Here is a 288,358-nt window from a genome sequence, read left to right as displayed (position 1 = left end):
ATGTAACTACCACTGAGCTCTTAATGATTAAACAAGGGCTCCTACAAATACAGACTTGTGGAAATACAGAATATGTCTATTGGTAGTGCTGGAGTGAACGTTTTGTTTATTACTGTGTTTATTTGTGAACTGCAATTAAAGGGGTACTCCGCCCCTAGACATCTTATACCCTATCCAAAGGGACCCCCGCGATCTCCCTGCTGCACGCAGCATTCATATAGAGCATCAGGTGCAGCGTCAGAGGCTTGTGATGTCACGGCTATGACATCACAGCCACGCCCCCCCCCAAAGGATACACAGAGCGTTTGAAACACAGAGCGGTCTGCTGACATCATGAGCACAGTGCTCTCTGCTGACATCTCTGTCCATTTTAGGAACTGTCCAGGGTAAAAGGAAATCCCCATAGCAAACATATGCTGTTCTGGACAGTTCATAAAATGGACAGAGATGTCAGTAGAGAGCACTGTGCTCATGATGTCAGAAGAGAGCTCTGTGTTTTAAAAAATAAAAGAATTTCAGCTGTAGTATTCAGCAGCTAATAAGTACAGGAAGGATTAAGATTTTTTAATAGAAGTAATTTACAAATCTGTTTAACTTTCTGGCATCAGTTGATTTAAAAAAAAAAGTTTTTCACCGGAGTACCCCTTTAAAGTCCAAAAATAGAATTTGTTGTTTTTTATATACATATATTGTGATAGTAGCCCACCACATGCCTTTCCTCAACCCCTTTTACTTCTACAGCATACAGAATATGTCTATTGGTAGTGCTGGAGTGAACGTTTTGTTTATTACTGTGTTTATTTGTGAACTGCAATTAAAGGGGTACTCCGCCCCTAGACATCTTATACCCTATCCAAAGGGACCCCCGCGATCTCCCTGCTGCACACAGCGTTCATATAGAGCATCAGGTGCAGCGTCAGAGGCTTGTGATGTCACGGCTATGACATCACAGCCATGCCCCCCCCCCAAAGGATAGGGGATAAGATGCCTGATCACGGGGGTCCCACCGCTGGGGACCCCCGGGATCTTGCACGCAGCACCCCGTTACAATCAGTCCTCTGAGCATGTTCGCTCTGGGTCTGATTGCTGGCGATCACGGGGTCGGAGCATTGTGACGTCACACTCCGCCCCCTCAATGCAAGCAAATGGGAGGGGGCGTGGCAACTGTCACGCCCCCTCCCATAGGATTCCATTGAGGGGGCGGAGCATGACGTCACACGGGGTTGAGCTGTGATGTCACAATGCTCCGGCCCTGTGATCGACAGTAATCAGATTGGATAAGATAGGGGATAAGATGTCTTAGCGCCGGGGTACCCCTTTAAGGTCAAAATAGGCTATTGAGTAAAGGGGTTAAAGGGGTACTCCGGTGAAAAACTTTTTTTTTTTTTTAAATCAACTGATGCCAGAAAGTTAAACAGATTTGTAAATGACTTCTATTAAAAAATCTTAATCCTTCCTGTACTTATTAGCTGCTTAATACTACAGTGGAAATTCTTTTCCGTTTGAAACACAGAGCGGTCTGCTGACATCATGAGCACAGTGCTCTCTGCTGACATCTCTGTCCATTTTAGGAACTGTCCAGGGTAAAAGGAAATCCCCATAGCAAACATATGCTGTTCTGGACAGTTCATAAAATGGACAGAGATGTCAGCAGAGAGCACTGTGCTCATGATGTCAGAAGAGAGCTCTGTGTTTTAAAAAAGAAAAGAATTTCAGCTGTAGTATTCAGCAGCTAATAAGTACAGGAAGGATTAAGATTTTTTAATAGAAGTAATTTACAAATCTGTTTAACTTTCTGGCATCAGTTGATTTAAAAAAAAAAAAAAGTTTTTCACCGGAGTACCCCTTTAAAGTCCAAAAGTAGAATTTGTTGTTTTTTATGTACGGTATATTGTGATAGTAGCCCACCACATGCCTTTCCTCCACCCCTTTTACTTCTACAGCATCAGGTCTATCGGAGGAATCAGACAAGGTGATTTGGCCACTGAATTTAAATCCGTTTGCTTTACAATACACTGGTACGTAGGAAAGGGGATATATATGGGAACCTCATTGTTTACATATCTCAGCAGCCCAGAAAGGTGAGAGGTAGGAAAAGGAGAGAGGAAATACTTACGAAACTACAAAATCAGGTTGTTTATAGTTAAAAAATAAAAATCCAGCCCCAGACAACCCCTTGAGACAGAAATGTCTGCGTACGCATGAACGAGTACATAGATTTGCAGAGTTTGAATTGGTTTCTTGTATCAAACATCAGACCAGACACTAATACAAATTAGACAGCTGTGTTTACTCATGGTCCGCACCCATAGTTTTGATCAATACAGAAAAGTTTCTAGTTGGCTGGAACACTGGAACATAATCATGGAAGTAAACTCATTAAAGTCTTTTACATGTGTGGCTTGTCCTGCATTCAATACTGATAGGCCAATTACAATCCTGAATAAGAGTGGAAGACAGATACAGATGAATAGGGTAGGATAAGGAGCAGATCATTTCATACAACTATTTATCCATTAAAGGGGTACTCCAGTGGAAAACTTTTTTTTCTTAAATCAACTGGTGCCAGAAAGTTAAACAGATTTGTAAATTACTTCTATTAAAAAATCTTAATCCTTCCAGGACTTATTAGCTGCTGAATACTACAGAAGAAATTATTTTCTTTTTGGAACACAGAGCTCTCTGCTGACATCATGACCACAGTGCTCTCTGCTGACATCTCTGTCCATTTTAGGAACTGTCCAGAGCAGCATATGTTTGCTATGGGGATTTTCTCCTACTCTGGACAGGTCTTAAAATGGATAGAGATGTCAGCAGAGAGCACTGTGGTCATGATGTCAGCAGAGAGCTCTGTGTTCCAAAAAGAAAATAATTTCTTCTGTAGTATTCAGCAGCTAATAAGTCCTGGAAGGATTAAGATTTTTTAATAGAAGTAATTAGCAAATCTGTTTAACTTTCTGGCACCAGTTGATTTAATAATGACCAAGGACGTATATTTACGTCCTTGGCCAGCTCCCGCGATATAACGCGGGGTCACCCGGTGACCCCGTGTTATATCGGGTCGGTCCCAGCATGTAACTGAAGCGGGGACCTGGGGCTAATAGCGCGCGGCAGTGATCGCGGTGCCACGCGCTATTAACCCTTCCGTCTGGACTTTATAACTCAATATCTTCACCATCCCTGGGGGCACTAACGTCTCCTGGGGATGGTAAGGATAATGACCTTAGCATATAGAACGCATTGCCAAGCGTTATATATATGATAAAATATGCTGATTGCTTCCCTTTAAGGGCATGTTCACACTGAGGAATTGGAGCGGGATTGAAGAGGAATTATTTCAGATTTTACCATTTTCTTTCTTCTGTGGAATTTGCCCACAGAATTCCCACGGAAATGAAGAGGATATGATGTGGGAATGGAAATTCTCCTTTTTAAAATTCTGCATGTAAATTCTGCATGAACTCTGTGCAAAAAAATCATTTAGTCAGCAAAAAGAAATCTCATTTACTTTAAACCCATAAGGACAAATGGCGTACAGGCACACCCTTGCATCCAGGTACTTGAGAACTAAGGGCGTACCTGTATGCCCTTTGCATCTCCAGAACGGGATGACTGCTGAAATCATTCAGCAGGCATCCCATGTCAATGTCCAGACCCCCACGCACCCCCCCCCCCCATATCGGCAATAGCTGCGATTCACCAAAAATGGGTCACCGAGTTACTTACATTGGGGGTTTTCAAGTTGCCTCAAATGGGCACAGTGCTCTTACCCCCTGAGCACTGGCGTATTTGCAGGGTACAGGTTAGGGACAGCCACACATAAAACATTCCCAGAATGATGAAGAAGAGCATAGGATTTGGGGCAGGCACAAGTTTTACTTTTGGCTATGCTCTGGGTCATCGTTTTGGGAACATAATTGGTGTTACGTTATGCACCGTCTATCTGATCCTTTCCTCTGTGACCTGACCTTGTTCCTCTGCTACCTGCCCACTGACCTCCTGCTATGTCCTGACTACACTACTGTGCCACCTGCCCTGACCTTCTGCTATCCTGACTAAGAGCTGCCTTATCCCTCCTGTGCCTTGCATCTCATCAGCCGCCTGTGTGACCGAGCCGTGCCAGGGGTAGCGACCTGGGTATCACGAACATAAAGTAGAATATGTCATGAAAAAAAACCTCAGAATCAGTAAGATAGGTAAAAGCATTCCAGAGTTATTAATGGATAAAGTGACACAAGTCAGATTTGTAAAAAATGTACCTTTCCTTAAAGGGGTACTCCACTGTATACATCTTATGCCCTATCCTTTGGATAAGATGTTAGATTGCGGGGGTCCCGCTGCTGGGGACTCTGCTCTGTGCCAGATGACTGGCGATGCCGACCGCCACGCCCCCTCCTTTCCCCTCTAGCCGTCACACCTCCTCCCATAGTCATGAATGGAGGGTCGTGGTGTGACGTCATGAACGCGGAAGCTGCAAGCTTCTATGTTACGAACGCCGCCACTTCCGGCCGGGAGATCGCGAGGGTCCTTTGGATAGGGGATAAGAAGTTTACAGTTTGGTACCCCATTAAGGTCAAATGGGCTTGGTCCTTAAGGGGTTAAAGGGCTTTTAGCCGCAGATTCTGCCTAAAGAATGAACATGTTCAGTACTCTGCTAGCGGAAATTCCTCAGTGTGACCAGGGCAGCGGAAAGTCCATTTAAGTCAATGGAACTTTCATTTAAGGATGAATTGAAGCAGAATAAACGAGTGGAATTACACAAGTAAATTTCTAATTCCTCAGTGTGAACATACCCTAAGACAACAATTTAGTCACAGGCAGATAGCACAGGCACATTTTTGTCCCAGATTTATAAATCCGGGCCGGCACTGATATGTGCAGTGGTCGACACAGCTTGGTGCATGGGGAGAGCTGGCGTGTCGGGCAGGAGATCATATGTCTGTTTCCCAAAGACAACTTCTGGATATGAGACTGAGCACGTGCACTCAACTTCTATGGTCGACCATGGAGAGGGCTGTTCTGAGTGGAACCTGCCCTGTGAAATCGCTGTATGACCACCTCTTGCCCACCATGCTGCAGTTCAGTTTAAAAGTCTTAGCAATCTTCTTATAGCCTAGACAATCTTTATGTAGAGTAACAATTCTTTTTAGCAGATCTTCAGAAGAGTTCTTTGCCAGCCCGCTATAACATGCGCTCACATTTGGAAACAAGGCTCAGCTTCCAGGTGACTGTCAATTAAGCAGGGATGGGAAGGTAGGGAAGGAAACATTCCAGCCCTTAGCATTTCAGGGACTTGATGACACCATTTTGACACTTGGCATCAGAGAGTAAATACATTTTTCTATATCATGGAAGCACAGACAGATACAAGAAAGGTGCCACGTGACTCCTTTACCCAACAGCTAACATTAGAATGTTAACTGCAGCTGACAGATTCTGTTTAATGATGAGATTCCTGGTGGTCTGGGACTGTTTTAGGATTATATCAGATGTACTTTTATGTTAGGCTAGTTTATTCATATACTATCCCTGATAGTAAAGGAAGTGCATTCAAATGGCTATATTTACGGGACATGTGTATACCCACACAGTGACACCACTGTCGACTCTAGACAAGGAGACTCGTGGTAGCAACCAATTATAGTTATGACTACTGCAACCATTTTTGCCACTTCTGAAGTGTCACCACAATTTCAAATCATGCTCTGAAAACCCCTTGTGTGACCAATGGGGCATCCAAGTAACCTATGCATCATTTTTTGGGACAGAACAGGAATACACACAATAAATACAAAAACACAATTCATGGCTAAGTTATCATCTAAAGACATCACTATTTAAGATAATACAAAAATGTTTATATTGTAAATTTTATCCAAATGCGTTGTAAATCTAGAAAGTTAAACCTATTATTTCTTCACTGAAATAATCTTAAATAGTTAAATAAAGATTCCTTGAGATACACATTAGCTTGAAGCAGCACAGTTTGGCCAAATACTGTGTAAGTTCTCCATGTGTTAGTAATTTTCTGTGTTTTTCCCACACACATCGCCACCCTCAGAGCTCTGAATCACAGCCACGCCGCCAATTTGTTTACTTCTTCTTATTCTGATCACTATCATTTATAAATCACCATTTTTAGTGAAGCCTTAAGAAGGACTTAGGGTCCTTCTACACGGGCAGATTTAATGTCCCTAATAAGTAGCAATCCAGGATTCCGCAAGTGAATTGATGCTCATTTAAAATGAGTCATTTTCATTCATTTTCATGGTCCAATGATAATGAATGGGTTTGTACGAATTACAGACACTTTACATTATTACCAGTAGCATAAATGTTTACTTGAGGGGTTATGCTGCTAATACGCGTTTTATTTTTTTGTTACGTCATGTTTACACTGGTAAGTGATCAGGACTTACTGTTCATACAATATCCTGTTTGACCATTGCCCCGTGTAAAAGGCATTTAAAATTGGCAGGCTTACATCATTTTTTTGTTTTCATTTTCACCAAATATCAGGGCTTGTTCTTTGTGGGTCAAGTTGCACTTTTTGTTGTCACCATATTATGTATTGAGAAACAAAAAAAAAGATTTTTATGGGAAAGGAATGATTGATGATTTTTTTGTATAAGTTACTTTTGTATAAGATTTTAGGATCAGTAGGGCATTTTATGTGTCCCTGACTAAGTAATTTTATGGTGTAGTTCTTAACTAGTAATGATACCCCCACAGCCATTTACTATAAGTTCTATTCACACCTATTAGTTTTTTCTGCAGTTGTTTCCTGGTGTGGTTCTGTATACATTTTATGAAACTCCATTCACACAGTGCAGGGATTTTAATAATAATAATAAAAAAAAAATTACAAATGCAAGGGATGTTTTTACTAGGGATACTATGACTAAGGTCTGTGGAACAATAAACCTGTGCAAACATTTCAGGTAGCTGTCAGTTCTTATCACTTTTATCTCCCCTGAGAACAAATGGTATATTGACACCCAACGTCTTTGATCTTTGCTGCCTCGTCGTCTGCCACACATAAGATGGGAAGCTGATATTCATGCAATCATTAGGTTTGGCCAATAATCCATTAGGTTTGGCCAGTTAACCAGTAGGACTACCCATTTGCCATTCCTAGAGGGAAAGCTCTGCCATCTTCTACTCAGAAAACACTATAGAAAATAGATAGAAAATGCATGAAAAATTATTCCTTCCTAAATTACTGTTGTTTCTAACATCTTTCCTCCATTTCGTAGCCTATGTGATTCCTAACATATTTGTAAAACACTCAATTTAACAAAAACCTTCCTTACCCCAGACAAAAGCTCTAAAGTCTTGTTCTAAGGGAAATCTGTCTTTAGTAATAGACAAGTGGAGGCGGGGCTTAGCAGCTGCTATGTGCAAGAGAACGGAAAAGCAACCTGGGGCAGTGTACCTGCAATGTATGAGCCAGTCTCCCTCCTCCTCTCGATCCTCACTGTCCCTATAAGATAAACCAAGGCTTCCTTCTCATCGCTCACTACCCATAAAGCTATGGGTAGTGAACGATTGTCCCTTGTGTTCCTACTACTGATAACAGGAACACAATAAATAAAATAAACATATTTGGTATTGCCACGTATGTAATTGTCTTAACTATTAAAATATAATGTTTGAAATCCCGAACAGTAAACTGCGTAAACGTAAAAAAGAACCAACCAAAAATACAGATTTTTAATCACATCATATATCAGTAATAAATATATAAAAATCGAAAGTCGAAACCAAAATGATACAATTATATAAAATGATATAAAAACAAAAAATCCAGCTGCAAAAAATGAGCCCTCATACATCCCTGTATATGAAAAAATAAAACAGGGATCAGAAAAGAACAATTTTAGACAAACTGATTTTGTTAAAAAAAAGTTTGCCTTTTTTAACGTAGTACAGTAATAGAAAAACTATATAAATTGTGTATTGTTTTAATAGCATTAACCTGTGGAATAAAGGGAACATTTTATGCTAAAATGAGAGGTGTCATTACGATAAGGCTATTTCTGCTATTTGTAACAGTGACTGACATAATAGCAGTGTTTAAAGGGGTACTCCGCCCCTACACATCTTATCCCCTATCCAAAGGATAGGGAATAACATGTCTGATCGCGGGGGTCCTGCCACTGGGCTGCGGCACCCCGCCGTCATCACTGCACAGAGCAAACTCGCTCTGTGTGTAATGACGGCCAATACAGGGGCCGGAGCATCGTTACGTCACAGCTCCGCCCCGTGATGTCACGGCTCCGCCCCTCATAACATCACGGTCTGCCCCTTAATGCAAGTCTATGGGAGGGGGCATGGCGGCCACCACGTCCCCTCTCATAGACTTGTATTGAGGGGCAGAACGTGATGTCACGAGGGGGCGGAGCAGTGACAACACGGGGGGCGGAGCCATGACTTAACAATGCTCCAGCCCCTGTATTGTCCGTCATTACCCAAAGAGCGAGTTCGCTCTGTGCAGTGATGACGGCGGGGTGCCGCAGCCGAAATCAAGGGGATCCCCAGCGGCAGGACCTCCACGATCAGACATCTTATCCACTATCCTTTGGATAGGGGATAAGATGTCTAGGGGCAGAGTACCCCTTTAATCTTCTCCCATAGCACAGTTAGCCTCAGTATGCCCATATCATAAAAACTCCTCTGCTGTCTGTTCTCTGTATTGCTTCCCGCAATGCACAGGAGTGTGTCGCCTTGTCATTTAATCATACTTTAAAGTGGAGCCTAGAATAGCAACTCCAATGGTGATTTTGGTAAGATGGTCCTGGCCATGTCTGCTTGAAGACCACCTGTTTTCCAATCTGGTTTTAAAACTGGCTAACCTTCATATGTCCCTGATTATGAATGTGGTTTTCATTTTCTTTTTCTTTGGAGTATGAGTCAGTGTAAGTCACTAAGAATATTGTACGCTGACACAGGTTTAGTAAATGACAACTCACGCCAAGCACAAAGAATGTCAAGTCATTATAGCCCTCAAGCATCCTTAAGAATATGGTAAACTGGGTCTAAATGGGCACACAATTTTTGTCTTGCCTTTACATGTCTTTTTTTTTTTTTATTGAGCAAGAATATTTTTTTATTACATTTAATATGCATGTAACAGGTAAACACAGATACAACATAAATATTACCAATGGAGTTTTCAGGAATAATTATTTAAACTATATATATTTTTAAATCAACTGGTGCCAGAAAGTTAAAGAGATTTGTAAATTACTTCTATTCAAAAATATTAATCCTTCCAGTACTTATCAGCTGCTGTTATGATCCACAGGAAGCTCTTTTCTTTTTGAATTTCCTTTCTGCCTGACCACAGTGCTCTCTGCTGACACCTCTGTCCATTTCAGGAATTGTCCGGAGCAGGAGAGGATTGCTATGGGGATTTGCTCCTTCTCTGGACAGTTCCTAAAATGGACAGAGGTGTGAAAAGAGAACACTGTGGTCAGGCAGAAAGGAAATTCAAAAAGAAAAGAACTTCCTCTGTAGCATACAGAAGCTGATAAGTACTGAAAGGATTAAGATTTTTTAATAGAAGTAATTTACAAATCTATCTAACTTTCTGGCACCAATTGATTTAAAAAAAAAAAAAAATGTTTTCCACCGGAGTACCCCTTTAACTTTGGAAGAGTCAATGAAAATTGGGTAGAGTAAGGCTAAGTTCACAGACCCTGAAACAGGTCAGAACGAAACGGACACTACCAGGTCCCAATGGACCTCATTCACTTGAATGGGGTCCGTAGGGGATCCAGTAGTTTACCGGATGTTAGCGGAGAAAAAAAAATGTGCATGCACAGTGTTTTCTCTGCTAAACTCCCGTCGTTTTGGCGGACTAGCCAACGAAGCTCTATATGACAGAACCCGACAGCAATGTGAACGAGGTCTAAGCAGCTGTACTAACTGCAAGAATAAGAATACAAATAATAATGTAAAATATGAAATAAACTAATAACTACAAACAACAATTAAAGAAAAAACAAGACAAACGACAGCAATAAAAACAAAACTCAAACCCTCCAAACACAAATGGTTGTGTCTAATCTTGTTTTATTCACATTTGTTACATTAATAATACCAAGATAATAATATATTAGCAGAATAACAAGCAACATAACCGTATGTCATTACAGCATTACAGGTGACTAAGCCTATAACCCTGATGGTTCTGCCATGCTTTTGGTTCTGCCATGCTTTTGCAGGGCACTGCTTTTCTCTTCTTGGGTCCTCACTGCGCCTAGTCTCCTTTCTGATATCAGTGATGTCACTCAAAACATGAGTCATGTTCCAAAAATGGGTATGCCAGTGCGCTCTGGCTTAGCACCAGCAGTGAGTGGGAATAAATTAAAATATGAAGATGAGAAGGAGAGATGGGTTTGGTTCCTATGGCAGCAGTGCATAATGATGCCATTGTAACACTCCGTTTTAAGGCAGCTTATTGCTGGCTAGAGCTTCTTAACGAAAAAGAAAAAAAAATCTGCCTGCAAATTTCATAGGCTGTATATTCAATGAGAGCAGAGACTTGGAAAGGCATCAGATACACCGCAGACCACTCAACTCCTAAAATATTTTCACACTGTAATACACAGGACATAGTTGGTGCACTTGTCAAGTGTGCAGTGATTCAAGGAGGAAATAATCGGCATCGGTTTCATGTAATATACCACTATTAATCCATCGGTTTCATGTAATATACCACTATTAATCCAACCCTGTCTCCTAGGATGTTATATCATACAGTCATTTATCAGAATCTATGATGAAGGGGGTTTTACCAGGTTGGCCGTAAGTAGAAACTGCCCAATAAAAATTTTAGGGCATCTGATATGGAATGCAGATGTTGATGATAAACACCAAACATTTACATGCTGAAATATAACCCTGTATCCTACTTAAAAGGGTACTTCAAAAGATAGGGGATAAGATGCCTGATTGCGGGTATCCCGCTGCTGGGGACCCCCGTGATCTTGCACCCCCCCCCCTGTTAAAATCAGTCCCCGGAGCATGTTTGCTCCGGGTCTGATTACTGTCGATCACGGGGCCGGAGCATTGTGACGTCACGGCTCAGCCCCCGTGTGATGTCACGGCTCTGCCCCCTCAATGCAAGCCTATGGGGGGGGGCGTGACAGCTGTCACGCCCTCTCCCATAGACTTGCATTGAGGGGTGGGGCGTGACGTCACACGGGGGCGGAGCCGTGACATCACGGTCTCACATCACCGTGGTCGGGAGCCGAAGCCTCCAGCGTTTTCAGAAGTCGCAACAGGTGGGTCCTGCAGCCGAGATCCCCCGAGATATCCTTTGGATAGGGGATAAGATGTCTAGGGGCGGAGTACCCCTTTAAAGGGGTACTCCGGATAGGGGATAAGATGTCTGATAACGGGGGTGGGACTCCACGATCTCTGTGCAGCACCCTTGTGACGTCACACCACATCCCCTCAATGCAAGTCTATGGGAGGGTCCACGCCCCCTCCCATAGACTTGCATTGAGGGGATGTGGTGTGACGTCACAAGGGGCGTGGCAGTGATGTCACGACCCCCCACCGCCGCTCCATGTTCTGAACATGTTATGAACACTGGGGCAGCGGAGTACCCCTTTAAACCCAAATAAGCAGGGGTGGGCAAGCTCTTTTTGTGTCCAAAACAGTGGTTTTAAAATGTACTCACCATCCTCAGTCCTTGAATTTACAGTATCTTTGGGTGGACAACCATATTTTCATCCACGTCGTCGCCCCCCCCCCCCCTCCCCGTAGCACCTTTCTTCACTTAATCCCTAGTATTTCTATTAATACAGGGGAACACTCATTTGTAAACATTTAAAGTCATAAAATATATGCATCTGTCACTTAACTTAAAGCGTACCTGTCAGATCCCACGAAAATTTTTTATAAAAATTAAGTAGTTACTCAGTACATAATCCTGACCATATACTATATTTATATATTTTTATGCTTCTATCATCTATACTTACGATAAAAAATACCTCTTTTCATCACAGTGTTAGAAATCCTCTCAGAGGTAGGGGACGTGTGGTGGTGGGAAGTGATTGGTGTGTCTGATCATGCAGCCTTGGCCATGAGTCATCTTTTGTCCATGACTCATGGACAAGCTTGATGCTGCTGCAGGCCTGGTTAGTACCCCAGTAGGTATGGGGATCCGACCCCTAGTGGTGGGAATTTTAGTAGACGTTTTCTTTATTAAATATGCAAAAAAATTTAATAAATCATATTTCAAAAGGTCTTTAATAAATGCCCCGCTCTGGAGATTGAGAGGGGAGCGGCCTCTGGGACACTTATCCCCTATGTTGTGTTCAAATCCCCCATCTATTGGGGGTAACTATTGGAGATAAGGATACCTCTATAAGCTACTAGTTGAACAAAGTAAAAGTGCAAAAGTGAGTCAAATTGAGCCAATCTTCTGTGAACTCTAGGCTGTTACATTTTTCCTGCACTAGGTAGGGGACGTGTGGTGGTGGGAAGTGATTGGTGTGTCTGATCATGCAGCCTTGGCCATGAGGCATCTCTTGTCCATGTCCATATTACAAAAGGTCTTTAATTTTCATAGGTAAAAAAAGTTTTTGGATCCATCAGTGTCCATTTAACCCCATAAAAGCACCCACACAGTATAGCAGGGGTTAATATACCATGCTAATCTAAAATTGTTAGATCATTTGATTTCTTTATTCCGTTCTGTTTTTTCCTGGCATCCCACAGTGCGGATTGTGGCATATGTGCTGTGTGCACCATTCTTGTGCACTGTAAACCCCATAGGCAGTGCATGCGCTGGCAATCCACACAAGGCTGCCATCAGCAGACAAGCCCGTCAATTAAACGGTGGAGCAGCCGTGACATAAGAAAAGAGAGGCATTGTGGCTCAGGGGAACAGTGGATCCCTGGCCACACTTTTCTGACACTGTAGGAGTTGGAAAAACTTAAACTTTTTTAACAGAATAAAGCAACCAAATTACATAACAAAGCTATGACTAACATGAGGGCACTAATCCCTGCTATACTGTGTTGTTTTTTTTATAGGGTTAAGAACTGTGACACTTTAGCTCAAATAACTGCCTCACTTCCTTAAAGGGGTACTCCGGAGGAATTTTTTTTTCTCTAAATTAACTGCTGCCAAAAAGTTAAACAGATTTGTAATTTACTTCCATTTAAAAATCTTAATCATTCCTGGACTTATCAGCTGCTGTATGGTCCACAGGTCCAAATTGAATAGTTGTATGGCAACACATCTTGACCCTTTGCTACAACAGTTTATTTTTAAGTGTGCTACGAAAATGATGTACGCATTTTGATTGGTTGCTATGAGAACAAATGTCCTTATGCTACCAGTGAGCTGTAAGAGTATTGGAACCGGAAGAGTTATCATGGGGGAACGGACAATGCTGCAGACCTATACGTTCTAAAACAAATAATTGGCGCAGGAATAAGATATCGGTTTTCAAAACATAATTCATAGGATTTGATAAATCTTTTGTGATGCTTCTTGGTGAGAATGATTGCGTGTATAGGGCTCCGTGTGCTTTGGTACAACAATCTGAATTGTTGTACCAAAACATAGGTCTAATACTAATTCAAATGAAAAAGTACCTTAAAGGGTTGTCCACTAAAAAAAAGCAAAAAAACGTATCCCCTATCCACAGAATAGGAGATAAGTGTCCCAGCAGTCAGACCCCCCCACAACCTACAGAACGGGGTCCCCACTCTCAGAGTGCGTGCTGCAGACGGTACAGGCTCCATTCATTTCTATGGGAGTGCCAAAGATACCCGAGTGCAGCATCTCAACCACTCCCATAGAAAGTCATCTCAACCACTCCCATAGAAAGTAATAGAGTGTAAATGCCCCGCTCTGGAGATTGAGAGGGGAACGACCTCTGGGACACTTATCCCCTATGTTGTGTTCAAACCCCCATCTATTGGGGGTAACTATTGGAGATAGAGATACCTCTGTAAGCTACTAGTTGAACAGAGTAAAAGTGCAAAAGTGAGTCAAATTGAGCCAATCTTCTGTGAACTCTAGGCTGTTACATTTTACCTGCACTAAGGCCACATTCACACTACTATTGTGCGATATGGCTGCCGGATCTGCCATGGGTCTGTTACGGTTTTTAGTCCGGCAATAAAACTGATATGGTTCAAAAATGAGCTGATTGGAGTCACTGTATGACACCATCTGGCTCATTCAAATGAATGGGATGCGGCGCGGACACGCGCCGCATCCCATTCATTTGAATGAGCCGGATGGAGTCAGATCAGCAGCCGTATTGTATAATCGTAGAGTGGATGCACCCTAATACATTGTATTAAACAGGGAAAAGCAAAAAAATATATAGCTGATCTGTTTAACGTACAGAGGATTGCTTTGACTGAAAGCAATTTTAGTAAGACGTTGTGTGAGGTGTTATCCAGAGGTAGAAAAACAAAGCTGCTTTCTTCCAGAAACAGCACCACACTTGTCCTCAGTTTTTGTGTGGTATTGCAGCTCAGTTACATTAGCCCTGATTTACTAACATGATTGCGACTCTTTTTATGGGGTTATCGGGTCCTCTGCGACACTTTGCGCGACACATTTTACTGGTAAAAACCTGCCGGTTTCCAAGTATTTTTTTAACCCGACTAAAGGGGCGTGGTTTGCATAATTAGGGGCGTGTTCCCGACACGATTTTCCTGAAAACCCGACAGTTGTATTTAAAAACCCACCAGAAAAATAGTGAATTACTGAATTTGAAAGGCCGACTGCCTTGAGGTGTGGGGAATCTGTTAAAAAGTGTGGGTTTTTTGAAAATCCTGTTACCTTGTCCCCTTAGTTGCTTTTTATATTACATTTTTTATTAGTTTTTTTGGGAATTTCTATCTTATTAAATCTTGGCTTTCATTTCCTTTTTTTTTTTTTTACTTTTTGTTTGTTAACCCATTAACGACCATGAATGTAAAGTTATATTCTGATGCAGAGTTACTTTGCTCTATTTATTTGCCCCCCGTGCAGCAGAGTTTTATATCGTGCGACAGAATTTTCCCCACATGTGCGAAACATTGATAAATACGTGTGAGAAAAAATTGTCTGGGAAAAAAATAACACTCTCAACATAACCCGACACTCTTAGTAAATCAGGGCTATTAAGTTTAATGGAGCTTAGTGGTAATACCATGCACAACCAGAGAACAAAAATCTCTATGGTTCTTCTTCCACCTAGGAGACTCTTTCCTAGGACTGTATCCACCTTTTCCAGTCCACCGGAGCACCTGAAGGCTGAACTAATTTACGCAGGATAAGTCATCAACTGCCGAGCCGAGAAGTTCGTGACGAATCGAATTTACTGTAAGTTCGCTCATCTCTAGTATTTAGGCCTGAGGCCCATTCTTGTTTCCTGGTGGCCCAAGTATCAATATAAAACATATTGGCAGATCTAGTTTTTCATGCCATAGGATCTATTTTTAATAATCATAACAAATGTTTTCCATAATCCCCATGATAATATCTGTATAGGTATATTACCGATATTAACTACAATTTTCATGGTTGAGTGAATAGTTTTTGGCTTTTATTACAAACTACATGTTGCTAAATGGTGCATGACTGGAAAAAGGCCAAATCCCATAAAGTCTTCCTTACAAAGCTCTGAAACAATTACGTTACAGCTCAATTGTTTAACCTTACGCTTTCATGTGTGTCCCAATAGCACCTGGTGAGCCACACTCATTTATAAAAATACATACATTTTCTAGAAGATTTAGATTTTTTAATCGTAAATGTTTTTCTCTTCACTTTTCATGCTTATGGTGGCAGCCATCTTACCTAAAAGCAAGAAAAATAAGTCCCAAAATAACCCATTGTCTTTAATGGAAGAGTATTGTGGGCATGCTCTGTGCCATGTGCAGAGATTACAGCGCATGGAAAGGGAGGATAGAAGATAAACTGAGCTGTGTCTATTTCCTGTAAATGTACTGTATCCTATGCTATGTGTCTCCAGCTTATAATATTGTAATTTGTTTAAAGAGTACCTGTCACCAAATAAAACTTTTAATATAGTGTTCCTGGTGTAATTAGCAGACACTTTTCCATTCACTTTCCATTCACTATGTTTAAAATGTAATATAAAAAACAGCCACTAGATGGCTCTGTTCTGTTCCCTGCCACAATTAATACAGTGAGTTTGGTCTCCTCCCAGTCTGGCAGGAGTCCAAACTCAGGAAATGTTTCTCTGCACTGAGCTTGATTGACAGCCGCACAGAGAGTGAAAGCTCCACAGATTCTCACAGTAAGCTGCACAGACTGAAACCTGCAGGAGAGCCTCACTGAAATCTGCACAGATTGAAACATGCACAGAGCCTGAGGTCTTCTATTCATCACAGCACTGCAATCATGTGAGGGCGGAAGTGGTCCCCCAGCAGGCTTCAGTGATGTCATGCCTGCTGGGAAACACCCACTTTCTCCTGCTGGGAAATTGCACTATGTGAGCAAGAAGAAAGGTAAGATACACAGCTTTTTAAAGGGAGGGGTGTTAGGAATAGTTAGGGAACATAGCCTGAGCTAGTTAAGAACAAATTATTTGGTGACAGGTACTTTTTAATCCTATAAAGAGTCATTTCTGGCTGTAAGGACCGGAACAATTTTCTAAATGTCAGGGCATAACTTTTTTATTTATTTGTATAGCAATATAAAGCCTTGTATTTTACAGGACAAGGCATAATTCTAAAGGCACTGTTTTTGGATACACATAAGATATTGTTTAATTTACACTTTTTTCTAATACGAAATGCATCCAAAGCAATTTTTCATATTTTTTAAATTTCCGTTTACCATTAAAATAAATATAGAGCATAACATTATTGTAAGTGCCCCACATAATTATACTTAGTCCACTTAGGGCACTTTTAATTGTTTTTAAGAACAATGGGGGAGATTTATGAAAAACTGTGCAGAGGAAGAGTGGTGCAGTTGTCCATAGAAACCAGTCAGATTGCTTCTTTCATTTTTAACAGGCCTCTTTAAAAATGAAAGAAGAAATCTGATTGGTTGCTATGGGTAACTGCACCACTCTTCCTCTGCACCGGTTTTGATAAATCTCCCCAAGTGTAAAGCTCCGCTGCTGAAATTTCACAGTGTGCACTGTGCAGCGGAATCCCATTGCCAGCCATAGGCCTCTGCTGCACTGGAATTTCCAAGTGGAATTCTGCTCGGAAATTCCGTAGTGTGAACCCAGTCTAAGATTCACTATGACTAGACAGCTTGGTCGCGATTTCCCAGTCAGCTCTGGCATTGCATATCTGACGCTAAATGGGAAAGAAAACAGGAGCCCCCCTCAATGCTGTCCTCCAGCACATGATTGTGCAGGTGCAGATTCTGTGCCATGCTCGGTCACTGACATGTACATGTATGTCAGAATATGAGAAAGAGACTCAGAGACTGTACATAAACATGATATTGCCCTTGTGCTCTGACTTGCTCTGGGTCTGTTCATCTCCTTGCTGAATGGACACAGAATGGGACCAGAGCCCAACTAACACCACAGGTCCCAACGGATCCTATTGACTTACATGGGAACTGTCGGGAATCCAGTATTTTATTGAATATAGCAGAGAAAGAAAATATAACGCACTATTTTATTCTACGCTAAACTCGTTTTTCCGACGTACTAGCTGACGGAGCTACATATACTGGAATACGACAGCAATGTGAATGAGCCTTTAGTGGCCAGGGTGAAGTTTAAAGCAAAATAAAAACAAATAAATAAGAAAAAAAACATTATAAATGTTTATTGTCAAGACAGAGACCAGAAAGTGATGAGCACTGGTTACCGGGCACCATTGGAATTAATAGGTGGATGGTCACTGCAGATGACTGTCTTTTTTTATTTATTTGGCCACTTTTAGAAGTAAATATATATATTTCATGCTGGACAACTTCCCTTAATCCCTTACCCTCAGGATAGGGATAAGTATCTGACAATGGAGGTCCAAATTAGTTATTTCGGGCAGCTCCCATAGAGAATGAACGGAGTGGCGACGCGCAAGGGTGTCCTGTTACGCCATTCTGTCGGGAGACTTGAGTTTAAAGGGGTTATCCACCATAAGGTGATTTTAGCACCTACCTACCAGACAGTAATGGACATGCTTAGGAAGGATCTGTGCTTTTCTTTGGGTTAAATGGCTGTATTGTGAGATTACCATAAAGCTGTGGCTTTCTTTTTATGAACCTCAGTATTTCCTGTTGAAGTTTTCATTTTTACTACAAATCCCAGAATTCCACTTTCCTACCTCCCACACATCAGCCACCACACCAATTGAACAACAAACAAGCTAGATTTAATGAAAAAAAGGTCAGTGCTTTCTAATCAGGGTGCCTCCAGCTGTTCCACAAATTGAAGTAGACAGGCTCCCTGTCATCACCTGACTAGTGATGTCAGGTCTCGACGCATTGCATCCTGGGAAATACCCGAGACAGGGCTCATTTTGTATGCTGTTAAAAATGAACATCCAGAGAAAACATCACATAAGAATACGAGACCAGACGTTAGAGACAGGTAAAGACACTGTATTATGACCTACACTAACTTTACAGCCCCTGTAGCATAATAAAATAAAAAAATTCCTGGAATACCCCTTTAACTGTGGGACAACCCCTTTAACTCCAAAAAGGGTCTCCACTATATGGACATGCACTATTATAAAATACAAACATAATACAGTGGTCCCTCAACATACGATGGTAATCCGTTCCAAACGGACCATCGTTTGTTGAAACCATCGTATGTTGAGGGATCCGTGCAATGTAAAGTATAGGACAGTGGTCTACAAACTGCGCTCCGCAGGTTGTATACCAATGGTAGAGGAAGTTATACTCACCTGTCCCCGCCGCTCCGGACCGTCACCGCTGCCCGGGATGTCGCCTTCCATCGCTGTCGCCGCGTCCCCGGGGTGTCCCCGACGCTTCGGCAAGGCCTCTGCTTCCCCGGCATCCTCGCTCTCCATCGCCGCCATCACGTCGCTACGCACGCCGCTCCTATTGGATGACGGGACGGCGTGTGCAGCGACGTGATGACGATGATGGAGAGCGCCGACGATGCAGGGGATCCCGAAGAGGACGTGCCGGAGCCCCGAGGACAGGTAAGTGATCGTCAGCGGACCACACGGGACACTGTAAACGGCTATCCGGCGGCAGCTGAAGAAGTCTGCGCTGCCGGATAGCCGTTTATGCGATGGCCCCGACATACAAAAGCATTGTATGTTGATGCTGCATGAACATGCGATGGCCTCTGAGAGGCCATCGTATGTTGAAATGATCGTATGTCGGGGCCATCGTAGGTCGGGGGGTCACTGTACAACACCACTTTATTATTATTTAGATTAAAGGGGTACTCCGCCCCTAGACACCTTATCCCCTATCCAAAGGATAGGGTATAAGATGTCAGATCGCCGCGGTCCCGCTGCTGGGGACCCCCGGGATTGCCGCTGCGGCACTGCACTATCATTACTGCACAGAGCGAGTTCGCTCTGTGCGTAATGACGGGCGATACAGGGGATGGAGCAGCGTGACGTCATGGCTCCGCCCCTCGTGACATCACAGCCCGTCCCCTTAATGCAAGTCTATGGCAGGGGGCGTGATGACCGCCACGCCCCCTCCCATAGACTTGTATTGAAAGGGGCGGTCCGTGACGTCACGATGGGGCGGAGCCGTGACGTAATGATGCTCTGGCCCCTGTATTGCCCATCATTACGTGCAGAGGGAACTCGCTCTGTGCTGTAATGATAGCGCAGTGCCGCAGCGGGGATCCCGGGGCTCCCCAGCAGCGGGAGCACGGCGATCTGACATCTTATCCCCTATCCTTTGGATAGGGGATAAGATGTCTTGGGGCGGAGTAACCCTTTAAACGCTTTAGGACTTTTTGGAGGCACACATAAAAAGGGTAAAACAGGAATAATTTTCCATATACTTTATAGATGTAGCCAATACATTGATTTCAGATAGTGTTTGCTGTCAGGTTTGCACAATGATTCGGCTGTAGGCCTTATAAATGTGCAGGAAGAAAGTCATATATCCCATTGGATTCCTCTAGCTGTCTTGATAATACTTTACAAGTAGAGGACTGGGAATTTCTTCTGGATGTCTGAGAACTGCCCGGTCTGTCCTGTACTTTAGGGATAGGTCTTTGGCTCTTCCCTGAATTCTGTTTTTTGAGAAATGAGCTTCAGCCGTAAAACATCTGCTGGGAACCATGCAGGCAGATATTGGGTGAGGTCATGCTGCTTTCCACTGAGTTTCCTCTTTCTGTTTGTAGCTATTGAGTGCATGTGACCCTGTGGCATTTAGGAACAGCCTGGTTCCCTGAGGAACGGCTGAACCACTCTCTGTTTTTATCTCTCTCCACACAAAGCCTCCATGACGCTGAAAAAGGAAACAAAGTTGACATTAGCCAGAGGAACAGAGGCAGAAAGAAAGTGCAGCTGTGAACTGAGCTGAAATTCGGGCCAAACCTCCATATGTTTATATGATTCTCCAGGACATCATTCTGGGGTCTAAGAACCGGTGGAGATGACATAATGACCTGTCAGTGAAGCCCTCCTACCCATATGACCATGACACATAGGAGCAACATCTAAGCCTACGAAATACAGAAGAGCCTTGGGGCCAGTTAATAACAGGACCTCCGAGACACTTCGCCGAAGCTCTTAGATACTATTCAAGTTCATGTTATTTTAGTTTTCTGTTTTTGTTGGCCCTCCGACGCTTGTAAAATGAAAATATTACTATTTTCTACATGAATGAAAGTCTACCCTGCTTGTTGTTACTCCTGTGTTTGCATTTGCTCTGTCACTGCCCACAACCCACATTCCACTGTTAGAAAAAGAAAATGAGGATTATACTTAAGGGTTACCTAAAGGGGTTATCCACCATAAGGTGATTTTAGTACTTACCTGCCAGACAGTTATGGACATGCTTAGAAAGGATATGTGCTTGTCTTGGGGCTAAATGGCTGTGTTGTGAGATTTCCATATCACTGAGGCTATCCTTTTGTAAAATGGCTATTTCCTGTTGTAGTTCCCTCCCTCCAACTACAAGTTCCATGATTCCTTGTTTGTAAGTGTGATGTAACTTTTCTCTCTCCCACACATCAGACACCACACCTGTGCTTCCTTCCATGCAATAGACCAGTGTTTTCTAACCAGGGTGCCTCCAGTTGTTGCAAAACTACAATTCCTTGCAGATTGATCTCCCTCCCACCCAGTCGCTCCACACATTGAAGAAAAGACAGGCTCCCTTTGAACACCTGACTAGTGATGTAATGTCTCGGGCCACACTGCAACCTGGAAAACATTTTGTATACTGTTAAAAATAAACATTGGGGCAAAAATCACAGAGGAATTGTGAGACCACCATCACACACAGGTTCTGACACCATCAAACACAGGTTCTGTAGCATAGTTAAAAAAAAAAATCCTGGAATACCCCTTTAATGGTAAAAGTAGTTCTACATCCGGTCTGTACACACTGTGCTGGCTAATATCATTACATAAGAAAAAGTAAACTAGGTGCATAATACATGTGTAAAGTAAAGCAAATGCCAGGCAAATGTTTTTTTTTTTGTGGTGTTATGTTTTAGAGAGTTCCCATCTCTTCAACTCTCACGACCCAACATCTAAAGTTGATCATACACATAAGAACAAAGTCGTCTGAACCCACAATTTTAGTGGAAAGAGACAACTATATTATATGTATGGTGAGAGTATGTGCTCTCCCCTGAGAGGTGATAGAGCAAAATGACTATAGCAAATGCACCAAAGTTCTGGTATAGCTTGCACCAAAAACTGTCTTATATGACTCAGGTCACAATTATTATGAATTTTAGAAACTTTTTATCTTTCCTGAAAAAAGGGTATGGTCTCAGAAAAAAGGGTAAGGGGTGTAAAAATCTGCCAGAATTCTGGCACAACATTCTGGCTCAGTTGAAGCCAACTTATAGCAGGCCTAAGGGTATGAACACACTACGCTCCTGTCACCGCTAATCGCATCCGTCAACACCCTGCTGAAAACGGGATGCCGAGGTATATACTGTTAACGGGAGCAACTGACCCCATTTACTTCTATGGTCATACGGGGTCACCCATATTGACTCCATTCGGGACGTATTCCCTATTTTAGCAGACTTATGATGAGGACGGTTGTCCTTTTGAAATAGCTAACTAGGTGACTCCTTTTGGCCATAAAAGTGAATGGGGTCCGCTGCTCCCGTTAACAGTATATGCCAACATCCCGTTTTTGGCGGGTTCCCGACAGATACGATTAACTACAATTCTCTGCATGGCTGGACAGCCTCCAGCTCTCTGGACATGCTGGAAGTTGTAGTTTACAACAGCTGGAGACGTACTGTTTGGAAAACACTGGTCTAAGCTTACACTAGCTAGTCTAAGAATATGAGAGATTTTCCAAACAGCCTGAACCACTTTGATAAGTCTATTGCATTCTTAGACTGTCTGGTCTAAGTTTACACTGGAAAAAGAAAGATCTAAAGACTGGCTGATCCTCATGATTTCAAGATAGATAAGCCACTTCCAGAGGTATCCGACACCATCCTATCCCTGTATTCCCATTAGGAACACATGCATGTTCAGCCAAACCTAGCATGCAAGTATATGGGGAGCGTAAGAGGAATAGCTATTGGCCCAACAGATATCTATCACAGAAGTAGGGTCATTGTAAATGTGTACCACTCGCTACACTCATTCTTGGTACCTTAACCAACTTCCTTAGGTAGCACCCATGGACTTCACAAGGACTATAGGAAGTATCATGCCACATCCCTCTACACTAGTTATAAAAAAAAAAAGACTCTACAGGGTACCGGACTTTTGTAGACATAGCTGGACCCTGTATTTTCTTAATAAAAATATTTACAAAGAAACCATGGCAGACTGAGGAAGACAGTGGTGGCGTCAAGAAAAGCCAGACAGCTAATCTATACAATGGGAATTCCCAGGCACCACTTTGGCAATTGTTACTTATCCAAAGGTATAGTCTATACATGTATACAGTCATGGCTGTAATTGTTGGCACCCCTCAAATTTTTCAAGAAAATTAAGCATTTCTCACAGAAAAGTATTGCAGTAACACATGTTTTGCTATTCCCATGTTTATTCCCTTTGTGTGTATTGGAACTAAACCAAAAAAGGGAGGAAAAAAAAGCTAATTGGACATAATGTCACACCAAACTCCAAAAATGGGTTGGACAAAATTATTGGCACCCTTTCAAAATTGTGGAAAAATAAGATTGTTTCAAGCATGTGATGCTGGGGCAAGTAACAGGTGTGGGCAATCTAAAAATCACAGCTGAAAGCAGATAAAAAGGAGAGAGGTTCACTTAGTCTTTGCATTGTGTCTGTGTGTGCCACACTAAGCATGGACAACAGAAAGGGGAGAAGAGAACTGTCTAAGGAATTGTGGAAAAATATCAACAATCACAAGGTTACAAGTACATCTCCAGAGATCTAGATTTGCCTTTGAAAGGTGTCAACACAGGATAGTCCAGATGGTGGATAAGCAGCCCCAAACAAGTTCCAAAGATATTCAAGCTGTTCTGCAGGCTCAGAGAGCATCAGTGTCAGCGCAAACTGTCAGTCGATATTTAAATGAAATGAAACGTTCTGGCAGGAGACACAAAGACATAAAAAAGCAAGACTACATTTTGCCAAAATGAGCTTGAGTAAGCCAAAATCCTTCTGGGAAAATGTCTTGTGGACAGATGAGACCAAAATAGAGCTTTTTGGTAAAACACATCATTCTGCTGTTTACCGAAAACGGAATGAGGCCTACAAAGAAAAGAACACAGTACCTACAGTGAAATATGGTGGAGGTTCAATGATGTTTTGGGGTTGTTCTGCTGCCTCTGGCACTGGGTGTCTTGAATGTGTGCAAGGCATCATGAAATCTGACGATCTGACGATTTTGGGTCGTACTGTACAGCCCAGTGTCAGAAAGATGGGGTTGCATCCGAGATCTTGGGTCTTCCAGCAGGACAATGGCCCCAAACATAAGTCAAAAAGCACCCAGAAATGGATGGCAACAAAGCGCTGGAGAGTTCTGAAGTGGCCAGCAATGAGTCCAGATCTAAATCCCATTGAACACCTGTGGAGAGATCTTAAAACTGCTGTTGGGAAAAGGCGCCTTCCAATAAGAGAGACCTGGAGCAGTTTGCAAAGGAAGAGTGGTCCAACATTCCGGCTGAGAGGTGTAAGAAGCTTATTGGTGGTTATAGGAAGGGACGGATTTCAGTTATTTTTTCCAAAGGGTGTACAACCAAATATTAAGTTAAGGGTGCCAATAATTTTGTCCAGCCCATTTTTGGAGTTTGGTGTGACATTATGTCCAATTTGCTTTTTTTCCTCCTTTTTTGGTTTAGTTCCAATACAAACAAAGGGAATAAACATGTGTATAGCAAAACATGTGTTACTGCAATCCTTTTCTGTGAGAAATACTTCATTTTCTTGAAAAATTTCAGGGTGCCAACATTTACGGCCATGACTGTATGTCCTAGTCTTTATTCCTCACCACTCCACTCAACAGTTCAATTTTTAGCGGGGATTTCCAACATTTCGGGCCGTAAAATAGGCAGTGTTTATTTAAATTAAATGGGTGTTTCTATGTTTAATTTAGGGGTATTTCTGGGTACAATGTGGGCGCTTAAATGTCTGCTTTCGCATTCATATGTATGAAAATATATAGAGTCAAATGCAAAGTAGGAACTGAAATTAGATACTTATTGCAGCAATTGCAGCTTTGTTTTATGTTGTATTGGCTCATGGCATAAATATCAGCTTGCTACCGTGTTTCTCCAAAAATAAGACCGGGTCTTATATTAATTTTAGTCACAAAAAACACACTAGGGCTTATTTTCAGGGTAGGGCTTATTTATTTACGGTATGTACATTGAACAACATTTAACAATATTTACCCTCCTCCCCATCATCATCATGTGATGGGTGCAGCTCTTCCCCCCCCCCCAACGTCCCCCGCCACCGGTTAATCAGCCCAGCGCTGCACCCCACATCGGGAGACTAATCGTATGTCACCCTCGAGCACAGCTTCTCTCCCCCTCTGCCAAATAATTAGCACTTCTTGTTCTTTGTATTCCTGTGCCCGGGCTGCAAATATTAAAAAACAAATTTTAACTCTACCTTCGTCCTCCGTTCCCCCCTTGCTAAGGAACCGGCCTCATGGTCCCTCCGCTGTTCTTGCAGCTTCCTGGGGATGGGAACGTCACAGAGCCTTCAGCCTATCACCGGCCGCAGCGATGTCCCGCCTCGGCCGATGATAGGCCGAGCCCACTGTCATGTAAGAAGTCGGCCGGCTCCTCACATGACAATGCGCTCAGCCTATCATTGGCCGAGGTGGGACATCGCTGCGGCCGGTGATAGGCTGAAGGCTCTGAGACGTCCCAACGGGGGAAAGGAGTACGAAGGTACGGTAAGTTAAAGTTTGTTTTTTAATATTTGCAGCCAGGGCATTGCCTAGGTCAGTGGTCTTCAACCTGCGGACCTCCAGATGTTGCAAAACTACAACTCCCAGCCAACGGCTGTCCGGGCATGCTGGGAGTTGTAGTTTTGCAACATCTGGAGGTCCGCAGGTTGAAGACCACCGACCTAGGTCTTATTTTCGGGGTAGGGCTTATATTGCAGCCAACCCCGATAATCCAGCTAGGGCTTATTTTCGGGGAAACAGGGTACTAAATGTAAATTCAGGGTCTGTTAGGCTCTTTTTTGCATGGAACGGCCCCCAAAACGGGTCGGAGTACAACTGATTCCACTTGGTCACCACTAAACTCTTGTTTTTTTGACATACATGTATGTAGCTCCATATAGCGGAGCTATATGTGAAAGAGGCCTAAGAGTTTATACTGACACAAAAACTTGGTTTGCCTTGTAAAGCAGTCAGGCCCATTGACATGAATTAATTTACTATTAACGTAGTTTTAAGCAAAGGCTTTTACTGGTAAAATCAACAAGAGACCAATGTATCCTGCTGTAAATCCTAAGTTTACACCTTACTCCCCCCCCGTGTATGAAGGGGCTTCTACTTCAGGTCCTGTAGACTTTACACAATTCACATACTATAAACCTTCCCATTAATAAAGAAAGGAAAGCACATTAGCAATTTACTATAATGGACCATGGGGCTTATAGGATGCTTGGGCAAATCTTGAAGAATTCTGTATTTTCTTACCTTCCCTCGAATTGGTTCATTGGGTGTTAATCTTGAATCGTATTGATGCAAAAAGGAAATCTCCTCCTGTAATAGTTTTGGCAGCCGATTTCTACCCCTGGGAGTTGCTAGAGGAACTATAAAACAGCGCATGTGTTAATGACATAGAAAATGAATGTTTTCAGAAACATTTAGGATTTATTGTATATACTTTACTAGCAAATGAAGACACAACAGTCATTTCAGGCTCTGTTCACACGGTTTTTAATGTGTTTTTTTTCTGTGATTCTGGAAAAAACGCAGCAAAAAATTGTACTATTTTACAGTGATTTGCCCACTCGCTGTAAAATTATCGAATTTTTGCAGTGATTTCACTACAAAATCACAGGAAATTTTTTAATCAAAAGCGTGGAAAAAGAGCACCTTGTGAACGCAGCTTCAGATTTAAAAATATTCTAATAAAAGACTTTGTACTAGTGTAGTAGGCTATGTTCAGACAAAGAACATTTCTGTGCGGACATTCCACCGACATCGGAGCGCTGGCAGAACATACCGGTGCAAGAACCCCTCGGAAATGTGCCGTCTAATAGACGCCAATGAATTTCCGTGCGGACTCCGCAGAAAGAATAGACATGTCTTTTCTTTCTGCGGACTCTGAAATCAGGATTTCCGCAGCAGAAACATCTACCTTGGAAATTCCGCTGTGTGCCCAGAGCTGCAGAATCCCATTGAAACCAATGGGACTCTGCTGCAGCGGAATGTCTGTGAAGAATTCTCCTGCTGAATTCCACACAGAAATTCCATCTTGTGAACATGGCCTTAGAGGTGATGTTAGGAAAACTGGTGCAACACAGTCTTAAAGAGGTACTCCGACAGGGTCCTTGTCATTACCAGACTAGTGATGTAATGTCTCTAACTGCACTGCAACCTGGGAAAACCTGAGACAACTTAATTTTGTTTGCTGTTATAAATAAATATTATGGCAAAGATCACATAACAATTGCGAGACCACCGTCACACACAGGTACAGATACTATATTATTAACTTCACTAACTTTACAGCCCCTGTAGCATAGTCAAAAGAAAAAAAATCCTGGAATACCATTTTAATGCTGTGTTCAATCATTTAGTTACATCTGCAGCAGACCCTGTATGTGTGAATGTAACCTAAAAGAAGATTGGCGCTTGTTTACAGAGCATTTATATGGCCCGAGCAGCAGGTGGGGAGGGGTGCAGAAGGGATTATTTGATTATTTTTGCAGGCCCTTTGCTGCAGTCATAGGCAGCACATCCCTTATTACATGTGAGATGTTTGGCTGAGGATTTTTTGACAGGTCAAAATGACTCAATCAACCGTTGGGTCAGCTGATCACTGGCCCTACAATACTGAGCAAAATCACCCAATCCCCCTATGTAACAGGGCCCTAGGGCACCATATCCTCTCTGAACTTGCAGTATAGGGTATGGTAATGTGGCAGATTTTTTGTGGGATGTCTGTCTAGAAAATTTACAGAGGACATTCCACAGACAGTGGGCGTCCGCACAACCTGCCATCGCTAGGACCGATCGGAAATGCACCATCTCCATAGACGACAATGCATATCCAAGCAGGTTCTGCAGAAAGAATTAACCAGGATGAGAATTTCTGCAGCAGATATTTCCGCCGCATAAATTTCACTGTGTGCACGATGTAGCGGAATCTCATTGAAATGGGACTCTGTTGCAACAGAATTTCCAAGTGGAATTTTTCTGCCAGATTCCACTTGGAAATTCCACAGTGTGAACGAGGCCTAGCATTATTCTAGTGTAGCTGTCAGCTTCAGAGAAATTACGGGCAGACAATTCATGTGAGCAGGCGCCGCCGTAATGAATGCAATGCAGTTCCAAATGGTATTCCGCCTAAAGAATAAACATGTTCATTCTTTTGGTGGACTCCAGAATTAGAATTTCCGCAGTCTGTACAATGCAGCTGTATCACAATGAAAAAAAAAAAAGAGAGGCTGCTGCACAGGAATCTCAACCATGAATTTCTCCAAGTGGATATTCCATAGTGTGCACGGGCCCTACACCTGTATCATCTCATATGTTACACAGCACAGGACCTAGAGTTATGGATAAGAGCTGCTGACATTGCACTGCAAGTGCGGAAGGGATATGGAGCCTTTTATTGAGTGATGAAGTTACCTTCCATGAGGACAATGATGTTGTGCAGGAACCATGCAGCCAATCTATTAGCAACAATAGCGCCCCCTGTAAAAGGGAGCGGGCCGGGCTATGAAAAGTACGGTATTTTTCGCCGTATAAGACGCACTTTTCCTTCCCCAAAACTGGGGGGGGGGGGAAAGTTGGTGCGTCTTATACGGCAAATACACCCCTATCGCAGCGGTCCGTGCAGCCATCAACGGCCGGGACCTGCGGCTAATACAGGACATCACCGATCGCGGTGATGCCCTGTATTAACCCTTCAGACGCGGCGATCAAAGCTGACCGCCACGTCTGAAGCGAAAGTGACACTAACCCGGCTGCACCGGGAGGGACCTTACCTGCCTCTTCGGTGTCTGCTCCGTGCCGGGATCCCCTGCATGGCCGGCGCTCTCCTTCGTTGTCGTCACATCGTCGCGCACGCCGCCCCGTCATCCAATAGGAGCGTGCGTAGCGACGTGATGGCGGCGACGGAGAGCGATGATATCGGGCAGCAGAAACATTCTGGAGCGAAGGGGACACCTCCGGGACGCGGCGACAGCGATGGAGGGCAACATTCAGGGCAGCGGTGATGGGTCCGGAGCGGCGGAGACACATGAGTTTTACCTCCTATACCAGTGGTCTTCAACCTGCGAACCTCCAGATGTTGCAAAACTACAACTCCTGGCATGCCCGGACAGCCAACGGCTGTCCGGGCATGCTGGGAGTTGTAGTTTTGCAACATCTGGAGGTTCGCAGGTTGAAGACCACTGCTCTAGTCCTTGGGCCGTTTGGCATTGTATCTCAGCCTCATTCACTTTTCTGCTTTAACACGTTTAAATGGATAAAAATTGCAATACAAGCAAGTAATACTTCACGTGGGTGTGATACGTTTTATCTCTTATGCGATGTGTATTTCTCACCGACATGTATTCTTATCATCTGACATATCGTTGCCATGGTAACCAAGTTTATGGAGTACTATAAAAACTGCTTTACTAATGAAAAAAGCTTTACCTGGTAGCAATAAAAAACATCACTAAAACCAAACAACTACAAGGAACACAAATTCACACTGCACAATAAAAATATGGCCATTTTACTGGTCGACAATTTTTAATGGTCTGTTTACACTGGTGTCATTGCTCCTATTTTTACATTATCCATGAAGGATACAATGAAGCCATTATCATCCATTTTGATCTTTTTTTGGCCATAGACAATTGTAGTTGGCTATCTGGGCATGCTGAAGTTGTAGTTTTGCAACAGCTGGAGGCACCCTGGTTGGGAAACACTGCCCTACAGCTGTCTGGGCATGCTGGGAGTTCTGGTCTGCACTGCTCTCTGCTTCCAGCCATCACTACTAGAGATGAGCGAACTTACAGTAAATTTGATTCGTCACGAACTTCTCGGCTTGGCAGTTGATGACTTATCCTGCATAAATTAGTTCAGCTTTCAGGTGCTCCCGTGGGCTGGAAAAGGTGGATACAGTCCTAGGAGACTCTTTCCAGCCCACCGGAGCACCTGAAAGCTCAACCAATTTATGCAGGATAAGTCATCAACTGCCGAGCCGAGAAGTTCATGACAAATCGAATTTACTGTAAGTTCGCTCATCTCTAATCACTACCATGCTGCATCTGTCTCTCACCCTGCAGTTTGAGTCCTAGCCCATAGGGTGTGTGCTCCTCCTGTAATTTAAAGGGACAGTGCATACACCCAAAACCTGCCCCCCTTTTAATACCAACTCTACCCACTCCCTGGTAATTAAGCATTATTGTGTTTTTTTCAGCATCCACATCCTTCAGTGTGATAATCTATTGATGAATTCCATGTATTGGCTTGTGCCTATATTTATGATTTCATCTCTGACTGATCCCTGTGAGTTTCCTGTGTACGATCCGGATTGTTTAACCCCTTAAGGACGCAGACCATTTTGACCTTAAGGACGCAGCCGTTTTTTGCACATCTGACCACTGTCACTTTAAGCATTAATAACTCTGGGATGCTTTAACTTATGAATTCGATTCTTAGAATTTTTTTGTGATATATTCTGCTTTATGTTAGTGGTAATTTTTTATTGATACTTGCATCATTTCTTGGTGAAAAAATCCAAAATTTCATGAAAAATTTGAAAATATTGCATCTTTCGAACTTTGAAGCTCTCTGCTTGTAAGGAAAGTGGACATACCAAATAAATTATATGTTGATTCACATATACAATATGTTTGTGTTTGCATCATAAAGTTGACATGTTTTTACTTTTTGAAGACATTAGGCTAAGGTTTTTTGTCCTGCGTTTTCTGGTTTGAAAAAAACGCCTGAAAAAAACAGGGCTGTGGAGTCGGTAGATAATTGTTCCGACTCAGCAGTTTTTTGTACTTCCGACTCCGAATCCTCTGTATTAATATGCGAATGTATTTATAAACACTTACAGTTGAATCCAAGAAGCTGTTCCACCAAGTTCTTCTAAGCTCTTCTAGCAGAGAGAGGTAGTTGGGCAGAAGCTGCTGCCTTCTCCTTTTTGTGTGCTGATCTGCTGCTGAAGATAGGGCAGTGGGAGGAACCAGGAAGGCGCATTTATTATAAAACATGATTTCCCTAGTAGAATCCCATAGTCATGTTTAAAGTTTAAGCTAACAATCGTAGTTTACAAGTTTTTATAGCCTTAGCTGAATGGCAGCAGTTTTTCCAATGGTTTACAGCTTCAGTCTTGAACTATTGACCCTCCATTCCCTTCACTTATACAAGTGTCTCTAGTCCCGCAAAAAACATATTTACTTAATCCCTTATAAGTGAGAGGCTAGGTTACCCATGGGTTCCCTGTAACAGCAGAACATAACACTATGGAAAGTATAAGTATTGCCGCTCCTAATTATGCGTTGCGTGCCATATAGTGAAGCACAGGAAAAGCATGCTTCTTCACGGTCACTTAACATATTCGTTTTGCTGTTACGTGGGGCACTGCATGCATTGGTCTTTATTCTTACAGTAGAGAAGTCATTAATTATAACTTTTTGTGAATTGGGACATATAAACTTGCTTTTTTTTTATTGCAATCTAATTTTTTTTTTTTTTTAAATCAGATATTTTTATTAATAGTTTAACCACTTTTAAACATACAACAACATTTCCCCAACAATAAACCCCCCACCCCCCGTACATACAGACAATCCGTCACTTCCCTCTGCAGGAGCAGGAATATACACAAGCAGTAAACTATAGGTTTCAAAATACTCATATTCCAATAGGGAGACTCCCCCAATCCCAGCGCACACGACTCCAGCATGCAGCACCCCCAGGCAATCCAACACAGCCACCAGAAGAGGAGAGAAAGAAAAGGGCAGACAAGGAAGAGAGTGAAGTCACATACAGAGAGTCCCCAGACCATAAGCCAATCCCAAGAGAAACACAGGCCGAGAGGTCACAAGCAATTACGAACCAGTCCTCGGGGGGTCAAAATGGTGTACCCAGGGTCCCCAAATATTATCAAATTTCCGTTCAACGTTACGTTTAATATATATATCCCTTTCTCCAAGCGTTAATCCCTTTATCCAATTCTGTTAATAAGATCAGCTACACCAGGAGGAGCCGGCCTAATCCAATACTGCACAATGAGTTTCCTGGCTTGGTACAGCACACGTAAGATCCCCACCTCTCTCATGGAAGGTTCCCTATCACATCCAATAAGACCAAGTAAGCATACCTTAGGTTCTCTAAGCAGAGTAACCCCATAAACATCCCTGACAAGGCGCAACACATCAGCCCAATAAGCATCTAAAACGGGGCACTCCCACATCAAGTGAAGCAAGTGAGCCTCCAGCTCCCCACACCTAGGGCAGGCAGAGTCGGACCGAACACCAACCTTATATAAGAACAGAGGGGTCTTATACACCCTATGTAGAAAGAACAGCTGTGACAGCCTGTTAGCCTCCGACAGAGACAGCGACGGGGTAAGCGACAAGACCATACACCATTCCTCATCACTCAGCCCACCAAGGTCTCTCTCCCACTTATGTCGGACCGTTAAAGGGAACCGTTCATGGTAAAAACTCAATAGCTCACCGTACAGCCAAGATATAACTCCAGCAGATTCCCGTTTCACAATAACCGAGTCTAGGACCCTGTTTGTTTGCACCTCCATCAGCCGCGGACGATTTTGAGTTTGCAATCTAAATTTAGTAGGAGTCGGAGTCGGTGCATTGTTTGCCGACTCCGACTCCAGGTACCCAAAATTTCGTCCGACTCCACAGCACTGGAAAAATTGCCACTGCAATTTCCCGCGTCTGGTGTTTTTTCACTTGTGTGGAAACTGCATTTTTGGCCCCTTTGGCTTTTTTTTTTTTTTTTTGTTGGGTATAAAAAAACAAAAAACAAAAAAAAAGGATGCAAAAGATGGAAAAAAATTAATTTAGCTAAATTAATATTTTTATAACGAAATTTTAATTAATTTTTAATAAAGTGTGTGTGTTTCACTTTTTTTCTCTCTCTTTTTTGACATTTTACAGGTAGTACTACTACTCCCAGCATGGAACACACTGTTCCATGATGGGAGTAGTAGTACCTGTACTAATAGACATATCACCCGATGCGATCATCCATAATATAGCAGAGATGGGGAGCGGCTCTATACAGAGCTCGCATCTCTGCACTATACTCCGGCCGGCCAGTGATGTGAATAGAACATCACTCATTCATATTTTCCGCCCAGAGTGGTGATTGGCCGGATGGTAGCAGCCAATCACAGCTCTCAGAGGGAAATATTCACATCACTGGCTGGAGTATAGTGTAGAGATGCGAGCGCTGTATAGAGCCGCTCCGCATCTCTGCAATAGATAGGACGATCACAGCGGATGTCAGGAGTGACATCCGCTGTGATCTTTCCTTAACTGCAGGTACTTCTACTCCCATCATGGAGCACACTCTGTTCCATGTTGAGAGCTGTAGTACCTACAGTGGATGTCACTCCTGACACCCGCTCTGATCCTCCTGTATAATGTATAGATGTGGGCAGCCGCTCTTCTATGGTCCCCTGCACTGACGTATATATACACCTATTCATATTTCCCACAGAGAGTTGTGATTGGCTGGAACCATCTGGCCAATCACAGCTCTCTGCGGGAAATATGAATAGGTGTATATATACGGCAGTGCAGGGGACCATAGATAAGCAGCCGGTCTATAAATTATACAGGAGGATCGCAACGGAACCCGGGGTAATCTGTCAATTAGTACAGGTACTACTACTCCCATCATGGAACAGTGTGTGTTCCATGCTGGGAGTAGTAGTACCACCTAAAAAAAGAAAGAATAAAAAGTGAAAAACTCACACACTACATTTTTATTATTGCCGGCTACATTTTTAGTGCCCTGCCCGCCACATAAATTGATCCCTGTTTAAAAATTTATAAAAATATTGTTATAAAAAAAGATTCATTTCGTTAAATACAATTTTTTCCATAACTACTGTATCTTTTTTATTATTTTTTTTAATGGTACTCTACGAAATTTTATTAAAAAGGTATCTCCATCACTTTTTTGGATCACTAAAGTCCAAAACAGAATAAAAACAGCCTGAAAAAATGCCAAAGTTAAAACCCACATGACGTTTTTCTTGGCGTTTTTTACTCCCAGACTTCTATGGGAGAAAAACACCACGATTTCAGGGGAAAAAACGCCAGTGGCTCAACATGCTGCGATTTAGCAAAACCGCCAAGGAGCGGTAAAACACCAAAAAAGAGCGAAAAAACGCCAAAAGGATAAAAAATAAAAAAAAACGCCAAACTGAAAAACGGCAAGTGGAAAAATTATTTTGCGATTTCTCATTGATTTACAGCTAACATCTGGCCACAGTGTTTTTTGGCCGCAAAAACGCCATGCGGCAGAATTGGCGTTTAAAAAAAAAAAAAAACAAGTAGAAACTTAGCCGAATAGGGCATTTTAGTTTAGCAGCAATTTAAAAAATTTTCATTAAAATTTCAAAATATGAATTTTTCAGGGACCAGTTCAGTTTCAAAGTGAATTTGAGGCTCTTTATGTTAGAGATACCCTATAATGGACCCCATAATGAAAATTGCACCCCTTAAAGTATTCAAAATGACATTCATAAAGTTTGTTAACCCTTGTTAACTGTGTATCACAGGAATAGCAGCAAATTGGAGGAGAAAATTCTAAATCTTTATTTTTTACACTAACATTTTCTTGTAGACCCATTTTTTTTCCCATTTTTACAAGGGATAATAGGTAAAAAAAATGTCCACCAAAGGTTGTAGCCCAATTTCACTTGAGTAAGGAAATACCTCATATGTGGATGTAAAGTGTTCCGCGGTGCAGTAGAGGGCTCAGAAGGGAAGGAGCAACAATGGGATTTTGGAGAGCGAATGATGAAATGGGTTTTTGGGGGCATGTCGCATTTAGGAAGCCCCTATGGTGCCAGAACAGCAAAAAAACAAAAAACAAACACATGGCAAACTATTTGGGAAACTACACCCCTCAAGGAACGTAACAAGCGGTACAGTGAGCCCTAACACCCCAGTGTTTGATGAATTTTCACTCACTAAAGTTGGACGTGAAAATGAATTTAAAAAATTTCACTAAAATGATGGTGCAACCCCAAATTTTTCATTTTCACAAGGGGTAATAGGTAAAAATGTCCCCCAAACTTTGTAACCCCATTTCCTTTGAGCAAGGAAATACCTCATATGTGGATGTAAAGTGCTTTGTGGGTGCACCAGAGGGCTCAGAAGGGAAGGAGCGACAATGGAATTTTGGAGAGTGAATTTTGCTGAAATGGTTGTTGGGGGGCACGTCTCATTTAGGAAGCCCCTATGGTGCCATAACAGCAAAAAGAATGGCACACTATTGACACATGGCACACTATTTGGGAAACTACACATCTCAAGGAATGTTACAAGGGGTATAGTGAGCCTTAAAGGGGTTATCCACCATAAGGTGATTTTAGTACATACCTGGCAGACAGTAATGGACATGCTTAGGAAGGATTTGTGCTTGTCTTGGGGCTAAATTTTTGAACGGTGGGCTGTGCAAATAAAAAATTAAATTTTTCATTTTCACGGACCACTGTTCAAAAAAATCTGTCAAACGCCAGTGGGGTGTAAATGCTTACTGTACATCTTATTAAATTCTTTGAGGGGTGTAGTTTACAAAATGGGGTCACATGTGGGGGGGGGGGGCACTGTTCTGGCACTATGGGGACTTTGTAAACACACATGGCCTTCTATTCCAGCCAAATTCTCTCTCAAAATGCCCAATGGCGCCCCTTCTCTTCTGAGCATTGTAGTTCACCCACAGAGCACTTTACATCCACATATGGGGTATTTACATACCCAGAAGAAATGGTGTTACAAATTTTAGGGGGCTTTTTCTCCTATTACCCCTTATGAAAATAAAAACTTTGGGGTAACACCAGCATTTTAGTGAAAAAAATCTGATTTTTCATTTTCATGTCCGAAAATTTGTCAAACACCTTCGGGGTATTAAGGCTCACTATACCCCTTGTTACGTTCCGTAAGGAGTGAAGTTTCCAAAATGGGGTTACATGTGGGTATTTTCTTTTTTGCATTTATGTCAGAACCGCTGTAACTATCAGCCACCCCTGTGCAAATCACCAATTTAGACCTCAAATGTATATGGTGCGATCTCACTTCTGAGCCATGTTGTGCGTCCGCAGATCACTTTACACCCACATATGGGGTATTTCCGTACTTGCGTTCCAAATTTTGGGTGTCTTTTTTTCCTTTTACCTCTTGTAAAAATGAAAAGTATGGGGCAACACCAGCATATTAGTGTAAATTTTTTTTTTACACTAACATGCTGGTGTACACCCCAACTTTACCTTAAAGCCCCCCCAAAATTTGTTAGGCAATTTCTCGTGAGTACGGAAATACCCCATATGTGACCCTAAACTGATGCCTTGAAATACGACAGGGCTCCGAAGTGAGAAAGCGTCATGCGCATTTGAGGCCTGAGTTAGGGATTTGCATAGGGACAGCAGTGTTCCCCAAACCACCTCCAGCAGTTGCAAAACTCCCAGCATGCCTGGACAGTCAATGGCTGTCTGACAATACTGGGAGTTATTTTGCAACAGCTGGAGGCTCTTTTTTGGAAACACTGCCGTATGAGGCGTTTAAAATTTTTATTAGGGGGGGGGGGGCAGTGTAAGGGGATGTATATGTAGTGTTTTACTGATCATTTTGTGTTGTTTTAGTGTTTTTAGGGTACATTCACACGGGCGGGTTCACAGCGAGTTTCCCGCTGGGAGTTTGAGCTGCGGCGGAAAATTTGCTGCAGCTCAAACCTAAAGTGGCAAACTCGCTGTAAACCCACCCGTGTGAATGTACCCTGTACATTCACATGGGCGGGGGCTAACCTTCAACTTTTGCAAAACTACAACTCCCAGCATGCACTGACAGACTGTGCATGCTGGGAGTTGTAGTTATGCAACAGCTGGAGGCACACTGGTTGGGAAACACTAACTTAGGTAACAGAATACCGCAGTGTTTCCGCACCAGTGTACCTCCAGCTGTTGCAAAACTACAACTTCTAGCATGCATGACCTGTTAATTCATGCTGGGAGTTGTAGTTTTGCAACAGCTGGAGGCACACGGGTTGGGAAACACTGAGTTAGGAAACAGAAAGTGTTTCCCAACCAGTGTGCCTCCAGTTGTTGCAAAACTACAACTCCTAGCATGCCCGGAGACCCGAAGGTTGGCCCTTCAGATTTTGCCGAACTACAATGCTCAGCATGCTGGACAGTCTTCGCATACTGGGAGTTGAAGTTTTGCCACATCTGGAAGTGCACAGTTTGGAGACCACTCTATAGAGTGCAAAACGACCACTCTTCCAAAACTACAACTACCAGCATGCCCAGACAGCCTTCGGCTATCTGGGCATGCTGGGAGTTGTAGTTGTGAAACTACAAGGCAGCAGTGAAAATCACTTACCAGATCTTCACTGCTGCCTCTATCTCTGCCACTGCCGCCTGCATTCTGCTGCCACAGTCCTCCCCGCCGCCGGTCGCCCACTGTGTGCCGCCGTCCCCCCACTGTCTGCCGCAGGTAACTGCCGCCGCAATCTTTACCCCGCTGCCCGGACTTCAAGGGGCGGACAGAGAACGGGGATCTCAATTTTCACCCCCCTGCCCTGCAATTCGCCGGTCAGTCCTGAGATAGTATGGCAAATGAGTCCAAAAAATTGTGGGGCAATATATGTACACTATTAAATACCAGTACCAAACACAAATAATCCAGGTATCCACTATATACCTTGCTAAGATCTATCTACATACATTTCATCTCATGGGATAAACAATATTTGCACTTATTTCTTTATCAGCATGGCTTACCCATAATCTAAATTTGCCTTCACCAGCCCCAACGTACATTCCGTCTATACTTTATTAAGGGTTGTAAATGTTTCCTATTTTTGTGCCTCTCGTTTGGTGTTTAAATAGGTGGGTCAGGCTTAGCAGGAGATTGTGGGCGCTCACAGTTTGCCCCCTTATGATAATTTATGGCAGGAATTGGCATACATGGAACAGTGTGTATGTGAGGGGAGGGGGTGCACAGATAGTCAAAGATGCCCCACATTTATTAAGAGGCCTGCATGTCTTAATAAATAGGACTGTTATTAGTAATAATGATGGAGAATGTTATCAGAGAAAAGTAATCCCATTTTGCAACATAGAAAGCTGAAATTTCTCAATATAGCCATGAATGTATGTTATTTTGCCCAATAAAAAGACGCCCACGTATCAGATGTTAAATGAGATTAAGTTTGGAAAGCAGATTTCTATCCCTTCTGCTTAGTTCCTGCTGTTTTAACCCTTAACGACTAGCAGAACATTGCTTGGATTGATAAATTAAGGCACCTACAAGGTTAATATAGGGAGAGGATTTTTACCCGACAGCTGCTTATATAAAGATACCAAACGCATGCCATGGAAGGAATAGTTGTAGAAGGGGTTTAAAGCAAGGTTTTATAAACCCCAGGTGTTGTATATATAGAACCCTGAAATCTCATTGATGATGACACCAGCATAAAGATATATATATATGTAGATCATCCATCTATTTGAATGTTGCGCCACACATGGCATAAGTGGGAGGGGCCTCTCTCTCTATTGTGTGTAATGTCTGACTGTTATGTTTGGTACATTTCCAGTAATATACAGAAAAAGTGATTATTGAGCAGATCTAATCCATTAGAATCTAATTTATCATTTATGAAATGGCTTGTTTATACATAAAGATATGAATGGCCTCTGATGTAGACATGCCAGTTTATTATTAAACCCAGTAGGTATCTGTTATTAACAATGGAAATGCATGAGTGATTCATCTGGGTGACTAGCCCTAATGGTAGTGTCACGGACCCTAGGTGCCGCACAGCATACTTATCTTTTCCCCGCTCCACCCAATGCCAGGCTTCTATAGGGCAGCTGCCCTGGGCAAACAAGTAGGAGTCGGCAAACAATGCACCGACTCCTACTAAATTTAGACTGGAATAAAAAAAAAAGCAAGTTTAAATGTCCAGCGGCAATACTTATACTTTCCATAGTGTTGTGTTCTGCTGTTACAGGGAACCCATGGGTAACCTAGTCTCTCACTGATAAGGGATTAAGTAAATATGTTTTTCGCAGGACTAGAGACAATTCACTTGTATAAGTGAAGGGAATGGAGGGTCAATAGTTCAAGACTGAAGCTGCAAACCATTGGAAAAACTGCTGCCATTCAGCTAAGGCTATAAAAACTTGTAAACTCCGATTGTTAGCTTAAACTTTAAACATGACTATGGGATTCTACTAGGGAAATCATGTTTTATAATAAATGCCCCTTTTTGGATCCTCCCGCTGCCCTATCTTCAGCAGCAGATCAGCACACAAAAAAGAGAAGGCAGCAGCTTCTGCCCAACTACCTCTCTCTAGAAGAGCTTAGAAGAACTTGGTGGAACAGCTTCTTGGATTCAACTGTAAGTGTTTATAAATACATTCACATATTAATACAGAGGAGTCCGAAGTACAAAAAACCACATTTATCTACCGACTCCACAGCCCTGCTCCAAAGTGCGGCTCTCCAGATGTTGCAAAACTACAACTCCCAGCAGCCAGCGGCTGTCCGGGCATGCTGGGAGTTGTAGTTTTGCAATAGCTGGAGGTGCACAGTTTGGGGATATAGGCTGCAGACACTGAAGCATGCTGGAAGTTGTAGTTTTGCAACAGCTGGAAGTCCACAGTTTGTAGACCACTGCTCTAGAAGGCTGTCTATGTATTGGCACTATAGGGTTGGATGTGAGGTGATCATTCGGAGGTGACACACACACTATACATGTAGCTCTATTCCCTACACAGGCTGTAAGGATGTTCAGATCCACTGTCGTGATGCGGTCATGTCAGTCAGCACAAGGTTGCAGACTGCTCAGCAGGAAAGTAGAGTTAGCACTGCAGTCCCCACCTATAGATATTCAAACTGCTCTGCAAGATATTGTTTCCCTGCACCATCACCACGCCTGATTTATTTACATAAAGTACCAAAGGGACACTTCTCATAGCACAATTGAAATGTGGCAATATACATCAAATTAGTATATATTAGTATTAGGTGGTCACAGTGTTTACTATAATGAATTTCAGGGGTCTTGTGTGCATTATAAATAATTTAAGGGGCTACAGTGTGTATTATAACTTACCGTATTTCAGGGATCACTATGTCTTGTAATGGATTTCAGGGGGCACGGTATATATTATAATATGAATTCGGGTAGAAAACAGACATGATGCACATCTACAATCTTGCATAATGATCTGATTGCTTCTCAGCACAATATCAAAAACTAACAGGTTGTTAGTATACATTTTTGATCAAAAAGTACAAACCCACTCGCCACGTCAAGGCCACGTATTCAGAGTGGGTCCCTAACGTCCCTAGCATAAAATGGCGTAGCACCAGGCGGCGACCACCACCGCCGCGACACCAATGCCCACAGGGGGGGGGGAGCGACCCACTGGCAGAGCGGCCCCAATGCCACTCAAACCAGTCTATAGGCCGCACCCGCCCGCAGACACAGCGCCACGGCAGCAACAGACGCCGCCCCGCACCTCACCAGTGTGAACAAGGCGTAATGGCTCACTTACCATGCTCTCCCAGTCAGACTGGGAGGCTGCTAGGAGTGAAATGGCCCTAGTGTGGCTAATTACCACCTATATAGGTTTGGGCTGAGGGGGTGGGGAAGAGTGCAGCACATGTTCAAAAAAAAAAAGGGGGAAGATAGAAATCACAATATGAATTCGAGTAGAATACAGACATAGCGCACATCTACAATCTTGTATAATGATCTGATTGCTTCTCAGCACAATATCAAAAACTAACAGGTTGTTAGTATACATTTTTGATCAAAAAGTACAAGCCCACTCGCCACGTCAAGGCCACCTAGTCAGAGTGGGTCCCTAACGTCCCTAGCATAAAATGGCGTAGCACCAGGCGGCGACCACCACCGCCGCGACACAGGAGCCCACGGGGAGGGGAGCGACCCACTGGCAGAGCGGCCCCAATGCCTCTCAAACCAGTCCATAGGCCGCACCCGCCCGCAGACACAGCGCCACGGCAGCAACAGACGCCGCCCCGCACCACACCAGTGTGAACAAGGTGTAATAGCTCACTTACCTTGCTCTCCCAGTCAGACTGGGAGGCTGCTAGGAGTGAAATGGCCCTAGTCTGGCTAATTACCACCTATATAGGTTTGTGTCACGGCGGTGGTGGTCGCCGCCCGGTGCTACGCCATTTTATGCTAGGGACGTTAGTGACCCACTCTGAATAGGTGGCCTTGACGTGGCGAGTGGGCTTGTACTTTTTGATCAAAAATGTATACTAACAACCTGTTAGTTTTTGATATTGTGCTGAGAAGCAATCAGATCATTATACAAGATTGTAGATGTGCGCTATGTCTGTATTCTACTCGAATTCATACTGTGATTTCTATCTTCCCCCTTTTATTTTTTTTTTTGAACATGTGCTGCACTCTTCCCCACCCCCTCAGCCCAAACCTATATAGGTGGTAATTAGCCACACTAGGGCCATTTCACTCCTAGCAGCCTCCCAGTCTGACTGGGAGAGCAAGGTAAGTGAGCCATTACACCTTGTTCACACTGGTGTGGTGCGGGGCGGCGTCTGTTGCTGCCGTGGCGCTGTGTCTGCGGGCGGGTGCGGCCTATAGACTGGTTTGAGAGGCATTGGGGCCGCTCTGCCAGTGGGTCGCTTTCCCCCCCCGTGAGCACCTGTGTCGCGGCGATGGTGGTCGCCGCCCGGTGCTACGCCATTTTATGCTAGGGGCGTTAGGGACCCACTCTGAATAGGTGGCCTTGACGTGGCGAGTGGGCTTGTACTTTTTGATCAAAAATGTATACTAACAACCTGTTAGTTTTTGAAATTGTGCTGAGAAGCAATCAGATCATTATACAAGATTGTAGATGTGTGCTATGTCTGTATTCTACTCAAATTCGTATATATTATAATGAATTTCAGGGATCTCAGTGTATTATAATTAATTTCAGGGGGCACAGTGTATATTACAATACATTTCAGGGATCTCAATGTATTATAATTAATTTCATAAATATTTCAGGGGTTTTGGTGTGTATTATAAGGAATGTCAGTGGGCGCAGTGTATATTAGGATTAAAGGCAACTCCAACACTGGAACCATAACCATACATTTACCAAAAGACAGGTCTTTAACCTGGTGAACTAATTTGCCAGTAAGGCTAAGTTTCCACTTTTTTCAAAATTTGTTGGGTACCAAAAAAACAAAAAGGATGCAGTAGTGATGGAAAAAAATGTATTTAATGAAAATTATATTTTTTATAATGAAATTTTAATTCATTTTTAAACAGGGATCAATTTATGTTGGCGGGCAGGGCACTAAAAAATGTAGCCGACAATAATAAAAATGTAGTGTGTGTGTGTTTTTCACTTTTTTTTCTTTATTTTTTATATTTTTCCAGTAGTACTACTACTCCCAGCATGGAACACACTGTTCCATGATGGGAGTAGTAGTTAGTGTACTAATAGACAGATCTCCCTGGGTGTCACTCCTGACACCCGATGCGATTGTCCATAATATAGCAGAGATGCGGAGCTGCTCTATACAGCGCTCTCATCTCTGCATTATACTCCGGCCAGTGATGTAAATAGAAATTCACATTCATATTTTCTGCCCAGAGTGGGGATTGTCTGGATGGTTGCAGCCAATCACCGCTCTCTGAGGGAAATATTCATATCACTGGCCGGAGTATAATGCAGAGATGCGGAGCACAGGAGAAAGCCACTCCGCATCTTAGGGATAAAGGATGATCGCAGTGACACCCGCTGTATTCTTTCCTTAACTGCAGGTACTACTACTCCCAACATGGAGCACACTCTGCTCTATGCTGGGAGCTGTAGTACCTGCATAAATAGACAGATCGCAGCGAGTGTCACTTCTGACACCCGCTGTGATCCTCCTGTATAATGTATAGATGCGGCTGGCCGCTCTTCTATGGTCCCCTGCACTGACGTATATATACACCTATTCATATTTCTCACAGAGAGTTGTGATTGATTGGAACCATCTGGCCAATCACAGCTCTCTGCTGGAAATATGAATAGGTGTATATATACGGCAGTGCAGGGGACCATAGAAGAGCGGCCAGCCGTATCTATAAATTATACAGGAGGATCGCAACGAGTGTCAGAAGTGACACGAGCAATCTGTCAATTGGTACAGGTACTAATACTCCCATCATGGAACAGTGTGTTCCATGCTGGAGTAGTAGTACTACCTAAAAAAAAAAAAAAAAAGAAGTGAAAAACACACACACACTACATTTTTATTATTGTTGGCTACATTTTTAGTGCCCTGCCCGCCCACAAAAATTGATCCCCGTTTAAAAATTAATTAAAATGTTGCTATAATACAGAGGAATTTCGTTAAATACAATTTTTTCCATCACTGCTGTATCTTATTTAATATTGTTTTTTAATGATACCTTACGAAATTTTATTAAAAAAGATATCTCCATCACTTTTTTGGATCGCTAAAGTCCAAAAAAGAATAAAAACCGCCTGCAAAAACGCCAAAGTCAAAATCGGCATGTTGATTTTCTTGGCGTTTTTTTACTCCCATAGACTTCTATGGGAGAAAAATGCCACGATTTCAGGGAAAAAAATGCCATAAGCTCAACATGCTGCGATTTTGCAAAACTGCCAAGGAGCTGAAAAACACCAAAAAAGAATGAAAAAACGCCAAAGGGATTAAAAAAAACGCTAAATTGAAAAACGCAAAGTGGAAAAAGAATTTTGCGATTTCTCATTGATTTACAGCTAACATCTGGACGCAGCGTTTTTTGGCAGAAAAAACGCCATGCGGCAGAATTGGTGTTTTTCCCCAAAAAAAGTGGAAGCTTAGCCTAAGGCTTGTTTACCTATTATAAAGTGCTGTCTGTCAGTTATTCTTGTGTTTTGTACCTTACCTATTCCATGCAAAGGGGATTTGTGTGGGTTGCAGCCATGTCGAGTTTGAGGACTAGAATAAGTGAAGGGCATGAAGTCACTTCTCTGCGTAGTCATTCGATCGTAAAGAGGGTTGTGAAGATTTCTGCTTTCTTCATGGCTTGGCCACCACTCTGCCTTCAATAAATAAATAAGTGAGCTATTAAGTAAAGTGAGCTAATATTGCTGATGTCATGATGCTTTTATTATCTGATATAGTTGACATGACCTGCACCTTCTTCTTCAGGGTAATATGTTGTGCAAAATCCTACAAAAGACCACTTGGCTGAAAAGAGTGGGTTCTAATGTAAGTAAACATTTACAATGAAATATAGCCCAGGTATCACAATGTACTAACCACAGTACTGTCCCGTGAGTAAAATGATATCACAAGGTAATGTGACCTGCTATATAGAGTGATGCATAAGGGTCTGTTCACACATGTGGATTTTGTTTCAAACTCGCAGTGGGTTTCCCGCCCGTGGGCTCTCCGCGGCCTGTCTGCAGCTGATTTTCGGCAGCGGAATCTACGCTGTGGAAAATTCGCTGCAGACCCCATTGAAGGTAATGAGGTCTGCGGCGGATTTTCAACAGTGGAGATTCTGCTGCCGAAAATCTTGTGAACGAGCCCTTAAAGAGCCCCCAAACTCCATAAAGGGGGATGTTCACTTTGGCCAAACCTTTTTGTTACATTGGTCTCCAAACTAAAAGCTGATCACAGGGTGTCCTGCTTTTGTAAGCGCCACCAAAGTATGTCAGGCTGATAAAAATGGGACACTCTGGCCCTGATTTACTAAGAGTGTTGTGTAGGTTTCTTTGTGGGTTTTAATTCTCTACAATTTATTTTCCACGGTATTTACTAAGGTTTCCCTACATTTTCCACTTTCCCTACATTTTGCTTTTCTTTACACATGTTCTGATCTGTCGGGTTTTCCTCAGATCAAATCCACCACATTTTATGTGGAAACCTTAGTAAATATGTTGGGTTTTTGTGAAAATGTCGGGAGCACGCCCCTTTCCGGAGACCACGCCCCTTTTCCCGGTGGCCACGTCCCTTTTCTAAGCAAAATGGAGAGTTAGTCTGGGTTTTTTCAATTCTGGCGCAAATTCTGTCATAAAATCTGGCGCCTTTGTGTAGCCTTTCACCACTCTGGTTAATATTTGAGGGACTTTAATCTCAGATTATTAGTAGGGGTAAAAATATAATAGGTAATCCCTTATAAGTAAATTATGTAACAACACCCCAAGTTCATTAAAGGGGTACTCCGGTGGAAAACATTTTTTTTAGGTCTTTATAAGTCAACTGGTGCCAGAAAGTTAAAGGAGTACCCCAGTGAAAACCTTTTTTCTTGTAAATCAACTGGTGGCAGAAAGCTAAACATATTTAAGTTAAACATAAATTCTGTTCTTTTTTTATTTCTTTTTTTGTCTTGTCCACAGTGCTCTCTGCTAGCACCTCTATCCATGTCAGGAACTGTCCAGAGCAGCATAGGTTTGCTATGGGGATTTTCTCTGGCTCTGGACAGTTCCTGACACGAACATCAGGTGTCAGCAGAGAGCACTGTGGACAAGACAAAAAAGAAATTCAAAAAGAACAGAATTTCCTCTGTAGCATACAGCTGCTTAAAAGTACTGGAAGGATAAAGATTTTTTAATAGAAGTAATTTACAAATCTGTTTGACTTTCTGGCACCAGTTCATAAAAAAAAAAAGTTTTCTACCGGAGTACCCCTTTAAGCTCTATGATCTCCTTGTAATGATATATACACAGAGTAATTCAAGAAATATTTGCAAAAAATACACATACTTTATTAGAATATAATATAAAATAGGAGGATATCCACCCAGGGGGGATACAAACAAACCACAGGTATCACTCAGATATCACATAAGGTGCCTCAGTGCATAGCATCATAATAGGTGAGTAGCAGCATCATAAGGATTCCGGAGCAACACCAGCCCAACGTGACGTTTCGGCAAACCTTTACCCCTTGACAAAGGTTTGCCGAAACGCTGCGGGGTGGTGTCGCTCCGGTATCCTGTGCCCTATTATTGTAACGTAAGGGTGAGTATCTACTTCATGCCCTGTTTGCACTTGTTTTTATTTAAATTATGCCTATTATGATGCTATGTACTGAGGCACGATACCTGTGGTTTGTTTGTATCCCCCCTGGGTGCATATCCTCCTATTTTATATTATATTCTAATAAAGTATGTGTATTTTTAGCAAATATTCCTTGAATGACTATTTTTTTCTGTGTATATATCATTACAAGGAAATCATAGAGCAGTGGTCTCCAACCTGTGGACCTCCAGATGTTGCAAAACTACAACTCCCAGCATGCCTGGACAGCCGTTGGCTGTCCAGGCATGCTGGGAGTTGTAGTTTTGCAACATCTGGAGGTCCGCAGGTTAAAGACCACTGTCATAGAGCTTAATGTATTTGGGGTGTTGTTACAAAATTTACTTATAAGGGTTTACCTATTATATCTTTACCCCTACAAATCTGAGATTAAACTCCCTCAAATATTAACCAGAGTGGTGAGGGGCTACACAAAATGTCTCTCATTTTTAACAGCCTGACATACTTTGGTGGTATATTTAATATTTGAGGGTCCTATTTGTGGAACTCCCCACTATTAACACAAAGGGGAGAATTTATCAACAGTGAACACCATGAACACCAGTTTTCTGTTCCCCGTTGTGTGCAAAATGTGCACCTTTTTATAATTTCTATAAATTCTGCCAGAAATCTCATAGCTGGTGTACATTTCAGTCTGTGGAACACAGGCAGCCACAATCAAGGACATAGTAAGAAATACTGATTTCGAAAAGTTCCTAAAAAAGTAGATTTTAAAATGAGACAACCCCTTTAAAGGGGCACTCCCGTGGAAAACTTTTTTTTTTAAATCAATTGGTGCCAGAAAGTTAAACAGATTTGTAAATCACTTCTAATCCTTCCAGTACTTTTTAGGGGCTGTATTCTAAAGAGAAATCCCAAAAATAAATGCATTTCCTCAGACAGTGCTCTCTGTGACCTCTGCTGTCCATTTTAGGGACTGTCCAGAGCATGAGAAAATCCCCATAGCAAACATATGCTGCTCTGGACAGTTCCTAAAATGGACAGCAGAGGTCAGCAGAGAGCACTGTGGTCATGACATCAGAGGAAATGCATTTCTTTTTTGGATATCTCTTTAGTATACAGCCCCTAAAAAGTACTGGAAGGATTAAGATTTTTTAATAGTGATTTACAAATCACTTTTTAAAAGTGATTTACAAATCTGTTTAACTTTCCACGGGAGTGCCCCTTTAACCTCTTAAGGACCCATGACGTACGCGTACGTCATGAGTCCGGTCCCGATCTATAACGTCATAGCGGGTCGGGCCCGGCCTCTAACAACGGCCAGGACCCGTGGCTAATTGATCGCGGTGCCGCCCGCTATTAACCCTTTAGACGCGGCTTTCAAAGTTGAACGCCGTGTCTAAAGCGAAAGTGAAAGCATGCTGGTTAGCTCAGGGAGCTGTTCGGCATAGCCGTGGCGAAATCGCGGCATCCCGAACAGCTTACAAGACAGCCGGAGGATCCCTACCTGCCTCCTCGCTGTCCGATTGCCGAATGACTGCTCAGTGCCTGAGATCCAGACATGAGCAGTCAAGCGGCAGAATCATCGATCAGTGGTTTCTTACGAGAAACCACTGATCAATGTAAAAGATCAGTGTGTGCAGTGTTATAGGTCCCTATGTGAGCTATAACACTGCAAAAAAAGTGAATAAAGATCATTTAACACCTTCCCTATTAAAAGTTTGAATCACCCCCCTTTTTCCATAAAAAAAAAAACCACAGTGTAAATAAAAATAAACATATGTGGTATTGCCGCGTGCGGGAAATGTCCGAATTATAAAAAATATATTGTTAATTAAACCGCACGGTCAATGGCGTACGCGCAAAAAAATTCCAAAGTCCAAAATACTGCATTTTTGGTCACTTTTTATTTCATGAAAAAATGAATAAAAAGATCAATAAGTCCTATCAATGCAAAAATGGTACCGCAAAAAACTTCAGATGACAGCGCAAAAAATGAGCCCTCATACCGCCCTATACGCGGAAAAATAAAAAAGTTATAGGGGTCAGAAAATGACAATTTTAAACGTATTAATTTTCCTGCATGTAGTTATGATTTTTTCCAGAAGTACAACAAAATCAAACCTATACAAGTAGGGTATCATTTTAATCGTATGGACCTACAGAATAAAGATAAGGTGTCATTTTTACCGAAAAATTTACTACGTAGAAACGGAAGCCCCCAAAATTTACAAAACAGCGTTTTTTTTTCCAATTTTGTCTCACATTGATTTTTTTTTCCGTTTCGCCGTAGATTTTTGGGCAAAATGACTGACGTCATTACAAAGTAGAATTGGTGGCGCAAAAAATAAGCCATCATATGGAGTTTTAGGTGCAAAATTGAAAGAGTTATGATTTTTTAAAGGTGAGGAGGAAAAAACGAAAATTCAAAAACGGAAAACCCCCGGGTCCTTAAGGGGTTAAACAGAGAGCATGCAGTTGAGCAAGCACAAAGCGAGGATAACTGCTATTCTTAGGTCTGAAAAAGAGCCTCATAATGTCAGCACAGACCCACATTCTGATACCTGAGAGATATCTATTTGTTGTTTGTGGAATTCAAGAGTAACCTTATAGGGAGCGATGTGTGGACGCTAGTGTAAAGTGACAGAATGTCCTTGGCTCACTCCATTGCTAGCCATTCCTTATGCTCCCTGTATCTCTTATATGGTGAATAGTAATCCTAATCCTACTGGTAACATAGTAAAGGAGGGACTATGGACCAATCCAAGGTTCTGTTAGATGTAACTGGAATATTCCCAATGTAAGCATTGATAAAAACACTAAAGGTCATCTGAAATGTGATTATCTGCCTCTACATCCTTTGTGTTTACAGGAGAAAAGCCAAAAATATTATTTATGTTTATTTTGTTAGAGGAACCAAACGTGAGAATGTAACAACCAGGCAACATAACACCGTGTAAAAACGAAGGCAAAATTCTCAACTGAACTCCTTCGTGACCACCCAGGCCTATCTTTATGGGGTAGCTAGTAGGAATAACGAAAAGCATTATATAAAAAATTAAGTTTAATAAAATCTAATAAAAAAAACTGTTACATATTTGGTAACACTAAATATAAAGTGACCAGAATAAAATAAAAATAAAAAATCATAAAAATAAAAAAAAAGTCAGAAGTGCCACGTTTTGGCAATCCACCTCCCAAAGATAGAAAAAAAAGCAATCAAAAAGTCATATATAGGTCAAAATGGTACCAATAAAAAGTAAAAGTCTTCTTTCATATCAACTGGCTCTAAAAAGTTAAACAGATTTGTAAATGACTTCTTTTTAAAAATATTAACCCTTTCAGTACTTATCAGCTGCTGTATGCTCCAGAGGAAGTTGAGTTGTTCTTTTCTGTCTGACCACAGTGCTCTCTGCTGACACCTTTGTCTGTGTCAGGAACTGTCCAGAGTAGGGACAAATCCCAATAGCAAATCTCTCCTGCTCCGGACAGTTCCTGACATGGACAGAGGTGTCAGCAGAGAGCACTGTGGTTAGACAGATAAGAGCTACACAACTTCCTCTGGAGCATACAGCAGCTGATAAGTACTGGAAGGATTAAGATTTTTTAATAGAAGTCATTTACAAATCTGTTTAACTTTCTGGCACCAGTTGATTTGAAAAAACATTGTTTTCCACTGGAGTACCCCTTTAAGGACATTGGACATAAATGTACGTCCTGGTCCTTTGGTACTTAATGCACCAGGACATACATTTTTATCCTAAGCAGCAATCTATGAAGCAAGGGTAGGAAGCACACCCGGGCTTGCCTGGAGTTGTAGTTTTGCAACATCCAATGATCCACAGTTTGAAGAGCACTGCTGTATGAGGTACTGTATATTGGGTTCTCATGGTGGAGTTACACTTTAAAGGGGTATTCCAGGAAAAAACTGGCTCCAAAAAGTGAAACAGATTTGTAAATTACTTCTATTAAATAATCTTAATCCTTTCAGTAATTATCAGCTGCTGAAGTTGTGTTTTTGTTTTCTGTCTGGCAACAGTGCTCTCTGCTGCTTGTCTCGGGAACTGCACAGAGCAGAAGAGGTTTGCTATGGGGATTTGCTTCTAAACTGCATGGTTCCCGAGACAGGTGTCATCAGAGAGCACTTAGACAGAAAAGAACAACTCAACTTCAGCAGCTCGTAAGTACTGGAAGGATTAAGATTTTTTAATAGAAGTAATTTACAAATCTGTTTAACTTTCTGGAGCCAGTTGAGATATGTATAAGTTTTTTCCTGGATAACCCCTTTAAAGTTTCCTTCCACCTCTGAATCACGCTCCACAACCTGAAGCACATGAAGGTAAAAATGAAACCCACACCTATTCATCCGGCTGAGCTCATATGGTAGGAATTGGCAACCTTCGGCACTGCAGATGTCTTGGACTACATCTCCTGTGATGCTTTAGCAGAATCATGGGAAATATAGTCAAAAACATGTGCAGTGCCGAAGGTTGCCTATGCTTATTATTTGGTGTAGTTATAACAAGCCAGATTGGAATATACCTAAATCTATAGCTGAGGCTCAGAGTATTAGGCGCCCCATACCTGCTTGTGTCTGCTGTTTGAGGTTAACATGTACGCTATAGGCTCATTCAGAAACCTAACATTGTCTCGAATGACCCTCGCATGGTACGGATGAGGCATGTTGTTTCGGTGCGGAGACCTGGGATGCGGTGGAGGATGTTCTGACTTCTTAAACAAAACAGGAGGGCTGAGCGCACTTTGATCCAAACTGACGTTGAATACATTTTCATCGAATATTCTGTAAGTATTTGGCCTGGTGACAAGAACAATGGGTTTATATCATTATTCCAAGAAGCAATAAAATTGGAGTTATAGATGCAGCATTGGTCACTAAAAATAAAATGGATTCATCTTAGAATTCACATTTTCCCTGTCATCTGCAAATGCATGGAATGCAGCACTGCTCATCCTGGACTTCCTTGTTCATGCAGTAAATGCAGAGCTGCCAGAACTACACTGACGCTAGATCACTTATATATGTGGAAACAGGGCTGGCTCTGCCTATAGGCAAAATAGGCAGCCGCGTAGAGTGCCCTCTTGCAACAAAGTTAGTCAGCATCCGAAGCACCCACCCATCCGAAGCAACGGCCCATCGGAAGCACCCACCCATCCGAAGCACCAACCCATCCAAATTAGCGGCTCATCCGAAGCACACACCCATCCGAAGCACCCGCCCATCCGAAGCAACGGCGCGATGTGACAGTATACAGCGCATGCTCACGGCGACTCGCGCATCGCAGTGTGTCTGCTCATAGCTGTGTGCGAGTAAACCACGCATGCACGCGGCGACTCGCACATCGCTTCAGTGTGTCTGCTCGTAGCGGGGCACTGCCGCTCCGAGCAGCCACATGTAAAGGCACCATACAGCGGTCCTTTAGTGGCGGATCCGCAGCGTAAAATAAGCTGTGGATCCGCTTGTGTGAACGTACCCTAAAGCAGTATAGCACTATGGCCCATTTACCATTGGCTCACCATGATATGGGTATTCTCAGGGAAATTTGGCTATGTCTGGGCTAACTTATACTCCAGTAAAAAGCTTTTAGCTCTAATTCACCTTTGGCGCAATGAGTTTATAAAACAACTCTGCATCTACACAGAGAGAACATCCAAATCTGGCCTTTCTCCAAGTTTATCCCATCATTTGGATTATGTTCACCTCACCCTCTTCATTTTCACAACTTTCAGAAGAGAAGGCCACTATGACCCTGAGACCAGTTAGCCCCCCTCCCCTCCCCCAAGGAATCCTGTACAGATTTGCTCCCCTCAAAAGAATGGGGAAAGTTGGCAACTTGTATTGTGCTTTTCTTTTCCTCTGGCCTCTAAGCACAAATTGTTACTTATACCATACTTGCCAACCTTTCATTGATTTTCTGGGGGGTCTTCTAAAAAGAAAAAAAAAAAACATTGGAAACCTATATGGACAGGAGTTACCATTCTACTAAACAGAAGAGACCCGCGGTGGTAAGGAAAGTGAGAGTGAAGTTCTTCTAGTGCAGTGTTTCCCAACCAGGGGCCCTCCAGCTGTGGTCAAACTACAACTCCCAGCATGCCTGGACAGCCAAAGGCTGTCCGGGCATGCTGGGAGTTGTAGTTTGGCCACAGCTGGAGGCACCCTGGTTGGGAAACACTGTTCTAGTGGATAGCAAAAACAAATGACATGTCAAGGTATGCGTTTTTTTCTATTAAAAGGCTCTGCTTACGGGGGGGGGGGGGGGTTTGGGGCTCTCTGGCTCTGCTTATGGGGAAACACTGGCAAATCAGTCCCTACATGATGCCTTCTCTGGCTTTGTTTATGGGGGCTCTCCGGCTCTGTTTGCACATGCATTTGTATATGTGATGCCTTTCTCTGGCCTTGTTCATAGTGAGCTCCATGGTTCTGTTTATGGGGTTTATACAGAGACTCTGGCTCTATATATTAGGGCACACAGCACTCAATCATGGGGGTCCTCTGGTCATCATTACAGGAGCACTGTATCTATTTATATCTGGGCACATATTCATCAATTATGGGGTCTAATGGCTGTCAATGTGATTGATGATGTCATCATTTATGGGGGCACTCCAGCTATAGTTATGAAGGCACTGTAACTTGGTATTTTGTGCACATAGTTATGGATTATGAGGTCCCTTTAGATATAGTTATTTTGGTACAGTATCTCTGTATATCGTACCACACAGTCATGGTATATGGAGTCCCTTTGGCTATAGTTTTGGGGGCAAGGCAGCTCTGTTTAGTGGGGCACTGGGCCATGAGTTATTGGGGCCCTCTAGCTATCATTATGGGGGGCATTGCGGGGATGTATATTGGGGCATATTGGGGCACACAGTCAGAGACTATAGGGAAACTGGGGACTTTGTAGTTCTGAATATCAGGGCACACAGTCATAGATTATGGGGTCCTATAGCTATCATTATGGGGCCCTGTGGTGATGTATATTGGGGCACACAGTCATAGATTATAGGGACACTGTAGCTCTGTATATCAGGGCACACAGTCATAGATTATGGGGTCCTATAGCTATCATTATGGGGCCCTGTGGTGATGTATATTGGGGCACACAGTCATAGATTATAGGGACACTGTAGCTCTGTATATCAGGGCACACAGTCATGGATTAAGGCCCGGTTCTCATGCTATGATTATGGGGGCACTCTGGTGATGTATATTGGGGCACACAGTCATAGATTATAGGGACACTGGAGCTCTGTATATCAGGGCACACAGTCATAGATTAAGGGATCCTCATGCTATCATTATGGGGGCACTGTGGTGATGTATATCGTAGCACACAGTCATGAATTATGGGGTCCTCATGCTATCCTTATGGGGCACTGTGGTGATGTATATTGGGGCACACAGTCATAGATTAAGGGGTTCTCATGCTATTATTATGGGGGCACTGTAGTGCTGTATATTGGGGCACACTGTCATAGATTATGGGGTCCTCATGCTATCATTATGGGGGCACTGTAGTGCTGTATATTGGGGCACACCGTCATAGATTATGGGGTCCTCATGCTATCATTATGGGGGCACTGTGGTGATGTATATCGGAGCACACAGTCATGAATTATGGGGTCCTCATGCTATTCTTATGGGGGCACTGTGGTGATGTATATTGGGGCACACAGTCATAGATTAAGGGGTTCTCATGCTATCATTATGGGGGCACTGTAGTGCTGTATATTGGGGCACACTGTCATAGATTATGGGGTCCTCATGCTATCATTATGGGGGCACTGTAGTGCTGTATATTGGGGCACACTGTCATAGATTATGGGGTCCTCATGCTATCATTATGGGGGCACTGTAGTGCTGTATATTGGGGCACACTGTCATAGATTATGGGGTCCTCCTGCTATCATTATGGGGGCACTGTAATGCTGTGTATTGGGGCACACCGTCATAGATTATGGGGTCCTCCTGCTATCATTATGGGGGCACTGTAGTGCTGTGTATAAGGGCACACCGTCATAGATTATGGGGGCTCTCATGTTATGGGGGCTGTCTGCTATTGGAGGACACAGCTGATGTTCTACCAACTATATCCAGTCTCCCTGAAAGCCTTTTCTGAAATCTATGCCCTAAACTCAGGCCCCTCATTTGCCCACTTGTGGCTCCCACCCATAGATTTCCCATTAGATGAGCTCTCCCTGACAATGGGAAGTCACTTTTATTTGTGAGGCTCCATAGTGCCCACCAGAGACTGCACACAGAGACATGGCCGGACTTACAGGGGCCGGTCTGACACTCTCTTCTTCCTTGCCATGAAGATCTCCATGGTCTGGTACATGGTGCCGCAGCTGCAGGCGGCCGGGGACTCCAGGGAAATCACAAGGCTCCACTGATACACAGTATCGCGTTCTCGTCGCCTGGCAACCACTCCGCGCGCATGCGCAAACTGGTTTCCTTGTGTCCGGGGACTTGCGGGGAATGAATAATGCTGCACACAGTGCCCTCATAAACTGTGCTGGAGCCAGTTCACTGCTCAGTACAGCTCAGTCAGGGCTCACAGGTAATGCTAGTAGTGATATAGATAGATATTATATAACAAAATGTATGTATGTACTATAGTGCCAATACATAGGCAGCCTTCAAGAGCAGTGGTCTACAAACTGTGCACCTCCAGCTATTGCAAAACTACAACTTCCAGCATGCTTCAGTGTCTACAGCCTATATCTCCAAACTGTGGACCTCCAGCTGTTGCAAAACTACAACTTCCAGCATGCTTCAGTGTCTACAGCCTATATCTCCAAACTGTGCACCTCCAGCTGTTGTAAAACTACAACTTCCAGCATGCTTCAGTGTCTACAGCCTATATCTCCAAACTGTGCACCTCCAGCTATTGAAAAACTACAGCTCCCAGCATGCCCAGACAGCTGCTGGGCGGAAAATCCACAAGCCCCATTGAAATCAGTAGGGACTGTGGCGGATTTTCTGCACCGTAAATTCCGCCGCGGAAAATCTGCTGCGGACAGCTGAGAAGAGCCCGCCCACTTTCAAATACACAGTGGAAAACCTGCTAAAGAATCAGCGCATGTGAACGTACCCTTAGGGTCTATTCACACGTGCAGATTTGATTCGCAGGATTTCTAGCTGTGTTCAGTTTACATTGAAATCTGCAGCAGAAAATCCTGCGCATCAAATCTGCGCAGAATACTGTACGTGTGAATAGACCATTAAAGGGTACTGCAGCCAAAATTAACTTATCCCCTATCCACAGGATAGAGGATAAGTAGCTGATTGCGGAGAGGTCTGACTGCTGGGGCCCCCTGCGATCTGAACAGGACCCCTCTCATTCAGGAGATCGCTGGGGGGCGCCCAGCGGTCGGATACGCGCCCCCCCCCCCCCCCACACACACACACACACACACAATCAGCCACTTATCCCCTATCCTGATCATGTGATTTCACCAAAACTGGAGACATTTTAAGATGGCTACATATATAAGGTAGCTTTCTGGGTAAGTATGGATGTGGCGGGTAATGTTTGTGATAAATGTGCATGTATTGCAAGTGGATGTGGCCTTGATTTTGGGGCAGATTTTGCCTAATGCATTGGAAAAGATGAACAGCACAGATTACAAAATCCACAGCATACTGTCCTTTCCATGTAGAATCCTCTGTAAGATGTTACAGACATGTAGTGCACCACAAATCCAAAGCAGATCTGTTACATCTGGACTAAGGCCCCTTGCACACTATGTAATATCCATTTGGAGAAATTCCAGGCAGACATTCCGAGCATAGCAGGTGCCGCCCTAATGAATTGGAAGTAGGACTCTTGCACATGCGTTGTCATCATTGACAACAATGTATTTGCAAGGGGGTTTTACTGACCGAATGAAATTTGCACTTTCATGGTGTACAGTATTTCAGCATTTTGCACAGTTCAGTAGAATCTCATTGAAGACAATGGGGGGCTGCTGCATCAGAATCTCCACCAGAATTCCTCTGAACAGAAATTTTACAGGGGTTATCTAGGAAAAAACTTAGATATCTATGTATATATATATATATAAATGGATGTAGGCAGCACACCAAAATAGGTGAAAAAATAAGTGCTTTTATTCCAAGGAAAATTGACAACGTTTCAGCGATCTCTCACCACCATTTTCAAGTGGTGAGAGATCGCTGAAACGTTGTCAATTTTGCTTGGAATAAAAGCACTTATTTTTTCACCTATTTTGGTGTGCTGCCTACATCCATTTATATTTAAAGAGGACCGGAGCACCGAGGTTCAAGGGCTTGCACCCAATCATCTGGATACAAGGAGGTGCTGCTTCATATGATAATTGTTATGTATATATATATATATATATATATATATATATATATAAATATATGTAAAGCAAAATGGACAGTGGCACACCAAGTGACAAAAAAGAAAGGTGATTTATAAAAAAAAAAACGTGTTAGGCAACGTTTCAGCTGGCTCACCCAGCCATTTTCAAGCCGGCTTGAAAATGGCTGGGTGAGCCAGCTGAAACTTTGCCTAACGCGTTTTTTTGAATAAGACACCTTTCTTTTATGTCACTTACGTCTATTAAAAAATCTTAATCCTTCCAGTACTTATGAGCTGCTGAAGCTGAGTTGTTCTTTTCTGTCTAAGTGCTCTCTGATGACACCTGTCTCGGGAACTGTCCAGAGTACAAGCAAATCCCCATAGCAAACCTCTTCTGCTCTGTGCAGTTCTCGAGACAGACAGAGATGTCAGCAGAAAGCACTGTTGTCAGACAGAAAAGAACAACTCAACTTCAGCAGCTGATAATTATTGGAAGGATTAAGATTTTTTAATAGAAGTATCCAGTTGATTTTTTAAGATCCAGTTGATATATAAAAATACATTTTTTCCTGGAATACCCTTTTAAAGTGTGCAAAGGGCCTTAGGGACCTTTTAAATGGCCCCAGAAAGTCCCAGTAACAAGCACCCATCTTGTTGATTGTCTCATAAGCCTTTACGTGGCTGTATTATTGTGCAGAATAGCCTAAATCAGTGGTCTCAAACTATGGCCCCACAGATGTTGCAAAACTTCAACTCCCAGCATGCATGCTGGAAGTTAAAGGGTAGCTACCACCATCCTATATATTTTTTTTTCTGTCCCTGCCTATTGCCCATCTATCCCTAACCCCCTCCCTGCTTTTTTTTTTTTTTTTTTTACTATATTAAAAAGGCCTTTTTGTCTGCCTGGTAGTGTGTTCACTACCAGGCAGACTTCCCCAGCAGGCAGATGTCACTGATGCCTGCTGGGGCCGGCACTTCCGCCCTTAGTTCATCTATAGAGGGTACCTCCAGCTGTTTCACCACTACAACTCCCAGCTTGCCCTGACATCTATTGGCTGTCAGGGCATGCTGGGAGTTGTAGTGGGGAAACAGCTAGAGGCACCCTGTGTTGAAAACAATAAGTTAGGGCCATGGGTGCAGCGCTGCACGGCGCTACCCTGTTCCCTCCGGCGCTAAACCCCGCTCTCCCCGCAACCCCCATGTTCAAACTCCGATCCCCGCAACCCCTGTGTTACAAACCCCGATCCCCGCAACCCCCGTATTACAAACCTCGATCCCCATACACGCAAACTGCAGAGTCCAGCAGCATCAGCGGCGTGCAGGGGCAGCATCAGCGGCATGGTGCAGGAGGAGTGGCCGGCGTCTGAGGCCAGGGAGCCAATGCGCTCGCTCCCTGCCTGCCTGATTGACAGGCTGGGAGAGAGCACAGGCTGAATGAATTGGGACTGATGCCCGGCCGCATCAGTCCGAATTCATGCGTGACATCACGCCAGCCTGCAGCCGGCCACTAGGAGGGAGACCCCTAGTGGCCGGTTTTCAAACGTTAATTTAAACATTTTAATAAAAATAAAAAAATAATGAAAATATATTAGAGATATGTTGTAGTACATATGTACTACAACATATCAAAAAAAAAAAGTTGATGACAGTGCTCATTTAAAGTTTTGCAGCATCTGGAGGGCCACAGTTTGAAGCCACTGGCCTAAATTAATTATTGCTGGATCGTTCATGTGGCCCATATGTGACCGCACATCCCATGTTTACACTTACGGCTGACAAGTGATAATTTTTGTGGTTGCATTAGGGTTATGATCAGACGACAAACATCGGATACACTTTCTCATTCGGAGGTGGATCGCCTTTTAAGGTGGATGCACACCACGTTTTTCCAATACAGGTCCCGTATCAGGTTTTTGATGAAAAACTGATTCCTCAAAACCTGACTAAACTGTATCAAAACGTGTGTATAAATTTTAACTTGTATACGGTTTGAAAAATGATGTCCGGTTGCATCCGTTTTGTAAGAAAAAAGTATACGTTTTTAACTTTTCACTCCATTTTGAATAAAGTTTCGCAAGTTTGATTGAAATTCCAAGAAAAAAACTGTGCAAAGTCAAAAACCGTATGGTGAAAACCGCATGGAACCGTATGCACATACAGTTCTGTATGGTTCCCACTGACTCCCATGTTTTAAAAAAAATGTATACGGTTTAATACAGTTTTTCACCTGGACCAAAAACTGTGGTAGACTACGGTTTTGGGTACGGGAAAAAAAACTGACAAAACCTTACAGGATGCAAAACGTACACAACCTGATTCATCTTTTGGCATACGGTTTTAAATGGAGAGTCAATGCATACAGTTTTCAATACGGTTCCATACGGTCTTCACATTGAAAATGTATACGGGAACTGTATTGCAAAAACGTGGTGTGAGTGCAGCCTTACACCGGCTATTTATGAATCAGTTTATGATTTTCTTCTGCACAGAACTTCAGTCCTGCTCCCAGACATACATACAAGGTTTCTGCAGATCCAAATAAACAGCCTACTCAATATATTACACTGCCCTTCTAAAAGATGGGTATGCTTTGCTGACACTTTGAAAACAAAGTGATGACTAGTGACTAATGTGCACTCATAACAATGACTGATAGAGTAGATGAATAGGGCTAAATGCGGCATTTGTCAGGGCTAATCCTCCGCCTGAATACTGGAGTGCTGATTGCCTAAATTCATTATGTGAGCTGTATCATCCAGCAGTTTGTAAGGTACATGTGAGACGGAATGTCTTTTTGCTGTAACTGTGTTAAATTTCTTGGATGTTTGACAGTTCTTTGATTAAATCACACTTCAGTTTGCTCCAGTCATCTACATTGTTGCTGCTTTGAATCACTGTGTGTTTTATTTTTTTAAGGGCTTGTCTGGTTTAAAAAAAACCCATTGAAAATACCATATTAGTGGGATCAGAGATAAAAGAGGTGGGTCCTCTGACCAGGACCCTCAGCCATTACTCCCTGTTCCAAATTATTATGCAAATGATATTTTTCTCATTTACCTAAATAATTGATGTAAACAACAGTCAGCATAATTCTCATGGTATCAACTTTCAAGAGTACAATTCAAATTTTATTGAACAAACCTCCTAATGATAAGGCGGCTTCCACACTATAAAAATACCTCCGTTATAAAAACCTGTTATAAAAACCCGTTTGAACCCGTTATTGTCCGTTATTAATAACGGTCGTTATTTTGTGAGGGGCGAATGAATGGAAGAAATAGTGCATGCACTATTTCTCCCTTTACTCCCTTTACAAAATAGCGGCCGTTATAAATAACGGGCGATAACGGGTTCAAACGGCTATTGGAAAAATCCCATAGACTATAATGGGATTTTTTAACGGCCAATTTCCAGGGTTTTTATAACGGAGGTATTTTTATAGTGTGAAAGCAGACTTACAGTATTGTTTTTAAACATTTAAAACATACAATGCACTGTTCCAAATTATTACGCACAGTATATTTCAGAACCCTTCATTGTGTTCTGAAATTTATCATTTGTCATTGAAATTTATCATTTGTTGTGTTTGCAGCATATTTCAATCAAACTTTTAACAACATTTTAACTTTTGAAACATTTTAACAGGTCACGTTACATTTTAACATAGGACCCCTTATTTGATAGTAGCTTCACAAGTCTTGCATCCGTTGAACTTGTGAGTTTTTGGACAGTTTTTGCTTGAATTTGTTTGCAAGATGTCAAAATATCCTCCCAGAGCTGCTGTTTGGATGTAAACTGCCTCCTACCCTCAGATATCTTTTGCTTGTGGATGCTCCAAAGGTTCTCAATAGGATTGAGGTCAGGGGAGGATGGAGGCCACGCCATGACTTTCTCTCCTTTTATCCCCATAGCAGCCATTGATGCAGAGGTATTTTTTGCAGCATGAGATGGTGCATTATCATGCATGAAGATGATTTTATTACGGAAAGCATAGTTCTTCCTTCTGTACCAGGAAAGAAAGTGGTCAGTCCGAAACTCCTCATACTTTGCAGAGGTCATCTTTACATCTTTGGGGACCCTAAAGGGGCCGACCAGCTCTCTTCTCAGGATTCCGGCCCAAAACATGAAACACAGAGCTGTCTGCTGACATCATGAGCACAGTGCTCTCTGCTGACATCTCTGTCCATTTTAGGAACTGCCAGAGTAAAAGGAAATCCCCATAGCAAACATATGCTGTTCTGGGCAGTTCCTAAAATGGACACAGATGTCAGCAGAGAAGTAATTTACAAATCTGTAGAGAGAAAAAGGTACCAAAAAGCCTCTAGACTAATACCATAAATGGTACATGATGATTGAATTACAGAAGAATAAAATAGGACTGTGCTTCACTTTATATGATGAAAAGATATTTAATATAAAATAATTACAAATGAGACATTAGTATAAAATAATATAAATCAAATCCAAAACATAAATTGATACCTTTTTGGATTTGATTTATATTATTTTATACTAATGTCTCATTTGTAATTATTTTATATTAAGTATCTTTTCATCATATAAAGTCCGATTTTATTCTTCTGTAATTCAATCATCATGTACCATTTATGGTATTAGTCTAGAGGCTTTTTGGTACCTTTTTCTCTCTACAAATTATTTACATTTCTACTTTTTTTGGTGTAAGTACATTCCATATAGCCTCGACTAATTTATTTTGTGAGCTGCACATACCCCAATTTCTTTATTTTTAATTTACAAATCTATTTAACTTTCTGGCACCAGTTGATAAAAAAAAAAAAAAAAAAAAAAGTTTCTCCAGAGTATCCCTTTAAATTGAAAAACAAAATATTTAATCTTTGTGACACTTAAATAGAATTTGCATAATAATTTGGAACAGGGTGTAGTAAGCACCAGAGCAGAGGCGTCATTAGGGGGGGCTATAGCCCCGGGTGTGGCACTAGTAGCCCCATGTCTTGGGCTGCCTCTGTCTTAAGGCAGCGGGGGCATTAGGGAAAAATTTATGCTACCACTGCTTTAAAGGGGAACTTCGGTGGAAACAAGTAGAAAACAAATGTTTTCCAACAGAGTTACCCTTTAACCCCTTAAGGACCCAGCCAATTTTCAGTGTAGGACCCGGCCATTTTTTGCACATCTGACCACTGTCACTTTAAGAATTAAAGGGTACCTCTCATCAAAAAAACTTTTGAAATATTATAGATTAATGTATGCAGAATAACTTTACAATTGCATGTTATTAAAAAATATGCTTCTTTCTATTTAATTTTCCACTTTGAAGAAATGACCACTAGGGGTCTCCCTAGCAGTCCTGTCAGCAAGCATTTCTGACTCATGCAGGAGTCCTAAATACTACGAGCTGCCAGTCTGCTTTGTTCACAAAGGAGAACACTCAGAGCTGCCAGCCTGCTTTGTTCACAGCCTGTTTGGCTGTGAACAAAGCAGGCTGGCAGCTCTGAGTGTTTAGGACTCCAGCATGAGTCAGAAATGCTTGCTGACAGGACTGATCGGGAAAAATACAATAGAAAGAAGCATATATTTCATTAACATGCTATTGGAAAGTTATTCAACATTCATTAATCTAAAATATATCAAAAGTTTATTTGATGAGAGGTACCCTTTAATAACTCTGGGATGCTTTTACCTTTCATTCTGATTCCGAGATAGTTTTTTAGTGACATATACTACTTTATGTTAGTGGTAACATTTTGTCGATACTTGCATCATTTCTTGGTGGAAAATTTTGAAATTTTATGAAAAAATTTAAAATTTTGAATTTTTTTTTTAACTTTGAAGCTCTCTGCTTATAAGGAAAATGAATATTCCAAATAAATTATATATTGATTCACGTATACAATATGTCTACTTTATGTTGGCATGTTTTTACTTTTGACATGTTTTTACTTTTGGAAGACATCAGAGGGCTTCAAAGTATAGCAGCAATTTTCAAATCTTTCACAAAATTTTCAAAATGGAAATTTTTCAGGGACCAGTTCAGTTTTGAAGTGGATTTGAAGGGCCTTCTTATTAGAAATACCCCATAAATTACCCCATTATAAAAACTGCACTCCTCAAAGTATTCAAAATGAAATTCAAAAGCTTTGTTAACCCTTTAGGTGTTTCACAGGAATAGCAGCAAATTGAAGGAGAAAATTCAAAATCTTCATTTTTTACACTGGCATGTTCTTGTAGACCCAGTTTTTGAAAACTTTGAAAAAAAGGGGTAAAAGGAGAGAAAACTTCCTAAAATGTGTAACCCAATATCTCTCTCGATTAAGGAAATATCTCATATGTGTATGTCAAGTGCTCTGTGGATGCACTAGAGCTCTCAGAAGGGAAGGAGCGACAGTGGGATTTTGGAGAGTGAGATATTCTGAAATGGTTTTTGTGGGGCATGTCACATTTATGGTGCCAGAACAACAAAAAAAAAATGGGCACATGGCATACTATATTAGAAACTACACCCCTCAAGGCACGTAACAAGGGGTCCAGGTAGCCTTAACACCCCACAGGTGTTTGACGACTTTTCTTTAAAGTTGGATGTGTAAATGATATTTTTTTCACAAAAAATGCTAGTTTTCCCACAAAATTTAAATTTTTACTAGTGGTAATTGGAGAAAATGCCCCGCACAATTTGTAACGCCATATCTTCTGAGTATGGAAATACCCCAAGTATGGAGGTCAAGTGCTCTGCTGGTGCACTACAATGCTCAGAAGAGAAGGAGTCACATTTGGCTTTTGGAAAGCAAATTTTGCTGAAATGGTTTTTGGGATACATGTCGCATTTAGGAAGCCCCTATGGTGCCAGAACAGCAAAAAAAAAAAAAAAAAAAAAAAACACATGGCATACTATTTTGGAAACTACACCCCTCAAGGAATGTAACAAGGGGTACAGTGAGCCTTAACACCTCACAGGTGTTTGACGACTTTTTGTCAAATTTGGATGTGTAAATGAAGAAAATTTTTTTTTTCACTAAAATGCATTTCCCCCCCCCCAAATTTTCCATTTTTACAGGGTTAATAGGAGAAAATGACCCCCAAAATTTGTAACCCCATTACTTCTGAGTATGACAATACCCCATGTGTGGACGTCAGGTGCTCTGCTGGTGCACTACAATGCTCAGAAGAGGGGGAGCGCCATTGAGCTTTTGGAGAGAGAATTTGTTTGGAATGGAAGTCAGGGCCCATGTGTATTTACAAAGCTCCCCGTGGTGCCCCCACATGTGACCCCATTTTGGAAACTACACCCCTCACAGAATTTAATAAGGGGTGCAGTAAGTATTTACACCCCACTGGTGTTTGACAGATCTTTGGAACAGAGGGCTGTGCAAATGAAAAATTACATTTTTCATTTTCACGGACCACTGTTCCAAAGATCTGTCAGACACCTGTGGGGTGCAAATGCTCACTGTACCCCTTATTACAGTACGTGAGGGGTACAGTTTCCAAAATGGGGTCACATGTCGGGGGGGGGGGCATTATTCTGGCACTATGGGGGCTTTGTAGACACACGTGGCCTTCAATTCCGGACAAATTTTCTCTTCAAAAGCCCAGTGGCGCTCCTTCTCTTCTGAGCATTGTAGTTCGCCAGTAGAGCACTTTACATCCACATATGGGTTATGTTCTTACTCAGAAGAAATGAGGTTACAAATTTTGGGGGGCTTTTTTCCTATTTTCCCTTGTGAAACTGAAATATTTAGGGTAACACCAGCATTTTTGTGAAAAAAAATAAAAATTATATATACCGTATTTATCAGGGTATACCACGCACCGGCCTATAACACACACCCTCATTTTACCAAGGATATTTGGGTAAAAAAAGTTTTTAACCCAAATATCCTTGGTAAAATGAGGGTGCATGTGTGTGCATGCGTATACCCCGATACACTGTTTCTGACCCCGCAGAAGTCCCCAGGAAAGGCAGGGGGTCGCTGCCCGCTTTTCTCCCCCTGTCTTTCCTGGGGTCTAGAGCCCTGCTGCCGCCGCTTCTCTCCCCCTGGCTATCTGAGCCGCTGCCCGTTCTCTCCCCCTGACTATCGGTGCCCATCGGGGGGCAAACCTCCAGCTGTTTCAAAACTACAACTCCCAGCATGTACTGACAGACCGTGCATGCTGGGAGTTGTACTTGTGCAACAGCTGGAGGCACCCTGGTTGGAAAACCTTCAGTTAGGTTCTGTTACCTAACTCAGTATTTTCAAATGTGCCTCCAGCTGTTGAAAAACTACAAATCCCAGCATGTACTGATCGCCGAAGGGCATGCTGGGAGATGTAGTTATGCAACAGCTGGAGGTACGCAACTACAACTCCCAGAATGCTGAGACAGCTGTCTGGGCATGCTTGGATTTGCAGTTTTGCAACATCTGGAGGGCTACAGTTTATAGACCACTGCACAGTGATCTCCAAACTGTTGCCCTCCAGATGTTGCAAAACTACAAATCCCAGCATGCCCAGACAGCAAACTGCTGTGTGGGCATGCTAAGAGTTGTAGTTTTGCAAGATCTAGAGGGCCACAGTTGAGAGACCACTGCACAGTGATCTCCAAACTGTAGCCCTCCAGCTGTTGCAAAACTGCAAATCCCAGCATGCCCACACAGCAAACAGCTGTCTGGGCATGCTGGGAGTTGTAGTTTTGCAACAGCTGGAGGGTTACAGTTTAGCGACCACTGTGGTCTCAAACTGTAGCCCTCCAGATGTTGCTAGGCAACTCACCATCTTCCGTAGGATCCAGGGAGCTGCATCGCCGTCCTCTTCTGCCGCCGATCGCCGCCCACTGCCACCGCCGATGGGTAAATGGACCTTCGATGCCGGTCCTCGTCGGTTTCCCCGTTCTGCCCAGCCTACTGTGGGTGGGCTGAATGGGGAAACCGAAAGTCAACACCCCCCCCCCCCCCCCGCCCCTGATCTGCTATTGGTCGTCGCTTCTAGATGACCAATAGCAGGGATAGGAGGGGTGGGACCCCTGCCACCTCACTCCTATCCCTTCAGGGGGATCGTGGGTGTCTTGGACAACCGTGATCCCCCTTATTTTCCGGGTCACCGGAGACCCGTATGAACCGGAATTGCCGCAAATCGCGTGAGTGAATTCACCAGTGATTTGTTTGATGACCCCCCTGGGCATTTGCGCGGGGTGCCTGCTGATCGATATCAGCAGTCACCCCCGTCCGGTCCCAGCCCGGCGTGTGGCGGGGACCGAAATTCCCACGGGCACACAGGTACGTCCTGGGTCCTTAAGTAGCAGGGTGTCAGGATGTATCCGTACACCCTGGGTCCTTAACTGGTTAAGAGACCAGACATCATGGGTATGCCAGAAGCCGCCGGCCCGCCCGCCGCTGCTGCTGCTAGGGTTCCAGAACACTTGTCACGGATCCCCAGGCAGACAGCGCTGTGGTGTCCCCTCTGTGTGAGCCGCATCTGCGGCCTACACAGAGAGGAGACATGACCTCTGCCCCCATGCAGTGCGCAGTGCACTGGGAGTGGGGAACTCTGCTGCCTACACCCACTTTGGGGGAACTCTGCTGCCTACACCCAATGTGAGGGAACTCTGCTGCCTACGCATAATGTGAGGGACTATCTACTATGTTTCTGCCTAGCTAATATGGGGACAAACTACCAAACTATATGATAGATATGGTAGATAGGGGATATGCTAGAGACTTTTAAATACATAAAGGGAATCAACACGGTAAAGGAGGATATTTAAAGGAGGGAAAACTACCACAAGAGGACATAGTTTTAAATTAGAGGGGCAAAGGTTTAACCCCTTAAGGACTCAGGGTTTTTCAGTTTTTGCACTTTCGTTTTTTCCTCCTTACCTTTTAAAAATCATTACCCTTTCAATTTTCCACCTAAAAATCCATATTATGGCTTATTTTTTGTGTCGCCAATTCTACTTTGCAGTGACAATAGTCATTTTATCCAAAAATGCACAGCGAAACGGAAAAAAAAATCATTTTGCGACAAAATCGAAGAAAAAACGCCATTTTGTAACTTTTGGGGGCTTCCGTTTCTACGCAGTGCATATTTCGGTAAAAATTACACCTTATCATTATTCTGTAGGTCCATACGATTAAAATGATACCCTACTTATATAGGTTTGATTTTGTCGCACTTCTGGAAAAAATCATAACTACATGCAGGAAAATTTATACGTTTAAAAATGTCATCTTATGACCCCTATAACTTTTTTATTTTTCCACTTACAGGGCGGTATGAGGACTCATTTTTTGCGCCATGGTCTGAAGTTTTTATCGGTATGATTTTTGTTTTGATCAGACTTTTTGATCACTTTTTATTCATTTTTTAATGGTATAAAAAGTGACCAAAATGCGCTTTTTTGGACTTTGGATTTTTTTTGCGCGTACGCCATTGACCGTGCGGTTTAATTAATGATATATTTTTATAGTTCGGACATTTACGCACGCTGCGATACCACATATGTTTATTATTTATTTTTTTATTTTTTTCTACACTGTTTTATTTTTTTTATGGGAAAAGGGGGGTGATTCAAACTTTTATTAGGGAAGGGGTTAAATGACCTTTATTAACACTTTTTTTAAACTTTTTTTTTGCATTGTTATAGGTCCCATAGGGACCTATAACACTGCACACACTGATCTTTTACACAGATCACAGGCGTGTATTAACACGCCTGTGATCAGTGTTATCGGCGCTTGACTGCTCCTGCCTGGATCTCAGGCACGGAGCAGTCATTCGCCGATCAGACACCGAGGAGGCAGGTAAGGGCCCTTCTGGTGTCCTGCAAGCCGGGTCACTTTCAGTTTCACTTTAGAAGCGGCGGTCTGGTATTAGCCGTGGGTCCCGGCCGTTGATGAGCGCCGGGACCGACGCGATATGATGCGGGATCGCGGTGCAATCCCGCTTCATATCGCGTAAGCCGGCGCAGGACGTAAATATACGTCCTGCGTCGTTAAGGGGTTAAAAGTAATATCAGGAAGTATTACTTTACTGAGAGAGTAGTGGATGCATTGAATAGCCTTCCTGCAGAAGTGGTCGCTGCAAATACAGTGAAGGAGTTTAAACATGCATGGGATAAGCATAAGGCTATCCTTGATATAAGATAGGGCCAGGGACTATTGATAGGATAGGATATTGGGCAGACTAGATGGGCCAAATGGTTCTTATCTGCCGACACATTCTAATAGGAGGGCTACCTACTACAGGGAGCATGACTACCTACCTGGGGGACATTTACTACCTGGAGGCATGATCTACTAGGGGCCACTACCTCCTGGGGACATTACCTACTTGTAACTTCCGTAAGCAGCACTTAATTTTCTGTCAGCTAACACAAAATGGGGGACTCTGCTGCCTACACCTACTGGGGGGGGGGGGACTTTGCTGCCTACACCTACTGGGGGGAACTCTGCCTCCTACACCTTCTGGTGGTGGGGGGAGGGGGGGAATCTGCTACCTACACCTACTGTGGGGGGATCCTGCTGTCTACACATACAGTGGGGGAATCCTGCTGCCTATACCTACTATGGGGGGATCCTGCTGCCTACATCTATTGTGGGAGGACCCTGCTGCCTACACCTACTGTGGGGAGACACTGCTGCCTACACCTACTGTGGGGAAACTCTGCTGCCTACACCCACTGTGGGGGAACTCTGCTGCCTACACTCACTGTGGGGGAACTCTGCTGCCTACACCCAATGTGAGGGAACTTCAGCCTACACCTAATGTGAGGGACTATCTACTATGTTTCTGCCTAGCTAATATGGGGACAAACTAATAGGAGGGCTACCTACTACAGGGAGTATGACTACCTACCTGGGGGACATTTATTACCTGGAGGCATGATCTACTAGGGGCCACTACCTCCTGGGGACATTACCTACCTGTAACTTCCGTAAGCAACACTTAATTTTCTGTCAAAATACTCTGATAGTGCCCCTCCCGAGACTAGACTCTGGATCCACCACTGGGTGGAGGGGGGTGGTGGCTACCTACTTGACTAACTACCTGGCTACCTATCTACTTACTTATATACCTGGCTATCTAACTTCCTACATACCTGTCTGCCTAACTACCTACCTACATACCTGGCTACCTAACTATGTATATACCTGGCCTTCATACATGGGTGCCTAACTACCTAGCTAACAAACTACCTAGCTAGTCACCTACCTACATATCTACAGTCGGGATCAAAAGTTTGGGCACCCCAGGTAAAAATTTTTATTAATGTGCATAAAGAAGCCAAGGAAAGATGGAAAAATCTCCAAAAGGCATCAAATTAAAGATTAGACATTCTTATAAGATGTCAACAAAAGTTAGATTTTATTTCCATCATTTACACTTTCAAAATAACAGAAAACAAAAAAATGGCATCTGCAAAAGTTTGGGCACCCTGCAGAGTTAATATCTTGTACTGCCCCCTTTGGCAAGTATCACAGCTTGTAAACGCTTTTTGTAGCCAGCCAAGAGTCTTTCAATTCTTGTTTGAGGTATCTTTGCCCATTCTTCCTTACAAAAGTCTTCCGGTTCTTTGAGATTTCTGGGCTGTCTGTCACGCACTGCTCTTTTAACCTCTTAAGGACGCAGGGCGTATGGATACGCCCTGCATTCCGAGTCCTTAAGGACGCAGGGCGTATCCATACGCCCGTGGGAATTCCGGAGCCGGGTGCCTGCTGAAATCATTCAGCAGGCACCCTGGCACATCGCCCAGGGGGGTCCTGAGACCCCCCCATGTCGGCGATCGGAGAAAATCGCATGTCAATTCATACATGCGATTTTCTCCAATTCCGGGCTGATCGGGTCTCTGGTGACCCGATCACCCGGAAAATAGGGCTGATCGGAGTTGTCAGCAAAACCACCCCGATCAGCCTAAAGGTTTGGAGTGAGATCGCAAAGCTGCGATCTACTTCTATCCCCTGCCATTACTCAGAACGGAGTTCTGACCAATGGCAGCGCAGGACCGGTTCTGCCCGCCCCTGGATGTCGAGGGGCTCTGGGAAGAAGATGGAGGCCGTACCTGCAGGAGAAGATGCCTGGGGACCTGGGATCTTCGCTGGAGCCTGCAGGATCCTGGTCAGGTAGGGAATCGATAGTGGGGGGGGGGGGGGGCGAGCGGGGAATTGGAAGTGAAAGTATATCGATCTTTACTGTGGCAACCACTAGGGGGGCCAAACTGCAACTCCCAGCATGCCCAGAGAGCCAAAGGCTTTCTGGGCATGCTGGGAGTTGTAGTTTTGCAACATCTGGAGGGTCACAGTTTGGAGACCACTGTTACTTTGAAGCCCTCTATTTTTTTCAAAAAGCAAAAGTATGTCCATTTTATGATGCCAACATAAAGTGGACATATTGTATTTGTGAAGAAAAATAAAATTTATTTGGAATATCCATTTTCCTTACAATTAGAGAGCTTCAAAGTTAGAAAAATGCAAAATTTTCAAAATTTTCATGAAATTTGGGGATTTTTCACCAAAAAAGGATGCAAGTAACGCCGAAAATTTACCACCAAAATAAAGTAGAATATGTCACGAAAAAACAATCTCAAAATCAGAATATTCGGTAAAAGCGTTTTCGCGTTATTAATTTGTAAAGTGACGGTGGTCAGAATTGCGAAAAAGGGCTCAGTCCTTAAGGTGAAAAAGGGCTGCGTCCTTAAAGGGTTAAGGTCTATCCATAGATTTTCAATTATGTTGAGGTCAGCAGATTGTGAAGGCCATGGCAAAACCTTCAGTTTACGCCTCTAGATGTAATCCCCTCTGGATTTCGAGGTGTGTTTAGGATCATTATTCATTTGTAGAAGCCAACCTCTCTTTAACTTCAGCTTTTTCACAGATGGCATCAAGATAGCATCCAAAATTTGCTTAAATTTTACTGAATTCATTTTTCCTTCTACTCGTGAGGTGTTCCCTGTGCCACTGGCTGCAATACAACCCCAAAGCATGAATGATCCACCCCCATGCTTAACAGTTGGACAGAGGTTCTTTTAATTAAAGGGGTACTCCGGTGAAAAACTTTTTTTTTTTTTTTATCAACTGGTGCCAGAAGGTTAAACAGATTTGTAAATTACTTCTATTAAAAAATCTTAATCCTTCCTGTACTTATTAGCTGCTGAATACTACAGTGGAAATTCTTTTCTTTTTGAAACACAGCTGTCTGCTGACATCATGAGCACAGTCCTCTCTGCTGACATCTCTGTCCATTTTAGGAATTGTCCAGAACAGCATATGTTTGCTATGGGGATTTCCTTTTACTCTGGACAGTTCCTAAAATGGACAGAAATGTCAGCAGAGAGCACTGTGCTCATGATGTCAGCAGACAGCTCTGTGTTTCAAACGGAAGAGAATTTCCACTGTAGTATTCAGCAGCTAAAAAGTACAGGAAGGATTAAGATTTTATAATAGAAGTAATTTACAAATCTGTTTAACTTTCTGGTACCAGTTGATTTAAAAGAAAAAAAGTTTTTCACCGGAGTACCCCTTAACGACCCTTAAATATACGTCCTGCTCCGGCTCCCGCTATATGAAGCGGGATCGCGCCGCGATCCCGCATCATATCGCGTCGGTCCCGGCGCTCATCAACGGCCGGGACCCGCGGCTAATACCACACATCGCCGATCGCGGCGATGTGCGGTATTAACCCTTTAGAAGCGGCGGTCAAAGCTGACCGCCGCTTCTAAAGTGAAACTGAAAGTGACCCGGCTGCTCAGTCGGGCTGTTCGTGACCGCCGCGGTGAAATCGCGGTGTCCCGAACAGCTGACCGGACACCGGGAGGGCCCTTACCTGCCTCCTCGGTGTCCGATCGGCGAATGACTGCTCCGTGCCTGAGATCCAGGCAGGAGCAGTCAAGCGCCGATAACACTGATCACAGGCGTGTTAATACACGCCAGTGATCAGCATAGGAGATCAGTGTGTGCAGTGTTATAGGTCCCTATGGGACCTATAACACTGCAAAAAAAATGTAAAAAAAAAGTGTTAATAAAGGTCATTTAACCCCTTCCCTAATAAAAGTTTGAATCACCCCCTTTTCCCATAAAAAAAATAAAACAGTGTAAAAAAATAAATAAATAAACATATGTGGTATCGCCGCGTGTGTAAATGTCCGAACTATAAAAATATATCATTAATTAAACCGCGCGGTCAATGGCGTACGCGCAAAAAAATTCCAAAGTCCAAAAAAGTGTATTTTGGTCACTTTTTATACCATTAAAAAATTTTTATAAAAAGTGATCAAAAAGTCAGATCAAAACAAAAATCACACCGATAAAAACTTCAGATCACGGCGCAAAAAATGAGTCCTCATACTGCCCTGTACGTGGAAAAATAAAAAAGTTATAGGGGTCAGAAGATGACATTTTTAAACGTATAAATTTTCCTGCATGTAGTTATGATTTTTTCCAGAAGTGCGACAAAATCAAACCTATATAAGTAGGGTATCATTTTAACCGTATGGACCTACAGAATAATAATAAGGTGTAATTTTTACCGAAATATGCACTGCGTAGAAACGGAAGCCCCCAAAAGTTACAAAATGGCGTTTTTTTTTCGAAAGTGCAAAAACGGAAAAACCCTGAGTCCTTAAGGGGTTAAGGACTCAGGGTTTTTCCGTTTTTGCACTTTCGTTTTTTCCTCTTTAACTTTTAAAAATCATAACCCTTTCAATTTTCCACCTAAAAATCCATATTATGGCTTATTTTTTGCGTCACCAATTCTACTTTGCAGTGACATCAGTCATTTTACACAAAATTCACGACGAAACGGAAAAAAAAAATCATTGTGCGACAAAATAGAAGAAAAAACGCCATTTTGTAACTTTTGGGGGCTTCGGTTTCTACGCAGTGCATATTTCGGTAAAAATGACACTTTATCATTATTCTGTAGCTCCATACGGTTAAAATGATATCCTACTTATATACGTTTGATTTTGTCGTACTTCTGGAAAAAATCATAACTACATGCAGGAAAATTTATATGTTTAAAAATGTCCTCTTCTGACCCCTATAACTTATTTATTTTTCCACGTACAGGGCGGTATGAGGGCTAATTTTTTGTGCCGTGATCTGAAGTTTTTATCGGTATGATTTTTGTTTTGATCAGACTTTTTGATCACTTTTTATTCATTTTTTAATGGTATAAAAAGTGACCAAAATACGCTTTTTGGGACTTTGGAATTTTTGCGCGTACGCCATTGACCAATGCGGTTTAATTAATAATATATTTTTATAGTTCGGACATTTACGCACGCGGCGATATCACATATGTTTATTTTTATTTTTATTTACACTGTTTTATTTTTTTTATGGGAAAAGGGGGGTGATTCAAACTTTTATTAGGGAAGGGGTTAAATGACCTTTATTAACACTTTATTTTTACATTTTTTTTGCAGTGTTATAGGTCCCATCCTATGCTGATCACTGGCGTGTATTAACACGCATGTGATCAGCATTATCGGCGCTTGACTGCTCCTGCCTGGATCTCAGGCACGGAGCAGTCATTCGTCGATCGGACACCGAGGAGGTAGGTAAGGGCCCTCCCGGTGTCCTGCAAGCTGTTCGGGACGCCGCGATTTCACCGCGGCGGCCCCGAACAGCCCGACTGACTAGCCGGGATGCTTTCACTTTCGCTTTAGAAGCGGCGGTCAGCTTTGACCGCCGCTTCTAAAGGGTTAATACCGCACATCGCCACGATCGGCGATGTGTGGTATTAGCCGCGGGTCCCGGCCGTTGATGAGCGCCGGGACCGACGCGATGTGATGTGAGGTCGCAGTGCGACCCCGCTTCATATCGCGGGAGCCGGCGCAGGACGTAAATATACGTCTTGCGTCGTTAAAGGGTTAAATTCTGTTCCCCTTCTTCTCCAAAAGTACCTTTGCTCATTCCGGCCAAAAAGTTAAATTTTAACCTCATCGGTCCACAGAACTTCAAAATGCATCAGGCTTGTCTATATGTTCATTTGCAAAGTTCAAACTCTGATTTTTGTGGTGAGGATGTAGAAGAGGTTTTCTTCTGATGACTCTTCCATGAAGACCATATTTGTACAAGTATATCTCTCTAGTGGAATAGTGTACCACAACTCCAGTGTCTGCCAGATCTTTCTGGAGGGATTGTGCAGTCAAACATGGGTTTTGAATTGTTTTTCTCACAATCCTGCGAGCTGTTCTGTCTGATATTTTTCTTGGTCTTCCAAATCTTGCTTTAACTTCCCCTGTTCCTGATGACTGTCATTTCTTAATGTCATTCTGAACAGAGGATATTGACATCTGAAAACATTTTGCTATCTTCTTATAGCTTTCTCCAGCTTTGTGTGCGTCAACTATTTTCATTTTCAGATTTCTAGACAACCGCTTAGAAGAACCCATGGTGCTGATTGTTGGGGCAAGGTCAGATGAGTCTGGGCATTTAAAACCTTTGAGATTGACATCACCTGGTCTTCCCAGATGATGATTGAGAACAATCCATGACACTGGCAGGTCTCAGCTTTGCAAAAGGGGAGTGCATGCTATAAATTCTGCAGGGTACCCAAACTTTTGCAGACCCCATTTTTTGGTTTTCTGTTATTTTGAAGTGTAAATGATGGAAATAAAATCTAACTTTTGTTGACATATTATAAGAACGTCTAATCTGTAATTTGATGCCTTTTGGAGATTTTTCCATCTTTCCTTGGCTTCTTTATGCACATTAAAGGAGTTCTCTGGAGCAGACTACTCCTGCTCCGTCCTGCCAGGGCTGCAAAAAAAAAATGAAAATAAACCATCACTCACATTCCTGGGTTCCCGCGGAGCGCCACTACAGCTGATCGGTCCTCCGGACCATCTTTTTCATACTTTCGGGTGTAACGAAGCGTCACATGGTGAGTGATGGTTTATTTTCAATTTATTTGCAGCCCGGGCAGGACGGAGCAGGAGTAGTCTGCACCAGAGTACTCCTTTAATACAAATTTTTACCTGCCGTGCCCAAACTTTTGATCCCCACTGTAGCTTCCTGAACTACCTACCCTGTTACCTATTTACTTGGCTACCCACCTACCTGCCCTTTCACTGTGCAGGACACCAAGAAGGGAATTATTACAGTTCGGGGGCCTATAGATGGGAAAATTGTGTAAATGAGGGTAGGGCACTGGAAAAATGCGGTGTCTAACATGTTTATCCTGGAGATGCTGAAGAAATTAGTTTTGGTTGGAAGAAGTTGTCATGGCAGTCTACTCTGGACAGAGAAGAAAAGGAAAGAGGATGCTGCTGATCAGAAAAAACATCACCTGGAGGTAATGGTAATCACGGAAGTCCCTGGAGGTAACAATAATCACTTACATGATATACAGATCCTGTGTACAGCCGGAATCTACCTCTGTATGGTCCTGTATATATTCACTTATATGGTATACAGATCTGTGTACAGCTTTAGCTGATATTTACCTCTATATGGTCCTGTTTATAATCACTATATTAAGTAAATGTATGTGGGAATATTGGTCTTTTATACAGTGGATTTTTGGTAACAATATAGAGGTATTAGTCAGTGATAATGGTGGTGGTGGTCATGGTATGGCGGTACTTTACAGGTAACACAGAACTAGCAATGTGCCCCTGTGCACAAATTTCATATTGTTTGAAGATGCTGACAATGTTTGTTTTCTTGTACTGGTATTATTGGTAATATTGGTAATATTATTGGTAATATTGCCTTGAGAGCTACTTGCTTCTAGTTTGCAAACAGCATGGGTCAATGGTTATATAAGGTAAAATTCGATCACAGGTTCTCTTTAAATGAAATCTGTCAGCTCTATATTATGCTCAGAGCTCAAGAGTCAAGGAGGCTGTGCTGAGTGACAGCATGCTTGCCTCCTCCCTCCCTCACCCCTCCCTGCCTTTACTGATTGTTGGCTTCCCTTCTAGCACTGCCTCATTGAAACTAAAGCTCTGAGCATTATATAAAGTTGATAGATTCCCTTTAATTTACTGATTCAGATCCCTTTCAAAGTTGGTGTTTTTTTTATTTATTTTTTTACATTATTATGACAGACACCTTATCTTTATTCTGTAGGTCCATACGATTAAAATGATATCCTACTTATATAGGTTTGATTTTGTCATACTTCTGGAAAAAATCATAACTACATGCAGGAAAATGTATACGTTTAAAATTGTCATCTTCTGACCCCTATAACTAATTAGGGCTCATTTTATGTGCTGTAATCTGAAGTTTTTAGCGGTACCATTTTTGTATTGATCGGACTTTTTGATCGCTTTTTATTCATTTTTTCATGATATAAAAAGTGACCAAAAATACGTTTTTTGGACTTTAGAATTTTTTTGCGTGTACACCATTCACTGTGTGGTTTAATTAATGATATATTTTTATAATTAGGACATTTCCGCACGTGGCGATACCACATATTTTTATTTTTATTTAGACTGTTTTTTTTCTTTTTTAAATGGGAAAAGGTAGGTAGGGGGACCCTCCTCATATCCCACAGCTGTTCGGGACACTGCGATTTTGCCACGACGATCCCGAACAGCCCCCTTAGCTAACCGGCAGCAGTTTAGTTTCATTTTAGATGCGCCGATCAACTTTGAACACCGCGTCTAAAGGGTTAATAGCGTGCGGCACCGCGACCAGTGACCTTCGCCTTACCCGCTATGACGAGTGGGCCAAGGGTGTACAGGTACGCCCTTCATCCCTAACAAGTTAAAAAGACCTCTGAAAAATTTAATAAGTAATCTTATTGGTTGCTATGGGCAACTTTTCCTCTGCACAGGTTTTGATTAATCTCCCCCAAGAATATGCATTTGGTTGACAGATATCTTATGCGTGGTGATTGCTTAAAATTATTTTCCACATTTTCTCATCATGTGATTTTTAGGTCTCAAATGATGTGCTCAATAATCTCCTAATCTGCCTTTATAGTTGTCAGAGCTTTGTTTTTCTGAAACAGCACACACTAGATCCTATGACAAACATGGTTTTTAAGGGAACCTATCATCACTTTCATGCCACCTGAATTACAAGTCATTGGAGCAGTTTTGGGAATATTCTCCCTGCACGGCTAGCATTGATCAATTTATTTCTCCCTATACCAAACGGGGGGGGGGGGGGTGTCAAGTGGTGTGGTGGGGATAAGTGTCACGATGCCGGCTGGCAGGAGGTGGATCCTCTGTGCCAGAGAGGGATTGCGAGGACCGTGCTAGTGGACCGGTTCTAAGACACTACTGGTTTTCACCAGAGCCCGCCGCAAAGCGGGATGGTCTTGCTGCGGCGGTAGTGACCAGGTCGTATCCACTAGCAACGGCACCTCTCTGGCTGCTGAAGATAGGCGAGGTACAAGGGAGTAGGCAGAAGCAAGTCGGACGTAGCAGAAGGTCGGGGGCAGGCGGCAAGGTTCGTAGTCAGGGGAGATAGCAATAGTTCTGGTACACAGGGTATAAACACACAAAGAACGCTTTCACTGGCACTAAGGCAACAAGATCCGGCAAGGGAGTGCAAGGGAGGAGACTAGATATAAGCAGGGAACAGGTGGGAACCAATTAAGCTAATTGGGCCAGGCACCAATCATTGGTGCACTGGCCCTTTAAGTCTCAGGGAACTGGCGCGCGCGCGCCCTAGAGAGCGGAGCCGCGCGCGCCAGCACATGACCGCAGGAGACGGGAACGGGTAAGTGACCTGGGATGCGACTCGCAAGCGGGCGCGTCCCGCTGTGCGAATCGCATCCCCAACGGCCATGGCAGAGCAGCGCTCCCGGTCAGCGCTGACCGGGGAGCTGCAGGGAGAAGGACGCCGTGAGCGCTCCGGGGAGGAGCGGGGACCCGGAGCGCTAGGCGTAACAGTACCCCCCCCTTAGGTCTCCCCTTCTCTTTATCGGGTAACTGCCTCCCCTGGGATGAGGACACCGGGAAAGGATGGAGGGATTCCTCAACGGCAGGCAGAACCGCAGGAGTAGGAATGGGGAGAGAGGGCAGAGGGCGGGACCTGGCACGGGGCAGTGTGACACCAGGACGAGGGCCATGAGGGGACACAGAAGCTTGCCTGATGGAACTGGGAGGGGGGGAAGGGCATTTCCTGTGGCAGGCAGAGTCCTTAATGACCTTAGGGGGACCAGATACAGGAGGAACCACAGAGTTACGGCAAGGGTTACTGGGAACCGGTTTTAGACAGTTCTTGGAACAAGAGGACCCCCAACTCTTGATCTCCCCAGTGGACCAATCCAGGGTTGGGGAATGAAGTTGAAGCCAGGGAAGTCCAAGGAGAATTTCCGAGGTGCAATTGGGGAGGACCAAAAGTTCAATCCTCTCGTGGTGAGATCCGATGCTCATAAGAAGGGGCTCCGTGCGGAAACGTATGGTACAGTCCACCCTGGCTCCGTTGACCGCGGAAATGTGGAGTGGCTTGACAAGACGGGTCACCGGAATCCGGAATTTATTCACAAAGGAGTCCCGAATAAAATTCCCAGAAGCTCCAGAGTCCAGACAGGCCACGGCTGAGAGGGGAGAGCTGGCTGAAGTGGAAATCCGAACAGGTACCGTGAGACGTGGAGAAGCCGACTTGGCATCAAGAGACGCCACACCCACGAGAGCTGAGTGCGAGCGTGCGTTTCCCAGACGTGGAGGACGGATTGGGCAATCCACCAGAAAATGTTCAGTACTGGCACAGTACAAACAAAGATTCTCTTCCTTACGGCGATTCCTCTCTTCCAGGGTCAGGCGAGACCGATCCACTTGCATGGCTTCCTCGGCGGGAGGCCTAGGCGCAGATTGCAGTGGAGACTGTGGGAGAGGTGTCCAGAGATCTAAGTCCTTTTCCTGGCGGAGCTCTTGATGCCTCTCAGAAAAACGCATGTCAATGCGAGTGGCTAGATGAATGAGTTCATGCAGGTTGGTAGGAGTCTCTCGTGCGGCCAGAACATCCTTAATGTTGCTGGATAGGCCTTTTTTAAAGGTCGCGCAGAGAGCCTCATTATTCCAGGATAGTTCAGAAGCAAGAGTACGGAATTGTATGGCGTACTCGCCAACGGAGGAATTACCCTGGACCAGGTTCAGCAGGGCAGTCTCAGCAGAAGAGGCTCGGGCAGGTTCCTCAAAGACACTTCGAATTTCCGAGAAGAAGGAGTGTACAGAGGCAGTGACAGGGTCATCGCGGTCCCAGAGCGGTGTGGCCCATGACAGGGCTTTTCCAGACAGAAGGCTGACTACGAAAGCCACCTTAGACCTTTCAGTAGGAAACTGATCCGACATCATCTCCAGATGCAGGGAACATTGGGAAAGGAAGCCACGGCAAAACTTAGAGTCCCCATTAAATTTGTCCGGCAAGGACAGGCGGAGGCTAGGAGTGGGCACTCGCTGCGGAAGAGGTGCAGGAGCTGGCGGAGGAGATGGTTGCTGCTGCTGTAGCTGAGACTGAATCTGCTGTAGCTGCGACTGGAGTTGCTGAGTCATGGTGGTCAAGTACGACAGCTGGTGATCTTGTTGGGCAATCTGTCGGGCTTGCTGGGCGACCAGTGTGGGGAGGTCGGCGACAACAGGCAGAGGAACTTCAGCGGGATCCATGGCCGGATCTACTGTCACGATGCCGGCTGGCAGGAGGTGGATCCTCTGTGCCAGAGAGGGATTGCGAGGACCGTGCTAGTGGACCGGTTCTAAGACACTACTGGTTTTCACCAGAGCCCGCCGCAAAGCGGGATGGTCTTGCTGCGGCGGTAGTGACCAGGTCGTATCCACTAGCAACGGCACCTCTCTGGCTGCTGAAGATAGGCGAGGTACAAGGGAGTAGGCAGAAGCAAGTCGGACGTAGCAGAAGGTCGGGGGCAGGCGGCAAGGTTCGTAGTCAGGGGAGATAGCAATAGTTCTGGTACACAGGGTATAAACACACAAAGAACGCTTTCACTGGCACTAAGGCAACAAGATCCGGCAAGGGAGTGCAAGGGAGGAGACTAGATATAAGCAGGGAACAGGTGGGAACCAATTAAGCTAATTGGGCCAGGCACCAATCATTGGTGCACTGGCCCTTTAAGTCTCAGGGAACTGGCGCGCGCGCGCCCTAGAGAGCGGAGCCGCGCGCGCCAGCACATGACCGCAGGAGACGGGAACGGGTAAGTGACCTGGGATGCGACTCGCAAGCGGGCGCGTCCCGCTGTGCGAATCGCATCCCCAACGGCCATGGCAGAGCAGCGCTCCCGGTCAGCGCTGACCGGGGAGCTGCAGGGAGAAGGACGCCGTGAGCGCTCCGGGGAGGAGCGGGGACCCGGAGCGCTAGGCGTAACAATAAGCTTGCTGAGAACCACCCTGATGACTCGGGCAGCATGACACTGCTTCTCACTGTTTCCTGGTCCCAATCTCAACATGCAGGAAATGCTGTGATAGATCAATGCTGCAATTTACTCCTAAACTCCTGTGGCAGGCGCAGTATATTGATATACTGTATATGTAGAGAGATAAAAAGAGAAAAATAATTCAGCGCAGAATTTGGAACTTATCTAAAATTTTGAATAAAACACATCCGCAGATAACCTGAAAAACATTTCCACAACAGTGTTAGCCAAAGGGCCCACTGATAAATAAAAAAAAATACAACAACCTCAGTAGTAGCCACATCTCTTTATTTAAGAGCATGTTTAAAAATTTATATTAAGCTTTTTGACAATTACATAAAGAAAATGATGACTTTACGAGCTATTTACTTAGAGATCTGTATGGTGGAAAAAAAGACCTATATACAGTAGATTTAGCAATGCAAAAGTTAATTGATAATATATTGCAACAAGACAAATGTTCATGTAATTAAATAATATTTAGTGTTATGTAATATAGAATCACATGGTTTGGGTCAAAATGCATACATAAAATCTAGGGATGTCCCGTACCATTTTCTTAAGACCGAGTACGAGTACAGATACTTTAATTCTAGTACTCGCCGATACCAATTACGAGTACTTTTATTTTAAATGGAATCTGACACCAAGGTGACCCGGTTTCTGGCGCTGCTTACCGTGCTGATATGTGGGTTCTTGTTGTGTACTATGGAGGCCGCTGCTGTAGTATGAGCCAAGATCTCTCTTCTCTATTGGGCTGAACAAAGAATTTGCATTGACCTCATGGTGAACAGCGGTAGAAACTGGGTCACCTGCACTATCTACCTATAAATTCAAGTTAGTGCAGGTGACTCTGCTGTAAGATTGCCTTTAATACTAGGTAGTATCCCTTTGCAGACATTAACTGCAGCCCCCTGTAGACATTAGTAGCAGCCCCCCCTGTAGAACACAGCCCTCCCTTGTAGACAGCGCCCCCCCTTGTAGAAAGTGCGACATTAGTAGCAGGCCCCCTGTAGACCGCAGCCCCGCTTGTAAACAGTAGCCCTCCCCCCTTGTAGACAGCAAGCCCCCCTTTACACAGCGCGGCCCCCTTTAGACAGCAGGGCCCCCCTTTAGACATTAGTAGCAGGCCCCCCTGCAGACTGCAGCCCCCCTTGTAAACAGCAGACCCCCCTTTGTAGACAGCAGACCCCCCTTTAGACAACAGCCCCCCCCCTTTTGACAGCAGGCCACCTTTAGACAGCAGCCCCCCCCCCATTAGACATTAGTAGCAAGCCCCCTATAGACCGCAGCCCCCACCCTTGTAGACAGCTCACCTGTGGCTGTCCTCTGAAGGGTACTGCCGCTCCGCTGCCCCATTCTCCCGTCCGCATCATGGCGTTCTATGGAGGAGCATGTGACATACACGTCATTCTGCTTCCTCCGTAGCATTACGCTGGGCGCAGTGGAGGAGGTGGAGTGACGTGTGTGTCACATGCTCCTCCATGGAACGCCATGATGCGGATGGGAGAACGGGGCAGCGGAGCGGCAGCAGGTATCGGATTTGGTATCGGGGACATTGAAAGAGTCCCCGATACGATGGAGAATACTAGTATCGGTATTGGGACATCCCTAATAAAATTTACTTGCCAATTTTTAACATATTAACGGATTACCCAAATTATCGAAATATCAAAATGATAGGAACTGTTGGGTTGATTCTTAGGAGGTGTATTCCTACACATATCAGATTCTGCTAGTGGTTCTCTACTTCAGTGTGCACAGACCTTTTAAATGAAGTTTTTTAAATTGCACGAAGAGCTGAGCGCTGCTCCTATAGATTTTTAGGGAAGTACATGGAAATCATGAACTGGTAAATGGGTGTCAATGAATCCCTGTTCTCCTGGAGCTAGGACCCACATCTGTCAGGCAAATTTACTAAAAGAACATCAGTGCTATCAGGCTGTCTGTAACCCACTATATCTGTTATGCTTGTGTGCTTGTTGTATGACTCTTTTAGTATCTAGTGCTGAATCCTTTAAACTGAAGACTTGGGATATCCTTCTCATTAGAAAATTCAGTATGATCGATCCTTGAGCTGGGACTTCCTACTTTACTCAGCCAAGCTTTCCTGTAAAAAATAGAAAAAAGTCAGTGATTTGCAAACAGGGAGATGCATGCTGGGAAACGATTACTATTAGTTAGATGAAACTTCCAATATAAAAAAAAAAAAAATAGGAATCACTTTCTTAACTATTGCAAAATTAGTTTTACCTAAGTGCAACAAAATCCTGAATCGAGACTATGAAAAGGGGATCTGTAAGCTTTAAAACTGATGGCCTGTTGTCTGGATAGGCCATCAATAATAGATCGTTGAAGGTCCAGTACCTGGAACCTCTGCTGATCAGCTGTTTGAAGTGGCTGTTGCGCTGGTGTGAGCACTGCTACCCCTTTAGTGTTTACCATCACTCGTCCTTCCATTGCCATACTTTTATTAGCAACATTGCAAAGTACTGCAGTGTTACCCTGTTTACTTGGAAAGGTTCACTAGTAAACATATTGTAATGAAAGGACGGTAATGAAAATGCTGGTACACATTGAAGAGGCAGCGACACTTGTACCAGAACCATAGCATTGTCAAACAGGTGATTAGTGGGGGGGTTCTGGGAGTTGGATTGCCATCGGTCTAATATCAATGGCCTATCCGGAGCATAGCCCATCAACTTTGAAAGCCACAATAGCTTCTTTAGTTGAGTATTTTTCATCCATAAATGTTTTCTGAGTAGAATGTTTCTTTAAGGAATACTAGAACTGTGAATGACTCTTTTATTTTCAAAAGGGACTCTTGAATTGCCCACCTGTAGTTTCTCTTGACATTGTGTTCAATGAGATTGTGTAGAACTGCCAGAAAAAGGTAATGCTGAAAAGGTAACAGATATGGTTGATACACTTTCAGGTCTTGTCTTGGGCCACTAGCTTAATGCTGGCTTTGTACTACAGCACATAATAAAGGGAACTAACCAATTGTGTCCTGATGGTCCATGGCACAAGTTTAGACCCAGTCTGTCTAATTTAAAAAGGTCATAACGTAATTACCCGTTATATGTCTCCTGTTTCCTAAGAAGTGGCCAACCAATTGTTCTCCGTGATTTTGAAGTCTTAGTTGTAACTAATAAATGGCTCGATCATGTTGCATAGCTTTAGAAAAAGATTTCACTTGCTTTCTTCTACACAGCAATGACTTACAGTTTGTGGGCAACTTTATAGGTTCCTGTTTATAGTGTATCTGTCATATCACAGAAAAAAAATTATGCATATGTATGTTACTTTCTAGGTCATTCTGATGCTTCCGATGTCTTTTTTATGTGTCTAGCTTCTGTATTTGGCTCACAAATCCTTCTGTTCTGCTGCTCACTCATTCTGACATCCACTGCTCAGGAAGGGGCTTGTCTGAGGCAAACACTGAGCCTACCATCACCATGCATTCACTTCCACCCTGAGTCTGCTGTGCAGTGAGTCTCTTAATCCACTCACTGCAGGCTGCTCTGTAACCCTCTCCCCTCTGTTTTCATGCTGCAGGACAGGAGTGAGCACAGAGGAGTGCTAGTTCCCCTGTCACTTCCTGGACTTTGTCCCAGCCTATGCTTTAGTTGGGACAAAGATGATGCTGCAGCTGGACAGGATTGTATTCTGGATGGTATGGGGACCCCTAGTGGTCTTTTTTTTTTTATAAGCCATGATTTCTATAAAAAGGAGATAAAACATTTTTATGAAGTATATTAGAAGGTTTCATGTTTTGCCAAGATGTACAATGTATAAAAAGTTTTTGATTTTCACAGTGCCCAATTAAAAGATAAACAGAAATCCCAAAGTGATTGTTCTGTCAGGAGCTTGCAAATGACATGTAAGGGTAGTAAAAAATGGTCAGATTACTGCTATATCATAAATATAAATCTAAAAATAAAAAAAATGTTTTAATGGTGTACACTGTGCGGTAAAAGTGAGGTTATATTTATTCTTTAGGTCAGCACGATTATAGTGATACCCATTTTATGTGGCTTTCTATGTTCTTTTTCCTTTTCTGAGCAAAATTCTTTTTCTGCCATTCATTTTCCAACAGCCGTAACTTTTTTATTTTTCGTTCGACGCCATTGAGTAAGGGCTTATTTTTTGCGGGATGAGCTGTATTTTTTATTGGTATCATTTTTGTGATATGTGCTACCTTTTGATCTTTTATATTCTGCTATTTGTACCAAAATTGTCGAATCTTGCGCTTTTTTTATGTTTTTTTTTTACGGCATTCACCATGCAGAATAATTTACATTATAATTTTATAGTACCCGTCATTAAGGATTATGTATATGATTTGTGTTTTTGATCTTATTTGGTGATAATACAGGGCTTTTATTGGGAAAGGAGCATTTTTCTTTTTTACACTTCATACTTTTATTGAAGTCTTTATTTTTTTACACTTTTTACAGGTTATACTATATACTATGCTGCAATACATTTGTACTGCAGCACAGTATGACCTGATGAGCTGCACACTGTACAGCCTATGCTATCCATCCTGTGGCTGGATCTCAAATGCTTCCGTAGCAGGCATACAGGAGGTCAGGATCTGACCTCCTGCTGCCATAGCAGCCAGCAGCGACCTGCGATCATATTGCGGCGCCGCCGTTGGGGAACAGGGGGAAAAGTTGAAAAAAACGGCAGAAAAAAATGCCAAGACAAAATCCACATTACGATTTTATAGGCAATTTTTCTCTCTTCTATTGTAGAGAAATACAATACCAATATTTCATAGAAAAAATTCCATAATCTCAACATGCCACAATTTTGAAAAACCACCACTAAGCCCCAAAACATAGAAGAACGCCAAAAAAGAAGTGAAAAACGCCAAAGGCAAAAATGCCATAAAATGCATATCACTATGGAAAAAGAGATTGAGCAGATAGATAAATATATTCATTTGCAGCAAACAGCATTAATACATTGGATCGTTCAATATCTGCTACAGTACAACTCTGCTAGCCACAAACAGTTGCTGCATCTTGGCACGTGCAGGGCAAGAGGAGGACATCCACTGCTTCATACACACAAGCTGGCAATAGATCTCTCCCTCACCAGGCTCGCTGGCATTGATGCCACAGAGGGTAAGTGTGAGAGTGCTGAGGGACTTTAACTGGACTGGTGAGAACCACAACAAACTGTACTCCATAGAAGTGCTATTGTGATACATAGTATCTTGTCCAGCGGAAAGTCTGTACATTGTGTTATTACTGCATAGAAGTGAAACTGCGATACATAGTATCTACCGAAGTGGTCTTCATAGAAGACAATAAGAAGTGTGTACAATATTTTGGACCTACTGTGGACTAATAAGAACTGTGCATAATACCTATATTACCACTAGAACTGACTTTTATGTATACCAGCATTATCCTTGACATCATCTATTTATTTATAAAATTCCTGACAAAACTACAATAAAATCATAATTACCCTGTCACTAAGACTAGTATATATTCTACAATATACCATACAGTGGGGATCAAAAGTTTGGGCACACCAGGTAAAAAAGTTGTATTAATGTGCATAAAGAAGCCAAGGAAAGATGGAAAAATCTCCAAAAGGCATCAAATTACAGATTAGACATTCTTATAATATGTCAACAAAAGTTTGATTTTATTTCCATCATTTACATTTTCAAAATAACAGAAAAAAAATGGCATCTGCAAAAGTTTTGGCACCCTGCAGAGTTAGTATCTTGTACTGCCCCCTTTGGCAAGTATCACAGCTTGTAAACGCTTTTTGTAACCAGCCAAGAGTCTTTCAATTCTTGTTTGAGGTATCTTTGCCCATTCTTCCTTACAAGTCTTCCAGTTCTTTGAGATTTCTGGGCTGTCTGTCATGCACTACTCTTTTAAGGTCTATCCATAGATTTTCAATTATGTTGAGGTCAGGAGATTGTGAAGGCCTTGATGTAATCCCCCGTGGATTTTGAGGTGTGTTTAGGATCATTATCAATTTGTAGAAGCCAACCTCTCTTTAACTTCAGCTTTTTCACAGATGGCATCAAGTTAGCATCCAAAATTTGCTGAAATATTATTGAATACATTTTTCCTTCTACTCGTGAGATCTTCCCTGTGCCACTGGCTGCAATACAACCCCAAAGCATGATTGATCCACCCCCATGCGTAACAGTTGGACAGAGGTTCTTTTAATTAAATTCTGTTCCCCTTCTTCTCCAAACGTACCTTTGCTCATTCCGGGGAAAAAGTTCAATTTTAAACTCATCAGTCCACAGAACTTGTTTCCAAAATGCATCAGGCTTGTCTATATGTTCATTTGCAAAGTTCAAATGTCAATTTATGTGGAGAGGCTGTAGAAGAGTTTTTTTTTCTCATGACTCTTCCATGAAGACCATATTTGTACAAGTATATCTCTCTAGTGGAATATTGTACCACAACTCCAGTGTTTGCCTGATCTTTCTGGAGGGATTGTGCAGTCAAATGTGGATTTTGAATTATTTTTCTCTTGGTCTTCCTGATCTCGCTTTAACTTCCACTGTTTCTGATGACTGCCATTTCTTAATTACATTCCGAACAGAGGATATTGACATCTGAAAATGTTTTGCTATCTTCTTATAGCCTTCTCCAGCTTTGTGAGCGTCAACTATTTTCCGTTTCAGATTTCTAGACAACTGCTTAGAAGAACCCATAGTGCTGATTGTTGGGGCAAGGTCAGATGAGTCTGGGCATTTAAAACCTTTGAGATTGACATCACCTGGTCTTCCCAGATGATGATTGAGAACAATCCATGACACTGGCAGGTCTCAGCTTTGCAAAGGGGGCAGTGCATGCTATAAATTCTGCAGGGTGCCCAAACTTTTGCAGATGCCATTTTTTTGTTTTCTGTTATTTTCAAAGTGTAAATGATGGAAATAAAATCTAACTTTTGTTGACATATTATAAGAATGTCTAATCTGTAATTTGATTCCTTTTGGAGATTTTTCCATCTTTCCTTGGCTTCTTTATGCACATTAATACAAATTTTTACCTGGATTGCCCAAACTTTTGATCCCCACTGTATAAGCGATCTACGTATTTAAAAGCTGTATGTGATTCCCTTTTATTAACATTTTTATTTTTAATAATATTATTATAATATCTTATATTCTAAAACCATCTGAGTGCATCTGCAAGGGCCTGCAGATAGTGCTTCCTGTTTACTGTACACTGTGAAACAAGACAATGAAACTCCAAGTCAATCACACTTCTGTGAAATCCCACTGTCCACTCAGGAAGCAACACTGATTGACAATCAGTTTCACATGCTGTTGTTCAAATGGAATAGACAACAGGTAGAAATTATAGGCATGGTAGCATGAGGCAGAGTCTACTACCCACACAAGTGGCTCAGGTAGTGCAGCTCATCCAGGATGGCACATCAATGTGAGCTGTGGCAAGAAGGTTTGCTGTGTCTGTAAGCATAGTGTCCAGAGCATGGAGGCTCTACCAGGAGACAGGCCAGTACATCAGGAGATGTGGAGGAAGCCGTAGGAGGGCAACAACCCAGCATCAGCAGGATCGCTACCTCCGCCTTTGTGCAAGAAGAAGCAGGAGGAGCACTGACAGAGCACTGCAAAATTACCTCCAGCAGGCCACAAATGTGCATGTGTCCACTCAAACTTTCAGAATCAGACTCCATGAGGGTGGTATAAGGGCCCGATGTCCCCAAGTGGGGGTTGTGCTTACAGCCCAACACCATGCAGGACGTTTGGCATTTGCCAGAGAACACCAAGATTGGCAAATTCGCTACTGGTGCCCTGTGCTCTTCACAGATGAAAGCAGATTCACACTGAGCATATGTGACAGTCTGGAGATGCTGTGGAGAACGTTCTGCTGCCTGCAACATCCTCCAACATGACCGGTTTAGCGGTGGGTCAGTAATGGTGTGGGGTGGCATTTCTATGGTGGGCCGCACAGCCCTTCATGTGCTTGCCAGAGGTAGCCTGACTGCCATTAGGTACCGAGATGAGATCTTCAGACCCCTTGTGAGACCATACGCTGGTGCGGTTGACCCTGGGTTCCTCCTAATGCAAGACAATGCTGGACCTCGTGGCTGGAGTGTGTCAGCAGTTCCTGCAAGAGGAAGGCATTGATGCTATGGACTGGCCCGCCCATTCCCTAGACCTGAATCCGATTGAGCACATCTGGGACATCATGTCTCGCTCCATCCACCAACACCACGTTGCACCACAGACTGTCCAGGAGTTGGAGGATGCTTTAGTCCAGGTCTGGGAGGACATCCCTCAGGAGACCATCCCCCACCTCATCAGGAGCATGCCCAGGCATTGTAGGGAGGTCATACGGGCACGTGGAGGCCACACACACTACTAAGCCTCATTTTGACTTGTTTTAAGGACATTACAACAAATTTGGATCAGCCTGTAGTGGGGTTTTCCACTTTGATTTTCAGTGTGACTCCATATCCAGACCTCCATGGGTTGATAAATTTGATTTCCATTGATAATTTGTGTAATTTTGTTGTCAGCACATTCAACTATGTAAAGACGAAAGTATTTCATACGATTAGGTCATTCATTCAGATCTAGGATGTGTTATCTTAGTGTTCCCTTTTTTTGAGCAGGGTATATCTGAATGCTACAATATGCTTTTAACTAATATTATTAGTCTAATCCAAGACCAGACTAGAGGAAAGTGCCATCCTTTTTAATTTGTTTATATATTTTTTAAGTTGTTTAGGATACACAACTTTGTGTGAACCAGTACTCTTCTGATACAACGCATATTCCTAATTCCTTTTCTTTTGGTTAAGCTACCTATTCCTTCTCTTTTTTCTTTGCAAAAATCCCAAGTGGGTTTGGCATTTCATAAGTCTCTTTAATTGCAGCAAACATCTGGCTGCAGCATTTGTTTTACCAAAAAAAAAACTCCGCACAGAATGCACAGCAATTCCGATGTGTGAACATAGCATAAGCCTTAGAATGATTGCTGTGTAAAAATACAAGTATAGCATAGCATAGTGCAGATCAGTGCCCCAGAGATAAATGATGATTATATACTTGCAATATATATATATATATATATATATATACATATATATATATATATATATATATATATATACATATATATATCTATATACTAAGGCAAATGAGGCTCAGTAAAGAGTAGCTCTGTAACATTATAGTATAACCCAAACTCTCATGTACAGTGCGCTTGAATTGGGGGGTGGAATAGCAAACTCTTCTCTTTAAACACATTCTGTGGCCTAGCTTTATGCATATATGACTTGTTTTTATTCCTTTTCTTTAGAGGGGTATTGAGGCTTGTTCGTCATAGAAAAAATGCATGACAGTATCTCGAACAGTCTATATGTACAAGACTGGTACTGTCTGTTTAACATCAGGACCACTGTCACAGGGTGGTGATGGAGATGCTGAACTCTGACAAGATGCAAGAGCTCTTCCATGATGAAAAACCACATTTTAGAATACATCACATAAAATAACATGTTGTGGCTACTAACAATTAGCGCCTGTGCAATCTTCATACACTGATATCTCCAGGGAGGGAAACCCTCTCACATTGTCTTTTCTCATTGAGCTCCTGAATCACAGGTGATCTCTCTCACCGTAACAGATTACAGACCTCAGCTGGCAGTGCCGGCGTTAAGGCGGGGCAAACTGGGCAATTGCCCGGGGGGCCCCCTACTGGCTGCTTAGTGGCGGATCCAGTGGAAGCGTGGGGCATCCGCCACTGAGCAGCCCACAGGGGGCCCCCTGGGGGATGGGGGCCCTGTTAAGGCCCCCCGTTAAGGATGTCCCAGTTACCTTTCTGCGGCCCCGCGTTAACTTTAAAAACACAGGGGCTGCTGGGAGGTAGCGCATACTGACGTCCCGTGCGTGTGCCCATAGGAACGGAGGAGCGGATCATCGAGGAGGAGGATATGCGCTGGCTGGCATGGTAAGTTACCATCTGCACGTCAGCTTCGGTGCTCCGACCACCGCTCCTCCGGTCCCAGGACCTACTTCTATGACCTATAGGCCATAGCAGTAGATTGTGACCCCTGACCGGAGGAGCGGTGGACGGAGCACTGAAGTGGGGCAGTACACAGACATACAGCCTCCAGCCATACACTGTATATGGCTGAAGGCTGTATGTCTGTGGGGGAACTATACTGCCAACCTAATGTGGAGGAACTATACTGCCAACCTAATGTAGGGGAACGATACTGCCAACCTAATGTGGGGGAACTATACTGCCAGTCTAATGTGGGGGGAACTATACTGTCAACCTAATGTGGGGGAACTATACTGCCAACCTAATGTTGGGGGACCTATTCTGCCAACCTAATGTGGGGGGACTATACTGCCAACCTAATGTGGGGGAACTACAACCTAATGTGGGGGAACATACTGCCAACCTAATGTGGGGGGAACTACAACCTAATGTGGGGGAACTACAACTTAATGTGGGGGAACTATACTGCCAACCTATTGTGGGGGAACTATACTGCCAACCTAATGTGGGGGAACTACAACCTAATGTGGGGGAACTATACTGCCTACCTAATGTGGGAGAACTACAACCTAATGTGAGGGAACTATACTGCCAACCTAATGTGGGGGAACTTACTGCCAACCTAATGTGGGGGAACTACAACCTAATGTGGGGAAACTATACTGCCAACCTAATGTGGGAGAACTACAACGCAATGTGGGGGAACTATACTGCCAACCTAATGTGGGGGAACTATACAAAAATATAAAATTGTACTATTCTGATCCCTATAACTCTTATTTTTCTGTATATGGGGATGTATGAGGGTCATTTTTTGCGCTGTGATTTGTAGTTTTTATCGGTACCATTGTTGTTTTGATGGGACTTTTCAATTGCTTTTTAGATTTTTTTTTATTTGAAGTGCCCAAAAATGTGTGCACTATTATGACTTTTGGGGCCCCACTTTTGATTTTGCCCAGGGCCACGCTAAGCCTAAAACCGGCCCTGTCAGCTGGTTATAGCATAACCCCCTGGGATTATTGTTGTGTATTATGCTGTAATACATGGTGTGTCAAGCAAATGAACTGAGCAGTGACAAAAGCTGGGGAAGGGGGAGTTTTGGGACATGTGCCCCTGGTCATCTAGGTTCAGAGTTCAGCAATAGAGAACAGAGAGGGAACACAGATGAACAGTCTGACTGGGTCTTGGTCCAAAGAGTGCTGCAGCACTTCCGGTTTCGGCACGGCTGATGTAGGCATCATCTCAGGAGAGCTCCCACTACCCCCGGCACGTACCAGCTCTACACCTGCCCCTGGACACTCACCGCCGGTCCAGCAGATCCTCTGTGCCCCTGTGGAGTGTCGGGCATGGAGCGGTTTCTGCAGCGTAGCGGTGCTGAAGCCGCCCGCGCTCCCGGCTTCAGCACCGCGCAGTGAGCTAACATGGCCGCCACCAGCACTGCAAGCTGCAGCAGAGACTTAGACACTGCCATCACTGATGTCCCTGGCGGAGGTGGCTGCTATGGAGGTCGGCCATCAGGCTGCCCAGCCACCCCAGGTATCCAGCTGTGATCTGGGCACTGATAAGCCCCCTACAGTACCTTCTCGGGGCCCTGTGCTCCAGGCCTCCCATGGTGCCTCAGTCCATATAGATTATCAACTTCTTGCAGCTGAAATGGCGCTCCACATCACCCCAAATGTGCAACACATTGTCGAGAAAGTTTTAAAGGCTACACTGCAGAATTTACAAATTGAGGTAAAGGAGCACTCCGGCCACTTAAATGAGGTGGCGCATGGGGTGTCGCACCTGGAAGATGGTGAAACCGTTACAGTGTGGCGACTTCGCATCACTGAATCTGAACTTGCCGGGGTGAGTGAAAAGCTGGAAGATCTAGAAAACAGGTCCCGGCGAAATAATATACGCAATGTGGGGGTTAAAGAAACAGCAGCACCCCCTGACCTGCAACGGTTCTGCGAGCGAGACCTCCCTAAAGCCCTGGGTCTCTCTCATCCAGGCCGAGTAGAAAGGGCACAAAGAATTGGCCCTGCCTCAGCCTCCTTGTGAGATATTCCGGCAGCATTGGCGAATCGCTCACGCCAAGTTATCCCCCGCCTTCTGGACTTTAATAATAAAGTGTAAATACTGCAAGCCTATCGGCGCCTACAGCAACCATTAGTGATTCATGCCATGCGTCTCTTACTCTTCGAGGACTTTTGTGTTGACGTGGCAAAATGTAGAGGAGCCTTTAGCGCCATCTGTACATCTCTCTTTAACCCATTAAGGACTCAGCCCATTTTGGCCTTAGGGACTCAGACAATTTAATTTTTACGTTTTCATTTTTTCCTCCTCGCCTTCTAAAAATCATAACTCTTTTATATTTTCATCCACAGACTAGTATGAGGGCTTGTTTTTTGCACGACCAGTTCACCTTTGTAATGACATAACTCTTTATATCATAAAATGTATGGTGCAACCAAAAAACACTATTTTTGTGGGGAAATTAAAAAGAAAAACGCAATTTTGCTAATTTTGGAAGGTTTCGTTTTCACGCCGTACAATTTATGGTAAAAATGACCTGTGTTCTTTATTCTGAGGGTCAATACGATTAAAATGATACCCATTATTACGTACTTTTCTATTATTGTTGTGCTTAAAAAAATCACAAACTTTTTAACCAAATTAGTACGTTTATAATCCCTTTATTTTGATGACCTCTAACTTTTTTATTTTTTCGTATAACTGGCGGTATGGAGGCTCATTTTTTGCGCCATGATCTGTACTTTTTTTGATACCACATTTGCATATAAAAAACTTTTAATACATTTTTTATAATTTTTTAAATAAAATGTATTAAAAAAATATGAATTTTGGACTTTTTTTTTTTCATTCACGTCCTTCACCGTACGGGATCATTAACATTTTATTTTAATAGTTCGGACATTTACGCACGCGGCGATACCAAATATGTCTATAAAATTTATTTTTTACGCTTTTTGGGGGTAAAATAGGAAAAACGGACGTTTTACTTTTTTATTGGGGGAGGGGATTTTTCACTTTTTTTTTACTTTTACATTTTTTAACATTTTTTTTTACACTTGAATAGTCCCCATAGGGGACTATTCATAGCAATACCATGATTGCTAATACTGATCTGTTCCATGTATAGGACATAGAACAGATCAGTGTTATCGGCTATCTTCTGTTCTGGTCTGCTCGATCTCAGACCAGAGCAGTAGACGCCGGGAGCTGGACGGAGGAAGGTGAGGGGACCTCCGTGCGGCGCTCTGAATGATCGGATCCCCGCGGCAGCGCTGCGGGCGATCCGATCATTCATTCAAATCGCGCACTGCCGCAGATGCCGGGATCTGTATTGATCCCGGCACCTGAGGGGTTAATGGCGGACACCCGCGAGATCGCGAGCGTCGGCCATTGCTGACGGGTCCCTGGCTGCGATCAGCAGCCGGGATCAGCCGCGCATGACACGGGCATCGCTCCGATGCCCGCGGTTATGCACAGGACGTAAATGTACGTCCTGGTGCGTTAAGTACCACTGCACCAGGACGTACATTTACGTCCTGCATCCTTAAGGGGTTAAAGTCAACTGCCGGTTCCAGTACCCGGCAACCCTACGGGTGTTTCATGCTGATGGGACTATATCTGTCTACAAAACGCCAGAGGAGGCAGCTTCTTCCCTTGAACCAGTCCTGTCCTCCTCCTCACAACGCTCCACTCGGACAAGGTCGCCTCGCAGTCACAGATCTCGTTCACCCAGAGGGAATCACCGTTCCAGATCGGCCACAAGAGAAGACATGGGTTCTCCCGCTCTGAGGGATCAACGCAGACGTCACCGCTCCCCAAGATGCGGCCTTGGTGGCGGTTGGCAATCTTCCCCTGACTGAGGAATCCCTCGCCTGCTGTACTACATTTCCGAGGGGCGTATGGACAACTTCTTGGACATGATCGGGGCTGGAGGCTAATATCAGGTTTTATGTCCTCTTCAGTGACTTTTAGTAGTATTTTTCTTTGGGTTTTTCAAAATAAGTTTACATGATGCTATTGTTTACTGTCTGTAGAATTCTTCTGAGGGGGGGCTTATTTCTCTCCTTTGGAGGTCTGTAGCCACTTTATCTTAATGGGTGGGGGGGGGGGAGGGGGGGCTCACCAAACCACTGTTATACATTCGTCTTTTGCCAACCCCCTATCCCTATGGAAGTCCTTCACCCACAGGAAGGGAGTCTGTGTTACTCGACTACCCTACAGGTTTTTTGTAATTCTTATTTTGCTTTCTGTGTCTGTTGTATGTTTCATCTGTTTTTTTAAGCCAGGTTTGCCATGTCGCTCATTCTTTGGAGGCCCTAGTTTAGAAGGCGTCACTATCTGGGTTCTTAGAAATAGGCGGGGAGAGTCCCATGTTTCACTCCATTCTGCTGTATCCTTCTTTCCAAAGCTAGTTTCTGATGCACAGTATATTCCTCCTTTAGGGAGTACCTTCCCCTAAATTTATCCTATGGCTAAGATTATGTCCTGGAACATCAAGGGCCATTGCTCCCCCCATAAGAGGAGGCTCTTTCTTCGTTACCTTAAACGCTTCCATCCGGATATTGTGCTACTTCAGGAAACCCATGTGTCTGAGGTTGATTTTTTTTAGGATGCAGCAGGAGTGGGTGGGGCATGTGTATGGCTCCCCAGCTAAGGATGGGAAGGCGGGGGTTCTCACCCTTATACATAAATCATTTATGTTTAACTTTGTTTCCCACACAGCAGACACAGAGGGCAGGATATCCCATTTACTCTTGGAACATAATGGGGAACATTTATCAAAACCTGTCCAGAGGAAAAGTTGCTGAGTTGCCCATAGCAACCAATCAGATCTCTTCTTTCATTTTGCAGAGGCCTTGTTAAAAATGAAAGAAGCAAGCGTATTTGTTGCTATGGGCAACTGGGCAACTTTTCCTCTGGACAGGTTTTGATAAATCTCCCCCAAGGTGTATGTGCCTAATGGGGAGAATAGGTCATTCTTCAGTGATCTTATTACTAGTATACAAAATGATGGGGTCTCGGGAAAAATACTGGGGAGGTGACCTAAATACGGTATTAGACCCACTAGTTGACCGCAAGAGTTCACGCCCCCTACCCATGACTACCTCTGTTCATGCACGAGGAGCAATTAGGTACGCAGGAAGTCTGGCGCCTAACTCACCTGGACGATAGAGAATTTCCCCATTTCTACAATGCACACAGTTCGTGGTCTCGAATTGACTACTTTATAGTCAGTTCGGATCTCTGTCAACGAGTACAATCTGTGGACATTGGAGACCTGGCACTCTCGGATCGTTCCCCGGTGACCTTACAATTTTACCCAAGGAACTGACATTCTGTGGTGATTCCCTTCTCTTCTGGTGAAGGATGAAGCACTTGTGGAGCAGCTGAGGGCTTGGTGGCTAGAATTCACGGTACACAATGCTTCTCATCGCTCAAATCTGGTTCTATTCTGGGAGACCGGTAAGGCTGTGCTCAGAGGCTGTTTAATTACACACATGGCAACCTTAAAACGCACCCAATTTAATGAGGCTAGTACCCGCCTACGAGCTGATTATGCCTTATTCCTTACCTCCCTTACAGAGACACATAGAGATGAATGGAAGGCTGCTAGGGCCCAATTTGACCTATGGTTTGATAGAAGAGAGTGACTTAAACAGTCACATTTTGAGGTCGATCTCTTCCGTCACGGGAATAAAACTGGTCGCCTGATGGCTTGTCTGGCGAAATGTAAACGCCCCCCATCCCATCCCTGAGCAGAATTGCTGAGATGGGGAAGCCTTCCACTCACCTTTATGGGCAGATGCCACCTCCTTAAAATGGTTAGCTTTTCTAGGCCTCTAGGCCTTTACCCCTTTCAGACCCTCCCCTTGCTGTTAAAGCATGTGGATGTATGTAATCTAAACTCTGCCTTTACAAAATTTATATGCACGGGCAAACGACCGCGGATCGCTTTAACAAAACTTATGCTGAGCAAGCAGGAAGGGGGTCTCAATTTTCCAAATGTGAGGGGGTATAACCTGTCCTGCTTGTTCCGTTTTGTCATCTATTGGATACACGGATTCTCCTTCCATGCCATCACGTACTTGGAGAGGGCATTGGTGGCTCCTTGGAATCTGACGGCCCTTCTTCATACTTCCTATTCCAAATTGCCTTCCTTGGTGAAGCGCTCTACTTAACTGCATGACACGGTGGTGACGTGGAAGGAGGTGAGGAAACTATTTTCAGCTCCCCTTTTTAATCTCCAAACATCTTCCCCTAGCGGGCCATCCGGAATGCCCCAGGATTATCCTTTCCCAGGCCTTTTGGGCCTCTAAAGGTTTGACCACAGTCCGTCATCTCATAGATAGACCTAATAAGAGGTAGCTATCCAAATTCGATTTACCACCCACACACATTTTTCCTTTACTTCAATTGCACTCTTTTATGACTTCTCGCTTGAGAAATCTGGCCAAGGAATCGCTAGACCATGAATTAGACTTCCTAATAGGTACTAGTCCTCGGAAAATTACTATATCTACCATTTACCCTGCTTTCAAATGTGTACTTCTCAAAATTGACCCAGCTACAGTCTTCTTCTCTTGGTGAACCTAGGTCCTGGGAGACAATATTTCTGGATGTGTATTGAGTGGCTGGCAAGTGGTTCGTCTTTGCATTATTAACAAGCGATGGTGTGAAACGTACTTTAAATTTGAACACAAGGCTCTTTATGGTTTCAATATCCTCCTGTCCTTAGATTTTCCAGACAGGATGACAGCTTGTCCTAAATGCTCCACCCCACTAACGAACCTATGGCATATGAGGGCGCACTAGATGCCCCCTATTGCTGTACCCTGGAGCTGCAGGTAGAGGAGTTCCTTAAAAAAGAAAAAATTATGTTTCAACACAAATTCCAATCATTTCACAATGAACTCACATAGTTCGGGGTCCATGTCGGTCATGGATAATAAGATCTTGGCAGCCTCCAGGCCGTCTTGGTGCTGGATGTATACAAAGCTTCTACATCACATGTGACTAAGATAGCGTCATTATCAAGTTGGATCCTGGCCAATCTCCTTAAAATGTTAGCCAATTCGTGCTTTAATTTGGACACTGGATGGTAAAGAAGGGGGGAAGAATTTGCGGGGAGGAGGGAAGAAGAAAAGTGATAGGGCACAGGGTAATAAAGGGGGAATGAAATGGCACAGGGAGGGATAAAATGGAAATGATGTGGCACAGAGGGATAGGGGGATGATTTGGCATAGGGAACGGGGAATAAAGTGGCACAGGGGGTTCAAGGGGGGAGGAATGAAGTGGCAATGGAGGGATCAAGAGGGAGAATAAAATGGCACGGGGGGATGAAATGGTACAGGTGGGTGATAAGGGGTGAATAAACGGCACTGGGAGATCGCATTTTAACATGTTTTATAGGTAATTACACTCTGGAGTGAGACCAGTAAAGTATTCCACCATTTCGAAATATTTTTGAGCCTTTTTTCCCAATAGAGAACATCTCTCAATAGCAAACAGTTTTTATTTCCCCGTGAGTACCCGCTATTGGGAGATTCTACTGCAGGACTTTGTATTGGCCCCATCAATTCATATGTGATCTCCCAGTACAGGATATGCATCTCACAGTCCTATCAGCTTGAGTCCCTGCACGTCCCCAGGGCTCACCTGCACTGTACCCATTTAATCTGTATAGTTGTATATTATGTGGAAAGGAATTTTGATATGGTCACATGGTTATTGATCACATGAAAATAGTTGTCACATGTTAAAGTCACATGTCTTGTTACCCAGAGAGCACGCACCAGGTGATCAGATGACCCGCAGCTAGCCTATGGGCTCCTTGCCCAGCCCCCCTTTATAAGGAAGGGTGGAGCTGAAATCTCTCTCGTTTGCTCTTTCACCACACTTTCTGCGGAGGTCAAGTCCAGTCCAGATGTCTCAGAGCCAGTGTCCAGCACATCTGGAGGCCTCAAGCCTAAATTACAGCCACAAGTCAGTAAGTCAAGTCATCTCTGTCTGTTGTCACTATCTTCAGTCAAGTCAAGTCTATTATAGTGAGCGTGGCTGTGCTAAAGTCTGTCAAAGTCACTGCAAGTCCCAGCAAGCTACCAGGTCCCCTGTGGTAATGGTCATCTCTGGGATCCTGGCCTAGCTGTAAAGACTGTACCATCTGTCTACCTCAGTAAAGCTACCGTTAACCCTGACCTGGCCTTGTACTCTTATTTGCCCTGCCTAACTAGGACTAGCGGTGCTACCGTTCGGGTGGTTCTCTGTAAAACCATGCCCTGGCGTCACAAACATTTAGGGGTTAACACCATCTGCCCCTGAGCTACAACATCTGCCCCATACACCTCACATCGCACCCCTGTGGTGCACCACACGATGTATACCAACTAAATGTGTCAAACAGTGGCTAGATTCATATAAATGTACGGTATCATGGCTTTTACCAAAATTTGAGAAGCACATGACTGTTCCACTTGACTGTCAAAGATTCTTATTATATTGTATTAAATGATATGTAAATTTTAGGTGAAAATATAAAAATAAATGAAATAGAAAAAGACAAACGGTAACATTATTTTACCATAACAGTTATCTGCATATAATACATTTCACTATATTGTAAATTGAATGGATAGAGGCATGTTATCGCTCTCTTTACTGTATAATACACAAGTATCCCTGGTTGTGGAGTGTCAGTGAAGAAAGTGTAGACTGCTAACAGGTGCACAGAACAATGATGAATAGAATTGCTGCCATACAAATATGAGAGATCCGAAGAGACAAAGACTCTATTTATACTTGATAAGAAATTAACATAAATTTTGTGAATAGTAGTACAAAGACATACTAAATTTATTACAAGTTATCATCACATCCCAGTTATAATGCTGACATTCTTTTTTGAAAACAACCAGAGCACTTTATAGAGTCATTGCTTCTGAGTCTCTGTGCAGAAATACATAGATTAAAATTAATTTGAATGTTTAAACAAAATTATCATTATATGATTGCAAAACATTGTAAATGGTCAGTAGCCTTATACAAAATATGAAAAATTAAAGGGAACCCATCAGATGGTGGGGACGAGGATAGGATATGATGAGTAATTATAGGAGTCCTCATAACAAAGCAAAACTAGATTTATTTATTTCGAGTTTTCTGAGTATTTAGACCATGATGTAGTATATGGTAAGACATGGTGTGCTATGTATTTTCAAACAAAACATCATCTGAAACAGGGAGCAGAGAGGACTGTGAGATCATGACAGGTGAGTATGCCCTTTTTTTTCTATTTTTAAAGTGCCCAGACTGCATTAAACCTCTTTGAAGATCACCTGTGGCCAACCATAGACAATCACTAAATAGGATGCCCTGATCATATGTGGTGGCCCAGTATGGGAGGTGTTATCCCTGTACTCCTGCTGCCCTGTCAGACAGCCTCCCTACAGTGTCCCCTGGGCCCCTTGCATCTGTCCCCCATGTTAATATGTTTCTAATGTATTATACCATGTAATGTGTTCAGAAAGCGTCACTTTAAGACTGTTCACCATGTGACTTGTCATGTAATTGTTACCCAGGAGGTACCAGTTGACCAGGTGATCTCAGGGGTGACCTATGGGCTCCCTGCTAGTCTCCCCCATATAAGCCCTAGGTGGAGCTAGCTCTCTCTCTTCCCTTACAAGTCTTTGCTGAGGTCAAGTCGAGTCCTAGAGAGTGTCCAGAGTCATAGGAGGCCTCAAGTCCAGTCTGCAGCCACAAGCAGCTACAAGTAAGCCACAGTCTCAGTATTGTGAGTCATCAGTCAAGTCAGTCACAGTCACCATTTGTCAAGTCAAAGTGGCCTGCATTAAATTGACACCATCTACTACAAGTCCCAGTAAGCCCTTAAGGTCTCTGAGTCACTGGTCACCTCCGTGGGCCCTGCCTAAACTCTAAAGACTTTACCATCTGTCTACCCTCAATAAAGCTACCATTATCCCTAACTTGGCGTCCGAGTCATTAATGCTCCCATGCCTAGCACAGGATCTAGCAGTATACCTTCAGGTGGTATTGTGGATAAACCACACCCTGGCGTCACGAATATAAGGGGTTAATGCCATCCACCCCTAGGGTAATTCCATCTGCCCTTTGCATCGCATCCTCTACCACAGTGGCGGCGGGTCCGGAGGAGAAAGCGGCGGCAGGATCCAGCAACAGGAAGTGAGGCCTGTGTGCCCAGCCAAAGGGCATACTGGGAGTTGTAGTTATGCAACAGCTGGAGGCACAACTACAACTCCCATCATGCCCTTTGGCTGTCTGTGCATGCAGGGAGTTATAGTTATTCAACAGCTGGAAGCACATTTTTTCTATGAAAAAGTGTTCCTCCAGCTCTTGCATAACTATAACTTCCAGGATGCACAGACAGCCAAAGGGCATGTGTGAAGTTGTAGTTGTCCCTCCAGCTGTTACATAACTATAACTCCCAGCATGTCCTTTGGTTGTGCATGCTGGGAGTTGTATTATACAACAGCAGGAGGTCAGTGCTGTGTACCTCCAGCTGTTGAAAAAGCAGCAGCAGGATCTGACAGCAGCAAGAAGTGAGACCTGTGTGCTTCCTGCTGTTGCTTAGCTACAACTCTCAGCATGAAAAGCCAAAGGGCATGCTGTGAGTTCTTGATATGCAACAGCTGGAGGCACAACTACAACTCCCAGCATGCCCTTTGGCATTCTGTGCATGCTGGGAGTAGTTATACAACAGCTGGAGGCACATTTTTAATATGAAAAAGTGTGCCTCCAGCTGTTGCATAACTACATCTCCCAGCATGCATAGACACACAAAGGTAATGCACTGGTTGCGAAAAATTGGGTTAGGGTTTGTTACCTAAATCAGGGTGGGTTCACACTACGTTTTCTCCCATACGGGAGCGCATACGGCAGGGGGGAGCTAAAACCTCGCGCTCCCGTATGTCACCGTATGCACTCCCGTATGTCATTCATTTCAATTAGCCGGCCGGAGTGAAATGTTCGGTCCGGTCGGCTCATTTTTGCGCCGTATGCGCTTTTACAACCGGACCTCAAACTGTGGTTGACCACAGTTTTAGGTCCGGTTGTAAAAGCGCATACGGCGCAAAAATGAGCCGACCGGACCGAACGTTTCACTCCGGCCGGCTCATTGAAATGAATGACATACGGGAGCGCATACGGTGACATACGGGAGCGCGAGGTTTTAGCTCCCCCCTGCCGTATGCGCTCCCGTATGGGAAAAAACGTAGTGTGAACTCAGTCTCAGTGTTTCCCAACCAGTTTGCCTCCAGCTGTTGCAATACTACTTCCAGCATCCACGGTCTGTCAGTGCATGCTGGTAGTTGTAGTTTTGCAACAGCTGGAGGTTTCCCCCTCCTCCCCTCATGTGAATGTACAGAGTACGTTTACACGGGCAGGGGCTCACAGCGAGTTTCCCGCTCCAAGTTTGAGCTGTGGCAAATTTTCCGTTGCAGCTCAAACTCCTAGCGGGAAAATAGCTGTGAACCCCCACCTGTGTAAATGTACCCTAAAACTACTACACTACACGGTTCAAAGAAAAATGTAAGCCGGCCACTCACCATCTCGTCTTCTTTATTCAGTATACTCACAAATCATGCTGGGGAGAGGGACATAGACCAGGAGGGGGTACAGATAGGCAACAAGCTCCGTTTCGCAACAGCCATACCATTGGTTCTCTCTCCAAAAGCCCAATGGCGCTCCTTCACTTCTGAGCCCTATAGTGCACCTGCAGAGCACTTTACGTCCACAAATGGGATATTTCCATACTCAGAACAAATGGTGTTACAAATTTTGGGGAGCTTTTTCTGCTATTGCCCCTTGTAAAAATGAAAAATTTGGGGTGACACCAGCATTTTTGTGAAAAAAAATACATTTTATTTTCATGTCCAACTTTAGTGAAAAAACTAATTATTATTATTATTATTATTTTTTTTTTTTTTTTTGCTGTTCTGGCACTACGGGGGCTTTCTAAATGAGACATGCCCCCCATAAACCATTTTAGCAAAATTTGCTCTCCAAAAGCCCAATGTCACTTCCCTTCTGAGCACCCACAAAGCACTTTACATCCACATATGAGGTATTTCCTTACTCGAGATAAATAGGGTTACAAATTTTGGGGGACATTTTTACCTATTACCCCTTGTGAAAGTGAAAAAATTGGGGTAACACCAATACATTTTTTGATTTTCACATCCCAGTTTAAGGAAAGTTCGTCAATCACCTGTAGGGTGTTTAGGCTCACTATGCCCCTTGTTACATTCCTTGAGGATTGTACTTTCCAAAATTGTGTTCCATGTGGGTTGTTTTTTGCTGTTCTGGTACCATGGGGGCTTCCTAAATGCAACATACTTCCCTTCTGAGCCCTGTAGTGCGCCAGCAGAGCACTATACATCCATATATGGGGTATAATCCTTACTGAAGAGAAATTCGATTACAAATTTTGGTGGGCTTTTACCCCTTGTAAAAATGGAGAAAAAAAATGGGTCTACAAGAACATGTTAGTGTAAAAAAGGAAGATTTAGAATTTTCTCCTCTACTTTGTTGCTATTCCTGTGAAACACTTAAAGGGTTAACAAACTTTCTGAATGTCATTTTGAATACTTTGAGGGCGGCAGTTTTCATAATGGGGTCCATTATTGGGTATTTCTAACATAAAAACCCTCAAATTCACTTCGAAAATGAACTGGTCCCTGAAAAATTCAGATTTTGAAATTTTATTGAAAAATTGCTGCTAAACTTTGGAGCCCTCTAATGTCTTGAAAAAGAAAAAAAATGTCAACTTTATGATGCAAACACAAACTAGACATACTGTATACGTGAATCAACATATAATTTATTTGGAATGTCCACTTTCTTCAGGTGGGAATATATAGTCAGGGGGTGTATATTAGGCATACACGCCCCTCAATGTAAAACCTTTCACACCCGACTGTAAAATTTTGTCCATCACTCCTATTAAAAAAAAATATATATATATAAAGTAAATCTAGTTGGTACGTAACTCAAGTGCATTAATTCTATCTTTAACCCCCAGGACAAATAGCTTTTTCCAAATCTGACCTGTCTCTTTTTATGTGTAAATAACTTTGGGATGCTTTAAAGGGTTACCGTCACTTGTCTTTTGACATGTTGCCCAGACAGTAGGGATCGACCGATTATCGGTTTGGCCGATATTATCAGCCGATAATCGCGATTTTGGACATTATCGGTATCGGCAATTACCTTGCCGATATGCCAATAATGCCCTGCCCCCCGGCCAGAGACGACCATCTCGCCGCCGCTGCCCCATTGCCTCCCCCCATCCCCGGTGTTATAATTACCTGTTCCCGGGGGTCCGCGATCCTTCTGGCTCCTGCGCTATTGCTGTGCACTGCGCTGCGTAATGACGAGTGATGTCCCCAACACGAGGTCACCGTCAGTGCGCAAAGTGACAGCGCAGGACGCCGACGGAGCCAGAAGGATCGCGTACCCCGGGAACAGGTAATTATAACACCGGGGATGGGGGGAGGTGATATGGCAGCGGTGGTATGTGGGCAGAGGATGGGGGGAGGCAATGGGGAGGCAGTGGCGGCAGTATGTGGGCAGAGGATGGGGGGAGGCGATGGGGCAACTGTGGTGGTTAAACTCAGGACAGGCAGGGGGAGAGAAGCGGGCGGCGGTCTCTGGCACCGCAAAAGCTGCTGCAGTTCATTGATTTAAAGCGCCCGCTTTAAATCGTTGATCTGCAACGGCTTCTTCCCCGCCGGGGGGGGGGTTGAAATAGCCGATAACTTATACCGGAATATAGCTATAAGTTATCGGCTATCTGCCTGAAAGGTGACAGATTATCGGTATCGGTAACGGCCCTAAAAAATCGATATTGGTCAATCCCTACCAGACAGTTGTGATTTTGCCAGGTCCCACTCTTGAGACCCTCTGAGATCACTAGTTATAAGCCGGCGAAGCTAGCTGGCAGATATGACTTTTTCTCTCCTTAGACTCATGCAGAGAAAAGGTTGGATATGACTGACAGCCGGGGAGTGAGCTACGCACTGACACAACCTTCCCTCATTCCCTTTATGTAAGTGGTAAATTTTGGTCAATAAATTCAGCTGTCATTTGTGATAAACTCACATAATTTAGCTAATTCACATTTACAATATGTATAGTTTATGTTGGCATCATTTTACTTAAGCATCATTTTACTTATTAGGATGTTAGAAGGCTTAGAAGTTTAGCAGTCAAGCAGTTAGGCCCATATTTATCATTGTCTTTAGACTGTTTTTTGTGACTAAAAAAAGGGTCAAAAAAGGCGCAAGCAGGGTTTTTTGCACCTTTTTTTGCCCCTTTTTGTTTACACATTTCCGCTGATTTTGAGTTGCAATCCACTGATTTTGGCAATACACATGATATGGAAGGGATTTATCATTGCGCCTTTTTGTAAAAAGGAGCAAAAAAAGGCGCAAAGCCACTGAAAGTCTCTAAAACTACACCAGCTCAGACATGGTGTAGCTTTTTGGTGTATGTGTAGACAGAAATTTCAGAAAATGTGGACCTGCACAAAATTTATCAAAGCTCTTTTACCTTTTAATAAATTTGGTGTTCCTACACATTATCAGCACACAAAAAAAAGGTGTAAAAAATGCTTCACTTGCACTGCAATGAGAAATGTGGGCCAATATTCATGAAAATTTCCAAAATCAAATTTTTTCAAAGTAAAAAAATTTGAACCCCTCAAAGAATTTACAACAGGATTTAGAAATTGTGTTAACCCTTTAGGTACAATTAAAGGGGTTATCCGGCATGACATGTCGACCCCCAGAAGCAGGAAGTCCTGCTCCAGGGAACCAAAACAGGACATCAGGGGCACCGCAGGAACGCTGGAGGTGAGTGGAGGTTTATTTTTTTATATTTGTGCTCAGGGCTTACATTCAAGCTTGTGGTAGCGAGCGCTGAATACACAAATATGCAAACCATACATTTACTTACCAAGCGGTTAGAGTTGTTCCTTACTTGAGATTGCACCTACATACAAACCTATGTACCTATAAATAAGTGACTAATGAGGCGGTTGAGTTGTGCCCATAACCGCGTATAAGGGCACGCCTATAGAGGGCATACCCTATGGTGAATTGATGAAATAAGGGAGGGTTGGGAGGGTGCCTGGAACCACGTACGCCCCGCCCGTCTGTAGCGGGGGCGTTTTATAGTGGTGCCTCCTGCATGTCCCCGCCTGTAGGTGCGGGGGGGGGGGGGCGTGGGAATTCACGCCCCCTCGCACAAACACAGCCAAAAAGGCTTCCTACTTGTGCTCAGGGCTTACATTCAAGCTTGTGGTAGCGAGCGCTGAATGCACAAATATGCAAACCATACATTTACTTACCAAGCAGTTAGAGTTGTTCCTTACTTGAGATTGCACCTACATACAAACCTATGTACCTATAAATAAGTGACTAATGAGGCGGTTGAGTTGTGCCCATAACCGCGTATAAGGGCCCGCCTATAGAGGGCAAAAATCAAGAAGTAGAATTAATAACAACATTCCTGACCATGATAACCAACACCACAACTAGTCCTATCTATCTCCTCTACTGTTCTTACTGGATTCAAGAAACCAGGGAGCTGTGCCTGCCGGCTAGCGACCACATGAGGCAGTACCTGACACTGGGAAGATAGGTGGTGAAGCCTACTGCATCCGGCCTGGCACTGGAATAGGACCTGACTATGTGCTAGCTGATACGTTCATGTTGACATACTTACTGTGGTGATTTGCAGAAAGGGGAACCGATAAAGCTTGTCGGGCATGACCTGTCCTTCTGTCCCTGCTGATAAGTGGCAAAATCTACATTGTTAGTTAAGTGATGTGAAGAGATGAATGGACAGTACCGTGAGTCATATCCTAACCTGCCAGCATACCGTCATGAACGTGGTCTCAGGAATAATGACCTGCAGCGGACGACGGGCCTCCTCATCCTGATCATGCCTGCAGGCTCGGCAGAACTCAGTAAATTAAGCCTAAGGACTATCATGCCTGCAGACAGGCATCAACCGAGTCACTGTGTCCGCAGACGTGAATGACCTCTGCGTGACTATCGTACCTGTAGACTGACAGGTCTCACATACCCTCGTGCCTGTGGATGTGACAGGTCAATGCGTAACCGTTGTGCCTGGGATGGCAATCTGACTCGAACCTCTTACCTGTAGGCGAGACAGGTCTTTGAGTCTGCGGAAGAGATAGCTGTTAGCATGGCGCTGACATTTTATTAATTTTTTTTTTTTATTAAAGCGGAAGTGAATGGCAGTTGAGTGCCTGACGTGATGTATGCGTGTGAGACAAGAGATGAGACTAAGTGTTTGCTATTGCGCTGAAGAGTCAGAACAGCATATGCAGGGGCCACCACTGAAGACGTGTGAGCCAGACGGATGACCCACTGCCTGTGTGTCGAGTCGTGTTGCACTGAAGCAGAGTCAGGAACAACAGACTTCACCAGGACCCCGACTGAAGCGAGTCAGGACTGAGGAACCTGGTGGGTGAGAGGACGCACGAGGCTCTGAAGACATGTCGTAGCAGCGTCAGTGTGTGAAACGAGTAACTGTGGTAAGCAACGAGGGTGGTGAAAGTAACATGGATCAGTGGGTGCGTGTGATGTGGAGTCATGTTGCACTGGAGCATGGTCAGGAACAACAGACTTCACCAGGACCCAGACTGAAGCGAGTCAGGACTGAGGAACCTGGTGGGTGAGAGGACGCACGAGGCTCTGAAGACATGTCGTAGTAGCATCAGTGTGTGAAACGAGTAACTGTGGTAAGCAAACGAGGGTGGTGAAAGTAACATGGATCAGTGGGTGCGTGTGATGTGGAGTCATGTTGCACTGGAGCATGGTCAGGAACAACAGACTTCACCAAGACCCAGACTGAAGCGAGTCAGGACTGAGGAACCTGGTGGGTGAGAGGACATGCGAGGCTCTGAAGACGTGTCGTAGCAGCGTCAGTGTGTGAAACGAGTAACTGTGGTAAGCAAACGAGGGTGGTGAAAGTAACATGGATCAGTGGGTGCGTGTGATGTGGAGTCATGTTGCGCTGGAGCATGGTCAGGAACAACAGACTTCACCAGGACCCAGACTGAAGCGAGTCAGGACTGAGGAACCTGGTGGGTGAGAGGACGTGCGAGGCTCTGAAGGCGTGTCAGTAGCAGCGTCAGTGTGTGGAACGAGTAATTGTGGTAAGCAACAAGAGTGGTGAAAGTAACATGGGTCAGTGGGTACGTGTGACGTGGAGTCATGTTGCACTGAAGCCTAGTCAGGAACAACAGACCTCTCCTTTAATCCCCCGAGCTGAAAGCTGAAGAGGAAAGCCACTTGTGGGGCTTTGGTAACCAGTGGAAACGAAACAACGATCTGGGGAAAGAGTATGCAAATATTGTTGGGCTGTCGCTAAGGAGACTGCACAGGGGTGCCCTCTGTACAGGGGCTTAGCTTAGCGGCGAGGAGATAACCGCGACCGCCCCCCCCAGGACTCACTATGGCAACAGAGTACTGTGTGAAGGCCATGTATGTGTCCCCCCCCCAAACCCCTATATGACCCACCTAAGGCCTGACTAAGGGAACGTGGTATGTGTGGCTGTGCTTATACGTGTTTTTTTTTTTTTGAGTAAGATCTGATAGGAGTCTCTAACCCCGGTTACTCGGTGTGACCCCCTGTGGGCATGGCATGTGGGGGGTATGTCAGCCCTCTGTGTTTCGTGATGTCGTAGCTCTGAGGAAATGTTAGTGTCACGATTCGGCTGGCTGGAGGTGGATCCTCTGTGCCAGAGAGGGATTGGCGTGGACCGTGTTGGTGGACCGGTTCTAAGTTGCTACTGGTATTCACCAGAGCCCGCCGCGGGATGGTCTTGCAGCGGCGGTAGCAACCAGGTCGTATCCACCAGCAACGGCTCAACCTCTCTGACTGCTGAAGATAGGCGCGGTACAAGGAAGTAGACAAGAGCAAGGTCGGACGTAGCAGAAGGTCAGGGCAGGCAGCAAGGATCGTAGTCAGGGGCAACGGCAGGAGGTCTGGAACACAGGCTAGGAACACACAAGGAAACGCTTTCACTGGCACAATGGCAACAAGATCCGGCCAGGGAGTGCAGGGGAAGTGAGGTATAAGTATGGAGTGTACAGGTGAGAATACTGATTAGGTCTGCTGCGCCATTCAGTGGCGCAGCGGCCCTTTAAATGGCAGAGACCCGGCGCGCGCGCGCCCTAAGGAGCGGGGCCGCGCGCGCCGGGACAACACAGACGGGGAACGGGTCAGGTACGGGAGCCGAGATGCGCATCGCGAGCGGGCGCGTCCCGCATCGCGAATCGCATCCCGGCTGGGAGTAATATCGCAGCGCACCCGGTCAGCAGGTCTGACCGGGGCGCTGCGAATGAGAGAACGCTGCGAGCGCTCCGGGGAGGAGCGGGGACCCGGAGCGCTCGGCGTAACAGTTAGTAATAGCAACTACGCAGTGCTGCCCCCTGCAGGCGTGGCAGGTATCACGGGGAAACAACCACCTATGAGCCGTGAAGTTATTAATCAGAAGACATGTCAGTGACAACAATATAAATAGCGCGTCTCCCTGCAGAACGTGGCGGTGAAGTGGGTGAACACCACTTGTGTCGTGGTATGGATGTGCAGAACAGCATGTCAGCGGCCACCGTTAGTGCATGCTGTATGACAGTTAGAAAGTAGCAGGTGAGCGTATGACAGATACAGGTGCTTGATCTGTGACTGAGCAGTTACTATGATAACGTGCCTAAGGAATATCAGTAGCCGGTACCGACGTGTGTGCTGAGTGACTATATGTGATTGTACCGTACAACCTGAGAATATCTGTACCGCATGAAGCTACGAGCGTGTGGATAGTGTAAGCCGTGTGAGGTTGTGCGTATGAGCAGTACTACCTATGAGCATGTGTGCGATAACATAGTGAGGAGCAGGATACGACGACAGTTATGTGCCACTAAGAGCGCCTGTTATGCAGGATGAAAGAATGTTTGTACGCGGTGTAAATGCTTGAGCGTGTGCAGTATAAAACGATTGGCGTATGGTACTGGCGTGACGTAAGAGCAGGAATGTTATGGTTGTATGTCCCGTATACGTGTTGCGCGCAGTGTGAAACCATGAGCGTGTGTGTTGTGTGAAGCTATGTTAAATACATTCTATAGGTGACTACATGGTGTAAGTGCTATGAACCTTTGTATGCAGTGTGATGCTATGAAACATGCGTACATGTTGAGTTATGTGCGGTATAGAACTGCTATGACGTAGAGCAGTAGATGCTGTGAGTGTATGAACCGTACACATGTTTGCAGTGTGGGATGAACGGGCGTGGGAAGCGTATAGGCTGCATGTGATATGGATGTTATGAGTGGCTGTACGGTATGAATGCTAGGTGACTGTATGGTATAAAAGCTGAGTGACTGTACAGTATGGCTGCTAAGTGACTGTGCGGTATGAATGCTGAGTGACTGTGCGGTATGAATGCTGAGTGACTGTGCGGTATGAATGCTGAGTGACTGTACGGTATGAATGCTGAGTGACTGTACGGTATGAATGCTGAGTGACTGTAAGGTGTGAAATGCTGAGTGACTGTACGGTATGAAATGCTGCGTGACTGTACCGTATAAATGCTGAGTGACTGTACCGTATAAATGCTGAGTGACTGTACCGTATAAATGCTGAGTGACTGTACCGTATAAATGCTGAGTGACTGTACTGTATAAATGCTGAGTGACTGTACTGTATAAATGCTGAGTGACTGTACTGTATAAAAGCTGAGTGACTGTACTGTATAAAAGCTGAGTGACTGTACTGTATAAAAGCTGAGTGACTGTACCGTATAAATACTGAATGACTGTACCGTATAAATGCTGAGTGACTGTACCGTATAAATGCTGAGTGACTGTACCGTATAAATGCTGAGTGTCTGTACCGTATAAATGCTGAGTGACTGTACCGTATAAATGCTGAGTGACTGTACCGTATAAATACTGAGTGACTGTACTGTATAAATACTGAGTGACTGTACTGTATAAATACTGAGTGACTGTACTGTATAAATGCTGAGTGACTGTACTGTATAAATACTGAGTGACTGTACTGTATAAATACTGAGTGACTGTGCTGTGTAAATGCTGAGTGACTACCGGATGCTGATAAGGGGATAGATTTATTATGTTTGTTTAACGTTACATTTCATTCCAAACTGCTATTTGACAGGTATCTGTCACAAACCAGGTCCCCGCAGACCGTGTAAGGGACCGGTCTGGATTAACCAGTGGCCGGGCCACAGCGGCTCTGCCCCCTCGGGCCCCGTGGGAGGCGGGCAGAAGGGTGATGGCCGGAACCAACGCAGTCAGCCCGCTCAGCCGGAACCGGTGCAGCTCGGGCTAATCTAGGACCGCTGATAGGTAGGCACCACGCGGCCCGGCGGCCGCAGGAGCCGGAGCCCACGGCTGCAGCAGGGCCTACTTCCCGAGCTGGTGACGGGGAGAACGTCGCCCCCCCGCACACCCCGCGGCCCGGTGGCGTCACCCCCGGCAACCGGGAGGGACGCCGGGCACGTCGTCCGGCCACAGGGAGCGAGAGGGGGAGCCCGCAAAAGTAACGGGCAGGGGAAACGGCCTGGTCTGTTGGAGGCTGGAGTGCGGATGCCCCCACGCAGCCCCGGTGTTGCTGCGGGAAGGGGCGGCGGGAAGGGTGTTGGGGCGCGCTGAATGGGGCATCAGTGAGCTGCCCCAGAGCGGAGGAGCCCAGAGCGGGGGAAGACAAGCACAGGGAAGTTCCGGTCCGCCACCCGTAGCGCTGAAACCCCGGCAAGCAGCGCAATGGAGGAAAGAGGGGAGACAGGGTACGGTAAGGAATAGTCACAGGCCGGCAATTGCCGGGCTTACCATCCTGGAACGAAACTCTGCCCCCCCCCCCCCCCCCCCCCGCACACAACTCTCCTCCTCCCGGTTGCCTGGAACCACGTACGCCCCGCCCGTCTGTAGCGGGGGCGTTTTATAGTGGTGCCTCCTGCGGGGTGGGGGTGGGGGCGTGGGAATTCACGCCCCCTCGCACAAACACAGCCAAAAAGGCTTCCTACATTACACAATAGGTAAAGTAAAAAATAAAAAAAACTCCCATCAAATAACTCCTTTAAAGCAAAGTGGGTGTGAAATTTCAACATATTAACTTTTTTTTTCTAATTTTTAATTTAATTCCATTATTTTTGGAGCCTGGGGCCTGATTTACTGTGGAAAACCTGACCTGTTTTGTCTGGTTGTGTGCAAAATGTGGGGCATTGTACCAGAAATTGTGTCTGCGCCAGAATTTGCACCAGAAATTTTAAAAACCTGACCAACTCGAAAAGGGGCGTGGCCACCAGGAAAACGGTGTGTGGGTGCTGAAAAGGTGGCATGTCTCTGACATTTTTGAAAAATCCAAACATATTTACTAGGGTTTCCACAAAAAATGTGGTGGATTTGAGCTTATAAAAACCAAGATCAAAACGTAGGGAAAAATGTAAAATGTTGGGAAACATTAGTAAATACCGTGGAAAAATACCGGGAAACAAAACTCACAAAGAAAACTATACTCCACTCTTAGTAAGTCAGGGCCATAAAGTTTTAACATAAAAATTCTACTGAATTTTTATTACCCTACATCTGCAGTTTTTAGAAATATTCCATGTGTGGTCCTAGTGCGTTGCTTGCCTTGCACTCAGGCCTTCTTAACAGGTTGTTGGTTTTCAGTCACTGGGTTTGGAAAAGAGTTGAGTTACCAAAACATAACAAACACCCCCAAAAGACCCTATTTTGGAAACTACACTGGAAATGAATTTTTATAGGTGATAGTGAACTTTTGACCCATAAGATGTTTTATAAAAATATTTTTAATATTATGTATTTGCAATTTAAAGGGGTGGTCCCATCTCATTCTTTTAGTTTTCTGACCAACTCCTACATGTCTGCGGCCGTAGAAGGTTGTCAGAAAAGCAGGAAGCAGCCGAAACAGGAAAGTTACACAATTTGTATAATTCCTATTCACCTAACTGGGGACTGCCCAAACAGCGTAGCCCTGCAAGCTATGCTGTTCATTTAACTCTGGGAATAACTCATAGAGTTACACTATTTTCATAACTCTCTCTATAGTCGATGGGAGTTATGCAAATTTTGTAACTTCCCTGTTTCGGCTTTTTCCGGTCATGAAACTGAAAAAGTGAGGTGGGGCAACTCTTTTAAATATTCTCATTTTGACAAAGAACACAGGGGAATAGGTCCCAGAGTTTGTTACAGCAGTACGCCATATCTGGTCATAAGCTGCTGTCTGGGCCTTGAATAGGACTCAGAAAGGAAGGAGCACCATTTTGCATAGATAGCGAAGATTTTGCTGGAATAGTTTTTGGTAATAATTTGTGTAATATTTTAATTTTTCAGTTTACAGAGCTGTGCAAGGGCTTTTTTTCTATACTTTTTATTGATACCATTATGGAGATGAAAGTGCCCTTGCGATCAGCCAGAGCTCTTCTCAGGCAAAATTGTTATTGTCTTAGCTATCAGCCCAAGCAGACCTAATGTAGAACTGCAAGGGGTTAAAGTGATTATTCCCATCTGGTTTTCCAATCTAGCAGATCAGCATTTATTTAAAGAACCTTTACATGGCTCAATCAGCTTTTACCCCAGCCAATTATCAAAAAGTGTTCCTATCAATGCTTATTCACCAGTTATCCGGCCCATGTAGCGGGGCCTTTACTGTGCATGAGTGGCAAATAAAGCTGGTTGAGGTAAGATTGAAAGGAAAGTTGGTGCATTAGACTTAAATCATTAGAATGCTGCAGGTAAACAGGCTATTCACACATTTGACACCTTAAAGGGGTACTCCGGCGCTAAGACATCTTATCCCCTATCCAAAGGATAGGGGATACGATGCCTGATCACGGGGGTCGTGCCCCTGGCCACCCCCGTGATCTTTGACGCAGTACCCCATTACCATCAGCCCCCGGAGTATGTTCGCTCCAGGTCTGATGAATGCCGATCAAGGGGCCGGAGTATTGTGATGTCACGGCTCCGCCCCCTCAATGCAGGCCGATGGATGACGTCAGTAATGTCATCTCCAGTCCACCTCTCCCATGTGCGGAAAATCCGTTTACTGTCAACTTTAAAAAAACAGTTGCGAAAAGCTAAATAGAGATCAGATATTGATGCCCTCCGTACGTTCTCACCTATAATCTCATCTAGAGAGTGAGTCGGTACTTCCCTTGTGAGGTCCCTGAGTCTGGATGAACAGAAAGTGTATACCTGATGCATAGAGGATGTGAGAGTGAGGGAGCCCAAAGGAATGTAAGATCTCTCCCGGAGTAAGCCACCTACGTTCTTCACTATGAATGAGATCTCCCACTGTCGTGACTCCCCTAGAGGCCCACAGTAATAGCCAAGAGGAGGTCCTACCCTGAGGAAACTCTGAATGATCAAGCAAGGGCATTATCTTGGAGAGAAGGAACGGGAGGCCAAACACCTTACGCACCTCCTTTAAAGTGACAATCGTATCACGGAGCAGAGTTGAGCACTTGATATCTGCAGGTAGCTTCGCATAGGTGGTATGTAACAACGCCCACAGAGACCATGGTGCAGTTAGCGCTGACTCAACCCGTATATTAGAGAAAAAGGAGGAACCATGAAGCCTGGACATTTGCAAATTAACTTCTCCCTCCGCTTTACCCAACATTAGCTTCTGCAATGCAAGGATGTTTGCCTTGCCACAGAAAACGTTGAAAAGCTGAGTTAAGTCGCCTAATATCATCATGTTTCAGTAAGAGCGGAAGCATCTGTTAGGGATATAGCAGGCGCGGAAAACTTATCATCTTGATCAGATGGCAGCGACCAAGGAAAGATAGCGGCAGGGATTCCCATCCTTTCATTTCAGCTCTGCAAAAATGCACTTAAAAAGAGAGATATAGTTCAGCGTATAGAGCGTGTCAGATGTCTTCCCTATACGCATGCCCAAATATTTTATGAAAGAGGGGGCCACTGCCACCCCTAAATGATCCGCCTCGGACAGCCATCTAGGAGAGACCATTCCCAGGGGCAAAAGCATGCTTTTAGCATCATTAATCTTGTAGCCCATGAAACTCCCCACATAGGAATGGTAGTCTAGTATTTTGGGGACAACCTCACGTGGATTACTAAGGTATAAAAGCACATCATCTGCGAACATGGACAATTTGACTTCTTGAGATCCCACCTGTATACCACGATAAAGGTCAGAGGAGAGGAGAGACTGCACCAGGGGTTCGATTGCTAAATCGAACAATAGGGGTGACAAGGGGCATCCCTGGTGAGTATCTTTTGCTAATGAGATGGGGGCAGAAAGGATACCCGGGGTGTACACTCTAGCTGTGAGACCATCATAAAGGCCCAATAAAAAAAGGAGCTAAATCTGCCGTTGATACCAAATTTGGTCAGCACCAGTCTCCGCCAGTCCTAGCGGACATTATCAAACACTTTTTCCGCATCAAGTGTAAGCAGGGCAGGTTGAGAAACTGATCGAGACTGGCGCCGGGCACTATCCATAACCACCAGGACCTTCCTAATATTCATGACAGCTGAGTGAGTTTTAACAAAACCCACTTGATAATCCCCTATCAAGGATGGTAAAAAAAAAAAAAAAAAAAAACGCCAAACGATCTGCCAGGATTTTTTATAACAATTTCACATCCTGGTTTATCAGAGAGATAGGACGATAGGATCCCGGGTCCAAGGGATCCTTGCCCGGTTTAGAGATCACTTGATATAAGCTAGTTTAGCTGCTGGAGATATGACCCCAGTCTGTAGGATTTTGTTAAAGTAGCCAGTTAAAGGGGGCACCACTTGATCTAGCAGGGGTTTGTAAAACTCGCCGGAATACCCATATGGTCCTGGCGCTTTGCCATTTGCAAGAGATCGAATACCTGCCGCTACCTCCTCCTCCATTATTGCTGCATTGAGCTCCTAACATTGGTCTTCAGACAGTGCTGGCAGTGTGAGACCCTCCAGAAACCTCTCTCCCTCATCAGTAGGGGCGGGGGGGGGGGGCTAAAGGTCAGTATAATAGGAGTCCAAGATAGCATTAAGGGAGTGCGGTTCTTGCCGGATATAGCCCTGTTGATCCCCCAAGGCTAAAACATGTGTAGGTGCGCAAGATCCCTTCGCTATTCGGACAAGGAGATGACCAGCCTTGTTACCATGCCGAAATAAATCGGCCTCAAGGTGGGACCTATAGATCCTCTCCTTCCTATCCAACCACAACTCATATGCCGCATGCCCCTCTGTCCATTTAGGCCTATTAGCCGGAGTGGGGGGAGGCCAGAAAACTAGAGTAAGCCCCCGATAAAGCTACACTCGCCATTGCGTGACCATCCGTTTTTTTCTGCTTCAGCGTGTTGCTATAGGACATGATCTTTCCCCTCATCACTACCTTCATCGTTTCCCAGTACAAGGTGGGATTGTCCCATTGTCAGTCTGGAACTCCAGCCACCAGCCCCTCAGAAGCTCTCGGAAGGAGTCATCTTTTGCCAGATAGGAAAGAAAAAGTCACAGGAAATCAGATCCCTTGGGGCAGGTAGGCAGGAGCTCCAGGACAACTGGTGACCAGATCCTGGACATCCACTGTCCGCAAATGGAAGCGGAGCAAAGGACTGATCAAGAAATAGTCAAATAGGCAACCTCCATCGCTGAGGATTGAGCATGTGCGTTCTGCACCAGTGATTGCCCCGAGGATGGAGCAGGAATGGGAGTGGTAGCCGGTGCCCCTGCGGAGGGTACCGAGTGCTGGGACCCCTTGTTGAGGTACCGCTCCATAGGAACCCCTGCAGCGCTGCGGCCCTTAGTAATAAAGTCACTGGGGAAAGTCTCTCCAGCAGGGTTAAGAAAGCATGTATCCTGAGGCTGTATAAGGCTGGCAGGGAGAGCGAGTAAATGTCCCCTGGAGACTACAGGGCTGAGAGGGAGGAGAAAGGCTGAGCCTTGTACTTGCCGGCCTGCTGGTAGTCTGTAGTATGCACAGGTAGGATCCCAGGTATGCAGCCCTGAAGTCCCAGAGGTAGCGTGCCTGGAGCGGGAGCAATATGGCAATTCCTTAGATATATAGCAGGGGGTCTCCCAAGTAGCCCATCTGTGTGCGGTGTCCGTCACTCCCTTCAGATAACTGTGTGCGCCCTGGGAGCACTGATGTCGCCCACTGCGTGTGCAAGATGGTGGGCGCTGCAGTGCAGGAGGAGAGGGCTGCCAGGAGTCGTGGAGCTGTGCGGCCACATGGAGAAGCTGCCCCTTTCACTCCGGACCTTGGCAGAAGGACGGGGGACTGCGGGCGGGTGTACACAGCTGTGATGCTGGTCCGGTGCGGGTAGGGGGTCCGGGGCGCAGGAGCTCTGTCTCCATGCTCCTTACGTGCCCGTGCCGGAACCAGAAGTCCTATATGATATTCTTATATACAATGTGATCGGAGGAAGGTCTTGGGCTAGAAGGACTGGTGAGAAACTCTCATTTGTTTGACATGGCAAAAGTCCATTCAGGATATGTTTGCAGTACAAGTCTGGAATGTAGGTATGGGGTCTTTATAGAACAAACACATTTGTCCATCATTACCACAAGGTCATATGGAAGTTAGAGGATATACTGAGGTTGCCGAGGGACAGCGTATAAATAAAGAAGGGACCTGGCCCCAAGAAAGATTATGCCATCCAATGCTTGCGGATTTTAAGGATTAATATTAAACAAAGTGAATTAACTAAATGACAGAAATAGCCTCGGATTAAAACCACACATTCTATTTGTATCATAAGAAAACTCAGCCTGTGATTCCCAAGCTGCATTATGCTATTCTGTGTGCTGTCGTCGCAATGTAAACTCCTATCGGCTCTGCTTCCTTTTGTCTACATTAAGCATTGTGACTCTGTTATGTTTTCATCGCTACAGACTTCCGGTCACATTGTTGCTCAATAATTCCATTAGCACCAGCAAGGGAACTGGAGCATACACTAAGCAGGATAGAAAGGCAGTGCATGTGAACCACTACACATATAGACAGGTTATTCACCCTCTCAATTAGAACACATTTATTTGCCAACATTGGCCGGCATTTACCATTGTAGGTGTAAGTGAAGCATTTTTCTACACTTTTTTTGTGTGCTGGTGATGTGTAGGAGAACCAAATTTATTAAAATGGTTGCAGGGCATTTGATAAATTTTGTGCAGGTCACATTTTCAGAAATCGTTCTCTTCATATACACCAAAAGACTAAGCTAAGTCTGAGCTGGTGTAGTTCTAGAGACTTTTCAGTGGCATTGCGTCTTTTTTGTGCCTTTTCACAAAAAGAGGCAGTTCATAAAATCCTTCCATATCATGTGTATTGCCAAAATCAGGGGATTGCAACTCAAAATCTGCAGAAATGTGTAAACCAAAAGGCGCAAATAAACTCTGCTTGCTCCTTTTTTGCGCCTTTTGTAGACACAAAAACCAGTCTATAGACAATGATAAATGTCGGCCATTGAGCGTATACCTAGAGTAGCGCCTAAAAATGCAACTGCAACTCTAATTTATTAAGACACAGGGAAAAGGGTAAACACATAACAATCTTAGGGTTCGGCCACACTATGGACATTCAGCTCAAATTTCAAGATGAAATTCCAAGCGGATTCCACTACCTGCAACCTCTCAGTGCTTTCAATGGAAGGCTGCTGCTCAGTCCACACATCAGAAGTTCTGTAGTGGAATCACTGCAATGGACCTGGAGAAGTACATTACTCAATGGGAGTATGAATTTCAGGGGTTATGATATGTCCTTTTTATAGAAATCATTGCTTATAAAAAAGACCACTAGGGGTCCCCATACCATTTAGAACATAATCCTGTTCACCTGCAGCAGAATCTTTGTCCCAGCTGAAACACAGGCTGGAACAAAGTTTCAGAAGTCAGGGTGGGACGAGCACTCCTCTGTGATCACTTCTGTCCTATCAGACTGCAGCATGAAAACAGAAAAAACTGTTTCCAAGGGATTCAGTCCAAAACCCTCGGTAAATCCGCCACGTGTGAGACTAACTCTATTACTATTTCCGAAGATGAACCAACAACACTCCATATTAACACCTATGGTTTTGAAATACAATTCATGCATATGTTATGGGGAGGTGTCCACATACTTTTAGCCACATAGTGTACTTTAACCCCTTATTGACAGTCTGCTGTGTTCTACAGTTAGAGGGGTACTCCTGTGGAAAACATTTTTTTTTAAATCAACTGGTGCCAAAAAGTTAAACAGATTTGTAAATTACTTCTTCTTTTCTTTTTGGATTTCTTTTCTGTCTGTACACAGTGCTCTCTGCTGAAACCTCTGTCCGTTTTAGGAACTGTCCAGAGCAGCATATGTTTGCTATGGCGATTTTCTCCTGCTCTGGACAGTTCCTGACATGGACAGAAGTGTCAGCAGAGAGCACTGTGGTCAGACAAAAAAGAAATCCAAAAAGAAAAGAATTTCCTCTTTAGTATAAAGCAACGGATAAGAACTGGAAGGATTATGATTTTTTAATAGAAGTCATTTACAAATCTGTTTAACTTTCTGGCACCAGTTGATTAAAAAAAAAAAAAAAAAAAGTTTCCCACCCACTTGTAACGGATCAATAAGGCTATGTTCACACATCGGAATGTCCACATGGAGAATCTCCATGCGAACATTACAGACACTGTGGGGCGCCAGCATAATCTGCCGGCGCTAGGACCGCACAGGAATGCGCTGTCTCATAAATTAAACGTGTTCTTTGTTTGTGTGGGCATGGAAAATGGAATTTCCTTGCTGGAAACATCTGGCACGGAAATTGAATTCAACAGGACTCTGCTGCAGCGGAATCTCCGTGCTGGATTCCAATGCGGAATCTGGCACTGAAATTCCGATGTGTGAACATGGCCTAACTCTGAAATCCTGATTCTGGTCTTAGCAGAAATGCATTTCCAAGCTGTCCTAGCACTGGCATGTCTATCCACAGTGTGAACATGGCCTAATAGCCTATTGGATGCCTTTTTCTCAGTGTTCAACAAAAGGAGCATGGCCTTGGTAAAAGTGGTGTGCCAAAAATGTGCCAGAATTCTGGAACAACATTCTAATCTGCACTGTCTCTTGACACTCATTGCAGGATGTAGGTAGCATGATTATGTAATTGTGTAAGGACAATGCACGGTGGGCATAGGATGCATTTTTTACTGTAAAGTCAAATTTGCTAATGAACTAATGTAATACATGCTGTGCCTTTAACATTATAAGCTTTTGAGACATCTAAAATAAGCCCGAGAAGTTCTGAGCTGCTTCCATTGCTTATTAAATATTCAGAAGCAGTCATATTTTACACAATCTACAGTCAAACACTGCCAAGAATAACCAAACCAATGCAAAGATTATTCTCAGCATTGTGAAGAGGCTGAATGAAGTTACCTGGAGAACTGATCTCATAGCAGATTAAAAAGAATCCAACCCTCTCCATGTAGGAAAGCTGCAGTGAACATTACACTTTGCCATATTGCAGTGCATCATGAATAAAGGGACCAGATAATTGTTACATATTAAAGGGATCTCGCTACAATATGCAGTGTTGGAATAAATCACACATGATATCAATCTCTAATCAGTGTGTGTGGGGGGGGGGGGGGGGGGGAAGGGGGTAGATGCATACCCATTTTATCACAGAAAATAAGTGCTTCAATTTGTTTTCCACTAGGCCATGTAGATTCTTTACATGTATTTTTTATGTATTTAGCTTCTGTATTTGGCTCTCAAATTCCCGTTCTGCTGCTCATTAAAGGGGTACTCCTTTAAATAGACTTGCATTGAGGGCGCAGAGCGTGACGTCACAGGGGGCGGAGTCATGATGCCACGATACTTCGGCCCCGTGGTCGTCACACTACACACTCGGAGCCTCCAGTGCTGTGGAGAGCTCGCAAAGGTGGGTCCGCAATGACAGATGGATAAGGGATAAGATGAGTCTGCTGTGCTGTGCTGGGTCTCTTCATCCAATCACTGCAGACTTCTCTATAACCCTCTCCTCTCAGTTTTCATGCTGCAGTCTGATAGGACAGGAGTGAGCACAGAGGAGTGCTAGACCTGACCTTCCTTACTGGACTTTGTCCCAGCCATGCTTTAGCTGGGACAAAGATGCACAGGATTATTTACTGGTTGGTATAGGGGCCTCTAGTGGTCTATTATTTTATAAACTGTGATGTATATTATTTGTGTATTATTATTTGTATATTATACTGTGATGTATATTAGAAAGGTTAATGTTTTGCTAAGATGTAAAACATATAAAAAGTTTCTGATTCTGACAGTGCCCATTTAAGTGAAGGAACCCCACTACTATATGCAACACAATGGAGTAGATTTACCTAAAATTTCTAAATGTTATACAGTGTAAACAGTGGATCAGGCTGGCACATCTGTAGACTGTCCAGTCTAAGCTGAAACCAAATATTATCTGGCTAACTTTACTGCAGTATTGTGTACCAAAGCAACACCCCATTCCCCATATTATCTGGCTTACTTTACTGCAGTATTGTGTACCAAAGCAACACCCCATTTCCCATATTATCTGGCTTATTTCACTGCAGCATTGTTTCAGCAAAGCAACACCCCATTCCCCATAATCCACAGCCTCTTATTGTACATGACAAGAGTGTCTAACACTAATAATAATAAAGGCACGAGTCATGTAGGTCAGTTTTTTGGTGAATATTACTCCAGAATTATGGTGCATGTGCCATAGTAAATATTCTTGATTATACATCTACTCTTTTGAAAGTACAGCTCTATTGCAGACTTAGGACCCTTTAAGACAGGCCAAGCAGTTCCTGGTAACCACTGCCGATCTTGTTGATTGGTGTTCCTTCAGATCAAGACAGATTGGCTGACCAAGGTCCCCCCCTTCATGCCACAAGGTTGGTATAGTGATGAATTGGAGTAAACCCACTGGAAGAACATACAAACTCATTGCAAATGCTGGCCTTAGTGGGAATTGAACCTAGGACCCCAGTGCTGTAAGGCAACAGTGCTGATCACTGAGCTCTCCTGTTAACATGGGCCAACATTCCTGCAGAGCAATTTCTACACCTAAAGGAAACAATGCAATGACAAATTGCTGTGGGCCTGAAGGTCAAAGGAGGTCCAACACATTATTCAGTGGCCATTAAGTTTATGTATGCATAGGAGCTGTAGACAAGGCATGGCAAAACTTTTTTCCTCAACTGCAAAATGACCCCATATTTCATTTTATATTGGTTGGAGTTTTCAACAAATTGTTGCATTTATGTTTTAACTTACAACCATGCACTCTGGCGCAACGTTTATCCATACCTGCTTGTTGATCTGTTTTATAACAGAGACTGGTGCACTTTTCCTGTTCTACTCCCTTTTGGTCTGGATTGGCATACAGCAATTACATTGTAGTCATTACTTGTTAAGTGAAAAGAACTAGAAAGAATGTAGCAATTTGTATAAAGTGTCACATAATCGAGGCCAACCTGACTGCATTCTGTGAGTTGTTGGCATCTTGCCATGCGGTTCATGCTGTTCATATAACAATACATGACTTGTTTCACTCTTTTATTAATTTGTTGGTGAGTGGGTGTAGTTTGTATTAGACTGTGTTTTATAACTTGTTATTGCTTCATATTGATGATATATAGTTTATTTTCTTTCCTAGTTTATGCTTTTATGGTGACAAAGGCAGAAAATTTAAATTATTCCTCATGTGCTGCTGGGCCTACAATGCATTTTGAAAGTCTTCAGATCACCTTTTTCACATTTTTTTTTGAGGCCTTGTGCTAAATTTACAAAAACATATTCCCACCATTCTGCTCTCAATACCCCACAATAACAAAGTTAAAACCAAATCTTAGACATCTTTGGTAATTTACTGAAAAGGAAAACAACTGGTATTGCATTGACATAAGTATTCGGACCCTATACTCAGTACTTAGTTGATGCACCCTTGGCAGATATTACAGTCTTCAGTCTTGGGGTATTGAGGACTTCTTGACCAGTGTTCCCGTCCCAGCCACTAAAAACACCACACAGCATGAAGGGGCCACAACCATGTTTCACTGTAGGGATGGTATTGGGCAGGTATTAGGCAGTGCTTGGTTTCCTCCAGACATGATGATTAGAATTTAGGCCAAAAAGTTTAATCTTGGCTTTATCAGACCAGAGACTCTTGTTTTTCACAGTCTGAGAGTCCTCCAGGTGCTTTTTGTTTGCACACTCCAGGCAGCTTTTATGTGTCTTATACTGAGGCGAGGCTTCTTTATGGCCACACTGCCATTAAGATTGGTGAAGAGATGCAGCGATAGTTGACCTACTGGAAGTTTCTCCCATCTGCACACAGGATCTTTGGAGCTCAGCCAGAGTGATCATTGGGTTCTTGTTCATTTCTCTTACCAAGGCCCTTCTCCCCAGATTACTTAATATGGTGGGATGGCCAACTCTAACAAGAGTCCTGAGTGTTTCAAACTTCTTCCATTTCAAGAATAATGGAGGCCAATGTGCTCTTGTGTTCTACACGCAGTTCTTTCCAGCTCATGGCTTGGTTTTTGCTCTGAAATGCATTTTCAACTATGAGACCTTAGACAGGACTGTGTCTTTGTCAAATCATGTCCAGTCAACTAAATTTACAACAGGTTTAGAAATCTCTCCAAGATGACCAAGATAAATGGGAGGCACCAAGAGCTACATTTCAAGTGTCACAGCAAAGTGTCTGAATAATAATGTCCATTTTATTTCCCAGAAATTTACAAAAAAATTCTTATTAATGGGTTTAATTCAATTGTTTGCAGATTGATTGGGGAAAACATGCATTTTAAAGACTTCCTGAATCGTTGAAGACCACTGGTATTGGAGGTTATACTCACGTGTCCCCGCCGCTCCGGACCCGTCACTGCTCGTCATCGCTGCCCTGGATGTCGCCTTCCATCGCTGTCGCCGCGTCCCCAGGGTGTCCCCGTCGCTCCGGAACATCTCTGCTGCCCGGTATCCTCGCACTCCGTCGCTGCTACCCACACCGCAATGACGTGATGACGATGAAGGAGAGCGCCAGCCATGCAGGGGATCCCGGCACGGAGCAGACACCGAGGAGGCGGGTAAGGTCCCTCCCGGTGCAGCCGGGTTAGTGTCACTTTCGCTTCAGACGAGGCGGTCAGCTTTGATCGCTGTGTCTGAAGGGTTAATACAGGGCATCACCGCGATCGGTGATGTCCTGTATTAGCCGCGGGTCCCGGCCATTGATGGCTGCAGGGACCGCCGCGATAGGTGTGTATTCGCCGTATAAGATGCACCAACTTTCCCCCCCCAGTTTTGGGGAAGAAAAAGTGCGTCTTATACGGCAAAAAATACGGTACATTTACCAAGTTGCTGGGTTCACATATGCAGCATTTTCGTAAACATTTGACCACTATTTTCTGTGTTTGGTATCCAGTCCTTGTTTTGGCATGAACCAGTCTTCATGTGTATTAGGAGATCTTTTTAGTGCTCCTGTTGATTTCATTGGAAGCATTGGAGGCATTATACATGCGTAATATACGTGAAAAAATAGACATATTCCGTTTTTTTGGGTTTTTTTATGTAAACAATGAAAACAGGATAAAAAGGTGCACCCTGTAAACGTTGTTACATATTTTTATGTCGACTGGGATATCGTTTGCAGCCATAATACATATGTATTTAGGTAAGGAATACACATGTATTCCCTAAATAAACATAAAAATGGCATATAAATCTGACTTAATCTACTGCAGGACATGGGCTATGGTTCAGTTAAGTAACGCCTAAAACAAATCATGTATAATTCATTCAATAAATCTTCTCAATTATGAGTAAATCTCATGAAACATGTTTTTACCCCATATAGGTAAAAAAATAAGGGGGAACTGTATAGTGTCCGGGATGTGCACTAAAATTTTACTTTTAATGTCTCAATTAAAAGATGATTAATAACTTGTGTCAAAAGAGTGATGAATATTTCATAAACAACTCGGTCTATTTATGAACATGTGGGTTTACTTGGGATGGACTTTCCTCCCCACAGGAATACACCTTGTGGATATATTTTTACATTGCAGGCTGTTTTAGGGATAGAAGAAGTCTCTCTAGGTCCTTGGTCACTACAACTAAATTACCTATTATGCTCTTGATGTCATTTTGCAACTATGTGACATTTTAATATTGTGCATATTTAGGAAAAAATATTTTTCTCTTAGCAGGATATTGATGTGTAAATACTTAACCTTTATCCTCTCGGTCATTGATTTTCTTCTATTGTGTATACCCCCTGAGGAAGCTCGCTAGTTACAAGCGAGCAGAAACGCGTTCGATGTTGGTACTTTAATTTCACATCAGGTTTGCAAATTACAGCATCCTCCTGTAATAGGTTACTTGGGACTGGCTGGGCCCTGCAGAGCCCCAAGTAAACCCACATGTTCATAAATAGACCGAGTTGTTTATGAAATATTCATCACTCTTTTGACACAAGTTATTAATCATCTTTTAATTGAGACATTAAAAGTAAAATTTTAGTGCACATTCGGACACTATACAGTTCCCCCTTATTTTTGTATATGTGCTGGATGTACTTTTTCAATTTGGGTGTAGCGTAGACTCCCGCAAATTGCTCTACGTTTTCCATTAATACCCCATATAGGTCTAAACTATTTTGTATGTTTATAGTGCCTCCTGCAGTGATTGAACTGTATATAGCTTGAAAATAACAGACAGAAAAATTGTAGTAGTATGCAAAAACAAAATAGTGGTCAAAATATCATATAAAAGTCAAATTGCAATCAAAAAGATGGTTTACATGTGTGCATGATCAGTGGGGCAGGAATCGGTATTTATCTAGAACTTTAAATAGTCGTAAATAGATTTGTAGCATTGCTAGGATGGGCTTGCATTTATTTTTGCTGACAGAAGAGATCTCCATGCATTGTAAGGTCTAGCTCCAGACTAAAGGGAAAGCAGCTCTTTTGCAGCATGGACTCTCCTTATAAATTATTCAGGCACTAAGTGCATTATGCTTCTCCGTGTTCTGTAGCTGAAGCAGTTAGAAAAAAAGAGCAGAAACCTTGATGGAGCAGCATTCAGGATATGTGGCGCCTGACATCTACAGAAGCTTCAATGGATACCTTGGTTATCGCACGCAAACTATCTGATGCCCCCCCCCCCCCCCCCCATTATTTGGTGCATATGGTATTGTCTTCAATTTATTTCCCTTTACATTTTACAATAGTATATGAAGTAACTGGGCCAGTAGACTAGTAGTATAATTATATTCCGGAAATAGTTCAATAATTAAGAGAGAAGCCTGTGGGAGAAGAGATCATCAGCATTTTATTATTCTAAGTGCAGATCAAAGATCCAGCACTCACTTTTCTATTTTTACATGAGTTAAAGGGTTTCCCTGTCTCCACTGTCCGCAGGATAGGCCAACGATATGCGATTGCTGGGGGGTTGACATGCTGACCTTCTGAAGTCATCTGAGGCTTCAGTATATACAGTTAACTGAGCTGGAAGCTGAAGGCTCTGTTCTCTGTGCGGTGCCTGTGCTTGGTTATTGCAGCTCAGCTCCCCTCCCCTCCCACTCACTTCAATGAGAGTTAAGCTGCAGTACCCTGTTTGGCCACTACACAGAGAAAGGAGCTGTCTGCTTCTGGTTCTGTTTCTCTGTATATCCTGGAGCAGCAGCTCTACCAACCAGCTGATCGGCATAAATGCTGTGTGTCACCCCCACTGATTAGATATTGATGGCCTGTCCTGAGGATTTGAAGTTGTGATAATAAAAAAAAAAAACCTTTAAAGGGGTACTCCGCTCCTAGACATCTTATCCCCTATGCAAAAAATAGGTGATAAGATGTCTGATCACGGGGCTTCGGTCTCTGCGACCTCCGCAATCCCATAGACATGAATGGAGGGGGCGTGGCGGGACATCATGACCACGGGTGCCCGCACCAAGAGTTGCACCAGGTGCTGCATGAAGATCCCGGGGGTTCCAGAGGCCAGACCGCGACGATCAGACATCTTATCTCCTATCCTTTTGGATAAGAGATAAGATGTCTAGGGTTGGAGTACCTGTCAGGATCCGGATACTGTGAGGATACTGGTGGTGGATCCTCTGTGTCAGTGGGGTGATGACGTGGGCCGTACCAGGGGAACGGAGTCTAAGGGGTTACTGGTTTTCACCAGAGCCCGCCGCAAAGCGGGATGGACTTGCAGCGGCAGGTAACCCCCAGGTCGTTCCACCCGATAGCGACTCTACCCCAACTGACGGCTGAGACAGGCACGGTACAAGGGATTAGGCAAGAGCAAGGTTGGATGTAGCAGAAGGTCAGGGCAGGCAGCAAGGTTCGTAGTCAGGGGCAACGGCAGAGGGTATGGAACACTGGCTTGGGACATACAAGGAAACGCTTTCACTGGCACAAGGCAACAAGATCCGGCAATACTGGGAAGGGGAAGTGAGGTTATATAGAGAGGGCACAGGTGTGAGCACTAATTGGGCCAGACGCCAATCAGTGGCGCACTGGCCCTTTAAATCGCAGAGAGCCGGCGCGCGTGCCCTAGGGAGCGGGGACACGCGCGCCGGGACTGAGCCATCAGGAAACAGGACGGGTGAGGAGACCGGGATGCGAGCCGCGAGCGGGCGCGTCCCGCTACGCGGGTCGCATCCCCGCCGGTAACATTAATGCAGCGCTCCCGGTCAGCGGGTCTGACCGGGGCGCTGCAAGAAGGTGAACGCCGCGAGTGCTCCGGGGAGGAGCAGGGACCCGGAGCGCTCGGCGTAACAGTACCCCTTTAAGTTCTCTTAATCTTAGACTTGGATGCCCAAGTCTTATATGGTCTAAGTCATCCTATTGATCCTATTAAAAACAAACTCCCCCAAAAGTTGCAAAACTCCAGTTTTCTATTCAAATTCCCCTACAAATAAAAATTTTCTGGTTGCGCCAAACTTTTCATGGTAAAATGAAAGGTGTCATTACAAAATATGATTGGCCATGCAAAAGACAATCCCTCATATGGGTCTGTGTATGGAAAAATAAAAGAAATGTGGCACTTTAAAGGCACAGGAAAAAAAAGGAAAATGTAAAAATTTTAATTGGCTGTGTCCTCCGGGCCAAATTAGGTCAAAAGGGGTTAAGGGACTTTCCAACCTTAGAGATGTATGGCATGTCTACAGGATATGCCATAAATGTTTGATAGATTTGGGCCTCACCTATAGTATGTTACGAAAACAACCAAAGCGAAGGGAGAAAACAGCAGGCATGAGCGTTATTTGCTTGGGTGCGGCTGCCAGCGCTGACTCATCAAGCGGATTGGGGTACCCCTATATAAATAAAACATTCTATAGCTTTTGTGTGTTTTATTTATTTTATTTGACACTTTTTAGGTTTTTAGAGTAATTTTTGTGTCTTATTTAGACAGCGAGAGTAATGATTTTTTTTTTATCATTTTCTTTACCAAATGACAAATACATTTTTAAGCCGTATGTGATTTTAATGTAGGGAAAAAAATTGAAAATACCATTATTTTAAATGTTTTATTTTTAGATTGAGTCAGTTACAGTGGTCCCTTAAATTACAATATTGATTATATCTAGGACATTGTATGTTGAAACTCCTGCATCTTAAGACCATAATGAAAAACTAGTAAATGTTTCCAAAGTCTCCAAACTATCAACCAAAGAGAAGAAAAAAATGAAGATTAAAGAAAAATGACAAGATAAAAGTCAGAAATAAATGTTAGAAGCTGTGAATCATGCTATGCATAGAAGGAAGGTGCTTCTTTAGGGTCCTGTACACGGTGTAGCGAGGATACAATAATGAGCCACCCTCACCTGGTATCCAAATGTAGTCATGGCACATTATAGAGCAGTACAGTACTGCACTTTAGTGTTGGGAGGTGCCCTGCACTCACAGCTGTCAATCAAGGAAGTGTGTCCATGACATAGGTGTTGACGCATGGACACAGCAGGACTAGTATCTGTCCAAGCAGGCAGGGGGTGCAGTTGTTTGACTGGCTTTTTCAGTATGAAATACTGAAATTTTTCTAATGAAAGCAATTGCAAAACCTATTGGTTTTGCATTCTTTCCAACATATCAAAAGTTTTTGTATCTGACAGTGCCCATTTAAGGGATCACTGTATTTGAATATATGGTATGCCCTATTTAAGGTTTGCGTGTTAGATGCATGGCCTTGACAGGGTATATTTATTATTTTTCATAGTAATATGTGGTAGCCCTTGGGGGGTGTATGGTAGTTGGGGTATTGTTTCAGTAGATGAGGGGTTAAAGGGGTTGTTCGCTGCCCTGACTTTCGGAGCTCCGCTCACAGCGTCCGGAAGTTCATTACTCCGAACACTGTGTGCAGGCTTCCATGTTCGTGGCCACCGGGCGTGATGTCACGCCCGGCCCCTCGCGACGTCTCGCCCGCCCCCTCGTGACGTCACGCCCGCCCCCTCTAACAAAGTCTATGGGAAGGGGGCGTGACAGCGGTCGCGCCCCCTTCCCATAGACTTTTGTTGAGGGGGCGGGCGAGACGTCACGAGGGGCTGGGTGTGACGTCACGCCCGGCGGCCGCGAACACGGAAGCCCGCACACAGCGTTCGGAGTAATGAACTTCCGGACGCTGTGAGCGGAGCTCCGAAAGTCAGGGCAGCGCACAACCCCTTTAAAGGTTAACCCTATTGTTCGTGACGCCAGGCTGAGGGCTAGTATGCTGAGGTAATTCTCCGGCCTATCGCCGCCCTTCCCAGTAACGATAGGTGCATGCATAAAATGACTGAAGGTCCACAAGATAGTTGAACTTGAACTTGGATAACTTTACTTAAATGCTTGCGGTACATCCAATGAACAGTAACAGTCTCAGGAATACAGTCTCTATATAGTTCAATGACTGACAGTTGTTGCGGACCTTGACTTCTGATATAGTCTGAGAATTTAGGGTAATTTGCGAAGATCCGTCCGGATTTAGGGGATAGATAAGGTCCGGTGATCTTGCGGAGTGCTTAGGGATTGATACACTCGCGATTCTGAATAGATCAGCCGTTGCAGCAAGGCTCGGGCGTAACTCACTGCGGAAGACAGCTGCGCAGATCCTGCTCATTTGACAGCCTGAGAACAAGAGAGAGAATAATGGCCGCCGCTCCTATATATGGGCAGGGGCAGGGCTGTTTTGGATTGGTCCGAGTAACTGTCACTCACTGTTACAGGGAGTGATGGGCGAAATACGTCACAGGGACCTCCAAAGGTCCTTAAGCATAAAAACCATAGAGTTTACCTGATCACGTGACCCGCAGGTCCTGCTACACTCCGTACAGGTAATTAACCATTTATATACATTTGTACAATTATATTTATATAAATCCTAAATAACTGCTAGATAAGTAATACCTAGATGAGAGGTGACAAGCGGTGGACTAGATAAGAAGAACCCCGACGTCCTAGGGACTCTGGCTATGGGGACTTCTACACACAGGTACTGGATAGGATGTGGTACTGGGACACCACAAATATATATATATATATATATATATGTATATATATATATATATATAGATATATAGATATATATATATATATATATATAAAAATACAATATAAAGGAAACCGTTGCTGCACGTAGTGATATCACAGCACAACAGTTGTGAATGCTGGTATTTTGGCATGACTATTGAACCCCCACAGCCCCTATAGAAGGGAAGGCAACTTTTGCACCCCCTAGATTTGCTGAAAGCTGAGCTGTAATTGGTGGCTACGGACAAATCCGACAGTTTGTCCTCAGATTGGTAAATTTGGGTCAATGTATTGTTGCATTGTAATGGGTTTATAAGTTCAAGAGTATTCAATACTGATCTAGGGTAGCAAATAAAGAACGACACTGACATTATTGCACAAATTATCTTTGAGTCTATATGTGAACTTTTATGCATCAACTGAACATTGGCCGCTTGGGAATGAATTATATCAGCAGAATCTTGACTCTGAAATTCAGAAGCAAAGCATTTTCTTTGTACTCTTTGAAGTTAAATTCCATCTAGTTCCTCTACTTCTAGTGTGTGATCTCAATAGGTGGAGAGGTTTCCTTGTTCCAAGTAGGAAAGGGAACAAAAAGTACTATATATAATCATAATCCACTTACAAAATAGACTAGAACTCCAGCAAAAACTAGTTTACAAGTGCATTTTATACCTGTAATGTTATTCTTCTTTTAACAAATTTAAAGTTTAAACTTACACATTAGGTAACTTTGTATTTAATATGCTTTTTTGTTTCTTGTACCAATTTTTACTTTTATGGTTTTTCCCAACCCTCTGCTTAAAGTGGTACTCCGATGGAAAACAAATGTTTTCAGATCAACTGGTGCCAGAAAGTTAAACAGATTTTGAAATGACTTCTATTTAAAATTCTTAATCCTTCCAGTACATATCAGCTGCTGTATGCTCCAGAGGAAGTTGTGTAGTTCTTTCCAGTCTGACCACAGTGCTCTCTGCTGCCACCTCTGTCTATGTCGGGAACTGTCAAGAGTAAGAGCAAATCCCTATAGCAAACCTCTCCTGCTCTGGACAATACCTGACGTGGACTGGGGGGGCAGCAGAGAGCACTGTGGTCAGACTGGAAATACGTACACAGCTTCTTCTGGTGCATGCAGCAGCTGATAAGTACTGGAAGGGTTAAGATTTTTAAATAGAAGTAATTTACATTTACAAATCTGTATAACTTTCTGGGAACAGTTGATTTTAAAACATTTGTTTTCCACTGAAGTAACCCTTTAACATTTTTTAAAAACATGTCTTGTTTGCCCTTAGACACAGATAGCACGTATAATACTTGCTAGACTTTTTGTATACACTTGTACTTAAAGGGTACCTCTCATCAAATAAACTTTTGATATATTTTAGATTAATGAATGTTGAATAACTTTCCAATAGCATGTTAATGAAAAATATGCTTCTTTCTATTGTATTTTTACCGATAAGTCCTGTCGGCAAGCATTTCTGACTCATGCTGGAGTCCTAAACACTCAGAGCTGCCAGCCTGCTTTGTTCACAGCCAAACAGGCTGTGAACAAAGCAGGCTGGCAGCTCTGAGTGTTCTCCTTTGTGAACAAAGCAGACTGACAGCTCGTAGTGTTTAGGACTCCAGCATGAGTCTGAAATGCTTGCTGCCAGGACTGGTAGGGAGACCCCTAGTGGTCATTTCTTCAAAGTGGAAAATGTAATAGAAAGAAGCATATTTTTTTAATAACATGCAATTGTGAAGTTATTCTGCATACATTAATCTATACTATATCAAAAGTTTTTTTGATGAGAGGTACCCTTTAAAAGCAAAATCAACTATGTTTTAACCTCTTAAGGACCCAGGACGTACGGGGATGTCCCCGCACCCTGGGCCTTAAGGACCCAGGACGTCCCCGTACGTCCTGGCGTTTTCCGGTCTCTGACGCTCGCCGGGCAGAGATCGGAACCGGATGCCTGCTGAAATCCTTCAGCAGGCATCCAGGGCAAACGCCGAGGGGGGCCATGTAGGAAATCGCCCTTGCGATCTGCGGCGATACCGGGCTGATCGGGTCTCTGGGACCCGACCGCCCGGTAATTTCGCATGATCCCGGCTGTCACAGACAGTCAGCACCATGCTGAAGTATCGGAGCGAGGTGGCAAGCCTGCCACCTCCTCCTATTCCCTGCGATCTGTCGGTTAGTTAACCGACCAATCGCAGGAGGGGGGGCGGTTACTTCCTCCCGTCCTGCCCGGCCCCTGAAAGTCCGGAGAGGACGGGAGGAAGACCGGAGGACGCGGCGGGGGACGGGGGAGTGCTGGGGACCGGCCCCGGTACTTACCTCGTCCCCGAAGACCCGGATCCAGACGATGAAGATGGCGGCGGCGGCGACAGGTGAGTATATCTTCAGCCGCGGTCGGGCCCTTTACAGCAATGCACCTCGCCGTAAAGAGACATGCATTGCTGTAATAGGACCCTGTAAACTACAACTCCCAGCATGCCCAGACAGCCCTTGGCGTCTGGGCATGCTGGGAGTTGCAGTTTTGCAACATCTGGAGGTCCACAGTTTTTATACCACTGTGCCCTTCCAGATGTTGCAAAACTACACATTCTCAGCATGCCCTTACTGTCCAGGCATGCTGGGAGTTGTAGTGCTGTAACATCTGGCCCTTCAGATGTTGCAGAACTACAACTCCCAGCATGCCTGGACAGTTTTGGCATACTGGGGGTTGTAGTTTTGCAACATCTGGAAGGGCACAGATTGGGAACCACTGTATTAGTGGTCTGCAAACTGTAGTCCTCCAGATGTTGCAAAACTACAACTCCAAGCATGCTGGGAGTTGTAGTTCGGCAACATCTGGCTCTAAAGATGTTGCCGAACTACTACTCCCAGCATGCCTGAGAATGTTTGGGAGTTGTGGTTTTGCAACAGCTGGAGGCACACTGGTTGGGAAACATTGTTTCCTAACTCAGTGTTTGCCAGCCCGTGTGCCTCCAGCTGTTGCAAAACCACAACTCCCAAACATTCTCAGGCATGCTGGGAGTAGTAGTTTTGCAACAGCTGGAGGTCCCCCCCCTGTGAATGTACAGGGTACATTCACATGGGCAGGGGGCTTACAGTGAGTATCGGGCTGCAAGTTTGCAATGCAGCAAATTTTGCGCGGCAGCTCAAACTCGCTGTAATCCCCGGCCCATGTGACTGTACCCTAAAAACACTACACTACACTACCACAAAATAAAATAAAAAGTAAAAAACACTACATATACACATACCCCTACACAGCCCCCCTCCCTCCTCAATAAAAATGAAAAACGCCTGGTACGCCACTCTTTCCAAAATGGAGCCTCCAGCTGTTGCAAAACAACAACTCCCAGTATTGCCGGACAGCCGTTGACTGTCCAGGCATGCTAGGAGTTTTGCAACAGCTGGAGGCACCCTGTTTGGGAATCACTGGCGTGGAATACCCCTATGCAAATCCCTAATTCAGGCCTCAAATGCACATGGCGCTCTCACTTTGGAGCCCTGTCGTATTTCAAGGCAACAGTTTAGGGTCACATATGGGGTATCGCCGTACTCGGGAGAAATTGACTAACAAATCTTGGGGGTCTTTTTCTCCTTTCACCCCTTATGAAAAGGTGAAGTTGGGGTCTACACCAGCATGTTAGTGTAAAAAAATAAACTTTTTACACTAACATGCTGGTGTTGCCCTATACTTTTCCTTTTGAAGAGGTAAAGGGGAAAAAAGCCCCCCAAAATTTGTAACGCAATTTCTCCCGAGTACGGAGATACCCCATATGTGGGCGCAAAGTGCTCTGGGGGCGCACAACAAGGCCCAGAAGGGAGAGTGCGCCATGTACATTTGAGGTGATTTGCACAGGGGTGGCTGATTGTTACAGCGGTTTTGACAAACGCAAAAAAAACAAAACCCCACATGTGACCCCATTTCGGAAACTACACCCCTCACGGAATGTAATGAGGGGTACAGTGAGAATTTACACCCCACTGGTGTCTGACAGATCTTTGGAAGAGTGGGCTGTGCAAATTAAAAATGTTGTACAGCCCACTGTTCCAAAGATATGACAGACACCAGTGGGGGGGGGGGTAAATGCTCACTTTACGCCTTCTTACGTTCCTCAAGGGGTCTAGTTTCCAAAATGGAATGCCATGTTGGGGTTATTTTGCTGTCCTGGCACCATATGGGCTTCCTAAATGCGACATGCCCCCCGAGCAAAATTTGCTCTCAAAAAGCCAAATATGACTCCTTCTCTTCTGAGCATTGTAGTTCGCCCGTAGTGCACTTCAGGTCAACTTATGGGGTACCTCCATACTCAGAAGAGATGTGGTTACAAATTTTGGGGGGTATTTTCTGCTATTAACCCTTGCAAAAATGTGAAATTTGGGGGGAAACACACCTTTTAGTGATTTTTTTAAATTTTTTTTACGTATGCAAAAGTCGTGAAACCCCTGTGGGGTATAAAGGCTCACTTTATTTCTTGTTACGTTCCACAAGGGGTCTAGTTTCCAAAATGGTATGCCATGTGTTTTTTTTTTTTTGCTGTCCTGGCACCATAGGGGCTTCCTAAATGCGACATGCCCCCGAGCAAAATTTGCTCTCAAAAAGCCAAATATGACTCCTTCTCTTCTGAGCATTGTAGTTCACCCATAGTACACCTCAGGTCAACTTATGGGGTACCTTCATACTCAGAAGAGATGGGGTTACAATGTTTGGGGGGTATTTTCTGCTATTAACCCTTTCAAATATGTGAAATTTGGGGGGAAACACACATTTTAGTGAAATTTATTTTTTATTTTTTTACATATGCAAAAGTCGTGAAACTCCTGTGGGGTATTAAGGCTCACTTTATTCCTTGTTACGTACCTCAAGGGGTCTAGTTTCCAAAATGGTATGCCATGTGGGGGATTTTTGCTGTTCTGGCACCATAGGGGCTTCCTAAATGCAACATGCCCCCCAAAAACCATTTCAAAAAAACGTACTCTCCAAAATCCCCTTGTCGCTCCTTCGCTTCTGAGCCCTCTACTGCGCCCGCCGAACACTTTACATAGACATATGAGGTATGTGCTTACTCAAGAGAAATTGGGCTACAAATGTAAGTATACATTTTCTCCTTTTTCCCCTTGTAAAAATTCAAAAATTGGGTCTACAAGAACATGCGAGTGTAAAAAATGGAGATTGTGAATTTTCTCCTTCACTTTGCTGTTATTCGTGTGAAACACCTAAAGGGTTAAAACGCGGACTGAATGTCATTTTGAATACTTTGGTGGGTGCAGTTTTCATAATGGGGTCATTTGTGGGGTATTTCTAATATGAAGACCCTTCAAATCCACTTCAAACCTGAACTGGTCCATGAAAAATTGTGAGTTTGGAAATTTTGTGAAAAATTGGAAAATTGCTGCTGAACTTTGAAGCCCTCTGGTGTCTTCCAAAAGTAAAAACACATCAATTTTATGATGCAAACATAAAATAGACATATTGTATATGTGAATAAAAAAAAAATTATTTGGAATATCCATTTTCCTTACAAGCAGAGAGCTTCAAAGTTAGAAAAATGCAAAATTTTCAAACTTTTCATAAAATTTTGGGATTTTTCACCAAGAAAAGATGCAAGATACCACAAAATTTTACCACTATGTTAAAGTAGAATATGTCACAAAAAAACAATCTCGGAATCAGAATGATAACTAAAAGCATTCCAGAGTTATTAATGTTTAAAGTGACAGTGGTCAGATGTGAAAAAAATGGCCGGGTCCTGAGGTGTAAAATGGCTGGGTCCTTAAGGGGTTAAAGTACACCTGAATCAAACGTATATTGATAAATGCCAAAAGGACACTTCTTAGGTATACATCTAGCTAATCTACTGGCAACATTGTCTATAGCTTTGATCTAATTATGAATATATCAACAGCACTTACTGTGATTTGATGAGATTACTCTGTAAAAATGAAATGTAAAGGGGTATGCTGGAGATTTTTTTTTTTTCAAGGTACGGAAAAGTTATATAACTATCTAAATTATCTGTACCTGACAGGAGACACTAAAGCATTGGTCAGAAGTGTAGATCGCTCAGCATTAAAACGATTATCACTGCACAGCGGTGCTTCGGTGTCTCCCGTCAGCTGACTTCAGTCACATGATCAGCTGGCCTGCAGTTAGCTGACAGATCAGTGGTAAACTATGGGGAAGATTTATCAAAATCAATGTAAAGTAAAAGCTGACCAGTTGCCCATAGCAACCAATCAGATTGCTTCTTTCATTTTTTAAATGGCCTCTGAAAAATAAAAGAAGTGATCTGATTGGTTCCTATAGGCAACTTTTCCTTTACACAGGTTTTAAAAAATCTCCCCAATTATAAGTATTCTAAGCAAAATAAACTATAGATGTTCCCCCTAGCTCCTCCAGCTCCTTGCAGTCTTTCTGCTTGTGGAATCCCGCTTGCATAATTCAGCCTCAAATGAAAGCCCAATAGACTTCTCCCAATCACACTTCTGAATTTCCGCATGCGGAATTTCCACATCGATTCTGCACCAATTCCGCAATAAATCTGCACAAGCCAGAAACCACCCAAGGAAGCAGAAGCAGAATTGGTGCGGAAATTCTGCAGTGTGAATAGACCCTTACAATTCTGAGATAGAGTATTACTCAACACAACCAGAGGTGGCAGCATAGAGCACTTTGTCCAGCATAGAAAAGATAAACAGTTTCTGCCAGCAGCTGCTTAACCTCTTAAGGATGCAGGGCGTAGCTGTACACCCTGCGCCCGCACCCGTGCTATAACGCGGGGCCACTCGCTGACCCAGCGTCATAGCGAGTCGGTCCTGGCACCCGGCAACAACCGGTACCCATGGCTAATACCGGACATCACTGATCTAAGTTGACCGGACATCCAAACTTCAAAAAAAGAATAAGCCCTCATACCGCCCTGTATGCAGAAAAAAAAAAAGTTATAGGGGTCAGAAGAGGACATTTTTTAAAATACTAATTTTTGTGCAAACAGTTATAACTTTCACCAGAAGTAAAACAAAATCTATATAAGTTGGGTATCATTTTAATTGTATGGACCTACAGAATAAAGACAAGGTGTCATTTTTACCGTGCACTGCGGAAAAAAGAAAGCCTCCAAAAGTTACAAAATGGTGGTTTTTTTTTTTTTCAATTTTGTCCCACAAATATATATATTTTTTGTTTTGTCGTAGATTTTTGGTTAAAATGACTTAAGTCATTACAAAGTACCTTTGGTGGCTCAAAAAACAAGCCATCAAATGGGTCTGTAGGTGCTAAATTGAAAGGGTTATAAGTTTTAAAAGGTGAGGAGGAAAAAAGGAAAGTGCAAAAACGGAAAAACCCTGAGTCCTTAAGGAGTTAAAGTAGAAGATTGGTCCAATTTTTGTAATAAAAATAATTTAGCATGTTATATAACTTTTTGGCACAGTTCCTATTGATTTTAATGGGGTCTATTAGGTTTCTGCTGTTCTGCTGTTTAGCAGCCAACACTATGCTTGCAGAGAAAACCACCAATGTGAACAGATCCCCAAAACAGTAATAAAATAGCAGATGATAAGTTATTCTTAAATTTTACTGGAGAATAGAAAATTTTGGGTACAGAATTTACAGAAAGGTGGTTGGTTCCCTTACCTTTTAGTGAAAAAATTGATACAGTATGGGAGAGATCTATCAAAACCTGTGTAAAGGAAAAGTTGACAGGTGCCCCTAGCAACCAATCAGATCGCTTCTATAGTTTTGCAGAGGCCTTGTTAGAAATGAAAGAAGCAATCTGATTGGTTGCTATGGGCAACTGGGCAACTTTTCCTCTGGACAGGATTTGATAAATCTCCCCCTATATGTGTATTTCCAGATCTAACATGGCCACCGCCTGGAAAATATATGTCAGCATTACAAGTCATGTCAACCTTGAACTCATCCAATAGTTCGACTATTTATTTTCTTACATATGACTTAACCCTACAACCAATTATAAAAATCTTCGCGTTTGTGCCAAAACTCAAAATCATTAGGTTCTATTTATCAACATCCTGTGTTAAAATGAATGATCACATAAACACAACTAAAACCCTATTTACTTTATTCTGTGGAACATAATAATATACAATTATTCACAAAAACATTTCCAGACTTCACAGATCCGGAGTGGTAGAAAAAGCCCTATACAGTGTATATAGCAGCTCTCACAAATGTCTGATGCCGCTGAGCAAATATTTAAAAGTGCGATTAAATATTAGTATATGAGAAATGTTGTCATTAACATGAATGTGCACAGTTTATGAGAGATCATATACAAACAATACTGTAAAAGTGTTCCCCAGGGATATAACAAGGGTGGCTTATCTTTTGGATAGACATCAGTGTGTATTCATGTATTCACACTACGGGATCTCTGGCTGGAAATATTCTGGTCAGAGTTTCCTAGGGTGGCCAGTAGTGACTGAATCAGTTGGTGCTTGGACCTCATGGATATTACCGGTCCCCGTAGACCGCAGTGCATTCCGTACTGTATTCCACCAAAAGAATGACCAAGGTCATTCTTCCAGCAGATGAATTTCTGCGGCGGAAAGCTCCACTGGAGCTTTAGGAGCCGAATTCCCCTTCAAAATTCCATAATGTGAACTACGAAAGTGGAATTCCACTTTGAAATTCTTCCTGGAAATTCCAGTGCTGCACAGTTCGTTTGCTGTCAATGGGATTCTGCTTCTGTTTAATAGTAGCTGATAATCTTTAGGGCACTGGATTAGCTAACAGCTATTCCCCCTGACACCCTGAAAACATCCAAGCTAGGCTAAGTGTGCATGTTTTTTAATAAGGCAAGCTGCTGCCAGAGGCCTCTAGCAATGTTTAAACTGGTATTCCAGGCCAAACCTTTTTTTTTTTTTATATATATATCAACTGGCTCCGGAAAGTTAAACAGATTTGTAAATTTCTATCCCCTCCTTTTTTTTTGTTTGAACATGTGCTGCACTCTTCCCCACCCCCTCAGCCCAACCCTACATAAGTAGTAGTTAGCTACACATGGGCCATTTCATTCCTAGCAGCCTCCCAGTCTGACTGGGAGAGCATGGTAAGTGAGCTATTACACCTTGTTCACACTGGTGTGGTGCTGTGCGGTGTCCATTGCTGCCGTGGCGCTGTGTCTGCGGGCGGGTGCGGCCCATAGACTGGTTTGAGTGGCATTGGGGCCGCTCTGCCAGTGGGTCGCTCCCCCCCCCCCCCCCCCCCCGTGGGCACTGGTGTCGCGGCGGTGGTGGTCGCCGCCCAGTGCTGCGCCATTTTATGCTAGGGACGTTAGGGACCCACTCTGAATAGGTGGCCTTGACGTGGCGAGTGGGCTTGTACTTTTTGATCAAAAATGTATACTAACAACCTGTTAGTTTTTGATATTATGCTGAGAAGCAATCAGATCATTATACAAGATTGTAGATGTGCACCATGTCTGTTTTCTACCCGAATTCAGATTTGTAAATTACTTCTATTAAAAAATCTTAATCCTTCCAATAGTTATTAGCTTCTGAAGTTGAGTTGTTGTTTTCTGTCCAACTGCTCTCTGATGACTCACGTCCCGGGAGCTGTGCAGTTCCTATGGGAATATTCTCCCATCATGCACAGCTCCCGGGACGTGACATTATCATTGAGCAGTTAGACAGAAAACTTTAGAAGCTAATAACTATTGGAAGGATTAAGATTTTTTAATAGAAGTAATTTACAAATCTGTTAAACTTTCCGGAGCCAGTTGATATATATATATATATATATATATATATATATAAAGGTTTTGCCTGGAATACCCCTTTAAATCAAACATGCCTGATCTTTAATTTCCCAAGATCTGCCATCGAGGGATAGTCTGGTCACCTCCATACATCTAGATCAGGGTTTCCCAACCAGTGTGCCTCCAGCCGTTGCAAAACTACAACTTCCAGCTAACAGCTGAAGGAATACTGGTTGGAAAACACTGATCTAGATGATTGATCAGTTACAGTGGTCTTTCCTTGTCATCAAGGACCCCCGCCAATCAGCACCTTTGCAAAAACTGTTTATATAATGTAGATAATATTATTATATGTATTTTTGTAATATAAATTGGTTAAAAAAATTGTATATTTTTGGGTGAAAAAATGCTATTGCCTGTGTGTCTCTGTACAGAGCTAAAATACATGAAGTGTGGGTGGGACCAGCAGGGCTCTGTACACTTAGGACAATCAGGGCTCTGTACACTGAGGACAATCAGGGCTCTGTACACTGAGGACAATCAGGGATCTGTACACTGAGGACAAGCAGGGCTCTGTACACTGAGGACAAGCAGGACTCTGTACACTGAGGACAAGCAGGGCTCTGTGCACTGAGGACAAGCAGGGCCCTGTGCACTGAGGACAAGCAGGGTTCTGTGCACTGAGGACAAGCAGGGCTCTGTGCACTGAGGACAAGCAGGGCTCTGTGCACTGAGGGCAAGCAGGTCTGTGAAGTGAGGACAAGCAGGGGTATGTGCAGTGAGGACAAGCAGGGGTCTGTGCAGTGAGGACAAGCAGGGGTCTGTGCAGTGAGGACAAGCAGGGCTCTGTACACTGAGGACAAGCAGGGCTCTGTACACTGAGGACAAGCAGGGATCTGTACACTGAGGACAAGCAGGGCTCTGTACACTGAGGACAAGCAGGGCTCTGTACACTGAGGACAAGCAGGGCTCTGTACACTGAGGACAAGCAGGGCTCTGTACACTGAGGACAAGCAGGGCTCTGTACACTGAGGACAAGCAGGGCTCTGTACACTGAGGACAAGCAGGGCTCTGTACACTGAGGACAAGCAGGGCTCTGTACACTGAGGACAAGCAGGGCTCTGTGCACTGAGGACAAGCAGGGCTCTGTGCACTGAGGACAAGCAGGGTTCTGTACACTGAGGACAAGCAGGGCTCTGTGCACTGAGGACAAGCAGGGTTCTGTACACTGAGGACAAGCAGGGCTCTGTGCACTGAGGACAAGCAAGGCTCTGTGAACTAAGGACAAGCAGGGGTCTGTGCAGTGAGGACAAGCAGGGGTCTGTGCAGTGAGGACAAGCAGGGCTCTGTACACTGAGGACAAGCAGGGCTCTGTACACTGAGGCCAAGCAGGGTTCTGTGCACTGAGGCCCTGTGATACGCCCTCGGCTTACGGGCTGACTGACAAGCCATAAGCCTGCACAGAGCCCTGCTTATCCTCAGTGCACAGAGCCCTGCTTGTCCTCAGGGCCCAGTGTTCTCACTGTACAGAGCCCTGCTTGCCCTCACTGCACAGAGCCCTGCTTGTCCTCAATGTACAGAGCCCTGCTTGTCCTCAATGTACAGAGCCCTACTTGTCCTCAGGGCCCAGTGTCCTCACTGCACAGAGCCCTGCTTGCCCTTAGTGAACAGATCCCTGCTTGTTCTCACTGCAGAGCGCTGCTTGCCCTCAGTGCACAGAGCCCTGATTGTCCACCCACACTTCCTGTATTTTGTCTCTGCACAAAGACATCCAGGCAATAGCTGCAGGGACAAAAAATATACACATTTTTAACCATTGTATGTTACAAATTGTTATGATCTGCGCTCTGGCCGCACACGCTGGCTATGAGCACATGGCCCCATCTCCTTCCGCTGCTGGCAGGGCTGGAATTCGTATCGCGGGACACGCCCGAATGCGAATCCCAGCCCGTCACTCACCTCCTACTCCTCCTCTGCCTCTCTGCTCTGACCCGTGTGTCCCCGTCCCATAGGGCGTGCGCGACAGAGCTCTGAGATTTAAATGGCCAGTGCGCCCATTAATTAAGTAACACCTGTGGCTCAGTTAAAAAATTCCTCCACCTCCCACACTTCCCTGCTGGATCTTTGTTGCCCTAGTGCCTGAGAAAAAGCGTTTCTGAGTATTGCCTTGCCCTTTGCTCTTTGACCTGACCTTGCTCCTTTGACGCCTGCCTACTGACCACCTGCTATGTTCCTGACTACGCTACTGTGCCACCTGCCCTGACCTTCTGCTATCCTGATCACGAGTTGCTGTATCCTACCTGTGGCTTGAATTTCCTCTGCCGCCTGTGTGGTTGAGCCGTGCCAGGGGTAGCGACCTGGGTGCCACCAGCCGCAACAAGTCCATCCCATTTTGTGGCAGGCTCTGGGGAGAACCAACGGCACCTTAGACTCCGCTCCCTTGTAGGGTCCGTGACATCAGCCACACAGGTCCAGCGGATCCACATCCACCAGTGTTCCTGTCTAACGTGAGTGTTTCACAAAGAAACATAATGTTATTATCTCCATTAAATAGTTTTTGCAAGTGACAGGTACACTTTAATTGAAGCTTAACAGTATTTCATAGAAACATATTCTATATGTAAAACTATAAAAGTATCATTACAAACCTTAACCTGCAATCATACCTTATTTTATATTTATTGTACACAATTCCAGCGTTAACACATTCCTTCTAAAATCCCTTTTGTGTAATATTTTATGATTATACATAGACTAAAGTACGTTGCCAAATCTGAGTAGAACATATTGAGCTATTTATATGTAATCTGAAAGGGGAAAAAATATTATAAGAAGGAAATAGAACAGGGAATATAATGTACACAAAGTGAATTCAACATCTATATGGGTTTTCTATCCCCTGTAGATTCTCTAAATATTAACAGAATGTCTGGAAATCATTTATTTTACTTATTCTAGAGTTAAACATGTGTTATGTTGCATTTGCTGAAATCCACTGACTGTTTCCGAGGTAATGATTTAATACATATCATATGGGGAGCTATAAAGAATGTATTACAGGGACAGTGGTATCACTCCTGAACTTTAGAAAGTATCACACTTGTAGAGGTGGTTCCTGTGCTAATGAGGTTGTGTAATATTTTCCAGCTCTCCTGATGGATGGAATGGTAAGAGTCAAGTGATTGAAGCATTTAAATGGAATTTACAAGTGCTCCGTTTCATTGTCCAGTCTTGTGACCTTTTCAGTAGGTGGGGTTTGTTTAATCCTTTGTTTAAAATTCTGAATCTCAGACATTTCCTCTTTCCTGACATAACTTAGAAAGGTGCTTTGTGCTCACGTCAAGTCATATTTAGCATTGTCTTGTTACTGTTTCTAGGCAAAAAGGGCGTGCAAGGTTTCACAATGATTTATACGACTTTCTTCATAGCCAAAACTGTTAGGATGTACTGTTCTAATTCACTCGTCGAAATGCTCGGATCCTCTGTTCAGAACATGCATACCTATTAAAGTCACTTCTGATCATATTACAGAATGCTCCGTTTTAAATGTCTCTATGTAGTAAGATGCATAATATAGTTCCGAAGTTCCAAAATTCTCATTTTGGTTTTTCACACCAACATCATTCACCATCTATGTGTAGGATAGGTAAAGGGTGATCATTCAGGGTCTGAATGCTGGGACCCCCACTGACCATGAAAATGAAGATCCCATGTACCCGTAGAGAGAATTGTATCCAACAACAGTGGTCTTGGCGGCAAAACATGATTTTTCTTTATTTTAAGAACTTTAAAAACATAATCCACATGGAAAACAGATAACCACATCCTATGTGCCTGTGGCTGAATAAAGTCAAAGTCAGACTTGTGTGTTGGCTATCATTATCTATGGACCTGATGAAGATAGCTGAGCACTGTATTTGTCTGTCTTTGTTAGGCCTATGCAGTTAAATAGAGGGCAGCACACATGTCCAACCACTATTCCTTTTAAAAAGGGGACATGGGAGCCCTGTTCTCATGATAGATGGGGGTCCCTGTGATGAGGATGGATAAGTGATGTTAATGAGAAAAACACTTTAAAAATTGAACCGATTTTTTTCCAAAAACAGCACCACACTTGTCCTCAGGTTGTATGTGGTATAATTGGCTCCATTCACTTCAATGGAACTGAGCTGCAAAACCACACATTACCTGAGGCAATGGACGGCCTATATTTCTTTTTCACTGATTAGAACCAGATACTGAATCATGTTCTTTTTTTCTAATCTGTTTCTATTTTCTGATTTTTGTACATTATTTTGGAGGCTGCTATCTTGCCTGAGCTTGTTTATACGTTTTAAACTTTTCACTCCATTATGAATAAAGTTTCACTTGTTTGATTGAAATTCCAGGAAAAAAAACTGTGCAAAGTCTAAAACCGTATGGTGAAAACCGGATGGAACCGTACACACATACAGTTCTGTACGGTTCCCATTGACTCCCATGTATACGGTATATGTATACGGTTTAATACAGTTTTTCACCTGGACCAAAAACCGTAGTAGGCTATGGTTTTGGGTACGGGAAAATAAACTGACAAAACCTTACAGGATGCAAAACGGACACAACCTGATGCATCTTTTGGCATACGGTTTTCAATGGAGAGTCAATGCATACGGTTTTCAATACGGTTCCATAGGGTTTTCACATAGAAAACGTATACGGGAACTGTATTGCAAAAACGTGGTGTGAATGCACCCTAATGCTGGACTGATCAGCAGCTTCCTCCCTATCATTACACAGCAGAACAGGAAGTGTCAGCTTAGTTTTAGGTCTAGTAGCCAAAATAAAAGCTGAAATATAGATAGTTAAATAAAAATAGAAAAAACATAAAAAAATATGTGTAACCTGAAAAAAATAGACTCACTCCCTTGCTCAGCAGCCTCCACCCTCCCAAGACAGATAACATGTGAACTTTCTGCAGGGAGTTATGAAACCCACTACAAACTGTAGCATTCCTTGTCGCTTTTGGTGTGATTTCTGAGCTAATGGAATTTTTTTTTCCCTCAAAATGCACCTATAGTTTAGATGTGGCATTTACTCCTCTCATTGACCTCTGTAGTTTTATTTATTTTTTTTGCCAAAAGGGGTGGTGCGGTGAAAAGCAACTTATCCACTCCTATCCACAGGGTAAGTGTCCGATCACAGTGGGACCGACTGCTGGGACCCCTCGCGATTTCCTGAACAGTACCTGGCTCTCTGAGAGGAGTGCGCGCTGCAGTCGGTATGTGTCCCAATATTTTCTATAGGAGAGCTGGAGATGTCCTAGTGCTGCACTTGGGTTTCTTTGGCACTCCCATAGAGAATGAATGGAGAAGATGCCGTCTGCAGCACGTGCTTGTCTTAGAGAGCCTGGTCAAGTTCCGGAGATTGTGAGTAGGGGTCTCAGCAGTCGAACCTCCTGCCATCAGACATCCCTATTCACAGGATACCCCTTTTAAATAACCTCATATCCTTTAAAAAAAAAAAAAAAAAATCATATCTGTTAATGTGTGTTGTGTTTTCTGTGGTATTTTTAAAACATCTTTGACATATTACAAGCCATGTAATTCAAAGAGCAACTATTAAATCACATGATCTAGGAATCTAATGATTTGTTATCGGAAAAATGCTACAGAAAAAAGGCTACCAAAAATTGCAGGGACTTAAAAACATTAGGGGAGAGAGGCTATGTCTAAAAAGAAAGACTGTCTCTGTTGCCCATGGCAACTGATCACAGACTAACTTTCATTTCATAGTCTGCTCTTGAAAAATGAAAGCTGTTCTGTGATTGGCTGTCATGGACAATGCCTTCTTTTAGACAGCTTCATAAATCTGCCTCATTATTTTGTCCCTTTCGTAGGGTGTGTTAAATCCTTCTCCATTTGCGCTAACAAGGGCACATGGGCATAATCAGGTGTGTCCAGATGCCCCTCTAAATAAACCTGGTGTGAATGTGCACTGGCGGGGGATTATTTGACCAGTTGTGTGAGATTCTGGTCTTAGATGATCCCCCCCAATCGGGTCTCTGGTGAAGTTCCAACTACAGCTGGAGTTCCAACTACAACTCTCAGCATGCCGTTTGGTAGTCTGCATGCTGGGGGTTGTAGTTATGCAACAGCTGGAGACACATTTTTTCCATGAAAAGGTGTGCATCCAGCTGTTCATAACTACAACTAGCAGCATGAACGAACAGCCGAAGGGCATGCTGGGAGTTGTAGCAGTCCCTGTTAGGACACAAACTCTGTTTCACAACCAGTGTGTCTTTAGCTGTTGCAAAACTGCAACTCTCAGCATGCATTGACAGCATCTCAGGGAATGCTGAGAGTTGTAGTTTTGCAACAGCTAAAGGCACATTGGTTGTGAAACAGAGTTTGTGTCCTAACTCAGTGTTTTGCAAGCAGTGTGCCTCCAGCTGTTGCAAAAATAGACCGTACATGATGGGAGTTCTAGTTTTGCAACAGCTGGAGGCACACTGGTTGTGAAACACTGCGTTAAGTAGCAAACTCTCAGTGTTTCGCAACCAATGTGCCTCCAGCTTTTGCATAACTACAACTCCCAGCATGTATGGTCTGCCAGTGCATGCTGGGAGTTGTAATTTTGCAACAGCTGGAGGGTACATCCACACGGGAGGGGGTTTACAGTGAGTTTTCTACTGCAAGTTTGAGATGCAGCAAATTTTGCGCCGCAGCTCAAACTCCCAGCTCAAACTCACTGTAAACCCCCACCCATGTGAATGTACCCTAAAAATAATACACCACACAAAATAAAAAGTAAAACGCTACATATACACACCCTTACACAGTAATCCCCCACCTCAATAAAAATATTTTGTATGGCACTGTTTCCAAAACGGAGCCCCAAGCTGTTAAAAAACAACAAGTCCCAGTATTGCCGGACAGCCACTGATTGTCAAGGCATGCTGGGAGTTTTGCAACAGCTGGAAACTCCCTGATTGGGAAACACTGCCGTAGGGTATTTTGGTGGCAGATGCAAATCCCCAATTTAGGCCTCATATGCACATGTCGCTCTTTCGCTTTGGAGCCCTGTCGTATTTCAAGGCAACAGTTTAGTGCCACATATGGGGTATTTCTGTACTATGGAGCAATTTCCTAACACATTTTGGGGGGCTTTTTATCCTTTTACCCCTTAAGAAAAGTTAAAGTTGGGGTCTACACCAGCATGTTAGTGTAAAAATGTTTATTTTTTTTTACAGTAACATGCTTGTGTTGCCCCATACTTTTAATTTTCACAAGCGGTAAAAGGAAACAAAGACCCCCAAAATTTGTAACACAATTTCTGAGTAAGGAAATACCCCACATCGGGATACAAAGTGCTCTGCAGGTGCAAAACATGGCTCAGGAGTGAGAGCGCACCATGTACATTTGAAGTCTAAATTGGTCATTTGCACAGGGGTGGCTGAATTTACAGCGGTTCTGACATAAACACAAAAACAATAAATACCCACATGTGACCCCATTTTGGAAACTACACCCCTCATGGAATGTGACAAGGGGTATAGTGAGCCATAATACCCCACAGGTGTTTGACGAATTTTCATTAATGAAAAAAAAATTGTTTTCACTAAAATGCTGGTCTCACCCTACATTTTTCATTTTCACAAGGGAAAATAGGAAAAATGCCCTAGTTACAAGATATTGTAACCCCATTTTTTCTGCGTATGGAAATACCCTATATGTGGATGTAAAGTGCTCTGCGGGCGAACTACAATGCTCAGAAGAGAAGGAGCGCCATTGGGCTTTCGGAGAGAGAATGTGTCCGAAATTGAAGGTCATGTGTGTTTACAAAGCTCCCATGGCGCCAGATCAGTGGACCTTCCTCCCACATGTGACCCCATTTTGGAAACTACACCCCTCACAGAATGTAACAAGGGGTGCAGTGAGCATTTACACCCCACAGGTGTCTGACAGATTTTTGGAACATGGTCTGTGAAAATGAAAAATTTTATTTTTCATTTGCACAGCCCACTGTTCCAAAGATCTGTCAAACGCCAGTGGGGTGTAAATGCTCACTGCACCCCTTATTAAATTCTGTGAGGGGTGTAGTTTCCAAAATGGGGTCACATGTGGGGGGGTCCACTATTCTGGTAGCACGGGGGCTTTATAAACGCACATGGCCCCCAACTTCTATTCCAACCAAATTCTGTCTTCAAAAGCTCAACTGCGCTCATTCTGTTCTGAGGATTGTAGTTTGCCTGCAGAGCACTTTACATCCACATATGGGGTATTTCCATACACAGAAGAAATAGGGTTACACATTTTGGGAGGATTTTTCTCCCATTACCCCTTTTAAAAATTTTAAATTTGGGGGGAAAAACAGCATTTTAGTGAAAAAACACCTAAAGGGTTAACACACTTTCTGAATGTCATTTTGAATACTTTAATGGGGTCATTTATGGGGTATTTCTAATATAAAGGCCCCTCAAATCCATTTAAAAACTGAACTGGTCCCTGAAAAATTCCGATTTTGAAAATTTCGGAAAATTGCTGCTGAACTTTGAAGCCCACTGATGTCTTCCAAAAGTAAAAACATGTCAACTTTATGATGCAAACATAAAGTAGACATATTGTATATGTGAATCAATATATAATTTATTTGGTATATCTATTTTCCTTACAAGCAGAGAGCTTCAAAGTTAAATAAATGCAAAATTTTTAAATTTTTCTTTAAATTTTCAAATTTTTCACCAAGAAATGATGCAAGTATCAACGAAAATTTACCACTATGTTAAAGTAGAATATGTCACGAAAAGACAATCTCGGAATCAAATTCATAAGCAAAAGCATCCCAGAGTTATTATTGCTTAACCCCTTAAGGACCAACCCAAATAAACCTGTACGCCCCTGAAAGACCAGGCCTGTTTTTTCAAATCGGGGATGTCTGTCTTTATTAGAGAATAACTCTGGTAACGTTTTGCCATAAGTTGTCCTTCATGTACATAGTAAAAGTAAGCCGATATCATTTGCAGTTGTTTTTTTTTACAATGCAAAAAATCATGAAAAATTTAGATTTTTTGCTATTTTAACACTAAAAGGTTGCATATATTTATTTTGTGCGCTTTTTTGTGTGTGCTATGCAAGGTTTGCAGAAATTTTAAGGTAGTAGAACATAGGAACACCCCCCAAATTACCAAATTTTAAAAACTAGACCCCCTCAAGGTATTCGCTAGGGGGTACAGTGAGTATTTTAACACCATCGTTTTTTAGCAGGAATTATTACAATGTCAGTGTTAAAAAATTCGAAATTTGCCTTTTTTCACAAATACATCATTTGTGGGGCATCTTTTTTGTACATCACTTCTGATATTGCAAGAAATGCACCCTATATTTTATTGAGCTGCTCGGCTCGTGTTTGGAAATACCCCCGCTTAGGCCATATTTGGTTCCTTGGCCACGTGGTAGGACCCCAAAGGAGAGGAGCCCCTTTTGGCTTTCAGGGCATCATTATATGAATAGTCCCCATTCATACTGCGTTTCTGCAGTATAGGTGTCCGTTGTCATGTCAAAAAAGGGATCCAATGTATACTGTACCCGTCTCATTCAGAAATGACTGGAGCTGCTACAGTATACGTCAGCATCACTCTTTTTGACATGATGCTGACGGATACCTCTAAAACTGCGGAAACGCAGTATGAATGGGGCGCAGTGTAGGGTCACATAGAGCGCATCCGCAGCATATTTCACACCGTGGATGCCCCCGGCAGTCACAAGGGCGAGATCACTGCTGTGGCTGGGTAGCTCAGTGTGTCCGCTCATGACTGCCGACGGGAAATCCGCCGCTATTAGGGGACATACAAAGCTACCCAGCCGCAGCAGGGAGCTCATTATTGTGACTGTTGGCAAGCATCTGCAGCATGTAATATGCTGCGGATGTGTGCCCTGTGATCCTACACATTATACTTTTTTTTTTTACTATATTTATTTAATAAATGTGTTTTTATTTTTATTTTGTTAACACTTTTTACACTTTTTCACACTTTTTTTTACACTTTTTTATTTATTTATTTACACTTTTTTTATACTTCTTGTTTTTATACACTTTATTTATTTATTTTCACTTTTTTTTAATGCTTTGGAATACTTAGTATTCCAAAGCATTGCAGATATATGCTGCCTGCTAGTTTTACACTAGCAAGCAGCATATGAGGACGTGCCTCACAGGCAATAACCGGGGCAGACCTGGGGGTCCTTGTAAAGACCACCGGCTGCCCAGGTAAGCCGCAGCACCCCGCGATGATTGCGGGGTGCTACAGGAGAGAGACAGAGGGAGCCCCCTCCCTCTGTCAAAACTACTTACAGCTCGCGTTCGCTTCCGACCGCGGCTGTAAGGGTTAAACTGCCGGGACCGAAGTTGTCTTTGGTCCCGGCAGTGCGGCAGGTCCCCGCCCGCCGGGGATCACACACAGCACCCCGCGATCACGCTGCCGGTGATGCAGGGCTGACAGAGGGAGCTCCCTCCCTCTGTCATAACACTTACAGCCAGCGGTCACTTCTGACCGCGGCTGTAAGGGTTAAACCGCCGGGACCGAAGTTTACTTCGGTCCCAGCAGTGCGACAGGGTCCCGGCTGTGTGTTACAGCCGAGTCCCTGCCGCGATCTCGTGGGTGCAGTGGGCAGCACCCACGAGAGCCATGGACGAGTATACACGTCCTGGTGCGGGAACGTTCATCCTGCCTGGACGTGTATACACGTCCATGGTCGTTAAAGGGTTAAAGTGACAGTGGTTAGATGTGCAAAAAATGCTCTGGTCTTTAAAGGGGTACTCCGGCGCTAAGACATCTTATCCCCTATGCAAAGGATAGGGGATAAGATGCCTGATCGCGGTGGTCCCGTCGCTGGGGACCCCCGTGATCTTGCACACAGCACCCCATTACAATCAGTCCCCGGAGCACGTTCACTCTAGGCTTGATTACTGGTGATCACGGGGGGCCGGAGCATTGTGACATCACGGCCCCGCCCCGTATGACGTCACGCTCTGCCCCCTTAATGAAAGCCTATGGGAGGGGGTTAAAAAACCTGTGTGAAAACCTACCCGAAAACTTTTGAAAACAGCGCGCACACATTTCGCAGTAAATACCAGAATTACAGGGACCTCGTTACAGAATAAGATCATGTTCATGTGACATATTTACGATGGATTTTGGTGCTGTTTCCATAAAGAGTGACAAAATACAATATAATGCAAGTTAATAACATTTTACAAAACCCTACTGAAACATAATAGAACAAATGATAGATTTAGGAGCATTCTGTAAAAAGCTATGCAGCAAAATTCAAAACAAGGTTATATAGATTGTGTTCATGATGATTTGGTCATGTAAAATCCAAAACAGCGAAACATTTCAGGCAGATACAGTAGATGTAGCACACATTTTAGTAATAAGTGCTTAAATATGGAAATATTTATTCTCGTTTACCTGCTGTCATATAAATTGCTCTGCAATGTATTTGATGCATGGTTAAGCGGCTTGATGCCCCATTTATCCACACAATACCCAAAATATAGTGCATTGTTAACACAGTATGTCATTTGGTTGCTAGGGGAGTATTCTGGCGTAACAGAAGAATATTTGAGGAATGCAGAGCCTCCCAATGGTATTTATACAAATTAATAATAACCTGCCTCTTTCTCCCTGCATCCTCCATCAAATAGGGATAGGTGGGAGTGCTGCATTGGCAGTGAATGCTATGAGGAATGCAAGTTGAAAGAGAGTACTTTGCTATTTTATGCAGTCAAACTGTGTTTCTCTGGATTTTTAGGCCAAGTATGCTTTTAATTAGTGTCAGGATTTCTGTGAGATTGGAATACCAATATACTTCCTTGCTACAGTTTTCACAATGCATTAATTCAGACTTCAGCATCATAGGAGAAAATCAGCAATAAAACATGAGCCCCTTTTAACAGTATATATGTGTTAGAAAACGGCTGACAGGATGACAGTTCCAGATCTTATCAGCACAGTTTTTCCACTAAAACAAACCATATGTGAATTGTTGCTGAATTGATGTTGAATGATAAACCAAATTCTACATTTTAAGGGCATGTTCATACGTAGACGTAGATGCTGTGAATTTTCCGCAAGGAAAATGCGCAGGTAAAATCCGCAGCAAGTTTCTCTTGATAAAGTCTGCACCCAATGCTATGGAGTTTATGGTGATCATTTTATTGTGGATTTTATGCAACATATATGTTTATATAAGCATACTCTAAGGGTATGTTCACATGGTGGAATGTCCGTGCAGAATTCCGCTGGAATCTTTCACACAGACATTCTGCTGCAGCAGAGTCCCATCGATTTTATTGGGATTCTGCTGCACTGTGCTCACAGTGAAATTTCCACAGCAGATGTTTGTGCCACAGAAATCCAGATTCCGGCATCTGCAGAAAGAATAGACATGTCTATTATTTTTTCGGATTTTTTTGAGTGGTCCTAGCGCCTGCCGGAAGTTTCAAATGTGCAGCCTGTGTTTTCCGGGGGGACATTCTGCACATTTTACTTTTTTATGTGAGCATACCCTTAGGATGCATTCCTACTGGGTTATTGCTGTCTGTTTAACTAATATATATATATATATATATATATATATATATATATATATATATATATTATAGGGGATGCTAAAACATATGTTGCTGTATGCCATACAGCATAATCCATCTCCAACTGACTTACATTGTAAAAAAAAACAAAAAAAATAAAACAGATCGCAACATACAGTGGGGCAAAAAAGTATACAGTCAGCCACCAATTGTGCAAGTTCTCCCACTTAAAAAAATTAGAGAGGCCAGTAATTTTCATCATAGGTATACCTCAACTATGTGACACATAATGAGAAAAAAATCCATAAAATCACATTGTCTGATTTTTAATGAATTTATTTGCAAATTATGGTGGAAAATAAGTATTTGGTCACCTACAAACAAGATTTCTGGCTCTCACAGACCTGTAACAACTTCTTTAAGAGTCTCCTCTGTCCTCCACTCGTTACCTGTATTAATGGCACCTGTATGAACTTGTTATCTGTATAAAAGACACGTGTCCACAACCTCAAACAGTCACTCTAAACTCCCCTATGGTGAAGACCAAAAAGCTGTCGAAGGACACCAGAAACAATATTGTAAACCTGCACAAAGCTGAGAAGACTGAATCTGCAATAGGCAAGCAGCTTGGTGTGAAGAAATCAACTGTGGGAGCAATTATTAGAAAATGGAAGACATACAAGACCACTGATAATCTCCCTTGATCAGGGGCTCCACGCAAGATCTTACCCCATGGTGTCAAAATGATCACAAGAACAGTGAGCAAAAATACCAGAACCACATGGGGGGACCTAGTGAATAACCTGCAGAGAGCTGGGACCAAAATAACAAAGGCTACCATCAGTAACACACTACGACGCCGGGCACTCAAATTATAGAGTGCCAGACGTGTCCCCCTGCTTAAGCCAGTACATGTCCGGGCCCATCTGAAGTTTGCTGAAGACCATTTGGATGATCCAGAAGAGCATTGGTAGAATTTCATATGGTCAGTTGAAACCACAGTAGAACTTTTTGGTAAAAACTCAATTTGTCACGTTTGGAGGAGAAGGAATGCTGAGTTGCATCCAAAGAACACCTACTGTGAAGCATGGGGGTGGAAACATCATGCTCTGGGGCTGTTTATCTGCTAAGGGACCAGGACGACTAATCCGTGTAAAGGAAAGAATGAATGGGGCCATGCATTGTGAGATTTTGAAAACCTCTTCCATCAGCAAGGGCATTGAAGATGAAACGTGGCTGGGTCTTTCAGCATGACAAAGATCCCAAACACACCGCCCGAGCAATGAAGGAGTGGCTTCATAAGAAGCATTTCAAGTTCCTGGAGTGGCCTAGCCAGTCTCCAGATCTCAACCCCATAGAAAACCTTTGGAGGGAGTTGAAAGATGACTTGACTTACTGACTTGTGGCTGCAATATAGGTTGAGGCCTCCAAATGTGCTGGACACTGACCCTGAGATGTCTGGACTGGACTGAACCTCAGGAACAAGAGCAAAGAGAGAGATTACAGCTGCTCCCTTCGTTATAAAGGGGGGCTGGGAAAGGAGCCCATAGGCTATCTGCAGGTCACCTGGTGCTCTCTGGGTAATAAACATATGACTTAAACATGTGACAAACATTATCATGTGACTAACAATAATGTGACCAACGTCAAAGTTCCTTTACACCTAATATACAACTTATTCACATTATGGGGTAACATTGCAGGAGACCCCTGAGGACATACTGGGACTCAACCTGACAGGACTGTAGGAGCATATCCCGTACTGGGACACCACAAACCCCCCTACTTGAGTAAAGTCACCCTCGATGTCTGTCCTGGAAGGCTTGAGGATCGAAATGGATGCAGTCCTGGGGCATTTCAATTAACGTCCATATCCAGGCTGTTTTTGACAAAAACTGATAATACTAGAGTGTCTTTGTATCAATGTCCATACATGCCCTGACAAATTGTATAACTGAATAACCATAGGATTACTGGAGAATGAGGACTATGTATAGCAATTACAACATACCTATGACTATAGTATAAACTTATTACCCTTTTAGTGCACTACAAATAGGACTATGACTATGCATATTATAACATTTGACTGTGCATATTATAATGTTTGACTATGCATATAACAATACTTTATACATATTACTAGGACATAACTCTGGCGGATTGGGTTGCCGGAGGATTTCTGCCCAATGCCTTGGCTACTGGGGTCCCTTGGCATTACACACTTTTCCCCAGAACACTAGTGTTATAGACATTTATTAGATAACATTAGACACTTGTTACCGTATATTTTTTTAGGTACGTGCTTTGTGGGTACAGGAATACCTTCTGGCCAGCAAAGTATCCTGAGCACGTGAACAGAAGAAATTACATTATATGCAACATGGGACACTCAAAAACATTTCAATGGACTGTGATGTAGTGAGTGCTACAGCCCTAATGTACATTAGATATGTGTACATGACTTTGTGTGTACTTATGGACTATGTGTAGTGTCATGAACCGAGACGTGCGGGTGGAAGGGTTATTTCCGAAATCACTATTTGTCTACACTAGACCGAAAATAATGATGAAAAATCCCTCTTAAACCACCCAATTTAAAAGGTATCGCTGCCACCACCTGTCAATTTCAAGCCGACAGGAAGCTATCAATTCAATCTGGATATGCTACAATTCCCAAATATAATCTACTATCCCCAGTGGTATATAAAAACAGATTAATCCAAATCTATAATGTAGCTGAACAGGTAAGTAAATTTAAGACTATAACTTAAATCTCTTCAAGGACAATGTACGTCCGTTTTACCAGACATAAGGCGGTACTTAATAAATTAATGATTTATTATGAAAGAAAAATATTCACAGTACATGTAAAAATAGATGTTAACAAGACAAAGCTTCACCACACAGAAAATAAAATAAATGGGAAAAACATAGAATCCTTACAAAAAGTTACAGAGTTCTATCCCATGGGGTCTGGTAGGAAATGGCATCTGGCATACAAAATTAGATCTTCTCCCCTATGCAAGCGTGCCCTAGTCCCCCCAGGTCTGCAGTTTTATATCCTGCTATGAACAAGAGACACCTCTATGTTCAGCCCCTGGGTGGGACAAGGAGGAGAGATTGATAGTTGTTATACCTCTATGCCCAATGAATAGGAAATGTCCTCTATCTGCTATCATGGGCCAGGCACTCACATAATAACTCACTTATATTTGGGTTCTCCATCAAATCCTCTTTCTAGGGGTACCTGACATGACCCCTTTATTGTGTATGATTTACCCAGTGCATACAGTTCGGGCAGGGATCAATACACAAGGGTCATGTGAGGACTCATTTTAAAGGTAGTATGATAGAGAATCTAACCGTATAATATAGGGGCTGCAAACATACTACCCTGACCCCCATATTTCATATTTGGAAGATATGGCATTTACATAGGGGGAATATGTCCCAAACATTTCTTTGATCTACTTGGAGTCTATTTGCCTGGTAAAGGCGTCAAATTTACCATCCAGGCAAGCAGTGTCCAGTAATTAGCACAGTTATATTAATTGCCCCCAAATGGATGCTATCGCTCAGATTGTCGTCTCCCGTCAGTTAGATAAAAAAGGAGGGATTCTTTGAAATGTTAAACAACGCAGATAAGTGTGTAATGGAATTAACCGTTGTGCATACTGATAGAAATTTTGCAGGACATAAACCACCAGTAATGAATGACAAACAATCACAATACAACATGGATACATATTTTAGCCATTGTATATGACACCTCCCCCCAATAAGAGACGCACTGGGAGGAGGCTCACACGCCTCTACCTTGCGTCTTTTGCCAAGTCTTCCACTTGACATGGCACCACAAGTAGGGCTGTAGTTCTGCCAAAGCCCGAACAATTGCAAGACACACTTTTTTCATTGTGACACTTAATGACAGCATTCTCTGTCCCACTTCATCCATTCTTTCGCGAGTATCCCAGCCATACCACTGCTCCTGCAAGAACTGAACGGTATTCATGCTCTCTGTCACCTCCCCCATTAAGGTCTGCCTGTAGTCCCCAAACCTCAAAACAAACCTGACCACAGACCTTCTAGGGGTACCCAACTTTCCTTCCCACGCCTCTTGAACTAGAGACGAGGGGCCACACACTCTAAACCCATAGAAGAATTCAATGGAGAAGAAGCTAGCGGATTCCTGTGGACCCTCCCTAAGAGCGAAGGGAAGATGGGACAGGAATCGCCCCCAGTTCTCCCCCTGTGACTCCACATTTCTTTCAAGGTCCCCTTAAACCTTTCAATCAAACCATTCATCTGAGGTCGGTCAGGGATGGTGACCAGATGCTCCACCTGAACCTCTGAGCACAGACTCTTTATCAGATCAAAGGTCATCTGGAGCCCCCGGTCGGTTACCATCTCTTTGGGAAACCCCACACATGAGATGTTTGAGAGCGCATTGGTACCCTTGTCCCAGTATACCCACTCCTTATGAAGGACTGTGGGATCTGTCTGCTGGACCTGCAGGAGTTCTGGGCTCTGCACTACAGAGTCACTACTTGGCTCTAGTTCAGAGTCAGGCTCCTGGGAAATTAAGAAGGAGGGTAAGGGGGACTAAGGCTCCCCTGCAGACATCCTTTCTGGATCCGCAGGCTGAGTCAGTCCTGGTCCCGGTCCCCTACTCCTGACAGCATGATGACGGGTGACCATGGCGACATTCTGCCCACCCATCTCACTCACACTCTCTTGCATACGTATTGGATCTTGAGGCTGGACTGCTCCTGACACAGACATACAATTAATCACTTTCTGCTCTGCTTCACAGTCAGGTGGCCCTCCCACATTCTCACATGGCATCTCTGGCATCCCTGGTTCTGGCACAGATTCATTCTGCCCTATCTCCCAGTGGCACTGCCCCTTTCTGTTTTCACACGGCACCACACACACCTCTGGTTCTGGCGCAAACACGCTCTGCCCTCCCAGTGACATGGTCCGCTCACACTCCCAGCTGGTACCTCATGCATCTCTGGTTCAGGAACAGACTCATATTCATTCTGCCCTCCCTCCCAGGGAAACAACCTTGGTGCATTCTCACAGGGCAGCTCATATGTCCCTGCTACCACAATCTCCCCTGGCTTTGGCAAAGCCGGGTAAACGTGCTTATTCTGGCCGCTCTCACTTGGAGACAGACTAGGCACATTCTCACAGGGCATCTCATACATCCCTGCTACCACAATCTCCCCTGGCTTTGGAAAAGCCGGGTACACATGCTTATTCTGGCCTCCCTCACTTGGAGACAGACTAGGCACATTCTCACAGGGCATCTCATATGTCCCTGCTACCACAATCTCCCCGGGCTCTGGCAAAGCCGGGTACACATATTCACTCAGGCCTTCCTCCCAGCAAGTTAGGCCATGTAAACCTCCACACTCTGCTCTTCCCATAGCAGGACTCCTATGTGGTGGGGGTTGGTCATAGGTATCATCTTCTGGCACATACTGAGATAACAATTTACCTAAGTCAGTACCTAGTAATACATTTGTAGGAAGGTTATCAGCCACCCCAACATCTCTGAGACCCTTCCCCACTCCCCAGTCCAAATACACCCGTGCCATTGGCACTGCAGGACGTACTCCTCCAATTCCTCCGACTGCTAAAGTCTGTCCCGGAATAAAATCCTTAAAACTGACCAGCTCTGACCGCACAAGAGTCACATCTGCACCAGTGTCTCGTAGTCCAACAGTTAACCGACCGTTTACTGTGACTGGTTGCATATTATTCAAATTGGCACTGCCCTTGGCTCGGGAAACAAACAAAACAGAAGGTGGTAATCCTGAGGGATGCCCAGCTCCAGTGGAGGGTCTAAGCGGTAATCCTGAGGGAAGCCCCTCAACGGTATATGGTGTAGGCCTCCTTTTCTCCTGGCACGTAGAACTAAGATGCCCCACTTTATTGCAAACATAACATCTGCGGTTATCCCCAGGTATAGCAGTGGTACCAGCTCCCGCTCTCCTTGGCGTAGAAGCCGGTGCATAAGAAGGCACAGTAGGCTGGGTGATGGGTGGTTGTGGTGCAGGAGTCCTCCATCCTTTGGTAAATCCTCTGACCCGGTCTGTGGATGCCCAGTTGGTGGTGTGGAAATCTGCCATCTCCCCAGCGTCCAATGCTGTTTTGGGTTCCCGGTCCAGCAGCCATTCCTGTACGTCTGCAGGACACAGCTGTACAAACTGCCCCTTGATGATTAGATCCACCAGGCTTTTGAAGGTGTTAATCTCCAGCCCTCTGGTCGACTGTCCAAATGCGGTGGTCAGGTTTCCCACAAGAGCGGTGTAACTTTCAGTGGATTTCTTCTGCAAAGTCCTGAATTTCTTTCGGTACACCTCAGGGGTTAGGTTGTACCGTTTCTGCAGAGCAGCCTTAATGGCATCATAGTCCTGGTCAGATTCTGCTGATAACTCTGCAAATGCTTCCAGTGCTGGACCTCTGAGACCAGGGATGAGGTACTTTTTCAAAACTGCGCAGAAAAATATCCAAATCCCCATCTTTGTCCAGGGTTGGAAAGTTCTCTGCCTGGGGTCTGGGTGCAGAAGAGTCTCTCGTGCCAACAGTGATAGGGGAGGCAGTCCCCCTTTCCAACTCTGCCAGTCTCAGTTCATGTTCTCTGGCCGCCTGCCGCTCCTCTCTTTCTCTCTCAGCCTGGCGTTCTGCGGCCTCTCTTTCTCTCTCAGCCTGGCTTTCTGCTGCCTCTCTTTCTCTCTCAGCCTGGCGTTCTGCAGCTTGGCGTTCTGCGGCCTCTCTTTCTCTCTCCTCATATTGGCAGATTAACTGCAGCCGTACGTTGATATCTGTTGAGTCCACATATTTTAAAACAGTTTGTAAATAACAATCCAAGGGATCTGTAGATGGTGGTGCATCACTGAGGACAGCTGCAGGTATCTCCTCAGTAATCCTGCCTTCCGCAGCAGTATTGCAGGCCCTCTGGGAAGCTTGTTGTGTATCATAGTCCTCCAATGCTTGTATAAGTTCCTTTTTTTCCCCCCGACAGGGAATCAGTCGTTCTCGGCAAAGCTGCTCCAGAGCACTCCTGGACTGTGCTTGGTAAGCATCCATCTTGCAGTCCAGCCGAACAAAAGATAGGACAGAAAAACAAGGAGGGGGGGGGGGGTCTGTTGTGGTGAAACTTATTTAACCCCTTAAGGACGCGGGACGTAAATGTACGTCCTGGTGCGGTGGTACTTAACGCACCAGGACGTACATTTACGTCCTGTGCATAACCGCGGGCATCGGAGCGATGCCCGTATCATGCGCGGCTGATCCCGGCTGCTAATCGCAGCCAGGGACCCGCCGGCAATAGCCGACGCCCGCGATCTCGCGGGCGTCCGCCATTAACCCCTCAGGTGCCGGGATCAATACAGATCCCGGCATCTGCGGCAGTGCGCGATTTAAATGAACAATCGGATCGCCCGCAGCGCTGCTGCGGGGATCCGATCATTCAGAACGCCGCACGGAGGTCCCCTCACCTTCCTGCTTCCGGCTCCCGGCGTCTTCTACTCTGGTCTGTGATCGAGCAGACCAGAACAGAAGATAGCCGATAACACTGATCTGTTCTATGTCCTATACATAGAACAGATCAGTATTAGCAATCATGGTATTGCTATGAATAGTCCCCTATGGGGACTATTCAAGTGTAAAAAAAATTTTTTTTAAATGTAAAAGTAAAAGTGAAAAATCCCCTCCCCCAATAAAAAAGTAAAACGTCAGTTTTTTCCTATTTTACCCCCAAAAAGCGTAAAAAATTAATTTTATAGACATATTTGGTATCGCCGCGTGCGTAAATGTCCAAACTATTAAAATAAAATGTTAATGATCCCGTACGGTGAACGGCGTGGACGTAAAAAAAAAAAAAAAGTCCAAAATTGATACTTTTTTAATACATTTTATAAAAAAATAAATTATAAAAAATGTATTAAAAGTTTTTTAGATGCAAATGTGGTATAAAAAAAGTACAGATCATGGCGCAAAAATGAGCCCTCACACTGCCGCTTATACGGAAAAATAAAAAAGTTATAGGTCATCAAAATAAAGGGATTATAAACATACTAATTTGGTTAAAAAGTTTGTGATTTTTTTTAAGCACAACAATAATATAAAAGTATGTAATAATGGGTATCATTTTAATCGTATTGACCCTCAGAATAAAGAACACACTTCATTTTTACCGTAAATTGTACTGCGTGAAAACGAAACCTTCCAAAATTAGCAAAATTGCGTTTTTCTTTTTAATTTCCCCACAAAAATAGTGTTTTTTGGTTGCGCCATACATTTTATGATATAATGAGTTATGTCATTACAAAGTACAACTGGTCGTGCAAAAAACAAGCCCTCATACTAGTCTGTGGAGGAAAATATAAAAGAGTTATGATTTTTAGAAGGCGAGGAGGAAAAAATGAAAAAGTAAAAATTTAATTGTCTGAGTCCTTAAGGCCAAAATGGGCTGAGTCCTTAAGGGGTTAAATGTACTGAGTTCCGCCTTTGGAAATTGAAGACAATTTCTTTTAGTGCCTGGATTCGCAAATCTAGCACACTAAAATCTGGTAAAATATCCGACCGCTATGCCACCAGTTTGTCACGAAGCGAGACGTGCGGGTGGAAGGGTTATCTATAAAATCACTATTTGTCTACAGTAGACCGAAAATAATGATAAAAAATCCCTCTTAAACCACCCAATTTAAAAGGTATCGCTGCCACCACCTGTCAATTTCAAGCCGACAGGAAGCTATCAATTCAATCTGGATATGCTACAATTCCCAAATATAATCTACTATCCCCAGTGTTATATAAAAACAGGAAAAAGATGAATCCAAATCTATACTGTAGCCGAACAGCTAAGTAAATTTAAGACTATAACTTAAATCTCTTCAAGGACAATGTACGTCCGTTTTACCAGACATAAGGCGGTACTTAATAAATGTATGATTTATTATGAAAGAAAAATATTCACAGTACATGTAAAAATAGATGTTAACAAGACAAAGTTTCACCATACAGAAAATAAAATAAATGGGAAAAACATACGAGGAACGATTAAAGGAGTTACAATTGTTTAGTCTTGAGAAGAGACGTTTAAGGGGGGATATGATAAACGTATATAAGTATATAAATGGCCCATACAAAAAATATGGAGAAAAACTGTTCCAGGTTAAACCCCCCCAAAAGGACGAGGGGGCACTCCCTCCGTCTGGAGAAGAAAAGGTTTAGTCTAAAGGGGTGACACTCCTTCTTTACCATAAGAACTGTGAATTTATGGAACAGTCTACCTCAGGAACTGGTCACAGCAGGAACAATTAACAGCTTTAAAACAGGGTTAGATACATTCCTGGAACAAAATAACATTAATGCTTATGCAGAATTATAAAACTACATCCCTTCCCCTTATCCCCTTACACCCTTCCCTTCAATTCCCTGGTTGAACTTGATGGACGTATGTCTTTTTTCAACCATACTAACTATGTAACTATGTAACATAGAATCCTTACTTACAAAAAGTTACAGAGTTCTATCCCATGGGGTCAGTTAGGAAATGGCGTCTGGCATCCAAAATTAGATCTTGTCCCCCATGCAAGCGCGCCCTAGTCCCTCCAGGTCTGCAGTTTTATATCCTGCTATGGACAAGAGACACCTCTATGTTAAGCCCCTGGGTGGGACAAGGAGGAGAGATTGATAGTAGTGATACCTCTATGCCCAAAGAATAGGAAATGTCCTCTATCTGCTATCATGGGCCAGGCACTCACATAATTTTCTTATATTTGGGTTCTCCATCAAATCCTCTTTCTAGGGGTACCTGACATGACCCCCTTTATTGTGTATGATTTACCCAGTGCATACAGTTCGGGCAGGGATCAATACACAAGGGTCATGTGAGGACTCATTTTAAAGGTAGTATGATGGAGAATCTAACCATATAATATAGGGGCTGCATACATACTACCCTGACCCCCATATTTAATATGATATGGCATTTACATAGGGGGAATATGTCCCAAACATTTCTTTGATCTACTTGGAGTCTATTCGCCTGGTGAAGGCGTCAAATTTACCATCCAGGCAAGCAGTGTCCAGTAATTAGCACAGTTATGTTAATTGCCCCCAAATGGCCACTTCAATGCTATTGCTCATATTGTCATCTCCCGTCAGTTAGATCAAAAAGAAGGGATTCTTTGAAATGTTAAACAACGCAGATAAGTGTGTAATGGAATTAACCGTTGTGCATACTGATAGACATTTTGCAGGACATAAACCACCAGTAATGAATGACAAGCAATCACAATGCAACATGGATACATATTTTAGCCATTGTATATGACATGTAGTACACAACTTTAATCTGTATTAACCTTTGACTGTACATGTTGTTGGCAATAGGGGGAAATGTTGCTTCTCCCGAATGTTCAGGATGCCCCCTGCAAAGAAAACTGCCAGACACCAGAAAACATGGTACACCATGACTTTTGGCGTACAACAAATTATATACATTTTATTATACTACAACAATTATAGTACGGGAACACAAATATGTCCCTTGTGCATAATGGCGAGCAATATTACTTTGACAATATGTACACAGATGTCCATGTATCGCTCAGTAGTCCATATACACTATAGAGTTCAGGTTCTGTCAGGTTCCTGAGAATCACGGCCGAAGCTGGGCACAACACTTACCAAATTGGTTACCATAAAACTTTCTTGACAAGTTTGTCAGGCACTGTACTTGAACGTTGCTTGTAAACCTGGAACAACAAAAGATTGTGTTTGCACACAGAAGTCAGTTAGTCTCACAGCCAAGTTTGGTAAAGTTACTGTACACGAGTACACAAATAGAACATTTATTTTACGTAGGTACTCTTCTATTCCAGCTTTGTTGGTCAGACTGTTTTCTAGGCTGCGACACATACCTAGGACAGTGAGACTGGGCCCCCTCCATGGGGTTGACATGTGTGTTCCATGAGACATGGGACAAAAGGGATTCAGTGATGGTCAGGCTCACGGTGACCGCCACTTTTACAGCAGCAGCTTGTACCACTGGGGAATGAAATGTTGGTCCGGCCAAACCTCTGCAACGGCTTGAGTAGGCCCAGGCACTTTTGTTGGTGCCCGATGATCAGGCCAAACCTCTGGGGCAGCCAGAGTAGGTCTGGGCACTTCTGTTGGTGCCCGATGGTCAGGCCAAACCTCCTCAACAGTAGGAGTAGACCTGGGCACTTCTGTAGAATACCCTTGATGCAGATACTTTGGGTCCGTAGCGGGTGACTCCAGATACCATTCTTCTTGAACAACTGTCCCCTTGATGCTTGGTGGCAGGAGACCCAATCTTCAGAGGGGAAATAGGCAAAGGGGATTTGTGTGGAAATCTTAGGTCTAGTGACAGCTGCTTCCCAATCCCCTCGCAGACTCTGTACAGGCATGTACTCCACAATCTCCCCGCTCTTCAGAGAATGCATAGCTGGGGGGAGAAAGTCCCTTTGTACTCCCCTCCCATTCACTAGAAGGATGCCCCCATGGTGGCAGTCCATAAGGGTGCCAAATCCACTCACTTTGTCAAACTTGATTACTGTTTAGCGACGGCGCTCCAGGGGTGGCTCACCCTCCTGGGGGTGCTCTATCTTTCTTATGTACAGGGCCTCCAACTTATTGTTATCTTGCTGCTGCTCCTGTCGCACCTCATACGGCAGCCGTTTCGGCCCATATCTCTCCACCCTTTGCACCCTCAGTTCCTCCAGAATGGCGGCCACCTCAGTGTCTCTCTTAATCTTTTCAGACTGGGCCGGAGGAACTGAGGGAAGGGACTTCCCTGGCAGGGGAAGAAGGTGCTCCCTCATGTACTGGATCAAGTTAGGCTCATCGCCAAATAGTCAGTTAGGTAGCGGTGGTGACTGGGGATGTGCTGAGGGCTGCTGGACCTGGGGTGCTGGCTTTGGACTAGGGGTAGATGGAGGGGTGGAAACCGGCACACTTCGACACACTTTCTGCCGGGGTTGCGGCCCACTCTCCATCGTCCTCTGGCAAAGGCACCTTCAGTTGGGCGTCTTTGGCCCGATGGCAAGCTTGTGCAGGCGATCCGCTAACTCCTGGAAGACCTGTGCCGTGGCAATCTTCGGACTCTCCACACACGTGGACATCTGCGCCTCCGCCGTCTTCTTACTCTCAGCCAGTACTTCCGCAGAACTGAAGAGCTCAGGCTCCTCATCGCTTCTTATACTGGGCTCCACCAAAATGTCTGCTACCCGGAACTTCCTCATCAGAGGGGCCTGGGCCCGGAAGTGACTCATCGGTGCATCTTCTTCTCCCCCCCCCCCCCCCCAGCAACAAGGGGTGGACCTTTCAAGTTCTACTTAGGACTAGGAACAGCGACTTGACTTCCACGCTCGGCGGCGGAACGTTGACCAGCGCAGGACATTTTCACGCACTTCTCTATCAGCAGATTAACCCTTTCAGGTACAATGGCAGACATTTTGGCTCAAACATTGGTCATTACGGATCTTGCACATAATGTTCACAACTTCAAAGTTACTTTCAACAACAGATAATGGACTCCTTTTCACTTCCCCCACTATTTAACTAGCGCCTTTAGTAAAACACATTGCAATTAGAACAGTGCCGTACACTTTTCTGGTGCAAACTTTTTGTCATCAGCATGTAATTTTGGAATCCTGTTCGCGATGCCAAAATTTAGATGTGATGAGCCACGGGGTGTGAGGTGAGGTGTAAAAGGCAGATGGTGTTGCCCAGGGGTAGATGGTATTAACCCCTTCGTGTTCGTGATGCCAGGGCATGGTTTGCCTATGTAATTACCCAAATGTAGTACCACTAGTCCTAGGTTAGGCAGGGGCAAATAATAGTCCAAGGCCAGGTTAAGGTTAACGGTAGATTTTACTGAGGTAGACAGATGGTACAGTCTATACAGTTCGGCCAGGATCCCAGAGAGGTGACCAGTAACACAGGGGACCTCGCAGCTTGCTGGGTCTTGCAGTGACTTGACAGACTATAGGTGCAGGCCACGCTGACTACTATTGACTTGACTTGACTGAAGATGATGACAGATGATAAAGACGACTTGACTTGGCTGCAATTTAGGTTGAGGCCTCCAGATGTGCTAGACACTGACCCTGAGACATCTGGACTGGACTGAACCTCAGGAACAAGAGCAAAGATTGCAGCTCCTCCCTTCCTTATAAAGGGGGACTGTGCAAGGAGCCCATAGGCTATCTGCGGTTCACCTGGTGCTCTCTTGGTAACAAACATATGACAAACATGTGACAAACATTATCATGTGACTAACAATCACGTGACCCACTTCAAACGTCCTTTACACTTAATATACAACTTATTCACATTATGGGGGAACACTGCAGGAGAGCCCTGAGGACGTACAGAGACTCAACCTGACAGGACTGTAGGAACATATCCTGTATGTTTCACAACCAGGGTGCTTTCAGATGTTGCAATGCAAAACTACAACTCTCAGCATGCTGGGACTTATAGTTTTGTAACAGTTTGAGGCACCCTGGTATAGGAGGATGGGGACACTGTTGGAAGAATCAAGGAAATGCTGAAGATGGACCCACAAAGTGAAACAGTGTTTCCCTACCAGTGTGCTTCCAGAAGTTACAAAACTACAACTCCCAGCATGCCCGGAAAGTCTTTGGCTGTCTGGGCATGCTGGTAGTTATAGTTATGCAGCAGTTGGAGACATCCTGGTTGGAAAACACTGGTATGAAGGAATGAGGGACACTGTTGAAAGTATGGCGGACATGCTAAAGATCGGGTCACTAAGTGGAACAGTGTTTCCCTACCAGGGTGCTTCCAGATGTTGCAAAACTACAACTCCCAGCATGCCAAGGCAGTATTTGGCTGTCTGGGCATGCTGGGAGTTATAGTTTGCTGCAGCTGAAGGCACCCTGGTTGAGAAACACTTGTATTGCGGGATAGGGGGACACTGTGTGAAAGAATGAGGGACAGGCGGAGCATGGGGTCACTAAGTGGAGCAGTGTTTCCCAACCAGGGTGCTTTCAGATATTGCAAAGCTACAACTCCCAGCATGCCCGGGCAGCCTCTGCCTGTCTTTTGCAGCAACTGGAGGAACCTTGATTGGGAAACACTAGTATGGAAGGATCGTGGACACTATGTGTAGGGATGGGGAAATGCTGAGCAGAGGGGGACATGGTATGTAAGGATTGGAACATGCTTATGGGGGGGGGGGGGGGGGAGCTTGTGTGGATGGATCGGATATATGCTTACTATGGGGGCTGGTGTGAGTGAATGGGAACATGGTAAATTTTGTCATGGGGCCCCTGAGACTCTAGTTAGGCCCCTTATTCAGATACTGCAGTATGTGACAGGGTTTTATTAATTATTGTCTTCATATAGAGGATGAGGATCAGCTGACAAAGTGAGGAGCCAATGGTCCAGACTCCGCAGAAGGAAATCAAGGCGATCTGGACCAGATAAGTCACTTATATCATTGTGTCCCATCAATACTGTAGTCACTGATATTGTGCGGCTGAGGCCGGGGTAAGGGGGTTGTTCAGGACAGGCGCTGGCTTTTGTTGGGGTAGCGGGGCCCAGGGCAATTTTTTTTGCATTGGGACCCTGTGGTCATCAGCTACGCCCCTGGCTGGGAGTTGTAGTTTTGCAACAGCTGGAGGCACCCTACTTGGGAAACACTGATATATGGACTCACTCAGCAGCTGACATTTGGGCCACTTGTCTTTTTTTTATTTGGGGAACAGGCCCGAATGCTTTAATCTAGTGACTCCCTTGACTGTCAGCATATTACAGAAGTCAAAGTCACAAATAATTCTGAAGAAAGGTAACCTGGCACTTAGCTTGTGGTTCTCCCGCTGCACGGTCCCGCTGTCAGTTCTGTTGTTAGCATAGGTGTGGTGGTGCTCATGCTGTGTAACTAACAGTCACTGCATATGTACACATGGATGAAGAGAAACAAAAAGACGTGAATCACTCACCACAAATGTAATGCTGTATCCTTTATTCCATGCAAATCGGCTCAGGTGACTAAACACAAACGGATGTTATGGCAGGGCAGTAGGTGTTGGGAGCACCGTCCGGAGCGACGGTGCCGTTTCACGCCCACTAGGTGTTTCTTCAGGCTCAGAATTGACATCATGTCACAGGCAGGGCTGTGGAGTCGGTAGATAAATGTTCCGACTCCACAATTTTTTGTACTTCCGACTCCCCGACTATGACTCCTCTGTATTAATATGCGAATGTATTAAAGTTTTAGCTAACAATCGGAGTTTACAAGTTTTTATAGCCTTAGCTGAATGACAGCAGTTTTTCCAATGGTTTACAACTTCAGTCTTGAACTATTGACCATCAATTCCCTAATTGTGAGTTGCGTGCCATATAGTGAAGCACATGAAAAGCATGCTTCTTCATAGTCACTTAACGTGTTCGTTTTGCGGTTACGTGAGGCACTGCATGCATTGGTCTTTATTCTTACAGTAGAGAAGTCATTAATTATAACTTATTGTGAATTGGGACATTTAAACTTGCTTTTTTTTCATTCCAATCTAAATTTAGTAGGTGTCGGAGTCAATGCATTGTTTGCCAACTCCGACTCCAGGTACCCAAAATTTCGTCCGACTCCTCGACTCCGACTCCACAGCACTGGTTACAGGTAGAGCCTTCTTGAATAGTACATGTATACTGATAACACAAGTGATTAAAAACCAACAAAAACATAAGTGCATAATATCATATACATAGTATCTAAGTAAAACAAGTAGACAAGACGCGAAACCTAAAGAAAAGCTGAATTTTTTTTGCGCTCATTTAAACCAATAGCACCTGTAGCATCTAGCTGCACAACCCAGCGAGCTTCTCTTTGTAATAGAGCCGGTGTCTGTCACCTCCTCTTTCTAGAGGATGTACTCTTTCCAGAACAGCAAACCTAATAGTTTTTATGTCTCCTCCGTGTGCTTCATTTACATGTGCAATAAATCTGGTGGCTCCTTGTCCCGTTCTTACGGACCTCACGTGTTCCCTTATTCTCTCAAACAACCTAAGTTTTGTCTTGCCTACATAATAGTAGCCACAAGGACACAGTAGGCAATAAACTACAAAAGTAGTTATACAAGTAATAAGTTGTTTCACTTCTACCATTTTAGGTCCTAATTTGAATATGTTCTTACCTAGATTCAGCTCACACATAGAACAATCCCCACACTTAAAATTACCTTTAGGTCTTCTTTCTGATAACCATTCAGTTTATTTCTTTGTTCTTTGTTGGGCAGTATTTTTAATGAAGGGCCCTGTTCTAAGATGAACCAATTTTTACGCATGATAGGGGAGATTTTTCAAAACCTGTCCAGAGGAAAAGTAGCTCTGTTGCCCATAGCAACCAATCAGATCGCTTCTTTAATTTTTTAGAGGTCCTGTGAAAAATGAAAGAGGCAATCTGATTGGTTACTATGGGCAACTGGGCTACTTTTCCTCTGGACAGGTTTTGATAAATCTTCCCCTATATTACTAAGCGTGGCATTTATGGGGGAATTACAAGATGAGAACATAAACTTTTCTTTTTTTGTGCCAATTTTCTTTTTATGCAGCAGCTCATATCTAGTTATCTGTTCCGCTTTTTCAAAGGCCCTTTCGATTATTTTCACAGGATAGCCCCTCTCTTGCAATAGTTTTTTTTAGTTCTCCCGCTTCTAGTATATATGTTTCCGGCTAAGTCTCCACTTTTTTTTTTTTTTTTTTTGCAAAACGCAAAGAAAAACGCCAATTCTGCGGCATGGCGTTTTTTTGGTCAAAAAACGCTGCGGCCAGATGTTAGCTGTAAGGCAATAAGAAATCGCAAATTTCGAATTCCACTTAGCGTTTTTTCCCTTTGGCGTTTTTTAATCCTTTTGGATTTTTTTCACTTTTTCTGCGTATTTTTCCGCTCTTTGGCGTTTTGAAAAAAACGCTGTAGGTTCCCTCAAACCGGTGTTTTTTGTCAAAATCGTGGCGTTTTGCTCCAATAGAAGTCTATGGGAGTGAGAAAATGCCAAGAAAAACGCTATGTGGATTTTAACTTTGGCGTTTTTGCAGGCGGTTTTTAATCTTTTTTGGACTTTAGGGATCCAAAAAAGTGATTTAGATAGCAGTTTTAATAAAATTTCGTATGGTACCATTAAAAAATTTTTTCCAAAAATATACAGTAGTGAAGGAAAAAATTGTATCTAACTAAATGTATATTATTGAAAAAAAAACTATTACTTTTTAAACAGGGATCAATTTATGTGTGCCGGGAAATAAAAATGTAGCCGACAATTATAAAAATGTATTGTGTGTGTTTTTCACTTTTTTGCTTTATTTTTTACATTTTTTATAGTTAGTACTACTACTCCCAGCATGGAACACACTGTTCCATGATGGGAGTAGTACTACCTGTACAAATAGACAGATCGCCCGCTGCGATCTTTCTGTATAATATATAGATGCGGCGGCCACTCTTCTATGGTCCCCTGTCCTGACGTATATATACACTTATTCATATTTCCCACAGAGCTGTGATTGGCCAGATGGTTCCAGCCAATCACAGCTCTCTGTGAGAAATAGGAATATGTGTATATATACGGCCGTGCAGTGGACCATAGGAGAGCGGCCGCTGCATCCATACATTATACAGGAGGATCACAGCGGCTGTCAGAAACCCGCAGTGATCTTTCCATAACTGCAGGTAATACTACTCCCAACATGGAGCACACTCTGCCTCATGCTGGGAGCTGTAGTACCTGCATTAATAGACAGATCGAAGCGGGTGTCAGAAGTTACACTTGCTGCGATCTGTCTATTAATACAGGTACTACAGCTCCCAGCATGGAGCAGAGTGTACTCCATGTTGGGAGTTGTAGTGCCTGCTTAAGGACACATCACAGTGGATGTCACTACTGACACCCTCTGTGATCGTCCTGTCTATAGCAGAGATGGAGCGACTGTATACATCGCTCACATCCCTGCTCTGCACTATACTCCGGGCCGGCCACTCATTCATTCATCTTTTCCTCAGAGGCTGTAATTGGCTGCAACCATCCGGCCAATCACAGCTCTGGGTGGGAAATATGAATTTCTGTTGACATCAGTGGCCGGAGTATAGTGCAGAGAGGCGAGCGATGTATAGACCCGCTCGCTGCTCTGCTATATTATGGACAATCGCATCGGGTGTCAGGACTGACACCCGGGGGGATATGTCTATAGTACAGGTACTATCACTCCCAGCATGGAACAGTCTGTTCCATGCTGGGAGTAGTAGTACTACATAAAAAATTTCAGAAATGTATTTTAAAAAAAAAGTGAAACCCACTTTATTAAAAAATAATAAAAATTGGGTTATAAAATATATACATTGTGTTTAGTAAAAAAGTTTCCATCACTGCTGCATCCTTTTTTTTTTTTTTGGTACCCAAGAAATTTTGGGTACCCAAAAAACGCGCAAAGGTGCAATTTCCACACAAATGAAAAAAATGCCGGAAAAAACGCAGGAAAAAACGCAAGATGACGTCACTTGCACTGGCGATTTTTCAGGCGTTTTTTTAATCCCTAAAAACACAGTGCAAAAAACCAAGTGGAGACTTAGCCTCATTGTTAGAAATAATTCTCTAATTCTCTTTAGTCTGATGAATTGGCTATAGGGCACACTGTTTTTAGTGCTTTTTGGGTGGGAACTGGAATAATGTAATAGCGCATTTTTTTGCAATTTGTTTCCTGAACCCTTTAGTTTCTAACTGACTGTCTTTTATAATTATCTCAATATCCAAAAATTCTAAGGAGACATTTCAACGGAAAAGCCTTGGCCTGGGCTACACCTCTTTGGGACTGCAAAGACCTTGTTATCTCCAATTTGACAGCGTTTCTGGGTGAATTCTGCAGTGTCTTTGAGGAACCCTGCTCCTTCTGCCGAGACAGCTCTATTGAATCTCTACCAGGGGAATACCTCCGTTGGTGAATACGCAGTCCAATTCCGCACTCTTGCTTCTGAGTTGGCATGGGACGATGAAGCCTTGTGTGCCACTTTAAAAAAGCATTGTCTTGCAGAATTAAAGATGCCCTCGCTGCCCAAGATCCTCCGTCTTCCCTGAGCGAATGTGCGTCTTCCCTGAGCGAATGTGCGTTTTGCCGAATGGCAGGGAGAACTACGGTTGGAGAGGGAACCAGCTCGTACCCAGCGATTTCCTCGCTTGGCTCCTGTGTTTCAGCCAAGTCTTCTTTCACCACTTCTGCATTTTTGGACTCTGGTTCCGCAGGCAACTTCATTGATGCCTCCTTGGTCCTCAAATATCATCTTCATGTTACTGGGCTTGCCAAGCCTTTGTTCATCTCCTCTGTTAATGGTTAACATCTGGACTGCAAGGTGCTATTCTACACTGAGCCTCTCGTAATGCAAGTGGGTGTTATGCATCAGGAAAGGATTGAACTCTATGTGCTACCTCACTGTACTTCAGAGCTTCTTCTAGGTCTCCCTTGACTCCAACGTCATTCTCCACAGCTTGATTGGAGATCTGGAGAGATTCCTCGCTGGGGACAATTCTGTCAAAATCATTGTCTCAGGCCAGTCCAGTATAAAGTTGTTTATTCCCAACCTCCTTTGCCAGGTCTGCTTTCTTCTTATCAAGATTACTCTGATGTCTTCTGTGAAAAGCAGGTCGAGATTCTACCTCCACATTGTCCTTATGATTGCCCTATTGATTTACAGCCTGGGACTATGCCTCCATGTGGAAGAATCTATCCTTTTTCTGTTCCTGAGACTCAAGCCATGGCTAAATATATCCAGGAGAACCTCCAAAAAGGAGTTATCCGAAAACCCTCCTCGCCTGCCAGAGCAGGTTTCTTCTTTGTTGGGAAGAAGGATGGTTCCCTCCGTCCATGTATTGATTATAGGGGACTTAAAGGGGTACTCCGGTGCTTACACATCTTATCCCCTATCCAAAGGATAGGGGATAAGATGCCTGATTGTGGGAGTCCCGCAGCTGGGGACACCCGTGATCATGCACGCGGCACCCCGTTTGCAATCAGTCCCTAGAGCGTGTTTGCTCCGGGACTGATTATCGGCGACCGCAGGGTCGGCGGCATGTGACATCACGCCCCCGCTCCTGTGTGACGTCACGCTCCGCCCCTCAATGCAAGCCTACGGGAGGGGGCCCCTCACGCCCCCTCCCATAGGCTTGCATTGAGGGGCGGAGCGTGACGTCACACAGGGGCGGAGGCGTGACGTCACATGCCGCCGACCCTGCGGTCGCCGGTAATCAGTCCCGGAGCAAACACGATCCAGGGACTGATTACAATCGCGGTGCCGCGTGCATTATCACGGACGTCCCCAGCTGCGGGACTCCCGCGATCAGGCATCTTATCCCCTATCCTTTGGATAGGGGATAAGATGTGTAAGCACCGGAGTACCCCTTTAACAAGATCACAGTCAAAAATCAGTATCCACTTTCTCTGAGCTTTTTGACCATCTATGGGGTGCCAAGGTCTTCTCAAAATTGGATTTACGGGGAGCTTATAATCTGATTCGTATCTATGAGGGTGACGAATGGAAAACGGCCTTTAACACCCGTGATGGACACCAGTGAAGTATCTGGTGATGCCTTTCAGTCTTTGCAATGCTCCAGCCGTTTTTCAGGAATTTGTCAATTATATCTTCCGAGATCTTCTCTACACCTGTGTTGTCGTATATCTTGATGACATCTTGATCTTCTCTTCCAACCTAGAGGAGCATCGCACTCATGTTCCTCTGGAGGAATCATCTATACGCCAAACTGGAGAAATCTAGTCTCCCGTTCCTCATTTACATTGTTTCTTATCAAGGCCTGCAGATGGATCCTGATAAACTCACTTTGGTCTTGGATTGGCCTCGTCCTACAGGACTTCGGGCTATTCAACGCTTTCTGGGATTTGCCAACTATTATCATCAGTTCATCCCACACTTCTCTTCCTTGGTTGCTTCTTTTGTGGCTCTCACCAAAAATAACTCTAACCCCAAGTCGTAGCCTCCTGAGGCTGAAAAGGCCTTCACACGCCTAAAGTCTGCACTTGCTTCTGCTCCCGTGCTTTGTAGACCTTACCCGGAGAAACCTTTTGCTTTGGAAGTTGATGCCTCTTCCGTAGGAGCCAGTGCCATTCTTACCCAGAGAAACTCCAAGGCCAAGACTGTAACATGTAGTTTCTTCTCTAAGACCTTTTTGCCAACTGAGAGGCACTACTTCATCGTCGATCGAGAATTACTTGCTATAAAACTAGCCTTGGAGGAATAGCATCATTTTTTAGAAGGGTCTTTTCATCCGGTTAGTATCTACTCTGACCACAAGAACCTTCTATACCTTCAGTCTGCACAGCATTTGAATCCCCGTCAAGCAAGATGGTCATTATTCTTCTCCAGATTTAAAGGGGTTATCCAGCAAAAAAACTTTTTTTTATACATCAACTGGCTCCAGAAAGTTAAACAGATTTGTAAATGACTTCTATAAAAAAATCTTAATCCTTTCAGTACTTTTTAGCTGCTGAAGTTGAGTTGTTCTTTTCTGTCTAAGTGCTCTCTGATGACACGTGTCTTGGGAACTGTCCAAAGTAGAAGCAAATCCCCATAGAAAACCTATTCTACTCTGTGCAGTTCCCGAGACAAGCAGAGATGTCAGCAGAGAGCACTATGGGCAGACAGAAAAGAACAAGTCAACTTCAGCAGCTGATAATTATTGGCAGGATTAAGATTTTTTAATAGAAGCAATTTACAAATCTGTTTAACTTTCTGGAGCCAGTTGATACATAAAAAAAATTTTTTTCCTGGAATACCCATTTAATTTCTTCATTCATTTCCGCTCTGCTGACAAGAATGTCAGAGCTGATGCTCTTTCCAGGTCCTCAGATGTCGTGGCTTTGGACTCTTCGCCAAGGCATATTATTCCTCTGGATCGTTTCATTTCTGTCTCTCCTGACATTTTTCAGAAAGTTCCTCCAGGAAAAACCTTTGTGCCTGCCAGATTGAGACACAAATTCTGAAATGGGGTCATTCTTCTTTGTTGGCAGGTCAACCCGGACTACGCAAGACCTTACTGTTAATCTCCTGGCACTACTAGAGGCAGCATCTTGAACGTGATGTTTCAGATTTTTTCCGTTCCTGTGTAATCTGTGCATTCTGGAGACTCTCTGGTCTCACATCGCTATGGACGTTATTACCGATCTGCCTCTATCCCGTAATAACACAGTCATTTGGGTGGTGGTAGATCAGTTTTCCAAGATGGCTCACTTCATTCCTCTACCTGGTCTCCCAGCTGCTCCACAGCTGGCAAAGCACTTCCTGCAACATATCTTTCATTTACATGGTCTACCAAGTCATATCATCTCAGATCGAGGAGTTCAGTTGGTTTCTAAGTTTTGGCGAGCTCTCTGTTCCTGTCTTGACGTCAACCTGGACTTCTCCTCTGCCCATCACCATCAGTCCAATGGCAAGGTGGAGAGGGTTAACTAAATTCTGGAGACTTATTTACGTCATTTTGTCTCAGCTCATCAGGACGATTGAGTTGATCTTCTTCCTTGGGCCAAATTCTCTTATAACCATAAGGATTCTGAATCCACAAGGACTTCTCCATTCTTTGTTGTCTATGGACATGATCTCCGTCCTCCTTTTCCAGTTTATGTTTCCATCGGTGTTCCAGCTGTTGATGATCTGGTCCGTGTCTTCTCTTCCATCTGGCAACAGACTCTTGTATGAAAACCCAGGCCGATTAAAAAAAAGAAGATCTCACCCGTCTTTCTCTCTCGGTGATAAAGTTTGGTTATCCTCCAAGTACATCCGCTTCAAGATTCCGAGTTACAAGTTGTGCCCTCGTTTCCTGGGTCCATTTGAGGTTCTGCAAAGAATGAATCCAGTCACATACAAACTGTTTTGTCGGGTTGTGCACCAGATTCTGCCGCATTGCGCAAGAAATTCTGTCTGCACCTGATTTTGCGCCAGAATATGAGCCAGAATTGAAAAAACCCAGACTAACTCTCCATTTTGCGAAGAAAACTTGAAAAAGGGGCGTGACCGCTGGCGAAATGGGGCGTGGTCTCCGAAAAGGGGCATGTTCCCGAAATTTCCAAAAAAACAACATATTTACTAAGGTTTCCACAAAAAATTTGGTGGATTTGAGCTGAGGAAAACCCTACAGATCAGAGCATGTGTAAAAAAAAAAAAAAATGTAGGGAAAGTGGAAAATGTAGGGAAACCTTAGTGAATACCGTGGAAAATAAATTGTAGGGAATTAAAACCCACAAAGAAACCAACACTCCACTCTTAGTGAGGAAGGCAAACATAGTGGCCCTTATTTACTATGTATTCCAAACTCCTTTCATGTGTCACTCCTCAAACCTCTGGTTGTTAACCGTTTTTCTCAAAAGAACTCTACTTCCACTCCCGTTTCTGGTTCCTCGGATGTGTTCCAGGTTAAAGAGATCTTGGCCGCAAAGACAGTTCGAGGAAAAAAAAATTCTTGGTCGACTGTAGGGGATTTGGTTCTGTGGAAAGATTCTTGGAGCCTGAAGAAAACATCCTGGATTGTGGTCTCCTCAAATGTTTTCTCAGCTTCAAAGGGAGACCAAAGGGGGGGGGGGGGGGGGGGTACTGTCACAACTTGCACTCCGGCCGCACATTCTGGCCATAAGCGTATTGTTGCTTTGCCTTCCCCTGCAGGCGAGGCTGGGATTCGCATTGTGGGATGTGCCCGCATGCAAACCCCAGCCCGTCATTCACCTCTGCTGCTTCCTCTCAGCTCCGGTGCGCTGGAGCTCTTAGATTTAAAGGGCCAGTGCGCCCGTAATTATGGTTTGCACCTGTGACACAGTTATAAGTTTCTGCACCTCCCCCATACCCCTGCCGGATCTTCATACACGCTCGCTCATGGCAGCTCAGGCAAAGTGACAGGCTGGAAGCGAGCACAGCAGAACGCTAGTTCCGTCCGCAGCTTTGCTCATCAACCTTTTCTTGTCCATGACTAGTGAACAAGCTGATGCTGCTGCGGGTATCCCAGGAGGTATGGGGACCCCTAGTGACATGACTTTCAAAGACAGTTTTCAACCAGCGCCATGTGTAAGCTAGATGAACTTTGACCTCTGTGGAAACAGTTTGAACGGAGTCATTTTGTTAAAACTAGTTTTCTCTACTTTAAACCAGTTTCAATTGACACCCAGATTTTGATTAGCAGTAAATTGTAGTTTGTACGAAGGCGTTCAGTAAATATTCTAGTTTGTAAGAAGGTGTTTAGTAAAAACTGGTGTTTCAACAAAGGCGTTCAAACCTGCTGCGAGTTACACTACCATTGATTTGAATGGGTCCACAGACAGTCCGCAATAGTGTCAGATTTGCGGACTGTCTGCGGACCCATTTAAATCAATATAGAAAGCCTGTTGAAAAACACGGTGGGTGAGGAAGGATTAAAGCGCTGTCCCTAATCCAAGGTAAGAGAAAGACTTTTTATTTCTTTTAAAGTTAAACATGTAACCCGTTTCAAGGGCGAGCTCCCCTCTTCATCAGACATGTCTGTTTGACATGTCTGATGAAAAGGGCAGCTCACTCTTGAAACGCGTTACATGTTTGACTTTAAAAGAAATAAAAAGTCTTTCTCTTACCTCTGATCCGGGACAGCGCTTTAATCCTTCCTCACCCACCGTGTTTTTCAACACGCCTTCTATCTTGCAACTACATGCTCATTGATGTGAGCAGAGGAAGTCAGCAGCAGCCCACAAAGGAACCATCCTGTACTGCACACCCAGCCAGGATCTGCAGTCATGAAGCTATTCGAGCGTTGTGCCTCCAGCTTGCACAACATGATCTTGTGAGTAGGCATTTGTCTGATTACCTTTATCAAGTGCCTGTATATACTTTCACATTGGAGCGCTTTCTCATTCTTTTTTAGCCCATTTAAATGAATGGTAGCGTAACTCGCAGCGAGTTTCCCACAACGGGAAACTCGCTGCTAGCTACTAGCGTGTGAACGCACCCTAAACTAGGAAAAAATATATATATATGTGTGTATGTATAAAGAGATAGATAGACAGATCTTTGCCAGCTGGGAAATCATTTGTGTTTAGTGTAATGTTTTAATATATCCACTACAGTGAATGGGAAGATAAGGCTTTATGCTATGCAGAAGCACATGAAAAAATGTAAACAAAAATGTTTTTTATTGTTAGTGGAGACACCCACTTACATACTGTTTATAGGCTTTAAAAGCATTGTGAAAGCAGGAAAGCTTCAGCAGTGAGTTCAGCAGCTGACTTTTTATATATAACATTGGTAAGTGACTCATAGATATGAATGAGCTCTTATACTAGCGCACAGGAATATCTCGTATTGTCAGCAATCATAAGAAGCAATGAATTACTACGGAAGTATATGACCTATTATCTATTGTATAGGGAATTGCAACATACTGTAGATGTGCATTATATTGGCTTGTGGTTTTGAATCACATATGTCACATGTCTTTATTACATTTGTAATATGTAGGGGAGAAAAGACAGATGCGGCGCTAATAGTGCCGGTTATCCGTGGATAACAGATGGTAGGTAGATAGGTAGATAAGAGCCTGCTCACCTTTGTTGGTTGCGCTAATGTCAGGCGCAACGCTGATTAAGGGCCTTGAGCAGGTATCATTTCTGTAGGTGCGCCGGGAGCAGCTGGCCGTCGGTCCTATCAGAGACGGTTGGTGCAATCCTGTAGCAATCCTGTATTCTGTATGGGAGGTAGGAATCCCGGCAAGGGTCTCCTATTCTTCCCGTGGGTAAAAATTGCGTCGCTGCAGCGCTACACCAGCGGAGTGGAATAAGCAGTCGAAGATAGTGCAGAGGATGGTGATCACTTTTTATTAATAGTCATAAAAAGGATCAGCTTATGATGGACAACGCATTTCGGAGGGGCTCTCTCGGACCTGCGGTAATGTGGACCTCCGAAACACGTTGTCCATCATAAACTGATCCTTTTTATGACTATTAATAAAAAGTGATCACCATCCTGTGCCCTATCTCCGACTGCTTATTCCCCTCCACCGGTGTAGCGCTGCAGCGCTGCAATTTTTACCCACGGGAAGAATAGGAGACCCTTGCGGGATTCCTACCTCCCATACACGTTACAGGTTTATTACATTTGTGTCTTTTTTTACCAGGTGTAATCGCACATAGCATGTGTAACGCCGAGCGCTCCGGGCCCCGCTTCCCCTCCGTAGCACTCGCGGCGTTACTCCTCTGCTTGCAGCGCTCCGGTCTGCGAGTCGGACCGGGAGCGCTGCTCTCATGTCCCTCGGTGGGGATGCGATCCCTGCAGCGGGACGTGCCCGCCCGCGGGTCGCATCCCATGTCTCTTACCGGCACCGTCCTTCTGCTCAGTCCCAGCGCGCGGCCCCGCTCTCTAGGCCGCGCGCGCCGGGTCTCTCGGATTTAAAGGGCCAGTACACCATTAATTGGTGCCTGGCCCAATTAGTTCCTAAGCACTTCCCACTCCTTAAAAACCCATTTCTCCTTGCTTTACCTGCCGGATCTTGTTGCCTTGTGCCCTGAGAAAGCGTTTCTATATGTTCCATTGCCTGTGTATCCAGACCCTTGCCGTTGCCCCAGACTACGAACCATTGCTGCCTGCCCAGACCTTCTGCTACGTCCGACCTTGTTCTTGCCTTGTCCTTGTGTACCGCGCCTATCAGTAACTGTTATCTCTCCTGTCCTTCCCATACACATACATTTGGCATGGCTGAATGTTTAACTTTTCCCTATGGGGAGGTATAAGCCACTGTGGAGAGTCGGAAGGCCCCTATACACAGAAGCCACCGCCACCAGATTTGGCTGACTAATGTACTGTATATGGTGTGTCAGCAACTTTATACTGTATGTATCTCATCCCCACTCTCACATGATCTTCTTCTAGGCCCTGTTACGAATATATGTGAATGTCTACCTTTTTTTTTTATCTCCAACATGCCCTGATTTATTTCATTAATAGATCTTTATATGGTTTAGAGTTACATGATACAATTCTGTCAGGGAAACTTAGGACTTACTTTTTTTTGTATTCAGTTCCATGTAAAAACCAATATCCAGTAGGCTCCTATGCTCCCTCCTCTAGTATTGGCCGCAGACAGAAAGATGTTTAATATTTAGCTCTGTCTATACAGAGGATTTGGATAAAAACAGAGCTCCAACCACTGTAAAGATATATTAGAAAGTTGCTTAAGTTGAACTTTAAAGTTTAATTGTCATAACCGCGTATGAAGATCAGAGTTATTAAACTTTATGCTAATCTAAAGTTCTGCTGTCTGACATGCTGTGGTTTTCTATAAAATCAAAAAAAGAAAATGTAAAATCTGCCCCCGCATGTACTTTCACCTTCCATCCAGCTCTTTTTAGTAGTAGATGGCTGACACCAGAATGTTACTCTATGTAAAACAATGCTGGCAGCAAGTCAAACAGTAATTACTGAATTCCTGTCAAGAACATATGAAAGAAAGTCGGCGTACATAAGCCAAACCCTTTGCACTTTTAGACAGCTCTTTTGATTTATCTGATCCACTATATATTTTAAATCAAAATAGTTCTACCAATAGAATTCATTCTTCCATTGTCTCATTAACCTTTCACAAATATAATTTTTCATAAGGAAATCATTGTAAAAAATTGAACAAAATGTATAATATTTTTATTATAAATGTCTTATTTAACAGCACTAAAAGGCCATACAGTATGTCTTCAACAGCTGCCAGACAAAATTTCATACGGCCCTTATCTTCTTCTTTGTGCCGGGGCCCAATACATCACACTGCCACTTGGTCAATCACAGGCGGGACTGGCAATTAGCGGCGCCGCAGTGTTAAGTGTTGACCACAAGAAAAAGGAAGAGGATAGCTGCGGAGGCTGGCAGCAGGATACCGGAGGCACTGGGGGTGTGGTGGGTGGTAAGTCAAGATTGTTGCTTTAAATGCTGCCATTCTGGCCAAGTTTGGAATCCAAAGTTATATCCAGAGAACACTTTTAACAGCAATAATGTTGTCAGCCTGTCACCTTAAAATTAGGAGGACCTCTTATACTGATAGACTGGCAACAACAACTACTATAATTACCTTGATGGACCATATAAATGATGGGCCTGGTACTGCTTCTTAGAAGAAAGGGTCACTTTTAAACATCTTTGGGAGTGTGTTTCATTATGACATATCAGACAATATCATCAGTTTGGGCCGGTCTGTGCCCTATTACACCAATCCATAAAATAAAGGGTCATGGTGCTTATCTGAGCATTTAGTTATATATAGTTTAATGCAGTATGGCTCTTTGATAGGTCCACTGTATGTCTTTTTCCTCCAAAACTGTCCTACTTTCTCAATTCTGGAAATCTTTATGCTATCCCAGATCCTAAATCCTCTTAGAATCTTAATCTATTCAGATATATTAACATTTACTTTACAATATGTAATTCCAAAGCTCCAAATGTTCAGTCCCTGCTATTGGTTCCAACACCACCATAAACTAGAATGTTCATAGTGGTCTGATTAATTATTTCTGTTAACTCTGAAAGGAGACATTGGTGGATATAAGGGCTTCCAAGGTACTTCAGCAGTTACCTGATGTGTACGGTAGGTTACATTGAATGTCCACATTTTACTACATGTTATTATAAAGGAAACTTGTCATCACTTTAAAGGGGTACTCTGGCGCTAAGACATCTTATCCCCTTTCCAAAGGATAGGGGATTAGATGCCTGACCACGGGGGTCCCGCCGCTGGGGACCCCCGTGATCTTCCACGCCGCACTCCGTCATAATCAGCCCCCGGAGCGTGCTTGCTCCGGTTCTGAATACTAGCGATCACAGGGACGGAGCATAGTGACGCTGTCACGCCCCCTCCGTAGGCCTGCATTGAGGGGGCGGAGCGTGACATCACACGGGGGTGGAGCCGTGACGTCACTATGCTCCATCCCTGTGATCGCTAGTAATAAGACCCGGAGCAAGCACGCTCCGGGGGCTGATTCTAACGGGGTGCGGCGTGGAAGATCACGGGGGTCCCCAGTGGCGGGACCTCCACGGTCAGGCATCTTATCCCCTATCCAAATGATAAGATGTCTTAGCGCCGGAGTACCCCTTTAATGCTTCCTGAACCACAAGTCATTGGGGGTAGACCCCAGTAGTTTCTCAGCCTTGATTTATACATCTCTACCTTTTTGGGTATAGGAAGTGATCTATCAATCAAGGCTGGTGAGGCAGGCAGAATGATTCAGGAAGCATGAAAGTGTTGACAGGCTCCATTTGGGTAGGGTCACATGTAGTGCATCTGCACCGTATTTGACACTGCGGACGCCCTACTGACCAAGTAGTGCGCATGCGCAGTTTACTCACAGACATCATGGTTGCTCCTCCTGCTATCTGAGCTAGGCCGAGAAAGACCACATTGTCTGTGAGTACATTGTGCATGCGGGCTTCTCGCGGCTTGCAGATTCCTGTGTGTCTGCTTCTAGCGACAGGACAAATGGGCAATGCAAGTGGCCCACTCTAGGGACAGTCAGTAGAGCATGTGCAGCATCAAATATGCTGCAGATGCACTGTTGACCCTTAATATTAACATTTCTGTGCTGTTTCATTCCATACTGGTGATAGTTAGATCTAACTCCTGGGACCCTGCCGACCTGCTGCTATTACTGAAAGAGTTTTTCTGCCATACACTTCAAATGAATGGACAACCTTGACTTTGAGCCTGGGCCTGCCAGAAAGGGGGGGGGGGGCATTATTACTTAGAGGCACCCTCACTGTGGCTCATACTTCTATATTTCTGCATAGGCTTCATGGAAAAGTCAATACCTTTCATCAATAAAACATTGTCATGTGGAACTACTAAGCCAGTACATAACATTTTGCAGTTGTCAACTTGTTTTTTAGGAGACGAGCTGTAATAAATTCACATTCACACTTGCTCAATATTAGAACATGGCCATTTTTAACCACCCCCCAAAAGAAAAAAGCAGTGAAAACAATACACAGAAAATGACCAAGTGTGAACAGCCTTTACGTCGGTTAGTTAGTAAAGTAAGTGTTATGGTCACGGCAGGTGGTGGCTCCTCTGGGCCTGTGTGGATGATAACATGAGCCGTGCCAGGGAGCGGAGTCTAAGGTGCCGCTGGTTTTCACCAGAGCCCGCCGCAAAGCGGGATCGTCTTGCTGCGGCAGGTGGCACCCAGGTCGCTAACCCTGGCATGACTCGTCCACACAGGTAGCTGGGAGGTGGCATGGCACAGAAGGAGACTGGCAGGACATGGCAAGATGGCAGTAGGTCAGGGCAGGTAACACAGGTGCAGGGTAGGTAAGGTGGCAAGGAACAGGTACACAGTAACAGACTTTAACCCCTTAAGGACCCAGCCTATTTTCCCCTTAAGGACCCGGACATTTTTTGCACATTTGACTTTTAAGCTCTCTACTTATAAAGGAAAATGGATATTCCAAATAAATTATAAATTGATTTGCATATACAATATGTCTACTTTATATTTGCATCATAAAGTTGACATGTTTTTACTTTTGGAAGACATCAGAGGGCTTAAAAGTTCAGCAAAATTTTCAAATTTTTCACAAAATTTTCAAAATCAACATTTTTCAGGGACCAGTTCAGTTTTGAAGTGGATTTGAAGGGCCTTCACATTAGATCCCGACGTAAAGGCTGTTCACATCATTTTCTGTGTATGGTTTTCACTGCTTTTTTCTTTTGGGGGGTGGTTAAAAATGGCCATGTTCTTATATTGAGCAAGAGTGAATGTGAATTTATTACAGCTTGTCTCCTAAAAAACAAGTTGACAACTGCAAAATGTTATGTACTGGCTTAGTAATTCCACATGACAATATTTTATTAATGAAAGGTATTGACTTTTCCATGAAGCCTGTGCAGAAATACAGTCGCATTTAGGAAGCCCCTATGGTGCCAGAACAGCAAAAAAACAAACACATGGCCTACTATTTTGGACACTCCTTTAAGGAACGTAACTAGGGTTACAGTGAGCCTTTACACCCCACAGGTTTTTCACGACTTTTCGTTAAATTTGGATGTGTAAATTATTTTTTTTTGTTCACTAAAATGATGGTTTTCCCCCATATTTTAAATTTTTACAAGGAGCAATAGGAGAAATGCACCCCAAAATGTGTAACCCCCATCTCTTCTGAGTATGGAAATACCCCATGTGTGGATGTGTAGTGCACTGTGGGCGAACTACAATGCTCAGAAGAGAAGGAGTCACATCTTGCTAATTTTGCTGAAATGGGGGGGGGGGGGTGATCATGTCGCATTTAGGAAGCCCCTATGGTGCCAGAACAGCAAAAAAAAACACAAAAACATGGCATACTATTTGGAAACTACACCCCTCAAGGCACGTAGCAAGGCGTACAATGAGCCTTAACACCCCACAGGTGTTTGATAGATGTACATTAAAGTGGGATGTGAAAAGGAAAAATTTTATTTTTTTACCCCCAATTTTTCATATTCACAAGTAGTAACAGGAGAAAATGTCACTGTAAATTTGTGAGTACATTTCTTTGGAGTAAGGACGTACCTCATATCTGGGTGTAAACAGCTCTGCGGGGTTCAATACGGGAATCTCGTCCCTCATATACCCAAGAGCACTTGGGGGGGGGGAGTATGTAGTGTGTGTGTTTGGTTTTACCTTTATATATAACGGCTGCGAGGACAGGGAGGTGAGTGATGGGCTGGGATTCACATGCAGGCACGTCCCGCGAATCCCAGTCCCGCCGGCAGGCATGACAGAGCGCTCACGGCCAGCGTGGATGTTACAGTAAGCTAGCGGCATTTTCCGGAGCGCAGATGTTACAGTAAGCTAGTGGCATTTTCCGGCGTGGGGATGTTACAGTAAGCTACCAGCATTTTAACAGATTGCCATGGACATCCTGTGGATAGAGGATGAATTTGCCAGTTGGGTGGCTCCTTTAAATAATTGGTGGTTTATTGTAAATATAGGCTTTCAGCTTGTTACAGTACTTTCTTTAACTATTTACTTCTTGTTAATGCCTGATTGTTGGTTTGCATTTGTTTAGCTTGTTATTGGCACTGACTTTGCAATTTTTGTGTTGCACATATTTTACATAATGCTGGTTAAGCTTGTAATGTATATGTTTTTATTTGTTTTGTGTGGGGTTAACATTGTTATTGTTGGTTTGCACTTGTTTAGTTTACTTGGGGACTAGGCTTCACATACTTGCATTACGATTTAATTCCTGAAGGCAAACCAGGCAAATTCAGGGCACACCCTTACTCCTCAAAAAGTACACACAGTTATGACCAAACTGTGCCAAGATAGACCCATTTAAGATGGGTCCCATAATAATCATTATTGTTTTTAAAGAGACATGTACTGATGACATGTACTATGTTTCTAGGGATATTTTCTGTGCATTGTTTGGATGGGTTTTTAGGGTCAGCTTCAGGTTTACGTGCTCTCCGGAGCTATGTGTCATGGTAGGACCCTTTAGTGCTAAAAAAAAAAAAAGTTTATATTGTTATCCTGTTATTGTTGTGTTCTACACCTGATAAGATTTTTTTTGCCATTCGTTTTTTTTTCTAAATCTCTTTTTTTTAAAGAATTAACAAAATCAGAGAATATATATCAACTGTTCAATTGACAGCAAATTACACCAATCAGCAAAATTAAAGCAAAAATTAAAGCATAACAAACAAATATAAAGCAAATGAGGAAAAACTTAGGGCTACGGTGTGGATGTGGAGATGGGGAGGAGGGGGGGGGGGGGGGGAGGTTGCACACCGCTCCAGCCTGGTATGCCTGACTGGAGCATCGAGGCACAGCAGCCAGGATGGGGTTTTTAACATTTTAGATGCTGTGATCAACTTTGATCGCGGCGTCTAAGGGGTTATTGCCAGAAATCACAGTGATCGGGGATGTCCGGCATTAGCAATGGGTCCCAGTGACAAGAGGTTAATCTAGCATTTCTACTTGAGTTTTACATAAATATACATTTAAAAGCATTAAGAGTGTAGATGTAATAGCCATCAAGGCCAAGTTACCTCTATTTTGATGCAAAGTAGACTTCATTGGTTTCTATAACTGCTTATTGTAACACCTGCACTCCGGACGGACGAGCCGGCCGTGAGCGTTCTCTGCTTATGTCCCTGCTGCCGGCGGGGCTGGGATTTGCATCGCGGGACGCTCCCGCATGCGATTCATAGCCCGTCACTTACCTCCCTCATCTTCCGTCTCTCCGTGTCCTCGCAGCCCGACACGCGTGCCCCCACCTCCTAGGGTGCGCGCACGCCGGAGCTCTTTCACTTAAAGGGCCAGTGCTCAACTAATCATCAAGTGTTTACACCTGTCCCCTGTTCTTAAATATCTGCTCCTCCCTTGGTTTCCTGACGGATATTTGGTTGCCTAGTGCCATAGTGAAAGTCCTGTGTCACTATTACCGCGTACCTGTTCCTTGCTACCTTACCTACTCTGCACCTGTGTTACCTGTCCTGCCCTTCTGCCCTCTTACCACGTCCTGCCAGTCTCCTTCTGTGCCACACCACCTCCCAGCTACCTGTGGGGACGAGTCATGCCGGGGGGTAGCGACCTTTGTGCCGCCTGCCGCAGCAAGACCATCCCGCTTTGCGGTGGGCTCTGGTGTAAACCAGCGACACCTTAGACTTCGCTCCCTGGCATGGCTCACGTCATCATCCACACAGGCCCAGAGGATCCACCACCTGCCGTAACCCGCTACACTTATCATTGTAAAGGTTTTTTTCCCAGGCTTTTTACATTGATGGCCTGTCCTCAGGGCGATCTGGATTTAACTTTATTGTATAAGAATAAAAAACTGACATTGCAGGTAAGCTCCATAGACTAAATAGGGCTAAGTTGCAATACTAAACCAAGCCTATGGACAAGAATGGTACTGTTTCTGAAAGAAGGCAGCTGGGAGTATCTCATCTTGTACAACCCCTTTATATCTGGTCACCTGACCTTCAGGCTGTACAAGAAGGTACCATATGGTCTCAGTACAATTAAATAACAATTAGATGTAACCTCTAAATGTAATTACTCATGTAAACAATTTAATTCAATTAAAACTACAAGAGCAGCTCTACATCTACACATTTCAGTGTGTGACATAAGTAAAACGGAACAGATTGTAACTATTTTGTAGCACTGATTTCTGCTGGAAGGTTTACAAAAGCTTCTTTATTGTTTTCAGACACAGATTGGTTTTCCCTTCAATGTATTGGGAATATGTACTGTATCTTTATACATAGTAATAGGTAAGCTGATAAAAGGAGACCAAGTGCATGAATTGTAAATCTTTAAAATGGCATCTCAGCAGCTAAAGAATTGTTTACATGAAGAACAACCATCAGTGAAAGTATTTTTCTCTGACGAGCAAGGAACAGTGGTATTGATTTAGGAACCATCTAGAAACACCGAAACCATTCATACAAGCAGGTTGACATCTAGTGAGTGACATCTGGAACTACAACAACAAAACATTGTCAGCTGGTCATCTATTATTTGTATAACATCATGTTATGAAAGGCTTTCCATTAAAATGTCTATTATGTCAGCATGCCCCCTCCAAAAAATTGTCTATTTGAATTTTCCACATTGTAAAATATACAGCGTTTCTTCATGTAAATATGTTCATCAAATCGTGCCGATTTTTTCGACAGTGCGTGAAAGAGATTTAAAAATGTATTTTTCACATCATTTGTACTTTGTAATACACTGCAGATTTACTGTGCACAAATCCGCTGTGTATTCAACTCCTACGAGCTGTATGGCAGTGTTCATTAGAATTCCACAGCAGCAATGGGATTCTGCTGCACTGTGCACGCAGCGGAATTTCCGCAGACATGTCTATTCTTTTTGCAGAGTCCTCATGGAAATGCATAGGTGTCTATAAGACGGCGCATTTCCGATTGGTCCTAGTTTCCATGTGGACATTGTCCATGTGAACATAGCTTAATATACTGTGCATTTTCAGTAGTATTTGTTAACAAAAAGAGGGAATAACGTTTTATGGTAGGATTTTGTTCTTTGGATGTTATTGTTTACTTATGGCGGCAAATAATGAATAGTGTTGAGCGTGAATATTCGAAATGCCAATTTTTAAGCATAGTGAATATGCGAATTTCACGAACATAGGATGAATATTCGTCCATATTTTCATGAAATATCGCAAATTTAAATGTGGCCCTTGCCGCTCATCACTAATAATGAACATGCTCATTATTTTAACGGCCATTAGGAATAACTCAAAAATAATATAAGGCTTATTATAATATACAGCATGTATCATGACCCTATCGTTTATGCATTTGTCAAAGAATGGTGCTTGTTGTGGAGAGGCATTTCCTCCACAGGTTCCGAGACAGCTAATAAAAACTGCACAGGCAGCCAGGGATAAAGGTTAAAAAAAATTCTATTGCAGGTTATTGTGCTAAAATAAAAATAAGTTAGTTTACTCATCTAATTCACACCATTTCCAACCTTGTGCTCCCTGCCGGTTCTTGTTTGCATGACTGCAACAATGACTGACATGCCCACATACCCATACCATTGGTGCAGCGATGTAAGCAAAGCTGGAGGACTGGTGCTGTAGCATAGTACACAGTGGGGATTAAAAGAGGACCAGTAGAGAACAGAAGAGGTAAGTATGTTTTCTATTTCTTTTTTTGTCCTGCCCTTCACTACTACATTTTTTTTTTCTAAAGGTTTTATATTTTAGAACTTTTATGTTAACAACAACACAATACAGAATCAAAATAACATACAGCTGGAGATAAAGCCCCAACCACCCCGGAAAAAGGATTAAAAGACCCCCAGCACATCACCATTACAGCAGGCAGACGGAGGTCCACCACCAGCTGACACAAAACAAAAAACAAGATACAGACAACACACACACTCTCACACTTCCCGGAGGATCCCCAAATTCTGTCAAACTTCTTAAGGCATTTACAGCTAATGTACAATAACCTGTACATCGGTACATACTTGTTAACTAGGTTGAACCATCGTGTGATAGGGGGAGCAGAAGTATCCTTCCAGGCCATAATCAGAACTTTCTGAGCACAAAACAATAGAAATCTATTAAGAAGGCGCCTATGGGAGCCCAAGGCTAGGTCATCAATAACCCCCAACAGACAGACAACAGGGGAAAACACATAGGGGAATTCCAAGTGATCCAACAGGAAGTGTAGCACCTCCCTCCAGAAGGGTTCCACACAGGGACAGCTCCACATAGCATGCAGCAGAGTGCCCACATCCGCCTGACATCGAAAACATACATCTGAAGTAGAGACACCCATAGGAGATAGTCTAATCGAAGTATAATATAGCCGAAGTCTAACCTGAATAAGTAAATCTCTAGCACTGACCACCGTAGGATAGTAGGACTTAACAACTTCTTTCCATTGCTCCCCTGTTAAACCTGGCAGATCCACTGCCCACTTCTCAAATGCCAACTCAAATGGATCAGGACCCACTAATTGCTGCAATGCATAAGCTTGGGTCAAAGGTTTAGTAAGGTCGGAGGTTCCCAGCAGCAACTCCACTTCAGAAAAAGCTGGGGTCACATCAAGCGAGCCAAATTGCGCCACCACAGCATGTCTCAACTGGAAGTACCTAAACTGGGCACTCCGAGGGAGACTGAAGCGGTCACGCATTGCCTGAAATGAAGGGAAAGAAGAAAGGTCCCCAAACAAGTGCGTGGCGAACTTGACTCCGTGAGCGCTCCAGAACCCGGCAGCCTCCAACTCCTGCAGGTGCTCAAGATGAGGATTCCCCCACAGGGGTGCTCTGGGAGACAGTACCGGTAATGGAAAGCGTCTAGAAACCACTGAACACACCTCAGCCACAGTCTTTTTAGGGGGCAACAACTTAGAAGAAGGGATATATCTATAAAGGGTATTAGTCAGTGTTTCATACGAACCCATGAGAGCACCCGCTAGAACAGTGGAAGCGTTCGCCAGATCCAAGTCGATCCACCAGGCAGCATACACCAGTTGAGAAGCTAGAAAATAATCGTGCATGTTAGGAGCAGCTAAGCCACCCCTCAGTTTAGGCGTCTGGAGCAGCCCCTGACCAAGACGCGGATGTTTTTCCTGCCAGTAGAAAGATCGCAAAACGCCACCCAGCCCCGTTAAAAAATTCTTAAGGGGAATCAGAGGGGAGAGATGAAAGAGATAGAGAAACTTAGGCAGATATATAATTTTAAATATATTAATCCTACCTGCCAGAGACAGGGGTAGAGGGGACCAGGCCTGTAATTTAGTAGTAACAAATAACAGCACAGGGTCCAAATTCAACCTTACATAATCCTTCACATTAGCAGAAATTTCTACTCCCAGATATTTAAAGTGGGTGACCACCTGCAACCCATGAGGAAGCGAAGGGACCCGACCGACACAGACAGTGGCATCAAGGAGGACTTGGCCCAATTGACCCTAAGACCGGAGAAAGAACCAAAATCATCAAGGAGAGTAAATAAGGCCCCAAGGGAACCATGGACATCCGCTAAGTAAACCAAAGTATCATCCCAATACAAGGACACTTTTTCTTCTAAGGAGCCCCTACCGACCCCATGAATACAGGGTGACGCCCTGATAGCCGCAGCCAGGGGCTCAACTGTCAGGGCAAATAAAAAAGGGGATAAGGGGCACCCCTGCCTCGTTCCCCTTCCTAGCTGAAAGGAGCCAGAAACCTCCAAGTTAGTACGCACCCTAGCTTCTAGGACAGTCATAAAGTAACCGTACCCACCCCCGGAGCCGAGGACCAAACCCAAGGGCCCCCAACACCCCTCGCAAGTGCAGCCATTCCACCGAATCAAAGGCTTTATAGACATCTAGGCTAACTACATAACCCCTCTGCAGCAGCTATGTTAAGATGTAATCTCTGAACATTAATGTCTGTAGCTCTCCCTGGCATCACTACTACATTTTTATAAGCTAGAAGAGCATAGTTTTTGTTTTGTTTTTTTGCTTTTAAATACATTGAACAAGGGTTTTGAACCATTATCTGATCAAGAAAGTTTCAAAATGTTATGAATTTGCTCTGTCCTGGTGATGCTAAAGCAAGGAAACTGCATGGCAATGATCAATCTGAAGGACACCTACATCTACATGCCCATTCTTCCAGCTCATCAGCAGAATCTGAGGGTGACGATCCTCAAGTAAGGCAAAGAAAAACACTACCAATATACATTTCTTCCGTTCGGCCTGTTTTCTACCCCCCAGGTATTAACAAAGGTAGCGGTAGTCCTCACAGCACACCTCAGACTCCACGGGGTGTGCGTGATTCCCTTCCTGGACAACTGGCTCATCAAAGTTCCTGTACGCCACCCCAGCATTCGGAACTTTCTGTTCAGAATGCTGGGTTCCGGGGGCTATGGTAGTGCCACGCCCCTCCATTCATATCTATGCCCGGGTGGCATGCAGGAAATTGCGAGGGTTCCCAGCAGCGGGACCCTCGCAATCAGACATCTTATCCCCTATCCAAGGTGTCAAGGGGCTAAGTACCCCTTTAAGGTCATCCACCTGGCACTTATACAATTACTGACACTTGTTCAAGCCCGCAGGGTCTTAGTCCAGTCAGACAACTTACCATCAGGGCTGGTAAAAAACAGGGCTGTACACGGTCACCCCAGCTTATGGCTGAATGCACCTGTTGATGAATTGGAAAGAACATCTCCTTCTGGATATCCAGACAGTCCACATTTGGGGCGTTCTGAACACCAGGGCGGACCTCCTCAGCAGGTGCCAATTGAACCTTGTAGAATGATCATTTCATCAGGAAGATTTCAAGGAAATTACCACACCATTACTTCCACATCCGACACCAGACAAAATGTGTCTTATGGCCTGGCTAATGGGAGGATAACTTGTAGAGAGCAAGGTCTTTAAAAGGGCTTACTGGTCTTTTGTCAGCATCCAGAAGATCATTTACTCTCAAAGTCTATTATCGTGTCATCTCTAAATTCAAGAAGTGATGTTCAGAAAATAATTCTTCCTCTCCAGCCCTAAAGGAAGTCTTGGAATTTCTACATTAATGGACTATTCACATGTACAGTATTCTTTGCAGATTTGACATACAGATTTGTGCACAGGATTTTCTGCTGCAGATTTCAATGTAAAATGAACACAGCTTGAAATCCTGCGCATCAAATCTGCGCAGAATACTGTGCGTGTGAATAGAACCTAAAGGGGTATTCCAAGAATTAAAAACATGCCTTTTTCTTTCAGAGACCTCTTGCTGTTTTTCTCCAGTTATGGTGTGGTTCTGCAGCTCAGTTCCATTGAAGTGAATGGAGCAAAGTTGTAATACTACACCCAAAGTGGAGACGAGGAGGGCGCTGTCTTTGAAAGAAAAAATGCCTGTTTTTTTTATTCCTAGAATACCCCTTTAAGGTTTCACTCTCAAAGTTAATTTTTCTGCTCTAAATTCGCTTTTCAAGGGTATATATTCTAACTATCCTTTGGTATTGCAGTTTTTCAAAGCAATTAAATATCTTTATCCGTTTGTGAAGAACCCTATACTATATTGAGATTTGTCAGTCTTTTTGGAAGCTTTCACATGTTCTCCATTTGAGCCACTTATGGATGCTGATATGAAAAATCTATCTTGGAAGGTATTATTTATGATGGCAATCACCTCTGCCAAGCGAGTCAGGGAGATTCCGGCTCTATCTTCTAATGACTCTTTGATTTGTTAAGACTGTTTGATAGTTTGTCTTAGACCGTTCTATCTAAGGTGGCTTCTTCAGCTAACATCAACCAGGAGATTTTCCTACCAGATTTCATTCTGGCCTCACAGGACAAGCATCAATTACACTGTCTGGATGTAAAGAGAAAAATCTGCTATTTGTAAATGACTAAAACATTCAGGATTTTAGAACCATTATTTTAATAATTCTTTGGTCCTAATAAGGGCAACAAAGCATCAAAAGCCACAATTTCAACGTCAACCTACAAGGTCGACTGCTGCATCCTGGGATAGTGTGGCTCAAGTTTCACTGGATGATATCTGCAGAGCAGCAACCTGGGCGTCTCCAGTGACTTACGTCAAACACTTCATATTGGACCTCAGTTCCAATACAGAAGTGTCCTTTGGCAAACAAGTGCTCCAAGTAAGAAGTGCCTAATCCCACCCTAGTTTCTTTATTGCTCTTCATATCCCATAATGTGCTTCCAGAGGGATAATAGGGAAAGTTGATTTTGAATAACTGCCACTGAGTTAAACAATGTCACTTAAGAGTGAAAATTTTTAATTAAAAACACCATGTGGCTTTGGTGTTTCATATTTTCCTATTGACTCCCAGGTATCTGCCTGTGCATAGGGCGATTGTTGCCACATACTTCATGCCTATTTCCAGCGTGATTCTTTGAAGGGGTGGGACCTGGAGGGGGAAACCAATAAAAAAATTTCCTTAGGGAGCAGAAAAGCTAAAATCTGCCTGGAATGACTCGCCCGGTTCTGTAGAACAACAAGACAAGATAAATACTGTATAACTTTGGCAGTGGGTTGGGTCCTGTTTTCAGATTTTTGCTAGATGGGCATTTTTCAAGAGGTGTCCCTTAATCTACCCTCTTATATCACTTCTCCGGGCCTAATTGATCCATTTGGTCTAACATCGATGGGATGGATTGAGGCTAGTTTATTTTTTGAGTAATAGCAGATGTGTTGAGGGTGTGACGAGGGCAGATGGAATTACCCTAGGGGCAGATGACATCAACCCCTTGTGTTTGTGATGCCAGGGCATGGTTAATCCTCTACACCACCCGAAGGATCCTGGGCTAGGCACAAGTTACAGAACAACAGCAGCTTTACTGAGTTAGACAAATGGAATAGTCTATACAGCTTGGCTAGGCCCACAGAGGTGACCAGTGACTTCAGAGACCACAGGGCTTGCTGGGACTTATTGTGGACTTTGATGCAGGCCACGCTGATTTGAGACAGATTGACTTGGACTGACTTGAATGAGATGGACTATACCCCGTTTGTAGCTTACCAGGCTTTCACTTGGACTTGGGGGTAGTGGACTTGTGGATCTGTGGCTGCATGGTAGACTTTGGCCTCCTCTGGACTCCAGACACACACCTAGGCTTGACCTTGCTGCACTCAGCTAAGCAGGAATTAAGAGAGTGAGCTAGCTCCACCCAGGGCTTATATAGGGGAGACTAGGAGGGGTCCCATAGGTCACCCTGTAGGTCACATGTTCAATCGTACCTCACTGGATTACAATCACATGACACATTTCTTAAAGGCATAACACAATATAGGTACAATACATTATATGACAAGTAGAGATGAGCGAAGTTACATTCGTCACGAATGTCACGCCTCTGCGCTTGCTGACTTTAGCCTGCATAAATTAGTTCAGCCTTCAGACTCTTTCCTAGGACTGTATCCACCTTTTCCAGCTCACCGGAGCACCTTAAAGCTGAACTTATTTATGCAGGCTAAAGTCAGCAACTGCCGAGCCGAGATGTTCGTGACAAATCGAATTACTGTAGCTTCACTCATCTCTAATGACAAGCATAGAAACAGATAAACAAGTGCAGGGGGGGGCAGGGGTCACTGTATGGAGGTTACCTGACAGGGCAGCAAGGGTACTGGGGTGCAACTCCTGTACTGGGCCACCACAGAATAAATATTTTGTACACGGTTGTATAGTTAGCCTGGCCAAACAATGTTATGTAAAGTGTGGTCAACTTTTTCCCAATAGATCTCGTTAGAGAAAAGAACCGGGTATGTTGGAATTCAATTGCCCTGTTTTTTACAGGGGAGATTAGCTGTGTGCGCAGTTACCTATTACAAAAACATATGCACCTGAGCATGTATTAGGGTATTCTAATACCACTACCAGTGTTTCCCAAACTTGTGCTATTAAGCTGCAAAACTACTATAGCTGAAAAGTCACCAGTTAGAAAACACTGCCTTGGACCACCATCTGCCCTCTGCTTGGAGTAAAGATCAAGTGGAATTCCAGTATCATGGATAGAGAGTAATGCTCATACCATGATATTATGTCAAATAGCTTATTTACAGTTAAATCACACAAAGAATTCCAAAAATAAAAGAAACTCATCTTTGCCATCTCTTACATCTATTGTATGACTTTGATAGTAGCTAGAAGGGAAGACAAGAAACAATCCATCTAGAAATCAGTCTAGTGAGGATGTTTTCCTTCTTCGCTGCTAGATTGGAGCTATTAAGTATATTTTTAGCTGTTCACGGGAATGGTTGTTTGCTGCAGCTACGGGAGATGCTAAGCTCTCCTCCCACGGTAGGTGGATTTGGAATTGTCCCAGGCTTAGGAACAAATAACATTGTCATTCGGTGTATAATGGAAACAACAGGGACACAGAGCCCATATTGTACACCTCACCTTTGACTAGGAATATGGCTAAATATAAAACAGATCTATCTTTTATTTATTACCTAAGCAGTACAGGCATTTCTCCATAGACATGAAACATACGCAATTCATTTTTTAAATAGAAGGCAGGGAACAAAGTCAAATTCATTGGTTTTCACATGAATTGCACGTGTTCCTAACAAAAAATGCATGTGGCACCTGCACACTACAGAATATTTACCTGGAAAAATGCTGAGTGGAGATCCTGGAGCTGTCGGCCCTAGGACTGTGAGGCATTTCCGTTCCCTACAGCCTGCAATGCATTCCACTCCATATTCTGCCAAAAGAATAATGTTCATTCTTTTAGCAGCAGAATTCCAGCAGCGGAAAGCTCGCCTCCGTAGGGTACACTGTGCAGCGGAATCCCACTGACATCAATGGGCCTCTGCTGCACCAGAATTTATGCTCCAGAATATTATTAGTGTGCAGGGACCTCAAAGAGCTTGTCCAAGCATAGAAAAACATAGCTTATTTCTTCCAAAAACAGCACCACACCTGTCCTCAGATTGTGTGTGGTGTTACAACTTGGCACCAATTGGCTTCAATGGAACTGAGCTGCAGAACCACACACAAACTGAGGACAGGTGTGTTGCAGTTTGGTAAGAAATTAGCTCTGTTTTTCTTGTCCCAGATAACCCCTGTAAAACCTTATTTACATGTCACTATTTTCAGTGCCATTTTTTTTGTTGCTGTAGCCAAGACACATAGGTTTTGCAAAGACTATACCATGAAAATAAGTCCTTGTATAAAATTGTACAAACATTTTTTTTTATTTCTCCAGGTTAAGGAGTCATTTAGACTCTTTAGGCATTCCATCCAATCATATATGCCAAACATAGAGCCCTGACCTGAAATTGAATTCAGCTGTATACATTATCTATTGACTCCCACTGAAAACAAAATACTTTTTTGTGGAATCCCTTTAGTCATGATCTGCCTCACTGTTGTGGCAGCTCTATTCACACCACCATGTGCAATGATCACTACTCCCCACTGGGGCCTCTCTGCCGGATCTTCCCAACCTACAGTTCTGCACCTGAGATGTCAGCTATTAATCAGAGATTACACTTGGGGAAGTGATCTAGGGATTACCTATGGAAAAGTCCACATCACCTTGGCAGTGATTAAAGGACTACTGCAGCCATATAACACTTATCCTTTACCGCGGCTCTCCCCATGCAGAAGGTGTGTCGGCCACAGCATGCCGCCTGTGTATGTCTATGGTAGAGACGAAGATGCAGCATTCGTGCATCCACACCTCTTCTGTAGAGCTGAATGGACAGGGCATGTCTGTCGACCTCTTAGGGAGGTTGACAACATGAGCATTAGCCGCGCAGAGCTGCGGCAATGCTGGGTCCCTGTACAGGAAATCAGGGGGGTCTCAGCAGTCGGACCCCCCACGATCAGAAATGTATCCCCTATCCTGTGGGTAGGGGATAAATGTTCTTTGGATGCAGTACTCCTTGGGGACCCCCGGGATCTTGCACTCGGCACCCCGTTTGTAATCAGTCCCCGGAGACGTCACGACTCCGCCCCCGTGTGACCTCACGCTCCACCCCTCAATGCAAGTCTATGGGAGGGGGCGCGACAGCTATCACACCCCCTCCCGTAGGATTGAATTGAGGGGCGGAGCGTGATGTCACATGGGGCGGAGGCGTGACGTCACACGCCGTCGGCTCTGTGGTCGCTGGTAATCAGACCCGGAGTGAACACGGTCCGGGGACTGATTACAAACGGGGTGCCGCGTTCAAGATCCCAGGGGTCCCCAGCAGTGGGACTCCCGAGATCAGGCATCTTATCCCCTATCCTTTGCATAGGTGATAAGATGTCTAAGCACCAGAGTACCCCTTTAAGAGTGATGATTCACATAATCCTTTTAGGCTATGTTCCTAAATAGTTTTTTTTTTTTTGGCTGAAATTAACAGCAATTTATTCTGCCTATTGGAAAAAAAATTCAGTGGAGAGGTTTTTTTTTTACCTTTTTCATTGAAGCTTTTTTTTCTAGACTTTTTGTAAAGATTTTTCTGTTGTTTTTGGGCTACAGCAAAAGCTATAGGCTGAAAAAAAGGCTTTTTGCAAATGAGTCATTTTTTGGTATGCTTATGTCCCAAAATATGTGCCATATGTGTGTAATTTTACATCCATAACAATTACGGACATAAAATTAAACTAAGCGGAAACTAAGGGATGTTTTCCCACTTAATTCTATAGGATAAAAAAGGCATTTTCATCTAAAAATGGTCCATAAAACGGTTTGCTTTTCATTCCCTCAATGCAGTTTAAATCAGAAAGTTACTCAATGGATTTACTGCTTTTGCCAAGTAGACCTCGTGCCATATTTGTATTGAAATATCATTTATTCCTCCTAAGCAGACAAAACAACCATTCCTCTCTGTTGGAGGTCTGTACAGCCATAGTTGTTTGCTATAGAATAGTGGCCTTGACCCAGTAAATGGAGAAGTTTGTGGCCCTGACCACTTAATGCAAGCATGTGGTTTCACTGAACCATTGACTATAGGCTATTGTCTATGCGTTCTCCCAGGAGAGTGCCTCCTCTGGGTGAATTACATTTTTATAATAGTAAGATTGAACCTCTTTTTTGTTTTTATTGTATAAGGCTCTGTGCATTGTGGCTTCAATGTATAGATTGCATTCATGTAAAACTAGCCGAGTACCCGAAGTTGCCCGTTTTTTCCCACCTAATCCTTGTGTGGGAGGAAAAGCAACAAAAGGAGGAGGCTTTTGTCCCCATCTCCCATCCTCATTTCCTGACCCCAAATCTCCTCTTCATATCCCTACCTCGATCCCCTCATATCCGGACCTCATATACCATCCTCATATCCCGACCTCATATCCCATCCTCATATTTTGTCCTCTTTTTCTGACCTCATATCCCGACCTCATATCCCATCCACATATTCCGACCTCATATCCCGACCTCATATCCAATCCTCATATCCTGACCTCATATCCCGACCTCATATCCCATCCTCAAGTGGGGCTGAGTTGTGATCAAGATATTGTAATCCGAAAATAGAAGGGGGTGTGGCTTTGTGGGAGTGGACGTGACTTGCAAGCCAGTCCGATACACAAAAAAGGGTAAAAACAAAGGGGTGTGGCTTAAATTGTGGGTGTGTCTCTGAAAGATGGGGTGCGGCATGCGGGGAGGGTGTGGCTTGCAACATGGACTGATTCATTCACCAGGTGATGCAGAGTGGAGCTTGTGGAGTAAGGTACCAGAAGTCCCATATACTTGCATGGGACTTGAAACAAAAACCCATTCTTCATATAAGGGGGTAGGTTAGGGTTAATTTAACCATCCTATATTTTTATTTGATGTATCAGTAATATGTGTACCAGGTATAATTGAAATATCTCCAGCCTATGGAAGTTATGCTGGAACATACATTTCCCATATCTTTGCATGGGACTTTAAATAAAAACTCTGATCCTCGCAAATGGGGGTAGGTTAGGGTTAAATTAACTATCCTATATTTTTAGTGGACATATAAGTAACATGTTACCAAGTATTATCAAAATATCTCCAGCTGTTTGGAAGTTATGTAGTGACATATTTCCCATAGACTTGTATGGGACTTTAAACAAAAACCTAGATCCTCGCAGATAGTGGTGGGGAAGGGTTAATTTACCTATCCTATGTTTGTAGTTGACATATTAGTAACATTTGTACCAAGTTTCATGTTAATATCTTTAGCCATTTGGAAGTGATGCTGGAACATACACACACACATTGGGGGAGATTTATCAAAGGACTAGCGGAGTACCCGGCATTGCCCAGTTTTTTTCCTAATCCTTGTTGTGGAGAAAAATCTACAGAGGAAGCTTTTGACTTCATATCCCGTCCTCATATATTGTTGTCATATCCAGATCTCCTATCCCGTCCTCCTATCCCATCCTCCTATCCTGTCCTCCTGTACCTATCCTATGTTTGTTGTTGACATATAAGTAACATGTGACCAAGTATTATCGAAATATCTCCAGCTGTTTGGAAGTTATTCAATAACATATCCCGACCTCCTATCCCGTCCTCCTATCTCGACCTCCTATCCCGTTCTCCTATCCCGTCCTCATATGCCTTCCTCCTATCTCGACCTCCTATCCCATCCTCCTATCCCGTTCTCCTATCTCGACCTCCTATCCCGTCCTCCTATCCCGTCCTCCTATCTCGACCTCATAACCCGTCCTTCTATCCCATACTCCTATCTCGACCTCCTATCCCTTCCTCCTATCTCGACCTCCTATCCCAACCTCCTATTCCAACCTCATATCCCATCCTTATATCCCGACCCGTAATATATGTACCAGGTATTGAAATATCTCCAGCCGTACGGAAGTTATGTGGGAACATACATTTTCCATTGATTTGCATGGGACTTGAAACAAAAACCCATATTTTATATAAGGGTGTATGTAAGGGTTAATTTAACTATCATATCTTTTCATTTAAATATAAGTAATATGTGTACCAGGTATTATTGAAATATCTCCAGCCGTACAGAAGTTATGCTGGAACATACATTTCCTATTGATTTGCATGGGACTTTAAACAAAAACTCTGACCCTCCCAAATGGGGGTAGTTAAGGGTTAAATTAACTATCCTATATTTTAAGTGGACATATAAGTAACATGTGACCAAGTATTATCGAAATATCTCCAGCCTTTTGGAAGTTATGCAGTAACATATTTCCCATAGACTTGTATGGGACTTTAAACAAAAACCCCGACCCTGGCAAATAGGGGTGAGTAAGGGTTTAATCACCTATCCTATGTTTGTTGCTGACATATAAGTAACATGTGTGCCAAGTTTCATGTTAATATCTTTAGCCGTTTGGACGTGATGCTGGAACATACACACACATGCACACACAAACACATTGGCCCTCATTTACTACTAGCTGAGTACCCGGTGTTGCCTGGTTTTTCCTTCCTAATCCTTGTTGGGGAGGAAAATTAACAAAGGAGGAAGCTTTTGACATCATATTCTGTCCTCATATATTGTTCTCATATCCCAACCCCATGTCCCGTCCCCATATCCCGCCCTCATATCCCGACCTCTTTTCTCGACCTCATTTCCCGTCCTCCTATCTTGACCTCATATCCTGTCCTCATATCCCAACCTCATATCCCGTCCTTATGTCCCTTCCTCATATCCTGTCCTCAGGTGGGACTGATTTGTGATGTAGACATTTTAAGATGAAAATAGAAGGGGACATGGCTTTGTGGGACTGGGCATGATTTGCAAGCCAGACCGATGCACAAAAAGTGTAGATCACAAAAGGGTGGGGCTTAAAATGTGGGCGTGACTTTGTGAGATGGGGTTTGGCTTGCCAGCCAGATTGACACATTCACCAGGAGATGCAGAGTGGAGCTTGTGGAGTAAGGTACTGGAAGTCCCATATACTTGCATGGGACTTGAAATAAAAACCAATCTTTTATAAGGGTGTAGGTAAGGGTTAATTTAACTATTATATCTTTTTATTTGACATCTAAGTAATATGTGTACCAGGTGTTATTGAAATATCTCCAGCCTTACGGAAGTTATGTGGGAACATACATTTCCCATTGATTTGTATGGGACTTGCTGTGGCAAATACAAAATGTACAAAAAGGAAAGTTGCAACAGCACTCATTGTCAAAAAATGGAGGCTCTTAGCGCAATTTTTTATCAAAATGTGTCCCCCCATCCACCATGCGGAGGTGGCCTCATATCGGATGGGACCCTAACATGATAACTTGATAACTCACCTCTGCTGTGCATATAGCCTCTGACTGTGTGACATGTTGGATCAGCCATTAACTAAACCACCTCCAGTCTGAGAGGGGTGGGGTGCACGGCTAAAGAGGGTGATCCAGCATTTTCATAAAACCCCAACATATGGTTTCCACAGAAAATGTGGTAGATTTCAGCTGAGGAAAGCCCTACACATCAGAACAGGTGTAAAAAAAAAAAAAGCAAAATGTAGGGAAAGTGAAAAATGTAGGGAAACCTTAGTAAATACCGTGGAAAAAAAATTGCAGGTAATTAAAACCTACAAAGAAACCTACACAACACTCTTAGTAAATTGGGCCATTGAGAATATATATATATGTGTGTGTGTGTGTGTGTGTAAAAATCTATCATTCCTATAATCTGCAGATTACTAGAAAGCATGTAAAGCTATGTTGCACATACAAGCTAAAGAGTCTGTTGTGATAAAGAAATGTCATATGATGGATTGTGATTCCTCCTGATCGTTGCTCCACATATCTTTGCTCAGATCACACATCTTTTACTGTAAAACAACAATAGAGAAACATAGACGCACATACAGTTTGTATTTTGATTTACTTGCCTCTCAGCATAATTTCGAAGACTAACAGGTTGTTAGTATACATTTTGATCAAAAAGTACAAGCCCACTCACCAAGTCAAGGCCACCTAGACAGAGTGGGTCCCTAACCTAACACTGGCATAGCGCCGGGCGGTGACCACTTCCTCCGAGACACCATGGTCACAGGGGGAACGACCCAATGGCCGAGCAGCCCCACTGCCGCCCGACCAAGCCCCTCTGGCAGGGGGCACATGGTGTTCACACTGGTGTGGTGCTTTGTGGCAGCTGTGGGGCTGCCTGCCCTCTGGGTCATTCCTTCTGTGGGCTTGGTGTTGCAGGGACAGTGGTCGCCGCTTGGCACTACACCAGTGTTAGGTTAGGGACCCACTCTGACTAGGTGGCCTTGACGTGGGCTTGTACTTTTTGATCACAATGTATACTAACAATCTGTTGGTTTTTAAAAAATTATGCTGAGAAGCAAGTAGATCAAAATACAAATGGTGGATGTACGGCTATGTTTCTGTTTCTCTATGTTTGTTTTACATTTTTTACTGTATTGTCATCTTAATGCTTCCTATGATGCTGCAAGGAAGCCACTTATTCAAGGAGCTTTTGTAATGAAGGATAAACCATATATTTATTGTACACAAGCCATTGGTGTTTTTTTAAGCTCACGTATAGAAAAACTATTGTTTAGGTTACTGTCACAGAATTTTGCATCCTGTCCTGTCCTGATCAGTTTTTTTTGTGCACCATTTTACATAGCTGATTTTACATAGCTGAAGTATATGGATTCAAATGATGCATTTATATTTGATCTGTATTGCATCCATATTTGCTAAGTATATTCTTCTACTTTGTATCCATTTCTACAGTGTAAATAAATGCCCTGCCTAGAAGACGTCTGTCAGTATTTACTGGACAAAAATACAAATGCAAGTGGGGCTGGATAGGTTGGAAGTTTTGGCTGGGAAGTGGCAGATGAGGTTCAACACTGATAAATGTAAGGTAATGCACATGGGGAGGAAAAATCCGGGCTGGGATTATGTATTAAATGGGAGAACACTTGGGACGACTGACATGGAAAAGGACTTAGGAGTCTTAGTTAACAGTAAATTTAGCTGTAGTGTAAAGTGTCAGGCAGCTGCTGCCAAGGCTAATAAAATCATGGGGGGCATCAATAGGGGCATAGATGCCCATGACAAGGAAATAATTCTACAACTGTACAAATCACTAGTCAGACCACACATAGAATACTGTGTACAGTACTGGGCACCAGTGTACAAGAAAGATATAGTGGAGCTGGAGAGGGTTCAAAGACGGGCAATCAGGGTAATACGGGGAATGGGAGGACTACAATACCCAGAAAGATTATCAGAATTAGAGTTATTTATTTTAGAAATAAGAAGGCTTAGGGGCGACCTAATAACTCTATATAAATATATCAGGGGGCAGTACAGAGATCTCTCCCATGATCTATTTATACCCAGGACTGTATCTATAACAAGGGGGCATCCTCTACGTTTAGAGGAAAGAAGGTTCCTACACCAGCACAGACGGGGATTCTTTACTGTAAGAGCAGTGAGACTGTGGAATTATCTCCCGGAGGAGGTGATCATGGTGAACTCTGTAAAAGAGTTCAAAAAGGGGCTGGGTGCATTTTTTGAGAGTAATAACATTACCGGTTATGTATACTAGATTTATAGGTAAAGAACATTGATCCAGGGATTTATTCTTACTGCCATATTGGAGTCGGGAAGGAATTTTTACCTCTAGTATGAGTGTTTTTTGCCTTCCTCTGGATCAACTCAGTAGGGACTCATTAGGGTTATAGGTTGAACTTGATGGAGTCTGGTCTTTTTTCGACCTTATGAACTATGTTACTATGTTACTAATACTGAAGCTTTACTAATGAAATAATGTTAACATACCAATGGAAATTTAGTTGCAATATGTCCATATTTTGGTTTCATATTATGGACATGTAGCCATACTCATTATGAAACAGGCTTTATACAGTTAGAGATGTATAGTGTAGGCAAACATGTTAAGTGTAACCGGAATAGTTTGGTTATTTTTACTTATCTGCCAGGATCTGTAAATGTATATTTTGTTTATCAATGCTTGCTGAGTAAGCACAGGGCCCCAAAACTGTCATTGAAAGTTGGTGCAACTTACCATTTAAGGGGTTGTCTGCCATGAAAGGGGTACTCACGTGGAAAACTTTTTTTTTTTAAATCAACTGGTGCCAGAAAGTTAAACAGATTTGTAAAAATCATAGCCCTTTTAATTTTCCATCCTAAAAATCCATATTATGGCTTATTTTTTGCATCACCAATTCTACTTTGCCTGTTCATGATATTTAGAGATTCTCTGGTGTCTGGTATTGTGCCAAGGGACTGGCGCAAGGCGAATGTGGTGCCAATCTTCAAAAAGGGCTCTAGGTCTTCCCCAGGAAACTATAGACCGGTAAGTTTAACGTGCATTGTGGGTAAATTGTTTGAAGGACTTATAAAAGATTACATACAGGAATACATAGGGGATAATTGTATTATAAGTGATAGCCAGCATGGGTTTACTAAGGATAGAAGTTGTCAAACCAATCTAATTTGCTTTTATGAAGAGGTGAGTAGAAGCCTTGACAGAGGAATGGCTGTGGATATAGTGTTTCTTGATTTTGCTAAAGCATTTGATACTGTCCCTCATAGACGTCTGACAGGTAAGTTAAGGTCTTTGGGTTTGGAAATTTTAGTTTGTAACTGGATTGAACACTGGCTCATGGATCGTACCCAGAGAGTGGTGGTCAATGATTCGTACTCTGATTGGTCCCCGGTTATTAGTGGTGTACCCCAAGGTTCAGTACTGGGCCCGCTGTTGTTTAATTTATTTATCAATGATATAGAGGATGGTATTAACAGCTCTGTTTCTATCTTTGCAGATGACACCAAGCTTTGTAGCACGGTACAGTCTATAGAGGATGTGCATAAGTTACAAGATGACTTGGATAGACTAAGTGTCTGGGCATCCACTTGGCAAATGAGGTTCAATGTGGATAAATGTAAAGTTATGCATCTGGGTACTAATAACCTGCATGCATCGTATGTCTTAGGGGGGAATAAACTGTCAGAGTCACTGGTAGAGAAGGATCTGGGTGTACTTTTAGATCACAGACTACAGAATAGCATGCAATGTCAGGCTGCTGCTTCCAAAGCCGGCAGGATATTGTCATGTGTCAAAAGAGGCATGGAATCAAGGGACAGGGACATAATACTCCCCCTTTATAAAGTATTGGTACGGCCTCACCTGGAATATGCTGTTCAGTTTTGGGCACCTGTCCATAAAAGGGACACTGCGGAGTTGGAAAGGGTGCAGAGACGCGCGACTAAACTAATATGGGGCATGGATCATCTTAGCTATGAGGAGTGATTAAAGGAGTTACAATTGTTTAGTCTTGAGAATAGACGTTTAAGGGGGGATATGATAAACGTATATAAGTATATTAATGGCCCATACAAAAAATATGGAGAAAAAGTACGTAAATATACCACGTGTGGCCCTAAACTGTTGCGTTGAAATACGACAGGGCTCCGAAGTGAGTGCCATGAGTGCCATTTGATGTCTAAATTAGGGATTTGCATAAGGACTGACCCGGAATGCAAGAATTACACTTGCCACAATTTCAAAATTGTGTTTCCCAAACAGGGTGCCTCCAGCATGCCTGGGCAGTCAATGGCTGTCTGGCAATACTGGGCGTTGTTGCAACAGCTGGAGGCTCCGTTTTGGAAACGGTGCCGTACCAGACGTTTTTCATTTTTATTGGGGGGGGGGGGGGTTACTGTGCAGGGGGTATATGTAGTGTTTTACATTTTATTTTGTGCAGCTGTAGTTTAGTGTAGTGTTTTTAGGGTACATTCACATGGGCAGGGGTTTACAGCGAGTTTCCCGCTGGGAGTTTGAGCTGCAACGGAAAATTTGCTGCATCTCAAACTTGCAGTGAGAAACTCACTGTAAACCCCCGCCCGTATGAATGTACCCTGTACAGCTGTTGCAAAACTACAACTCCCAGCATGCCCTTTGGCTGTCCGTGCTTGCTGGGGGTTGTAGTTATGCAACAGTCGAAGGCACACTGGTAGTTATGCAACAGTCGAAGGCACACTCAGTGTTTCGCAACCAGTGTGCCTCCAGCTGTTACAAAACTACAACTCCCAGCATGTACGGTCTATCAGGTTGCGAAACACTGAGTTGGGTAACAAACTCAGTATTTTGCCACCAGTGTGCCTTCAGCTGTTGTAAAACTACAACTCTCAGCATGCACTTACAGCCAAAGGGCATGCTGGGATTGTATTTATCCAACAGCTGGAGGCACACTACTGCAACTCCCAGCATGCCCTTTGGTAGTTTGCCCACGCTGGGGGTTGTAGTTATGCAATTGCAGGAGGCACACTTTTTCATAGAAGTAGTGATTTCTGCTGTTGCATAATGACAACAACTCCCAGCATGCCCTTTTGTGCATGCTGGGAGTTGTTTCTAAGCTCCTGCTGCTGCTCTGCCGGATCCTGCCTGCCACCACTGCTGTCTCCTCTCCGGGGGCCCCAATGCTGCCACCGATGCCAGGGATCGAGGGCCCCCACTCCAGGTACATACTTCGGAGTAGGGGCAAAGCAGGTTCCATTAGGGACACCCCCACAGCAGGAGTCCTGATTCCATTACCGGCTGACGAATCAGGACGATCGTGAGGTGGCACCAGTGCCACCTCACTCCTGCTGCTATAGGATGATAGGTGCAGTGTCGGACGGCACCTATCACCCTTCTTTTCCGGGTCACCCGGGATGCGATTGACCATTATGGGTATCATATTAGTTAACATTTTAGGACCAATTTAGACCATAAGATACAATACGAACATCATTTAAATGTTATATAATATTTATTTTTGATGACAGATTTTTTTCATACTGAGCATACTAAACCATTGTAAAACAAGGCTGAAAATTCTTTTTATTCTACTTTGAAAGGTCAGGATTTGAGAAGCCCAGAGCCCGTGTAACAGTAACAGCTCTGTGTACTGCAAGCCATCCGGAAAACAGACCTTCTGGCAAATGTGAGACCCTGAACTGACGAAGCAGAAAAGGAATTCTCTCATCTCTAAAAACTTCAACAAGTGATATTTACATCTGCTCCTCTGTAGTTTGGCATATACAAGGTTGTAGTTAAAATGAAGAAACTTCTAGAACTTTTTCTTTTATGTGTTAAGGTGAAATTAAATGTTAAAAATATCTGGTGTGCAGTGCTAAGATTCTCATACTGTTAGCATTAAGACAACTTAAAGTCTACCTTTCACGATAAGCTGCAGCCGGATATACACTGCTCAAAAAAATAAAGGGGACACTAAGATAACACATCCTAGATCTGAATGAATGAACTAATCGTATGAAAGACCTTCGTCTTTACATAGTTGAATGTGCTGACAACAAAATCACACAAAAATTATCAATGAAAATCAAATTTATCAACCCATGGAGGTCTGGATATGGAGTCACAATCAAAATCAAAGTGGAAAACCACACTACAGGCTGATCCAACTTTGATGTAATGTCCATAAAACAAGTAAAAAATGAGGCTCAGTAGTGTGTGTGGCCTCCAAGACATGATGTCCCAGATGTGCTTAATCGGATTCAGGTCTGGGGTACGGGCGGGCCAGTCAATAGCATCAATGCCTTCCTCTTGAGGGAACTGCTTACACACTCCAGCCACGAGGTCCAGCATTGTCTTGCATTAGGAGGAACCCAGGGCCACCCGCACCAGCATATGGTCTCACAAGGGGTGTGAGGATCTCATCTCGGTACCTAATGGCAGCCAGGTTACCTCTGGCAAGCACATGGAGGACTGTGTGGCCACCCAAAGAAATGCCACCCCACACCATTATTGACCCACTGCCAAACGGGTAATGCTGGAGGATGTTGCAGGCAGCAGAACGTTCTCCACGACGTCTCCAGACTCTGTCATGTCTGTCACATGTGCTCTGTGTGAACCTGCTGTTAGGATTCGGCAGGCAGGATGTGGATCCTCTGTGTCAGTGAGGGATTGGCGCGGACCGTGCCGGAGGACCGGTTCTAAGTTGCTACTGGTATTCACCAGAGCCCGCCGCAAAGCGGGATGGTCTTGCAGCGGCGGTAGCAACCAGGTCGTATCCACCGGCAACGGCTCAACCTCTCTGACTGCTGAGATAGGCGTGGTACAAGGGATTAGGCAAGAGCAAGGTCGGACGTAGCAGAAGGTCAGGGCAGGCAGCAAGGATCGTAGTCAGGGGCAATAGCAAGAGGTCTGGAACACTGGCTTGGGATACACAAGGAACGCTTTCTCAAGGCACAATGGCAACAAGATCCGGCCAGGAAGGGAAGGGGAAGTGAGGTTATATAGACAGGTGCACAGGTGGAAGCTAATCAGACTGATTGGGCCAGGCACCAATCATTGGTGCACTGGCCCTTTAAATGTTAAAGAGCCGGCGCGCACGCGCCCTAGGGAGCGGGGCCGCGCGCGCCAGGACAGCACAGACGGGGAACGAGTCTGGTAAGCGGGCCGGGATGCGAATCGCGAGCGGGCGTGTCCCGCATCGCATCACGGCTAGGGTCAGCGGGTCTGACCGGGGCGCTGCGAACAGGAGAACACCTGCTTTCATCTGTGAAGAGCACAGGGTGCCAGTGGCGAATTTGCCAATCTTGGTGTTCTTTGGCAAATGCCAAACATCCTACACGGTGTTGGGCTGTAAGCACAACCCCCACCTGTGGACATCATTCCCTCATACCACCCTCATGGAGTCTGTTTCTGACTGTTTGAGTGGACACATGAACATTTGTGGCTTGCTGGAGGTCATTTTGCAGGGCTCTGGCAGTGCTCCTCCTGCTCCTCCTTGCACAAAAGTAGAGGTAGGAGGCCTGCTGCTGGTTTGTTGCCCTCCTACAGCCTCCTCCATGTCTCCTGATGTACTGGCCTGTCTCCTGTGTCCGCCAATTAACTGAATGCACCACAACATCACGGGCATGCCGATGAATATTGCCTGTACCCAGTATACAGGGACTTGACCCAAGGAACTTCCACCATTATACCAACACTTACAGGCCTCCATTAACAAGTTGTGCACACCTAGGGCCAGGTTACACTGAGACTGCCACACCACTCGCAGCACCAATGATATATTAGGAGCACTAATAGTCCCAGCAAACTACACCTGGGTCATCACATAGCGACTAGATGAATATCTTCAACAGCTGCACCGATTCTTGCCTGTTGAGAAGCGTTAGAAATAGGGTAACCTGCACTTTATTCCTGTATATTTAGGTTATTGTAGGTGATCCTATTGTCAGATTCTCTTTAACCCATTAAGGACATGGCCCATTTTGGTCTTAAATGCACACTGTCAGATATCAAAACTTTTTATGTGTTGTATATCTTGGCAAAACAATAGTTTTTCTAATGTACTTATTTAAAAAATGTTCACATTTTATTAAAGAAAACTACCTTTGAAAATCCCACCACTAGTGGTCCCCATACTTCCTGGGACACTGATGAGTCCCACAGTAGCATGAGGGTGTCCAAGGATCATGGACACAATATGGCTGATTGACAAGGCTGCAGGAGGAACACAACCTGCAGCAACACTGTATAACACAGAGTTTTACCAAACGTGCCTCCAGCTGTTGCAAAACTACAAACCTTAAGCATGCCTGGACAGTCAAAAGGATGTCTGGGCACGCTGGGAGTTGTAGATTTGCAAAAGCTGTAGGCACACAGCTGAAGGCAACACTGCTGCAGAAAAGAGTTATCCAAACACTGTACCTCCAACTATTCAAAAACTACAAGTCCCAGAATTACAGGACGGGCAAATGGGATGATACACATGAATGACATAGGAACATATAGAAAATGAAAACACTGTACTTTTAGCACTTAACCTTTGCACTAATTCAGGAAGATCTAAGTTATACACTTACCATATTGTCTTTGGTGGTAGAGCTCAGGCAATCTCCAATAATCATTGTGTGTGTGTGTACACAGCATAAAACTAAGGAGGAAAGGGTTACAGAGCAGGGCTACCAGGCTCCAGAGAGCAGTGAGTCAGCAGAGTGAGGGAGGGGGAGTAGTCATCACAGTGCAGGCAAGAGAGGGACATGCCCCCTTCCTCTGTGAGCATGAAAAAGTCAGTGGGCAGCTGTAATATGATATTTTTTAGTGAAATATCGATGATAGATACATAAACATGTACATGATCAGGATGAGGTACTAAGTGTTTTTTTGTGGGATTTGACAGGTATGCTTTAAAGCCTCTCTATCACTCATATTTCACAAAAAAAATAGCATATTACAGCTGCTCAATGTCTTTTCCATCTTGTTATAGGGAAGGGTGTGTCCTTCTCTTGCCTGCACTGTGAACACTCCTCCCCCTCCCTCACTCTGCTGACTCACTGCTCTTGGGAGACTGACAGCCTTGCTCTGTAACCATTTCCTCTCTGGATTTATGCTGTACACACACACACACAATGATTATTGGAGATTGCCTGTACTCTACCACCAAAGACAAAAAGACAATATGGTGAGTGTATAACTTAGATCGTCCTATGTCATTCATGCTTAGGCAGTCCTGTGTCATCCTTAGGCAGTCCTGTAATGCCGGGACTTGTAGTTTTGGAAAAGTTGGAGGTATATTGTTTGGATAGCTCTTTTCACAGCGGTGTCACCTTCAGCTGTGTGCCTACAGCTTTTGCAAAACTACATTGCTGCTGCTTGTCTGATAGGAGCCGACACTCACAGTTCTGAAGAGAGCCCTTCAAAGCGGCTTGAGGATTCAGGGCATGCAGAAACGCCCTTTGTATCAGGACACAAGGGCGTACCTGTATGCCCTTGGTCCTTAAGGCTAAGTTTCTACTTGTTTTTTTTTGTGCGTTTTCCCCCCAAAAAACGCCAAAACTGCCCCATGGCAGTTTTTTTATTGAAAAAACGCAGCGGCCAGATGTTAGCTGTAAATCAATGAGAAATAAAAAAAAAAAAAAATGTCCACTTTGCGTTTTTCAGTTTGCCGTTTTTTAAATCCTTTTGGCATTTTTTCACTCTTTTTTGGCATTTTTCAGCTCCCTGGTGGTTTTGCAAAGTCGCAGCATGTTGAGCCTATGGCATTTTTTTCCCTGAAATCATGGCGTTTTTCTCCCATAGAATTCTATGGGAGTAAAAAAAATGCCAAGAAAAATGCCATATGGGTTTTAACTTTGGCATTTTTGAAGGCAGTTTTTATTCTTTTTTGGACTTTAGCGATCCAAAAGATTGATGGAGATACCTTTTTTTAATAAAATTTCGTAGGGTACCATTAAAATATAAGAATAAAAAAGATACAGTAGTGATGGAAAAAATAGCATCTAATGAAATTTTTCTTTTTTATAACAAAATTTTTATAAATTTTTAAAACAGGGATCAATTTATGTGTGCAGGCAGGGACCTAAAAATTTAGCCGACAATAAAAAAATTGAAGTGTGTGTTTTTCACTTATTTTTGCAAAAATTTTTAGGTAGTACTACTACTCCCAGCACGTAACACACTGTTCCATGATGGGAGTAGTAGTAACAGGTGTCAGAAGTTACACTCGCTGCGATCTGTGTATTAATACAGGTATTACAGCTCCTAGCATGGGGCAGAATGTGCTCCATGTTGGGAGTAGTAGTACCGGCAGTTAAGGACAGATCACAACGGGTGTCACTTCTGACACCCAATGCGATTGTCCTATCTATTGCAGAGATGCGGAGCAGCTCTCTACAGCACTCGCATCTCTGCACTATACTCCAGCCAGTGATATGAATAGAATATCACTCATTCATATTTCCCTCTGAGAGCTGTGATTGGCTGCAACCATCTGGCCAATCCCCACTCTGGGCAGAAAATATGAATGAATTTCTATTCACATCACTGGCTGGCCCGGAGTATAGTGCAGAGATGTGAGCACTGTATAGAGCCGCTCTGTATCTCTGCTATGTTATGGACGATCGCATCAGGTGTCAGGAGTGAAACACACACTTTATTAAAAATTAATTACAATTTTGCTATATAATTTTTTTTCCATCACTACTGCACCCAACAAATTTTGAAAAAAAAACGTCAAAGGGGCCAAAAATGCAATTTCTACTCAAAGACAAAAAACGCAAGAAAAAAACGCCAAACACAGAAAAATGCTGTGGCGTTTTTTCTGTCATATTTTTTTTTTTGGGGGGGCACATAAAAAAACAGTAGAGACTTAGCCTAACAGGTTAAATTTCACCGCCGCTTCTGATTTTGTGAATTGCTCTGAGATTTGACGGAGGTCCCATAGACTTGCATGCGACTTCCGGCAAATAGGACTGCAGACCATGATAGTCTCAGAGCAAGTAGTGGGATCAGAAGCAGGCACAAAATTAAAGCAAATATCCTACAGTCTGGATCATTATTAGAGGTTCACTTTTAACAAGATATAAGAGGTGTAAAACCAATGTTATGTACTACAGGTTTACCAAAATCTTCACAGGGTAAGGATTCACACAGAACACTTAGGAACAAACCAATTTCATACACAGGACATGATTAACTGATTACAAAGTGTTTCCCCTGCTAGGGTGCTAAGATGTCATCTGTGTGGGGGAAATTCAGCAGAAAGTTTTTCTTTTCTCTGCAGCGCCACCACAGAGGGAAATTAAGCATCGCACAGTGTTTATCTAAATTAATAGGTTTTCTATGTATCGCAGGACAGGACAGGACAGGACAGGTCATCCAGAGCAAGAGATGCCCAATACAACTGCTCTCCACTCCATCCACATATAAGGATAATAATAATGGCAATTCCTCAGAATTATAACTCAGTAACTCAGAATTCCCTAATAGGTTCAATGAATGTTTTTTTTATTTTTTTTTTAACTGAATTATCCCTTTAATAACCTAATGGCAGGAATAATTCCCATGGTTTTAAAATATTGCATTATAGTTTGCAGCAAAAGAACAATCCTGTAAGTCATGACATTAGGCCAGGAGAGAATTTTCAGTATTAAAAGACATTGCAAATTAACATTATGGTGAAACTAAGCATCCACCAGAATGGTGCCGATCCAAGGAAGTAGATGTCATTAGGAACACTCAGACACATTTATCAAGAGAAATGGCCTCTCTCTGCACCAGATTTCCAGGGTAATTGGGTAATACAATATTTATACCCTCCAACTCTACAAAGTCTTGATATGCAGGCACATTGTACTTCAATGACTGAAAGGGACTATACTGTCTCTGTAACAATCAATAGTTCTGCTTCCATTTAAATCCACAATGATTTGCAATAAAGGCTTCACAGAGGCATAGAAATGCCAGGAAATGATTCCATGTCCTCTCAAACATATATTGTAACAGCATTGAAGAGGTGATACATTATTGGCAAATGGACAATTGACAACTTTAGGGCCAATAGGGGAGTGTAATGAAAACCTGTGCAGAGGAAAAGTTGATCAGTTTCCCATAGCAACCAATCAGATTGCTTTTTTCATTTTTCAGACGCCTTTTAAGAATTATCCTCGGCACAGGATAAATCTCCCCTAATAATGTTCCCATCTGATTTTAAAACCAAACTTTAGCCAAAAGGAATCACTGTCAAGTTATCTATCTACCTGAAATTTGTGTCAAATATTTATTCCCAACTCCACCAAAATCATGGTCACTTAGCGCTCAGTCATACAAACATGTTTATTTCAATTAAGAAAGATGAATAATCCAATGTCAGGCATCATACATCTTAGGGAAGATCCCAATAAACACTGACTTAGGCAGAGATAGGTTTTATCTCATTTGTATCGTAAGCTTAACCCCTTGGGGACGGAGGGTTGTTCCGTTTTTGCACTTTCATTTTTTCCTCCTTACCTTTTAAAAATCATAACTCTTTAAATTTTGCACTTAAAAATCCATATGATGGTTTATTTTTTGTGCCACCAATTCTACTTTGAAATGACATCAGTCATTTTACCCAAAAATCTACGGTGAAACGGAAAAAAAAAATCATTTTGTATTGATCAGACTTTTTTCTTCAAATTCAAAAAAGGGTTTTATTAAGAGCATAAATTGGTGACAGTACAATCAGCGAGTACAATATCAAATAAACAAGGTACAAAAAGAAAGTCCGGTGGCCAGGGGAGGCCCAATGGACAGCGATTCAATCAGCAAACACAAACCATGTAATTTGTCATAGAACAAAGGAAACAATAATAACAAGTTTCCATATGAAACAGTGCAGCAGACATTCTAAGAGCACTAGGTAAAGTCCCGGACACAGGGGCCAGGACGTCTCAGATAAATCAGGTACGGACCATAATGCAAATTCCGATAACAACAACAAATGTTCCAGTTGAATCACATGGCATAAGGATAACGAACAAAGACAAGCAAGTACAGACAGAACAAAAAAGAGAACACCAGAAAGGGGGGAGGCGCGGGAAGGAGGTAAAAATGTGAGACATAAAACAGTAGGGGAAAGATACAATAAAGAGGAATAGCAGCAAAAGGAAGAGGAGTTGGGGGTCAGCGGAGGTCACAGCACCTCACAGGGTTGGTACACAACTCTAGATCACAATCCCAGCACTGGCGGGATATCACAAGGATCTGCATCCCTGGGTGGAGCAAAACTACACCCATGGGAGCCAAGTGGTCTCAACACGCACAGCATTCTTGGGGCGGATTGACATTAGCTCCTCCATTTGACGCGAGTTGGCGATCTCCGCCAGCCACTCGTCCAAAGTAGGAGGGTCCACGGACCGCCACCTTTGGGGAATTACCGCCTTCGCAGCCTGAAGGAGGTGCCTCGCCAGAGACTTTTTGCACTTAGCCTGCGCCATAGGAAACATGAAGAGCAGGGCAGATGAAGGAGTCTGGGGAACACCAATCCCTGTAACCTCCCGAACAACCCGGAGGACCGATTGCCAAAATGTAGCGAGCTTAGAGCATCTCCACCAAACATGCGTCATAGTACCCTCCTCCACACCACATCTCCAACAAATGCTGGGGACCGAGGGATACCAGCGGTGAAGTACCGCCGGTACACGGTACCAGTGGGTGAGAATTTTGTAACACGTTTCTTGTGCTTTGGTGGCCACCACTGCTTTATGGGTCAAAAAGAAACATTTGGCCCAGGCCTCAGGGATGAATGTCACTCCCAATTCCATCTCCCAAGCGGTGCAATAGTTAGGTACAGCATGCGAGCGCTGTGATAACAAGAGATCGTAGAGAATGGAGATGGAGTGGCGAGGGTATGACGAAGCAAGGCACAGGCGTTCAAAGGGTTGCAGATCCCTGTCCAGGGCAAAGTGAGCAGGGATGGAGGAATAAAAATGGCGTAGCTGCATATAGGCAAAGGGGGCCCTGGCGGAAGAAGGGCGACCCTCCAACAGGACTTCCAAGGGTTTCAACTGACGTGCAGTCAGAACATGTCGAAAGCGTAGAGGGGCTGATCAGACTTTTTATACCTTTTTTAATTATATAAAAAGTGACCAAAAATACGCTATTTTGGACTTTGGAATTTTTGGCGCGTACGCCGTTGACCGTGCGGTTTAATTAACAATATATTTTTATAATTCGGACATTAACGCATGCGGCGATACCTCATGTTTATTTTTATTTACAAAGTTTTTATTTTTTAACCTCTTAAGGATGTAGGGCGTACCTGTACACCCTATGTCCGATCCCGGTAAATAAAACGGGGTCATAGCCGGGACCCTGGGCTAATAGCGTGCGGCACCAATTGTTGTGCCGCACGCTATGAAAGTGAAAGCTTCCCGGCAGCTCATTCGGGCTGATCGAGATCATCGAGATAAAATCGCGATGTCCCGATCAGCTAGCACGTGAGCGGAGGTCCCCTTACCTTGCTCCGTGGCGTCCGATCGGCGATTGATTGCTCCAAGCCTGAGATACAGGCTTGAGCAATTGGCCGCCTATAACACAGATCAATGCACAGCTATGGCTTTGCAGTGAACATTGCAAAAGATCAGTGTGTGCAGTGTTATAGTCCCTATGGGAGCTATATCACTGCAAAAAAAAAGTGAAAAAAAAAGATAATAAAAGTAATTTAACCCTTTCCCTAATAAAAGTTTGAATCAACCCCTTTTCCCATAAAAAAAAACAGTGTAAATAAAAATAAACATATGTGGTATCGCCGCGTGCGGAAATGTCTGAATTATAAAAATATATAGTTAATTTAACCACATGGTCAATGGCGTACGCGCAAAAAAATTCAAAAGTCCAAAATAGCGTATTTTTGGTCACTTTTTATATCATAAAAAAAATGTATAAAAAGTGATCAAAAAGTCTGATCAAAACAAAAATGGTACCGATAAAAATTTCAGATTACGGCACAAAAAATTAGCCCTCATACCACTCCGTATGCAGAAAAATAAAAAAGTTATAGGGGTCAGAAGATGATAATTTTTAACGTAAACATTTTCCTGGATGTAGTTATGATTTTTTTCAGAAGTACGACAAAATCAAACCTATGTAAATAGGGTATTATTTTAACCGTATGGACCTACAGAATAAAGATAATGTGTTCTTTTTACCAAAAAATGCGTAGAAACGGAAGCCCCCAAAAGTTACAAAAAGCATTTTTTCTTCAATTTTGTCGCACAATTAATTTTTTTCTATTCCGCTGTGGATTTTTTGGTAAAATGACACATGTCACTGCAAAGTAGAATTGGTGGCGCAAAAAATAAGACATCATATGGAATTTTATGTCCAAAATTGAAAGCGTTATGATTTTTAGAAGGTGATGAGGAAAAAAATGAAAATGCAAAAACGGAAAGCGTCCTTAAGGGGTTAAATGGGAAAAGGGGGGTGAACTTTTATTAGGGAAGGGGATTAAATGATATTTATTCACTTTTTTTTGCAGTGTTATAGCTCCCATAGGGACCTATAACACAGCACACACTGATCTTTTACACTGCTATCGTTACTGCACAGAGAAGACTCACTCCGTGCGTAATGACCAGCGATACAAGGGCTGGAGCATCGTTACATCGCGGCTCTGCCCCTCGTGACGTCATGGCCCACCCCCTTAATGCAAGTCTATGGGAGGGGGCCTGATTGCCGCCATGCCCCCTCCCATAGACTTGTATTGAGGGGCGGGCCGTTATGTCATGAGGGGGCGGAGCCGTGATGTAACGATGCTCCAGCCCCTGTATTGCCCATCATTACGCACGGAGCGAGTCTGCTCTGTGCAGTAATGATAGTGGGTGCTGCAGCCGAGATCCCAGGGGCCCCAGTAGCGGGACCCCGGCGATCTGACATGTTATCCCCTATCCTTTGGATAGGGGATAAGATGTCTAGGGGTAGAGTACCCCTTTAACCCCTTAAGGACGCAGGACGTAAATGTACGTCCTGGTGAGGTGGTACTTAACGCACCAGGACGTACATTTACGTCCTAAGCATAACCGCGGGCATCGGAGCGATGCCCGTGTCATGCGCGGCTGATCCCGGCTGCTGATCGCAGCCAGGGACCCGCCGGCAATGGCCGACGCCCGCGATCTCGCGGGCGTCCGCCATTAACCCCTCAGGTGCCGGGATCAATACAGATCCCGGCATCTGCGGGAGTTCGCGATTAAAATGAACGATCGGATCGCCCGCAGCGCTGCTGCGGGGATCCGATCATTCATAACGCCGCACGGAGGTCCCCTCACCTTCCTCCGTGCGGCTCCCGGCGTCTCCTGCTCTGGTCTGTGATCGAGCAGACCAGAGCAGAAGATGACCGATAATACTGATCTGTTCTATGTCCTATACATAGAACAGATCAGTATTAGCAATCATGGTATTGCTATGAATAGTCCCCTATGGGGACTATTCAAGTGTAAAAAAAAATGTAAAAAAATGTAAAAGTAAAAGTAAAAAAAAAGTGAAAAATCCCCTCCCCCAATAAAAAAGTAAAACGTCCGTTTTTTCCTATTTTACCCCCAAAAAGCGTAAAAAACATTTTTTATAGACATATTTGGTATCGCCGCGTGCGTAAATGTCCGAACTATTAAAATAAAATGTTAATGATCCCGTACGGTGAACGGCGTGAACGAAAAAAAATTAAAAAAGTCCAAAATTCCTACTTTTTTAATACATTTTATTAAAAAAAAATTATAAAAAATGTATTAAAAGTTTTTTATATACAAATGTGGTATCAAAAAAAAGTACAGATCATGGCGCAAAAAATGAGCCCCCATACTGCCGCTTATACGGAAAAATAAAAAAGTTATAGGTCATCAAAATAAAGGGATTATAAACGTACTAATTTGGTTAAAAAGTTTGTGATTTTTTTTAAGCGCAACAATAATATAAAAGTATATAATAATGGGTATCATTTTAATCGTATTGACCCTCAGAATAAGTAAACGTAAAAACGTAAAACGTAAAAATTAAATTGTCTGAGTCCTTAAGGCCAAAATGGGCTGAGTCCTTAAGGGGTTAAGGAGTATATTCAACAATTTTTTTTTTTTATGTGTGTTTTTTTATGCCACTTTTTTATGGTGGTGGTTTGCGCCATTTTAAGGGTGTTGCACCAAATTGTGTGCCTTTTTAAAGTTGCATTTACATAAATTCCTGACCACTGCAAAAACCTGACTCAAAACACGCATACCACAGCCAAGCACAGGAATGTGCGTATATGAAAAGTAAAAAAAAAAGGCGCAAAAGACACACTGCGCCAAAATATTGAGACAATTTTATCCAAGAAAACAAGGGTAAAATGCTTCATAAATACCCCCCTATGTACAAAACGCACAACCTCAAGTACATAGGAAGCAGACAGGCATTGGTTGAAGTGGGGGCGCCTTCTCCACTGTTAGGTAGGGAAAGTCTTTATATAGGGCTACATAGAGAGAGATAACCTTCAGGACTTCTATTTTATATTACTATATATTGTATATTATATTGGTTTATTCATTCTGCAGCAGCTCCCTGCATCTAAGGATATAAAGGATATACAGCACCGTCACCGCAGAAATGTGAGTCTGTATTTTTTTATTTTTTACATTATTATAAGGTATCAACAGTGATATTTGATTTTATTATACTATTACTGGGGCTTGACAGTTGTAGTCTCATGTGTTCTAACATGTAATAGTGTGGCCCTGTGCTTTTGTTTTCAAATACTTACCCAATTTTTGATTGTCTGTAAATTTTTTGTAACCTTACCGCTATATTTTCATATAAGTAAGTTAGCCAAGTTGTTATAGCCCAATCTGAGGACAGGTGTGGCTCTGTTTTAGGAAGAAACTAGCTCTGTGCTTCTCATCCTGGATCACCCCTTTCAATACTTTAAAGGGGTACTCCGGTGGAAAACATCTTTTTGTGGTAGAGGGTGTGATGCAAAGGGCAGATGGAATTACCCTAGGGGCAGATGGCATTAACCCCTTTTATTTGTGACACCAGGGCATGGTTTATACTCGATACCACCCGAATGTATACTTCTAGGTCCTGGGCTAGGCATGGGGGCAATAATGACTCTGATGCCAAGTTACGGATAACAGTAGCTTTACTGAGGGTAGACAGATGGTAAAGTCTGTACAGTTCACCCAGGACCCACGAAGGTGACCAGTGACACAGAGACCTTAAGGGCTTGCTGGGACTTGTAGTAGATGGGGTCAATTTAATGCAGACCACGTTGACTTGACAAATGGTGACTGACTTGACTTGACTGATGACTGACAATACTGAGACTGTGGCTGCTTGTGGCTGCAGACTGGACTTGAGGCCTCCTATGACTCTGGACACACTCTAGGACTCGACTTGACCTCAGCAAAGACTTGTAAGGAAAGAGAGAGAAGCTAGCTCCACCCAGGGCTTATATGGGGGGAGACTAACAGGCAGCCCTTTGGTCACCCCTGGGATCACCTGGTCATTGGTACTTCCTGGGTAACAATCACATGACAAGTCACATGGTAAACAGTCTTAAAGTTACAACGCTTTATGAACACATTACATGGTATAATACATTAGAAATATATTTCCATGGGGGAACAGATGCAAGGGGGCCCAGGGGACACTTTAGGGAGGCTGCTGGACAGGGCAGCAGGAGTACCGGGTAACACCTCCTGTACTGGGTCACCACAAACTCCCCCTCTTGAATACAGCCGTCCTTGGTGCACCAGTTCTGTAGGGCAGACAACTAAGTGGCCACTGAGGCCTAGTGACAGTTCCTGGGGCATATTGGTATAAAATGTCCTTCACAGGTCTGGATAGTTAATAACAACAGGGGTACGTAGCACTTTAGAAATGTCCATACATGCTCCATTGGAAAATAAATTGGTAGACACACAGGATTCATTACACTCTAGACACAAACACATAAATTGCGGATTGGGCTGCCAGAGGCTATTTAACCAATGCCTTAGCTACTGGGTCCCTTCGGTACTAAAACACTTCTCCCCAGAACTCTATACATATTTTATACAACACAGTATTGTTACCTCTATATACAGCATTTCTGTCACTCTACGTGCTTTACTTAAGTTGCAGGGGAACCCTCTGTCCAGGAGAGCACCCTGTACACGGGGACAGGAAAAATGTTTGATACATATAAACATTTTGACAATATGGACTGGTAATGGAAACGTTAGATACAGTCCTGACTAGACATTTTGACTAACTCATATGTACATTATATATAGACTGACTAAATTAGTTGGACCATGTGCGATACTGTTTTTACTCCCTATATCTAGTGGGAAGCTGTCCTTGAGTAGACCTTTGGGATCTACGCAACACAACCTCAGGGGAATCTGGAACTCTTGCGTCTTCTGGAGCTCTTGGGACTTCCAAGGCCGCAGCTGGTTCGTCCTCAGCGAACTCAGGAGCTGGTATTAATTCAGGAATGGTAGGGCTCAGAGTCGCTGGCATCTGCGTTGGAGACAGAGTTGGTTCTCTAGAGACTGGTGTATAAACCAGAGCCAAAGGTGACAAGACTGGCACTGGTGTAGAGACTAGAGTAGGTTGAACCAGCCCCGGTGCTGGTGAGACACAGAAGATCACAGGCTGGGTAGGAGAAAACATGGGGAAATCCATGGATGGGTGGATTCCCTCGCCTGGAGCGTACTCTCTCACAGGTCTGACAGCTGGAGGAGGTGGCGCTGGAAGCACTGGTAGATCTTCTTTCAGACACAACTTGATACCATTTCGATGAACAACATACCCAAGCTTTTGTACTTCGCATACATCAGAGCCCGGATAGGGTATGGCCGTCACCGTGTACGGTTCTGTCTGCCAGATAGAGTCTAACATGTGGGTCCTTGGAAACTTCCGCAGCCAGACTTTATCGCCCAATTGAAGTGGTTTGGCAGAAGCATGATGGTTATAATCCTCCTGTTGTCTCTGCTAAGCCTCGCCCATCTTTTTGCTGACAATTTCTTTGGCCTCTTAGATTCTTCTCTGGTGGTCAGAGACCCACTCCAGGGAGGCTTGCAGAGAGTTGTTGAACAGGGCTTGAAGCCCAAATGTTTGGTCATTAGGCAGCTGCCCATGTTGCCCCATCATCAAGTAGAAAGGGGTGTGTCCCGTAGAACAATGGACGGTGTTATTATAGATCTCCAATAGTTCGGGCATCAGTCGGGGCCACTCTTCTTGTCTTGATATAGAGGCTGCTTGCAACATGTGGATAAAGACTTGATTGATGCGCTCATAAAGCCCGTTCCCCTGGGTGGTGGTAAGCAGTAGACCAGTATTCCTTGCAGGCATGGAATTGACACAGCTCTTGAAAGAGTTGGGCCTCGAAGGCCGTACCATGGTCTTCAGGACAGACTCCAGACACCCAAGAGTTTGCACCCAATTGGAGTAGAACATCTGGGCTGATGTCTTGGCTATGAGGTCATTAACGGGTACAACGACAACCCATTTAGAGTAGTGATCCACCATGGTGAGAGCATAAGTGTACCCGGTGTTACGCTATGCGCTCTGGCCACACACGCTGGCCGTGAGCGCATGGTCCCCTTACCTTCTGCTGCCAACGGGGCTGGGACTCGCATCGCGGGACATGCCCGCATGCGAGTCCCAGTCCGTCACTCTCCGGGTGTTTCTCCTGCTTCTGCCTCAGCCTCTCTGCTACGGCACATGTGTCCCCGTCCCTTAGGGCATGCGCGCACCGGAGCTTTAAGATTTAAAGGGCCAGTATGCTCATTAGTGTAATCCACCTGTGGCTTGTTCATAAATTCCTCCACCCTCCTCAGTTCTCTGCCGGATCTTTGTTACCTTGTTCCCTAGAGAAAGCGTTCCATTGTATTGCCTTGCCGTGTACCAGATCTCCTGCTTTTGTAACTTGTGTGGTGTCCCGGTACCGTATCCTATACGTTACCTGTATAGAGGTCCCCATAGTCAGAGTCCCTAGGACATCGGGGTCCCTCTTGTCTAGTTTTCCCCTTGTCACCTCTCACTTAGTCAGTCAATATATAGTGATTCTATTTATATAACTATAGGTATAGAAATGTATATATTTAGTTATGTACCTGTTCGCAGCGTAGCAGGACTTGTGGGTCACGTGATCAGGTAGAAACTCTATGGTTTTTGCTTTAGGACCTTTGGAGGTTCCTGTGACGTATGCACCCACCATGCATTGTAACGGTGAGTGACAGCTGACACGGACCAATCCAAAACGGCCCTGCCCATATAAGGGAGCGGTGGCCATTACTCGCTCTCTTTCCTCGTGGGCTGCTGATGAAGGAGGATCTGCGCGGCTGTCATCAGCAGTGACTAGGCCCAAACCTTGCGGCCACGGCCATCTTACAGAACTGTGAGTTATCTCAATCCCTGTTAACTCTGCAAGATCAATGGACCTAAACAGACCCCTAAATCCGGACGGATCTCTGCACCAATCCTAATAATCCTTTGGATAAGTCAATGGTCAGCAGCATCTGTCAATCACTGCCGTGCTGTATAGAGACTGTATTGCTAAGACTGTTGCTGTTAATTGGATGTACCGCAAGTACCTCAGTAAAGTTTATGCAAGTTCAAGTTCACCTCTATTGTGGACCTTCATTAATTTAAGCACGCACCTATCGTTTTTGGGAAGGGTGGCGATAGGCCTAAGATTTACCTCAGCATATTAACCCTCACCCTGGCATCACGAGTGACAGGGGTTAAATTAACCCCTCATATACCGAAGCAACACCCCAACTACACTACACCCCAAGGCAGTTACCACAAAGCCTTTTTGGCATCGCACGAACAGGATTCGGGTGTGTGCCTACTACTGTTGCCACTAGTGAAGTTGTACTCCACCCCAGAAAGTAACGGATTTTATTCATGTGTCGCAGACCACATTATCTTTTACAAGAGCGGTGCATGTGGTGTAACTTGCAAGGGGGCCACGCGAAAAGTAAGGGGGGAGGCGAAAATTTTTCTGCAACTAAGATGTGTAAACTGCGCAATGAGTTCATGCTGCGATCCTCTGGTTCGGTCAGCATTGGCGGAGCTAAACTGCTGCCAGAAAAACGTGCGAAGAAGGCCCGCGCTGCGCCACGACCCGCCCCTGGGCGTGGCTACCAAGTTGCTGTGTCACAGCCAAAAGGGAACTTGGAGACACAGGAGTTGTTTCTGGGAGAACCGGAAGTCGGGGCTGCACCGATGACATCCTTCCTGCCGGCCGCCATTTTGGGGAAGCCCACTATAAAAGACACCACGCACAGCGACCTCTTCAGTCTGCACAGGGAGCCGGAGAGTACAGACATGGCGGAGAGCAGTGTTCCACGTGGTGAAGTTGGCAAAATGGCGCCGGAAAAGCGGAAAGTTGTGGCAGTCGCAGCCCGACTTTTCCAAGAACTTGCTGACCGTCTGCAGCCTGCAATCTTCCCCCACTGCCTGATGATGATGACGATTGGCCAGAGACACCTCCAGCGGAGAGCGCAAAGACACCTGGAGGTGCATCGCCGGTGAGATTGTCCCCTCACCACAGAACTTGGGGCTCGTGGGCTGAGATCCCATCGGAGGAGTCTGCAGTGAGTACCCCGCCAGAGGCAGACTTTTCTTCCTCCTCCAGCCCTGAAGCTATACCCCGATCAAATTTGCCAAGTGCACGACCGTGCTCACCAGATTTGCCCCAGTGGATCTTTGGGGAAGCCACTCCCACCAATTCCAACCGCACAAAGGGAAAGGGCCCGTCAAGAAGCCGAGCTGGCTGAATTGATGGAAAGATTAAAGGAAATCTGTCATCAGAATCACCCGCACTAAACCTGTTACACAGGCTTGTAGTTCGGGTGATCCTGATTAAAACGCTTCTTACCTGGTTAAAAATGGTTCAGCGGTTCTTCAGATATCTTTATTTTTAGTTTTCTGTTATTCCCTGGCTTGGGACTCAGTGGGAGGTGTTATCATCTCGGACTCGGCCACACGTCTTTCTAGCTGGGCGGAGCTGCCGCCCGGCTCATGAATATTCATGAACTTATCGTCGTGGTCTAACTCCTTTTTCTAGGTCTGGTGCATGAGGATAAGGTCATGAATATTCATGAGCCGGGCGGCAGCTCCGCCCAGCTAGAATGACGTGTGGCCGAGTCCCAGATGATAACACCTCCCACTGAGTCCCAAGCCAGGGAATAACAGAAAACTAAAAATAAAGATATCTGAAGAACCGCTGAACCATTTTTAACCAGGCAAGAAGCGTTTTAATCAGGATCATCCGCACTACAAGCCTGTGTAACCGGTTTAGTGCGGGTGATTCTGATGACAGATTTCCTTTAAAGGCCCGACACAGAGAACTGTACACCCCTAAGCATGTGCATTTGCCTCCTGAAGAAAGAATTCGCTACCAGGAGAACACTAAAGAGATGGAAGCTTTATTCATCCGCAAATGGGACTGTCCCTGAGAAGGGAAGGAGCCTCTGGAATGACGAAGAGCAACTGTGGCCAAGTTCGACAAGGTCAGAGGTTATGGGACACTCCTAGATTGCCACACAGGGCAAACCATCCTTGCAAAAGCCGCAAGTACCTCAGTAAAGTTTATTCAAGTTCACCTCTATTGTGGACCTTCATTCATTTAAGCACGCACCTATTGTTTCTGGGAAGGGTGGCGATAGGCCTAAGATTTACCTCAGCATATTAACCCTCACCCTGGCATCACGAGTGACAGGGGTTAAATTAACCCCTCATATACCGAAGCAACACCCCAACTACACTACACCCCAAGGCAGTTACCACACTTGACCTTGCTCCTCTGCCGCCTGCCTACTGAACTCCTGCTACGTCCTGACTACGCTACTGTGCCGCCTGCCCTGACCTTCTGCTATCCAGACTACGAGTTGCCTCATCCCTCCTGTGCCTCACATCTCTTCAGCTGCCTGTGTGGTTGAGCCATGCCAGGGGTAGCGACCTGGGTGTCGCCTGCAGCTGCAAGTCCATCCTGCTTTGCAGCGGGCCCTGGTGAAAACCAGCGGCACCTTAGACTCTGCTCCCTGGTACGGTCCGAGTCATCTGCCACACAGGTCCAGCGGTTCCACATACACTGGAGTTCCTGTCTTCAGAAATGTGAGTGTTACACCCGGACCGGGTAGGAGACAACTTGACATGGTCTAGCGAGACCAACTGGTTAGGCCTTTCACTCTGGATGGAATGGAGGGGTGCTTTTGCGTCCTTGCGCACGTTGGTGACGTTACAGACAGCACATTCACTGCACCTTTTGTCGCTCCACATTCTGATCCAATAGAATCTTCGCCTGACAGTAACTTCGGTCTTGTGGACTCCAAAGTGTCCCACCACACCAGGACAAGAAGTTTCAACTTGAATGAGCTGTAATTTGCATCGCTCTTCTCTGCTTCTTGCAGGTTATGACTGGCATAGGAAATTACTCGCTCTTGCCCTTCCTGGAATTGGGACAGGGCAGCTCCCTGAGTCCCTGACCAAAACTGGCATCAGTATACAGCCGGAGCGGCTGGCTGTAGTCTGGATATGCCAAGATGGGTGGTTCTGTTAGACATTTGAGAGCTCGAAACCTTGTCTCGTGCTCTTCGGCCCATTCAACAGATAGTCTTCCATTGTAGTTCTCCTTCACCGTACCCCGTAAGAGAGCTGTGAGGGGCTCTGCAATCTGGGCAAAGTGGGGAATGAAACTGAGGTAGTAGCCAGAAAACCCCAGAAAGCTCCTGACATCTTTCACCATGCGCGGTGTTTGCCAGTTCTTGACAAATTCCACTTTTTCAGGATTAGGCTGCACTCCCTCCGCGCTGACAACCAGGGCCGGCTTTAAGGCAGGGCAAATCGGACAATTGCCCGGGGCCCCCAGCCACTGAGCAGCCCCCAAGATTAATTTCCCTCCTCAAATTCAGAACATCCCTGTGTCCTGAAAGATCTTTTTGGGACACAAGGATGTCCCGGTTACCTTTCTGAGGCCCCGCATTAACTTTAAAAACGCAGGGTCCACCAGGAGGTAGCGCACGCAGGGACATCACTGATGTCCCATGCGGGCACCCATAGGAACGGAGAAGCGGAGCATCTAGGAGGAGGACGCGCGCTGGCTGGCATGGTAAGTTACCAGCTGCACGTCAGCTTCGGTGCTATGACCACCAGCCTATAGGCCACAGCAGTAGATCGTGAACCCTGACTGGAGGAGCGGTGGACAAGCACTGAAGTGGGGCAGTACACAGACATACAGCCTCCAGCCATACACTGTATATGGCTGAAGGCTGTATGTCTGTGGGGGAACTATACTGCCAACCTAATGTGGGGGGACTATACTGCCAACTAATGTGGGGCAACTACAACCTAATGTGGGGGAACTACACTGCCAGCCTAATCTGGGGGAACTATACTGCCAACCTAATGTGGGGGGAACTATACTGACAACCTAATGTGGGGGGACCTATACTGCCAGGCTAATGTGGGAGAACTACAACCTAATGTGGGGGAACTACAACCTAATTTGGGGGAACTACAACCTAATGTGGGGGAACTATACTGCCAACCTAATGTGGGGGAACTACAACCTGATGTGGGGGAACTACAACCTAATGTGGGGGGAACTATACTGCCTACCTAATGTGGGGGAACTATACTGCCAGCCTAATGTGGGGGGACCTATACTGCCAGCCTAATGTGGGAGGAACTATACTGCCAACCTAATGTGGGGGAACAATAACCTAATGTGGGGGAACTATACTGCCAGCACAATGTGGGGGAACTACAGCACAATGTGGGGGAACTATACTGCCTACCTAATGTAGGGGAACTACAACCTAATGTGGGGGAACTATACTGCCAACCTAATGTGGGGGAACTACAACCTAATGTGGTGAATCTATACTGCCAACCTAATGTGGAGGAACTACAACCTAATGTGGGAGAACTATACTGCCTACCTAATGTGGGGGAACTACAAACTAATGTGGGGGAACTATAGTGCCTACCTAATGATGGGAACTATACTGCCAACCTAATGTGGGGGAACTATACTGCCTACCTAATGTGGGGGAACTATACTGCCAAGCTAATGTGGGGGAACTATACTGACAACCTAATGTGGGGGAACTATACAAAAATATAAAGTTGTACTATTGTGATCCCTATAACTCCTTTATTTTTCTGTATATGGGGATGTATGAGGGTCATTTTTTGCGCTGTGATTTGTAATTATCAGTACCATTTTTGTTTTGATGGGACTTTTAAATTGCTTTTTAGATACTTTTTATGGTATTTGAAGTGACCAAAAATGTGCAAATCTGGTTAGTGCACTATTACAACTTTTGGGGCCCCACTTTTGATTTTGCCCAGGGCCACGCTAAGCCCAAAACCGGCCCTGCTGACAACATGACCCAAGTAATGGACCTGAGGTTTGAGCAAGTGAAACTTTGATGGTTGGATCTTCAGCCCATGCTTGATCAGGACTTGGAAGACGTCTGACAGGTGGCTAAGGTGTTCCTGGTAGGACTTGGAATACACAATGACATCGTCCAGGTACAATAGGACACTTTGAAAATTCAGATGGCCCAGGCACTTTTCCATCAGATGCTGGAACATAGCAGGGGCATTGCACAGCCCAAACAGCGTACTTTTAAACTCAAACAGTCCCATGGGTGTCACAAAGGCGGTCTTCTCCCTATCCTCCACGGCCATGGGCAGCCACTGGGTAAGTCCAGGGTGTAGAAGTAAGCAGCCAACGCAAGGGCGGTGAGTGACTCCTTGATCCTTGGCAATGGATAAGTGTCCTTGTGTGTGACATTTTTCAATTTCCTGTATTTGATACAGAAGTGGATGGTTCCGTCCTTATTCTTGACTAGGACAAGTGGCGCCGCCCAGGGGCTCTGACTTTCCTGGATTACGTCTGCCTGTTTCATGTCGGCCAGCATCTTCTTGACAGTCTGATACATGTCGGGCACAACTGGACGGTGCCTTTCCTTGATAGGTGGGCTGTCACCTGTGAGGATTCGGTGCTGGATCACTGAAGTCTGCCCGAAGTCTCTGGGGAGCCTCATGGTACCTCTTGGCAACATTGGTGATTCCATTGACTTGGTCCCTTGGGGTAGTGTCGTCTCCAACTTGGAGTAGTGCCCACCTGTGCTCTGGAGGGCTCACACTGGATCCTTTGGCCACTTGAGCTGCACGCTGTCGGGCCACCAGATGTTCTGTTACAATGTCTTTCGACTCTAGGAGGTACAGCTGCGCTAAAGGAGTGTATTTGGGCAAGACAGTAGCAGAGTCAGACAGGTTTATTAACTGCACCGGGACTCTCCCATTGGTGACAGTGACAAGGCTTCTCGCAGCTCGAACAAGAGGATGATCTTCCAATTGCACAGATTCCAGCAGGGCTTGATAGTCCCTATTCTTGACTCTGGGACATGCACGACATCAAATGATGGTCACCGTGTTGGGTTGTAAGGTCACCGACCTGATGTCTTTTACTCGTACTATGCAGATTTCACCTTGCTTGTTGGCAAACTTCTGCTCTGTCTGTAGAACTTTAAAGTCGTGCTGCGCAGCCCGCTGGCCTGAAGGGAACATATGGGGAAGAGAGGCATGCATGACATCTAACACTTCAGTGAAACAATTCTTCATAATGTTCATCCCCAATATAAACTCAGCAGACCCCTTATCTATCACATTAGTTACAATGAATCCCTGCCCGCTAAATACATGCTCTCCCAACTGAATGGTTGGCTCCCAGTATCCATGTCTGGGGACTGGTTGCCCATTATCCGCAACTACTCTGAAGTTAACATCATCAGGCTCACACAATAAACTAGCATCCCAAAGCTGATAGAAAACACTTTTAGGTATAGTAGACACTTATATCTATCAATGCCTCCAATGGTGCACCTTCTACAATAACTTTTACATAGGGGCAGGAGGCAACATAAAGTGAGAGCCCTGATTTAGGTTGTTCGGGGATTGGACCTAATGACTGTTTTCCTGAGGGCCAGTCCGCAACCTCAGGGGAAATCTGTTTAAATCCCTGCACTGCATTTTTCTGACTTATTACAGTAAGTGCAAAAGGGTCTTTGAGTCCCTGAGGGTCTATTGGGTGGAGGATTGTGGTAATTGAAATTGCGGGGAGCAGGAGTAGAGGAAGGTTTCCTAGGCAGGGGTGGTTCAGGTGCAGCGGCCCGGATGGCAAGCTCCTTCACAGCCTTAGTCAGTTGTTTACCTGTTGGGGACGGAGGGACTACAGCTAAGCCCTCGCGTCCGGGTATTTAAGGATGTAGGGTGTTTAAGGACGTGTCGGCGTTCTTGTCCCTATGCTGTATGTTTTTATGACTTAATAAAGCCGAAGAATTTTTGCATCCTAAAGCGCTGGACATTTCTATTATTACCTGCTGTTTCCATTCGGCCAGGTGCGCTGCTGGCCCGTCCGAGCGCAGGTGCGGGAGAGTGGAGCTGTCGAGAAACTAATAGGGCGTACCTGTACGCCCTATGTATTTCAGATCACCGCCGCTCGCCGGGCGGTGATTGGACTGGGATGACTGCTGATATCTATCAGCAGGAATCCCATGAAAATGGGGGTCCTGAGACCCCCCATGTCAATTCAGACCGGCGATTTGCGGTGATTCCGGGCCAATCACCCGGAAAATAAGAGTGATCAGAGCTAAAGTTAATTTCCCCCGCAGATTAAAGTTAATTTCCCCCGCTCTGCCCACCAATTGAAGTCCGGGCAGAGCGGTGGGGGGACGTGGCTGGCGGCTTACAGGCGGCATGGGAGTGGTGGCAGCGGCAGCATGGGAGCGGTGGCGGCAGCAGGAGGAGGCATGCCGGAAAGTGCGCCGGTGGAGAAGGCTGCAGTGAAGATCGCTGGTGAGGGATCTTAACTGTGACCTTCTAAAAGTTCCAAAACTACAACTCCCAGCATGCCAAAGGCTCTCTGGGCATGCTGGGAGTTGTAGTTTTGCAACATCCGGAGGGCCACAGTTTGGAGACCACTGTGTAGTGGTCTCGAAACTGTGGTCCTCCAGATGTTGCAAAACTACAACTTTCAGCATGCACTGACTGTCTGGGCATGCTTGGAGTTGTAGTTTTGCAACATCTGGAGGGCTACAGTTTGGAGACCACTACTTAGCAGTCTCCAAACTGTTCTTCCCCAGTTGTTGCATAACTACAACTCCTAGAATGCCTTTCAGCAGTCAGTGCATGCTGGGAGTTGTAGTTTTGCAACAGCTGCCTCCAGCTGTTGCAAAACTAAAACTCCCAGAATGCACTGACAGACCGTACATGCTGTGAGTTGTAGTTTTGCAACAGCTGGAGGCACACAGGTTGGAATCACTGAGCTAGAGTCTGTTTCCTAACTCAGTGGTTCCCCAACAATGTGCCTACAGCTGTTGCAAAACTACAATTCCTAGCATGTACGGCCTTTCAGTGCCTGCTGGGAGTTGTAGTTTTGCAACAGCTGAAGGTTTGGGGCATGGGCGCCCCCCTTGTGAATGTACAGGGTACATTCACACGGGCGAGGGTTTACAGTGGGTTTCCTTCTACAAGTTTGAACTGCAGCAACTTTTCCGCCGCAGCTCAAACTCCCAGTGAAAAACTCACTGTGAACCCCCACCTGTGTGAATGTACCCTAAAAAAAGTAAAAAAGTACACTACACTACACTAACACATAATATAAAATAAAACACTACATATATGTATACACCCCCTTACACGTCCCCCCCCCCCAATAAAAATGAAAAATACAAGGCAGTGTTTCCTAAACTGAGCCTCCAGCTGTTGCAAAATAACAACTCCCAGTATTGCCGGACAGCCATTGACTGTCCTGGCAGGCTGGGAGTTTTGCAACAGCTGGGGGCACCCTGTTTGGGGAACACTACCGTAGGGATTTGGTGGAGACAAGCCCCATCCTTGTATCTGGGTCTGCCCCTATTGCACATTCCTAATTTAGTCCTCAAATGCGCATGGCGCTCTCTCACTTCAGAGCCCTGTTATATTTCAAGGCAACAGTTTAGGGCCACATATGGGGTATTTCCTTACTCAGGAGAAATTGCACTACAAATCTTGGGGGACTTTTTGTCCTTTTACCCCTATGGGCACTATGGGGGCTTTGTAAACACACGTGGCCTTCAATTCCGGACAAATTCTCTCTCCAAAAGCCCAATGGCGCTCCTTCTCTTCTGAGCATTGTAAATCACTTGCAGAGCACTTTACATCCACATATGAGGTATTTCCATACTCAGAAGAAATGGGGTTACAAATTTTTGAGGGCGTTTTCTCCTATTACCCCTTGTAAAAATGAAAAATTTAGGGTAACTTTAAAGAAAGTTTGTCAATCACCTGTGGGGTGTTAAGGCTCACTTTACCCCTTGTTATGTTCCTTGAGGGGTGTATGCCATGTGTCTGGCACCATGGGGGCTTCCTAAATGCGACATGCCCCCCAAAAACCCTTTCAGCTAAATTTGCGCGCCAAAAGCCAAATGTCGCTCCTTCCCTTCTGAGCCCTCTAGTGCACCCACAGAGCACTTTACATCCACATATGAAGTATTTCCTTACTCAAGAGAAATGGGGTTACAAATTTTGGTGGGCATTTTCTCCTATTATTCCTTGTGAAAAGAAAAAGTTTGGGGTAACACCAGCATTTTAGTGTTAAAAATCAAATTTTTCATTTTCACGTCCCACTTTGACGAAAGTTCGTCAATCACCTGTGGGGTATAAAGACTCATTTTACCCCTTGTTACATTCCTTGAGGGGTGCAGTTTCCAAAATAGTGTGCCATGTGTTTTTTTTTTTTACTGTTCTGACATCATGGGGGCTTCCTAAATGCAACATGCCCCCCAAAAACCATTTCAGCAAAATTTGCTCTCCAAATGCCATTGTCGCTCCTTCCCTTCTGAGCCCTCTAGTGCACCCACAGAGCACTTTACATCCACATATGAGGTATTTCCTTACTTGAGAGAAAATGAATTACAAGTTTTGGGGGGCCTTTTTACCCCTTGTAAAAATAAAAAAATGGGGCTACAATAACATGTTAGTGTAAAAAATGGAGATTTTAATTTTACTCCCCCATTTTGCTGCTATTCCTGTGAAACACCTAAACGGTTAACAAACTTTTTGAATGTCATTTTGAATACTTTGAGGAGTGCAGTTTTCATAATGGGGTCCATTATAGGGGATTTCCAACATAAAGACGACCATATTCACTTCAAAACTTAACTGGTCCTTGAAAAAGTCTGATCTTGAAATTTTTGTGAAAAATTTGAAAATTGATGCTATACATTGAAGCCCTATAATGTCTTCAAAAAGTAAAAACATGTCAACTTTATGATGCAAACATAAAGATAACATATTGTATATGTGAATCAATATGTAATTTATTTGACATGTCCCTTTTCCTTACAAGCAGAGTGCTTCAAAGTTAGAAAAATGCTAAATTTTTCCTGAAATTTTTGAATTTTTCACCAAGAAATTATGACAGTATCGACAAAAATTTACCACTAACATAAAGTAGAATATTTCACGAAAAAACACTTTCAGAATCATATATCTAAGTAAAAGCATCCCAGAGTTATTAATGCATAAAGTGATAGATGTCAGATTTGAAAAAAATGCTCCTGTCCTTAGGGTCATAATGGGCTCTGTCCCCAAGGGGTTAATGTTCTGCCTAACACTCTGTAAATATGAGGCTGCTGTGACTGGCAAAGTAGATGATACTGGGGCAGGGGCTGGTGACGGTGGTGATATAGGTCTGGGGACCGCCCCTAGTGGCTCTGGAACGGGTGTAAGGGTTGTACAAACTTCCTCTAACTCAGTCCCGGATGCAATCACTTGGATAGCCAGTCTTTTGAAACTGGGGAATGACATGTTGAGGTTTTGGACTGCTAACATTCTCAGGTGGGCTTTGTCCCACTTAATAAAGTCCCCATCAATAAATCTAATTTTTGGACAGTCTCTAGGGCATTCCGCAGGGCTACGGCATATGCTTTCAAGGTCTCACCTAGCTTTTGTCCCCTTTAATACAGATGGAGACGTACCTCTGATGGAAAGTGTGACTCAAATACCTGGTACAGTCCTTCAAAGATCTGCTCTCCAGTCGCCTTCTCGGAGGCTGGCCAGGTACGGTCTTCCTCTAATGCTGGTCCCTGGAGTTGTCCTGTGAGCAATTGCACCTGTTGGTTAGGAGAGAAGGAGTAAAAGACAAACAAACTCTGGATCCTCTCTATGAAATCCCTCAAGTTGAAGGGGTCTGCATTGTAGGTAGGGAGGAACATGTTCCCCATGAATACTGGTGCAGACACTGGAACAACAGGACTGTTGATGCTGACTGCAGGCAGGGCTGACAAGATCCTAGCTGCTGGGGCAGGGGATGGCCTCGCTGCTGGAGATGAAGGGGTGCTGTCACCTGGTTGATCTGGAGAGCTGGGTTCTGACATCCCGTTGAATTTTGAGTGCACTGTCGCTTTAAGGGAAATAAGGTGCGTTCTCCTTTAAGATGCTTACTGTAAGCAGCAGCGGCTTTGACTTGACTGATGAGGGTACTGTAATGGATGCTCCCCCTCTATTTTGAAAGAACCCGGTTGTAATCCGTCTTGTGACTCAACTTGTGGGCACTAACGGGTTAATACTGATAGCTACCGGCACCGGAGACTGGATACTGGCAATCGTTGGTGTTTGCAGAGTCTGCGCTGCATCGGGTGCTTGACAGGTAACAACAGAGATGAGCGCAGCAGCCAGAGCTTCTAATATGGCTGCGTCCAAGGAACTCCCTGTTTTGGTCCAGTCTGCAAAATCTTCCCCTGACACAGGGCGTCTCTTAGGTTCCTTCTCGCAGCACTGAAGAGGCATCACCGCTGGGGACTGACGGGGCGGAGCTGCAACCGCTTGTACCTTTCAGGTACCGACTCTATACAGTTCACACAGTTCACAGTAGAAGATAACAGTCTTTTCTTCACCTCCCCCTCTATTTCACAAGCGCGTCGGGTATAACATTTTCACTGATAAAGTCCCGTACACTTTCTGGCGCAAACTTTATTCTCATCGGCATACGATTTTCTAACAATACTGCACACAGTTCAGACTGGGAGTGCTTGTCGCATAAGACGCACACCCGTATCCTGTTTGTGATGCCAAAAGTTGAGGTAGAGGGTGAGATGCAAAGGGCAGATGGAATTACCCTAGGGGAAGATGGCATTAACCCCTTGTATTTGTGACACCAGGGCATGGTTTATCCTTGATACCACCCGAAGGTATATCGCTAGATCCTTGGCTAGGCACGGGGGCAATAATGACTCCGACGCCAAGTTACGGATAATGGTAGCTTTACTGAGGGTAGACAGATGGTAAAGTCTAAACAGTTCAGCCAGGGCCCACAGAGGTGACCAGTGAGGCAGAGACTAGCAGGAATCGAATAGGTCACCCCTGGGATCACCTGGTCACTGGTACCTCCTGGGTAACAATCGCATGACAAGTCACATCGTAAACAGTCAAAGTGACAATGCTATCTGAACACATTACATGGTTTAATACATTAGAAAAATATTTACATTGGGGGACAGATGCAAGGGGAGCCCAGGGAACACTGTAGGGAGGCTGCCTGACAGGGCAGCAGGAGTACAGAGTAACACCTCCCGTACTGGGCCACCACATTTTTATAAATCAACTGGTGCCAGAAAGTTAAAAAGATTTGTAAATTACTTCTATATAAAAATCTTAATCCTTCCAGTACTTATCAGCTGCTATATACTACTTTTTTTTTTATTTCCTTTCTGTCTGACCACAGTGCTCTCTGCTGACACCTCTGTTCATTTTAGGAACTGTCCATAGTAGGAGCAAATCCCTATAGCAAACCTATCCTTGCTCTGGACAGTTCCTGACATGGACAGAGGTGTCAGCAGAGAGCACCGTGGTCAGATAAAAAGGAAATTAAAAAAGAAATGAACTTCCTCTGGAGCATACGGCAGCTGATAAGTACTGGAAGGATTAAGATTTTTAAATAGAAGTAATTTACAAATCTGTTTAACTTTCTGGCACTAGTAGATTAAAAAAAATGTTTACCGGAGTACCCCTTTAACTCTGGTCCTTCAAGTGCAAGTTGCAAAGGTGTTGAGTACACTATAGGTCCTTGACACCATAGAAAAAAAAGTTTCATGCTAGAAGGCTCTAGAGCAGTGTTTCTAAAGCGCGGTCCTCAAGACCCCCCAACAGGTCATGTTTTCAGGATTTCCTCAGTCTTTCACAGGTGATATAACTATGGTGATATCTGATTCACTGACCAGAATTATATCACCTGTGAAAGACTAAGGCTAAGTTTCCACTTGGGTTTTTTTCTGGCAGTTTTGGGAAAACAGCCACTGCAGTTTTTGAGCCAAAGTCAGAAATGTATTCAAAAGGAATAGGACATATAAAGGAAGGACTTACACTTCTCCTCCCTAATGGATCCACTTCTGACTTTGGCTCAAAAACTGCAGCAGCAGATATCCAAAAACTGCCAGAAAAAAACCAAGAGGAAACTTAGCCTAAGGAAATCCTGAAAGCATGACCTGTTGGGGGGGGTCTTGAGGACCGCGCTTCAGAAACACTGCTCTAGAGGAAAAAATGATGACCCTTTTCTCATAATGATGACCCTCCTTACTTTTTTTGCTCTGCAGGTACTGGCTGAAGCTTTGCCACATAGACTTTTTGTACTGCCAGCACCCTGTAGTCTTCACGTAATAACGTTAATAAGAGAAATCTCTGCTCTATTTTAGCATTTTTTTCTGTATTCAGACCAGAAAGCACAGTGAATTATTTGAGCAGAAAGCCCTCAGTATTGAGAGTATTATGTACATGCATAGCAGCTGTCAGCCATAAAAGGGAGCCAACTCTGTCAGAGGAAGGATGCATCATTTTGGCCATTCTCCTGTACTAGACTCACTTGCCCAATCCCCTGCTGCTGACGTTCTCACATGCCCAGGTCCTTACTACTCACTGTTTCCAAGGGATGAATCTTTGGGCAGCAGAGACATGGGCATTATTGGAACAGCAGTAGAAGGGGATTAGGCTGGTCAATATACTTTATTTTTAAGGCAAAATAAAAGATTTATTTCCCTGGATTACTACTTCAAAAACCTACAGTGCCTACAGTGTATACAGCATGAAAATATGTATATGTTGGGCCAGAGTGAAAGAATAAACATCCGTTATATGTTACATGACCCTCGTAGGTAGGATATACAGTGTACTAACTGGGTTTCACAATGTTTTTATTGAATTTTATAAACATAAGAAATGTAACATATAACATATTATGACATCAGATGTGTCAGAGTTTACATATGAACATGCATAACAACCTTGACTGGTGGAGCATAATTGTTCATCCAAACAGTGTCATGCATATTCACAAAGGATCTATCAGGTCCAAAGGGACCTTAATTGAAATTTGAGAGCAAGAAAATAACAATAAGAAGGAAAACAATAAAACAATAAAATAGTGAGTCTCCATAACTTCTACAAAATCAATCAAAATTGCTGAATCAGGCAGTTGTCTGGTATTTGGTAGAATTCAGAATCGAGGTGTCACAAGGGTCAGCCGTCTTATACACTCGAAGAACCGCTCTTTTGTGTGTAGTAAGCTAAATTGTATCATAACTTAGTTTAGATAGTAAGGGTCTATGGGGGTTTATAAAGCTTAATCCAGGATTCCCATGAGGCTGTACACTCATCTCTTTTTCCCTTTTGACCAAAAAATATTAGCTCATAGTTATAATGAGATAGCAGTGTATTTATTAATTCGTTAATGTGTGGAATCTCTTTTGATTTCCATTTGGAGGCTAGTAACATTTTATATGACAAACATATGTGTACAATCGGAGTTTGTATGTTTTTTGGGAGATCTTCCAGACCCAGAAGTAATAGAAGTAATTCATCTTTAGGTTGTGAGCAATGAGGGATCAATTTCAAAATCATACTTTTTACTTCTGAAACAAAGGTAACTATGGCCGGACAAGTGAGGAAGATATGTTTTAGGGAGCCTTGTTCCCCACAATCCCTCCAACATAGTGGCGACAGGTGAGGAAAAATCAAAGATAATTTTTTAGGTGTGTAGTACCATCTATTGACAAACTTGCAATGATGTTCCCATAAATTAGCACATACTGTTGCTTTTTTTATCTTTAAGGATGTATTCAGCCATTTAGATTCAGAGAAGGATTGTCCCAAGTCGGATTCCCATCGTACCATCCCCGAATTTTTGTTTAACCATTTGTCTTCATTAAAATAGGAATAAAAGTTTTTAAGTCCCTTTTCTTTCTCCTTTACAGGATCAAGGAACCAAGTATGGAGGCTTTTTGGGAGCGAAGAATAGGATTCAGGGAATTTTTGCAAGTGCTTCTGTAGAATGTTGTAATATTTTTTATCGGATTCGGGTATTTTGTAGTTTGACTGTAATTCATCAAATGATAGCATTTTGTTGTTCCTAAGTACATCAGAGATGTATTTAATGCCCAGATCCTCCCAATGTAGAATGTTCAGTTTAGGGAGAAAGAGCTGGAGAGATTGGAGTGGTATCGGGGAGTCCATGGTACCCTCAATTTTGTCAATGTTTATAATACTCGAACTCCACACTTTTCCCGCTATTGAGAGGGTTGGGGGAATTCCAGGTCTATTAAGTAATTGGAAGCGTGATTTATTTAATAGGGTAGTGCTCCAGTTCTCTATTTTAGTAATATTTGATTCAAGCTTAACCCATGGTTTCTGTTGTTCTAGGGGTATTAGCCATTCCAGGGATTGCCTGATAATAATAGATTTATAATAGGCATGATAATTGGGTAGTCCCATTCCTCCATGTTTAAAAGATTTTTGTAATGCCACTAGGGAAACTCTGGGTTTAGACTGACCCCATATAAATGATGTCATTTGTTTATTAAGACTGTTTAGTATGTTGGCTGGCACGTAAACTGGAAGGGATCGCATAACATATAAAACCCTGGGCATAATAAACATTTTGTATATGATGGAACGACCCATCCAACTCCATTCACCTTTCGTATATTTATCTAGAGAGGATTGGAGATCTGACTTTAGGGTGGAGAAATTTGTTTTCACCATGCACGAAATGTTTTTGTTTAAGATTATGCCTAAATATTTCATTTTCGGTGGGTCCCATTGGTATAAGAAGCGTCTCATTAATTGCTCCTTGGTGGGTGGGTCAATATGAATGCTTAAAATATTAGATTTAGGTTCATTGACTTTGTAATATGTGAGTTCGCCGAATCTGTGTAGAATATTTTGTACTATCGGGAGAGAAGTGAGAGGTTCAGATAGAGATAAGATTATGTCATCTGCGAATAATCCTATTTTCTGGCTTTCTTTAGATATAGGGATGCCTTTGATGGAAAGATTGTCTCCTATCATTTTTGCTAATGGTTCTAATGAGATAAGGAATAATAATGGAGATAGGGGGCAACCTTGCCTAGTTCCATTTGTTATCTGAAAAGGGACTGAAAGAATGCCATTGACCAGGACTGAGGTGCTCGGGTTGCTGTATAGGGCAAAGACGGATTTTATAATTTCATCAGGAAAGCCGAATGATTTCATTGCTTTAGACGCATAAGTCCAGTGGATCCTATCGAAAGCTTTCTCTGCATCTAATGATAAATATATGGATGGATGTTTATTTTTGTTTGACCAGTGAATTAAATCAATTATTTTCCTGACCCCATCATTTGCTTGTCTATTAATCATAAATCCTACTTGGTCATCGTGTATAATGTGGGACAGGACTAGCGAAATTCTATTAGCTAATATCCTAGCATAAATTTTCACATCATTATTTAGTAAGGATATGGGTCTAAAATTAGATGGCCATGACGGATCTTTCCCTGGTTTCGGAAGAGTCACTATAGTCGCCTCTAAAGATTCGTTAGGGAAATGTCCATTCAATTTTGATTCATTGAAGAATTGTTCCAAATAGGGGAGAAGTATGGACTCAAACGTTTTGTAATATTCCGACGTAAAACCATCTGGCCCAGGGGATTTATTTAGTTTCATGGAGGTAATGGCTTCTGATATTTCTTTTGGAGAGATAGGGTTGTTTAGTTCTGTAATGCAATTCTGTGGTAGTTGAGGGAGGTTGCATTTTTTCAAAAAGAGGTCTATTTTGTCAGGGTCTGGTTGTGTTGTTAAGGGGTCATTTGATAAGTTATATAAGGATTCATAATACTTACTAAAGGAATCTGCTATACTTTGTGGGTTTTGTATTTTTTCTTTTGTCTGTGGGTTAATCAGGTGGGGGATTCTAGCTTTAGTGTTGATACCCTTCACTCTCATGGCCATCAATGAAGATGCTTTATTGTAATTACAATAATAATTGTATTTAAGTCTTTTAATCTGTTTATCAAACTTTGCGGACAATAACTCAGCTAATTTTATCCTAACTGCTTTTAGTTTTGTGTTTATATCCAAGTTCTGAGAGTGGTTCGATTTATCTTGGGATTCTAGGGTTGCTATGGATTGGAGAACTTTTTTGATGTTTTCTTTCGTGTTTCTATTGTATCTAGCAGTCTCTTGGATTAATAGCCCTCTTGCATAAGCTTTATGTGCATTCCAGAGGGTTGAGCACTTCGTAGTGGAGTTTACATTAAGCTTAAAGTATTCAGTTAAGTTTTTATAGAGTCTGTTTTTGACCTCTGGTAGGTTCATAATGTAAGAATTATTCCTCCAAATAAATTTATTCTTTGGAAAATCAGGTGTGGAGATAGTTAAGGACAAAGGGGCATGATCGGCCCACGTTATATTGCCAATAGTGCATAATTCAACATCAGAGATTGTATGAATTGTAGTTAGAAAATAATCTATTCTCGAGTAAGACTTGTGTGTCTGAGAGTAGAATGTGTAATCCCTCTCAATTCCGTGTTTACATCTCCAAATGTCGAATAGACCTTCAGTGAATAACCATTTGTTGAGTGTTAGAACTTTTCTTGAACTCTGAGAATTAGAGTCTAGTTTAAAGTCGTTTGTTAAGTTTAGGTCACCGCATATAATTAGTTTTCCTTGTTTAATCTTATTTATTTTTTTCATTAGTTTATTTAAGAACCTTATCTGGCCTGAGTTCGGGGCATATACTGATGCAATTGTGTAGTCCTTATTATTGATTGTGCAGGATACGATAATAAAGCGTCCTAGTGGATCTGTTTCTATTTGTTTCTTATGGAATGTCACAGTGTCTCTAACCAAAATCATGGAACCAGCTTTCTTCGTCGGAGCACAGGACATGAATATATTTGGAAAATGCTTATATTTAAATTTGTTGCTATCTTGATCCCTAATGTGTGTTTCTTGTATACAAATAATATCTGCATTAGATTCCTTAATGTCGTTCCATAGGAAAGTTCTACGTTTATGTGAATTTAGGCCCCTAACATTATGGCTATAAAATTTAAGCGTCATCTATCTGTGTAAGAAAATGATTTGCGTAGAGGAGGTTCTGAGTAGTAGATAATACCTTAGGGAACGTGGAGTGTAGCATTTCAGTTGTAGACGGCTGAGCACCTCGGACCACAGTATGTAGACATCATACCATAATGTCCTAAATAAGTATGGAGAAAATAGAGTGTGAACAACATAAATACAGTAGTTGTTATTAAACCAATAGAATGTGATAACTAGAATGAAAAAATAGATAACAATACAGAGCTGATTTAACATGTGCAAGTTGGGGTGAGCTTGCATCCAGAGAGAAAATAAATTTGACATGGGTAGTGACTTCCTAGAATAGATAATCAACAGAGCATCACCACCTCGGATAGATGGTTCAAGTTGGTGTTACAGTTCGTTCCAGGGATTGGTTTTCTTTCAGTGGTGGGAATGGGAAGGGCTCAACCGTTATGTTCCATTGTTCCAATGTCTCTTTGGCTTTGATGGGACAGGTGAGGATATGATTGATGCCGTTTCTCATCACAATGATTTTAGTCGGGAATCCCCATCTGTATTTGAAGCCATTTTTTCTCAAAGCTGTAGTTACAGGGGTGAAATTTCTTCTTGCCGCTAAGGTAGATGGTGATAAGTCTATGAATATCGATATTCCCTTGTATTGGTCTGGAAGGGAACCCGCTTTCCTGTTTGCTGTCAGGATTTTCTCCTTTGTTTGAAAAAATAATAGTCTCGCTATTACATCTCTTGGGACTGAATCAGGTAGGTTTTTTGGTTTGGGCAATCGATGTGCCCTGTCTATGGTGAGCTCAATATCTGAGCATTCTGGAACCAAACATTTGAACATCTTTTGTAGGTATGGGACTATTTCAGGGCTTGAGATACTTTCTGGAACTCCTCTGAACTTTAGGTTATTTCGTCTGTTTCTGTCTTCTAAGTCGATGAGTTTGGCTCTCAGGGATTCTACTTCATCGCAAAGTAGATCTTGGGCGTCTGCTAGTTTGTTATGGGCTGCCACACATTCTCCCATTTTCTTTTCGGTGTGATCAACCCTTTCTAAGGCTTCTACATTTTTATTTATTTCTGCCATTGTGGATTTTGTATCTTTCTGGATCTGACGTCTTAGCAACAGCAGCATATTTTTTACTTCTGTGGCAGTGTCCGAAGATGCTGGCATGTTTTGTAATTGGTCGTCCGGTTCTGTATCTAAATGGATGTTTTCAGATAAGTTTTCTTGGGAGGAAAACTTTTGTTTTTGTTTTTCTGGACTCCCCGATGGGGAAGAGGTAATTGACGAATTTTCATTTTCTTGTAGTGGAGAGTATCTGTTTGACAGAGGAAGGTTTGTATCTTCAGGCTGTTCAATGTGAGTAACTCTTATCCTCTGTGATAGTGGTGTGTTGAGATATCTTGAAGGTTGGGATTTGTTGCCGTATCTGTTAGTGGAGTTTCTTTTTTTGTATGAAGTGGTTTGGAATACTCCGTCTTGTTCTATTTGTTCCATTTTTTTGGAAGCTTCAATTTTCTTTGCGTTTCTTGTATTTGACATATTTCTTGTTTAATTTAGCAGAGGAATGGTAGAAAAGACTTGATAGAATCAGAATAGGGAAGATTCCCGGTGTTATTTGTGTTTAATAAAGCAGTACGTTTTTGCTTAACTTTGAGATAGAATAAATGTTAAATTGTGGTGGTCACTTTCCAGGGGACTGCAGCTGTTTTCAGACTTGAAATGCTCACTGTTGGTATTAAGTCGAAGGTAAGTATTATTCCTAGTTCTCTGTCATACAATTGTAGAAGGTAGAATGTCCCGCAATATATTAAATTTTTTAAAGTAACACTGCTCTTTAGACACCAGTAGAGTGTGTTGACTTGTATAATTTACAGTGAGTTTAAGCGTGCTTGGAAATGACTTGAATAGATAGTAATCCTATATGCTTTTACAGGAGACTTATGCAGAAGCAGAAATGCATTAAATTGTCTGCAAGAGTTATTGGCTGTCCTGTGTAATGCAATTATGGAACAACCGCACGACAGGTGAGATTTCCACAGAACAGTATTCTCAGGTAGTTTGTCTTTTAGTTGGGTAAGGGTAGTGCTTGAATTGAGCTGTTTGCGAATATCTTAAAAGTATGACAGTCTCTTGCAGAAATACTGTAATGTGCAGGGGATTCGTTATATATAGGCAGTAGTTATTATATCATGAATAACTGGAAATAGAGCAGACTCACGCTGCAGGGAGGAAGGGAGCTGCTGTATATATGCTTCTTAGATAAACAAATGGTGGCTGTAAAGGAGGTCTGAATGGAGCTGGTTAATGTCAGCTGTACTGTTATCTGTTCAGTGTAACCAGCTGTAGTGAGGTGGGAGATCACAGGAGGGTTCAGAGGTTAATGGAGGCACTTAGTGGAGTTGTTGTTATCTACTCTGCTGGCAGGCAGAACAGCTCCGTGTTGTGTGTGAGAGACACTGCCTCTGATCTCAGTAGACGGAGTGCTGTGTGGTGCTTCAGCACTATCTCACACGTGCCTGGAGCTCCCTAGGTAAAATGGCTCCCGAAGAAGAACACCACTGTGCAGCAAAGCACTCAACAGGTATAGTACAGGAAGAATATAGGTAAACTCACAGTTCTTAAGTTGGTCTCCTGTGTTTGCTGTGCTTCTTTTCCTCAGCTGCTCCCTTACTTTCTCCTCTGTCAATGTAGTGCTGGTGTCTCACAGCTCCTGTTCTTAGGAGCTATGCCTGAGCCCTGAGCCTGGGTCGGTCTGCAGTGCTTGCTTTTATTATTCAGTCAATGTAGCCCAAAGTTGGCAGGAAAGGTCCTGAGCTGATCCTGGGTCCCCAGAACAAATTTGGAGTGAATCCGAGTTAAAATGCCAGTTTTGTGACGCTTTTAGGAATTCTCAGTCACAGGAGCTCAGCTACATGCTTGCAGCAGGCTCCTTACCCAGGCCACGCCCCTACAGTGTACTAACTGGGTAAAATGTATCTAGTTGTTACACTTTACAAGCTTGCCTCTGTTAGGGCATGATGGGAATTGTAGTTTACAACAGCTGGAGAGCCACATCTGCATCCCCTGAAGAATAGACACCTACTGATTTCAGTGAAAACTATGCAAAGCTTTATTTATTTCCAGCATCTCAGAATAGAAAGATTTTCCCCTTGGTAAAATCAGATGATTGACACCAATGACCCTCCCACACATACAGTATACCCCCTCCCACGCACACGCACAAACCTACACAACCACATGCGTAATCTTGATAGATTGTCTAAACCAATTAATCCTTTTAGGTATTTTGTAATGCACTATAAGTCTTTGTGCACAGCACACTATGATACAAACTAGTCTAATGACACTTTCCACTGTTCACTTATAACCAGTATATGTGTGCCTCGATCATGATTTTCGGAAGCTTTCTTCTACATAGTTGAGAGCTCACCTAAAGGGCATGTTCATCAACTCAGAATGTACATATGGATTCAGGATCTAGGTGTATATGGGTCATTGGATGACACAATGGACTCCTTGTCTACCTTGTTTTTGTGTTGAAAGATGTACATCATGCACTAGATTGCTGTAGGCTCTCTAAAGGCTACTTAAAGGGGTACTTCGCTGCCCCAGCGTTTGGAACATTTTGTTCTGAAAGCTTGTAGCAGGTGGCAGGGGTCCTGACATCACAACCACGCCCCCTTGTGACATCACACCACGCCCCCTCGTGACATCACACCACGCCCCCTCATTGCAAGTCTATGGGAGGGGGCGTGGTGGCCACCACGGCCCCTCCCATTGACTTGCATTGAGGGGGCGTGGTGTGACGTCACAAGGGTCTTGGCCGTTACATCACGACCCCTGCACACAGCGGCAATCTGATTAGTTGCTATGGGCAACTGGGCAATTTTTTACTCTGCACAGGTTTTGATAAATTTCCCCCTATATTTTTTGGCCATCAACCATGGCACATCTTTTCTTTTAGTGCGTTGTAACTGGTTGCTATAGGCAACAAAGACAGTCTTGTTTTAGACAGCTTTAAAAACTCTACCACATTGTATACTAGAGGACCCAATAGTTAAATGTTCTTATAGTTTATATAAGTGAAGGTCCTTTATAATAAGAGCAAAGGTCCTGTTTATGTCCTTAATAACATGACTCTCTCACCGTCATTGACGCTTCCTGATCAAATCCACTTTGGGGCCTCCCTTGTTATTTGGCACATACAACATCCTTCCTATAAAGTAGCCAAAATGTATTCCTCTCAACATTAATAACAAATCTGGACAAAATAAGATATTTCGTTTTTTATCAAAAAGTGAATATTTTATCACATAATCATATTCATATCCCAACTGTGGTCCTCACAAGAACGATAGGTGTTGTACCACAGGCTAGCTGAGGGTAGTAACCCCTGTAAAGTCTCTTGTTGCTGCAGATTATACATTATTGTGGTATGGGGTTTGATGCAGGGCAGATGGAATTAGCCTAGGGGCAGATGGCATTAACCCCTTGTGTTCGTGATGCCAGGGCGTGGTTTATTCTCACTACCAACCAAAAGTAAACCGCTGGATCCTGGGCTAGGCACGGGGGCAATAATGACTCTGACACCAAGTTACGGACAATGGTAGCTTTACTGAGTGACAGATGGAACAGTCTGTACAGTGTAGCCAGGCCCACGGAGGTGACCAGTGACTTTAGAGACCTTAAGGCAGTGGTTCTTAACCTGGGTTCGATCGAACCCCAGGGGTTCTGTGAGTCAGTCTCGGGGGTTCGGTGGGGGAGGCCTGCCGGGCGTTTTTGCCTCGGCACATCCCTGTGTTCCGTAAGATGCTGTCGGAACACAGGGACGCCTCTGTTAAGTCCCTGCGGCCCCGCGTTTACTTTAAAAACGCAGGGACCGCCACTGACGTCCCATGCGTGCACCCATGGAAACAGAGCGCGGAGGAGCGGAGAAGAAGCAAGGACGCCCGCTGGCAGTTGGTAAGTGTTTACCAGCGGCGTGTCAGCTACGGTGTTCCGACCACCGATCCTTTGGTCCTGCTATGGCCGGACCGGAGGAGCGGTGGTCGGAACACTGAAGTGGGGCAGTACACAGGCATACAGCCTCCAGCCATACTGTATGGCTGGAGGCTGTATGTCTGTGGGGGAACATACTGCACCTAATGTGGGGGAAACTATACTGCCAACGTAATGTGGGGGACTATACTGCAAGCCTAATGTGGGGGAACATACTGCCAGCCTAATGTGGGGGAATATATTGCACCTAATGTGGGGGAACATACTGCCGGCCTAATGTGGGGGACTATATTGCACCTAGTGTGGGGGAACATATTGTCTGCTTAATGTGGGGGACTACATTGCACCTAATGTGGGGGACTATACTGCCAACGTAATGTAGGGGACTATATTGCACCTAATGTGGGGGAACATACTGCCTGCCGAATGTGGCACACTATATTGCACCTAATGTGGGGGAACAAACTTCCAGCCTTATGTGGGGGAACATACTGCCAGCCTAATGTGGGGGACAATATTGCACCTAATGTGGGGGAACATACTGCCAGCCTAATGTGGGGGACTATATTGCACCTAGTGTGGGGGAACATATTGTCTGCCTAATGTGGGGGACTACATTGCACCTAATGTGGGGGACTATACTGCCAACGTAATGTAGGGGACTATATTGCACCTAATGTGAGGGAACATACTGCCAGCCTAATGTGGGGGACTATATTGCGCCTAATGTGGGGGAACTATACTGCCGGCCTAATGTGGGGGACTATATTGCACCTAATGTGGGGGAACATACTGCCTGCCGAATGTGGCGCACTATATTGCACCTAATGTGGGGGAACAAACTTCCAGCCTAATGTGGGGGACTATATTGCACCTAATGTGGGGGAACATACTGCCAGCCTAATGTGGGGGACAATATTGCACCTAATGTGGGGGAACATACTGCCAGCCTAATGTGGGGGACTATATTGCACCTAATGTGGGGGACTATATTGCACCTAGTGTGGGGGAACACACTGCCAGCCTAATGTGGGGGACTATATTGCACCTAATGTGGGGGACTATATTGCACCTAATGTGGGGGACTATGTTGCACATAGTGTGGGGGAACATACTGCCAGCTTAATGTGGGGGACTATATTGCACCTAATGTGGGGGACTATACTGCCAACATAATGTGGGGGACTATATTGCACCTAATGTGAGGGAACATACTGCCAGCCTAATGTGTGGGACTATATTGCACCTAATGTGGGAGGGACTATACTGCCAGCCTAATGTGGGGGACTATATTGCACCTAATGTGGGGGAACATACTGCCAGCCGAATGTGGCGCACTATATTGCACCTAATGTGGGGGAACAAACTGCCAGCCTAATGTGGGGAGGGGGACTATATTGCACCTAATGTGGGGGAACATACTGCCGGCCTAATGTGGGGGACAATATTGCACCTAGTGTGGGGGACTATATTGCACCTAATGTGGGGGGACTATACTGCACCTAATGTGGGGGAACATACTGCCAGCCTAATGTGGGGGACTATATTGCACCCAATGTGGGGGAACATACTGCCAACCTAATGTGGGGGACTATATTGCACCTAATGTGGGGGAACATACTGCCAGCCTAATGTGGGGGAACTATACTGCCAACTAAATGTGGGGGAACTATACTGCCAACCTAATGTGGGGGAACTACAACCTAATGTGGGGGGAACTATACAGCCAACCTAATGTGGGGGAACTATACTGCCAACCTAATGTGGGGGGACAGATACTGCCAACCTAATGTGGGGGGGGGGGACTATACTGTCAGCCTAATGTGGGGGAACTATACTGCCAACCTAATGTGGGGGAACTATACTGCCAGCCTAATGTGGGGGAACTATACTGCCAACCTAATGTGGGGGAACTATACTGCCAACCCTAATGTGGGGGAACTACAACCTAATGTGGGGGGGAGCTATACTGCCAACCAAATGTAGGGGGTGAGCTATACTGCCAACCTAATGTGGGGGGAATTGTGCTGCCTACCTAATGTGGGGGGAGTTGTGCTGCGTACTTAAAGGGGTAGTCCACTAATAAGATATATAAGTGTGCATAGGAATTTGTTCATTTTTTTTTTTTTTTAACTATAGCCCGGCCCTCCAATGGTCTGAGGGACCATGAACTGGCCCCCTGTTTAAAAAGTTTGAGGACCCCTGCATTAGGGCCAAATGTGTGGGGGAACATTGCCTGTAAATATGTTTTCATGGTTTTGTTCTTTGTTCTTAACCCCTTAAGGACCGGGGTTTTTCCGTTTTTGCATTTTCGTTTTTTGCTCCTTGCCTTTAAAAAATCATAACTCTTTCAATTTTGCACCTAAAAATCCATATGATTACTTATTTTTTGCGCCACCAATTCTACTTTGTAATGACATCAGTCATTTTGCCCAAAAATCTACGGTGCAACGGAAAAAAAAATCATTGTGCGACAAAATTGAAAAAAAAACGCAGTTTTGTAACTTTTGGGGGCTTCCGTTTCTACGTAGTCAATTTTTCGGTAAAAATAGCACCTTATCTTTATTCTGTAGGTCCATACGATTAAAATGATACCCTACTTATATAGGTTTGATTTTGTCGTACTTCTGGAAAAAATCATAACTACATGCAGGAAAATTAATACGTTTAAAATTGTCATCTTCTGACCCCTATAACTTTTTTATTTTTCTGTGTATGGGGCGGTATGAGGGCTCATTTTTTGCGCCGTGATCTGAAGTTTTTAACGGTACCATTTTTGCATTGATAGGTCTTATTGAATGCACTATTTTGGACTTTGGAATTTTTTTGCGCGCACGCCATTGACCGAGCGGTTTAATTAATGATATATTTTTATAATTCGGACATTTCCGCAGGCGGTGATACCATATATGTTTAATTTTATTTACACTGTGTTTTTTTTTTTTATGGGAAAAGGGGGGTGATTCAAACTTTTAATAGGGGAGGGGTTAAATGATATTCATTCACTTTTTTTTTTCACTTTTTTTTTGCAGTGTTATAGCTCCCATAGGGACCTATAACACTGCACACACTGATCTTTATCATTGATCAATGGTTTCTCATAGGAAACCAGTGATCGAAGATTCTGCCGCATGACTGCTCATGCCTGGATCTCAGGCACGGAGCAGTCATTCGGCGATCGGACAGCGAGGAGGCAGGTAGGGGCCCTCCCGCTGTCCTGTAAGCTGTTTGGGATGCCGCGATTTCGCCGCGGCTATCCCGAACAGCCCACTGAGTTAACCGGCATGGTTTCACTTTCGCTTTTAGCCGCGCGGCTCAGCTCTGAGCGCGGGTCCCGGTTTCACTATGACGCCAGGCCCGCCGTGATATGATGCGGGGTTACCGTGTAACCCCACGTTATATCACGGGAGCAGGACCAAGGACGTACCGGTACGTCCTTGGTCCTTAAGGGGTTAATGGTTTTGTTCTTTAATGGTTTTGTTCATTTTGTGCACATATGTATAAATATATACTTAAATATATACCTCCTATGTTTTGAATTTGAAAAAATCATATTTTATTTTTCCAATTAAGAGGGGTTCGGTGAATGCGCATATGAAACTGGTGGGGTTCAGTACCTCCAACAAGGTTAAGAACCACTGCCTTAAGGGCTTGCTGGGACTTGCAGTAGATGCAGGACAATTGAAGGACAATTTAGTGCAGGCCACGTTGACTGGACAATAGATGACAGAGACTGACTTGAGATAGACTAAGCTGTGACTGTAGCTTACTTATAGCTTGTGGCTGCAGGACTTGACTTGAGACTCCTATGACATCAGACACACTCCTAGACTCCACTGCACTGGACTGGACTGGACCTCAGCAACAAGAGAGAGCAGAGCTCAAAGAGACTGAAGAGACTCCTCCCAGGGCTTTTATGGAGAAGACTCTGGTGGGGTCCCATTGGTCACCCTTAAGTCACCTGGTCACTGATACCCCCTGGGTAACAATCACATGACAACTGATGATCACATGGGAACAGTTCTTAAAGTAACAACACCTTTTGTACATATTACATAATATAACACATGTTAATAAACAATATATACATGAGGGGACAGGTACAAGAGGGCCCAGGGGATACTGCAGGGAGGCTACCTGACAGGGCAGCAAGGGTACGGGGTAACAACTCCCGTACTGGGTCACCACATTATTGTCTTCCAAAAATTACTACAGTAAGAACATTTTCGCCTAGACAATTTGTTGCTATGGCAATAAAGGTGACGCATGAATACTGATTCATTATTCACAAGAGTAGTAGGGTAGAAACTGAACATAACATGTCTGTTCTACATCTATTCTAAAGTAGTAATGTGTAATACTATTGTTTTGTTCAACCTGTCAAGTACAGACGTGAACCACTTGTATTGTACATGTACATTTACATGATAAACACTCAGCACACCATTTACTGGACTAGAAGGCAAGGTTTATTCTATTTTGCAAAATTCAGTGTAAGGATAGGATTACACATTGCATATATACACAGCATGTTTCATGCTGTGTGAAATCCGTTGTGCAGCAGAAAATACACTGCGTCTTCTCCTATGAGCAAACACACAGGGCTCCCCCCCCCCTGAAGCCCTGTGTGTGCAGTAAGATTTGGAGGAAGGCCCACCACGAGTCACCGTCACCCCAGTGTGCTAGCCTCGCCTCCAACTCTCACTGCACACACAGGACTGCCGCGGGAAAGCCCTGTGTGTTTGCTCACAGGAGAATATGCAGTGTATTTCCCACTGCACAGCGGATTTTGCGCAGCTTGACATATGCTGGGTAAACGCAATGTGTGTACCTACCCTAAAAAGAACTTGTATATAAGACACATGTACATTTGCATTGGATCTCCATGCTTTAGGTTTTCCACTTTGTTATCCTGTTGATGAAAATAGAATTTGTACACTAATATGGTATTAGGGGCGTAGCTATAAGGAGTGCAGAGGTAGCAGTCGCATCGGGGCCCTTGTGCCGAAGGTGGCCCTAAAGCACGTGCCCCATAAGAGACCATCCTGTTGCAGATTTGGCATTGGGGCCCGGAAGCTACAAGTTACGCTTCTGTATGGTATAACTATAAGAGTTGGGATCCAGTTTTCATTGTTTCTCCTGCTTCTCCCATACAAACATCCTTGTATTTAGGCTAACACGGTAGGAGTAGTAATATAGCTTGTAGTAATTAGTAGTGAGTAGTATGTAGTAATATACACTGCTCAAAAAAATAAAGGGAACACTTAAACAACACAATGTAACTCCAAGTCAATCGCACTTCTCTGAAATCACACTGTCCACTCAGGAAGCAACACTGATTGACAATCAATGTCACATGCTGTTGTGCAAATGGAACAGACAACAGGTGGAAATTATAGGCAATTAGCAAGACACTCCCAATAATGGAGTGGTTCTACAGGTGGTGACCACAGACCACTTATCAGTTACTATGCTTCCTGGCTAATGTTTTAGTCACTTTTGAATGCTGGCGGTACTTTCACTCAAGTGGTAGCTGAGTCTACAACCCAGACAAGTGGCTCAGGTAGTGCAGCTCATCCATGATGGCACATCAATGCGAGCTGTGGCAAGAAGGTTTGCTGTGTCTATCAGCGTAGTGTCCTGAGCATGGAGGCGCTACCAGGAGACAGGCCAGTACATCAGGAGACGTGGAGGAGGCCGTAGGATGAGCACTGCCAGAGCCCTGCAAAATGACCTCCAGCAGGCCACAAATGTGCATGTGTCTGCTCAAACGGTCAGAAACAGACTCCATGAGGGTGGTATGAGGGCCATCCAGAGGTGGGGGTTGTGCAGGACGTTTGGCATTTGCCAGAGAACACCAAGATTGGCAAATTCGCGACTGGTGCCCTGTGCTCTTCACAGATGAAAGCAGGTTCACACTGAGCATCATGTAACAGATGTGACAGAGTCTGGAGACGCTGTGGAGAACGTTCTGCTGCCTGCAACATCCTCCAGCATGACCGGTTTGGTGGTGGGTCAGTAATGGTGTGGGGTGGCATTTCTTTGGGGGGCCCTCCATGTGCTTGCCAGAGGTAGCCTGACTGCCATTAGGTATCAAGATGAGATCCTCAGACCCCTTGTGAGACCATAGGCTGGTGCGGATGGCCCTGGGTTCCTCCTAATGCAAGACAATGCTAGACTTCATGTGGCTGGAGTGTGTCAGCAGTTCCTGCAGGAGGAAGGCATTAATGCTATGGACTGGCTGCCCCTTCCCCAGAACTGAATCCAATTGAGCACATCTGGGACATCATGTCTCGCTCCAACACCACAATGCACCACAGATTGTCCAGGAGTTGGCGGATGCTTTAGTCCAGGTCTGGGAGGACATCCCTCAGGACACCATCCGCCACCTCATCAGGAGCATGCCCAGGCATTGTAGGGAGGTCATACGGACACGTGGAGGCCACACACACTACTGAGACTCATTCTGACTTGTTTTAAGGACATTGCATCAAAGTTGGATCAGCCTGTAGTGTGGTTTTCCACTTTGATTTTGAGTGTGACTCCATATCCAGACCTCCATGGATTGATAAATTTGATTTCCATTGATAATTTTTGTGTGATTTTGTTGTCAGCACATTCAACAATGTAAAGACAAAAGTATTTCATACGATTCGTTCATTCATTCAGATCTAGGATGTGTTATCTTAGTGTTCCCTTTATTTTTTTGAGCAGTGTAGCTTTGCTGCACTGGTTTCCAAGGTTCATATTCAAGCAAGTCAAGATGTGTTTGGATTTTGTTTGCTATCCATGTGTTGACCTGAATTTCTTCTGGGTAACTTGGCCTCAAATACCAAAATCTAGCTTAACAGGGGAACTCTGGTGGAATTATTATTATCATTTTTTTTATCAAATGGTGCCAGAAAGTTAAATAGATTTGTAAATTACTTCTATTAAAAAATCTTAATCCTTCCAGTACTTATCAGCTGCTGTATAATACAGAGGAAGTTCTTTTCTTTTTGAATTTCTTTTCTGTCTGACCACAGTGCTCTCTGCTGACACCTTGGTTCATGTCAGGAACTGTCCAGAACAGTAGAGGTTTGCTATGGGGAATTGTTCCTGCTCTGGACAGTTCCTTACATGTACAGAGGTGTCATCAGAGAGCACCGTTGACAGACAGAAAAGAAATGCTAAAAGAAATGAACTTCCTCAGTATTATCACAATACCGCATACGGGGCTAAAATGAGCCGACTGGAGTCCCTGTCTGACTCTGGTCGGTGCATTTAAATTAATTAGATGGGGTCTGGGTCTGGCTGGGATACGGGAGCGCCCGGCTTTGAAATTACCCAGCTGGACCCGGCAGCCGTAGTCACTAACCTTGATGTGAATGCAGCCTTAGAACAACTCGCATAGCAGTGTACTACATGTACTGGTCCTATATAAGAAATGAGAAATCAAGTTTTGATTTAACAAATCTGCTTTGGAAAAGAAATGCTTAGGACCCCACCATATTGCTGGCATTTCAGATCACAGGAAAATGTGTGGAGGCATTCTTGTTACTCTGTTACATTCTGTGTCCGCATGTTTCCCTTTTTGTGCTTCATTGTGTGTAATTGCATTGGTATGATTTAATCCTAAAAATTCCAGAAAGGCTCTACTGTTCTCTTTTTACACATTATCAATGATCTCATCCACACTTTTCCCTGTACACGCATACACTTGTTACTGACAACGGCTTCTCACTTCTGATACATTAATCTTACTTTCCATTGCAATGTTATTATACAACCAGATACTGTACATGTCTTTATCATGGCTGCCCGACTTCATAAACAGTCAATATAGGAAAAAGCTTTATAAAAAGGATTTCCCCTAGATAGCTGTATTCTTGACTTATAGCAAAGTATAATTTGTGTTACATTTCCTTGTATTTCTTTGTATCTCTTTGCACTTGTTGCTTGTCTTTTGTTCTGTGTATTCGGCTTCTAAGAGCTGAAGACACCATTTGATAGCTGATAGGGTATAAAAGGAAATTGGAGCTGATCGTGTTTTTCAAACTTCTAAAATCTCCTTTTTATTTCTCAACTAAGTGTCAAAAAGGAGGGGCTGAGTTGCCCAAGTGCCACCGCCTGGCAAGCCTCTCAGTCCCTCCTTGACTGACATGAGGGTGTATGAGAAAGTTTGCCAGGCTGAAGCATTTGAGCAGCTTTGCTCCACCTCCTTGACATTTTGCTGAGAAATAAAAAGAGGGTTTTATAAGTTTACACTATAGGCTAAGTTTACACTATAGAATCCGCATCTGGTAAATCTAAGACCACACAGACATTGCCATCCTGATAGACGGCAATGTCTGTGGCGCAGATTCCGACACAACATTAGGAGAGTTCACTGTTCTGGTTGAATTTTAATATCGAAATTTTCTGACAGAAATTCCACTAAGAAAATTCTGCAGTGTGAATAGATTAACTGAAAACCCATTCACCTGCATTTTACCTTCAAGCTGTGGGATTTCTGACCGAAATTCAGGAGCGGAAGAAATTTTGTAGTGTGGACCCGGCCTAACAGCTATCCAATGGTGTCTGCAGTTCTTTTAGCAACAAATATAGCTAACAGATTCCCTTTAAGTAAACTATATCTATTCACTTACCTATGGTGTGAGGACTAGCGTGCCTACGTAGAGACGTATCCTATAATTGTACCCTAGCCACTGCTTACTTTTTTGTGTGCACAGTACCACCCACGTTTTCTGCATCTGGTTAGGCAGGAAAAAAATTCCACATGGCAGAATACCGGACAAGTACATCACCACCTGAATGTGCTACTCCTCTAGAAGGAGTTTTCCTCCAGCCTACAGATTCAGCAGTGGCTATGACCTTCTTTACTGACAGTACCACTACCCTACTGCTCTGAACAAATCAACTCCTCCTCAACTGGTTCTCATCACATCCTATCCAACACATCATCATCATCATGAAACTCCTCCTCATCGTCCCCATTACCTTCTGATGTCTGATCATGGGCTTCTTGCACCCCCTTAGTATCTCCACCATAATGCCTTACAATATCACCCCCACCAGTACCACTACTGCTATGCTTGGCCACCGCTTCCACCACCTCTGCAACACACTCCAAAGGCAGTCAACCCTTACACAACTTGTCCATGTGATTAATGCTATCATTCTGCTTAGCACTAAGGGGTGGGGGAGGGAGAAGCAAAGACAAAGATGATGGGACAGACTGTCTAAAACAGACATTTTCACAGCACCATGTAACTGTAGATGAGGAGGAATCCACTGACACCTAGCGCAAGGTCATATTATCAGATTCTTTTTCCTCCTGAGAAGACCTTAAATAAGTCAACATGGGCCATACTATCCTCAAACCACACAACCCCTGAAGACAGAGAGAACTTTTGTTTGTTGATGGGGCTGCTACTATTACCATCAGGCCCCTGGTTGCTGCTGCCAACTTTACTGGTGCTGGTACTGCCACCTTTCTGACCGGCAGAGGACATGCCAGGGATACTCTGTCCTTTACCCTGGCCAACAATTCCTTTACAAAACCTTTTTTACTGAAAAAGATTTGAAGGATGTTTTTATGTTTTTAGAGTGATTTGTCACTCACCTACTAGAAAAATAAAGTTACTACTGCCTATGATAAAAAAGTACCAGAACACACAGGGCACCACGCCTTACTGTATATGGGGCTGTGCAGTTACAAACTGGTCAGCGCACTCATTCGGACCCCATCCATCTCCATCCCATTGTCCCTGAAATCAGATCTCCAAGATCATATTATTAAGTGCAAGACACATGTCATAGCACTACCTGTTCTGCTCACTGGCACTCCACATTCACTCTCTGGTCATCTCGGAAGTATACCGTACCAAGATGAGAGAGGGCAGGAATGATGAAACCACGCCAACCATGATGTCCAATAGCTAAACGATGTTGCTGCAACATTTGTAATATCATGCAGCTATAAACCTTCACGTGTGGTCATGGTTTCGCCCGCACGTGATAATCATTACTTGTCCGCCCCTCTGGTCTTGGAGCGGTATACTTCCGAGATGAGGGCCGGTGCAAGGATTTTCATCTACACAGGCATTTTAGTGCCCTCCCCGTTCCCCCAATTTGGTGGATGACCCCAGTAGGAAGGTAGGGAATACTTCAGGTAGATAGGTAGGGAATCCCCAGGTAAGTAGGGAAGCACCTCAGTAGTTAGGTAGGTATTGCAGTCCCCCATTAGTTAGGTAGGTATTGCAGCCCCCCCATTAGTTAGGTAGGTATTGCACCCCCCTCCCCATTAGTTAGGTAGATATTGCAGTCCCCTTCCCCATTAGTTAGGTAGATATTGCAGCCCCCCCCCCATTAGTTACATAGGTATTGCACACCCCCACTAGTTACATAGGTATTGCAGACCCCCATTAGTTACATAGGTATTGCAGATCCCCTTAGTAAGATATTGCAGCCATGACGCCCCTCCAACAAAAACAATAAAACAGTGCAGTGGAAGTGCTGCGCTGCACCACTCTCAAGTTTAGAAGCAGGGAGAACTGCTGTTCCCTGCTCCTATACAGCACAGTGAGTGGTGATGCGTACGGATTGCCACTCATTTTACTTTGGTGGGGGAAGGGGGGGTGCATCTTATCCGAATTCCCTGCCTGTGGCTGGGGATTCGGAGTTTTCCACAGCTACACCACCTTCGCAGTAAGGCAGCTGCTTTAGCTGCCGTATGTAAGTGCTGGGCCTGTCCGAGATGACCAGGGAGCCGAAGTGGAGAGCTTAGAACAGAGAGGATCTTTTCTGCATACCCGATAACCCCTTTAAATGCATACATTTGAGACCATTTATGTGGTTTAAAGGAAGGAATAAAAGAAAAAAAGTAGAACAGGAAACGGGAAGTAAAAAGCAAAGCAGGCCATAGTTTTATTGCATACATATATTTAAAATGTTTGACGGGATCAGTATTTTCCTCAGGGAGAGGACGCCATACTCATCCTGTTTAACTAGTCAGAGGCCTCTCACCTCAGCCAAGCCAGATAACCCTGCTCTGACGAGGGGCAAGCACCCTGAAACAGCTGTCTGCAGATGGGTCCTCTTTCCTTCTGGAGAGAGTTCTGGCTTGGCATAAATCCCAATCAGTTCTAAGACTTCTTAAGTGGAGCCTGAGCTGTTTTGCAGGACACACTACCTGTGTAGGTGGTGTGGTGAGCTAATTTGCATAAAATGTTTAATGAATTCATGTTAAATACCCAACAAATGCAGGTTTCTAGATAATTTATAGGTGCTTCCTTACCTAGAGGGGCCACAATTTAAGATTAATACAGGAGCCATAGGAAAAAAATGTAAAGTTAAGTTAAGTTTATAAGACATTATGTTGCCCCTTGCAGTCACTGGCTGTATTAATCTTATCAAACTCATTATATTGCCTAAATGCTTCTATGCTTTGGAGCATGCTTCTGTCCATGTCCCCGTCCCCAAATCCTTTTTCAACACACTGCATTCCCTTCTGTCCCCTCCCATATGGGGACCCAACAGACCAAAAATACACCTGTCTACTCTGCAGCGTCCGAAGCTGGCGGCTGGCATGGCTTTACCTGATTTCCATTTATACTATTTAGCTGGCCAACTCCGCTTTATTCATCATTGGGTGCTTGCTGCCCCAATGCCAGGGGCAGAACAGTCCCTGTCACGATATGTCCTGACCTTTCTTTGCGGATAGTCTTGGGGAGTCCAACGGTGGGACTGGGTATTCAAATTTGGAAAGCTGCTAAATCTGTTTACTCTTATACTGATACACCCTCACATACCCCACTGTGGCACAACTCGAACTTAAAACATCTTACTGGCACCCTTGACCCCCAGTTCTGGCAGAATGCTGGTGTTCATACTTTAGAACATCTGCATGCTGACAATATGCTGAGGTCTTTTGTTCAGTTTCAGTCCGCTTATGATATCCCTAGGCGTTATTTCTTTAACCCCTTAAGGACGCAGCCCTTTTTCACCTTAAGGACTGAGCCCTTTTTAGCAATTCTGACCACCGTCACTTTACAATGACATGTGATTTTCTCCGATCGCCGACATGGGGGGGTGGGGTGTCTCAGGACCCCCCTGGGCGATGTACCGGGGTGCCTGCTGAACGATTTCAGCAGGCATCCGGCTCCGGTCCCCAACCGGCTAGCGGTGGGGACCGGATTTCCCAGGGCGTATGGATACGCCCTGTGTCCTTAAGGACTCGCAATGCAGGGCGTATCCATACACCCTGTGTCCTGAAGAGGTTAAATACCTGCAATTGCGACATGCTCTTAATGCTCAATTTCCGGTGGGGAGCCCGCCGATCTCTGAGTTCCCATTGATTGAGGTATTGAAATCGCAGGGACCGCGGGGTCTCGTGTCCATCTTATACACTCACCTCATACAAGCTAAGAACTCCCGTACGCCTTTGCCTGCAGAACAATATTGGCAGTCCTATATACCTTCCTTTACTAAAGATGACTGGGAGGAGATTTTCTCTTCTCAGATGGTAGTTTCTCCGGCTGACAATAATAAACTCATTAAATTGAATATTATCCACCACAGCTATGTTCCTATTAGGCTGCACAGGATGGGTAGGTCTGCTTCTGACACCTGCCACCAGTGTGGCGCTTCCTGTGCAGATTTTTGGCACCTCCTCTGGGTGTGCCCATATATTGTAGCTTTCTGGACTGAGGTGTTGTGACTTCTGGCTACTCTTGTAGACCCTCCTCCCCAATGGATTCCTTAGTGTGTATATTTGGAGTTACGGATCAGGAGGTGTGGTTTTTGTGGGAGTCACTGTTTTTGGCATGGAAGGCTGTGGCCCTTTGATGGATGAACCCGAGATCCCCGACTTTGGCTAAGTGGAGGGAACTGATTAATGCTATTATACCCTTTTCCCATCTTGTTTATAAGAATAGAAAATGCCTGACTAAATTTCTACTGGTGTGGGGCGCATGGTGCTCCTCCCCCTTGACCCTCTGTTCATATTCCATGACTGGACACTGGAATCCTTAGGACCTGTAGTGTTTTCTATAACATTGGCGCTAACCCTTATCTCAGTGCCTGTCTACTCTCTGTTGGGTGGACATGTTCATGTTTTCTGTGTATATGGAGAGATGCTGGAGCCTTTGCTACCTCCTGGTTTTTGCCGATGCTGGCTGACCTTTACTACATACCCTTTTATTTAGTTTATTGTTATTTTTGTGTTCTGTTGTGTTCGGCTCATGCAGTCCTGCACCTGAATCATTCTCATGTTTGTCTGCCTGTTTATTTATATTATGCTGTGAACCTGTATCCTGATTTTATATGCAGAGATGTTTTATTGCTGATTGTGCCTGTATGGCTGATGGTTGTTTTCTCTTCAATAAAACAAATTTAAAAAAAAAGTTCATAAAACATTCAAGCCTTGCTTATGGGTTCAAAGACAGCGATAGGGGTCATCTGACCCCTAATCCAAGACACATTGGAGAAGGGGGAATCTGAGAATATAACAGTGCAGATATATCAGATGTACAGCTGTTTTCTACAAATGTCCTCCCAATAAGCACTGAGTTGTGCTGTGTTTCGGAGCCTCACCCTTAGGCGTGCTCTTTTATCCATACTGGACTATCACCAAACTTATCACATTACTAATGGAAGATAACTGTACAGCTGCGAAAACATCTGCACTCCTGATGGGATCTCCAGCTGCCTGCACTGGCAAGTAACAGGAGGTGAATGTCTTAATGGTTGTACATAGGAAAGATTCTGCAGCGTAAATGCAACAAAAATACTGACAAAAAATAATTTTATCTAGCAAAATGCAGTTCGCTAGACTACAAAACAATAGAGCTTATAACAGAACCATGGTGCTTGTAAACAAGGGAGAAACCTAGGAAAAATCCCTTCCTTACCCCCTGAAAAATAGCTGTTAAAAAATTATTTTTGCTGCTCCACTATGCATAACTCAGTGCCAGCTCTGGTTTGCCCCCTACTCTTTCCTGGTCTTTGGATACTTGTTAAAATTAATGAAGAATTCTGGTCATCGCAACTCCAGCGTGCCAGCTCTGGTCACTCACATCATCCTGTGTGCCCCCTCCTATCTTTCCCCCGGGTGCTTGTTAAAAATTTTCTTTCTCACAGGTGTGGACACAGGGGCAATTACAGGTCAGCATAAGAACTGCAGCATTGCCGTCACATCTAATGTGCATGTCACTGAGATTAGCTACCCAGCTCTTCCCCGAGCCCCTTACCAATGGCATCCACATTCCGGCCAGCTAAGCTGCCATGTTATATCTGAGTGAACTTTGTTTTTTATTAAAGGTAAAACAATATTGCTTGGAAGTAAATTTCAAATAAAAAAGAACAAGACCCCTGATTAAAAAAAATACATAAATAATAATTTAAGAAATAAGGTTTAATTAATAGATTTTAAGTTTTTTTATTTTTTTTTATGTTGGTTTTTTTTAACCTCTTCAGGACGCCAAGCGTATGCATACGCCCTGCATCCCGAGTCCTTAAGGATTTGGGGCGTATGCATACGCCCGTGGGAATTCCGGTCCCCGCCGCTAGCCGGTTGGGGACCGGACCGGGATGCCTGCTGAAATCATTCAGCAGGCACCCCGACACATCGCCCAGGGGGGTCCTGAGACCCCCCATGTCGGCGATCGCAGAAAATTACATGTGAATTCAGACATGCGATTTTCTGCTATTCCGGGCTGATCGGGTCTCTAGTGACCCGATCACCCGGAAAATAGGGATGATCGGAGCAGTCAGTGACAGCCCCGATCATCCTGAGGGATAGGAGCTAGGTCGCAGTGCTGCGATCTACTACTATCCCCTGCCATTGGTCAGAACTGATTCTGACCAATGGCAGAGCAGGACAGTGGGTTGCCATGGCAACCCCCCATTCTGCCCACCCCTGGATGTCGAGGGGAACATGGGGAGAAGATGGAGGCCGGTACCTGTAGGAGAAGATGCCTAGGATCCACTGATCTTTGCTGGAGACTGCAAAGATCCTGGCTCAGGTAGGGAAACGACGGTGGGGGGGGGGGGGGAGGGGATTGAAAGTGAAAGTAAAGTGATCTTTACTGTGGCAACTGGTAGGAAGGCCAAACTACAACTCCCAGCATGCCCAGATTTTCAACATCTGGAGGGTCACAGTTTGGAGACCACTGTTACAGTGGTGACCAAACCGTAGCCCTCCAGATGTTGCCAAACTACAACTCTCAGCATGCCTAGACTGCCCAGGCATGCTGGGAGTTGTAGTTCTGTAACATCTGTCCCTTCAGATTTAGCAATTTTCATGAAATTGTTGAAAATTACTGCTCTATTTTGAAGCCCTCTAATTTTTTCAAAAAGCAAAAATGTGTCCATTTTATGATGCCAACATAAAGTGGACATATTGTATTTGTGAATAAAAATAAAATTTATTTGGAATATCCCTTTTCCTTACAAGTAGAGAGCTTCAAAGTTAGAAAAATGCTAAATTTTCAAAATTTTCATGAAATTTTGGGATTTGTCACCTAAAAAGGATGCAAGTAACGCCGAAAATATACCACTAAAATAAAGTAGAATTTGTCACGAAAAAACAATCTCAGAATCAGAATATTCGGTAAAAGCGTTTTCGAGTTATTAATTCATTAAGCGTCGGTGGTCAGAATTGCGAAAAAGGGCTCAGTCCTTAAGGTGAAAAAGGGCTGCGTCCTTAAGGGGTTAAGCTGTCTACTCCAAAAAGTGTATAGGAGTACATAAGGGACTAAGTATAAGCATGCATGCAACATGTCATATGAGTTTTAAATACAAACAAAACAAAAAAAAGATATTTTCTGTGCCCCTCCCCTTGATGACATTGGCAAGAAGAGGTGGAGCATGGATGACATTAAAATTATTGTAACAGTAAGATCTTGCTAGGTAGCGTGATCTCGCTAGTTAGCATGAGATCATGCTGATTGTAACAAGGATTCAGCAATGCGTTTTAGGGGAAGCCACAGTGCCATAACGTAAGCCGGGAACATACAGCCAGACTGTCTCACACTGACTATTCAGAATTGTACAGCGCAAGACAGAATTATTATGTATCCAAATGGCACTTGGCAGAAAAAAGGTTCCCCACCCCTTCTTTAATGCATGTGAAGTGAAAATACCATCGATGACATCATTGTCTGTCATTAACAGCTTGGCCTGTGCTATTAGTGAATCACATATGGCACGGTGGCGGATCCAGCAGAGCTGATTTTGTCCTTTACCTGATTCTTTCCAGCATTTTGTCAGCCCATGAGGTTTACTTGCAGTCATAAGAACAACTGCAGATAAAATCCTGTGATATCACTATGGGTTGTGCCAGAAGACAGACTCTGCTCTGTTGCAGATGTAGATACAGCAAAAATAAAAAGCAGATGGGAGATATGCAGCAGCACATGAAGCGTAACCATATGATTACACATCTATAAGACTCTAGGAAGATTTGGGCGATTTTCCAACACTGGTTATCGATGACGTGTTTCCTTCGTCTGTAAACTTGTACGGTTGTCAAATTACAAATGTGTAACCAATTACAGAGGCGGAGACGGGCTGACAGCAGTCTGGGTGCAGGGAGTAGGCAATGTAGGCAGCTATGTCTTTGTCAATGCAAGGGTGGAAGTTTTATAAGAAAAAGAGACATCTGCACTCTGTTCTTCATCACTTGTTGCTGTTCCCTCCCAGTGCGAGATCCAGCTGCTGTATTAGAATTTTCACATGTTAGCTCAGTTCGGCTCTACAGTAACTAGCAAACCTAGTCTATCCTTGGGCTTGGTCACAGGAGGCAACAGATGTGAATAGAAGGTGTCCAAGCAGATTTTTTGGGCGGTTCTCCAAATGTTCTTTTTTTATTGATCTTCCAAGGTCCAATGAAAATCCAGGATCTTAATTTTTTTTTATTAATAATTGGTTGTGACTGTGATGTTTTATTAAATGAAATAAATATATATATATATATATATATATATATATATATATATATATATGTGTGTGTGTGTGTGTGTATATATAATATACAGTATATATAGTTCTGGAGAGCTGAGTTTTTCAGCAGCTGGGGACCCACCACTAATGGTGGACATTAGCAATTATGCAGATGCCTGCCTGCTAGCCCATCAGACTCCGCAATCAATACTGGTCGGGGCATCTAAAGTATCTGCGGCACTTTGTGACACTTATTGGACCCCCCACAGTCAAGTGGGCCGCTGAGTCAAGATGGCAGCTGGATGGCAGCTTACCACCTCCATGCCACTCTTCTGGGATTCGTTTTGTTAAGCAATACAAGTGCATCGACAATATTACTGATCAGTGCTATGCAACCAAGTAATAGCAATCAAGTGTTTGCTATAAATAGTCCCCTTTGGGTAGTAAAAACAAGTAGTAGAAAGTGATCCTGTCATTTGGTAAAACTTTTGACTGTCAAAGAGACATGTCAAAGGTTTTAATCAGTTATGGTCTCACTGCTAAGACCCTCACAAGTCATTAGAACGAGCAGGGAAAATAATTCAGTTATGTGCTTTACTCCAAAGTTCTTTCAAATGAAAGGGACAATATAAAACCATTTCCTGACCTGCAGACCTTTGCCTGGTCATAGGAAGGGCTGTATTTACAGCTTGTGCTGCCCCATTAAGGCGATTCCACGTGTCAGAATTTTTTTTTTAATGCAGATCTATCACAAATACACAGCAAAAACTATGGTACTTGCATTACATATTATATCACCTACAAAAAAGGGCCTAGCCAAATAGGAACAGCCACCACTGGTTTGTGCCAAGCACATAGACACGCACTAAAGAAAACCAGTAATGTAAAAGAAAACACTTTATTTAACATATATGCAATTTACACAAGAATCCAAGTAGTACCATCTTGCCATGCACCGCCTACCTACCGCCTCCAACCCCAACGTACTTTTCGCTTGTGCTTCGACGAAGCATAAGCGAAACGCACGTTGGGGTTGGAGGCGGTAGGTAGGCAGTGCATGGCAGGATGGTACTACTTGAATTCTTGTGTAAATTTTGTACTTGTACTTTTGTTAAATACCCCCTTTATGTTATGCATTTACTTATCTGCTGTTCATTATAGTCCTGTGGATGCTTTTCCAATTTCATCTCTGATATCAGTATATTTATATGTTTATTTTCCCTGGACTATATGTATCTGTATCTACCACACCCCCTCCACATTTTCTGCAGTTGTTTACGTGGTGCCTTGATTTTATGTCTCTTTATATTTTATATGTATGTCAATTTAATATATGTTAAATAAAGTGTTATCTTTTACATTACTGGTTTTCTTTAGTGGGTGTCTATGTACTTGCATTGCATGTGGATTTTGTTGCATATTCACCATGGTTCTTACCTCTGTACAATGAGAATGATTAAAACAATCACAAATCCACAACACAATGATCATGCTGCGGCTGCAAATCTGCAGATTAATTTTGCAGCGATTCTAATTCAACCAAAGATGGGGAAATTGATTATACTTTCAAGCGCCAGCTTGGTGTCAGCAGCTACCTGACAGGGTCTGTACCCCAGGGAATTATAGGCCTGTAAGGCTACTTTCACACTGTCGTTATGACACGGTAGTGTGACAGCCGTCAGGGAACCCGGGGAGAATAGCGGGAAAAAAATAGGAGGGACCCCACTGACTATAAAGGGATCCATTGGGACCTGTTTTTTCCCATTGTGCCCTGTCCAGATAACGGCCGTTAAAGCCAAAAAAAATAAAAAAAGAGAGAGAGAGCTTTACGGCTGTTCTGGACAGGGCACAGGGCAGTGTGAAAGTAGTCTTAGTTTAACCTCTGTTGTATGTAAATTGTTTGAGGGTGACTACATATAAGTATGGGTTTATGAGGGATTGGTCCTGTCAAACTGATCAGCTTTTATGAGGAGGTGAGCTCCAGACTGGACATGGGGCAATCGCTGGATGTCGTACATCTGGATTCTTCCAAAGCATTTGATACGTTGCCACATAAAAGGTTGGTACATAAAATGAGAAGGATGGGGCTGGGAGAAAATGTGTGTAAGTGGGTAAGTAACTGGCTCAGTGATAGGAAACAGAGGGTGGTTATTAATGGTACTTATTCTGATTGTGTGACTGTGACTAGTGGGGTACCACAGCGCGACGTTTCGGGGGACCTCCCCCTTACTCATGCGTGAGTATGAGTAAGGGGGAGGTCCCCTGAAACATCACTTCATGACCCTGATGGCTCCCAGTTAGTAAGATAAGACCTCTGCTAGATTGGATGTGTGCCGACATCCCATCTGAAAAGCTGATTAAAACTGCAGAAATATCTGAATAAACAAGAAAAAGATGAACCGTCTAAACGTGAATGCTGGAATTTATTCTAAAAGCATACAGCCCATGCCTTTTTATATATGATTCTACTGTGGAGGTGGTGAATATCCACATTTGGGCATCTACACAGTCTACACAGAGACTTTTGTTACTCTACTTTAAAGGGTTACTATCATTTAAAAAACAAAAACCTTTTGACCTTGTTGTCCAGTCGCATTGGGATTCAGTCTTCACTTGCTAGGTATAAGCCAGGGACGTTTGCAGCAGTAGGTGGCTTACTCCCGACTGTCAATCAAATCTGACCTTTTCACTACATAAGTTGGCTGGCAGTGGAGTACGATGCTCCAGTTTATAACTACCATATCTGGGCAACATGACCAAAAATGATAGTATCCCTTTAAAATAAATATATCAAGGAGAGGGATACTTTAAAAAAAAAAAAAAAAAAACTGGATCGCCAATGCTTACCACTTCCTGGTTATATCCTTTTATTTTTAAAGGGGTACTCCAGTGGAGAACAGTCTTTTCAAAAATCAACTGGTGCCAGAGAGTTAAACAGATTTGTAAATTACTTCTATTTAAATATCTTAATCCTTCCAGCACTTATCAGCTGCTGATGCTCCACAGGAAGTTATTTTCTTTTTGAATTTCCTTTCTGTCTGACCACAGTGCTCTCTGCTGACACTTCTGTCCATGTCAGGAACTGTCCAGAGTAGGAGCAAATCCCCATAGCAAACCTCTCCTGCTCTGGACAGTTCCTGACATGGACAGAGGTGTCAGTAGAGGGCACTGTGGTCAGACAGAAAATAAATTAAAAAAGAAAAGAACTTTCTGTGTAGCATACAGCAGCTGATAAGTACTGGAAGGATTAAGGTTTTTAATAGAAGTAATTTACAAATCTGTTTAACTTCCTGGCACCAGTTGATTAAAAAAAAAAAAAATACACCGGAGTACCCCTTTAAGCCACCATGACCATTTGAAAAAAAAAAACAATGAAAAAACAATCCCTATTTCCCCAAACCCTCCCTTAATGTAAGTCAAGCCCATGGTCCTATTGCAATGGCTAAGTGGTCCCAAAGGGTCCTTCTTACTCAATGTAGAGTTTCAGTTTTGGAATCCACACCGAAATTCTGCAAGACGATAAAGTACAATGTTGGGGAATATCCAACTCACTCAAAAGGGGAAAAAATCCACTTTTGCAAAAATGATTGCTCTCCAATATTAACAACAATAAATTTGTAGATTTCATTGTGTATTTTTGGTTCAGATTTGGGGCTCATACCACAACATCATGTATACAAAACTGGGTTAAATGCAAACGTAGCTGGAAAGTCAGAAAGTAGTATCTATCATATGTCCTATTTTAAAGGAGTCCTCTACATCTTTAGCATATATCCCCCCCTTACCCTTCCCGACATTAAAAGAGACTCGCTGTCTAAAATCCATTTTAACCAATAGATACAACTACAAACTAAGGTGTCCTGTCTATGGTCAAGCACTTATTAGTTTTTTGTTTTCCAGTTGCAATGATCAACTACTAACTACTATTCTACTTCTCAGCGTTTCTTTATATAGGCGAAACTCATAGTGATAATGTATTATATTTACCAATTACATTCACAAAAAAAGAAATAAGCTTATGTGTTGTTGGAAAAACTTTAAACACAACCCTTTAAACACAAATCCCTCAAACAAGATGAATGATGGGCAGATATATGTACATAGTTACTTTCTATATGTTATAAATACTTTATGTATAAGTCTTATATTTTGTCATATTTTTGGGCTTGACGCACTTACATGGAATTCACTTTGTCTTCTGGTCCTTGAACTTGTCCTTGTACAGTTCCTTGTCTTGTATTTTTCACCCATCCAACCACACCAAGTTTCCTTGCTTCATCTTCAGTGTACTGCACCAAATGAAATAGAAGTATACAAAAAATTAAGTTTTCATAGGTGTAATTTTTGCAGTACATAGAAGTTTGTATGCAATTTCCAATTTATTTGGGACAAGCAAGGAAAACTGTAATTCTGGCGATGTTTATATGTAGATGTATATATATATAATTATTATAATATTTTTTTATGGCATTTAGTAACTAAGTGTATGTTTTTTTTTTTTTTTTTTTTTTACATAATAAATCAATATGTACCCCCATTGGGGTCTTCTATAGGCCCCTAGTTACAATTGGCACCCCAATGGTGTGCGTGAGTAAAGGGTTGGACCCCAAAAAGTCACATCAAATGTAAATGTTTGGAATAAGCTTTGCTAACTTGAAATTTTATCAATGAAAACAAACAAGACAATGAAAAATAAAGAACGAAAAACACAACGAAAGCATAGAATCGTAAGTTGTTATTTGCTTGTCCAACCTTTTGCCAAAAAGAAATTATTAATGCTCCTGTGAATGCTGATAGATTAATGATGACTGACCAAAGCTTTAATCCACGACATTTCAAAAAATGTGAACACTTACCATTCTAAAGCATACACCTGAAAGATAATAAAAAATATATATTATTTATTCATTTGGCAACATGATTTGATTGAAGTTCAAAAGGTGAGACCACATGAGCAGTCAGCCACATATGGCCAAATTACATCAGCCAATGGCCAATTTTGTCACTAAAATCATTAGGCCATTGGCGGACAAGTATTTGGCCACATGCGGCCGACCATGTGACCTCACTCTAATAGTGACTAGCTATTTTGCAGATAGTATTTTGTAAGATAGGAAAATTTGAATGCAAGACCAGTTAAACTATTTTAACCTGCTTATATGGGCTAATAGGGTATGGCACAATGAGTAACAAGGAACCTTTAGTATTGTGTGGTGAACCAGGGGAGTTATGGTGTCTGGGGTGTTGCGGTAATGTTACAGGGTCTAGTGGTATTAACCCTTGAATGTCGTGACGCCAGGGTACAGTTTGCTCAGAGTTAATGGTCCTACCGCCAACCGGCCCAAAAATGGCAGGGAATACACGGAATGTCCACAGCTGATTTTATGAATTAACTGGAGAACTTTACTTGCAGATTTTATCTTTAGAGGTAACCAGGATACAGGCTCCTCACAGGCTTTGCTGGGACTTTAAATAATGAGCTGTTTTATGCAGGCCACTGTGCTACTAATGATAAGATTTTAGCTGGTAGTAGTGACAGGATTTGGAAGCTTGAGCTTTGTAACTCACGGTTTAGTGGCTGCAGGTTCTTAGGCTTTGGCCTAGATGAATTGAATGAAGTTATGCTGATTATGCTTCTTTGATAGTCTGAAGATAAGAGCAGGAACTAAGAGAGAGAATTTACAGACTACAGCCCTTTATATATGAAGGGGCTGGACTAAGCTCATTGGTCAGCAAACCTGTAAGTCCTGAATCCAGTGTACTCTGGGTACATCACATGACCCAGTAAGGTCCTTAAGCAATTATACATCACAACTGTACATCACGTGACCAGGGAAAGGTCCTATACATATATATCCTATACATTAGATAATATATTAACATAAGTTGTATGAGGTGACCAGGGGTAACCATGGAGGGACTCTAGCTGAGGGGACTCTAGACAGGGACAGGACAAGGTTCTGTACCGGGACACCACAATTGCACTGTTATTCTGTAAAATATATTGTTATAAATATGCAAATTAGGGCATTGCACGCACTGGGGGCATTTATTTACCCCTATGTGCACTGATCTTCTTGCCTGCTTCTGTTAAACTCTAAGCCTTGCAAACTATTACTGGTCCCATGGAGGGTGGGATTATTATTTAAATACCCCTTGGCCATTCCTAGCCCAGGTCCGCAGGCTCTGTCCCCTACACTGCATTCCCTTTGGCTACACAATGTTTATTCATTGTATTAATTAAAATAATAGCACAGTGTGCTGACTTCTTGGAGATCCTACGTTTCCCAAAGGGGGACAATTATGGTTTATTGTATAAAAGTAACGTTCATGCATTTCTATATGCTTAACCCCTTGGGGACGGAGCCCATTATGACCCTAAGGACGGGAGCATTTTTTGCAAATCTGACCACTGTCACTTTAAGCATTAATAACTCTGGGATGCTTTTACTTATAAATTTGATTCCGAGATTGTTTTTTCGTGACATATTCTACTTTATGTTAGTGGTAAATTTTCTTCGGGCATTTGCACGGGGTGCCTGCTGATAGATATCAGCAGTCACCCCGGCCCGGTCCCCGCCCGGGATGTGGCGGGGACTGAAATTCCTACGGGCGTATGCATACGCCCTTCGTCCCCAACAGGTTAAATACTTCTTAATTGAAATACTATCACAATTCATACATAACATACTATATTAAAACATTTTTTAAATGCTAATTGTACTAAATAAGGGAATAAATGCAATTTGGGTGTCTTATATACACTTAGGCACCAGATAGGTGCGATGTAGAAGGTTTATATCTGAAATTCTATTAGGTTAAAAGTGGGACACTTGGGAAGTATGTTATGTGGGTACAATATCACTCTATGCAAACACAATGGGGGAGATTTATCAAAACCTGTCCAGAGGAAAAGTTGCCCACTTGCCCATAGCAACCAATCAGATCGCTTCTTTCATTTTTAACAAGGCCAATGCAAAATGAAAGAAGAGATCTGATTGGTTGCTATGGGCAACTCAGCAACCTTTACTCTGGACAGGTTTTAATAAATCCCCCCCCCCCCCCCCCCCCCCATACTCTCATTTTCCCATAAGAAACTTGGGAAGTACACATCCATTGAGCATGTGGTTGACATATTACATCTTTCTTAGGCTGGGTTCACACCACGTTTTTGCAATACAGTTCCTGTATCAGGTTTTTGATAAAAAACGGATTCCTCAAAACCTGACTAAACTGTATCAAAACGTGTATACACATTTTTATCTGTATACGGTTTGAAAAATGATGTCCGATTGCATCCGTTTTTAAGAAAAAAAACATATACGTTTTTAACTTTTCACTCCATTATGAATAAAGTTTTACTTGTTGATTGAAATTCCAAGAAACAAACTGTGCAAAGTCAAAAACCATATGGTGAAAACCGGATGGAACCATACGCACATACGGTTCTGTACGGTTCCCATTGACTCCCATGTAAAAAAAATGTAAAAAAAAAAAAATGTATACAGTTAATTATAAAGTTCTGTCCAAAAAAAAAAGGAAAAAAAATGGAGACAACCGTATACATTATGGTGCATACGGTTTTGAATGGGAAATCTATGGGCACGGTTTTCTGTACGGTTGCATACTTTTTTTTTTTTTTATGCCGAAACTGTATAGTAAAATCGTCGTGTGAACCCACCCTTAGGCTGGGTTCACATTGCGTTTTCAGCCATATGGGACCGCATACGGCTGGGAGGAGCTAAAACCGGGCGCTGCCGTATGCCGCCCGTTTGTAATTCATTTCAATGAGCCGACCGGAGTAAAAAGCTGACTCCGGACAGGTAATTTTTGACCCGTAAGCGGTTTTCCCACCGGACCTAAAACCGTGCTGGACCATGGTTTTAGATCCGGTGGAAAACTGCATACGGGGCAAAAATTACCCGACCGGAGTCAGCGTTTCACTTCGGTCCGCTCATTGAAATGAATTACATACGGGCGGTATACGGCAGCGCCCGATTTTAGCGCCCCCCAGCCGTATGCGGTCCCGTATGGCTGAAAACGTGATGTGAACCCAGCCTTAGGAGGACAAACATTATGACTAGCAAGATTTCATTTATCTGTGTGTACTTATTGGTTTTATCTATGTGAACCTCCTCCTGGACAAAGTCCTGCATACACCCTTGTATAGGATGATCCTGGTAAGGGTCCGTTCACACGTGCAGATTTACAGCGTATTTTATGCTGGAGATCCGCCGTTGAAGGACCTCTGTATGGTGCCTTTAAATGTGCCTGCTCGGAGAGGCAATACGCCACTGCGAGTCGCCGCGCAGGTGCTGTGTACTCGCACACATCGCGGGCGCTTCCCCTGCTCAATGAGCTAGGCCGAGAGCTGCCGTGATGTGCGAGTATGCTACTGCGAGTATTCAGCGGCGGATCCGCAGCAAAATATGCTATGAAAATCCGCACGTGTGAAGTACCCTAATGCAGTAATTCCCAACCAGGGTGCTTCCAGCTGTTGCAGAACTACAACTCCCAGCATGCCCGGACAGCCGTTGGCTGTCCGGGCATGCTGGGAGTTGTAGTTTTGCAACAGCTGGTGGCACCCTGGTTGGGAAACACTGGTGTAATGTGTTATGAGAAGCTGTGGGCTGTCCGGGCATGCTGGGAGTTGTAGTTTTGCAACAGCTGGAGGCACCCTGGTTGGGAAACACTGGTGTAACGTGTTATGAGAAGCTGTGGGCTGTCCGGGCATGCTGGGAGTTGTAGTTTTGCAACAGCTGGAGGCACCCTGGTTGAGAAACACTGGTGTAACGTGTTATGAGAAGCTGTGGTTAATGACAACATGCACATAGAGTACCCACACATAGCGCCATGGCTGCTGTACCCAGCCTGCAGATTCCTCTTCATGATGAGCTATGTTTAGAAACTCAGTCAGTTTCCTTATTCATTGCGCATGCAGGAAAACTGAGCAAATCATACAGCAAAAAAGCCCGCACCTACCCTGTACACGGCCAAAGACTTCATAATCTATAGATTTCAGAGTATTGGAAGCTTTGACTAGGCCAGACATTGTTATGGAGGTGAAAGCAAAGACCAGGACACAGGCTGGACGCATAGAGGCAGCTTCCCAGTCTGATATCTCATCTTACAAGTGTGAAAGCAGAGAAGAACCAACCAGGGAGGAGCCCAGTCTGTGACCATCTCGCCATTAACAAGCTTAACTGTTGCAGTGACAGACAATCCTGGCCTTATCTGAAAAAAATATTAGAAGGTTATTTAAAGGGGTATTCCAGGCAAAAACTTTTTTTTATATATATCAACTGGCTCCGGAAAGTTAAACAGATTTTTAAATTACTTCTATTAAAAAATCTTAATCCTTCCAATAGTTATTAGCTTCTGAAGTTTTCTGTCTAACTGCTCAATGATGATGTCACGTCCCGGGAGCTGTGCATGATGGGAAAATTTCCCCATAGGAGCTGGACAGCTCCCGGGACGTGAGTCATCAGAAAGCAGTTAGACAGAAAACAACAACTCAACTTCAGAAGCTAAAAACTATCGGAAGGATTAAGATTTTTTAATATAAATAATTTACAAATCTGTTTAACTTTCCGGAGCCAGTTGATATATAAAAAAAAAGTTTTGGCCTGGAATACCCCTTTAACATCCCAATTGTATTATTTCTAGATATTTTATAATCAGCTTCAAATACATTTGAATAACAACTAGGTGGTGGCCCAGTACGGGAGGTGTTACCCCGTGCTCCTGCTGTCCTGTCAGGCAGCCTCCTTCAGTGTCCCCAAGGCCCCCTGCACTTGTTTCCCCATTGTAAATATGTTTTACCATGTAAAGTGTTATAAAATGTAATGTTGCTTTAAGAGTTACACCATGTGATATGTCATGTGATTGTTAACCAGGAGGTACCAGTGACCAGGTGATCCCAAGTGATGACCTATGGGCTCCCTGCTAGTCTCCCCCATATAAGCCCTGGGTGGAGCTTCTCTCTCTTTGAGATCTGCTCTTCTGCTAAGCTGAGGTCCAGTGCAGTTGCCTAGTGTGTGTGTCCAGAGTGTTGGAGACCTCAAAGTCAAGTCCTGCAGCCACCAAGTCAAGTAAGCTACAGTCACAGCTTTATGAGTCAAGTCAGCGTGGTCTGCATTCAATTGTCCAGTCCTACTACAAGTCCCAGCAAGCCCTTAAGGTCTCTGCGTCACTGGTCACCTCCTTGGGCCCTGGCTGAACGGTATAGACTTTACCAACTGTCTACCCTCAGTAAAGCTACCGTTGTCTGTAACTTGGTGTCAGAGTCATTATTGCCCCCCGTGCCTAGCCCAGGATCCAGCGGTATACGTTCGGGTGGTTATAGGCTAAACCACGTCCTGGCATCACGAATACAAGGGGTTACTGCCATCTGCCCCTAGGGTAACAACATCTGCCCAGCACCACACACCCCGCCACCATAACTATAAACTGTATAAATTATAAAGAGGCTTTATTTATTTCTATTGCTTATATAGTACCAACGCATTTCGAAGCACTTTAAAGCAATTTTAATCCATGTCCCCAGTGAGCCTTTAACCCCTTAAGGACTCAGCCCATTTTGGCCTTAAGGACTCAGACAATTAAATTTTTACGTTTTCATTTTTTCCTCCTCGCCTTCTAAAAATCATAACTCTTTTATATTTTCATCCACAGACTAGTATGAGGGCTTGTTTTTTGCGCGACCAGTTGTCCTTTGTAATGACATCACTCATTATATCATAAAATGTATGGCGCAACCAAAAAACACTATTTTTGTGGGGAAATTAAAACGAAAAACGCAATTTTGCTAATTTTGGAAGGTTTTGTTTTCATGCCGTACAATTTATGGTAAAAATGACATGTGTTCTTTATTCTGAGGGTCAATATGATTAAAATGATACACATTATTATATACTTTTATATTATTGTTGCGCTTAAAAAAAATCACAAACTTTTTAACCAAATTAGTACGTTTATAATCCCTTTATTTTGATGACCTTTAACTTTTTTATTTTTCCGTATAAGTGGCGGTATGGGGGCTAATTTTTTGCGCCATGATCTGTACTTTTTTTTTATACCACATTTGCATATAAAAAACTTTTAATACATTTTTAATAATTTTTTTTAATAAAATGTATTTAAAAAGTAGGAATTTTGGACTTTTTTAATTTTTTTTCGTTCACGCCGTTCACCGTACGGGATCATTAACATTTTATTTTAATAGTTCGGACATTTACGCACGCGGCGATACCAAATATGTCTATAAAAAATGTTTTTTACGCTTTTTGGGGGTAAAATAGGAAAAAACGGACGTTTTACTTTTTTATTGGGGGAGGGGATTTTTCATAGCAATACCATGATTGCTAATACTGATCTGTTCTATGTATAGGACATAGAACAGATCAGTGTTATCGGTCATCTCCTGCTCTGGTCTGCTCGATCACAGACCAGAGCAGGAGACGCTGGGAGCCGCACGGAGGAAGGTGAGGGGACCTCCGTGCGGCGTTATGAATGATCGGATCCCCGCAGCAGCGCTGCGGGCGATCCGATCGTTCATTTAAATCGCGAACTGCCGCAGATGCCGGGATCTGTATTGATCCCGGCACCTGAGGGGTTAATGGCGGACGCCCGCGAGATCGCGGGCGTCGGCCATTGCCGGCGGGTCCCTGGCTGCGATCAGCAGCCGGGATCAGCCGCGCATGACACGGGCATCGCTCCGATGCCCGCGGTTATGCTTAGGACGTAAATGTACGTCCTGGTGCGTTAAGTACCACCTCACCAGGACGTACATTTACGTCCTGCGTCCTTAAGGGGTTAAATCTTTATTCTTAGTGTCAGACAAATATCAGAGCTAATTTCATAAGAAACTATGCAATGTATTATTTTGGAGTGTGGAAGAAAACTAAAGTACCTGGAGGAACCCACCTACTGTCAAATAATGGGGCACGGGCTATAAAGACTGGCATTACGACAATGGGTAACTGGGTAATTGGTTAGCACCGAAGCTACAAAGCTAACATCCCCACCCCCTTAGTGATTGAGCAGAACATTGATGCCCAATCATACAGAGATTTTTGCAGTCATACAACTACAGCTGTGGCGTCGGTGCATGATGAGGAATTATCCTGTTTGTGATGCCAAAAGCAGATGTGGTGATACGGGGTGGTGTTGGTAGAAATACCTGATCACTTTGTACCGCCAGGGCACCGTTATCCTATACACGGTCCGAGGTTGGAGACAGCTTCTCCTGGGCCAGACACGGGGAGTAAATGAACACACCGATGTCGGGTTATGGATAACTGTCTTTACTGAGCTGGTGCAGATGGTTATACACATACAGCTAGCTTTTGATGTGAGAGTGCAGCGTAATACCTTGGGAGCCCTGTTGCCTTGCTGAGACTTGTGGTGCTTTATTTATACTGACTTGTGAGACAGAAGATTGATTCCTGGTTGCTAGGGTCCTGTCAAGGTACTGACGACTGTTCCGCAGAGGCATGAATTTCCTCCTTGCCAGTAATCCTTGCTGGATGACCAGTTGAGAGATTAGATTTGAAGTAGGCCTCTCCTCAGAGCACATAACACACAGCACACCTGAGCTAAGCTGTTGCTTAGGAGCCTTGTTGGAATTAGACTGATAAACTTCTCCCCTGCACCACACTATTAGGGGAGACTTTTGGGGTTCTCATTGGCAGGCAGGGTCACATGGGGTTCACTGCTCTCAATTTAAAGGTACAGTAACATATTAAACAAATATACATATAACAATAAAGAAATTAATTTAAGAAAATATATTATCTGACATTATAGTACATACATAATTAATTTAACTCTAGAACTCTTGTGGGCCCAACACCCTGTGCTGCCAAGCTGCCTGAGATAGTCCAAAGCCACAGGACAGCTACCGGTGCTGGGACACCACACAGCTACATAGTCCTCTCTATCTTTTTCCTGCGGTGATCTCTACAAACAGGGAGTAAACAGGGAGCTGAACAATTAGGGGGAGATTTATCAAAATTTGTGCAGAGGAAAAGTTGACCAGTTGTCCATAGCAACCAATCAGATCGCTTCTTAATGTTAAACCCTAGATAGTGAGTTTAAAAAAGAAAAAGTCTTAGTGAATAGAGAAGCTGTTTTTGTGGAGGCCAGAGCAGTCTGTGGGGATGGGCATAAGAATCAGTCTGTGTGAGAGGGGGGTAAAGTCTTTGTGAGTGAACCATGTGGGGTAATTTTCAAGGTGGGAAGTGGGCTCATTTTTGCCCCATATCTGGTTATGTGACCGGACTGAAAACCATGGTATACTACGGTTTTCAGTCCGGTCACAAAACCGGATACGGGGCAAAAAAGTGATATCGGCTCATTAAAGTGAAGAGGTTTTGGGGCCGGTCCGGCTGGGGTATGGGAGCTCCCAGTTTTAAAATTTCCAAACCGGACCTGGCAGCTGTAGTGCCAAACTGTGATGTGAATGCAGTCTTAGAGGTGTCTATAGAATGGCTTATGTATACAAACAGGCCTATTCAGGCACATAGCTATAAGAGGTGCAGAGCACTCATACCCAAATGTTGGCGGGTACCCTGAAAGTCCCTGTACTATATACAAAGGCACCTGTACAGTATTATGAAAGACACATGGTAAGTCAGGGAGGCCAGCAGCAGTTTCATCATTGGACACAATTCATAACATCCATAAGAATGGAAAAACGCTGATTCTACTTACCTTTAGTGACTTTTCATTTTAAATGAAGACATCTATTGTAACCACAAAATGGCCAACAATGTTATTTCAGGATTTTTTCTAAATTAATAATCTGCATTGCTCGTGATGATTATTGTTATGGTGCAATCTAACTAGTTCCTCTATGTCAGTGGTCTTCAACCTGCGGGCCTCCAGATGTTGCAAAACTGTCCGGGCATGCTGGGAGTTATAGTTTTGCAACATCTGGAGGTCCGCAGGTTGAAGACCACTGCTCTATGTTGTCCAAAGAAGACAGATATCCCCAATAGTCACAGAATTAACATTATGTTATATTGTACAATGTATTAATTCATCAATAATGCTTCACATTGAAATGTAAATGTGCACACACAATATCCATCCTAGAGAAGGCAATAATGTCCACTAAATATAAAGTATATGCTATTGCATCAGTGTTATTGTGCACTGCAGGCTGGTGAGTTTGGAATAAGTCAAACTATTTTTATCAAAGGTTACTAACATTTATTATTGATTTACTACCATCTACTGGACAACCTTAAAATTGCAGCCTTAGTATACAATACAGTGGTCCTTCAAGTTACAATCCTAATTGGTTCCAGGACGACCATTGTATGTTGAAACCATTGTATATTGAGACCAGAACTCTATGGAAACCTGGTAATCGGTTCTAAAGGCACCAAAATGTTATTCAAAAATTGGAAAAAGTGAGAATTAAAGAAAAATAAGTAGATAACTAATATAGATAAAGCAAATCCTTACATATAAAAGTAAGAAAGATCTGCTGGGAGCTGTAAATCACTGTCTATGTCATTGTTTCCCAACCAGGGTGCCTCCAGCTGTTGCAAAACTACAACTCCCAGCATGCCCGGACAGCCAAAGGCTGTCCGGGCATGCTGGGAGTTGTATTTTTGCAACAGTTGGGGGCACTCTGATTGGGAAACACTGATGTAGAGGGTTGAATAATTTACCAGGACAGGAGCTTACGACCGGACCTCAAACCGTGGTTCACCACAGTTTTAGGTCCGGGGGAAAAGCGCATACGGCGCAAAAATGAGCCGACCGGACCGAACGTTTCACTCCGGTCGGCTCATTGAAGTGAATGACATACGGGAGCGCATACGGTCACATACGGGAGCGCGAGCTTTTAGCTCCCTCCTGCCGTATGCGCTCCCGTATGGGACAAAACGTAGTGTGAACCCAGCCTTATACAGATAAAGCAAATCCTTACATATAAAAGTAAGAAAGATCTGTCTCATACAGATCTCCAAGCTGCCTGAACTTTCTGAAGCATCTCATCTCCTCATTTTTCAGCTCTATTGAGTTTTTTTTCTCCACAAATCTTCTGCTGCTCAGAATTGTGTGACAGAGTGCAATTTAGGGTTTAATCCCTGGCTTTTGTTTTTGTGGTGCTGCACTGTTGGGTCCTGCTGCTGTTCAGAAATAAGTCATATTAGTGTGGACTTTAGTGCCTTTTTACCATTTTTCACCTGTTACTCTGTCTCTGTGCTAAATTCAGTGTTATACCACACGTTATATACCTGCCGGTGTATGAAAGAAAAAAAAAGTTTTTCCTGCGTACAAATACGCTTTTTCAGTGGCCTTATCATTGCCAAGGGCCTACATACAAGCAAATAGCGTACCATATACTACCTTCTTTTCTGTCTCTGTGCTAAATTCAGTGTTATACCACACGTTATACACCTGCCGGTGTATTAAAGAAAAGAAAAAAGTTTTTCCTGCATACAAATACGTTTAACAGTGCGCTCATCATTGCAAAGGGCATACATACAACCAAGTAGTGTACTATTTAGTACCTGTATTTCTGTCTCGGTGCTAAATTCAGTGCTATTCCACACATTAGTATACACCGGCTGGTGTATACAACAAAAAAAAGAGTTTTTTTCTGCGTATAAATACGCTTAACAGTGCGCTCATCATTGCAAAGGGCATACATGGAACCAAGTAGTGTACTATTTACTACCTGTTATTCTGTCTCTGTGCTAAATTCAGTGCTATTCCACACATTAGTATACACCTGCTGGTGTATTTAAAAAAAATAAGTGTTTTTTCTGCATAGAAATATGCATACCAGTGCGCTCATCATTGCAAAGGGCATACATACAACAAAGGAGTGTACTATTCAGTAACTGTTATTCTGTCTAGGGCCTATATACTTTGAAAGGACAGCCGTAAGTAATCGCCTGCTGCTGTTCTATACCCTCATAAACGCACTAAGTATGTCAGGCAGAGAAGTGCAAGGACGTGCACAGAGAAGGGGCAGAGGCCTACATATGTCAGGCAGAGTTGGCAGCAGACTTGCGGCGAGTGGCAGCAGGAGTCGCAGCAATAGGCCTGAGCTCCCGTCGTGTCGTCGACCCATCTCTCCCCGTCAATTGGTTTGCACACTCATCCCCATCATCACAAGCAACATGTGACAACCTGAGTCAAGTGGGTTCCTCAGACACAACCCTCAGTTGGCATGGCCCGGGAGTGGTTAAGCTCCACTATTTACTGAGGACGATCCAATAGAGGACAGTCAGCAGATAAAAGGGCAGCCAAGAATGTGAGGAGACATGCGTCGCTTGCTCCGCAAGGCGGGCAAGTAGTGATGCGGAGAGTGACGTGGGAGGTGGTGTTTCAATTGTTCAGGGAGACACTGTTGTGGAACCTGAGGAGGACATCAGTGACGTGCACACATCTTTTGATGATGATGAAGCCGATCGCAATTGGGAGCCGAATGCAGAAGCCGGGGCTTCATCATCATCAGGAGAAGAGATTTGCTCTTTGTCTATGAGGCAGCAAGGCGGTAGCACAGTTGGCAATCAGCGTGGTGGTGGAAGTAGTGGAAATTCAGGAGCCAAACGTGCCAGGGGGAGACCACCTGCTTCGCGGCAAGCTACCATTCAGGGAGGTAGTGGAACAGGGGTTCCTGGAGACGGCGCCAATAGTAGTGAAATAGTGCGGACTGCGGGTGGGAAAATCAGCTACTCTGCGGTGTGGTTGTTCTTCATAAAGAATCTGGAGGACCTTAGCGTAGTCACATGCAAAATCTGTCGGCGGAAAGTGAAGCGTGGCCAGGGTCCCAATCATGGCACCACGGCCCTGCATCAACACATGATTCGCCACCATAAAGCGGCCTGGGATAACCGTGGCTCCGATGTAGTGGTCCAGCCTGCCGCATCACCCAGTGGCCATCCGCTCCCTCCATCATCCAGCCAAGGCTCCACCACCTCAGCCGAAGGGAGCATTGTGTCAAACCCTTCTTCTTGCGCTCCTGCTTCTTCCGCTCGTAGTCAGCCATTCCGCCAACAATCGTTCGGCAAAGCCATGTCCAAGAGACAACAGTATGCGCCCACTCGTCCAACGGCGCAGAAGTTGAATGTGCTCCTGTCCAAGTTGCTGGTGTTGCAGTCCCTCCCTTTCCAACTGGTGGACACTGCAGCTTTCAGGGAATTGATGGCTTGTGCCGAGCCGAGGTGCAGAGTCCCAAGCCGTAATTTCTTTGCGAAGAAGGCAGTACAAGCCCTGCATAAGTTTGTACAAGAGAAGGTGGGCCAGTCCTTGAGCATGTCGGTGTGTTCAAAAGTGCACGGCAGCGCCGACGTGTGGAGCTGTAACTACGGGCAGGGACAATACATGTCTTTTACGGCCCACTGGTTAAATGTTGTTCCTGCACAGCCACAACAGCAACTTGGACAGGTCACACCGCTTCCTCCTCCACTTTCTCGCTCCCAGGCAGTTGGTCCTTTTACAGTGTGCGCCGCCTCCTCCTCCCCCGTGTCCTCGGCCTCCACTGCACGTCCAAATCTCGGTGGCCCTTCATCGTACCACGTGTGTAGGGCACAGCGGTGTCAAGCCGTCCTTCACATGGTTTGCCTTGGCGAACGGAGTCACACAGGGGAGGAACTGCTGAAGTTCATTAGGGAAGAAATCCAAGTATGGCTTACTCCACGAAATCTGGAAATGGGAACCATGGTGACCGACAATGGGAAGAACATTGTGGCCGCGCTGCGACAAGGAAGTGTGAACCATTCGCCCTGCATGGCACACGTGTTGAATCTGGTTGTCAAGAAGTTCATCAAGTCTTCACCCCATTTGCAAGACGTCCTGACAATGGCAAGGAAACTGTGCATGCACTTCAGCCACTCGTACACCGCCAAGCACACTTTGCTTGAGCTGCAGCGTCAGAACGGTATCCCACAACATAGTCTCATTTGTGACGTTGCCAGACGTTGGAATTCCACCCTCCATATGTTGGACAGACTATATGAACAAAGAAAAGCCATCACGGATTTTTTGATGCTACAAGCAGATAGGAGTACTCCCCTGTGTAACTTCAATGTGAATGAGTGGCAGCTCATACGTGACACCTGCCGTTTGCTGAGGCCCTTTGAGGAAGCTCGAATTACGCCATGAACGACGTAATTCCACTCCTACATTTACTCCAAAAAATGATTGAAAACATGGTTGGTCACGGCATTGGAGACATTGCGCCTACATCAGAAGTGTCACGATGCCGGCTGGCAGGTAGTGGATCCTCTGTGCCAGAGAGGGATTGGCGTGGACCGTGCTAGTGGATCGGTTCTAAGTCACTACTGGTTTTCACCAGAGCCCGCCGCAAAGCGGGATGGTCTTGCTGCGGCGGTAGTGACCAGGTCGTATCCACTAGCAACGGCTCAACCTCTCTGACTGCTGAAGATAGGCGCGGTACAAGGGAGTAGACAGAAGCAAGGTCGGACGTAGCAGAAGGTCGGGGCAGGCAGCAAGGATCGTAGTCAGGGGCAACGGCAGGAGGTCTGGAACACAGGCTAGGAACACACAAGGAAACGCTTTCACTGGCACAATGGCAACAAGATCCGGCGAGGGAGTGAAGGGGAAGTGAGGTATAAATAGGGAGTGCACAGGTGAACACACTAATTGGAACCACTGCGCCAATCAGCGGCGCAGTGGCCCTTTAAATCGCAGAGACCCGGCGCGCGCGCGCCCTAGGGAGCGGGGCCGCGCGCGCCGGGACAGGACAGACGGAGAGCGAGTCAGGTACGGGAGCCGGGATGCGCATCGCGAGCGGGCGCCACCCGCATCGCGAATCGCATCCGGCTGGAGACGGTATCGCAGCGCACCGGGTCAGTGGAGCTGCCCGGAGCGCTGCGGTAGCGAGAGAGAAGCGAGCGCTCCGGGGAGGAGCGGGGACCCGGAGCGCTCGGCGTAACAGTACCCCCCCCCCTTGGGTCTCCCCCTCTTCTTAGAGCCTGAGAACCTGAGGAGCAGACTTTTGTCTAGGATGTTGTCCTCAGGTTCCCAGGATCTCTCTTCAGGTCCACAGCCCTCCCAATCCACCAAAAAGAACCTTTTTCCTCTGACCGTCTTGGAGGCCAGTATCTCTTTCACTGAGAAGACGTCAGAAGAACCGGAGACAGGAGTGGGAGAAACTAACTTGGGAGAGAAACGGTTGATGATGAGTGGTTTAAGAAGAGAGACATGAAAGGCATTAGGAATACGGAGAGAAGGAGGAAGAAGAAGTTTGTAAGAGACAGGATTAATTTGGCACAAGACTTTGAAAGGACCAAGATAGCGTGGACCCAGTTTGTAACTGGGGACACGAAAGCGGACATATTTAGCGGAGAGCCATACCTTGTCTCCGGGAGCAAAAATGGGGGGAGCTCTTCTTTTCTTATCGGCAAACTTTTTCATGCGAGATGAAGCCTGTAAAAGAGAATTTTGGGTCTCTTTCCATATGGTGGAAAGATCACGAGTCACTTCATCTACAGCGGGCAAACCAGAGGGCAAGGGAGTAGGGAGGGGGGGAAGAGGGTGACGGCCGTACACCACGAAAAATGGGGATTTGGAGGAAGATTCAGAGACTCTAAAGTTATACGAGAATTCGGCCCATGGTAGAAGATCTGCCCAATCATCCTGGCGGGAGGAAACAAAATGTCGTAAATAATCACCCAAGACCTGGTTAATTCTTTCTACTTGTCCATTAGATTGAGGATGATATGCAGAAGAAAAGTTTAATTTAATCTTGAGTTGTTTACAGAGAGCCCTCCAGAATTTTGACACGAATTGGACGCCTCTATCCGAGACTATCTGTGTGGGCAACCCGTGAAGACGAAAAATGTGTACAAAAAATTGTTTAGCCAACTGAGGCGCTGAAGGAAGGCCAGGAAGAGGGATGAAATGTGCCATTTTGGAGAATCGATCAACGACCACCCAAACAACAGTGTTGCCACGGGATGGGGGTAGGTCTGTAATAAAATCCATACCAATCAGAGACCAAGGCTGTTCGGGGACAGGCAGAGGATGAAGAAAACCAGCGGGCTTCTGGCGAGGAGTCTTATCCCGGGCACAGACAGTGCAGGCTCGCACAAAGTCCACGACATCCGTCTCCAGAGTCGGCCACCAATAGAAGCGAGAGATGAGTTGCACAGATTTCTTGATGCCTGCATGACCTGCGAGATGGGAGGAGTGACCCCATTTGAGGATTCCGAGGCGTTGGCGTGGAGAGACGAAGGTCTTTCCTGGAGGAGTTTGCCTGATGGAGGCTGGAGAAGTGGAAATCAGGCAGTCAGGAGGAATGATGTGTTGCGGAGAGAGTTCAACTTCCGAGGCATCCGAGGAACGAGAGAGAGCATCGGCCCTAATGTTCTTATCGGCAGGCCGAAAGTGAATTTCAAAATTAAATCGGGCAAAGAACAGAGACCACCTGGCCTGGCGAGGATTCAGCCGTTGGGCAGACTGGAGATAGGAGAGGTTCTTGTGATCGGTGTAAATAATAACTGGAAATCTTGATCCCTCCAGCAGATGCCTCCATTCCTCAAGTGCTAATTTAATGGCTAGAAGCTCTCGATCCCCGATGGAGTAGTTCCTCTCCGCCGGAGAGAAGGTCCTAGAAAAAAAACCACAAGTAACAGCATGCCCGGAAGAATTTTTTTGTAGAAGGACCGCTCCAGCTCCTACAGAGGAGGCATCAACCTCCAATAGGAAGGGTTTAGATGGATCAGGTCTGGAGAGCACGGGAGCCGAAGAAAAGGCAGACTTGAGCCGTTTAAAGGCGTCTTCCGCTTGAGGAGGCCAAGACTTGGGATTGGCATTTTTTTTGGTTAAAGCCACGATAGGGGCCACAACGGTAGAAAAATGTGGAATAAATTGCCTGTAATAATTGGCGAACCCCAAAAAACGTTGGATAGCACGGAGTCCGGAGGGGCGTGGCCAATCTAAGACGGCAGAGAGTTTGTCTGGATCCATTTGTAGTCCCTGGCCAGAGACCAAGTATCCTAGGAAAGGAAGAGATTGGCATTCAAACAGACATTTCTCTATCTTGGCATAAAGTTGATTGTCACGAAGTCTCTGAAGAACCATACGGACATGCTGGCGGTGTTCTTCTAGATTGGCAGAAAAAATCAGGATATCGTCCAGATATACAACAACACAGGAGTATAAGAGGTCACGAAAAATTTCATTAACAAAGTCTTGGAAGACGGCAGGGGCGTTGCACAGGCCAAAGGGCATGACCAGATACTCAAAGTGTCCATCTCTAGTGTTAAATGCCGTTTTCCATTCATCCCCCTCTCTGATGCGGATGAGATTATAAGCACCTCTTAAGTCCAGTTTGGTAAAGATGTGGGCACCTTGGAGGCGATCAAAGAGTTCAGAGATGAGGGGTAGGGGGTAGCGGTTCTTTACCGTGATTTTATTAAGACCGCGGTAGTCAATGCAAGGACGTAGAGAGCCATCTTTTTTGGACACAAAGAAAAATCCGGCTCCGGCAGGAGAGGAGGATTTACGGATAAAGCCTTTTTTTAAATTTTCCTGGATGTACTCCGACATAGCAAGAGTCTCTGGGGCGGACAGAGGATAAATTCTGCCCCGGGGTGGAGTAGTGCCCGGGAGGAGGTCAATAGGACAATCATAAGGCCTGTGAGGAGGTAGAGTCTCAGCTTGTTTTTTGCAAAAGACATCCGCAAAGTCCATATAGGCCTTAGGGAGACCGGTTACAGGGGGAACCACAGAGTCACGGCAAGGGGTACTGGGAACCGGTTTTAGGCAGTCCTTGAAACAAGAGGGCCCCCAACTCTTGATCTCCCCAGTGGACCAATCCAGGGTTGGGGAATGGAGTTGAAGCCAGGGTAGTCCAAGAAGAATTTCGGAAGTGCAATTGGGGAGGACCAAAAATTCAATCTTCTCGTGATGAGGTCCGATGCACATTAGAAGGGGCTCCGTGCGGAAACGTATGGTACAGTCCAATCTTTCATTGTTTACACAATTGATGTAGAGGGGTCTGGCGAGACTGGTCACTGGGATGTTGAACCTGTTGACGAGAGAGGCCAAAATAAAATTTCCTGCAGATCCGGAATCCAAGAAGGCCATGGTAGAGAAGGAGAAGGCAGAGGCAGATATCCGCACAGGCACAGTAAGACGTGGAGAAGCAGAGTAGACATCAAGGACTGTCTCACCTTTGTGCGGAGTCAGCGTACGTCTTTCCAGGCGGGGAGGACGGATAGGACAATCCTTCAGGAAGTGTTCGGTACTGGCACAGTACAGGCAGAGATTCTCCATGCGGCGTCGTGTCCTCTCTTGAGGTGTCAGGCGAGACCGGTCGACCTGCATAGCCTCCACGGCGGGAGGCACAGGAACGGATTGCAGGGGACCAGAGGAGAGAGGAGCCGGGGAGAAAAAACGCCTTGTGCGAACAAAGTCCATATCCTGGCGGAGCTCCTGACGCCTTTCGGAAAAACGCATGTCAATTCGAGTGGCTAGATGAATGAGTTCATGTAGGTTAGCAGGGATTTCTCGTGCGGCCAGAACATCTTTAATGTTGCTGGATAGGCCTTTTTTAAAGGTCGCGCAGAGGGCCTCATTATTCCAGGATAATTCTGAAGCAAGAGTACGGAATTGTACGGCGTACTCGCCAACGGAAGAATTACCCTGGACCAGGTTCAACAGGGCAGTCTCAGCAGAAGAGGCTCGGGCAGGTTCCTCAAAGACACTTCGAATTTCCGAGAAGAAGGAGTGTAAAGAGGCAGTGACGGGGTCATTGCGGTCCCAGAGCGGTGTGGCCCATGACAGAGCTTTTCCAGACAGAAGGCTGACTACGAAAGCCACCTTAGACCTTTCAGTAGGAAACTGGTCCGACATCATCTCCAAGTGCAGGAAACATTGGGAAAGAAAGCCACGGCAGAATTTAGAGTCCCCATCAAATTTATCCGGCAAGGATAGTCGTAGACCAGAAGCGGCCACTCGCTGCGGAGGAAGTGCAGGAGCTGGCGGAGGAGATGATTGTTGAAGCTGTGGTAGTAGCTGCTGTAGCATCACGGTCAGTTGAGACAGCTGTTGGCCTTGTTGCGCTATCTGTTGTGACTGCTGGGCGACCACCGTGGTGAGGTCGGCGACAACTGGCAGAGGAACTTCAGCGGGATCCATGGCCGGATCTACTGTCACGATGCCGGCTGGCAGGTAGTGGATCCTCTGTGCCAGAGAGGGATTGGCGTGGACCGTGCTAGTGGATCGGTTCTAAGTCACTACTGGTTTTCACCAGAGCCCGCCGCAAAGCGGGATGGTCTTGCTGCGGCGGTAGTGACCAGGTCGTATCCACTAGCAACGGCTCAACCTCTCTGACTGCTGAAGATAGGCGCGGTACAAGGGAGTAGACAGAAGCAAGGTCGGACGTAGCAGAAGGTCGGGGCAGGCAGCAAGGATCGTAGTCAGGGGCAACGGCAGGAGGTCTGGAACACAGGCTAGGAACACACAAGGAAACGCTTTCACTGGCACAATGGCAACAAGATCCGGCGAGGGAGTGAAGGGGAAGTGAGGTATAAATAGGGAGTGCACAGGTGAACACACTAATTGGAACCACTGCGCCAATCAGCGGCGCAGTGGCCCTTTAAATCGCAGAGACCCGGCGCGCGCGCGCCCTAGGGAGCGGGGCCGCGCGCGCCGGGACAGGACAGACGGAGAGCGAGTCAGGTACGGGAGCCGGGATGCGCATCGCGAGCGGGCGCCACCCGCATCGCGAATCGCATCCCGGCTGGAGACGGTATCGCAGCGCACCGGGTCAGTGGAGCTGCCCGGAGCGCTGCGGTAGCGAGAGAGAAGCGAGCGCTCCGGGGAGGAGCGGGGACCCAGAGCGCTCGGCGTAACAAGAAGGCTACATGAGTCCTGTGGGGGATGAACTGGAGGAGGATGATGAGGGGCAGAGCAGAGCACAGTTTACGGTGGATGAGATGGGCGGTGTTTCTGGTCATTGGACAGGAGAGGAGGAGCAGGAGCAGCCAGAGGAGCTGGAGGGTTATTACGAGGGAGGCGAGACAGAGGACCCAGACACACCGTGGCAGTATGCAGTGGAGATGGAGGCAGGTAGTCCCAGCGAGTCACTGTCACAAATGGCACGACGCATGCTGAGTTGCTTGCGTAGTGACCCCCGAATTGTCAAAATTCGTCAGCGCGATGACTTCTGGATCTCCACCTTATAAGACCCTCGCTACCGGCCCAGAATGGGGGCCTTTTTTACACCCACTGAGAGGGAGGACAAACTGACCTACTTCAGGGAGCTTCTACGTAGTCGGTTGGACGATGTCTATCGGTCACATGGTCCATCCACTCACAGGTCTGACTCGGGGGGCCCTCTGCGCTCACCTTCCACTGCCACGGCTGCTGGGGAGGGGTGGCAGGAGCAGTACCGCCTCAATCAGCAGCAGCCTGAGTCTACAGTCGCTGATGAGTAGCTTCCTTCAGACGCATAGTGAAGCTACTCATCAGCAGCAGGTGGACATGGAGCAGGACCTGAACCAGCAAGTGGTGGCTTACCTCGACATGACCCTGCCAACAACCGTTGAAGATCCACTGGACTTCTGGGCAGCCAACTCTATATTTAACTAGCGGAGTTTGCCCTGGTAAAGCTGTCCTGCCCGGCCAGTAGTGTGCCATCAGAGCGGGTGTTTAGTGCGGCCGGGGCCATAGTCACCCCAAGGCGAACTCGTCTGTCCACTAAAAATGTGGAGAGACTGACATTTGTCAAGATGAATCAGGGATGGATCAGCCAGGATTTCCAGCCACCAATGACAGATGGGTCTGAGTAGATTGACCATGCTCCTACAACAAACATTTTCTCTATTGTGGTTGGTTATGCAACCCTCTGGGGGAGACCTGGGCATTGTACGGCCCGCTTGCCACATACGGCCCTTTGATTGGCTCTGACCGGCCCGCGCTCATTGGGGGACAACTATGCTGCCTAATCTGGGGGACAACTATGCTCCTAATCTGGGGGACATCTATGCTGCCTAATGTGGGGGACATCTATGCTGCATAATCTGGGGGACATCTATGTTGCCTAATCTGGGGGACATCTATGCTGCCTAATCTGGGTGACATCTATGCTGCCTAATCTGGGGGACAACTATGCTCCTAATCTGGGGGACAACTAAACTCCTAATCTGGTGGACATCTATGCTGCCTTATCTGGGGGACAAGTATGCTCCTAATCTGGGGGACATCTATGCTGCCTACTCTGGGGGACAAGTATGCTCCTAATCTGGGGGACATCTATGTTGCCTAATCAGGGTGACATCTATGCTGCTTTATCTGGGGGACAACTATGCTCCTAATCTGGGGGACATCTATGCTGCCTAATCTGGGGGACATCTATGCTGCCTAATCTGGGGGACATCTATGCTGCCTAATCTGGATGACATCTATGCTGCCTAATCTGGGGGACAACTATGCTCCTTATCTGGGGGACAACTATGCTCCTAATCTGGGGGACAGCTAAACTCCTCATCTGGTGGACATCTATGCTGCCTAATCTGGGGGACAAGTATGCTCCTAATCTGGGGAACATCTATGCTGCCTACTCTGGGGGACAAGTATGCTCCTAATTTGGGGAACATCTATGCTGCCTAATCTGGAGGACAACTATGCTCCTAATCTGGGGGACATGTATGCTGCCTAATCTGGGTGACATCTATGCTGCTTAATTTGGGGGACAACTATGCTCCTAATATGGGGAAAAACTGATGCTTCTGGCCATGGGCCTATAATTTTTTGAAGTTTAGCAGTAGCTAAATACATGCTTAATGCAAATGTCAACATTGATCTTTAAATGTAAGGGGTTATGAAACCCTCTTGGGTGTGAGACTCACCGAAGGTAGCTGGTGGTGGATCCGCTGAGCCCGCGTGGAAGGTGTAGAGAGCCGTACCAGGGAGCGGAATCTAAGATGCCGCTGGTCTTCACCAGAGCCCGCCGCAAAGCAGGATGGATTTGCTGCGGCAGGCGACGTCCAGGTTGCAACCTCTGGCACGACTCGTCCACGCGGGTAGCCGAGGTGTTACTTGGCACGGAGGTGAGGAATGCAGGTAGCGAGCAGGCGGCCAGACAGAGGAGATAACTCTGAATCAGGAGAAGCCGTAGGTCAGGGGCAGGCGGCACAGATTCATAGTCAGGACTAGCAGTAGGTCAGGGGCAGGCGGCACAGGAAACGTAGCTAAGGTCTGGTACTCAGGTAGGTCAGGAACAGTAACTATGGGTAAGCTTTTTCTAAGGCTAAGGGCACAAAGATCCGGCAGGGAACCATGGGAAGTGACTTCCTTTAATAGAGGTGGAGAAAACTGGGACCAATGGAAAAAGGGCACTGTCCCTTTAAATCAGGTGAGTGACGCGCGCGCGCCCTAAGGGGAGGATGCGTGCGCAGCAGCAACAGTGGAGGTGCGGTAGGTGCGCAGGGAACTCTGCAGGGATGCGGCTCCCACACCGGCAGGGGAAGCCCCTGGGAGCGACACCGGAGACCCGAGGTGAGCAGCGGGGGAGAACCCGCAGGCGGCCCCGTGCAGGGCAGCGGGACGCAGCGCGGGCCGTAACAGTACCCCCCCCCCCCCCCCCTTTGGCCCCTTCTTCTTTTTGAGACGTAGGAACTTCAGAATGAAGTCCTTGTCCAGGATGTTCTCTTCGGGTTCCCAGGACCTCTCCTCCGGACCAAACCCCTTCCAGTCGACCAGAAAAAATCGTCTTCCCTTGGAATGTTTGGAGGCAAGGATTTGTTGTACCTCAAAAACGTCAGAGGCACCAGAAACCGGAGACGGAGAAACAGGCTTGGTGGAAAAACGATTTAGGACCAAAGGTTTAAGGAGAGAGACATGAAAGGTGTTAGGGATCCGAAGAGAATGAGGTAGGAGCAACTTGTAAGCCACCGGGTTGACACGACCTAGGACTTTGAAGGGACCCAAGAAACGAGGTCCAAGTTTGTAACTAGGCTGTTTAAGATGGACGTATTTAGCACAGAGCCACACCTTGTCGCCTGGAAGAAAAACTGGCGGAGGTCTTCTCTTCTTATCTGCCTGATGTTTCATACGAGAGGAGGCACGGGCCAGAGCTTGTTGAGCGTCCTTCCAAATGGTTTGGAAATCAAGAACCAGAGAGTCAACTGCAGGAACCTCGGAGAGAGCAGGCAGCGGGAGAGGCGGGTGGGGATGTTGTCCATAGACAATGAAGAAAGGAGAGCAGCCGGTTATAGGAAAATTCGGCCCAGGGTAGGAGAGA

The 288,358-nt window shown here is 44.1% G+C and overlaps 2 protein-coding genes and 1 long non-coding RNA gene across 4 annotated transcripts; 1 reads left to right on the top strand and 2 right to left on the bottom strand.

Moving 5' to 3' along the window:
* Positions 1 to 19,902: 19,902 nt before the first annotated feature.
* On the bottom strand, positions 19,903 to 54,482 carry C3H2orf73 (chromosome 3 C2orf73 homolog). The gene is made up of 5 exons (XM_056563384.1): positions 54,327 to 54,482; positions 50,613 to 50,844; positions 43,928 to 44,084; positions 26,249 to 26,364; positions 19,903 to 20,419 (listed from the first exon to the last, which is right to left on the bottom strand). Exons 1-5 carry the CDS (start codon positions 54,383 to 54,385, stop codon positions 20,273 to 20,275), a joined length of 711 nt encoding a protein of 236 aa, XP_056419359.1. The 5' UTR covers positions 54,386 to 54,482; the 3' UTR covers positions 19,903 to 20,272.
* A 26,715-nt stretch (positions 54,483 to 81,197) lies between these two features.
* Positions 81,198 to 270,224, bottom strand: ACYP2 (acylphosphatase 2). Of its 2 annotated transcripts, none has more exons than XM_056567748.1 (4): positions 270,100 to 270,224; positions 265,974 to 265,990; positions 265,297 to 265,406; positions 81,198 to 81,770 (listed from the first exon to the last, which is right to left on the bottom strand). In XM_056567748.1, exons 1-4 carry the CDS (start codon positions 270,212 to 270,214, stop codon positions 81,656 to 81,658), a joined length of 357 nt encoding a protein of 118 aa, XP_056423723.1. In that variant the 5' UTR covers positions 270,215 to 270,224; the 3' UTR covers positions 81,198 to 81,655. The 2 variants fall into 2 exon arrangements, with proteins under 2 accessions (XP_056423723.1, XP_056423725.1); XM_056567750.1 differs by lacking the exon at positions 270,100 to 270,224 and adding an exon at positions 266,686 to 266,771.
* LOC130362764 (uncharacterized) lies at positions 176,358 to 205,735 on the top strand. Its single transcript, XR_008891559.1, has 3 exons — positions 176,358 to 176,437; positions 179,312 to 179,542; positions 205,388 to 205,735. It is a non-coding gene; the product is annotated as an uncharacterized LOC130362764 (long non-coding RNA).
* Positions 270,225 to 288,358: the final 18,134 nt, after the last annotated feature.

Source organism: Hyla sarda, chromosome 3 (assembly GCF_029499605.1).
Source record: "Hyla sarda isolate aHylSar1 chromosome 3, aHylSar1.hap1, whole genome shotgun sequence".
Lineage (NCBI taxonomy): Eukaryota > Metazoa > Chordata > Amphibia > Anura > Hylidae > Hyla > Hyla sarda.
This window is presented reverse-complemented; position numbering and strand designations above follow the sequence as displayed.

Excerpts from the sequence above, each read along its gene's own strand:
- C3H2orf73 (XM_056563384.1), bottom strand. The coding sequence starts at position 54,385 with ATGTACCAGACCATGGAGATCTTCATGGCAAGGAAGAAGAGAGTGTCA. Across the intron at positions 50,845-54,326 it reads AGAGTGTCAGACCGGCCCCT|GCCAAATACTTACAGAATAT; the intron begins GTAAGTCCGGCC and ends TCTTGTCACCAG. Across the intron at positions 26,365-43,927 it reads ATCCCCTTTGCATGGAATAG|TTCCTCTAGCAACTCCCAGG; the intron begins GTAAGGTACAAA and ends GCTGTTTTATAG.
- ACYP2 (XM_056567748.1), bottom strand. The coding sequence starts at position 270,214 with ATGCGTCCAGCCTGTGTCCTGGTCTTTGCTTTCACCTCCATAACAATG. Across the intron at positions 81,771-265,296 it reads GAAGACAAAGTGAATTCCAT|GAAAGCTTGGCTGAGTAAAG; the intron begins GTAAGTGCGTCA and ends TATTTTTTACAG.